This window comes from Podarcis raffonei, chromosome 15 (genome assembly GCF_027172205.1).
Source record: "Podarcis raffonei isolate rPodRaf1 chromosome 15, rPodRaf1.pri, whole genome shotgun sequence".
Classification (NCBI taxonomy): Eukaryota; Metazoa; Chordata; class Lepidosauria; order Squamata; family Lacertidae; genus Podarcis; species Podarcis raffonei.
In genome coordinates this window covers 42,993,073-43,208,229 of record NC_070616.1, presented here as the reverse complement: position 1 = coordinate 43,208,229, position 215,157 = coordinate 42,993,073, and the positions used below count along the sequence as shown (strand labels likewise).

General features: G+C 44.8%; 3 protein-coding genes and 1 long non-coding RNA gene across 13 annotated transcripts; 3 read left to right on the top strand and 1 right to left on the bottom strand.

The window, feature by feature from the left end:
* The first annotated feature begins 14,916 nt into the window (after positions 1-14,916).
* LOC128402713 (uncharacterized) lies at positions 14,917-16,988 on the top strand. The gene is made up of 2 exons (XR_008327762.1): positions 14,917-15,414; positions 16,877-16,988. It is a non-coding gene; the product is annotated as an uncharacterized LOC128402713 (long non-coding RNA).
* An 8,504-nt stretch (positions 16,989-25,492) lies between these two features.
* Positions 25,493-48,751, top strand: C15H8orf58 (chromosome 15 C8orf58 homolog). Of its 5 annotated transcripts, none has more exons than XM_053367025.1 (7): positions 25,493-25,570; positions 38,408-39,078; positions 40,897-41,058; positions 42,269-42,461; positions 44,249-44,361; positions 46,669-46,784; positions 47,568-47,775. In XM_053367025.1, exons 1-7 carry the CDS (start codon positions 25,522-25,524, stop codon positions 47,668-47,670), a joined length of 1,407 nt encoding a protein of 468 aa, XP_053223000.1. In that variant the 5' UTR covers positions 25,493-25,521; the 3' UTR covers positions 47,671-47,775. The 5 variants fall into 5 exon arrangements, with proteins under 5 accessions (XP_053223000.1, XP_053223004.1, XP_053223002.1 ...); XM_053367029.1 differs by lacking the exon at positions 46,669-46,784 and adding an exon at positions 26,059-26,094 and having other exon boundaries at positions 25,531-25,570; positions 47,568-48,751; XM_053367027.1 differs by lacking the exons at positions 25,493-25,570; positions 46,669-46,784 and adding exons at positions 25,636-25,751; positions 26,059-26,094 and having other exon boundaries at positions 47,568-48,751.
* Positions 48,752-51,310: 2,559 nt separating this feature from the next.
* On the top strand, positions 51,311-82,732 carry CCAR2 (cell cycle and apoptosis regulator 2). Of its 4 annotated transcripts, none has more exons than XM_053367012.1 (21): positions 51,311-51,441; positions 52,026-52,108; positions 52,587-52,678; positions 55,681-55,772; positions 58,726-58,840; positions 61,403-61,529; positions 61,994-62,090; positions 63,182-63,298; positions 63,636-63,870; positions 65,267-65,380; positions 66,318-66,481; positions 73,482-73,656; positions 74,159-74,413; positions 75,193-75,420; positions 76,064-76,241; positions 76,637-76,716; positions 77,530-77,676; positions 77,822-77,930; positions 78,466-78,663; positions 79,896-80,101; positions 81,496-82,732. In XM_053367012.1, the coding sequence occupies exons 2-21, from the start codon at positions 52,042-52,044 to the stop codon at positions 81,550-81,552; spliced, it is 2,853 nt and encodes a 950-aa protein (XP_053222987.1). In that variant the 5' UTR covers positions 51,311-51,441; positions 52,026-52,041; the 3' UTR covers positions 81,553-82,732. The 4 variants fall into 4 exon arrangements, with proteins under 4 accessions (XP_053222987.1, XP_053222986.1, XP_053222985.1 ...); XM_053367011.1 differs by having other exon boundaries at positions 74,153-74,413; XM_053367010.1 differs by having other exon boundaries at positions 61,385-61,529.
* An 801-nt stretch (positions 82,733-83,533) lies between these two features.
* BIN3 (bridging integrator 3) lies at positions 83,534-213,023 on the bottom strand. Of its 3 annotated transcripts, none has more exons than XM_053367042.1 (9): positions 212,936-213,023; positions 160,970-161,018; positions 134,742-134,782; positions 131,370-131,431; positions 123,588-123,724; positions 123,019-123,059; positions 101,560-101,701; positions 99,182-99,316; positions 83,534-84,588 (listed from the first exon to the last, which is right to left on the bottom strand). In XM_053367042.1, exons 1-9 carry the CDS (start codon positions 212,941-212,943, stop codon positions 84,442-84,444), a joined length of 762 nt encoding a protein of 253 aa, XP_053223017.1. In that variant the 5' UTR covers positions 212,944-213,023; the 3' UTR covers positions 83,534-84,441. The 3 variants fall into 3 exon arrangements, with proteins under 3 accessions (XP_053223017.1, XP_053223016.1, XP_053223018.1); XM_053367041.1 differs by lacking the exon at positions 134,742-134,782 and adding an exon at positions 199,249-199,371 and having other exon boundaries at positions 212,936-213,000; XM_053367043.1 differs by lacking the exon at positions 134,742-134,782 and adding an exon at positions 199,279-199,371 and having other exon boundaries at positions 212,936-212,999.
* Positions 213,024-215,157: the final 2,134 nt, after the last annotated feature.

The window sequence follows — 215,157 nt, the reverse complement described above, 5'->3', positions numbered from 1 at the left end:
TGATTCCCTTCTCCCCCCCTCCCCATGAGTCATTTTCAGAAGACAAAAGGTAGTCGCAGTTTCCTGCCCCCTGAGGGAAGATCTGATCATTGTCCTTTGTTCCAGTCCATGCTGAATCCACTCCCATATGGAAGTTCTTTGTGATCTTGATTGTCTTCTGTCTAGGACCATCAGGGTTGGCATAGCAACTGGGCAGGGCTCCTGTGGATGTGCTGGGATGTTCAAGGGATTATGGCTGGCCTGTATCAAACCTTCCCCATTTTGTAGTCCTTCCTTCATGGAGTAAAATAAAAGTGGAACAGTGCAAATCCGATGTATGGTTGATTTTCTATGAATTTATAACAGAAGCGTAGCGTGTGTAGTGTGTGAGTGTGTGTGAAGTTTGTACAAACTGAATGATGGGGGGGGGGGGTTTCCTGCTACAACTTGTTACGTATTTGTGCCCAGGCCATGTGGTCTAGGTATAGACACATAGGAAGGCAGAACTTAGACCGCCTATGGGGGAAGAAAAACCTTTATGCTAGAACTTGAGAGGATCTTATAATAAAGCAAAGGACTCAGATTCCCAAAAGCTATAGAATCCTTACTCATGTAAGAATATGCTCTGTAAAGAGCATACCTGAACAAAATAGGCCTGGGTGTTCTTCAAGTTCTGTTTTTTTAACATATTAGTAAGTGACATAAACAGTAAAAAGAAAAGAAAAGAAAATCAAGAGTCAGCTGTTATAAAAAGTTATTTCCTCTTTCTAGTCATTTATACCTCAGTCCGCCGTCTCCTCTCTCCCTAAGAGGCAGGCGGGCACTAACTCACTCTCAGCTCAACCCAAAATGCTGAGCTTCAGCTCGGCCCCTTCCCCTTCTTTGCTGTTCAGCTTCCTTATCACAAAGCTTTTCTCTTTCAAGGTCACACCTGGATCTTCCCAAAGAGGGAGTCAAACATCAGTCAGCCTCTTGCTGCTGGCTTGTATGCTATGCCGGTTTCACAAAAAGCTTGCTTACATTCCTGCCATATGGTGGCCCTGCTCCCTTCTGCATGGTGTGACAGAATGAAAGATGACCAGATTAGCCATTTTATCTCAGGCTTGTGATGGGGATGCAAGACCTGCCATCTCCTGCGGTTACCAATGTAAGGAAAGGTGTCACTGCCCAGTGGCCATTCTCATACTTTCATGTGCAGGAGCTCAAAATCCCCCTGTGGCAGGGATCTACAGCCTTCCCTAGTCAGCTTGTCACATTTTCTGAAAGCTCTTCCACAGGGCAATGCTATGCTACACCTCATGTAACTGTGGCAAATCCATGGTTGCATTAAAGTTTGAAGATGGCTCTCCATTATCTATCTACTGGAGCACTCTAGGGGTGGCCAGGGTGAGACTTGAGGCTGCATCTTCCACTTGGAACATGACACTTGCCAGCACATGCTCAGGACCAAGGTTCACATTACAACAAGCATGCTTTTAAATATATGTGCTTAAAGGTGCTCACTTCTATTATGAGGAAAAGTGATGTGAGGCCTGGATCCAGAGGGGAGTCTGGAACTTGCTTCCTGCTGGAGACCTCCTCTCCCCATTTGCCTCTGTTTGTCTCCAGAGGTTCTGTTCATTGCAGGGATGACTAACATGTGGCCCTCCAGATGTCATTAAACTCCAGTCCCCATCTTACGGAGTCAGCATGCCCAACGGTCAGGGAGAATGAGAGTTGTAGTCCAGCAGTACTTACTGTTGTTGCCATTCGTCTGTCTTGGGAGACAATTGAGGAGTGCACTTTTGGGGATGAAGTTAGACTGTTGGAAAGTGGCAGCATCTGCTGCGGCTGTGGAGACTGATGCAGGAGGGACATATTTTGTTGCAGCTGGAGCAGATGAAGGTGTCCAGCTGTGCTGCTGCAGATGTTTCTTCCCTCTGCACTCCTCCCAGCAGCCATTCATGCTCTGGTTACCTGTCTGTCTCTCTCCAGGCACTGTGGTCATCTGCAAGAGATTCCCACATGGCGGGGTTGACGTTGCCAACCTTCATGTCACGTTTACAGCCATCTTTGTCACGCAGAGTTGGTCTGCCAATGAGTCTGGTGCCTGAAGCCAGCTCCCTGTAGAGCACGTCCTTGGGGATCCTGCCATCTCCCATTCTGTGGACATAGCCAACCAGTAGTCCCAAGTTCCCCACCCCTAGTTCCCAGGGAGAGAGCAATACCAGTTTCTGAAGGGATTCCTAGGAAGAAAAGTGCAACAGCAGACCCCAGGTTTGATCCCTGGCACCTCCCAAATCCGGCTGGGAGACACCCCTGGCTGAAATTCTGGACAGCCGCTGCCAGTCAGTGTAGACAATACTTGGCTTGATGGGCCAATAGTCTGACTCAATATATAGCTACTAAGGCCAGAATAGCAAGGGCATAGAGTAGAATGTGGTGGTGACCATTCAAGAATAGCACAGTCTCTTATTGCTCTTTTCCCCTTTTGTTGCTGTTTCAGGAATGGAATGTCCAAGGGATATTCCTCGGGAGTTCAAAGATCTTGAGCTGATCCTGCCATCTGTGGCGAGAGAATTTGGTGGCTTCAGAATATTTTATGTCCTATTCTCTCCCTGTTGAATCCTAGGGAATGGGGATTCATGCTGAAAAATGGGGTGATGGTCTGGGGGGAGGTGAAGGTCCTGTGGCCCCCAGCTGTTGCTGGACTACAACTCCCTTCATCCCTGATTATTGGCCATGGTGTCTGGGGCTGATGGGCGTTGGAGTCCAACCACACCTGGAGAATCACAGCTTCCCCAACCCTGGTCTGCTCTGTGCGGGGGGGTATGGCCTGGACATGTCCCTGCCCTGCCTTTCACTCCCCATTCTCAAAAGCATGAGGCTGCTGGCATGTCTGGAATGCTTTAGGGGTGTGGGTTTCCCAAGAGGTTGGTGGGAGCTGTTGCGCCATTCAGAAACACAAAAGCACAAAAAACGCTCCTTCTTTAGCAGTGCAAACAAAGGCCCATGCCAAAGTCTTGGAGAGGCATTCTGGGTGCCGCCCAGTTTCCTGTTCTGAACAGCATTCCTGCCATGAAGTCACCACAGAAACAGCCAGCCCAGCGTGTTCTGGAATGCGGCTTGCACATTCTCCACATTCAGATGCCACAAGCAAAGGGAGAGGTGACACTCAAGACCTTTCACTAGAAAGTTTCACCCAGGGGAGCCAAGGCCTCTCGCCACTCGCCAGGGATGGGGAACCTGCAGCCCTCCAAATGGTCAAGGGATGAAGAGGAGTTGCAGTCCAGTAATATCTGTAGGACCAGAGCTCCCCCATTTTGACTTTTCAGCCTCTGTATCAGTTTGATACTGATGCAATTGTCAATCTCACTGCTGTTAATCCTGGAAATTGTAACTGAGAGTATTTCCTGTCACCTGTAAGAGAGAGAGAGAGAGAGAGAGAGAGAGAGAGAGAGAGAGAGCGCGCAGTAGAATTACAGATCCCTGGTGGAGAAGGGCTGATTACTCTTAAGTGTTCTGCCAAACATATGGTCAGGAAATGAAGTCACTATGGCTGTGCTGCTAAATGTGGACGGAATACCCCTCATTGCTAAGTAACCAAACTATTGTTTTCTGGGATTAGGTGCATGTTGAGGAGGATAGTTTTCAGCCACACAATGGGTTTTCATATCTCTGGATCTCTCAGCCTCTGGCAGGTGACCACATCTGGAGTAGCTTCAATACACAATTGTCTGCAGTCAGGCCTAGGGTCAAAGGTCAAGACTGTGGGGCAATTGCTGAACCCTCCCCCAAAGCCTTTAGAAGAGTCCACTGCCTACACATGCTGCCAACCCAACAGACAAACATGCGCTCCTCTCCATTCTTGTACTTGGGTGATGGTGGCTGGTGCCTGCTGTTTTATCTCACAATGCCTCTGAGGCCACAACCTAACATCACGCTGGATGGAAGAGCACTACATTGAGTGCCGGAGACATTGGGGCCAGCTTACAGTGACAGAGCCCAGCAAGAGGGTTTGCTGCTGTTGCTGAAATTGCACCTACCTGCTACCACCAATGTGAAGGCAGGGGCTCCTACTCCATGCTGGTGGTAGGGTGGCAGATGGTGCCAAGGTTCACACCAAACCATGTGTCAAGCCCTATATCTAGTGGCCTCCTAAGTCCTGTCCACAACTCTGTACTATTGGGTGTAAGGAGTGGGGGTTCTGGGTTTGGGGAAGGGGCACAAGGGCATCTTGGCTACCTATCAAATGGAGTCTCTGATTTCTCCAGCTCCTTCATCACACAGAGTCTGTTTTGGTATTGATGGAAGCATGAGGAAGGAGACACAGTTCACACTACAACTTGTGATCTCTTATTGGTGTACTCCCTACAATCCGTCTCACACACCAACAAAAATGTACACTAAACGCTTGTACCTCTGATCACTGTTCTGTCCCTCTTCCAAATTGTGTCACACACACAACCCAACACATTTTGCTGCCTGGGGTGAAATACAAAATGGCAGCCTCTCCTCATTCCCCATACAGAAAGCTGGCTGGATTGGTGATGGGATAGTCAGTGTTCTTCACTTTACCTGAGGGCAGCAGGGGAGGATGTGTAGCGGATACAGATGTGTTCTCCATCGCAGGGAAACAACCATGGAGTTTAAGAGGATTGGCAAGCGGCACTGCTGCTTGTGGTGGTCACCTCCCTTGGCCTAATTAAAAGGCTGGTCCTGCACATAGAGGCGCACACAGGTGCATGCACACAACTGCTTCAACAGATCCCTTTTCTTTTTTCTTAAACATTTGTTGTTGCATCTATCTGGTTGGACACCTTGCTAATTTGTGTGGCAGCAGAATCTGTACCTGGTTCCTTTGCAGTTAGATTAGGTTAGAACACTTTTATATCCCAAATCTTTAATAAAAAAGGGAGCACAATGAGATGTACATGGTCCACTGCCTCTCTATTTCACAACAACCCTGTGAGGTAGATTAGGCTGAGAGGTATTTACCGGCCCAAAGTCAGCCGGGGAGTTTTGTGGCCAAGTGGGGATTGAACCCTGCTCTCTCAGGGCCTAGTTTGACACCAACCACTATGTCCAAGTGGTGTCATGTTTTGACTTTGGCAAACAGGATGGGGCCACGCAAGTGCCAAAGCTCAGTACTGACAAGAGTCCATATTTGAAGAGAAAGAAGTGGCCACACATGCAAGGCAAATATAAAGGTTTGCCCCAGGGGAGAGAAGTGGGGAGTAAAGATATCTGAACACAACTTTACTGGAGATATGAGAGGGGTATACCCAGACTTTTCTCTCCCTGTAAGTTTAAACACTCTTCTTGTCCCAACAGTTAACAATCCTAAGACCAAAACAATTCCCAGAAGCAATGGCTTGGAACTGCTTTTGTTCATAATTTGAGGAGAACCTTAGTGGGTGAAATTGAGAAGGATTCCTCCTCCTTAATCTTCCTGTTGGGTGCTTTTTTGTGATTGATAGGTTTGAATCTGGCATGCATCAGCACACCTGTATGATTAATGAGAAGCAGGTAATACAGTATCAGGTGCAGTTGGGGGCTGTGTGATTTCCCGGAGAACTGGTGCAGATGAAAAATGCAGGTTCTACTGAGTCCTGCCCTCTTGCCAGTTTGGATTTGTTTCTAAGGTTCAGTAGTGCCTCCTACTCCATCCTTTGCACCTGGATAATCTGAAGGACCTTTAAGAGCCTCTTGAGGAGGAGGTGATGGTCGCTCAGGGCTGATAGCATTGTATTGGCTGGATTCCCAGACCCCTCCTGTTTGCTTCCCCTTGTCCTTTTCTGGGAGGTGTTAATGGGGGAGAGAACTGTGATCTTAGAGGACAAAGAAAACCCCTTTAATCATGTGCTATTTTAGGCATAAACCTCACCCTATTTACAGAGGAGTCATTATCTGGTTGCCCATTTACCTTGAGGCCTTGGGCTTCTCTTTACTATTCAATCACTCACTCACTCATTCCCCATTATCCATTTTTATATAAAAAAATACCAAAGTGGTTTACAAAAACAACAACACCAGATTTTAAAATCAAAGTTATTACAGATAAGTCTTTTCCTAATTGTCTGCTTAAGCTTGGCAGCATTGAAAAGTTTCAGCAGGCGTTCAAAGGTTAAAACAGAAAGTCCCTCTTGGCAGAATACTCCAACCGACTGAGCCCGATGACACTAAGGGTTCAGTTTTTGTTGGTGTCAAATGAGCCTCACCATCTCAGGGTGTTGTGTGGCGAGTTCCCACCCCCCACCAGGATAAATAAAGACACAAGACACCATAATTTAAGGTTAATTGGGCGAATTAGGCCACAACTTTATTGAATTCAGGAATGAGAGGCATTGGCTTAAGCATTGGTCCTAACGACTATCCGGATCCAGCCCATTTGCTGGAGACACGGGGAAGGGTTAACACTATATCGGGGGTGTCTCCTGCCGAGGCACGTCGACTAGGAGCTCCCCCGGGTCACCGCTCTGGGGCGTGCCTTTGGCCCACACCTCCATAGGCTTCGGACAGGGCCACGCCCCCCGGAATCCTTTAACGGACCACCCTTCACTCACTGGGGGGGGGGAGGTGATGGCGTTCCTCCCCCCCACATCCTCTTAACCCCTTCTTACCAATGCCTACCGCCACACGAGCAACCGCTCGCCGCCAATACTCTCATGCCTGAAACCAATCCCTTATCCCCTTTGCTATGTCCCACAGCCAAATATCATTTCCAGCATCCGAAAGATGCACGCCATCAAACCGGTAGAGGGCCTCACAGTTGAAACGAATGCCCGGGTGTTCAATGACCTTCCCACCCACTCTACGCACCACCGCCCGATCCAAGGCTTTCCTCGCCCTATTCATGGCTATCGGGCACCTGCAATCTCTCCAGACCCACCTCTCCATCAAAGAGGCCCAAATGATTGTGACGTTCGGGTAAGAGGCCTTGATCTCCTCAAAGTCACTAAATATGTTCCACTGCAAATCGACCGCCTTTCTATAAGCTAGGTCATTTCCCCCTAATTGTATCAGTAAAGCATCTGGGGGGCCCTCCGCTGCGACTCTGGTCTTAAATGCGGGCAACATCTCAGCCAAGCGCATTCCCCTGCGCGAGACCCAGGATATAGTGATGCCAGATGGTAAGCCAAGTCGTGGCCCGAGACCGGAATTGATGGCGCGAACCCTGGCTCAATGTACAATGCTGTGCCCGATTATCCAGATGCGCACCCCCATATCTCCTGTAAGAAATTAAGAGAACAGGCCATGGTCAGTTAATCCCAGCTGGGTTGTCATAAATTTTTTCTCACATAGCGTTTGTAAGCATCCGATTTCCAGCGGCCCAGGTCCTTAATCCTCTCAGCCGTGAGGCCCAGGTGCATTGCTGTGGTGGCCGCTCCTATCCTAAAGGAGTGAGCCGCGAAATCTGCAGGGGGAAGGCCGCATGCTGCCAGTGTTAAGCGCATAACCCGGGTGAACTGGTGGCGCGTCAGGGGTGTGCCATCTGCATGGATCAATAATGGCCCTGCCAAATTAGGCCTTAGAAATAAGAAGCGCCTGGTGTCCTTAATTGGACACGGGCCTGGCTCCCAGGTTGCCAAGAGCCGAACCAGAGCCCCCCTCCCGTGCTGGTCTATCTTGGAACTTCGTATCCGTAAGACTAAATCTTCCCGTGAAAGTGTAACGTCGCTTAATAGCAAACCCCGGGAGGAGCCGCGCTGACCCTCTTCATAAACCACCTCCCCCACACGCATTGCTCTGAAAAAGGCGATGGAGTATGCCGCTGAAAATAAGTGCGCCTCATACTTCGACCAACAGACCGTTCTCAGCCTTTTATGAATTTGGAAAAGTATGTTGAATGATATTGGCCTCCTCATTTCACGAGTTGGGGGCTGCAATCTACGCCAGCCTTCTAGGGTCTTACGTATGACGAAATCGGCGCATGGATCCGAGGAAAATACCGCCTTGCAAAAGAAAGAGATTGCCGCCGCCTGTAGGTTGAGGGTTTTAGGTGCACGGCCCAGGCGTTTCAAGTACACTAAGTAGGATAAGACCTCTGACTTAACGGGAGGGGCGTTGCTACTGGCGGCACGGGTTTTATTGCGGAACTTTAGGAAATCCGACCACGCCTTCTTATAAGATCTCAATGTGGAAGGCGCCAATGAGGCTAATACTCCCTGAATCACTTCTGGTTCCCAAGACTCTGGTCCCCAAGACTCCACAGATGTTCCGGGAAGGGCTGCGGTAGCGGCTGAGCGTCCGGTGCTAACGAGCGGAAGCGGTCCATCTGAAAACGAGATAGGGCATCCGCGGTATCATTGTTAACACCAGGCACAAATTTGGCGGAGAAGTGGATATTAAGTTCTAAACACCGGAGAACGAAGGAACGCAGAAGGGCACCTACTCTTGAGGACCATGCGGCCTGCCTGGAAAGGACTGCTACTACTGCCTGGTTGTTGGTGTGGAAGCAAACCCTATGGTTACTAAAGGCCTCTGACCATAAGTGCACTGCCACTACAATTGGAAAGAATTCTAGGAAGGTTAAATCTCTGGTAATGGGCCCCCCCTTCCAGGCTGCGGGCCAACGCTGGGCACACCATTGCTCCTTAAAGTAAACGCCAAACCCAGGGGAGCCTGAAGCATCCGAATGCACCTGAAAGTCCACCTGCAGCGACAAGTTCTCCTATCACAAGGAAATACCGTTGTAGTTCTCCAAGAACTTCAACCAAACTTCCAGGTCAGATTTTACCTCCTTAGATAGTCGAACCCTATGATGAGGGGAACGCAGGCCTGCTGACAGCTTCGCGAGGCGGCCACAGAATGGACGGCCAGGGGAGACCACGCGGCAAGCAAAATTTAAATGACCAAGCAGTGACTGTATCTGCCTAAGTGTCACTTTTCTTAGGGGGAGGAGCTGCCGAATGAGGTCGCCAAGCGCGATCAGTTTCTCTCTGGGAAGTTTTGAGGTCTGCGCTACCGTGTCCAACTCAATACCTAAATAAACCATGGTTGTAGCTGGGCCCTCCGTTTTGTCGGCGGCTAGGGGAACTCCCAACTCCCCGGCTAACGATGTGAAGGCTCTGAGGAGCTCAGAACACCTAAGCCCGCTACTAGCTACGAGGATAAAGTCGTCCACGTAGTGCGACGCGCCCTCGGAGCCGGTTCTATAGCGAAGCGCCCAGTCCAGGAAGGTACTGAATGCCTCAAAGGCTGCACAGGCCACTGAGCAACCCATGGGCATCGCTTTGTCCACAAAATAAGCCCCTTCAAATTTGAAACCAAGCCACCAGAAGTCTTCTGGATGAACTGGCAGGAGTCTAAAGGCCGACTCAATGTCACATTTTGCCAGCAACGTGCCCTTACCGAATTTGCGAATAATTTTGACCGCTTGGTCAAAAGTGGCATATCTCACAGTACAAAGTTCCTGCGGTATCGCATCATTGACGGACCCTCCTTTTGGGTAGGAAAGGTTGTGAATCATGCGAAACTCACCAGGCGCTTTCTTGGGAACTATGCCTAAAGGGGATATGTGAAGGCCTTCGATTGGAGGAACCAAAAAGGGGCCAGCTACCCTTCCCGCTTTGATTTCTTTACTGATTTTCTTTCGGGCAATCTCGGGCATCTCCCTCACTGATTTTTGATTTGGTGGATCACCTGAATTGGGTGGGAAAGCTACTGGGATCCTGAAACCGGTACTAAAACCTTCCCATAAGTACACTGCTGCTATCCTGTTGGGGTAGAGATCTAAAAGGTCTTTTAACGGGGTCAACTTGATGGGGGAACAGGCCAGGCCTAGACTGAAATTACTGTCTGTTCCCCTGAGGTCCGAAAGGAGCTCCGTGGCCACCTCTGAGTCCCTGGTTGTAAGAACCTCTTCCACCCCGAAAGGGCTGCCTCCCTTTAATGCAGGCAGTGGCTGGGTGGTTACCCAGGCATTTTTCACATTCGTGGCTGTACTTACAGACAGGCCGCACACAAACCCCTTTATTAAATTCCCAGCACAGTCGCTTTTGTCTCGCAGCGGTCTTCCACGATTTTGATGAGTCCTGGTGTTTCTTGTCAACGTAGGGGCCCATGTGCTCTGACCAGTAGTTTTGGTCCCTCAGGTCCCAGCGCGTGGAGGATAACAATGAAGTATTTCTACGAAAATCCTCATCATAATTTAAAGCAGCAGTATCCCCAGCCAGTTCCCGTGCCCTCCTGACATGGGCCAAGTATGCAATTAAATGCATCGCCCGTTTCGGGTAAGCGGCACTGACCACACCCATGAACACCTGGAACCCATCAAGACAATTGTCGAAGGTACGCTCAGCTCTGGGTGTTCTGTACCTGCGCTTTCCGTAACTGCGCCTCTTTTCTCCTTTACCTGTCAGTTTTGCCGGGGGCAACAATCTGAATATGTCAATAAAGTCCCCATTGAGGATCTTGTCCCTCTTTCTTTGAGACAGATGGTTACCTACAATGAAATCTGTAGACAGGTGAGTGGAGGTTTTAACATCAGGCACTAGCGCGCCATCCTTCCATTCAAGGGTCCCATTGAAGGTCTTACGGTAGGAATTGGCCCTCCTTTCGTGCGCCCATGAAGGAAGACCCACGCAGTCCTCCCCATGGCCCCAATACTCCTCCCTAGGAGCACGCTATCAGAGTCGGATGAGGAAGAAGTACCTGAATCATCCTCGGATTCTGACTGCCTACTCTTCTTACTCTTCTTCGATGTGTGTTTCCTTTTTTCCTTCCTCTTCCCGGAAGGGACCTCTGGGGTGGCTTGTTCTGGCACGCTGTTCGCCTGTACCACCTGCAGGCCCTGCGCGTCCTCGTCCGAAGTGGATTCCGATGTGCCCTCGGCTGGTGCCACCTGCAGAGGCGGGATCTGAAAGAGACTAGGGACACCTGGGTCCTTTTGTGGGTTAGCGGCCTTGGAACCCAGAGTACTAGCCTTGCCCTTCCTGCCACCCCTCTGGCCCCCTTTTGACTTGCCTGAGGACGCCGACTGAGTGCGGGTGTTTTTCTTTTGCCGGGCTGCTGCCTCTTTGGCTGCAGTCAGCACTGCCACAGTGGACGCGGAGGTACCGGGAAGTACTACCTCATTAGGTTGAGTGTCTGGGATGTGTGTTTTTTCTTTTCTTTTCTCCTTTTCTCTTTTTTCTAGTTTGTTAACCTTTCTATTTTGTAAACTTATTATTTTTGTAAACCTTATTGTGTAATCCTATGTGTGTGTTTAAAACTTTAATAAATATTTTATATATATAAAAAAAGAAATCCTGGGTGAACGCCATTGGTGCGGTTGTCACCGGCGCCGCTATCACCGGTACAACTGCCGTTGGTGCTGCTGTCACTGTTGCGACTGTCATTGGCGCTGCTGCCCCTGGTGCGGGTGTCACTTGGCCTGCAGACCTGCTTTGTTTATAAAATTCCTGAAAAGCCATGAAAAACTGTGCCAAAGCCTGTGGGTTACTTGGTATTATAAATGGCTGCGACTCCTCCTGATTCCCTTGGGCCCCCCCAGATACAGCGGCATTTTCCTGGTTACCTTGAGCCGACATAATTGCGATCAAGACTCTTGATTAACCTAATCAGTGGCAAGTAGCCTGGTTTATATGCGTGAGCGGCAGGCAACAGTACCGTAGTTCAGTACTGTCTGCACTGGTAAGTTTTAATGCAAACCAAGATTGTCAACCCCGCCAGCTGTGTATAGCTACGAGCAATGTGACCGTAGTTCAGTATTGTCTGCACCGGAATGAACTCTAGCTGGTTTTAGATTTAATAAAATCGATGCAGCAAAATACCAATCAATAGCAGAAAAGGAAAACAATATGACTTACTAATTATCTATTTATTTAATTTATTTAGTAAATTATTTATTTGGTTGTTTATATTAATCACTCACTCAACATCAATTAGAACTTACTAGATTTTAATTTTAACTGTAATTGGAACCAGAAGGAGAAGAACATGGAGAGAGACGTGCGCTATCCCAAGAGGACTTGCAACCTCTACCCAACGTTAACCAAACTATGCTCCCCTAATAGAACTATAAATTGTAACCCAGCAATACAGCAGAGAAGGATGAAATGACTTATGCAGCACACCAATATATCAAGGCAAGGCTCCCAGGAGCCCTCAAGCACTGTTAGTAAACTTAATCAAATGGCTTGAATTGCCTAATTAATTATATCCTGTGTACCTCAATCACGATTTTTCTATAATAAATCCCCTAATAGAATTATTAAAACGAAAATAATCTCCTAATAAAATTATTAAAACGAAATGATAAGCCCCCCTTGAACCCCTGTCAACTTTAATTTATGCTTCAGCAAATGATTCCCAAGGCAAGCAACCTGGAGACCCCCAGAGCACTTAAATGAATTAGGCAATTGACTTGTCCTGCTAGATAATATTTAGCCTTAAAAGAGACAGCCTCAAAGAAAAACCCTGCAAAGCCAAGATAGGAAAGGCAAACCGCAAATGACTTGCTTAACTTTCCCAGCAAGGGAACCCCTCCCCTTGAGACTTGCACCTAGAGGGATCCGCTCCTAGCCTCCACCGATTATGCCTCTATGCGTTCAGCAGTCGAAAAAGAACCTTTTCCCACGGGGGGGTGCCTCTAGCAAGATGGCGGCTGTTCCCCGGCCACGTGGTCATTTTTAAAATGGCGACCGGACCTGCTGGTCGCCTAGCAACCGCGCTTCTATTTATCATCTAACTTCCTGTCCAGGGATAAAGCCACAAATGCAAGCGTTAGCCAGTTAGCGGCCGCCCCGGAGGCCACGTGGGCGATACCAATGCCGGCTGTGGCGGCTCGTCGCCCGGCAACCGCACAGCCTTTCGCCTAGCGATCCCACAGCGTGGAGGCAAAGAAATTATCCACGCCGGCTATCCGCTTCCAACTGGAGAACACCCCCACAGGCGGAGCCGCTAGCACAAACAATCCCCCAAACGCCCAAACTTCCGCGGTGAGTAAAGCCTCTTGAAAATACGTACGCAGTCAGATGTAAAGGACTCCGCTCCTAAAATACAGTCACAAAACCCGCCAAAAACACCCCAATGCTGCAACTGCGCTTAAAATCAAACCACATACGACCTGAATTGACGAGTGAAGCCTCCTCTCACGGAAGATAAAGTGGAGCCGCGCTGCCAGAAACGCACTGCAATGGTCGTCCGGGAAAAGCTTCTTAGCCGCAACGTGACCCAGGGAGAAACCAGCTGGGCGGCGTCTGCCGCGGCCCCGCTGCCGTGAGGGTGGTCTGCGGCGGGGAGCAAAGGCTGTTCGGAGCGGGGGGTATAAATCCAAGCGAAGCAAATCAAGGAGATGAAACGATTCCCTCGGTAGCAACAACTCACTGCACAATGTAGCGATGTGTCGGGCAAACGAGTAACAATGATGCGGGCGCTCGAACACAATGTAGCAAGCCCGTGGAAGGCACCGCGGAAGAGGCTGTCGACGCTGCAAAGCAAGCCTGCAAAAATAACCTAAGAGAAGGAGGTAAGCAGGAGAAACCAGGAACTAACTTACCAGAATACAAACAAAAACATGAGGGCGAGCCGGCGAAAATAGGGCGAGTCCCCTCCGCGCCGGCCCTAAATAGGGCAGGCCACGCCCTCCAGCCAGCTGTTTGGCTGGCTGGGGGGGACAGACCCGGCCGGGATTCCCCTGCTCTCGCGGGGGCTGGACCAGCCCCCGCTCACATGGGGTGGGCGTGAAGCCCGCAACCCCACCTCCTGGGCAGGCCGGAAGTGGCTTTGCCACCAGTGCCTCTTCATTTATGTCCCCCCCGCGCTTTAAGGAACTCAGTGCATCATATAAGTATCTCTTAAAGGTAAAGGTAAAGGGACCCCTGACCGTTAGGTCCAGTCAGGGACAACTCTGGGGTTGTGGTGCTCATCTCGCTTTATTGGCCGAGGGAGCCGGCGTACAGCTTCCGGGTCATGTGGCCAGCATGACTAAGCTGCTTCTGGAGAACCAGAGCAGCGAATGGAAATGCCATTTACCTTCTTGCCAGAGCGGTACCTATTTGTCTACTTGCACTTTGATGTGCTTTCAAAATGCTAGGTTGGCAGAAGCAGGGACCGAGCAACGGGAGCTCACCCTGTTGTAGGGATTCAAACCGCTGACCTTCTGATCGGCAAGTCCTAGGCTCTGTGGTTTAGACCACAGCGCCACCCGCGTCCAAGTATCTCTTGCCCTTCCCTATTCTACATCAACCCTAGGAGGCAGTTTAGGTTAGGCTGAGAGAGAGCAACTGACCCGAGCTCACTCAGTGAGCACCATGAGTGGGGATTTGAACCTGGGTTTTCCCCATCCTAGTGTGATACTGCAAGCACACAACACTGCAGCATATAGATATTTGCCCTGCAAACTAAAAGATATATTCTTGCTCCTGGGTTTTCTACATGTGCTCTTCTTAATCATCGCCTGGCCTCCCGAATTCCAGTATGTGACACAAGGGGAGAGGGGTTTCTAACCAAAAGTGTAATGGCAATGAGACAGACCCAAGAACACAGTGGCAGGCCTTCAGAAATTGGTGCAAATTATTATTATTTATTAAATTTGTATACTGCCCTTCACCCACAGAACTCAGGGTGGTTCACAGCATAAAACTGTAGCATAAAAGCAAAAAATAAATGATAAAAACAAGAACAAAAAAGCCAAACCAAGCAATAACCCTCCCTCTCTAGATTGCTAAGACTTCAACTACAAAGAGTTCCAGTAAGTTAATAATAATAATAATAATAATAATAATAATAATAATAATAACAACAACAATATTTATTTATACCCCGCCCTCCCCAGCCAAGGCCGGGCTCAGAGCGGCTTACAAGCAATAATAAAAACAAGTTGAATGATTACAACTTAAAAACAAAATTAAAATACAACATTAAAATATTGAAACATTAAAATATTAAAATGTAGCCTCATCGCAGGAGAAAAGAAAAGAAAAAAGAAAGAGAGGGAGGGAGGGAGGGAATCAAATTGGCTCCAAGCCAAAGGCCAGGCGGAACAACTCTGTCTTACAGGCCCTGCGGAAAGAAATCAGATCCTGCAGGGCCCTGGTCTCACGAGGCAGAGCGTTCCACCAGGCCGGAGCCTTTCAAGGTAAATAAATAACTTTAATGTGAACTTGTTGAACAACTCCACTTCCAAAAGCAGATTGGTAAGGAGGCCACCACAACAGGGGAAGGCATGGACCCCCTCCATCTGGAAGATAAGTCACTGTTTATTGTGACATCTGAGCACCAGCAGCCATTTCCAACAGCAGGAAATGATGGATAAAGAAACAAAAACTACCCCATGCTTCAGATGGGCTCTGGGCTCTGAAGCCAGAGGTTTGTTGTGCCGAACACCTGAGCATGAGACCTCCTTGTTTTGACTCCAGTGCTCCCTTCCCACCTTTGCTAAAGCGCTGCCCTGCGTCTTCTTCTGCCCAGGGCTGAATCCTGTTTGTCTGTATTAGCAAGCAAAGGCAAGTACGTAAGTGAATTCCAGCACGTCTTTGAAGGAGTGTGTGCGCTCTTTATCTTCCTTATCAGTCTGCCTGCCTCCCTTCTCCCTTTAAACTTCTCTTGCTGAAAGGAGAGGGGTTTGGGTGTTGTTATCAGGCTGATGCCTGTTATTCTCCAGGAGTCTGGCTCCATGAAACAGCTGCCTGCTCATCCCCTTCGCTTGCCTTCACTTCTACTTTTGTGCTACAGCTAATCAGGTTCCTTCTTACGGAGGCCATAGGTGCCAACTCCCTGGGGCCCGGGGGGCCCAAGCATCCACAAAATTCCCCACGAAGGGGCCGGGCACCCAGTAATTTCGGTCATGGGGCCAAGTTGGCACTGCTGATGAAGCAGCCTCAGACCCTGGTTTCAAATCTTGGTCGAGACTGGCAGGAGAAACTGGAGCCAGAGGTGGGAGGGGGCTCCCAATCTCTACTTTTAAAACTGTTGCTTCTTTGCTTTTAACTGTGGCTAGTTTTGCTTGTTCCTTTGTTTTTGCTTCATGGCTGCACTTTTCTGTCTGTGTCAAAGGCACCTTGTGAGTCACTTCCATACAAATCTCAAAGCGATTTCATAATTAAAAACTTTAATAGAAATAATGAATAATAATTCCATATATAAAAGCAATTATAAACACACTGTCATGTGTAAACAGTGGTACCTGGGGTTACATACGCTTCAGGTTACAGACTCTGCTAACCCAGAAATAGTACCTCGGGTTAAGAACTTTGCTTCAGGGTGAGAACAGAAATTGTGCTCCGGCGCAGCAGCAGGAGGCCCCATTAGCTAAAGTGCTTCAGGTTAAGAACAGTTTCAGGTTAAGTACAGGCCTCCGGAACGAATTAAGTACTTAACCCGAGGTACCACTGTACAGATGTAGGTTGGTATAAAGATCTCCACTTAAAAGGCTTGTTGAAAAAGGAAAGTCTTCAGTAGATGCCAAAAAGGCTACAAAGTGCTAATTTTCATTTTCAAAATAACTTTTCCTTGAGAATTAATTTGCTGTGTTGTTGGTCATTAATATTTCATTTTACGGATGAAGTACTGGTGTTAAGGCATAGTGAGTGTCTTGTTATAAAGTTTCATAATGAATCTGTGGCAGATGGAAAAGTTTTTAAAAATGCACTGATTAGAATAGCTCAGGGGTAGGCAACCTAAGGCCCGGGGGCCGGATGTGGCCCAATTGCCTTCTCAGTCCGGCCCACAGGAATCAGCATGTTATTACATGAGTAGAATGTGTCCTTTTATTTAAAATGCATCTCTGGGTTATTTGTGGGGCATAGGAATTCTTCCTCCCCCCCAAAAAAATAGTCTGCACCCCCCAAGATCTGAGGCTGAAAAAGGTTGCTGACCCCTAGAGTAGATATATACCCTGCCTTGTCCCACAGGCTCAAGCCAACCATCAGCAGTCTGTCATCCCTCCCTCCCTCTCTTTCTTTCCTTAAAGGGCTGACAATAAAAAACAAAGCACGTACATGGATGCAGCAGGAAAGGAAGAAGAAGAAGAAAGATGGGAAGTGAGACAAGAATTTGAAATATTGATCAAAGCCCAGTTTCAACACTATCACTTAATTTGTTTGTGGAACTCACTGCCACAAGAAGCTGTGGTGGCAATGAACTTAGGTAGCTTTAAAAAGGGATTAGACCATTAACAGAGAAGGAAAAGTCAATTGGTGGCTAGTAATCATGACAGCCATATGGAAATGTCACACTTAATGGCAGTACACTACTAAAAATAAAGGTAAAGGTAAAGGACCCCTGGACAGTTAAGTCCAGTCAAAGGCACTATGGGGTTGCGGCGCTCATCTCGCTTTCAGGCTGAGGAAGCCGGTGTTTGTCCACAGACAGTTTTCCGGGTCATGTGGCCAGCATGACTAAACCACTTCTGGTGTATGGAGGACCATGATGAGTGCCAGAGTGCATGTAAACACTGTTTACCTTCCCACCGGAGCAGTACCTATTTATCTACCTGCGCTGGCGTGCTTTCAAACTGCTAGGTTGGCAAGAGCTGGGACTGAGCAACGGGCGCTCACCCCGTCTTGGGGATTCGAACCGTCGACCTTCGGATCAGCAAGCCCAAGAGGCTCAGTGGTTTAGACCACAGCGCCACCTGAGTCCCAGTACACTACTAAATGCTAATTGCAGGGTGACAACCGGAGGAGATTGTAGGCTGAATAAGCCCGTCCTGGGAGTTACAGGTATCAGGTTCCACACCTACAATTTCAGAAGAAAAATGCACGGACTGATCCCCATTTGTGAGAAATTAATGTCTGGCTTAGAGACTATGTAACTCAAGTTTCTTTTCAGGATACCTTGGACATATTGTTTATTACTGCAACTGTGCAAAAATTATTCCCAAGCTTTTGCTCCTATTGTTAGGACATCCTTAGGTTCTTCCAGAGGTTCCTTTACAAGATGGCTTTGGCCAATCTAGCGCCCTCCAGGTATTTTGGACCTCAGCTCCTATCAGCCCCAGGAGTTGACTTTGAAACTCCCCCCCCCCCTTGAGCAAAGAACTTGCACTGGCTGCATTGAAATGGAAATCTGCCCTGCCTTCCTCTGGCTCTGTCCCTCCAGGACAAGTTATGCTGGTGTTGCCAAACCAAGGGGACAAGAGGGAGGTGTGACCTAGTCAGGATGGGGTTAAACCTGTCATTGGAGACACTGGCCCAAAAAGTTTTCAGGAAACAATCACTATGGGGATGAAACATTTGTCTCTCTGCCTCTCCTTGCTCTCCCCAAAATGCTCCTCCTTTCCATCTGCAAGAGCTCTCTTTATTGCATCTGGGGGGGTCCCTCTCCTCCCTCTTTTGGGCTACTAACGTTTCTAAGTAGTTTAGGATCCAATTCAAGAGCCTGGTTTAAAAATAACAAACAAACTCTTTCTAGCTAAAATAGGGGTGGAGAACCTTTTCTGGCCTAGTGGGCCAGACCTTTATCCCCCATGACATTTATTATCAAGTGACTGATAAGTGGGCTGCCCCATTCACCTGTCAAAGTTGGGTTGGGTCTGCCCAGGGCTGGCCCAAAACATTTTGGCACCTGAGGCAAACCACAAAATGGTGCCCCCTCCACTCCAGGGAAGGAGTGAGTGGAGATCAACATCTGGAACAAAGGGGGAAGGGAGAAATAACTACATCCAATTCTGCTGCCCCTGTGATCCTGCGCCTGAGGGAGTCACCTCACCTGGCGTTAATATGTGGACAGGTCCTGGGTCTGCCCCACCAAGATTCTTTGCAGGAAATGTACTGGTGAAGGATTGAACTCCACCACCTCAGCTGATTTACAGGTGGCATGGTTTGGGGAAGGAAGGGTCTGGCAAGCCAAACTGGACCCCCTGGTGGGCCCAGGTTGGTCCATGGCCTGGGGGTTTCCTGAAACTTGGGCTGGCCTCTGCCAGACAACACCACCAATTCAGAGTCAGGCTGTTACAGATAGTGGAAAAGATTGCAGAGTAGTTCTAGCCATAGTGAAGAGAATGAGCTCTTTGGGGTGCTCCTTGGTTTCAACCTCAGCTTGGCTATATCTCCAGGCAAGAAATTCTCACTCAGTCTCTTCCCTGTCTGCAATATGGAGATGGGGAGACCTGTCCTACCTTACAGGGTTGTTGTAAGGCAGAGATACCCACTGTGGTGGCCTCCACAACTCAAGTCTATGTGGCTAGTGGTCCACAGTGATCGGAGGTGTGGTCCTCCTGCAACATCTGGAGGGCACCAGGTGGGATTGCAACAAGTTAACATGTTTAAATTGCTGCATAAATGCTACATGTTATTATTCCCTAAGGAGAAGGAGGGCACGGTGGTGTAGACAGACTGGCCATTAAGTGCATTTAGCCAAGACTTGAACTCAAGTAGAAAAGACCCATAGCTGTGTGGTGGAGCACATGCCTTCAGTGGCAGAGGAAGGGGTGTGTGGGCTGCCCCGGGTGTCATCACTGGGGGGGGGGGTGCGTTTGACAAAATGACAAAAATGTGAGGTTTTTTTTTTAAAAAGTGCGCTCACAAAACTTTTTAGTTCAGTCAATAACTGTAAAGAAGCGCGCCTGGCACTGGGCGCCACACCGCAGGGGCTGGCACTTAACCGCGGGGCCTGCAGCGTGCCATGTCCTGGGAGTGACATGGTGGCTTGGGTGCCTGCAGGCTCCGTGCTACCTGAAACGGCCATGTGGGGCTTGCGTCTGCCCCCCCGCCTCTCCCTCAGCTGCCCTATAGCTGAGGGGAGGCAGTGGAGAGGCTCCACGCAGCGGCCCCCCCCCCATGGGCAGCTTGCCCCACCCCCATGCACCCCTGCTGCAGGATGCGTGCGCGACATTGGGCACCTGAGCGGCTAGCTACGCCGCTGCATGCCTTGGGTGCAGAAGGCCACATGTTCAATCGCTGGCCTCTCCAGGAAGGGGTGGGAAAGGCTGCTCTTTGTCACCAGAGAACTGCTGCCAGTCACTGTGGGCAGTACTGAACTGGATGGATAAGGGACTGACTTGTTATAAGGGGGGTGCCTCAGCTGGGGGAGCCCTCGGCCGTCCTCCAAGCCCTGGGTCAGGCTCCGCCTCGGGGCGGGGAGCCAGGATCCTGCAAGGAACCCAAGAAGAGGCTGTCCACACCCAGGGTGAGTTTGGCCCCTGAACTCAAGGCTGAACAGGTCCCAGTGCAAGGGAGAAGTGGTGCCTCAAAGGCCAGGTGGAAAGCCAGCCCATCCAGATAAGTGCCCAGCCACAGGCAAGGACTCCCTGGGAGTAAGACCCTCCTCTCAAGGAGACCTCTGCATTAAGGGCCTCAGCTGAGGTTGGGGAGTGGCTCCAGCAGCTCCAGCTGCATTGGAAGAGCTGCTAGAAAAATGCCTCTGTAGACAGGCTGTCTAGGCCTCAGCTTGGCCTGACTTTGCCTCAGGACTGGCCCACGCATCTGGCAAGGTGAGGCAACCATCTCAGGTGGCAGAATCTACAAGCGCAGCAGATCCCAATGTAAATGTTCCCCCGCTTCTTCCAAATGTAGATCTTCCCTCACCCCTTCATCCCTGGCAAGGAGGCGCCATGTGGGGTCCACCTCAGGTGCCAACGGGTATTGGGCTGGCCCTGCTTTGCCTCTTGCCTGACCCTTCCTTGGGGCCTCTCCTTGAAGCCTCCTCTTGCAAGGCTGGCCTTGGATGCTCACTTGCTTGCTGCCCATGTTGGTGTTTGCTGTTGTCAAGTCACTTGTCTACTCTCGAGCTGAGAGAGAGCCCCATGACAGAGGTGTATACAATTCTGTATGGTGTGGAGAAAGGGAATAGGTAATTCCCCCCCTGCTTTCATAATACTGGAACTTGGGTCCTCCAATGAAGCTGAATGTTGGGAGATTCAGGGCAGACAAAAGAAAGTCCTCCTCCACACAGCACATTATTCCATTATGGAAACAGCTCCCACAAGAGGCAGTGAAGTTCACCAGCCTGGATGGATTTAACAGGGAAAGAGACAAAACCATAAGGCTACTTGCAGGGCGATGAGTTACGATGTGGCTGTCTCCAGATTGGAAGGAGGATACTTCTCTGGATATCAGTTAAGGAGGGGAAATAGTCACAGAGTGCTCTTGCAGGCTTTCAGTGGGCATCTGGCTGCCACTATGAACAGGCTGCTGAACTAGACATGCCTTTGGTCCTTTTATCTAGGAAAGACCTCTGAGTCCATAGAGAGCCTTCTTTCTTCTTTCACTGGCGATCACTTGTAGCCACTGTGGAGGCCAATTCTGGATCCACATGTCCTTCTGCGGGGGCGGGGGGACATAGGTTTCCGGGCAGGAGTTGATCACAGTGAAAATTTACCAAAGCCTTCCTCTTTGCCAAATGTGCCTTCCTCTTAGCTTGTTTCTCCCTTTCGTCCTGAGCATGCCACAGTGCTGGCTCCGGGGTTTTTTGGAGTCTTTAGCAGCTTTGGACCTCCCTAGCTTGGAAGATGCCGTGTCAAATGGTGGTGTCACTGGGGTCATGGGCCCCCTGCCAGTTCAAAAGCCAAGTCAACATCTACAGTAAGTCCTGAAGGTATCTGAGAATATTGGACAGGATGAAACTAACACAGGACTGCTGTGGAGCTCCACGCCTTCCAAAATGCCCCACTGCAAAGTTCCATTATTGCTGAAATTACTTCTGACAGTGTCTGGGGGTGCTGCTGGCACCACTACACAGATCTGCATTTCACTCATTTTTGTGATTTCTCTTGCTGAGCTTAGGAAAACAGCAGCCTAAATGGAATAGTGGCATGGAGGGATCCCCAATGAAAGGCAAGCCCTACATTGGCTCAAAGGCTGTACTTACTCTTAGTCAAATTATAGTGTGCTTAAATGGGTCCTCTCTCTGCAGTGAAATTGTGAGCAATTAAATGGTTAATGGCATTTGCCTCAATTCAGCTTGCTGGTTAAAAAGCAATCAAAGCTGAGGGAGGAAGAGAGGCACCTCCAGCTACATCCTCCTTCTGTCTGCTGGCTAACCCCGCTAGCAAAAATGGCTTTGTTGCTTTGATCCTAGTGAAACTAGGCTTTATTTCACCTGGGTCAGAGACCCAGTTTGGCACCCCCCCATCTGCATTTGTGTACACATACCCCAACCCCCCAACCCCCAGCTGTGGCTCGGCCTTCACCAAGCCTTTTGAGGATCCTTTGATTTCCCATAAAGCAACAGGTTCTGCTAAGATTAGATCCATTGAAATGAATAAAACCAAATTATTCCACTGGGTATATTTTGAGTAGAACCAGCATGGGCTACAACTTAGTATTTTTGGTAGCATCAGCCATGGTCTGAATAAAGGAAAGGGAGAGCAGGATCCTGCTAGCAATTTTGTGCTGGTGTATTTATTTCTCTCTCTACTTCTCCACCATAAAAGGCAGCTCATATTTATTCAGCAACAGGCAGGTTGTGAAGGAGGAACGGGGGGGGGGGGAGGGTAGCAGCACATTGGCATTTTGCTTCCAAATAAATTTGTTTGCGCATATATAACCTCTAGAGAGATTTATGGGGTGGGCTGCAACCCTCCCACAATCCCACTGCTTTATTCTTTCAACATCCTGTGAGGTAGGCTGGGTTGATCAGATAACATGAGAGGTTCAATGCCTAGTGTGGATTTGAACCCAGTTCCTGCTGCTCTTTGTCCAACACTCATAACTACTTGCCCCAAGACTGAGCAGGATCAAGGGGATTACACAGAGTAGGCTTCAGAAGCAACAACTGCCATCCTGCACAAGCAACCCATGCAGTAATTTCAAGGGGTGGTAGTTTTAGCGACAGACAGGAGTCCTGTTGCTGAATTGTATAGTATTTATTAAAGTTTCAAAGAAATTACAAAAGTAAAAAAAAAGAAAAGAAAAAATAAGAAAAAGAACAAAAAATACAAAATACAAAAAAATAAAAACAGTTAAAAACAAATCAGTCTTTCCATCACTTATCTTTCATTTACTTATTTCCCTGACCTCCTCTCACCTCCCTTTTTTGTATTCTAGTTCAGTAGTTGTTTCAGCAAATCCTTACCCTTTCTGCTTTTATCTTAAAATTTTATCTTAATATATTGTAACTTTACATTTTCACCTGTTATCAATTCCTCTTTACTTAATCCTTTATATCTTTTCTGCTAAAACCACATAGCTCAATTCCAACATCTTTCTAACATTCCTTAATCTTACAATATTTCTGTAGATAGACTTTAAATTTCTTCCACTCTTCTTCCACCGACTCTTCTCCTTGGTCTCGGATTCTGCCAGTCATCTCAGCCAGTTCCATGTAGTCCATCGGACAGGAGTCCTGTTGCTAGCTGGCCAGAAAAACACCTCCCTGGTCTAGGTTTAACAGGATAGTTGCTGTGGAAAAATCAGCAGGTGAAACTGTTTAATGGCACACAGTTAACCATGATTGCTGCAGCTCAAATGCAGGAGGCTGGTCATGTTCTAGCTACCCTACAAGGAAGCAGCTTGCAGTCTAAAAGGTGCTCCTTAGAACCCTTTGCAAGGTTGCAGAGGCACCAGGCGAATGTTTCCAGGAGGGCAGCCCTGTTAAGGTAAGATCCACACCATATGTTGAAAGCATGGGCATCCCCTAACAGGGGTGTCCAGACTTTTTTCAGAGGGCCAGATTTGAAGAAGTGAACATGCATGAAGGCATCCCCCCCCCCAGTTGTTCACCTTTTTTTAGGGTTGAAGTTGTTCACCTTTTTTTAAGGATTTTACCCCAAAGTTGATTCCCCCCCCTTTTTTAGGATTTTACCCCAGAATTGTTGAACCACAGGAAGGAACTGCCTGTGGGGGCCAGATTAAACCGACCAGTGGGCCAGATTAGGCCCCCAAAATGGCCTTTGGACATTCCTGCCCTATAGAATCCTGGTAAGTGTTGTTTACATCTATCAGAACTACAGTTCCCAGCACCCTGGGTGGGGTGAGGAGTAGAAGGAAAGATGCTGTATGCAGTCAAGCCCAGTGACTGGTATCAGCAAAATGGTTTGCTTGAGGCAGACATTATGCATGCTTTGTTATGGAAATAGGAACCATTCACAATGATGAACTTCTCCAAACAGAGTGAATGGGTAGTAAAATAGCAAATGCAATTCAATGTAAACAAGTGTCAAATGCTGCTTATCAGGGCAATTTTTTAAAATTTCACATAGACATTCATAGAGTCTGAACTGGAGGTGGCTGGCTAGGAATGTGATCTTGGGGTCCTAGTGGAGAGCTTGGTGAAGATGCTGTGCAGCCGCTGTGAAAGGCACTAGGGATCATTAGGAAAGGAACTGAAAATAAATATTCCGTTATCATAATGTCATCATATGGTGCAACCACATTTGGAGGACTGTGTCCCATTCTGGTTACCTCACTTCAAAAATGGTATCGTAGTGTCGGAAAACGTTCAGAAAAGGGCTATGAAAATTATCAAAGGGTGGAAGTAAGGAAAGCTTACAGCATCTGGGGACTCTTAGAGAAAAGGCGAGTAAGATGATGACACAATAAAACTCTGCAAAACCCTATGTAGAAACTGGATAGAGAAGTTTTCTCCCTCTCTCATAAACTTGCGGGTATGTGGTTAAGCTGAATGCTGAAGCTTCAAGACAGAGAACAGAAGCAGTGCCTGGTTGAACAGAACGTTGGACTAGATGGGCCACTGGCCTGAGAGCATCCTTGTCACTTCCAGGAAGAATGGAGGTATGTCAAAATACGCGATGTGTTGTTCACAGGGTATGCCTTCACAGGGCTATACTCAGAAAAGTCCTATTCAGTTCAGAGGAACTTACTCTATACAGTTGAAGTGCTGCACTTGCTTGGGAGTAAATTCCATGGCACCCAAGGGGGCTTACTTGTGTGTAGACATGTATCGGATTGCACTGTAAAACCACAATCTCCCACACCTGTGAGCATGTCACACCGAAGTCAAGGGGATGTGCTGGCGGGAGGCGACAGGAGTTGCCGCTAAAACAGCTTGGCAAAGACTGCTCCGGGCGCATTTTTAGAGCAAACAAAAACAAGAAAGCTGATTTCGTTGCACGAGTAAAATGGGCATGTCTGTGGTTGCTCACTGTATCTTATACTTCACCATCCTGGGAACGGGGATGTGGGAATAATAAATACGGCATTTCCAGGAAAAGTTCAAGGCTAGCAAAGCAAAGGCTGTCCTCATCTTTTAACAAGGGTGGAACGTTTTAGGAACATTTTGTTTTTAAATCAGCTTTTACTTGGTTTTGCTTCTTTGCATTTTACCTTGACGCTTAAAGTGACTAACAAATGCAGTAATAATTATTTTATTGCTGTTTTTTTCGGTGTCCATTGTTTTCTTCTGAACGTTGGCAGTACTGTATATATATTTACGGTATTCTGCAAATAAAGAAATGAATACTTTTAAAATAAAACGAAGGCCCACACTTTTGGGGAGAGGGTTAGAGGCTTTGGGGGACTCCCGTTCACTTCATCTTCAGGTCCACGAAGGCTTTCGTCGTAAGAAGAGAGGCTGCCTCCCCGGGCTCGGGAGGGGGGTCCCTGGCTGCCCCGGGGAGGTCCGGGCGGCGTCACGGCGCCCTCCCTCCGCGTATAAATCTCTGGCGCGGCGGACTCGGCCGCGCTGCTGCTGCTGCTCCTCCTCTCCGGCCGCGAGATGCTGCGCAGGCGGCGCGTCTTCTCGGTGGCGCCTCGGGGGCGCGGAGGTGGGTTTCTGCGCGGCCCCCCAGCCTGGCTTGCGAATTCCCGGGCGACCCGTCCCGCGGCCCCTTCGGGTCTCCGGAGTTAGGTTAAAGAAAGCCTCTAGTCTCGCTTTCGAGGGCTGTTTTGCACGACGCTGCTCGTGAATGCCTTTACCAATGCAGTCTTAGGAACCCTTACTCAAAAGTAAGCCTCACCGAGCTTCGTGGGGTTTACCGCTGGTTAGTGTGCGTAGGATTCCAGCGCAAGTGGACGTGCAAACGGCTGTTGAATTGCATGCTGACCTCAGTGTATTTCGTCTGAGACTTATTGAGCATAAAGGTGGACACGCACAGGATGTATTTGTGCTTTTCTCTGATGAACGTGCCAGGGCTTTTAAGAGTAATGTTGCCTGTCCTGCAGTTTTGATAAACAGAAAAGCAGTACGTCTGTTTAAATTTTAAATTGCATGCATATATTTCCTGCCAAAATTCGTTTTGCTTTTATATTGCAGGATGCATCGATGCCCAAAACAGAAAGGCATATTAAGGTATTGGGGGTGGCACTTAAATTGGGTGCGTTCTTCTTTCTATGTCACATTTGTGATAGTCACAAGTTTGCATAACTGCAAGACAGGCTCAAAGATGTATTTTATGCCCTTGGTAAAGAAAGTTTTGTGTGCACACAAATGTAGGAGACCTTGAAAGAAGTTGGCCTGGCCATCTGGTCCCTTGTCTTTCTTTTATTTAGGATGTGATTATCTTGTTTTTAACACAATGGCCTTGCAAAATGTGTGTGTTATTTTCTGGGAGGAAAAGTTAGGATAACATACAAGCTGGGGACCAGACTGAGAAGACGAGCTTCATTCCAGTGCCTGAATGCTTCCCTCCAGGCGATGGGAAAAACTTTCTGTTGTTTGTTTAGCTTTTGTGGTTTACTTGGTAGAGTTTCTGTAGGACTCTGGCCTGGGGAGATTTGGGTTCAAATTTCCACTCAGTCATAAAGCTAAGGGGGACTGGGTCAAAGTGTCTGTTTTTTGAGCCTAACCTCTTTTGCATGTTTATTAGAATAAAACAGGATAACTTCAAAGAACATCACCCTAAGTTGCTTCTAGGACAGATGGGGTATGAATGTGATTAATACAATTTTAAATAAATAAAAATTGGTATTGGAGTAATTGGTATTGGAGTACTGTACTAGAGATTGGAGTGATGCAATAGAGATCCCTTTTCTTCACTGCTTCCATGTAGGCCCCTAGACTTGAATATGCCCACACTGTAAAGCTTAAGAAAAGTTGAGGTCCAATCCCCATCCATACAAGAGGTTGCATAGATGTCCTGGATGATTTAGACTCCAATCCTGTGTTCACTTTCTTCAGAGTAATCACCATTGAATATAGTAGAACTTCTGAGTGTACATAAGGTTGCTCATTTATTTGTTTACTGAGAAGTAAGTCTGAATGTGTACTAAATGTGGCAGATTTACCTTCTTGTCCAGTTTGCAGAACTACATTTCAGAACTGGTTTCTCTGTGCTCAACCATGAGCAGAGCTGAACCATTAGCTTTGCTCACTTTGCCATAAATGACAGATTCATATTCAGAAATTCAACTGGTTGAGCAACAGTGAGATTTGTGGAGCATTTGAACTGTTGCTCTGTTAAAAGGACTTGGGTGTTTGCAGGTATGTGTCCCAGTTTATTATGCAAGTGTGGAATATTGTGTCTTGCACAACATTTGGAAACTCGACTTTGATATAAGTTTCTAGTCCTCACGGCTGTAGAGAAAAGCTTGTGATCAGCCATTGGCAAAAGCTCAGATCAGAGACTTTCGTGATCCATGGCCATTGTTGTGAACGATAGTCTCAAGGTGATGTACAATAAAAACAACAAAACACAAAGACAGAAGATATACGTAGTCAAAACTAAACAAAACAAAAGCTGTACAGAATAGATTGATGGCGAAGATTCATTCATTCTTCTGGGATGGGAAAGCTCATTAGAACAAAATGTCTTCAGCTGAAAAGGCAGATAGTGTGGGCCTTCTATTTCTTTATCTGCTCCCATTATTGGCTACCTAACTTAAGTGTCCCAGTTCTTTGCAGTCTGCAGATAAGAATTATACATTCCAAGGAATGGAAAAATAGTACATTAGACCTAGCAATGTTTCTGTGAGACAGAACCCATCTGCTGTAAAGCTGGACTAGGTCCTGGGCCTGCTATCCATGCATATGCTCATCATGAACAATTACCGGTATTTCCACCAAGTAGTTTAAGGTGGAATACATGGCTCTTCAATTTCATTCTCACTACAGCACAGTGAGGTATGGTGAGTAGCCTTTTGCCAGCCAGTGCCTTCATGTCTGAGGTGGCATTTGATCCTGGGTTTCCTCAGTCCCCGTCTAACCACTATGCCACACTGACTCGTGTGAACTGGCCCATAATTTTGTCCCAACAGGGATGGAGAACTTGTGACTCTTTAGATGTAAAAAAGGTAAAGGGACCCCTGACCATTAGGTCCAGTCGTGACCGACTCTGGGGTTGCAGCGCTCATCTCGCTTTATTGGCCGAGGGAGCCGGCGTACAGCTTCTGGGTCATGTGGCCAGCATGACTAAGCCGCTTCTGGTGAACCAGAGCAGCGGACGGAAACGCCGTTTACCTTCCCGTCAGAGCAGTACCTATTTGTTTACTTGCACTTTGACTTGCTTTCGAACTGCTAGGTTGGCGGGAGCAGGGACAGAGCAACGGATGCTTCAGATGTAGCTGGGCTACAACTCCCATCGCCATCCTATATTGAATCAGATCAGACAATCATAAAGTTGGAAGGACGCACAAGGGTCATCTAGCTCAGCCCGTTGTCATGCAGGAATTTTTTGCCTGGTGTACAGCTCAAACCGACTACTCTGACTCTTATGCTCTATCGGCTGAGCTATCTGTGGTGATGGAAGTGGGAGTCCACCAACTATCCTTGTTAATGCAAGGTTCTGCTTCCCAAGCACATTTTTAGAAACGTCGCATTTCCCTGTAGCAAATTTCAAAACTCGGTGCACTTTTTCAAATTTCAAAACTCAGCAACCCCATTTCCCAAATATTGGAAGTAAGGCAGCAGTCCCATGACTGGCTTTAAGCACAGCTAGGCTGGGTCGGGAAGCAGTAAGAAACGACAGGATATTGTTGAGTTTGCACTGCTTTCCAAACCAGCTCACTGGATGCAGAACAAGTGGGAGCCCAAGGCTTTCGAAGTTTAATGTAATTTCCTCCTGGATCAGTGTAGTTTGGTTTCATTACTCACAAGTTGCCAATACTATTATTCAGAAAGCAGGTACTGGTATTACTAAATAGGTACAGTTGGAAGGAGAGAAGGTGAAGGTTTGGATCCATTCCACCTGGAGAGACTTCAGACCATGTAGATCAAACGGCTCATCTCTCATTTCTTCCAGTACCTGTTCCTCCTCCTGCTTCTCCCCCCTCCCCACCCCACCCTTCTACCTTAAGCATTTGGCTGGCTCAAGAGAGTGGAGGTCTCTGTAGCAGGACCAGTGGGGCTGACAGCTCTTGATGGAGCTGTGCTGGTTTCGCTGGTTGAAATGATTGCTTCAGATTGCAAGGTGATGGCAGATCCTCAGCAAACAGCTCTGCTGTTTCCCTGCAGGGCCCTCTTGGGGCTGCGCATTCTTCCACACTTCAGTGGAACTGCAAAGTCCAGCCAGGCTGATGAAAGACGGAGATATGCTTGTGTTTATGCTCTCAGGATGCCAGAAAAAGAGAGGGAGAAATAATGATGGATCTTCGTTATTGGGCTCTGCTTGTCAGGGGGGAGGGAGAGTGAGTTGGATAGGAGGAGCAGCCATTACATAGGATCCTACCACTGCCTCCACGATGCAATGTTGTTTATTTGTTTGCTTATATAGTGGGGGTGGGGCACCAGGTGCTGGGCAGAGTACCAGAGGGCAGGCCTGGGTCCCGACAGAAGAGGCAGTGGAGGAGGAAGGGTTTAAATCCGGGTTTCCCAAAGGTGTGAGTTCATTGACTCCCCTGATGAGCTAGTCCAGCTGTCCTTGACTCTAACCCAAATTGTTAGCAGTGTAAGTATGACTATATAATCAACATTTATTCCTCAGTCTCCCTTACTGGAATTCATAACAATTTAAAAATATGGAATGCTGCTGGACTGTGGAATCATATTGTTAAATACAGAGGTTCCTCGCTGACAAAGGATGTGCGTTCTGTACATGCCCAGTGCCCTTTATTTCTGCAGCTTGAAGTTCCTAATTATTTTTGTGTTTCTTGCAGCATACCTCATAAACTTATTTTCCACCCACCCCCTGCAAAATCCCACTGACCCCCATGGGGTCAATTTAGGAAACTGTGGTTTAAACAAATAATATGATTGTTTCAGTTAGTGAAGGAATTTGGCTCTTTGGCAAGTCTGGGATGAACACCAATGGGCCCCTTGTTTCTCTTCTGTGTCCCCCACCTTCTGCCTGTACTTGGGAATGGTGTGGGTTGAGCCCTGGCCATTCATTCTGCCTGTGGTCTTGCATCTGATGGGTCTGGGCAGTCCAGAGGAAGGTTGCTGCATGCAGAATTAGCTCTTGGTGCACATGGATGGGGAAGGAATACTTAACTGGCATTGTTGCAGAATGACTTCATTTTCTCAGAAAATCAGATTGTTCCTTTTTTGCATTCAAGTGCCTCAGAGTAACTTACACAGTAAAATAAAACAACAAAGTCAGATGAAAGCAGCAACGCACAAAAACTGAAATGCTCATCTGACAATATTTTAAAGGAGCAAGTCCTATTCTGTACTCTACCTGGGCGACTCCCCACTTAAAAGATGGGCATAACAAGGAACTACCTTTCCAATTAAAAACCCTAAGCCTGGGTAGAAAGAGGATGTTTTTGCCTGGCACCTAAAAACAGACAGTGATGGTGTCTGTGCTCACCTGTGCTGGTGGTGTAGATGCATGAGTGCTTGCTATAAAGATGTCACCTGAGACTGAGGTCTTAACTTAAGCATTTTAACGTCCACACCAGCTTCTAGGCAAAAGGGGAGATTGCTTCTGAGCACTGCCAAAATCCAATCCCCCCCAATTAACACACAAGTCATGGACCTGGCCAAAAAAACTTCAACGTATTTATTCTGGAATCAGTTGCAGCCTTCAGAATTCTATGCCACATTGTCTTTTGGAAGATAGGGCTCTGTGGCCCCCATTATTATTATTATTTACTTCTGCCATGTACTGTTAGCGCTGTAATTCTAATAATTCCAGAGCTTGGCTCAAACATCCTGCCCTCTAAAAACTCTCCTGTGGACGCAGTGGACAAAAGCAACACATTCTTTGAATAGGTTCTGGCTCATTATCTTACTCAATTCATTTCTATTTACAGAATGTGAGTTGGATGCAGAAATCTAAATTCCTGTGCCAGACTGCCAAAGTGCCTCCACCCCCATCCAAAAAAGGGCTCCTTTTCCTCCCCTACCGCATCTGATTCACCCTGCATGTTTGAGGCCACTTTGTTCCAGTCGAGAGAGGCTTCTAGAGTCAAGGGGGTGATCCTGTGTTTCTAGACACTGGGCCCCTGATTCCGGATTCTTTGTTGGAAACTAGTCTAACCGGGGCGGAGAGGGTGAAATGGCTGCTGAGTGATACTGATGACTCTGGGACTTCTAAGGAGGCTCTCTATACCCCGGCCACTGGTAGGAGGGTTAGGAGGAAAGAAGTGGGTGGGCTAGTGGTCAATTGCAAAGGGGACTCTGAGATCTAATGTGCACATTTTATTTGAGAATTACCCTTTATTCTGTGTATAAAGAAATTTTGGTGGATTTGACCATGGTTTTACTGCATATGTAGCAACTGCTGTGTTTTTTGTTTGTTTTGTTTTTGTTTTCCTTTCCTTTTCCTTCTTTGGATGTTGCCATGGTTTTTGGCTAGTGCAATAAAAATTCAATAAATTAAATGTAGGATTCCTTGTTGGGAATGCCTAGCTTGTTGTGTGGCTCATTTAGATAAGAATGGCACAGTACTAGTACTAAAAGAGCGGCAGAAGTCATCATGACTTTGACTCAAGTGTCCCACCACTGGTCTGGGTGACTCTACAACCGGAATGCGAGGAGAGGGAATGGGGAGGCCTCATCCAGAACGGAAAGCAGACAGGCCATCTGCAGTAGGCTCCCACTTTTCAGCAACACAACAAAAATACTGTCTTTTCTCTTCTAAATTAGGCACCTGAAATTAAAGTTTTGATTGGCAGAGGGAATCAGGAGTTATTTACTTTATTTTTCTCCCATCCTAAAGGAGCCCACAGCAGCAAACAGCAAAATGATAAAAACAATGCAATATAAAATGAATTCTGGGAACTTCTGAAAGCAAACCAAATATCCCCACAACTCATATTCATATATTTCATTCCATAAGCAGGGACTGCTACCAAGAAAGTAACATGGCTGTGTTATGGGTCAGTGCCAGCAGAGCAGCACCCAGCAGCGGAATCACAACAGGACCTCTCCTTTCAGCTGTAAGGCCTGTCCCTTAGTTCCTTGGGTCCTGGGCTGTTTACAACTGTGTATGCTAGCACTAGCACCTTGGATGGGGCCCAGTAGTTCACTGGCATCCAGTGCCACACTTCCAGGACTGCTAACACATGGTCCCTCTGAATTGCCCCACCCTCCAACCTGGCGGCTGCATTCTGCACTAACTTCAGCTTCAAGGCCATCTTCAAGGGTAGCCCTATGTGGAATGCATTGCAGCAGTCCAGACAGGAAGTCACTAGGATGGTTTACCAAGGCCAAGCTATCCTGGTCCAGGAACTGCTGTGGATCATACCCTTTTTGAGTATGTTTTCTTGGCTAGAATGTGTTATTGAACTCTAATGGTGCCTCTTTCTTGTCTGGATGGTGGATAGAAAAGGGTATGTATAGAAACGAGCCTCTTGTGCTATGGGAAGTTGACTTTCTTTATCCTGTCTGCTTTTGCCTCTGGTCCAGGCTGTCCGCCGTCACCGTGTGGCCCCCAGAAGGTTGCCTGGTCCTTGGGCTAAAAAAAGATTTTCCACCACGTTTTTTCACAGTTGATATCCCTCGGTTTTTCCTTTTTGTGCTGCATATATTTCATTCTCTGCTATAAATGTTTAAAATGATCCCCTCTAATCATGTTTAGTAAAACCTCCAAGACAGATATAAAAAGTAATGGGGATATTGGGCACCCCTGTCGTGTCCCTTTTTCAATAGCAAATTCTTCAGTAACCATATTATTTACAATTAATTTTGCTTTTTGTTCAGAATAAATTGCACCTATACCATTCTCAAAACCTTGGCCTACCCCCATCCCTTTCAGATTCTTTTTCATGAAGCTCCAAGAGATATTGTCAAAGGCTTTCTCCGCGTCCACAAATATCAATACTGCCTTAGCTTCTAGTAATTCCATAATGTCTATTATGTTTCTTACATTGTCAGATAAATGTCTTCCTGGAAGAAAACCGGCCTGGTCTTTATGAATCTCCCCCACCAAAACCTTCTTCAATCTTTTTGCCAAAATGTCTGCAAAAATTTTGTAATCCACATTGAGTAACGATATAGGGCGGTATAGTGGTTAAGAGCGGTAGTCACGTAATCTGGGGAACCGGGTTCGCGTCTCCGCTCCTCCACATGCAGCTGCTGGGTGACCTTGGGCCAGTCACACTTCTCTGAAGTCTCTCAGCCCCACTCACCTCACAGAGTGTTTGTTGTGGGGGAGGAAGGGAAAGGAGATTGTTAGCCGCTTTGAGACTCCTGAAGGGGAGTGAAAGGCGGGATATCAAATCCAAACTCCTCTTCTTCTTCTTCTTCTTGATCGAGTTCTTCTCAGTCTCAGATTTTGGTATAAGTGTAATATACGCTTCTTTCCACGATTCGGGTGCCCAATATCCCCATTACTTTTTATATCTGTCTTGGAGGTTTTACTAAAGATGATTAGAGGGGACCAGATGGTTAAAGGGATTCAGGTCGGAGCCAAACAATATAAATTGAGAGCGTTTGCAGATGATCTAGTATTAACTTTACAAGAGCCAGACACTAGCACAAAAAGAGTTTTAGAGCTAATACAAGTATTTGGTCAAGTAGCAGGTTTTAAGTTGAATAAACAAAAAACGAAGGTATTGGAAAAAAATCTAACAGCAGAGGAAAGAGAGAGGTTTCATAGGGAAACTGGACTAATGGTAGCAAAGAAAGTGAAATATTTGGGGATCAATTTAACATCTAAAAATGTAAACTTATTTAAAGATAATTATGAGAAATGTTGGACAGAAATTAAGAAAGACTTAGAAATATGGTCAAGCCTGAGACTTTCCTTGTTAGGTCGAATTGCTGTTATTAAGATGAATGTCTTGCCGAGAATGTTATTTTTGTTTCAAACATTGCAGATTGTGGACAAAGTGGATTGTTTCAAGAGGTGGCAGAAAGATATATCTAGATTTGTCTGGCAGGGCAAAAAGCCCAGAATAAAATTTAAGATATTAACTGATGCAAAAGAAAGAGGGGGGTTTGCCCTGCCAGACTTAAAACTGTATTATGAATCAGCGGCTTTTTGCTGGCTGAAAGACTGGCTACTTCTTGAGAACACAGATATTTTGGACTTGGAAGGGTTCAATAACAGGTTTGGTTGGCATGCATATATATGGTATGACAAGGTAAAGACTCATAAAGGTTTCAAGAATCATATTGTTAGGAAAGCACTATATAATGTCTGGATTCGGTATAAAGACTTGCTGGAAAATAAAACCCCCAGGTGGTTGTCACCAATGGAAGCAAAGGAAGTGAAAAAACTTAATATGGAATCCAAATGGCCAAAATATTGGGAAATTATAGAACAAGAGGGGAAAAAAGTGAAATTACAGAGTTATGAGAAACTGAAGTCTAAAGTAAGAGATTGGCTTCACTATTACCAGATAAATGAAGTATTCAAACAGGACAGGAAAATTGGCTTCCAGGTGGAAAGATCAAAATTAGAAACAGAATTGTTAGAACCCAATACTAAGAATTTGTCAAGAATGTACAACTTGCTGTTGAAATGGAATACACAGGATGAAATGGTTAAATCAGCTATGATTAAATGGGCACAAGACATTGGTCATGACATTATGTTTGCTGACTGGGAGCAGTTATGGACCACCGGTATAAAGTTCACGGCATGTAATACCTTAAGAGAGAATATTATGAAAATGATTTATAGGTGGTACATGACCCCAGTCAAGCTTGCAAAAATTTATCATTTGCCCAATAACAAATGCTGGAAATGTAATGAAACGGAAGGTACTTTCTATCACCTTTGGTGGACGTGCCCAAGGATTAAGGTCTTCTGGGAGATGATCTATAATGAAATTAAGAAGGTTCTTAAGTGTACCTTTCATAAGAAACCAGAGGCTTTTCTCCTGGGCATGGTAGGCCAATTGGTGTCAAGGAAAGATAGGACGTTTTTCATGTACGCTACAACAGCAGCAAGAGTTCTTCTAGCAAAGTATTGGAAGACACAAGAACTACCCACGCTGGAAGAGTGGCAGACGAAGGTGATTGACTATATGGGATTGGCTGAGATGACGGGCAGAATCCGTGACCAAGGAAAAGAGACGGTGGAAGAAGATTGGAAGAAATTTAAACTTTACCTCAAGAACAGTTGTAAAATTATTGAGTGCTAAAATGTCATGGGTAAGGCAAAGCAGATTTGCAGCGATAAATGATTGGGTAAGAGAAAAAGGTTAAAGAAAGTGAATTATAAGTAATTGAGATTAGGGGTTGCTGAAAAAGTTTAAAACAGGGATGCAGAAAAGGGAGGCATGGGGAAGTCGTTGAAATTGGGTTTAAGAAAAAAAGGTTATGAAATTATACATGTTTATATGTTTGTTTGTCTTTGTATTGTAAGTTGTAATGTGTTATAATTTATGTTGGAAAATCAATAAAAATTTATAAAAAAATTATATATATAAATGTTAAAAATGGAAATTTGGGGAAATTTAAAAAAATTGCAATCCTGACTTATAAAACCTAAGCTTTATTTGACATGCAGGTGTATCTTAGCAGTTACCACATTTCTGTTCGCTGTATTTATGAAATATAAATTCTTTGGTATTTATTTAATCCAAGTGTTAAGAGATACCTCCAGAGTTATCTTTGTGCTAGTCAGTAAAGGGAGTCAAAAATAAAAACCATCAATGTTGTTGTAAACACAAAGGCTTAGGAATTACCTTTTTTGGCTTAAATTGCATGCATGGATGGAGGAAACTCCTGTTGCTGCTGAAGCTGCAGCTCAGAAGCAAACATTCCAATGATGCAATTAGCATAACTTGTCTAACTGCAATGCAATCACCTTCCTGAAGTTAAGCAGGTCTTGGTCTGGTCAGTGCCTAGAAAGGAGGCTGAGGATTTTATTTTGGTCAGGGAGAGCACTGTCTCCAGGAAAGGAGGAATAGAAATTAAACTAATCAGTTAATTCTGAAACAGAAAGGATTGTATTCAGTGGGGTTCCTACTCAGAGTAAATCCATTGACATTAATGGACATGTATAACATAGGTTCATTAATTTCAACTCTTGAATAGAATTAGCATTGGATAAACCCAAAATACCCTACCAAGTGGTTTACACAGAAGAGGGAATTCTTGCAGGTGCCACTGAAATGCCAACTTTACCTGTTTGCCAGATTGCAACCTAAAGATCCTGTAACGCCTCCAGAAATTCCAGGAGACAGATTGCATTTCCTTCTTTGCTGGCCTTTTTGCCCACCCTCCTCTCCCAACCTTCCTGTGGGATAAAAATTGGGAGTCCTGCTGGCCACAGTAGAGTAGCTGTATTGGGGGTGGAGATGGGGCTGGGGGAAGGAAGAGGCACCTGTCACTCAGGTGCTCTGCATCTCCCAGGGCTCACTGCAGCATCAGCAGGGCTAAAAGAGGCATGGAAGGCCTTAGCAAGTTTACAGGAGTATTTATTTTTGAAACTTTTATCCAGAGGAGTCCAGGGTGACAAACACTTCTTTAACAAAAAATAGAGTTAAGAAAAAACATACTTAAAACATTTTAAAACAGTTAAAAAACCCAAGAACAGATGCAACCAAATCATATGTCTGGTTAGGCTTGCCGAAACAGAAGAGTTTTCAGCGGATGTCTAAAAGGTTTCAGGGATGGTACCTGCCTGGTGCAATGCAGGTGATCCCGCACTAAAGGAACAACTTACAAGTGCAGAACAGATGTTTTGTGGCTCTTATAGAAGTGCCAGTTCTGCAGATAATGAAGTGATTGAGTTGGCACATCTGGGGTAAGGCCTTGATCCAATAATAGCACCTTGAACTCAGTCTGGTAGCAAACGGGCAGTTCTTGGAGTGCAGGCACAAAGATACTCTCTCCTGTTTAGCTAATATGCTGCAGCATTTTACACTAACTGCAGTTTCTGGACCAAGTGCAAGGAAAGCCTCACATAGAGTGCATTTCAGCCTCATGGTTAACAGTGCCTGTTAAGTTGTTCCAGTCCAGGAACAGGCACAGTTGTCTTAGCAGCAGAAGTCTGCTAAAGGCACTCCTCGCCATGATGATGAGGATTAATTGAATCCGTTGTAACTCAGAGCAGTTCACTTGGGGCTCCAGTGACACAGCTGGACCCAGGAGCCACCCCAAAGCTGTGTATCTGCTGCTTCAGAGGGTGTTCGTCACCCCCATCCACTCAGGCAGTGGACCAATTTATTGGGAAAGAGAACCACTTGCCAGAATTCAAGCAAAATTTATTTCCCCGTATCCATCCCACCGCAGCATCCAGAAACTGGTCTCTCCAATTTAGATCTTGAGAAGCAGACCTGAGTGTCACCAGCATATTGTAAAAAGGAATAATCTGTGAACTGGGACGCCGCCGGTTCAGATGTCTCCGTTTACTAAGAGCTTGTTGGATAACCTTAGGCGAGCTGAGTTCTCTAGGCCTCCTTGGTACAATAATTATAGATAATATTGGTCTACCTTAGAGGGCTGTTTGGTCTACCTTAGAGGGCTGTTACTGAAACAATGTCTGTGAGGTGGCTGCAAACACGCTCTGAAAGTGTTGTCTAACTGCTTAGTATTTGTTTTATATAACCTCCTTTGCACACAGTGTGATGTTTTTCTCTCCCTCTGGGCTCTCCCCACTCGCATGGGAAATTAGGCAGAGGCCACAGATCAGGGGGCGGCAAGGTATTGGTCTGCCTGGGCCGGTCAAGTCCCGCAGAGATGTCTCCGTGGGTTGGATCGCGTGCGTGTGATGACTCTGAGTGGGCAACTCGGTTTGGGGGCTGCTCGTGAGCTAGTTAAACTGCCCCCATGGGCCGCAGTTTGCCGACCCCTGCCATAGATTGCCCACCTGTTCTTCTACAGGCTAACAGCAAGAACCCTGCCATCAAATTAAGTAGAATGTGTGAAAGTTGCTGGGGCCACAAAATTTGCACAAGACCTCTCTTGTAGCCCCAGTTACATAATTTTTTGAACAGTCCGATTGAGAGACTGAAGACAGGTGGGCAAGTCTTGGCAGTAGGGTGGCACACACCATTCATGGTCCATGTGCAATAATACTTGTGCCGAAGCTATTCCCCCAAGATTTATTTCCTTAGCACCGTCTTCAGCTCCTCCTCCTCTGCCACGCCTTGTCTGAAGCAAAGGCCAGCATGATTCAGGTGCATGAGGAATATTCTTGGAATGCATATGTTGCAAGCACACACATTTCCTCATCCAAAGGAGCTTTGGGGGGAGGAGAGTGGCCAGGGCGGAGTTATCTGTTGGGAAGGCACTATATTTACTTGGATCCAGGTGTTGGGCTTTTCATGATCTGTGGAGCAGGGTTGGCCTCTGTCTCAACAATGTCTTCTTCCCTTCTAAATCTCAGCTAGTGCCTGGAGCCCCGTAGAGAACTGCGTGGTGTTGACCTCAGTCAGCATGTTTCAGAGTCTACAGGAACCTCAACTCCAGTGCCCCCTTGACATGGAGCTGGATGGCAAGAAAATCAGCCGGGTGGATCGATTGGATGAGGCTGGCTCCCTAGCAGAACCCATTCCCCACCAGCTAGGCTTCTTGCCTATCAGCGGGAGGTTCCTCAAATCTGAATCGGAGGATTCTGGTGTTGAAATGACCAGCAATGATCACTCTCCCTCCAGCCCGGAGGGCTCAGAGAAAAGCTTCTGTTTGGACTGTCTTGATGTCTTCCAGCCTTCGATGGAAGACTCTCCACCACTTTCTGCAGCTCCCTGCCAAGGCTTCCCCAAAGGTGAAGAGCAGGAGGACCTGGGTCCCATCCAGGATCGTGCCTACTGCCGGAATCTCTCTGCCAGCAAGAAGTTGGCCCAGGTGGTCCAGCGGTCTCAGAAGCACCAGGTGCCTCGCCGATCCCCCGGGCGGCTGGGTCAGAGGCCCCGTAGCCCAGTGGACTTGGAGGGCCTGAATTCCTATCGTTTGCACCGGGCAGCAAGCGTCAACGAGAATGTGGATGCTGCTGCAGGGGAATTGATTCCTATGCTGTCTGGCAACAGCACTCCAGAGGAATGGAGCCCACAAGGACAGGTAAGTGGGGAGAAAGGTGCACTACTCTGCTGTTTTAAGCCAAGCCAAGCACAGGTCCTCTTTCCCAGGCTCCTTTGCAGCAGCTTTTCCAGTTTTAAGCATGGTTTGGCCAAAAGCTGCTCTTCCTTTTCTAGGTTCCTTTGCAGTGGGTTTTTATTTCTGCCAAGCTAGTCTTCTGTTTGGAGAAGGAACAGCCGTGTGCTGGGAAACAGGTCTATAGATGGCTGGAAAGGCGGCTTTTATGACTGGCTGGCAGAGTTTTAGTGACCCAGGATTGTGTGATAGCTTGCATCCTCTCCTGCTGTATCCCAGTCTCTCCTCCCACTAGCTAGGTGGGGCAGTTTCGTATGGGAAATGCTCTCCATTCCACCTGATGACGATACCTTGCCTAATTGCCTCTTGCTGGAATGTGGCAAGGTCCTTGCCCTCTGATGACATAACATAACGTGCACACGCTGCTCTTTCCTGACCCGGTTTTTAGGAGGAAGGTGCTGGGACACTTGAGAACTTACTTGGCCTTCCAGTCTTGATTCACCTGAGTTTGAGCTAGATGCATACATACATAAAAGTTACTGAATTAGTCCATAGACCATAGCAAAAGAGAACAAAGTAAAATACATCTAAACTGCATGTTAGAGTATACAAACAGTGGTATGTGTATCTGTGTGGTTGTTGTTCCCTAATATCAGAATAAAGCTGGCATTCCAGAAACCAATCCTCTAGCATGGCTGCCTCACATAAGCCAACTTGGACTCTTTCACCCATAAAGCTCTTCCCTAGTTCAGCTATTGAATCCATCTGTTCAAAAACAGCCAGGCACAAGCTTTTTTGTACAGTGTTACCTCGGGTTACATAGGCTTCAGGTTACAGACTCCGCTAACCCAGAAATAGTACCTCGGGTTAAGAACTTTGCTTCAGGATGAGAACGGAAATTGTGCGGCGGCAGCGCAGCAGCAGCAGGAGGTCCCATTAGCTAAAGTGCTTCAGGTTAAGAACAGTTTCAGGTTAAGAACAGACCTCCAGAACTAATTAACCCAAGTTCTTAACCCGAGGTACCACTGTATTGTGGGAAATGACAGCTATTTTTCATATATGACACTGAGGTTTTGGTCTTGCTAAGCAATGTTGAATAGTTTGGATGAAAAGACAGGCCACGTCAGTTTGTGCTCCTACATCTGATGCCCTTTGCTTAGAGATGTTTCCAGTTACATTCCCAAGTGAGTTCAGTGTCTGCACTGAAATCCATCCTATTGTAATAAATGTGAAATTTTGATACTACAATCTGTTCAGAGCCAGCACCATCTGTTTCCTTAAGGCAGATCTTGGAAATCCTATATTTCTTTCCCCTTCCCCGCTCATAATGGCTAACTCAACTTAGGTGAAAGGTCCAGGACTGACAAAAATAAGTATTTCTTCATACAGTGCATAGTTAAACTATGGAACTTGGATGCAACTTGGATGGATTCAAAAGAGGATGAGACCCATTCATGGAGGATATGGATATCAGTGACTCAATGACAACGATCTTCTGCTTCTGTTATTGAAGGCAGTATTCCCCTGAATATCAGATGCTGGGAATCACAAGCGGCCGGGGGGGGGGGGGCTGTTAGCCCAGGTCCTGCTTGCAGGCTTCCCATGGGCATCTGCTCAGCCACTGGGAGATGAGCCTTTGGCACGATGCTGCAGGGCTGTTCCAGGAGCTGCTTGCCTCCTCCTCCGCTTTAGACTGCTTCTCTCTGGGGCTGTTTGCTGTCTGCTGTATACGGAACGTGCAAGTGAGCTCATATCCCTGACGGCCCATGCTGGCTCCTTTCTTAGGTGCACGAGACTTTGCTGACCATGCCTGGACAGGGCTTACGGTACTTGGAGCACATTTGCCAGATGCTGGAGAAGATCGCCCGCCTGCAGCAGGCCAACCTTCGACTTCAGCATCAGCAGCAGATCATGGAGTGCCGGGTGCGGGTCCAGGAATCTGAGAACGTGAGAGAAAGGGCTGAGGGCTGTTTATTAGAGGGTTATTGAAACAAGTTCATGGTGATTTTGAGTAAATTTGTTGCAGGAAGGAGATGGCAGTTCGGACATTGGGGGCAGGAAGTGGTGGTGGGCAGAGATGAGCTCCTTTCTTCCTTTTAATCTAATTTTTATTACTTTTTGCACATATTTTCCAACATAACAACTTACAAAACAACATGGCAAATCTTTGGCTATTATCACCTGAGACTTCCTTCAACCCCTTCTAATAGTTTTCTAAATTCCGTTCTCATTCTGAATTGTATTACTATACTTATTGCTATAATTCAAATCTTACATCCATATCTCAGTCATCTTCACAATAATTTATAACCCCCCCCTACAAAACTTCTGTAACCCTACTAGCGATGTTAAATAATTACAGTTGTCTTTCAAATATAACATAAATTTCTTCCAGTCCTTCAGAAAATCTGGTCCTGCTGGTTTTGAATTTTCCCTGTTAATCTCGCCAGCTCGGCATAGTCCATTAATTTCGTTTGCCAAAAAGATGAGCTGCTTTCATGTGTTGGACTTGACTCATCAGTGGGCCAGCAGCAGTATGTGGGGCAGACATTTTTTAGTGCTTTATTTTTCTGTGGAAAATTTTAGTTTCATACATTCATTAGCAAGAATGAACAGGAGCCAATTGCAAATACAGTATTAGGCAAGTTTGGTAGTGGACTTTTTTTTTTAAACCAAATACAAGCAAATAAAAATTAGATCTTTTTCTATTATCTCACATTTTCTGATGCTTAACTGAAAATTTTGTAATGCAAATTACCCTATGCATATTGAAAACCAACATCACCAATCAGCAGTATTCACAAACACACTCTGTGAACTGTAGGGGCTCGTTTTATTTAATTACTTCCTTTCAAATCACACATAAGAAGCAGAGAGCAACATTCCCCCCCTCCAACGACCCTGGGAGGTAGGCTGAGAGAGGCAGCCCAGGGGCACTTGGCAAGCTTTGTGCCTATAGGGGATTTGTTCTCACAGGTCATAGGTATGCACTCTAACCAGACTGGCTCTTTTGCAATTGGATCCATAGTCCTGGGATCACTAATCTCCACATTCTTTAATCTTAGCCCCATTTCAACTGTTGAACCTGAAATATGTCCCCCAGAGATGTGTTTCTAGAATGGTTTTTCTTCAACTCTGGTACCATTTTGTCTGACAGGAAGGCTTTTCTGAAGATGTGCCAGATGGCCCTGGGCTGATGACACTTGAAATGCAGGCTGAGGTTCCAGCAACCATGGAGAAGGTGGCAGAAGAGGAGCATCTCAAGTCGGCTGACTCCTGGCACCCCCACCACTTCCGGGCCCGCTCTGCCTCGGACACGCGGGCGCTACGGAGCCCAGCCCGTAACCTGGGTGAGCTCTTGACTCTTGGTTTAAAGGCAAGCCATTGGCCCTGATCCCGAGTACTAGAGTATCTTAGCCAGAGCATGCAAACGTTTCCAGTACTGAGGCAACATACTCATCCACTGTGATCACATGACATATAGAATTCTTATCTTTAGACCCTTTTCCCTTTTAGAAATGTTAACAAAACATTCTGGATCCAGGTTCAGTTGTTTTCTGAGAATATTGCTGATAGCTTTTAAAATAAGTTATGAAAAGGTCAGGGCTTTAACATAAGACTACCAACATTGGTAGTCACTTTTTTCTCTTGTGGGTATATCTTAAGTAATTCTTATTAAAGGTAAAGGTAAAGGGACCCCTGACTGTTAGGTCCAGTTGTGAATGACTCTGGGGTTGCGGCGCTCATCTCGCCTTACTGGCCGGTGTATAGCCGGTGTATAGCTACTTCTGGCGAACCAGAGCAGCGCATGGAAACACCATTTACCTTCCCGCCAGAGAAGCACTTTGATGTGCTTTCGAACTGCTAGGTGGGCAGAAGCTGGGACTGAGCAATGGGAGCTCACCCCGTCACGGGGATTCGAACCGCCGACCTTCTGATCAGCAAGTCCTAGGCTCTGTGGTTTAGACCACAGCGCCACCCGCATCCCTTATTAATTCTTATTAATCTGAGGTAATTTATAGCTGGAGTTTGATAACACTGAACTGTCATTTTGAAACTAGGTTGTTTGAAACTATTTGTTTGAAAAAGGTTGAAAGTTGTGATGTGGTGGAGCAGAAACTTCTCAGAAAATTCCAAGAAATTTTCTGTTGCTACCTTTTTGTGTGTGTGAAGTTGTTTCTGTTCCTAAAAATGCATTGCTTCATAAAATTTGTCAACGTAGCAAAGGGATATAATACCAGTTGAGCTGGGTAGCTTCAAAGTTGCAATTAACTTATTCAGATCAGTAGAATAAGTATAAACAGATTTCCAGGTCCTTCAGGTTTTTTTTTTATTGGAAATTTTAACACACATAAGAAAAGTGATCTGTCACACTGTACGACGTTTAGAACTGTCATCGAGAACAAAAATGAGTGGAGCGCTTTAGGTGTTACATTCAGAACAGGCTCTTGGGAGATGTCTATCTGAGAAAATATAATGAATTTAGACATGGAGGCAAATTGGCAACAAGCTGAAAAGCCAGAAGGAAACAAGATTCCACCTTCTGATTGAACACGTTCTCAAATGAGACTGAGCCTTGATTCAGGCAGTCCTTTTAGCACACTGGGTTCATGAAGTGCTCTCTTCACAGTTAAATTATGTTCCAGTGTGATGTAGTGGTTAGAGCAGGGGTAGTCAACCTTTTTATACCTACTGCCCACTAATGCATCTTTCTTGATGGTAAAATTTCCTTACTGCCCACCGGTGCTCGATGGATGGAGGATTCAGCTTGGGCCGTAGAACCCACTACCGTCCCCCTAGAATCCTGAAGCGCCCACTAGTGGGTGGTAGGGACCAGGTGGACAAGCCCTGGGTTAGAGGGTCGGACCACTGGATGTACCTCACTGGATGACCATAAGCTCCTCCTGGTCTCTCGGCCTAACCTCCCTCACAGGGCCGCTGTGAGGCTAAAAGGAGAAGGAAGAGAAGCATATCTGCCACCTTGAGCTCCTTGGAGGAAAGGTGGGGATATAAATGTAATAAATAAATTAAAAACTGGATGCTGGACTAGATGGGCCTTTGGTCAGATCCAGCAGGGCTATTCTTATGTTCTTATGATTTGATTGTGTTGGGCTAACATACACTTCTGCTGCCATAGGGAACAAGGATGGTTGCCCTCAGAAGTCAACAGCCCACTCTGCCAGTTCTCCCAGTTTGCTGGATCAGCTAGATGGGGGCTCACACACCTTGCCACCAGGCATGAAGCTCAAGGTAGGTCTGCCATGTTCCATTAGGGGGGGGGGGAATCAAAAAACTTGCCATGTGTAGGATTTGAATTAAATCTGGAGAGGTGTGACTGATGGCACAAAGAGGCAGTGTGGTATAGTGTCTAGACTCTAGAGCGTGGGTAGCCAAGGTGGTGCCTTCCAGATGTTGGTGGACTCTCTGACTCCATCAGCCCCAGGGTCAGGGTCAAGGGTAGGATGGGTGATGTAGTCCAGCAACATCTGGAAGGCATTGTGTTGGCTGTCTCTGGGTTAGAGTGCTGAATTTCCACTGGGGAGACCTCAGTTTGAATCCTCACTCAGCCATGAAATTCACTGGGCGATCTTGAGCCACTTACATGTATGTGTGATTGGCTTAATCTACCTCACAGGATTGAGACCTAAATTTAAAAATTGCAGCGGGGGTTGGGGGGGAGAGAGGACCGTGTCTGCCACCTTGAGCTCCTCCAAGGCAAGATAGAAGTGTCAGAAATAATAAAAGCAAGGCTACATCATTTTACTTAAAAAGCTTTATTGTACAGTACTTTTGAGTACTATGGTAGAATTTTTTTTGTAAGAATAAATTACAATCATATTCTATGGTAACTTGATCTATGAGAAGGTGGGGAACACTATTCCATAGTTCCATTCTTAAAAAAAATCAGGAAGAGTTTATCATGAGGGTTTCCACCACCTTCCTTTGAAAAATGGATGACTAGCAGTAATGGAACACATGCCACCCCCCCCCCCGAACTTCCCAGTGCTGTGGAAAGCAGTTGCTGTTCTTGCCCTTCCATGCATCTTTCAGAGGAAGAGGAGCCCCCATAAGTCTTACACACCAGCCAGTTCATGGTGGTCTTCTGGAGAAGTCTTCTTGACCGCCCCACCTCACATTCATTTAGTTTATGTGTGAACGAAGGCTAGTGGTGCCAGTAATTTGGAATGCCATTCCTTTCAAAATTAGGTGTCTGATTTCAGCTACACATCTGACATTTCATTGCCTTCTAAAAAAAGCCATTTTTTGCCAAGCATTTTTAGAAAATCAGTTTGATTCAGTGTTGGTCATTTGTTTTTGTTTATTAAATGTTATATTATTTTGATGATTATTTGGTACACTGCCATAGTATATTGTTTTTATAAGTTGGAAGTTTAAAATAAATTGGAGCTAAATTTTGCTGGGGAGCAGGGGGAAGGTGGTTGGAAGGGCAACAATCCCCCTCATTGTAAACATGGAAAGATCTACCCTGAGTTTGGTCAAGTTAAGTACATCAGGGTGACATAAAAGATTTTAATGCAAGTTAGTTTGCCCTTAAGTGACACCAGCCCTGTGTTCTCCGAGGTCTGCCCTCACCATGCGGGGAGAAGACACTTTTTGACAAACTCCAAAAGGTGTTCAAGGCCCAGATGTGGGCTCATGGCCCCTGAGGACCAGTTGCTAAGCAGCAGCATTGGGAGGGTCCTGGGCTTCCCAAGAGGCATCTGATCGGCTGTTGTGGGAAACAGGACTAGATGGAACTTTGGTCTGATCCTGCAGTCAGACTCTTCTTACGTTTTTACATAAATAGGGTTTAGGACCTGGTGATTATTCACTCCCACCTTTCCTCTTAAAGGAGCCCAAGACAACAAACTACAAGAACCTCCAAAAACTTGTCCTCAAAGCTTATAAACTTTCAAGGTTTCCACAAACAGTATCTTTCAGAAATCAAATTCCTGAATTGTTTCAAATAGGGATGTTTTAAATTCCCCCATAATGTTAACAATGAGGGAAGGTGCTATGTACTGAAGTTCTCACCCTGGGGCAGCAGGGGGATACTGTAGATAGTTTTCACTCAGGTCCACATATGCAAATGAGGGATTGAAAGTGACGTTCAGTGATTGGATAGTTACAGAAAGTGGTTACTTGTTGCGTTCTAGTGGAGCTCTATATAAACAGGCTAGCTGAACCCTTCAGTTCAGTTCTGTTCTGGCCTGTGAATAAACAAGAGCTGATTGAAGAATCGCTGTGTCGTCCGATATGTTCACCCACAACTTAACAGAAGGCACACTTGAGGGAGAGAGTGAGAGAGGAGGTGTTCCACCACCAAAAAGGCACTGTCGCATGGCTCAGCACCAACTGGGTAGCACTCAGGTCACCCACAGGTGATCTATAATCCTCTTGGCAGCAGACACAAGACTAACAGTAAAATGGCAAAGAAGGGATCAAAGATTCCTGGCTGTTGGTTTCATTTCTGCGATGTTGGGATTATGGCTGGTATAAATGTCATGTACCCTGGGATAGACCCAGTCTCTTCACATTGTGTCCTCTTTCTCTCAGGACCACTCTCACTGGGGCAAAGTCAAAGGGCTGATCAGCAGGATTACGAGGAAATCTGTGCGGGCCAATGAACCAATCTCATCTGGTGAGCCTGCCCCCAGCAGCAGTCAGTGTAGGTAAGATGACGATTATTAAAAAAATTATATGCCACTCATCTGACAGGGTTGCTGTGGCTGTTTATGGTGTGATAGCTGCTATAAACAGATTCACCCAGCATGCTTCTGACCAGGCTTTTAACAGAGTTGAAATACAGTCTGCAGTGAAGCATGAAGAAATTGGCCCCTAGTCTTGATTGATGACCAACACAGAATTGTTCTAGGCAGATTACTTTATTGCCTGTCATCAAGCTTAATGGTTGCTGTTTACAGAGATTGCTGTGGATTCCCACAGCGACAGATTGGCTTGCATCCTCTCAGCAGATCAAAACCAAAAGTCTCTCTTAGTCACACTCACATAACGTATTGCACATGTCCATGACTTCACTGTCTTATCTTTGAACCTGTGTAAACAATCTAGCTTCACAGCCAGAGTTTCATCTTAAATGCAGAAACTCATGAAGACATTGTTCTGAAAATGAATGACCAAGTACCCCCAACAGTTGCCCCAGCCACTCTGGGCTCCCAAGAAAAAATAGTAAAAACACAACACTTTGCTACTTTTGGGGTGTGCCAGTGGGGACTCCCCAGTCAGACTTGGTGTAGTGGCATTGGGCATGAGCCGTCTTCCAGCTCTTATATATTACATTGAGAAAATGGAGCTCATATTTCCAGCTGCCTCATGCAAAGAAACTTTTACTAACGCCAGGTAATTTGGATATTGTAGCAACCTGTGTTGCAAGCAACCTATTGAGTGGGTGCCTCCTATCAGATCTCCCTCATTCCTTTTTATTTTCCTTACAGAACATATACCATATTGGACAAAGAAGAATCCCAACCCAGGTGGCGTTTCCTGCCCACTCTGGGTGCAAAAAAGCACAGATCGAAAGACCTTTCCATGCGGTGAGCCACAGGTTCTCTTGGAGGCATGACAGGTCTGGGGCCCCCAAGTCAGTGCTGTCATGCACATGGACTCTCCTTCCCTTCCCTGTGAGCTTATTGGGAGCTGAAATGCTCCACCCACTTTGACGGTGAGCTTCAAATCCCCCTCCAGTGGAAGAGAGAAGAGACTTTCAGATAAAGAATGGAGACACAAAAGCTCCACCTAGCAAAATGATTCTCTTCTATGAAACCTTCCAACCAAGTGGAAACATAACTGCTCACTGCAAGCCACAGTCTGCAAATTCGAAGCCAGCCTTGTGAGCAAATGCTTCCTCCTCTTGCAGTTTACCCCTTCTGTCCTGTTTTATTGTTTTCACATTACATATGCACCAGTGCAGTAACGTAAACTATGCATCAACATGGGCTTTGTAAACCATGGTTAGGGGACCTGGTATAAATTACCGTAACCATGATTTGTATCAGCACATGTATTGTGTTGGGTCTCTATTTACAAACCACAGTCTACAGAGAGCCAGTTTTACATTGGCACATAGCCTAATTTTCTTTAGCCTGCCCTTCTTTTTATTTTTATACAGTCTTCGGGACAGATCTCCCTGAGGCTGGTCCTCTGGAGAACACAGGTTTTAGGTCTGTCTCGTACACACCACCAAACATCACCATATTCTGTTAGAAAGATCCTTTCCCATCATTGCCAACTCTCCTAAGATTTTAGGCTGCTGTCTCATTGATTAGGAGCGTGGGCATAAAATCTCATGTGCGTGGTTACTAGGTGAGGACGATGGCTCTGAGGGGAGAGGATAGCCCTCTCTTCTCCCAGTCTTCACTAGGAAATCCCTACATGGCAGAATGTGAAATAACTTATTGGCCCTGCCTTTAATTATGATTTTCCTTATGAAACAAATGACTGACACTCCACATCTTTTTGTATGTCCTCACATACAGCTATATAACTTCACATATGGAGTGAGCCCTGTATATATTTATATGGCCTAATGGTCACGCATGTATGTGTATATAGATGGAAATTGATATATTCACAAGTTATATAAAAGTGAGGAAAATAAAACTATTTGCAGACTTTTTTACATTCTACCTTTGAAATTATGTTGGAAGAAAGTTATCTGAAAGTTCAACAGAATGCTGTGAATTGTGCCACTTCAGCCTGGGGTGGGGGATATTGCATATGTGAAAGGACCTCCATGGGGTGTGTATGGAGGAATTCCCTACATGCGTAGCATGTTGTGAGAACATACGGAAAGCCTTGCTAGATGAGACTTGGGGTCCCTCTAGTTCACCACACTGTTCCACAGAGCCAAGCAGATACTTCCATGAATCCCGCCAAGCAGGGCTTGAAGACTCCTGCCTGGGAAACCTGGCCTGGAGAGCTGCTGCCAGCCAGTGCAGATGCTACTGAGCTAGCTGGACCAGTGGCCTGACCTTGTCCAGTGGAACCTTGTGTTACATCCCGCCCTCCTTACGAACGCTTTGGGTAACGAGCTCTGCTAACCCGGAAGTAGATGCCCCTTGTTGCGAACTTTGTCCTGGGATGCGAGTGGAAGTCGTGCACCGGTGGCGCAGCGGCCATTAGCCAAAGGTTAAGAACAGTTTCAGGTTACAAACGGACCTCAGTAACAAATTACGTTCGTAACTGGAGGTACTACTGTATATGGCAAATTCCTAATTCCACCTTATTATTTATTTATTAGTTGCTGAATGCCTTGAACAGGATTCAATGAGGACTTATACTTTTGAAGTTCTTTGTGATTTGTTGGCAGCAAACAAGCCCCCCCCCCTTTGGGGTTTCACTAGAGAAGGATCTTTTCTTCTCTTCCTTTTCCCTCCCCCACTGCTTTCCCTTTGATGTAACAATCAACAACATGGCTTGTTGGATTTGCCCTCCTGTGCACAGCTTGGAGAGGAAGAACAGAGAGTTAGATTTGGCCTGATAGATCAAAGACTTTTTCCCAAACAAAAGAAAAGCACTGGACATCTGGTGCCTGTTGCACGGACTCTGTCCGTAGCCCTCTGATGCGTCATTAAAAGCAAGGAACAGCAAGGAAGTCTTGAGTTACATCAACATACAGAGTTGGTGGTGGTTGATCAAGATAATAAAGGGCTGTAACTGTCAAGAATTCAGCCTACACTCGAGTAGGACTCTGGCAGAGACACATGCCTGGCTGGCATGTTCCCTCCCTCCTGGGGTGCTGAACCAAGTGGAGTCAAAACATACACCGTCATGTGGAAGACAACAATCCTATGACTGCGATCATGGAGCAGGAATTCTTAACAGTAACCTCCCTGTAGCAATTATGTAAAATTGGTTGGGAACATAGGAAGCTGCCTTACACTTAGCCAGGCCATTGATCCATCCATCCCTCTACTGACTGGTGACGATTATCCAGGGTGTCAGGCAGGGTCCTCTCCCTGCTCTGCCTGTGGATTATACCTGGGGTGTGCTGTGTGAAGAAGTCCTTTATTTTGTCTGTCCTGAATTCTCCAACATTCGGCTTCATTGGATGTCACTGGAGTTCTAGTGTTATGGGAGCAGGAGAAAAACTTGACACTTCTCTCATTCTGTGCATAATTTTATACACTTCTGCAATATCCTCTCACTTGCCTTTTCTCTAAACTAAGAAGTTCCAAATGCTGCAACATGGGGGAGTTAGCTGCTGCATCCCTTTTATCATTTTGGTTACACTTTTCTGACTCCCAGTTGGCAAAAAAATGAAATGCCTGGGTACAGAATGGTTTAATTCTTAATTATGAACATAATCATTGGTGGATCTTGGGGTATAGTAATAAGAAGTAAGTTCCTGCAAACCTGTGGTCTGCCTGCCCCTGGTGCAATCCTACACATGTCTATCCAGAAGTAAATCCTATTGAGTTTGATGGGGCTTATTCCCAGGTAAGTTATGATAGGAATGTGGCCCAAGACACCGAGCTACAAATTAGAAAGCAACCAGTCTGAATCTTGTCTGTGGCATGAACTTACTAGGTGGCCTTAGGGAAGCCACGCTCTCGCAGCCTCAGCCCCTCCGTCTGCAATATGGGAATAATAATACTGACTCAGCTTGCAGTGTTGATACACGCGAAGCCTTATTTATAATTTGACAATGCATATGAAGAGCTTTCACTTGACTAGGCTAGCAACAGCACTATGTACAGACTACTTTCACACACCTCTTGCCAGTTTCAATTTTCAAAAATAGATGTAGACATGGTTAAAGTGAAACATGGTCCGGATTCTATAAGGCAGGACGGAAGCGGGTTTGCATGTGGCCCGGGCGGCCTCGGGGCAGCGCTGGCCCTGCGGACTCTGCCAAGGCGCGAGGAGGCCCCCCCCCCGAAGTAGCGCAGCTCCTCTGCGGCCGGAGGCTCCTGCGACGAGAGCGCCGCGTGGCGGCCACGCGCAGTCCTGCAGGCAGCCCGCGGCGGCGGCCCCCGGACCCCTCGAGGGCAGCGGCGGCCTCGCGGCGCCTCTTCCTCCGCCAGAATCCCCTCCCGGGGAGACTCGCCCACACGCGGCCTCGCGGAACTCGGAAGGAAAGCGCGCGCCCTCTCTCCCGCCTCTCTCCAACCACTTCCGGGCAGAGCTTCACTCCGGGCAGAAGCACTTCCGGGGCCTGGGAGGCGCGGCGGGGGGGCTGGCGCGCGGGAGGCGTTTCCGTTGAGGCGCACATCCGGGCGGAGCTTCCGGGTCCCTTTGTCCCTGGCGACGCCGCCGCCGCCGCCGCCGCCGGGCTCCTTTCTTCTTCTTCCCCCGCGCCGCCCTCAGGTGGGCGCCTCCCCCCGCCCCGCCCGGCCGAGAGGGGAGAGGCGGAGAAGCCCGGGGGGGGGCTGCCCTCGAGCGCCCGTTAGCCGAGGCCCCCGCCGGCCCCTGGGGAAGTTGGCGCTGCGGGGAGGGGCCGCGAGGACCCCGCCGTCCAGGCCGCCGCAGCTGGAATCCCTTTCTCCCTCCCTCTCAAAAAGTTTCAGCGCCTTCGCCCCCCCCCCCGCCCCCTTCCTTTCCTGGCCTGCCCGGGTGTTGTTCTCTCTCCCTGCTTAACTCTGCCTGTTTCTTCTTCTAGCCGAAGATGAGCTGCTTTGCTGCTGAATAGGAATCTGGGCGCCACCGAAGGAACCCGGGTTGCCGCTTGCAGGGCTGGCTGGGTCTGGGGGGGGGGGAGAGCCACTCTGTCCCCCTTGCTGTGGAAACCTGGCAGGGTGAGTCACGGAGCAGCTGCAGTTCTGGGGGGAAGTTGTGGCAGAGCACCGCTGGCTTGTCGGTGTGGTTCTGACAGCTGAAAGGGTTCGACTCTTTCCCCGCATCCATTGTGGGATCTCTGTAACTCTTGTGTCTCTCTCATTACATTATTCTAGAAAAGAACCCTTCAAAATGGCACAGTTCAAGCGTCAGAAGCAGCTGAGAGCCAGCAATCTTCAGGGAGCCAGGTCCTTCTCAGGTTAGTCAGATAAGGATGTTGTAAAGTTTGCCTCTGATCTATCCATGCTGTTGTTTAGGCCATGCTGGGTGGGTAGTATCTCTGCTGTTTCTTTAAACCCTTCTTCATGAGGGATATGTGATGGGTTTGTTTTTTAAATTCTTTAGAGGGAAAGAGATTTCTGCTTTACTGGTTTTTGTTAATGCTCTGTGTGTGTATTTAATAGAAAATCAGCATACAAAAATATGAGCATTATTTTTGTTCAGTTCTTAGCTATGGGTGCTTTAGTCTCATCCTTGTCACCACACTTCATTTACTATAATCTTTTGAATCTTAATGGGAATAGTAAGGAGCTAATCTCATGGTTGTAAAGAAATGAATGCATTAAAATTTTTGCTAAGTGCCATCTATCTAATGAATGAAATTGTACATAAATGCACTTCTATCTGACCATTCAATGATTTTCTAGTGTTTAAAATTATTTGCTCCTTTTCACTAGGAACCCAACCAGCCTCTTTATTGGGACCTGCACCTGGCCTCTTAAATCCTCCTATCTCAGCAGAGATTATTCAGGCGGCACGCCATCTTCAGGTCTGTGGGAGATGATTGGTTTTTCCTTGTAGGTGTCAGTGAAATTCTGGTGTTTTTTCATTCTCCCGAGAAAACAGTTAAGGGATTCTACTTCCACTGGAGAGCTCTATGAACAAGTTTCAAGGCAGTTCTAGTCAACTCCCTGGGCATGTGCCAGCAGCTATGTATTCTAGAGGCAGGCAAGTGGTTTATGATGTGTCTCAGATGGAATCTCAGCCAGAGGTCAGGTGAAGAAGGTCTGTGTGGCTCTCCTGATGTCTTTGGCATCTGGCTTCAAACTCTTTGCATTTAATGAAACCAGAGCTGCGTGCTCTGTGCCAGTTTGGCTCAAAGCCATTGGAGGAGGGGTTGGAAATATGTATTTCAGATCCTTGGAGATAGCAAGTATGTGTTAGGCTTTACACACTGCCGCCTTCCTTCAAACCATCAAATTTGGCTTAAGGTCATGTAAGTGGTCATAACTCTGATTGCAACAGCGAAGCTCTTCACGTTGAGTGGGAAGGCTAGAAATTTGGGGGGAAAATAAAGAAAATGTTAAGCCATGCTGCTTAAGAACTCATATGTAATACTGCGCAGTGTGAATGGCTGTCAGAAAAACAGTAGCCTTGACGAGGATCTGCCTGACACAGAGTTTCAAATTCACTTGTAGTCGTAACAGATCTAGGATAATTAGTATCTCCCATTTCCTTCTCAATTGGACTAAGTATATATTGTAGATGGTTACAGAACCGTAGATGATGGCTCTATGGTATTCTTAAATTAGTCCCCCTGCCACAGTGCCATAGATCAACCTGTTCATCCTAGTTTACAGTTTGCCTTTGCTGGAGCGTAGGTACACTGCATCTCTGTATCTACCTTGTGACTATCACTGCAGACTCTTATTTTTATTTACGTATGTTGCAGCCACAGCAAAGGTGGCCTTTTTACATCTCTGCCGTATTAAGCAGTTGGTCCCTTTCCTTTTTCGCCCTGATCTGGCCACAGTGATCCATGCGACGGTCACCTCCAGGCTTGATTATTGTAACTCGCTCTACGCAGGGCTGCCCTTGACACTCACCCAGAAACTCCAGCGGGTGCAGAATCCCGCAGCAAGGCTCCTTACAGGGTCCTTGCCACGGGATCACATTCATCCAGTGCTTTACCAACTGTGCTGGCTCCCGGTGGAGTACAGGGACAGATTTAAGGTGCTGGTTTTGACCTTTAAAGCCCTATGCGTACCTAGGGGACCACCTCTCCTGGTATGCCCTGTGGAGGACCTTAAGGTCCACAAATGACAACATTTTGGAGGTCCCAAGTTGCAAGGTGGTTAGATTGGTCTCAACTAGGGCCAGGGCTTTCTCAGTACTGGCCCCGACTTGGTGGAATGCTCTGTCACAAGAGACTAGGGCCCTGCGGGACTTGATATCTTTCCGCAGGGCCTGCAAGACAGAGCTGTTCTGCCTGGCCTTTGGTTTGGACTCAGTCTGACCCTTATGTTTCCCTCCCCTTATGGTTTTGATCTATGGGCTACTTTTAAAATGAGACTGCATTTTAAATTGCATTTTAACCTGTATTTTAAATTGGTCCCCATCCCCATTACATTTTTACTGTAAATTTTCTGGTGTTAGCCGCCCTGAGCCCGGCTCTGGGCAGGGTGGGCGGGGTATTAATAATAATAATAATAATAATAATAATAATAATAATAATTATTATTATTATTTATTTATTTATTTATTTATTTATTTATTTATTTCCTGTCTTTTGATGAAAAGGTATTCAAGACAGCTTCCAGCCGGTGACACAATAAAAGTCACATTTAAACTATGTGGCCTTTGGTCCTAACCAATGGAATTTGCTCCCTTTTAGTACCCAGGGCAACTAGTTCCTGGAGCACAATATTCTTTCCAGCAGAGAGTTGGTGGGGAGCAAGCTCTGTACAGCTTTTCCTCTGGCTGGGGGTGGTCTTCTATTTATTTTTGTGTTCTTAGAAGCAGGGCAAGCAACCTCCGAGAGTCTGTTGTGTCCTGTGGCTGATGCATGGAGCCAGAGAGTGCTTCTTTGCAGAGCAACTGGCATTTAGTTGAGCAGTTGAATAACTCAGTATAGAGCAGATGTGGGGAACCTTTGGCCCTCCTGTTGTTGCAGAGCTACAACTGCCTGAGGTCCACCATACATGGCCAATGATGATGGCAGATGTAGTTCAGCAACATTTGGAGGGCCAGAAATTTCCCATACCTGCTATTGAGGAAGGCAATTCTTCAATTCTTCTTCTATTCTTCTAAGTCACAGTTGGTGTGTGTTTGTAGTAACTACTTTGATGAAGTAGGGTAGAAATTTATGATGAGGGCCTTTCTGTGATTCCCCGGTTTCCTGAAGTTTGCTTCAAATGTTAGTGGGCCTGGCAACCTCTTGTTTCGCGGCTCTCATGGTCACATGCATTCTGCCCTATGAAGTAAGTAATCTGTTTTACAGGTGTATATCCTATTTGCCCAGTTTCTGCCTGAGTGCCCAAGTCAGTAGTGCTTTCCTTTCTCTAGTACAGGCATACTGATCCTGAGTTCCAGGCTCTACCGCATGTAGGGCCTGCTGATGTCTGAAGAGGCTCATATTACAGAATAGTTTTTCAGGGTTCAGTTGGATTAGGATGGAACATAATTGTTCAGTTTGAAAGAGAGTTGGTTACTGCTTGACATCAATAGTGATATTGCATCCAGTGTTAAAGGATTTAGAAATCAATAAATGGCAAATTCCTCCTTTGGCAGATGAAAGAACTTGAGAGTAGCCAGGACTTGATATGGCCTCAGTATTAAGAAATATTGTGAACTGTCTAGAACTCCAGTGACTGACAAAGAGAGAGAATTAGACTGCTTGTGAATAGGTCGCACCTGCAGTCTGTTATGATTGTACCTGTTGACTGAGCCTGGGGATTGGGTATGCAGATGACCAGATTTGTGACACCGGTGATTAGTGTGTAACCTTTCATTATGTCATTATAGTGATTTCCCTGGGCCTTTGCTTTTCAGGGGGGAGAGAAACAACGAGTTTTTACTGGAATAGTCACCAGCCTCCACGATTACTTTGGAGTGGTGGATGATGAAGTTTTCTTTCAATTAAGGTGAGTAGAGAGCCATTAGGATGGCAGCAGAGACAAGAGGACAGCAAGTGGCTACTAATAGCATTTTCCCCTTGCCATCCAGCAGACTTGTGTTTCCTTCTATCTTCTTGAATTGCACCAAAGCCTGATCTACACTTGGGAAGAATGAGGAAGCCTGACCTTGTATAGCCCTTTCTGCTACTTTAGATTGCAGCTGGAAGATGCTATTTAAATCCCCCACCCCATTTTTCCATTTTACAATGTTCAACAATAAAGAAGCATTCAATAATAAATATATATTCAACAATAAATCACACACAAATCCAGTAGTGTTTTCTTCAACTTCCATCCCTCCTCTTCTATGGTTTCTTATTTTTCTTTCAAATTCTTACTTCATATTTTAATTTGTCCTTTTTACTCATTTATCCTTTTTAATTCCCTTAGAATCCTTGTGTTTATATCAATCCTGCTAATGTTTTTAATTGTTTGCAGTTTGTTTTCATATATTCAATAAATTTCTTCCATTCTGCTACAAAGAGTTTATCATCCTGATCTCTTAATCTTCTGGTAAGTTTCGCCATCTCTGCGTATTCCATCAATTTTAATTGCCAATCGTTTCTTTTGCAGGTCTCAAAGTGGTTCACACGATAAAATCAGAATTTAAAGCCACTAAATACATAATCAAAATAAAAACAAAAACAACCCAATAAACAGCCCAACACATTTTATGGATTTTTTTTTTATAAATAATTTTTATTAATTTTCCAACACAAGTATACAATCTTATCGAAATTTCCACAAATTTAGTTCTTTTTGAACTTCCTTCGGCTTCTCTGGCAATCATCCATATTTACCTCTCAATTACGCATTTCTCTGATTATATTGCCATTAAACTTCCCTCCCACTTCTATTTCTTTTTAACAACTTAGTCCTTTTTGATATGTCGCTGGAAGAGAATTTTAAGTATTTTCAACTGCTTTCACAGTGCTTCTTGAAACCCCGCCAGCGTTGTTTGCACATCACATATTCTTTTCAGATATTCAACAAATTTCCCCCAGTCCTCGATGAACTTTTGGGCTCGAAGATATCTGATTTTCCCGGTTAGTCTGTCCAATTCTGAATATTCTGTCAGCTTCTATCGTCGGTATTTCCTCTTTCCATTTCTGGGCCAGTAGAATTCTTGCTGCTGTAACTGCATATTGAAAATGTTTACAGTCTTTTCTTCTTACCGTATTTTTTGCTCTATAGGACGCACTTTTTCCCCTTCAAAAATGAAGGGGAAATGTGTGTGCGTCCTATGGAGCGAAGATGCCATAGCCCCGTGACCCTCTCCCGGCTGGAGAGGTGACGCGCGGCTATGGCAGGAGCCTCTATAGCCGTGCGCCACCTCTCCAGCCGGGAGAGAGCGTGCGGGGCTAAAGAAGCCATAGCCCCGCGACCCTCTCCCAGCTGGAGAAGTGACGCGTGACTATGGCAGCAGCCTCTCCGCTGCGCCTTTCCGCTGCTCCCTGACCTGCTCTTTGGGGCTGGTGGTGGGCTTCCCCCCGCCAGCCCCAAAGAGCAGGTCGAAAGGAACCTTCCAAGGTAGCCACCTGAATGCACCTTAAACGGCACCTTGTTTTAGAGCGGGAAAACAAGAGGGGGAAAATTCTCCCACTCTCTGCGCAGCGCCTCCTGCCGCTTCGCTGAAGGGGTGCTGGGCAGAGAGCGGAAGAATTTTTTCCCCTTGTTCTCCCCCCTCTAAAACAAGGTGCATCCTATTGTCCGGTGCATCCTATGGTGCGAAAAATACGGTATTTCATTCCCTGTAATTCCTAAAGAAAGGTCTCTGGTTTCTTTACAAATGTATATTTTAACATCTTTTTCATTTCATTATAAATCATCTCCCAGAAACCCTTCACTTTCTTACACTCCCACCACATTTGATAAAACGTACCTTCTTTTTCTTTGCATTTCCAACACTTATTGCACGTCTTATACATTTTTGCTAATTTTACCGGTGTAATATACCACAGCCCAACACATTTTAAATAATAAAAATAAATTTCATAATAAAATTGAACTTGACAAAATAAAACATAAAAATGATTTAAAACCAGAAAATTTTAAAGCAGTTGAAAATACTTAAAATTCTCTTCCAGCGACATATCAAAAAGGACTAAGTCCTACCCACCCCACCGTAAGATGAGCATAATCATACGAGGCAACATTAATTAACCAAAGTCTAGGTAAACAGAAAGGTTTGGCACCTAGAAACTGACAAAGATGGTGTCAGGTGAGTTTCCCTGGAAAAGAGCATTTCCTAGATGGGGGGGGGGCACCGCTGAAAAGGCCTGTTCTCGTATGGCCACCCTCCATACCTCCATTGGGTAGGGCACACACAGAAAGGCCTCTGATGAAGACCACCGGGTCCAGGCTTATTCGTATGTAGAGAGGTGTTTCTTGGGGTATTGCAATCCTGAGGCAACACTTTGAATTGTGGAGAAACAATTCCAGCCAGTTACTGCCGTTCTAGCTTAAGACTTGCAGAGATTTTTTTCTTTATGCAACAGATAACGAAAAATCTGATTTCCTCACGTGCAGTCTTTAGCAGAGGAAGCAGAGCTCAGTGGTGGAGCACATGGTTTGCCTTCAGAAGGTCCCCGGTTCAATTCCTGATATATCCATTTTTTAAAAAAAGAATTGGACTGCAGGTGGTGGTAAATATCTGTCTGGGATCCTGGAGAGTGGCTGCATGTCAGAGTTGACAATACTTTGCTAAATGCATAATTAGCCGGACCCTGATATAAGGCAACTTTGTATGTTTCCTGTGAAGTACAGTCAGAAAACGTAGACTCCTGACTCTGCTGTCTGCACAGGACAGGGCCTGGCTGGTGAAGCTGGACCTTCAGTTATGAGCTTTGGAGGTGCCCATTAGAAACTCAGCACCAGCAGAAATAAGACATGTGTTTTTGTCTCTTCTGTTTTGTTACAGTGTTGTCAAAGGTCGGATCCCACAGATTGGCGAAAAGGTGCTGGTGAAAGCTGTCTACAACCCTAGCCAGTCAGTGCCCTGGAATGCCTTGAAGGTCCAGACATTGTCAAATCAGGTACTTCAGTGTTTCATTCTCCAAGTGTGTAGGGGGATTCTTTTGTCCCATATAGAGTTTGAGTTACTTTGCTTGTGTTCGCTTTGATCTCATGCACGGAGATGAGTTACCTTTCTTCTACTAAGGTGGCACACTTTATTCAGTGCTACTTCATATCGTACAATGAAGCAGTGAAATTCACAACTAACATGAAAAGTGGGTCTTTCACCAGAGACATCAGAAAGGCCCAGATAGCTTCTGAATCTCCTGAATGGAATTGCAAGTCAGAACTAAGAGACCTGCTTCACACAGAGCCAAAGAAGTGATATTATTGATAATTTTATTACTTATATGCCATCCATCTGATTGGTTTGTTCCAGCCATGCTGGGTACCTTCCAGCAAACTATAATAACACAATAAAACACCAAACATAAAAAAATTCCCTATACAGGGCTGCCTTTAGATGTTTTCTAAAAATCATATAGTAGTTTATCTGTTTGACATCTGATGGGATGGTGTGGCACAGGGTGGGCACCACTACCAAGAAGGCCCTCTGCCTGGTTCCCTGTATCTTTGCTTCTCGTAGGGAGGGAACCGCCAGAAGGCCCTCAGCGCTGGACCTCAGTGTCTGGGTTGAAAGATGGGGGTGGAGATGCTCCTTCAGGTATATTGGGCTGAGACCATTTAGGGCTTTAAAGGTCAGCACCAACACTTTGAATTGTGCTTGGAAATGTACTGGGAGCCAATGTAGGTCTTCCAAGACTGGTGTTATGTGGTCTCGGCGGCAGCTCCCAGTCACCAGTCTAGCTGCCACATTCTGGATTAGTTGTAGTTTCCAGGTCACCTTCAAAGGTGGCCCCACGGAGAACGCATTGCAGTAGTCCAAGCGGGAGATAACTAGAACATGCACCACTCTGGCGAGACAGTCCGTGGGCAGGTAGGGTCGCTTCCTGCTTACCAGATGGAGCTGGTAGACAGCTGCCCTGGACACAGAATTGGCCTTCACCTCCATGGACAGCTGTGAGTCCAAATTGACTCCCAGGCTGTGTACCTGGTCTTTTAGGGGCAGTTAACCCATTCAGGACCAGGGAGTCCCCCACACCCGCCCGCCTCCTGTCCCCCCAAAACAGTACTTCTATCTTGTCAGGATTCAACCTCAATCCATTAGATTTACAGTGTGAAACCAAAGAAACATATCAACCATCAACATAAAAAAGGAAACTATAAAATGTAACGTGTTTGCAGTGGCTTCTGGAAGATCCAGATTTCAAACCAGCCAGTTTTCAGTTTCTATATAGTGACTTTGCCCTGGCCATTCTCTTCAGAAATCTGTGTTGCCTTGTGCTGGATTCCTTTCTGCATTGCAAACCAAAGTTATGGGAGTTATCAGCGTCCTTTCTTGTCTTGTCTTATGCCATTGAAAAACAGCTTTATCCCATACAGCTAGATTGGAATTCTTTATTTATACAGAAAGAATCCCAAGCTTTCTATAATTAATAGTTCCTTTCTACATTGCAAAAAAGTGGGATGAAATGTAAAAACTGTGACAAGCCAAACATGGAAAATGGGAAACACTGGATATTATCTGGCATTGATTGGCATTGTAGAGACACTGGCCATACGTGGGTGGCAGAGCATGCTCTTGGCATTGGGGGTTTGATATACTGTATCACCATCTGCAAGAGATTACACAGTGCATATTGGTAACTTTTTGGAGTCATTTTAACAACCTAAAATCTGATGTCCCTAAAGTAGCTAACATCAGGTGCTAGCAAATGAATAATAGATTGGCCTGAAGCTGTTAAGCATAGTATCTTTGAAAATCTCTCAGTTTCTTGTAGTGTCTTGCTCCCTTTAATATCAAACTCAGCTAGCGAGTGCTAACAGGGTTGTAGCCAAAACGGGGCCATGAAGAAGCAAGAGAGGCAGTGGCGTATCTGCAGAAGTACAAAAAAACTTTAGGTGGGAAAAAGCCCAACGACCCTAAAACAACTCTGTGAAGACTGATCATACTCTTTAGGTGCACAATTCTGCGTGTTGTAGTGGGGATTTAGATTGGTGGGTGGTGAGGGGAATGGTGTATCTTGGAAGATAAAATCTTGTTTTGAGCCCCTCTTGCCAAAGTGTAATAAATACTAAATTGGCAAGAGAATGGGTACATTAATAGTGACGGTTGTTCCTTTCATTATTACTTCAAATTTTTGGGCACTCTAGATTTGGAAAAGCATCGTTGATTATCCATCCCAGGCACTTTGCATTCTGGAATGATAGATGTGAGATATTAATATGAAGTCCATAGTGTAGCTTTTCTGTTGCTGATGATGTATATGCCATGCAGAAGAAAATGGTGTGCATGTATGTTTCTGGTTTATTTCTTGGCCGGGCTATCTGGTATTCTGTGGTGCTTTTCTGGCATAGGCACATTCCACTTTGGGTCTCTGCATTGCCAATACAGTTGACATTGTGGAGAAATGGGGAGTTCCCTCCTGATTCTTCGCAATGAGGTCTGCATTCTTAAATATGGGAACTAGTAGGGTAAGAAGGGTTGTATTTCAGGTTCATAGCCTCTGCTTGTACCACAGCCTCTTCTGAAGCCCCCCACCCCTCTGCTCCATGTGGCTTCTTTGGGGCAGAAGCAAGGCATCCTGGGAGCCCAGCCACAGCTGCTGTTTCAGCCTCACCGTATCCCACCTCTCTTTCCCCAGAAGCGTAAGTGTTGCTGCTGCATCTTGTGTTTGCTGGTGGAGAAATGGAATGGTTAGACATACTAAGCATTGCAAATATACAATTTGGGGTGGTATGTCTTGTGATGGAATTTGAGACAGATCTCTTTTGGAAACCATGGAAAAAACTGAGGCAAGATCCTCTTTTAGGATGGTAGTATGGCGCCTAAGTCTTCAATAAGCCCTCTTCACTGGGCCATGGGAAAAGACTATAATTTATTTGATAAGAGACGGGTGGATAGGACCTGTGTTGCAGCTCTGTGAAGGATCTCTAGGGTGGTATATATGTGGCCAAGGTGGGGAGCTAGATTTTCAGTCTGAGATGGAATTAGTATATGAATTGGAACCAGCTGATGATAACAATTGTGAGTGAATTGGGGGGGGGCAGCACAGGGAGGCCAATGAATTGTCCAAAAGGCAGAAATAAGACTGCATGTCTTTCTTCCTCAGCAATGAGCCTTTTCCAGACATCTCCATCGCTGCACTTGAGCCATCTTGGCAGATATACTGGTCGGGGTCCAAAGGGCAGGCAAGACTCAGGCAGATGGTAAGGACTGTAGGCGTCCTCTGTGCTGGCACAAAGTCCCTTTCTGGTCTTCCTCCTTTTTGGATTGCAAATAGTGCAAGCTTCCAAAGAGAGTTATCCTGAAGAGCCCTTGACACATATGCTTGTTTTTTCCACAACTGGAAGGTTTGCACCTGTTCTCTGTGCACCCCGCCCCACATTGAGATTCAGTATTTTCCTTGTGCTCACACTGCCTCTTTCTATTCAGCAAAAAATTCATATCTAGGAAACCTGCTTCATACCAGGTCAGACTGTTTGTCCCCTTAGCCTAGTCTTGTCTGCTAGTATTGATTACGGTGGCTCCCCAGGGTCTCAGGCAGGGGGAAGTCCTGTCCCCCAGTAACTGCTACTCAATCCTTTTTAACGGGAGATGACCGGGGGGGGGGTGGACCCTGGCTCCAGGCTTTTCCCTTTCAGTCTCGTGCTGCTGCTTTTAGTTTCAGTTGTGCTTGTAGTATTGCAGGGTGGCAGCTGCAAAATTCTCTCAGCCTTTCTCCTGCCCCTCAAGGATTCTTGTGCCACAGTTAGCCATGATGGCTAAATAGAATGGTTCAGAGGCGGTGTGCCAATGGATACGTGATACTGGTGGGCAAGTGTGGGGAGGCCTGTCAATGCCTTTGTGTGCCGGTTGTGGGCTTCCTGGAAGAATTTGGCTGACTGCTTTCAGAAACAGAGTGCTAGATAACATATACACTCCTTTATGGTCTTCTGCGATATTTGTTGGGGTTGTCATAGGTCAGTGGCTAAGCAGAATCAATCCTGGTCGCACATTGCATGGGAGGGTTGATTGATGCAGTGAATCTTAGAGCAGAAGGCCCTGACATCTTTGGATAAAACACAAGGTTATAAATCTGAGTGACTGCAGTAATTACAGGTTCCACACCATTTCTTCCAGGGTAGGGATATAAGTTTGTCAGACCATAATTTTGGTAATCAGCCTGGGTGTCTCGTGCCCCCTCTCTTTCCTAAGTTTAGGGCCTTTGCAGGGCTGTGTATTGCTAAGAACTGAAGCTTGGAGGATCTGGCATCTCGTTGCTATTGCTGTCTTAGCTGCTGTGCTGCCATGTTTTTAGGGATGACTTTGACTCCAAGAAACGGAAGCAGAAAGGTAATGAGCCATGGGGAGTGAAAAAACTACGGCACGAACCACCCCAGTACCGAGTCCAGTTGGCCTGCTATGCTGTGAACAGGTAAGGCCAGGAAACCAAGGGGCCCCTTTTGGGGAGGGAATTGCTGAATGAACCCTCTCGTGTCAGGAATAGGAGCTTTTTATGCTCAACAACTAACTTCCTTGGCAGAAAGGAAGTATATAAATGTCACCGTCTTCATTATTCTCAACCTTTAGCTGATGTGGCTTGGGAATTAGAAACTCACAAATCAGTATAGTTAAAATCAATGCAGTTTTGGAAGGCTCATTCCGCCATCTTGTATCCAAACATGCACAAAACCTGCTCCTTAATCTTGAGAACTATAATTCAAACTACACACTTTTGGGGGTTGGCGTTGGCATCTGTTTGTTTTCTCCAGCCCCTTCTGCGATGCCATGGAAATCTTGAGGCGTTACTGCAGTATCCAGCTGCCCAAGGAGTTCTATGATGTGCGCCTCAGCTGGTTGGACACCTTTCCACTCACTCAACCACTGACTCTCCGGCACCCCAGCCGCATCCAGGTAGCCAGTACTGCTGAAGAGGCACCTCAGGGTGATGAAGGCACAACGCAGGAAGCTCAGCCAGAAGATGCCAACTCTGCATACAGTGCCAAGGTAAGGATTTGGTGGCTGTTCTGTTAACACAAACCAAATGGGGGCTGGACCAAGAACTGGCAGACGTAGTGGGTGAAAACCAGGTGCTGCAAATAGTTTTAATGTTTGAGTCAGGCTGAACTTCAAGCTTATTTGCGCACCTGTTGAGCTTCACCTTCTCTGTTACTAATGCTTCATCCCATCATACCTGTGAGAGTCCATACTAGGGCATCAAACTACTTTCCCCTTGCAGACTCAGCTAAAGCCCAGTGTTGCTTTGACCATGCTATCCATGCTGAGTACAGCACTACAGTACAGTACAGATTCAGCTGAGGCTGACTAGGTGTCCTGGGATTAACTGATTCTTTTTGCCCATACATGGCTGGTGCCCAACATAAAGGGAACACAGTGGATGCTCAGGTTGCGAACGTGATCTGTGCGGGAGGCACGTTTGCAACCCAAAGTGTTTGCAACCTGCAGCGCCGCATCTGCGCACGTGCAGGTCGCGATTTGGTGCTTCTGCGCGTGCACAAAGCGCGATTTAGTGCTTCTGCACATGTGTGAGTGCCGAAACTGGGAAGTAACCCGTTCTGGTACTTCCGGGTTCGGCGTGGTGCGCAACCCGAAAACGCACAACCTGAAGTGCCTGTAACCCAAGGTATGACTGTACTGGGAACTGCTTGGCATTCCTGGGGCTCCCACACATTCACATTCAACTAACAGAACTTGCATATGCACCTCTCTCTTGGTGTTTAAAGAAGAAAAATGAGAGAGGTGGTAAAGACGATGACTTCTTTGTTGTACATCAAATTCTGCCTACATATGTTTGTTGAAGATAACAGACATATGGAAACCATAAGCTTTGGTGCCACTTCCTTCACCTTCCCTTTAGCTAGGAGCCTCTTCTTCAGATTCTGCATACGGCTCTGTGGCATTGTCGGATTTGGAGAAAGATCTGGGCCCTTCTTGGTGTTTTATATATCTAAGACATTTATATCCAGTTTTTCCATTAAAATGTTCGACGTGGCTTACAGTTTTTTTTTATTAAAAAGGTCATAAAAAAATACAAGGCAGCAGCAGTTAAAAACAGTATCAATGAATTAAAAACTATAAAAATATGTAAGAACAGTTTACCCGTTGCATAACATTTTGCTAACCCCTTTTCAGGATCAACCATGCAATAGCCTGTCTGCAATAGGGGGTGGGAGTGAGGAGAGGTCACTCTAGTACCTATGAAGCTGTATTATACCAAGTCAGACCATCCTCTCCAGAGAGCCACTCTGATGTGATGGTAGCTGTCTAGAACCCTGGACAGAGGTATTTCCCTTTTTGAGATACCAGGGATTGAACCTTCAGCTTTCTACATGAAATGCTTCTTCCTTTCTGCTGCTAAGATATTGGTCCCTCCCCAATGTAGGTTTTGCTGCTTTCTTCTCCGGGCATTGAAGAATTTTACCGCAATTGTTTACTATATATTGAAGATCCCAGTGACCAGAGGGAGAGTCCTGAGCACCCAACTAAGCAAATTAAGGTGAGAATCTTCTGGTTCAAGAGAGGGCGGCCTAGAGGGATGCCAGACTTTACTCTTAACCTTGTGCAAGAACTAGGGAGGGTGAAGCTACTCAGATAACTGGGAAGAATATCCATGAAAAAGATAAGAAAATAAGGTGGCGTTAGAACTATACAGGGGCAAAATTTGAGAAGCAGGGTCAGGTGGGAGACTGAAGAGTGATTCAGGGAAAATACATTGATGAATATATTCTTTAGTGCCCTGACCTATGGTTTAAAACAATAAATTTGAATAGATTACAAATTTATGGGCAGAATATTGCGATTTCTTTTCCTATGTGGGAGTGAACTTCTGTTCCATTGAGATCTGGAACGACTTTCTTCTGTGAAAGGGCTTTTATTCCCACCTTTTCCTCTGTGGTACAGGGAATACCATATCTAGAGACAAAGATTTTAGATGATGTAGGTATTGCTTTTGAGAGCATACATTTGGGGTCAACAGCAAACTTACCCCCACCTACAAACTACTGTGGGATGTTGGCTGCCTTCTCTAGGAGCAGGTACAGTTGGGCTTCCTTAAGGTCTTCTAGCTGGATGATGTACAAAGTGCCTTAGATCCCTTGCCCCATTCCCCGCACTCAACCTAGATGAGGTTCCTTTTCTATAGCTGGGAGGCTGATGCTGACAGTAACATGTTCTCTGCCCTGCTTGTGGTTCCCTTCATTTTGGATTGGACAGGTTGTGGTTTGTAAGAGGCTATTCTAGCCATGAAGCATTAGGTTAGACTTGATGCCTTTTGGTCTCTTCCAGTTTTCAGTGGGTAAGGAGCCATGCTGATTAGTCAGGTGTGGTTGGGGGCTGGGGTAGCAGGAGTTGGGGGTAATCAAGGCATCTCCCTTGAGCTCAGTCACCCTCCAAGATCTGGGTAGTATGTCTCCTTACAGTCTCTCTTTCCTTAGTTCTTGCTGGGAAAGAAAGCAGACGAAGCAGTGCTGATTGGAGGGGAGTGGTCCCCATCTCTGGACGGTCCTGACCCAGCTGCAAACCCTATGGCTCTGATTCACACAGCCATTCGTTGCACCAAAGCGCAGATTGGTTTGGACTTGAGTGCTTGCACTAAGTGGTGAGTCTAAGTGGTGTTGGGACTGGAGACTATGGGTCTGTTTAGAGCTGGGGTGGGGAACATTTCAGCCCAGGGGTTGCATTCCCTTGTGGGCAACTTTTCGGGGGCTGCATGCCAGTGGTGGGTGGGGCAATGGCTTTATTTATATCCTACCCATCGTCTTCCCTTTCTGCAAAAGTGCACATGTACCTCCCAATCCAAGGAAACGAGAGGTGTTATCACAGTTCAGGGGCAAATTCTAGCCAGACCAAAGCACTCAAGGGTGGGGAGCAGGGCTGCTAAGGGGAGTCGCCCAGGGAGAGGCCTGAGAGCCACATTCAGCCCCTGAGCCAGGCCTGAGGTTTCGCCACCCTGGTTTGGAGAGAGATTCATGCAAACTATCAGCCAGCCCCTATTTATTTATATATTGCCTTTCCACATGATATGTTCAAGGAAGTTTACATCAAAACTGATAATGTGAAATCAATAGAATCTTCTTACCTGGGATCCCAGGTGAATGATCATTACAGTGGTACCTCAGGTTAAGAACTTAATTCATTCTGGAAGTCTGTTTTTAACCTGAAACTGTTCTTAACCTGAGGTACCACTTTAGTAATGGGGCCTCCCGCTGCCGCCGTGCCGATTTCTGTTCTCATCCTGAAGCAAAGTTCTTAACCCGAGGTACTATTTCTGGGTTAGCGGAGTCTGTAACCTGAAGCGTCTGCAACCTGAGGTACCACTGTAGATCTGATCAGTTTGATTGAGTTAAGGGGGGTGTACTTGGTAACCATATCTTTGAATTGCCAGGTAGATTTTAATAGTCGTAGGAACATATGCAGCTGCCTTATACTGAGTCAGTCCATTGGTCCATCTGGCTCAGGAGTGTCCACGCTGACTGGCCGTGGCTCCAGGGTTTCTTTTTTTTTTTTTATAAAATTTTTATTGGTTTTTCAACATATATTATAAGACATTACAAAAACAAACAAACATATAAACATGTATAATTTCATAATCTTTTTTTCTTATACCCAATTTCACCGACTTCCCCATGCCTCCCTTTTCTGCATCCCTGTTTTAAAATTTTTCAGCAACCCCTGATCTAAATTACTTATAAAACCCTTTCTTTAACCCTTTTTTTTCTCTTATCCAATCATTTATCGCTGCAAATCTGCTATACTTTACCCATGACATTTTAACACTCACTAATTTTACAACAATTTTTAAGATAAAATTTAAATTTCTTCCAGTCTTCTTCCACCCTCTCTTTCCCTTGGTCACGGATTCTGCCCGTCATCTCCGCCAGTCCCATATAGTCAATCACCTTCGTCTGCCACTCTTCCAGCGTGGGTAGTTCTTGTGTCTTCCAATACTTTGCTAGTAAAACTCTTGCTGCTGTTGTAGCAGTGGCTCCAGGGTTTCAGGCAGGGAGCCTTCCTCCAGCCCACCTGCAGATGCCCGAGACTGAACCTGAGACTTTCTGCATGCAAAGCATGGGTTCTTCCCCTGAGCTATGGCCCTTTCCCATTTAGGCAGAGTAAATGCCTCTTTTGCTGTTGGCATACTATATCCTATAGTCGAAACGGGGCCAAAAATAAAACACATTATAAAATAAAACTTTCTGGGTGTCCCCCCTGCCTTCAGAAGTGAGGTGGGTGGAGACTGGAAGAAGTTCCTTCTTGGTTGTGTTCCCCAGCGCTGGAAACCCCTTTCCAGGGAATATCCCCAGTGCCTCTTCTTCTGTCTGTTTGGCACCATGCAAACCCCTTTTTATGTTTCCAAGCTTTTCATCTCTGTTTTTCTTTTCCCCTTTTAAATGTTGCTGCTGTGTTGCTTTTATGGCTTGCGACTTTCATTTTTTATTGTTCATTATTTATGTTGATATTTTTAGGGTTTTACATAAGCTGCCTGGGGCACCATATGAATACAGGCTGGGTATAAATGCCTAGAATGAAAAAAAAGTGAAACTACAAGTCATTGTTAGAAAGGGACTTATCTGTGATTTGGAGCAGACGGCCTGCGCATGCAGCTTCATGCTGAGGGACTACAGAAGACTCTGCGATCAGAAGAAGTATTGAGCAGATTATGGCGGGCAGCAACAAAGGAACATGTGCCAGAGCACAGGATTGTTGTCCCCGGGGCCCAGGGCCCTTTTTGCTTACCATCTGCCACCATTGCTTCTCCTGTGATGGGAGACCAGATTGGTGGGGTGGAGGGTAAAGCTTCTGTTCATACTGCCAAGCAATACAAAAGCCCACTAGTCATATTAGTCTGTTAGAACAAATTTTAAAAAATGATTATGTGGCACCTTTGAGGCTGATTTAACTGTGGCATCAGCTTTCCTGGACTAGAAGCCTAATAATGCATCTGGTGAGGAGCACTTTTAGTCCATGAATATTGATACAACACAAATCTGTTCATTTTTCAGATGCTACAGGATTCGTTCCCTGTTTCTCATTTTATCATTCAGAAGCACAGCAGCATGTCATTATTGCTTGGCTAGCTTGACCACTAGGTGGCTGCCTTTTTAATGAGATAAAGCAAGCAAATCGGTTTTGTTGAGTCTCAGCTTTATGCATGTGCTATGCAAAATTACGTTGATTTTATTCTGGAAATTTATTGCTGCAACGTAAGAGGGCTATTTTTCAGAAATACCTACAGCACTAATTTCTTTTTTGGCAGAACTGAAATGGCTATGGCAGGGGTTGGGAATCTTTTTTGGCCAGAGGCTAGAGCCTGTCCTCAGGGCCAAATGCAAAGGAACTCTTTGCCAGCAGCAACCAGCAGCTTAGTGCTGTTTTTTCCATTTGTAAACTTAACATTTTCCCTTTGCAGTCCCACAAACCTGTTGCTTCTTCAGAAGATAAATGCCTACAGGTGTGGTTTGAATTCAAACCAAGCCTGCAGATAGACAATTTCAAAAGGGCTTGTCAGTAACTCCCGCTTTTCAAGAAACCATCAGCAGCATGCTTTAAGTTCCTCATTGCTCCTTTGCAGCCATGTCTTTACCTGCCTGTGGGGCAGGTGGTTGTGGTTTGGAGAAAATTGCTTCAAGGGCCAGTCTAGAAACTGCCAGGCCTAATTCTGGTCCATAGCCTGGCAGAGGTTCCCCATGTCTGGCATGGGAATGTCTGGGATTATGACCACATTTTCCAAGTCTGCTTCTTAAAAAAAAAAAATTGATAAGAGCTAGTGTGTACTTTAAATAACCCCATGAATCAAAGACCTGAGGAGAGTTCTGTAGTTAATGATGAAGTTGTTTCTGCCCTTTGTGAGCTGAGAGCATCCTCTCCTCTGTTTACCTTCCGGGTCCCCTTCCTCTCACCTGTAGCAGTGAAGCAAAGGCAGCCTCCTTTTGAGCCATCTTTGTGGGTGGGAAGCATCAATACACAGAATAGGTGGAGTTGCAGAAAAGATGGGTGGATACGGGTCTCATTGCCCAGGCTCAAGGGCTTTTGCTCAGTTCTTGGGGCTTGGGGAGCTACTTCTAGGGAAAGCCCATTTGTGCTGCCATCCTAACTGAGAACTGTGTGCCACTGGTTCCCTGAAAGTCCAGCAGATGCTTTTGCACATGAGCTCCTTGGAGTCAGTGAATACTTCATAAGATCAGACCTCCAGCCAATCGACACGGAGGGGAGAAGCCGGAACTTGGAATACATTGGTTTGGTTAGTAGCAGCATGGCTATATATAGATTCCTTGCACTGGGTAACCATGGCAACAGATCTTATTTTGCTTAAACCTGACTGCACATGTGACTTGTTTGGGAAGTAACAGATGCAGGAAGATGGGAGCTTCTGGGCCTTTAAAGCTTTGCCACCTGTTGAATTCAGTCTTCGGTTGGAGTACTCGTTTTTTTGTGGAAGGAATCCGATTTTGTGGAAGGAATCCGTCCTGGGCCAGTATTCATTGGGCAACTGTTGCCAACTTGGATGGAAAGTAGATCTTCTCCAGTAGCGTTTGGCTGTCTCACTAGCTTATTTATTCATAAAATGTATATACCACAGTAGACAAAGAAATCACTTAACTGACTTATGGGGGAAAGGATTATAATGGTAAACCAATGGCCCCACCTGTGCACTATACATTTAAGCTGAACAAAATAACACAACACGATGGCCAATAGCAATGACACTAAACACTATTTATAGACTAATACAAATGATCAGAAATTGCAACTAAAGTCTCGAAATCATCTTCACCGGTCACGGTGGAATAATTCAAAAATTTGATCTATACATAATCTGTCACCAAATATCACCGGAAAAGAGTTTCCGGATAACCAATCTGTTTTGTTCAATTCTTCATCACCCAGACTTGTAAGAATTAATATGAGAAGGATGCAGTTCAGTTTCTTAACAAGATATAAGTAAATATAAATGCTGTAGGAAATATGCTAGTTAGATTTTCATTGTTTTATTTAATTGCATTATGATCCACTGACTGGATGGGGTACTGTTTTCATCTGGTGTTTAGTGCCTTCCTGCCGCAGCAGTACCTATTTATCTACTTATGTCAGGCATTCTTGCTGTTAATGTTGCGCTGTGTCTTTAATTTTCCTTACAGTATATTAGTTTCACTTGTGGCTAACTATATTATGTTCTTTACAATTTGTTACCAGCATCAGTGACTACCGTATCATATCAGCACTGATCCACAGCATATTTCCTACAGCATTTATATTTACTTACATCTTGTTAAGAAATTGAACTGCATCCTTCTCATATTAATTCTTACAAGTCTGGGTGATGAAGAATTGATCAAGATTGGCTGATGAAGCATTGAACAAAACAGATTGGTTATCTGGAAACTCTGTTCCGGCGATATTTGGTGACAGATTATGTATATATCGAACTTTTGAATTATTCCACCGCGACCGGTGAAGAAGATTTAGAGACTTTGGTTGCAATTTCTGATCATTTGTATTAGTCTATAGTGTTTAGTGCCATTGTTATTGGCCATCGTGTTGTGTTATTTTGTTCAGCTTGTCTATATTGCAACATAGAGGTCTGTTCACTATACATTTAAGGCAGTATCATTCCGTTTTAAACACCTGTGGCTTCTCCCACAGGGCTGTGGGAGCTGCAGTTTGTTAAGGAGCTTGAAAGTTGTTAGGAGACGATTCCGCTCACAAAGCTATAAGGAATTGATGATATATTCCTATGAGGGAAATAGGGATCTCCTCGCAACTTTAATGCCCCCGCCCGATTCTTTGGGGGAAGCCCACAGCTGTTTAAAGTGGAATGATACTGCTTTAAAGGTATCTTGCAGAGGTGGGGCAGTATCAATTCTTATAAAAATACAATAAAATAAAACTTTTAAAAAGCTAACTAAAACAGAAGGTAATTTTATACCATAGATAAAACTGAGTGGTGCATAAAGAGAAAAAAAGTATAAGCATTAGGAATCAGAGTCCAGGGAACCTTGGGTAAGCATATATGTATTTAAAGCTGTTTACTGCCTCTGTTTCTGCAACCGCCTGAGGGAGGAAATTCCAAAGGCGGATGCCACCACCAAGAAGGCCAACTTCCTTCTTGTTGCCAAGCAGCAAACCCAGCAGGGACAACCAACAGGGTTTCCTTGGAAGATCTTAAAAGCTGGTTTGGTCTGTACTTGGGAAGGTGGTATGCTAGATTAATGGCCGCTGCACACACAATTCTCTTCTTTAGGTGAATGCCAAACATGTTATACATGTACATGTAAAGTGTGAATGCTGAGAACATGTGCTGGCATAGAGAGAGGCCTCTCCAGAGGTTTGAGTTAATCTGCCAATTGAGTGTGTGTTTGGTGCCAAACCCACGCCTGCTGTTGTGTAATGGGTGAAGTAGCCTACGATACAAATTGTTCAGATCCCTGAATATATTGAAGACTCAAAAGAACTGAAAATCATTTTAAGGTGCAGCTTAAAAACTGGTGGTGGTAATGGGGCTTGGAGTGGGGAGAGATCAGCTTTTGAAAGATATTTCCCCAAAGCAAAAGATGAACACTTATGAGACTATGTTGAATCTATATCAGTATTTTTAGAACAGAATTGATGATGCTGTTGAGGAAAGGGAGTCCAGGAATGTGTGTGACCTCCTTAGTATTGTCAGATGATGGGAACAAATGAGCCCGACCACACAGTACAGCCAGGGTGGGGAACCGTTTTTCTGACGTGGACCTCGTTCTTTCAGGGATAATCAGTAGTTGGGAGTGGAAGGGAGTGGAGCACCCCTTTCCCCTCTCTTTCTGCCGTTCCCTTTCCCCCCACCTGAAATAAGGCTGAGAGCTGCAGGGTGCTCTCCTCCACACGACAGGCAAAAAAGTCCCTGCATTGCTGGCTGCTGGCTGGTATGAGTCAATATCCCAGGAGTCCCATCTCCTCCTCCTCCTCCTCCTCTATCCTGATGGCTGACAAATCCATTCTGTAGGTTCTTTTTTTCCAAAAAGGGAGAAATGCAAATAGCATTACATACACAGGTTATTTAAGTATATCCTCATTATCTACTTTGTAGAGCTTAGTGTGTGTAGTTCAGTGTCTGAGTCCCCCCTTGTGACCTTTGGGGAAGGAATCCTCACGGTACTTACTGGCTCATTGCTGTGACATTTCTGCATTTTTCAGAAATCATTCTGTATTTTGCTGCTTCTCTAGGAATGAGGCAACTTCCTGTGGGAGTCTTGCATCCCTACACACTTTCTGCATTTGCTGGTGCAATCAAGCCATCCCCACTCTACTTCTTGAATTTAGTGTGATCTCTCAAGGAGGCTGATCCTGATTTACTTTGGCCTTGGCTCCATGGGTGGGATGGAGAGTGTTTAGCAGGAACCTGTAACTGACTTGGGATGCACCCAGCTCTTTCCTTTTGCGACTACCAGGAGAGGCATAGACTTGGAACAGACCTAAAAGGCTCTTGCTCTCAGTGACCAAGGAAAGAAACCATTCTGTAAAGAGCCTGCATACCAGCTGCAGCAGAAGAGCTTGGTGGGAGAAGGGGCCTTTTTGTGTCCTGTTGTGTCTCAATTCTCTCTCCAATCCCTGCTCACCAGGTTCCGGTTTGCAGAGTTCAGATACCTGCGTGAGGGAAACCCATCTCATCAGGAGAGGACAGTGGTCTTCTTGCCAGACATTTGGAGCTGCATGCCATCTCTTGAAGAATGGGAGGCCTCATGCAAGCAGAAAGCAGAAAAAGCTGCTGCACCATCAGAAGAGAAAGTGGAGATGGTAAGAATGGGTTGGTGTTGGACAGAAAGTTAACCAGAGCAGAGAGAAATCAGAGGCACCTGCCAACCTACAGCATGATAGCTTGAAAGGAGGGTTTTTTTATATTTTATTTATTTAATTACTTAAGGCACTTTTGTACCATTTGGGAGAAGGGCCATTTGATTCCCAGCATCTACAGGTAGGGCTGGATGAGAAGCCTGCCTGAAACCCATTTTAGGGAGTTGCTGCCCTTCTGTGTAGACAGTATTCAATGGGCTGTTGGTCTGACTTGGTATAAGACCGCTTTTTAGGTTCCTATGACTTCAGTCATGGGACAGTCCTTGTCTCCCAGGCTTTGTGGGGTCACGCCACCAGTTTAAGAACACAGTTGGGAAGAGGCTTTGGCTTTGGCTTCAGATTGAAGCTAGACATTAGCCTTGGCTCAGGAGTATGTACTTCATCCAAGTTAGGGGTTGTTGCACCCAGTGCTTACTGAAATGAGTATGCTCCTAAACAGGAAGAGGAATCTACTGTACAGTCCTCTGAACAAGGCTTCAAGCAGGAGTCCAGCGAACAGGACGTAGACTCAGCTGAACCTGTCCCTGAGCCAGCTCTTGAGACCTCAGCACCTGAGCCAGAGATTCCAACTCCTCCCCTGGAGCCTACCATTGTTGCTCACCTGCAGCCGGCACTGCAGGGTGGCCAGCCCAGCTGCACCAACATCTCCCTTTGCACTCTGCTGGAGTACAGGCGGCAGCGGGAGAAGCTCTCCTTTGAGGTAGGCCTCATTTTCTTTGGGATCTGGCTTCTACAGGGAGACTCTCTTCTTCTGGCTTCTCTTGGCGGCACCTCTTTCTAGCTGAAATTTGAGATTTGCCTTTTGGGGCGCATATCTCAGACAAGCTACCACACTTATGTTCCTATCAGCTCAGTAGCCTTTTATGGTGTTTGAAGTTCATGGAAACTAGTAGAAGTTACTGAGGAAGCTCTGGTGTGACCATGAATGTCTGCTACTTCCTCTGCTCCAGCCACCTGCTTGCATAAGGGGTGCATGGGAGGAGAGGATGCTAGAAGAAGGGTAGAACATGCAGAAGGTCCCAGTTTCAATCCTCGGCCTCTCCACATAGGACTAGAAATGCCCCCATGTCCTCTCTGAAGAGTCACTGCCAGTCAGTGTAGGCAGTACTGCAGCAGATGGACCAGAGGTCTGACTCTGTAAAGAGCAGCTTCCTATTTCCCTCGCAGACAGCAGTGTTGTGATCAGTACGGCCTTAAGAAGGTGTATTTCTAGAGGGTGGTGGTGGATGAGCCTTTGCAGTTGGAGCGAGGGGAGAAGAATGTTAAGGAGGCTTGGTGCAGATAGGTCTAACGTAGAGTGAATTGCAGTTTATACGAGCATAAGATTGCCTTATGAAGTTTTTCATACCTGGTATGTTCAGCTTTGAGATTTGTGCTTGCATGCAAGTGTCTACCCACTTCTGTGGCTGATGTAGGCATCAAGATCTTTCCTTGTTTCTTGCTCACTGCTTTCTCTCTCTCTCTCTTTCCACCCCTGAGGTGGCAGTGGTGGCAGAGTTCTTCCAGGAGATGCTGCAACGGGATTTTGGTTATAAGCTCTACAAGGCATTACTGGCCCTGCCAGACAAGGAGTCAGTGGAGGCAAAGAACCCCGAGCAGGAGAAAGCAGCCGAATCAGAGAAGGAGGGAGAGAATGAGCTGAGAGAAGAGCCTCAGGAGAATATTGGGGCAGAGGAAGCCCTGGAAAATAGCCAGAAGGATGCTCAGGTGAGGTGACGTGCCTCTCTGGCCCGTTAGTACAGTGGTACCTTGGTTTGCAACCGCTTTGGATTACAACTGTTTTGGATTACAACCACGTCAAACCCGGAAGTGCATGTCCCTTTTTTGGATTATAACCCATTTTTTTTGGATTACAACACATTTTTTTGGAGGCCCCATTGGTGAAAGCGCGCCTTGGGTTACAACCTGGTTTGGTTTACAACTGGACCTCCGGAACGGATTATGGTTGTAAACCAAGGTACCACTGTATAGCAAAGTGGCCTCAGTTGCTTAGGTGATGCAGGTATGTCTCGCCTTCCTCATACTGGGTCTAAGAGCACCTGGTGGCTTTTGAAAGCATCCATAGAAGGATTGGAGTACTGGACTGCAAATTTCCAGCAGTTGTGCCTGTGCTTGATAGTGTGTGGGCAATGCCTGCTGACATCTCAGAAGCCAGAGTGGGTGGCTAACTTACATTCGCAGTGATCATGGACAGCAACTATGTTTCTGCTTTTGGGGACTTCTCAGTACTAGCCAAAGCCAAACCGATAATGCAGAAACAAGAGATTATGTATATGTACTCAAATTTTCATAATTCGTACAAACTGCAGAATTTGGAAGAGTTCTGTTTGTGTGTTTTTCATTCCTGTAGAAGGAGGAGGCTGGGGATACCGAGAAGAAGCCTTCAGGTCAAGATGGGGCCAGTTCAGCCAAGGAGGAGGTCAGTGGGAATGTCAAAGTGGAATCGAAGGATTCTACAGATGAGCTGTGTGAGCTGAGCCTAGAGGATGACTTGCTGCTGCTGAGAGAGGAGGAGGAGGAGGATTTTGGTAGGTACTCTGGGAAATGCAGAAATCCTACAGTGCAGTGTTAAGATATAATGGCTGCTCTCATTGAAAAGTGTGTGTGTGTGTGTGTGTACACACATATGTAAAGGTTGGGATAGCCATGATGCTGCCTGCAGACAGCTGCACCTATCAGTGTGTTTAATTGCAAGGAAGATGCAAGTTGAAAGGAGCATTTCCATAGGTTTTCCTTATGCCTAGTAGGGCAAGAGTAGGATCCTTGGGTTCCTTTCTTTGGTCTGTTGTTCATTTCACACAAGCCAGTGGTATCTGCTCAGTGAGATTGTGCTTTGGAAGACGCTGGTATTCACTCAAGTCTCTCTTGGTAAGCACTGAGCAGAGGTCAGCATCTGAAGCCAGTCATGCCGCATTCTCCACAGGTGTCAAGTTAGAAGATGCTGAAGTGAGATCAGTTGCATCCAACCAATCAGAGATGGAGTTCTCCTCCCTTCATGATGTGGTCAGTGACAAATCCCCTCCTTCTCAAAGTCTGCTTTGAACTCTTTAGGCCAGTGGCCCTGGGAATTGTGGCTGGGGCTTGGGTTGTAGAAAAGGATACTGATTTCTCAGTATCAGAATTCCCATCTGGGTATCTTCTGGGTTTTTAAGCATTATGTAAAAGCTGTCCCTTTTGCCTTGATGTCTTTCTTCATACCTATGTGAATTAGAAACGTGTTGCTTGTAAAAGGAAAAGTGGAGTTCCTAAGAATTCCAGCAGCTGCTATTTTTTTATAAGCTCTGTATCCCATGGTTTGTGACAAGACATATCCATGTGGATTTTTCTTCCTCAAAATCCTAGAATTTGCTGTCTCATATTTATTTTCCATAGCAAGAAAATAAATATGAGAGCAGTTTTTTGTTTTGCCCGAGATGCCTGTTTGTAATATTACCAGTTCTCAATTCGCCTGTGCTGCCCCCAAGGCTTCTCAACACCTAATGCCGTTTCAATATCGTTCTGGTCCAGTTTTAACTAGGCTTGTCTCTGATACCCAGTGGGCTCCTGGGTGCAGTGATGGGACTCCAGGATAGGAGCTGATCTCAGAAACCTGATCGTTCCTAGTTGCTGAGACTAAATCTCACCAACATGTTCAGAGTCAGCTGTGGATATGCAGTAGATATGCAGTCTTTGGCTCGGGGAGGCTTAGTCCCTAACAGTTCACTGTTGAAATCTAGCCTATAGTGAAAGCACAGGGAATGGTCTCTGTAGTAGAAGGGAAGTGACACCTTGACAGTTTGAACAGCCTTTTCCTTTTCCTACACCACCCTTCCCCAGCCCAGAGAGCTGGACCCAAGTGCTGTGTTGCCACTGGATGCCCTCCTTGCCTTCATTTACTTTGACTTGAATTTCTGCGGCTACCTGCACAGGAGGGATATGGAAAAGGTGCTTCTCACCTTGGGGCTGCATCTCTGCAAAGAGCAGGTGAGTGCCAATCTGATTTCTCCCCTGCTTTTGCTGGAGGTTTGAATGACCTGAGACCTTCTTGATTAGCGCTGAGGGTACGAGGATCTGTTTGCGGCCTTTTCCAGTGCCATTCATGGAGGGGGGGTGTCTCATCTGGTGGCAGGTGAAGCGCCTGGTGAACAGGGTGGTGACGCAGTTCGTGTGCCGTTACCGCAGCCTACGCTACAGCCGACAGGAAGGGACTGAGCCAGGCCCTGAGGAGGAGCCATTAGGTAGGTACTCAGTGTGGGGTTGGAAGGGGCTGTTCAGTTGCATAGAGCTTCATTGGTAGAAGGATCCCTTTATTTTTCCTTCTGAGCTAGAACTCTTTAACAGTTTCGGCTTAGCTCTTACACATGATCAGTGGTTTCTGGTCCTATTTACTGACCACCCAGTTATGCCTAGTTCTGCTAGGGAGCACTCCCAATATTCTTCTGCCCTGTCCCGATTCCTGAATGCATGGGGCAGTGTACATGTTGCCCAGCCTGCCACTAGTGACTCTGCAGTGATGCAAGGAAGGGAAAAGTTACTTCTGTAGAATCTCTTTCAACCCATCTTTAAAGGGTGTGCTCAGCTTTGGGATGGTGGCAATTGTGTGTGATTGGAGGAAGGAGAGAACAGAGCTTTCTAACCCACAATGGGAGGAGCTGGAAACTGTAGCACAAAAGTAATCTGAATGGGGTTTTTTTCTGCCCTTGGTTCCCATTCCCTGTCTCTGGATGCTCCGTTTCAAAACCAAGCAGAGTAAATGTTGCCTTGTTCTTACAGGGAACCTCAATCTACTGTGCTCATCCATCTCTGTGCCTGAGGTGCCTACCAAGTATTCTCCAGAGTCTCAGTCCGGCAACCTGGTTTCATACAATGGGGCTGTCCTTAATGTAGGGAAACTGCTGGAAAAGGCAGAACAGACAGAAAACAGCCGACTCTATCTAGAGAACAAAATCCACACGTTGGAGCTCAAATTGGGTGAGCCACACATGGTTAGGATTGGCTCATCTTGTAAAGGATTGGAGTGGGGAACCTGTGGTCCATGGGTCTCATTAGGCCTGCCAGGCTCTCCGTTTGGTCCCAGGACCATTTTGGTCAAGCCATGTCCACGCAGGTGATACCAGCTGTAGGGCAGGTAAAGACTTGCCTCAGCCCAAAAGGTTTGCAAGACCCAATTATCAGCTGTCAGGTTTTGAAAACTGTTCCACAAAACTCATGGGCAAAATAAGTGACTTGACATTGCTATGCTAGGAGATTGACAATTGGATGTCGCCACAAGGGGTAAGATATGGCATCCTGTCTAGATCCCGTTCCCCACCCCTGCTGTACCGTATCCCCAAGAAGCTGCACCAAGCCAGAATTCAAGTGAAAGCACCTGCCTTGCTTTAGCCTCTCAACAACATGGAGCAGTTCATTGGGCACACTCATACAAAGCACTTACATCTGATGAATGACAGGGCTCTTTTGATCAGAATATATTAGGCAAATGAAACCCAACAAGAATTGGATGCAGGATTGCAGTTGGCACCTAATGCAACAAAGCATTGAGTGGTGGAACCATTGTTGATAGAACCCTTGGGGTTGGTGGGGCTGCAGTGATTCTAGGCTAATGCTCCTTGCCTGTTTTTGGCTACTCATACCTGCTTGACTTTCCAAGAATTTGAGCTGGAGGCAGAGAGTGGGCTAGCTGGAGTTTCTAAGTGGAGTTGGGTCCATATACTTAAAGGCCTAATTTGGATGACATAGTAAACCACGGTTATGGTCTACTGTGAATGCACTAATTTATGCCACTTTGCTCATCCTCACGAGCACGTAAGAGAAACCACAATCTGTAGCCAAGGTTGGTTCAGAGTGGAACCACCACAATCCCATTCAGACATGATTGGCCAGGGATTGTGGTTTGTTGCTCCTGCTTGCACTAGGGAACAAAGCAGAAGCCCCCTCTGTGTTCACATGGAACAATGTCTGGTTTCCTGGGGCATGTGTTGCCAGGGCCCTTTCCCCAATTTATATACCACGGCCATATATAAATATCTCCTCCAGCTTCCCTTTTTGAGATACTTTGAATTTCTGCCTTCACTCTTGTCACCTGCTGTGTGAGTTCAGAACAATGGCTTTTGTTCCTAGTGTTGGGAGATAGCACTGCTCTGATCTCACTCCATTGTGTTACTTCCTGGAATCTGATTCTACCCTCTGTGCTGTGCTTACAGAAGAGACCCAGCTTCGCTTCTCTACAACAGAGGCTTCCAACAAGGCCCTGACATTGGAGGTTCAAGAGCTGCAGAAGCGCCTCACTGAGATGGAGGAGCAGTGCAAGGGGAACGAGAGACAAAAATCCAGTTTCCAGAGGCTGCTGCTGGAGAATAAGAAGCGCCTGATTCCACTGCAGCTGGAAATCCAGAAGATAATTGAGAAGGTAATCTGGAACCTGTGGAATATTTTAGGACAGAGCCTATCTGGTGTCAGGAGTTTTCAAGTTGTCGTCCCTGCATGCTGCTCCACAAACAGTGGATTCTGGTGGCAATTGGCTTGGTAAACTTATAAATGTTCATTTGTGTGAGATGCTGAACAGGCAACTCTGGACTGCCATGGCCCTGCAACTCTTCTACTTTGTCCTTATGGCAAAGATGGACTCAGGAATCGGTCTCTTTCCTGGCAGTGACTTTTGTCTCAAGAACGCACTGTCAAATCTCTGCTCTTTGATTCTATACATATTTATTTACTTGGAAGTAAGTTCCACTAACTTATGCACGGGGCTTACTCCCTGGTATGTGTGCTTAGGTCTGCAGACAGTGTAAAGTGCATGACTTAATACAAATTGGATCTACTTTCCCTCAAACCTGAAGCTGGTGTCAGGAGGACTTCTGTCTTACTCAGTCTTTGCCTCTGGACAAATACAGAAGCCAGTTTATTTCTACCTGCAGATTCGGTCTAGGAATGGAGAGGCAAACCGAGACCCATGTCTTCTAGTCATTCCATGTCGCTGCTCCAGGTCTGTGGACAGATGTTGCTGGACTCCCAACTCCCATCAGCCCCAGAAAGTATGAAAATAGTTGGGGGTTGTGAGAGTTGTCCAGAAACATCTGGAGGGTCATGGATTCTCCAGACCTGCTTAGCTCCTAATTGCCCGTTATTTCCATATCCTTACCCAAAACACTGGGAGATGTTCATTTTAAGTTGTTAAAAAAGGCACTACATCTTGAAAATGGGTGGCTTGGATCCCTTTTCCAAGAATATGATCACTTTCTATGGGCTAGGAGTTTTTGAAAGAGGGAACATTCAAATGTGTGTTTCCCACTCCGAACTGTTTTGTTGTTGTTTATATGAGGCAATCTAGGAAGGCTATACTGTATGCCTTCTCCATATGTTTAGATCAGCTATAAGCCATTTGCAGAAGTGTCTCTGGCAAATCTACTGTACATGTAAGCACATGGCACCCCCCAAAGCATCCTGGAAACTGTAGTTCAATGTGCTGGGAATTGTAGTGGTGAGGGATGAATTAGTTTCCAGCATACTGTGGCGAGGCAGGGGTGGCATGTCACCTCTGAGACATGTATCATTGTATGATAATTTTTCAATTTTTAAAAAAGTAAAGGGGGGGGGATAAAAAGGCACCCAACAATGTGTCAGTGTTGTCCTGGAAATCTGTTCAAAGTCTCTGCAACTTACCTAAAAGTTTTTCTTTATGTGCTGTTTTGTTTGATTTTTGTTGATAAATCGTCTTAAGACTGGGGAAGGGAACGAGAATGAAATAAATTGAATGTTTGCTTTTCTTACTATTGTGCTTCTTTTGTCTTTTGTCTCTTTCAGACCAATAATTGCCTAGAAAAGAAGGAACCAACACCCACAGCCGTTTCCAGCAACTGACACTCCCTGGAGAAGCAGCTTGGCAGGGAAGATCTGTACCTTGGTTTGATATTTTTGGGCTGAGGGTTAGCAGTCTGGGTAAGCCTTTGAAACCTTCAACCCTTTCACTGCCATGTGAGAGGCTGGAGCTGGAGTTCCTCCTTAGCCCACTCCACCACCTCTGGCTTGTGTGTGTTGGCAGAAAGGCCACCTAGCCTAAACATGGCTGGGATTCACAGTTCATATGCTGGAGCCACCATTATTGTTTAAAGGAGGAGTACCCATTAAGTAGGAGTTTTGATGGTCTATTGTGTGAAGTGGAGAAGCTACCATGCAGGTATTCTCAAGCTGTCTGCCAGTAGCAAGTACTAGAAGGGATTTTTTAAAGCCCAGTTCGGTGACAGACAACAGGTGCTGACTGCACCAAAGGACAGGGCATGGCTGGCCTCTTTGTGCTGCATGGAGAATTTTGTTCTCTTCTCCTCAAGCCCTCTCTCCCTCCCTGCCCCACAGCTTTTGCTCAAGATGGTGGCTTTCTGCCTGCCTCTTGATTAAAAGGTGGTCTGAGAAGGCTGCAAAAGAAATAGCAGGACTTTAAACATCAGATGAAAGCAACACAGTGGTTCCTGGCTTATATCCTCAACAGATTATGCATTCAGTGCTGCAGGCTAGTTTGTGACTGTTGCAGTTTTGTGGGTTAGACTCTGGGCCCTCATACATTCAGTGCTGCGTGCTGGCCATTCTAAGGAAAACAATGCCATCTGGTTCCCTCTCTGGCAGTTTTGAGTCACTCACTTGCAAGATGTAGCTTTAAAGGCTTAGCAATCTGCTGTGTTTTCGCCAGTCTTCAAATGTAAGCAAAGTTATCGTCCACCAGGTATGGTCTTAGGCGGTAGGGTGGCTGCAGTGCATTTAACTTCCATTTTGGGGAAGTAGCAATGGCAGGAGGGCTGTGGTAGGTAGCCCATTGGGTCCCTGTGGTAGCCTTTAGCAGAGTAGCGGCAGGCCAGGTGGGTGGGGGACTGTCCAAAGCCGGGGTGAGCCCTCTTCGGCAGTCACTGTTGGTTGCATCTGCTCTGGCCACCTGTTTCCCCATCCCCAGGTGGTCTGTCTCTTCTGGATGTGTTGCTTTTAGTCTGTAAATGTGGTAACAACTTGTATTTAACTGGCCAGGTTCCCTTTTATAAAAGTCTTTTCCTCAGTTAGAAGGCTGTGCTGCCTTTTTTTGCTTTTGAGTGAAATCTGCCTGTCTTAATTAGAGAGAAACACATGCAGCCGACATACAGTGATCATTCAGATGCTGCTTAATAAAACAGTTAGCCAATAACTTAAACAGAAGTAGGCCCGCAAATAGCAGCTTACATGGCACAGCAACCTATCTCCCACTGACTGAAATAAAGCAAAACTTGAAATAAAGCAAAAGGCAACGTGGTGCATTCCTGCACTCTGTTCCATGCCTCATACTTGTTCTTTCCAGAGGTAGGGGCATTATTTAATGCAATGATGATCCCTCACGTGGTAGGGAGAAGCTGCTTTGGGGAAAGTATTTCTGGCTGAGAGGCATTGTCAAGGAGTGAGTGCCTCAGCCTAATTTCACAATGGCTTTTAAGACTGGTTCGTTGGGTTTTAAAATTGTTGGCATTATGCTATAACCAGTATGCTAAACAGGTACCGAGAGGGAAGGAGTACCGAGTTTTTAAAATAATCTATATAGTTCATAAAATATAGACATCTCACACAGCTCCCTCCTCTTAAACTCATCAAAACTCAGCTCAGCTCCTCTGTTCCCTTAGCAGCTAGTTCTAGCTGCTGCTGCCTCATGTATTCAACTCTGTTCTCATGCAACAGGTCCATGCTGCTTTAGACTGGCCTTTTCAGGCAGTAGAGGGCAGCAGTGTGTGTATCAGTGGTTGCACAGAGAAGGAAGATGGGAAAATAGCCAAGGACAGATTTTTTTTTCCTTTTGCAAAAATAAAATTAGATTCATTGGTAACATAAGAACTTAAGAGTAACCTACCACCATACATTTTATTTAATTGTAAAAGAGTGGGAAATATTGAGCAGCACAGATGCTTTCCTAGTTGTAAAGTGGGGAGAAGATCAAGGAAGGGAACCTCTCTTCCATAGCAGCTTCCCCTAAGAAAATGGCGCTACACGTGGTGCTCTCTCATTAGCTTAATCCCATCTCCAATACTCAATGTGCAGGCAATCTTACCGATTGCATGTAGTTAACAGAGGCGCAGGAAAACAGGTTACAAACCTGTAACTGATATTCAAGTGGTTATTTATACAACTGCACATAGAGGTTCTACAGCTCCACAGGTCTGACCATATAATTATATATGGGCTGCACTGAGACCACCATTATAAATGCTGGCTGTCTTCCTCTGGGCTCAGAAAAATTAAACCACATACAGGTGAGAGGAGGGATGATAATGCTGCAACTCAGTATAAAAATTTGTTTTGACAGTATTCTACTGCACAAAGGCATACAAACTCAACAGTGCCACTGCTAGTTGTGATGTCTCTTAAGGGCACAGAGGTGAAATCCTATGTGAAATCTGGTAAACTATGGCGATTCAGGGTCTCACATAACTATGATAAAAAGCATCCAGGCAAACACATTTTTGAATATGCTGTGAAAGAAAGCCAACATCAGTGAAAAGCTTGCAATTGACAGTAGTGTCTTAAGGCAATGATTGGTTATTGCCCAGGATCAAGAAGAGTCAGGAGGGAACCCACAAGAGCTGCAGCTCCAGGTGCATATGCCATGTCAATCTGGACGAGCATATATACAATGGGTTAAAATCCAGAGAAGACCAGGTTCTTAGAGAAGGAGGAGCAAGGAGCAATCTCCATTTTCCCCGCGTGGCAGCAACAGCAGTGAGCCTGGAGCGTCTGAGTTGCAGGTCAGTCATCAGCCACAATGGAAAGGGCTCTCAGTTCATTCAGCTTGGCTTCGTTCTCCTTCTGCCTCTGCTCATCCGTCAGGCCAGGCTCATCAATCTGTTCTGTCAAGTCACCAAAGATTTTGTACATTTCAGTGTAGTACACAACCTGGAGGGGGTGGGGAGGGAAGAGTCCCATTAGAAGCAGATCTCCTCAACAGATGAAAATCTAAACAGGCTTTTCCTGCGATCTATAACCACCACACATCCTCAGCATTCCCAGGAAAATACAGATGAAGTGTTTTAGTGCTTGCAGTGACTGAACTATTTTTAAAATGCCAGTTTCTGAGCCAGCAATGTTGTGTGGTTGTCTGCTGGTTACTACAAGGGCTGTCACCTGGTTAAAAAAATTATGATTGAGTGATTGACTGCATGATTTTTAGTTGAGTGATTAAATCTGTATAAATTTGCATGTAAAAAGCCAAAATTAAAGGCTTTGTGCGCAGTATCTTACAGGCACCCTCCTTTCTCACACTGAAGGACATGCCATTTGAAATAGCACTTGCTATCTGCAGTTTTTATAAATCTTTTTATTTTTTAAAAAACCTCACAGGAGCACAGTTTAAGTCAGTTAATTATTGGTTAGATTAAGTAACCAAGCTTGCAATTCACATGGTGGGACTTCCTTTTGAGTAAATATGAATAGAGTATGGCTGTAAAAATTTCAGCTCTGGTTACAAACCTTCAGTGCTATTTGAGAAATCACGCAGATTTTTAAAAAGGCAGGTTGGAGCATGGGCTTTTTTAAAAACAAGGTTAAGTAGTCTCTCATACTCTCATGTTTTTGGCAGGGGAGGTTTACATTAAACAGCACTGTATGCTTAAAATGTTGGGTGTCATTGCAACAATGGCCAAGGAATAAATCAACAGCTAGCCAAATTGTTTTAACTACAGTAGCAGGTTTTGGACCTTTACTCAGTTTGTTTACTGTTTTAAAATATCTTGAACTAAAAAGGTGCCTTAATCAGTAACTAGATTTTTTTAAAACCCCCATAGGGGTACTTTTATTTGGTATGCAGCTACTTCATAAATACTGCAGATGGCAAGCACCATCTTAAACCAGAAGCACTCTGTTTTGTGCGTGAGAAAAGGGGAAATGTCTCTTAAACTGATGGCTGATTTTAAGGTGACACAAGCATCTCTTACACCACAGGAAGTAGGTTTGCCTTAGAAATAGGTTTTTCTCATACAAATTTATACAGATTATCAATTAAGCAATCAATATGATTATTTTAAAAATAGATGTGATTCCTTGAGATATGGAGGAGTAGGCACATAAAGTGAGAGAAAGCATCACAGCCCAGCATCTCTAGGTACAACTCAGCTGGAATGATGGAGATGCAGAGACACGGTTTGCAAGTTTCAAAGCAGCTGTGAGAAAACTATCTGGGACACAAGTCATAAGAGTGTATTACTGTATATTTTAAAAGCTAGAAAAACGTTTAGTCTTGTTCTGCTTCCTCCTGCTTGATCCTGCTGGCGATGCTTTTATCTCCACCTCTGAAGGGGATCCGTTTGCTCAGTCGTGATTAGGCAGTGACAAACCCCTCTTCCTACACAGCCGTCTGGAGCCTTGCAGAGGAGGTAGCAGGAGTGAGTCATGAACTCTGACCTTTCCAGCAGTTGGGGGGAGAATGGTGTTTCCTGCTCTCCTCCTGTAAGGTTACATACACCAAACTGCTTTTAAAGCCATAGAGCCGAGAGGGAGACACACCAGTAGGCCCAGCTTAACCCTTTCCTTGGCAGCCAAGCATTGGCAGGATTTTCACAGATGCCAGCTAATCCTCCGAACACCTCCGCAAAGTGGCTATTCTTATCCCCGTGTCCTAGACAGGTGTCCAAGGGGTCAGGTGCCTTCCCTTCAAGATCAGCGCAGGGATCTACAGCTGGAGGGTGCTAAACACCATTTGTCTTCTGCCGAGCCCACTAGACAACACTGCCTGCTGTTGCTGCTACTGCCCCTTTTATGCATTATCACCATAGCAACAGAAGCTGATGGAGTAAGCTTTGCAAAGAATCTCAGAATCCCAGCTTTTCCATCGTTACTCCCTGTGCCCTACAATTATTATGCAGCGATACAGGCAGCACACTGCATGGTTGTTCCCATCTGGAAGTTTCCATGGAGGAGATTTTTTTTTTAAAGGGAAAAAATCATTTTATCAGCTCAATATCTGACAAATAATGTGGCTCAAGTGTTCATTTTTGCAAGATGACGTCTGCCAAGGCGCCCCTCCAGACAAGTGGCACTACGTAACCACAACTAGGAACCTTGTTTTAAATCCCAGCTTCGCTAGCAGGAGAGTTTTGCCTCCTTTTATGCCTGTGCTCACTACTAAATCCCTTGGTCTAGTAACTGCCCTCAAATCCCTGAGCAGCCCTCTTTGCAGGGAGTCTTGGGTTTTCACCACTGCCGTGGTCTGAAGTCAGTGCCTTGGGGGGAGGCCAGCTGAGAGCCCCAGGAACCCCACTTGTGAGTCCCATGAAAGAAGGTGTAAGACACAAAAAAATAAAAAAATGCTGTAGCCATACGAGAAGGGGGAAAAATGCTAAGTAATTCTGCTCTTACCTTTTCAGTTCCAAGCTGGACAGGAAGAACAGTAAGTGTTGGTGATAAGAAGAGCAGAACCAGGAAGGTCATGCTTAATTCATTATTAAAATTCTCTGGTCCTGGGCGGAGTGGGTCTTGTGGTAACGCTGGTCACAACACTAAGCTCTGGGCAGATGAATGTGGTGCACATAGTATCTGGCTTGCTAGCAATCCTTTCAGTATCCTAAAAGCCTGCATATGGGTTCTAAGAATGTTGCTCTGCAAAGGATCCCAACCAATAACTTCACCTGTCTCTAACCAAGGAGGTCTTGTGGTTCCTATGGAAAAGAACTAGAAGGTAGAATAAAAGTAGCAGTGGCCCTAACCCAAGAAACCTGTCCTCAGCTGCAATGTGCGGCAGGAATGATGCAAAGCCTGCTTGCCATCCAACCCATAGGTCTCCCGTTAGACTGGTTTCTCTGCTAAGCTGCCGCTGCTGCTAACCACATGGCTCTCATCAGTGTAAGAGCAAATGTTTTGGGTACAGATATATACACCATCTCCATAGAGACAGCCTCCCCCCCTCACCATCACAGTGAATCGGCTTTTTATTTTGAGGGGGAGGTGGCTGCTATTCCTCGGGAACACCTAAATCTCAGCGAATTCTCAAAGGCCCCACCCCTGTTCCTCAGCCTAATCTATTAGCAGCTGGAGTGGGGACACCATCAGGAGACAGAAGTCCTGCGCTATAGCGCTGCTCTCCCTTCTCATCACCAGGTAACAGAACTGCACTTTCTGGTGATTCAGCAGGACTGCTGGTTTACACAATGACTAATGAAGTGAAATCGGCAAGAGCAGAACAACCAAAATAGGAAGAGCCAAACCACTAGGGGCTGAGTGGGCTAATCACATGCTGTGGCATTAAACTACTTGGCTCCAGGAAACACTACTTGTACCATATTAGTCAACATCAGTGCCCCTTTCCCTCACCTCTTCAAGAGCCCAAGAGCCCCTCTGCTGAACAGGACATAAGCAGCCTGTTGTCTGAGCCATGGCCTTTGGGATAATGCACTTAATTGGGTGGCTACACACAAAGGCCCCAGCATGTAGTCTCTACATGCACAGATGCCTAGGAGCACTCCTCTCCCGACACACAGAACTTTTTGTATGACTAGTAACTATAAACCTTCGTAAACCAAAAACTGTAAGCACCATCTGTCTCCATGTAACAGGGGGAGCAGCATAAGAAATGAGAACCCCATCGCTCCCCAGTCATTTGCCGGTATATGTGTGCAAAGAAGCAACACACCACAAGATACATGAAAATCACCTCCATCCCAACCTGGCTCTCCCACTCTATGCAGCAAAGGTTACTTGACACATTGTCACTGGGCCCCAGCAAACAGCTAACAATGAGCGCAAAGGTACACAAAACCTTTCACACTCTTCGTTAGGTCTGTGAAAAGTAGATTGTCCCAACTTGTGCAAGAGTAAGTGCTTTCCACCTGTGCAAAGCCACCATTGGCTAAAATTCACAGATTGACCTGCCTATGATGCTGCAGCCATCTGCATGAACAGATCTGTAGCAGCTAGAACTTGAAGAAAAGTATTAGAGAGGTTAGAGGGGAAGTGGTTCTAATGCAACCTCATTCTCTGGTCCCCGTGGGACACCGGATGCTTTTTCAGGCCACTGAACAGCCTGTACCTCTGTCAGGCTCCACAGAGAGGTGCCCCCGCTCTGCAGAAGCATGGCTGTGGGGGCTGCGTGAAGCCACCCTTCCCTGACCAAGAATAATCACAGGAGAGCCAACAGGTGCCCCTTCTCTCTCAGAAGGGCAGACACAAAGGCCCAGGGCAGGCACTCTTAAACTTTGAGGTAAGAGTGCATTTTGGGAAGATGTGCGGTCTCAAGCCTGCCTTCAGTGGATGAGGAGCAGCTGAACTGGCAGAGGCAGAGAATGGGCCTGGGCATCCGACAGCAACAGAATACTGGCTTAAGGGAGGCCCAAACACCAACTATGCTGACTGTGAGCATGGAACCCAGGTGTAGCCGTCTCAGGATGCAACGGAAGCAGATTTTGGAGGCCATTATAAAGATGGCAAAATGAGAGGCAAGTCATTTCAATGAGGCTTGCACTGGAACATTTCCCAGTAGACCTATTAATTGAAATGAAGAGGAGGGGAGGCAGGAAGAAAATGGAGTAGGCCTTTTCTGTGGCCATGGAAACTTCCTTCCCATCCCAGGGAAGCTCAATGGATTCCTACTCTAATGCGTTTTTGGCACCAGGTGAAGAGACTCTCATCTTCCTGGACTTTTTACCATCTAAAGGACATTTTCTCCTGGGATTTTTACTACTGCTTTCACCCTGCTGCTTTGTACTTCTATTGTATTTTAACTTTTGTAGACCACCCTGTTATTTGCTGACGGCCAGTATAAAAAAATCTGATAAACAGAGCATTTAAAATAATAATTTTTGGACATTGCTTCTTCAAAAACCATAAATTCCAGGAATTACACTTCTTGTTTGGAGGTGGGTACTTGATTTTTGTTATTAAAAACTTCATAGAAATGAGCCATTGTTCTTCCTCAGAATCCTTTTTTGTGCCCATTTGCTACAGCATTCCTCTTAATGAGCACAAGGATACTATGTGCAGCAGACTCCTTTTACCACAGTGGCAGAACTCTACCAGGTTTTTACCACTAAGCAAGTAGAAAGCAAGGAAAAAGAGTAACTCCCTGTTACTTTGAGCCTCAAACCCCGGATAGTTTTGCAGCTATGAGAAAGAATTTCACAGCAGTAACTACCCCCAAAACAGTGTAGTCACTTCCTCAAGGGAGAGGGAACCGTCATGATTAGCCGCATTGAACAAGTAAATCCACTTGAGGGCACCAGACTCCATATATTATGCATTTGCTAATGACTTATGAAGGGACAGAATTACAGAAAACTTCAAACCTCCACCAAGATTTCAAAAAGAAACAAAACAGCCAAACACACCCACACTCAGCCAGTGTTCTTCAAATCCACTATGGGAATCCCATGTTCCTGGATAAGGCTCATTTGCAACTGATCTCCCACTGAAGTCCAATAGTTAAAGAGTTGCTTTTGGTCAGGCAGGTATTCTGCAACTTCGGAAAATCCTGAATTGTGTGTATGAAGTCAGCATGAATTCTGGGCCAACCCTCTCCCCGCCCCCCAAAAAACCCTTCTATGCAAATAAAACACTATATTAATAAAACCAAAGTGTGCCGATTAATACCAAATCATGCAAATGTTATGCTTCTTTCTAATTGTGTATATTTTGAACAAAATTTAAATCTTTAAAAACAGAAAATATGTAAAATTATGGGGGTCTGGATATCAAAGCAAAAGCTTGCACTTAGCAATAAAGGCCACAAATGTGCTAATTATATACACCACAGATTTTACTCAGAATAAATTATGCAAATTTGAATATTTTGTAGATCTCTTCTGAATCTGCTTGCTTCCATTCAGAACTCATTGTTTGAGCTTTTACAGATTTGGAATCTCAATTTTTTAATTTACAATGAGGAATGCCTGTGGGAAGAAAAATGGTGAAGTAAAAAATAGAAATAAACTAGAGGACAAGAGGACCGTTTTTTTTGAAGACAGATACCTATGTAAAGGTAAAGGGACCCCTGACCATTAGGTCCAGTCGCAGACGACTCTGGGGTTGCTTTGCTCATCTCGCTTTACTGGCCAAGGGAGCAGACGTACAGCTTCCGGGTCATGTGACCAGCATGACTAAACCGCTTCTAGCGAACCAGAGCAGCGCACGGAAACGCTGTTTACCCTTCCCGCCAGAAGGGTTTATCTACTTGCACTTTGACGTGCTTTTGAACTGCTAGGTTGGCAGGAGCAGGGACCCAGCAACGGGAGCTTACTCCCTCGCAGGGATTCGAACCACCAACTTTCTGATCGACAAGCCCTAGGCTCTGTGGTTTAGACCACAGTGCTACCTGCATCCCTTACTCGGCTACGAGTGATCGCCAAAGAAGAAGAAGGGTACTAGTATTCAAATAAAATGTCATACTAATTGAAACAGCTGAAACATCCCACTTTTCAAGTTACAAAGGATTATTTGGCATCTTTGTTCTTGGTGAGTTGTTCTATGTTAGTGGAAAGCTTCCTCTCGTATCCATGAGGACAAGGCAGTAGGCTAGCACTGCGTAGATAAGGAAGATGCTTCTTTTGCCCACACTAATTGTAGTCACTCACAAATGAAACTGATTCCCTAGCTAGAGCTTCTGAAAACTGACTTGATGCACCTGCTGGGTACATACATGTGTGTACATGCAACATGTGCATGTACTCACGCAACCCTTCCAGCAACAGATGTCTTAAACACTGAGAAATTATTTAAAACCAGAAACTGATAAGAACAAGAAGAGAAGGAAGTGTTCTTCGCAAGCCTTCATCAACAAGCGAGCACAAACTCTCCCCCTTTCATCTTTGTGTAGGAACTTCAAAGCCTATGACTGGGGAAAAGTTTGTGGGTGGGCAGAAGTATTTATCATTAGAACATTACCCTCAATATTCACCAGACAAGGGGGGGCGGATGGTGCATCAGCCCCTGGCATCAGGCAGGGTGGGTGACCCAAGAGCAAGTGGGTTTCCCCCAATTCTTTGCAAAGCTGTGACACATGAACTGGCATCTATTTGCTGCATTTCCCCCCTCTCTAAGAGTGAAGCAGTGTTGGGAGGGGGTGTAGGGTATTTGTTGTTTCATACTATGGCAGCCTTTTCACACAATATGTGACTAAGGTTGCTTACAAGGGAGTCAAGCCCTTCTGCTAAGCTATGTTCTAACACTGCAAGCAAGAGCCTCAGGTTCACACACCACTTTCCCCCCTCCTCCTCTGGCCTTTGTCTCTGGTCTTATCTCACTTTTGAGCCTAGACTAACTGCAGTTAAACTTAAGGATGTTTTGGAGAACAAACCATCTACAATCACGGCACACTTTCTTAAAACAGTCAATGGTTTGGAGAAAACAAGTGACTGTTGTGTGTGTGCATTTGAAAAATAATTATTAGATTTATATTGCCCTCTTAAGGAGCTCAAGGTGACAAAGATGGTTCTTCGCACCCCATTTTCTCTTCATAACAAATTTGTAAGTTAAGCTGAGAGAGTGTCTGTGGCTGAGGGAATCTGAACCTCGATCTCTCTGGTCCGAGTCTGACATTCTCATCACTAGACCACAATGGCTCCTGAAAATGGAATAAAAAATTTCTTATCTCATCTTTGTGGCTGGAGGTTCTCTCAGGCTCACTGCCATAGCGCAAAATGTTCCTTGGCATGTCAAACGCTCCATGCAGGTTTCTTTCAGGGCTCTGTTACCTCTGAGGTGGGATTTCTGCTATAAATACAATCTTCACCACAACAGGCATTTACGCAACATGAAGTGGGAAGGAATTGAGAGAAGAGTAACACAGGAAGACTCATCGCTTTGCTTACTACACAATTAAATCCATACATGTGCAACTGCAGCTGCTGTGAAAAGGGAGTTTACACTGTTTTCTCTTGCCAGCTGGGAGTGCCGCATGAAAAGGCAGTCAAATAGCACAGCCTCAAAGTCCTAAGTTACTTTCCACAATTCTTGGGACCTGGAACAATTCCTGGGAACAGATGAGCCAGTTGCGCGATAATGATAAATAATTACAAAACCATATATGGAAAACAAAATCAAGACCACACCACTGAAGAGAGGAGCCTCCGACTGCAACACTCTTGGGTTGTTGCTAACACATCTTTGTTGCTAATAACTAAAACAGAGAAATTGGGGGGTGGCATGGGAGGGACCCCCTGGGTAGGCATCCCTGGACAATAATGAGCCTGTTACTCATCAGCTCCCACTTCTGTTTGCTTGGCTGGTGTATCCAATACACAAAGGGGTTCAGATGTGCATGGGAACACAGGGAGTGGCCTTACAGCACCGGTCCATTGTCTACACGGCTTGGCAGTGGCTTTCAGAGTTCCAGGCAGGGGACAGTTCCTGCCCTACCCACCTTCTGCATAGAAAGCAGATGCTCTACCCCAGAGCTGCAGTTTCTCCCCTGATGATCCTCCTGCTGGCCATAAATTAAACTATACTTTGTCTAGTACCTCTTCTAAGTGCTCAGAATGCATTCTTATGTTATCTCAACCCCCCCTTCATCAGCTCTCTAAGGTAGGCCAGTAGAGGGAGGGGGACAGCAGGGCTCAGGCAAGAAAAGCCACACAGTAAACTGGTCCCGCTGCCATTTCTGACAGACTTCCTGTTAATGCTCTTCAATGCTACACTACACTGAACTCAGGAAAGGGCCAAGGAACCCTCTACAACTGTAGTTAAAATATTACAAAACCTTACAAAAAGAACTGCCCTTATTTATTTCCCTTTTTAAACAAGTTCTGATTCAATGTTTTTAGCAGCAAGCTATAAAAAAATTGGGGACGCAGGTGGCGCTGTGGGTAAAACCTCAGCACCTAGGACTTGCCGATCGTATGGTCGGCGGTTCGAATCCCCGCGGCGGGGTGAGCGCCCGTCGTTCGGTCCCAGCTCCTGCCCACCTAGCAGTTCAAAAGCACCCCTAAGTGCAAGTAGTTAAATAGGGACCACTTTATAGCGGGAAGGTAAACGGCGTTTCCGTGTGCTGCGCTGGTGCTGGCTCGCCAGAGCAGCTTCGTCACGCTGGCCACGTGACCCGGACGTGTCTCCGGACAGCGCTGGCCCCCGGCCTCTTAAGTGAGATGAGCGCACAACCCTAGAGTCGGACACGACTGGCCCGTATGGGCAGGGGTACCTTTACCTTTTTTATAAAAAAATTGTCCAGTAGCACCTTAGAGACCAACTAAGTTTGTTCTTGGTATAATCTTTCATGTGCATATCTGAAGAAGTGTGCGTCAGACCAACACGGCTACCTACCTGAATTCAGCAGCAAGCTGACATTCAGAAAACCGAAAGAGGTGAAGCTGTTCCTGGTATGGAGGTAAGTAGCCAGGGAAAAACCTTCACCTGTGGAATTGCTGTTTGTTAGTCTGATGGTCTAATAATGTGCTTTGAGTCTTATTATCACAACACTAGGAAGGACTCTCTTTTAAAAATCTGTACACTTGAACAGCTCCCTGAAAGAAGAGAGTCGTATTCTCAGTCTGTTCATCTTTTTCTCTCACACACATATACTTCTGCTTTTCTTCGGGGCTTTTTTTTCTAGAAGAAGAGGTGCCAGAACTTGTTGACCATATTTAAGGCGGAGCATCCACCCAAAGTTGTTGAGGCTTTCAGGGCCATTAGCCTCCAAGAGCAGAAACATTGACAAAAGCGCCAATCAAACAGGCAGGAAAACCCCCCGGCCTAAACCAGTGATAATGGATGGCATTAAAAGCATCCACCGCTTCTGGTTTCATTCAGAAAATGAAAACATCTGTCAGCCACACATAAGCCTCTTCCACAAGGGCTGCAGCACAGCAAGATATTTTGACTCTCAAAAAGGTACACGATGAGAAGAGAACAGAAATAGATATTCCACTGAGTAATACAACACCGTAGAAAATCAAATAAACTTAATGAGGCATGGGTGGAAAGGGAGAGATCCTGAAAAGAAGACCGGCTGGATGAATGAGCGGTCTGGGGGTGGCGCTCAGTCCATTTACAACTTGCATGCTTTCAGCCTGAGTTCATTCCTGCTCTGACCTTAAAGGCCGAGTTCCGGCTGCAGGCTAGGAAATAGAGGTCATGCACACAGTTCTTTATTTAAGCAGACCCCAACAAGGCAATGGGGTCTATTGATTACAGCCCCAAGTTAGGACTCCTCAGAGGTCTAAATCTAAAACCTGGCTCAGCTAACTTTCTTTAGAGAAGCTGCTTCTCCTTTCAGCTTGTGCCTTGTACACAAATGGTCCAGAAATCTGCCCAGGCACAACACACAAAATCTGGTGACAAACTCATAACCCCTTTTAGGCTGCAACCCTACATGCACTTACATGAGAGGAAGTCTCTTTGAACACAGTGGGGCTTACTTCTATGTAGACATGCATAGGATTGCACTGGCAATCAAGAGGGAAACATTAGCATTCAAATTCCCAATCATTATCAGCTGCAGTGTGTAGGTGTGTCGCATGAATGCTCCCTGCGCTCCTCCCAGGCCTGGAAAGGAGTTAGTTTAACCTTCAGTTTGCCAGTAAAACTGTGTCAGAATATGATCCATGTCTAAAACGTGTGTCACCAACATGAAAAGTTTCAAAAGCTCTGCTCTAGATATACCTTGACTATGAAGAAGTGCTTATTACCGTGTGATGCTTCTTCCTAAGTTTAGTGAAACATCCGTGTTTTTATTCTTATAGCTAGGTGGGGGTTAATTCTGTATTCTTACAACTCTGGAGTTCAATTTCAGAGAAAACTGGAAAAACACACACAGACAAAGTGCTAGGGGTCAAAGTGACCCTGTAAAAGTGCTGCTTAAATTATTTAGTTTTTCTTCATGACCACAGAGGCTTAGCTCAGAACCTGTTCTTTTCATTACTTGTGAGAAAGGAGCATAGATGGTAAAAACACAGCATATTGGATCTTCCCACAATAGACAAATGACTCGGTTTCCTTAACAGGGCTACAAACTGTAATGGGGGTCAACAGTACCTCTCAGGTTTACAAAACCCCTTGACAAGCCTGAATTTTAAAACATGCCCCTCCCCGCCCCCAGTTAAAACCTTTTTTGTAATCTGCCAAAATTGTTCCCCCACCCATCATGGCTAGCATTTCACACAATGCTTACTAATTCTGCTTTGGGGGTCATTGTGACCCCAACTGCATCTGCAAATGTTTGCAAGCTACCTGCACCCGTGCCTAAGCAGGAGGCCAGACGCAAAGACAACTCTCAAAAGCTGACCGCTTTTCTCCGTTCACAAAAGACCTCGACAATAACTGTTGTTGAGGGTTGCTCTTAGGCATCAATGTACCATTCATCATCCATTGCTCACAATGTAGGCTAGACAGTGGTTGAGAAAACAAGCACCACATCTACCGTACACATCTATCCCATTTATGACAACTAAAAACTGCCCCCCCTTGTGCTACTAACCAGGCCACTAATCTAGAAGTGCCAACAGTGCTGTTTTCGGTTTTTAAGAAGGTTTGAGACGTCTAAGCAATGTAACAAAGCAAGGAAGAAGAGAAGAAGAGGAGTTTGGATTTGATATCCCGCTTTATCCCTACCCGAAGGAGTCTCAAAGCGGCTCACATTCTCCTTTCCCTTCCTCCCCCACAACAAACACTCTGTGAGGTGAGTGGGGCTGAGAGACTTCAGAGAAGTGTGACTGGTCCAAGGTCACCCAGCAGCTGCATGTGGAGGAGCGGAGACGCGAACCCGGTTCCCCAGATTACGAGTCCACCGCTCTTAACCACTACACCACACTGGCTCCCTAGCGTGGAAGGGCAATGATTCTCCAGTGCATAATTGTGCGGCAATCTCAGGATAAAATGAAAGGTGGTTGTATTGTCTGACCCATTAAAACATTTATCTATATATATAAAAAAAATGAAAGGTGGTGTGGACACGCATCACCAGATGATCATCTCACACACACTTCAACTCTATTTGAAACCACAGTAAACAGAATGCCCCCAATATATGTCTCTTCCTAATAGACCTGTGCTTGGAGCTGATCAAATCATGGGCTGAGTCTACATTCTAGTGTGCTCTTGTAAGGTTGTCAATGGAGGTCCTTGCCTGTGGACGTCAAATGACTGGCTACCAGAGAGACAGCCAGTCCCAATGGAGTTCTGCCTGGTATCATTGCTGTTACTTTCTATTTAGCCTTTGAATGGGTTGATCTAATGTGATTTTTTTGTGTTTCACCATGTATCTTGCCGAATTGCCTTTCTTGTTGCTAAATTTAATATGCTGTTTTTAAGTTAAATTGTTTTTGAAAAATTCTGCATTCTTTTTCTCTGCCATTGCTTTGTATTCTTATTAAGTTTTGATTATTTTTATGGCATTTTGTTAAGCCACCTTGAATGCAAATTGGAAGAGAATACACAGATTTTTTAAACAAAACAAATATCAATGTCCATATGATATAAAGGATCTCCCCCTTCCTCCATGGGGTGGGAAAAACCAGAGGAAAAGGAAGGGATGCTGTAAGGGACAGGGAAGGGGACGAGAGAGGTGGTGGGGAGGATGTAGAACATTACATACCGTATATACTCGAGTATAAGCCGAGGCACCTAATTTTACCACAAAAAACAGGGAAAACTTATTGACTTGAGTATAAGCCGGTTCACCACACCACAAACCTCCTGGTGGCCGGAGTGTGTGTGTGTGGGTGTGTGGGTGCGAATGCGCCCACGCCAGAGGGGGTTTCTCTCTCCCCCCCAGCCCTCCCACCTAGGGTGCTGCCGAGAGGCAGAGGCTGGTGGCGGCAGCGGCGGAGGAAGAACAAGCAGCCCCAAAGGGCTGCTTTCAAGCTGCTCGTTCCTCCTCCACCGCTGCCGACAGGGACCCTCACTTGAGCATAAGCCGAGGGGGGCTTTTTCAGCTTAAAAAATGTGCTGAAAAAGTTGGCTTATACTCGAGTATATACAGTATGTTAGCAGTTGTTTCATTCTGGGTCTTTCCACACCAAACCACCTGATTTTAATACTTGACTATGCTCTCACGACTCAGATTTTCTTCAAATTTTTTTTTAACGTGTAGATACCTATGTAAAGGTAAAGGGACCCCTGACCATTAGGTCCAGTCGTGGCCGATTCTGTGGTTGTGGCACTCATCTCGCTTTACTGGCCGAGGGAGCTGGAGTACAGCTTCCGGTTCATGACTAAGCAGCTTCTGGGGAACCAGAAACATCCTTTACCTTCCCGCCGGAGTGGTACCTATTTATCTACTTGCACTTTGATGTGCTTTCGAACTGCTAGGTTGGCAGGAACTGGGACCGAGCAATGGGAGCTCACCCCATCGCGGGGATTCGAACCACCAACCTTCTGATCGGCAAGTCCTAGGCTCTGTGGGTCACCAACCATTCAAAGTGTCTTTTTGTCATCCCCCCACCCCCGGTAGGTTCCATAAGCCATAGTGCTTTACACAATAAAATGAACAAGGGCTCTAAGACATATTTTGTTTTTATTAAATAATCAATAAAACTTAATTTTTAAAATATATCAGATGACACTGTAACATAACAGGGAACAATTTTAACTATTCTCACAAATATGTGAGTTATGTGAGTTATTTCAGGCTCAAAGAGACCTTAAAGCCTCACTTAATTCCATATTTATACCTTATTTTTAAAGAAACCACAATTAGCTTTATTTTGATACTAAAATAAGCCCAATCGGTTGAAAAATAAGTGAAACAGGAGGTTTTTTTCTAAACTGACGCAGACATTGCATTAGCCTAAATCACATGAAAATCAGAATTTTCAAAAAATTCTCCTGCGCCCAATTTTGGACCAAAAAATCTTTTAAAATTAATTTGAGGTTATCTCATAGGTATCTAGCGATGCGGGTGACGCTCTGGGTTAAACCACAGAGCCTAGGACTTGCCGATCAGAAGGTCGGCGGTTTGCATCCCCGCGACGGGGTGAGCTCCCATTGCTCAGTCCCAGCTCCTGCCAACCTAGGAGTTTGAAAGCATGTCAAAGTGCAAGTAGATAAATAGGTACTGCTCCAGCGGGAAGGTAAAGGGCGTTTCCATGCGCTGCTCTGGTTCGCCAGAAGCGGCTTAGTCATGCTGGCCACATGACCCGGAAGCTGTACACCGGCTCCCTCAGCCAATAAAGCGAAATGAGCGCCACAACCCCAGAGTCAGCCACGACTGGACCTAATGGTCAGGGGTCCCTTTACCTTTTACATAGGTATCTACACATTAAAAAATATTGAAGAAAATCTGAGTCTTGAGAGCACATGGCACCAGGTGATTTGGTATGGAATGACCCTTCTTCTTTTGTCAAACTAGCCAAACTTAAAGCCCCCTTGCATGTTGATGCTGCAGTCTTCCTACTCTTCTCATCCCTTCTATCCCCACAGGGCTTTGGTCTGTGTCTATTGGATATTCCAACACAGATTGATGGCATCTATATATGGCATTCACCTCTTTCTTACTGAAGTATTACTAAACAGCCTTGTTTAGTTGCATTAAGGAAAATAAAGCAGATACTTATGCAACAGACTGCCTGAGTCATACCTGAGCTCGGATCAGAGATTCAAAACTTGGCTTGAAGTAATTGATGCGGCTGCTGTAGAATTTCGGCATCTCTTCCAGAAGCTGCTTGTTTTTAGCCTCAAATTCGTCTTTCACTGGCCTCAGTTCTTCCCGTGCCTGGGGGAACAGAAAAGGTAGTGGAAGAAGAGGACCACAAAGTGTTATGCTTCACCTCCTCCTCAACAGACGGTGAGAATATCCTCCCATGTTCAGTACCAAATGTAGTTTAGCCAAGCAAGGTCCTTTTAATCCTTAGCATATGAAATGGCCCTCAGCCCTTAGAGAGGGAAGATGCATAGGAGCAAACATGGTTGGACCAAATATTTGCTTCTTTCCATTTTAGGATGAAGGTAGTGCTTTAAGGTCTTCCAAAATATTTTCCAAAAAAATCACTCACTGTTGAGAATGGTTTGCCTTCTTCTTAATGTTCACCTGACTTAATCCTCATATCCTTTGTTGACTAGGGCTTCTTTGTCTTAGCCAGTCAGGGATCACATATTGAACATAACCACATTACAATGTTACATAGCCAATCAGATCTGTTTATATGCTGACATCAATAGGACAAAGTTAAGTTAGAATGGCCATGCTTCCTAAACTGGGCTCAAGGGTGATCCCAAGCCAATCAGGACTATGATGGCAAAATAACTCATTGTACTGCCTATTGCCAAAAGACACCGGGGGGGGGGGGAGTGGGGAGTGTATGTGTGCTCACACATGTGCCTTCTGATACAGATGAAAATGTTTGTGAAAAGGGTGCCCCCCCCCCCGGCACAGCCCTACTTGAAATTCCGGGGGGGGGGGGAGGGGGAAAACCCTCCCTGCTTAGTCATCAAGACAAAGGATCTCACTTTCGCACATCCTTAGTTTTATGCATGCATACACAGCATTCTAAGCTTCTTTACTATAAAGCTTGAATTCTCCTTTCTTAATGTTGATATGGTAATTCTTTAACACAATGCCCAATTTATAGAGTTATTAAGAATTTGCATTCTTCAATGAAAGCCAATCTCTTAAGAGGCTCCAGCAGACATAGGAAAGTGGGTTAGCAACATTAGATTCAGAGCTGCTTCATCATTTCTATGGCAATCCATTCACCCCTGATGCCCCACCAGTTTACTGCAAGAAACTTCAAAGTGTGAAATGTGAGGACTTCCATTTAAGCGCCTAGGGACTGGCTGCAGCTCCCTAGGGAGAGTTTAGGGGTGTACATCCTATCTTCTCCAGGATGCCAATACACCGCAGCAAACGCAACTGCCACACCAAATGCAAAGTAGCGCTTAGTGAGTTAGGAAACTAAAACTGCCATCCTAAATACAATTCTCTTAACACCAGCTTAAGACCAGCTTAACCAGAAGACCTTTTTACTTTAGTCTTAGCCCCACTTTCAAAACAGATTAATGGCCCTTTTCAATACTCCTGTTTGACACAGGAGTCATCTCATAAGACATCTCAAAATCTCAACAAATCTTGCTGGATTATTTCATTAAAAAAGTACTGAGGGGAATTTGGAAGCCATTCTGTGATGTGTGCCTACAACTCTGAACTGTGTACATATACTTGCAGGATATTTGGAGGCAAAGGAGTCACTCCTGCAGGAAGGGCGGCAGAAATGTGAAATGGAAAAGTCACTTGCGGTTGCAACAACAGCAACTAAGATACAAATGGGAGCTGAGCACCTAATGGACATATGCAGTTCTAAAGATCATCCTACAAATGATTGATTTTCTTTTAAATGAAGATATTGGCCTAATTCGTATACAACACTGGCCATGAACCATGGTTAGAGAAATTAGCCTCTGCACAAGCTGTGTGCAGGTAGGTGCCTGTAACTCAAGCACTCCTTGTTTTGCTCATCGCTTTCCAGAGCAGGGAAACAAACCACGGAGAAGCTGGGTTAGGGTTACATGTGAACCTGTTTGTGTGGCTTGCTTCTCTCCAAATAAAGCACAAGTGGAAACCAAAGTTTGTTACTGGATTCTCAAACCACGAGTGCTGGGTTGCATGCTAGTGCTCAGTCAGCTGCTCTGTGATAGCTCAGGAAAAGGCTAGTTGCCTGATGATGGTTTGTGGCCGGTATTGCATCCAAATGCATCTTCTGTGTGAAAACTAGATTTCTCTGTAGGTAAGCTATTCACACTAAAACACACCAGAACGCTCTAGATTGTTGGTTGAATCCATCCAAATTCCAGCTCAAAACTAAATATTAAAGAACAAGCACCTCAGAGATATGGATAAGCACATGCAACTTTGTGAAAAGAGTCCCAGGACAACCAGTAAAATGTTACCCTGCACCTGCAAAACCTCCAAATCCTCTCTGACCATGAGCCTATGAGCCCCCTTCCCTCTTGGCTCAGTACCTGGTGCAACTTGGTCAGGATGGGTCCCGTCTTCTCCTTCTCTTCATACTTCTCCACCTTAGATTGCAGCCTCTTGTAATCTTGCAGAGTTTGTTCCCGCCGCTTTACTGCCATATTCAGGCTGGGGAAAACACCGCTGAATCTGTAACAAATGAAGTGGGGTAAAATTATGATTACTGTGTCCTCATGACACTTATCCTGATTGTCCATTGAGAGCTTAGCTTAGTGACTTGCTTCCATTTTCTTTTTGGCCTTTTTCAGAAACTGCTCAAGGCAAGGAATATTGCCACTGCCCCCCTCCCATGCATTTTATCCACACGACAACCTTAGACTCAGAGAGTGAAAAAGGGACCTTGAAGGTCATCTTTTCAAATCGCTGTTCAAAGCAGAATTCACCTCCAGCTCCAGCAGAGGAGAGCCCACCCCGCTCCCAGGGCCGCCCCCTCCCACACACCTGCCCCACCCACACTTCCATTGGTCCCTCACTTTCTTAGAACCTCCATCGGATCTGTAGCACTGGGCTGAAAGCTTTTCATTTATATCCCGACGCAGAAATGTGAAATGCTTTTTACCGCTGAATAGAAATATAGAAATTTGTTCCCCTTCCGACCAGATCAGATCCCTTTTTGGACTCCTGAACAACAACAACAAAAAAACACATTTTCCCTTGTGGCGCATTGTGTGGCCATTCCTCTTTCACTTCTGTCACCTCCACCCCTTCTGTCTCCACCCACACCTTCAGTCAGCTTGCCAGTCCATTGCTGTCCATTTTCGGTTCTCTGCCCCACAATTTTTTTAATTGTGCCCCACTTTAGCACTCATACAGGCATTGCAATCAACTACATATATGTGAGTGAAAGCAGTTTCCCTTTCCTGTGCCAATGCGTGCAAGCACAATGTAAAAGTTGGAAATGACTGGGGAACACACACTGTCCAAATTTTCTCCTTCCTTCCCTGCCACCGCCACCTCAAATATTCTACATTAAGGGCTGTGTAGGTGGTCTTCTTTTAATGGCAATTAAATTATGGTCTATTTTACCTTGTGCTTGTTGGATTCCCCCTTGGAGGTTCCAGAGAAGTGACAACATGATATTGTGTGCATGTGTGCAGGAACACAATGGACCGCAAGAAGCCCTGACAAAGAGCAACAGAAAAGAAGAGCAGCTATGCTGAAGCGCAAGTGGAAGAAGTATGGAAAGGCCCTAACAGCTCCTACTATGAGAGTGTTGAACTCTGTTTCACTGCAATTTCTACCCACTACTCCTATTGCTGTCCTCTAGAGCTACAGAGATGTAGGTTAGGTTAAAAGATGGTGACTGGCCCAAGGTCACTTAAAAGCCTTTGAGGACTAGCAGGGATTTTCATTGGGCCTCCTCAATCTGAGTCCAAGAAAAATTGGGTGAAACCCATGGTAAGCACGAAGCATGAACTGTATTACAACATCCCATGCAGCTGGATGCCGTGTGGGAGGACATTTAAGTATTCCACCATCACTGCCAAGGAACAGACTCTAAGGCAGCAAGCCACATTTGAGAAGAGTCATCAGGAGTTTCCTTCTACCTGGGCTTGAATTGCCAGCCCACCTGCCTCATTGCCATTAAATCAGGGGCAGCAAACACAGAGCCATCCAGATGTTGGCCAGGGCCCATGGCAGTTCAAGAGCATCTGGGGGGCACCATGTTGGCCTTAGGCACACATCCTTCCAACTAGCAAGAAAGAATACCAAGAAACTACTGTGTCAACTACCCATGCTAATTTCTTGTTTTAGGTGTTCACTAGGAGTTTTGATAGAAAAGAGGCAGTATCAGAATAAATATCCCCTAACATGAGTTGGAGCCATTAGCTATCTGAACTGGCTCCAATTAACCAGCCTACTAGCATGTGGAGATAGAACCACACCTGTTTGAAAGGACAAGGAAACTGAAGTCACCTAACCGAGGGGCCTTCAACAGCACTTCCAAGACCACCTGTCTGTCCCAAGGTATATTCAGTTAACAGGAACTGTATTTGAGACAGGAAGCTTGGTGAGAGAGATAAACAACCTGAGCCCTCTTCCATAAATTTGATCTTTCTTCTTCCCAATATTATTTTGGCAACCTCTCCTTGCCATTTTTAGCTTCTTTGTAAGTTTTTCATTTAAAGTAATCTACCACACATTATGGTACCATGTCTAAGAGTTGTCCTTTCCAATCCCTTCCAAAATCTGGCTATTGCTAGCCTGGCCACTGCCAGTAAATATCCAATTAATCATTTAAAGTGAGCATTCAAGTTTTCACCTTGAATTAAATTCAACAGGGCTACCTCACTTGTCTTTTGTCTTTTTCTCCTCCCAACATTATATCCTCACCATTATACTATCATTATTATGAGTATGTTCTGAACACCTTACACGAGAAAAGTGACTAATATTATTACTTTTACAGTCCTTTCCCACACACAACAGACATTTAAAAGTCTTATTAACTTCGTTTGCATCTACCTTATGAGATAGAGAGATCCAACTTGCACAAAGGCAAACCTGAGCTAGTTTACGCATTCTATAATTATATAAACATAACTTTATACATTATATGGAGCTGTCTGATCTATGTCCCCATAGAGAATGCCTGTTCCATAGATTACTTAGCCTGAGGTTTCTTACAGCCATGGGAGTAATGTGAGAACTAATCCTACATCTAAATTAATTTTTAGCTCTCCCCATCCTGAAGGCTCAGAAAAGATAATGACAGATACACTCACACATACACAATATCCAGTTTAAATTCAAGTTTTGCAAGGTGCATCAATTGCTTGTTAAGGGAAAGATGCTGGCAAAGAACACAATTACATTCCTTCGTTAACTTCAGCAGTGTCTTTTTAGAGGTGTCCAATAACTTTAAAATTGCTAGTTTCACACAAAACTAGTTAAAAATAGTTGAAAGTCTTCCAGCTGCCCCCGAGGGCCCCAACATTTATTTCAATTATACAGTCAAATCTCTCATGTCTTCAAACAAAATTTTTACTTCATGGTATGACTTAATTCAAGTATCTTACCAACAATGGTTTGCAATAATCATATGGTTCGTTCAGACATAATATTCCCAATCCTGATTGGCAAAAGAGCCACAATGTGTAGAATGTGTTCTTAATGTTTGACAAAGGGTGGTATAATTTGAAACATCATCTATCTCCTGTCTCATCCAGAAACACCTGAATGGTTCAGAAGTGCTTAGGTGATTTCATTTTCAAGTTTAGCTAACAATGATTTAGAGTTGCTTGAATGCTTTCATTTCCATCTTCAATACTACGGCACAGGGGCCTTCTGGAAAAAGAGGAATGACAGCAACTACAGTGGTACCTTGGGTTACAGACGCTTCAGGTTACAGACGCTTCAGGTTACAGACTCCGCTAACCCAGAAATAGTACCTTGGGTTAAGAACTTTGCTTCAGGATGAGAACAGAAATCGCACGGCGGCAGCAGGAGGCCCCATTAGCTAAAGTGGTGCTTCAGGCTAAGAACAGTTTCAGGTTCAGAACGTACCTCTAGAACGAATTAAGTTCTTAACCCGAGATACCACTGTATATTACATCATTTCAAATATCATGTCAACTCATTGCTGGCATAAATCAAGGGGGCAGAACTAGTCAAGTCATGATTTTCAAACCTGGTTTGCTAGCAGATTGTGAATCATGGTTTATCATTACACTAAATCACAATTTAAATATTTTTAACCATAGTTTAGTGTAATGTCTTAACTAACTCTATGTTCTAAAATAAACAACAACAGCAATAATCAAGTCTAGATAGGAAGCAGTTTACCAACAAGGGACTGGATTCAAAGGACTAAATGCAGAAACTAACAGCAGTGGTTTTCCTGGGCAATTTTTACAGTTTCAAGGTGGCTTAGGATTCATTTAATCCTTCCCACTTTTGTGGACAATTTGTATAACCGCACATATCAGAGAGGTGCAAGAAACCTGCCAAAATTATGAAGGATAGATGCATGAGTGTTTGTGCTAGTTGCCTTTAAACATGATTTGGGGGTGGGGAACCTAAAAGAGATATTTAAAAAATATATCTAAATTGCTTCTGAGGCTCCTGGTTCAGTTTGGGGTGATTTGGAGGGATCTGACTTCAGTTTAGACAAGTCCCAAATCTTTCCAGAACAGTCCAACTCAGCTTGGGGATGGTGTCTGACTTCAGTGCAAACATTTAGCTTTTAGTACCACGAAGCAGAATGCCTACATAATAAATACAAACACTCTCAAATCCTTAGTAGTCTAATGAACACCAAAACCCACAGAACACAGAGAGCTGCTAAAATAGAAGTAAATTTGCCCCCTGCATTCATAATCTCCTGGGAAATGCAGTTAGAATTCTCTAGACAGAACTTTAAAACCAAACCACCATTATTACGGCTCTTAGGTCTCTATGTTGTGAGAAGCACTCTGTACACGGAAGAGTTGCCCCAGTAGATTCCCCTTCCCTCCCCCTCAAGCCTTTATGCCAATAAGCACACCATGTTGTGCTCTTAGATATTTCAGATGCCGCTGCGCCATCAAATCTAATCTATAAAACCTACTCACCTGTAATAGCCTGTACGAAAGACATAACAGCAGGAAAGGTACTGTGGTATTATTTAAAACATAAGAGCTATTGACATTTGCTTCTATACTTAGATTTCTACATTGTTGGGAAGGACTTAAGCGCCTCAGAATAACTGTGGTTTTGATTTAAAGGACTAACTATGCAATCCTTGCCGTGCTATAGTTGCTATAGATTCATATGTTCAAAGCGTGAAACATGGGAGTCCTGCTGGACACACATAATAATCTCCAAGGACTGTCCTTTGTGTTTAATTAGACCCAAGAAGAAATTTTATTAATTAATGCAGGTCATGTCAGATGGTACCATTTCACATTCCGGGGGGTGGGGTGGGGGTCACAAGGCTCAATACTCCTCCATACAAATTACATGTTATATATGTGTGTGTATGAGAGAAAGAGAGAGATCCCATGCACACCGCAAACTAACCTATTAGTGAAGAGGGTTCTAGTCTAGTCTTCTTCCCCCGTTATATCACTTTTCTGTATTCTGAGAAGTCTTTCCTATGGACAAGCCTATTACCATGTATGAGAATTTATATCCAATTTATTTGTAAGGCCAAGTAGCCCTCGGCTGCAATCTGAAATTGTAACGCTCATGCAAAGGCTTGCAGCAGTTGTTTCTAGGCATGAGGCGATCAATCACTGTATATATTGAAAACAATAATCAGACCAGACTATCTACCACAGAATACCATTCCAAGACAGAGAGGCAAAGATGGTAGGTCCCTGTCCCAGCCCCCACAGGGGTTTGCCATTGACTCCACCCATAGATATGGTCCTTCTAAAGTCCTCTTTCACCTCTGAATTGGCAAGTGTGCAAGGACACATGAAGATTTAGCCCAGGGGTTGCCAGTGCTTACCCCCGATCTAGGAATGTAAGAGCAGCCCTGCTCTTAATTAATCTAATTAATCCAACATCCTGCTTCTGACAGTGGCCAATAACATCTTTTGGGAAGTCCACAAACAGGCCAGCCAGCAACAGCAGTCTCTCACGGTGCTGCTTAGCCGCTAGAATCCAGAAGCTGGCTGTTTCTCAACCTAGAAAGACAGGCTCCAGTATTGTTCAAAAGGTCCCAAGGAACTTGGAGATACATCACTTTGCTTCTGCCATCACCTCATTTTATTAGCGAAATGTGTGTTGGCTCTATGGTTGCATTAAAAGCAAATGATGTGAAATGATATTGTCTCAATGAGAGAAAACAGCTCCGTATGCTTTACGCAAAAAGCATCAGTGAAACAAACTTGTCCCTAGGATCTTTATTCCACGCAACTGGCCACAACTGCATTTATGGGATGCTGCAACTATGGGATTTGGGGCTTTCCCCCCATGATTGGTGGTGCAGCAGCAGGGCTTGTTTTGGTCTTTAACTATGGCAAAAGCTAAAAGAGTGCCTCTTGCTGTTGGCTACAGAGAATTATAGATCAACATCATGGTCTTAATGGGCTTGGGGGGAAACATCTCACTCTTAAAGGCAGAGGTCAAAAGGAACAACCAATGAACAGTGATCCTAGTGGACTGGGGACACTAAAATGTCAGAGAAAAAGCGATGGGGCAGAAAAGTCCATTGCCCATTTATGTGATGTGGTCAATCAAGCCCAACAAGATGACGCATTTTAATTCTGTGACAATCTGACTAAATTTACAAAGATAAGTCTCAAAAAGTGTCAGTGAATGCAGAACTTACTATGTAGCATGTTTCCTTTTCACATTTGTTACTGAATATAGAACTATTCCAGAAAGTATTACTGTAAGGGGACATGCCCCTTTCAGTTCTGAGTTCAACCATAAGAGTGAAGCTAAGAGCTGAGACCCTGTTAATCACCAACAGGAAGGGTTAAATATGCACCGTGCCATCATTACAGGCTCTGAAGACCTCCATGTTCTGAATCATATTTTCCTGAAATAGATTATGCTGCTAACTGGATTTTAACTATAGTATGCTGGGTTCAATGCTGTTCTTACTGCTATTTTGATTGTTATAGATTCCTATTGCTGTTTTATGCTGATTTTTAAAAATATATTTTTAAGGTTTGTATACCTTTGTGTCTTTATATGTTGGAAGCTGGCTTGTGAGAGGCTGGCCCTGAAAACAGTTTTAAAACACTTTAATAAAAATATATTAATATGTGAAATCAGATATATTTAAAACAATCCACTTTATGACCCATTGCTTCCCTAACTGGGTATCATAGCTGAGGTGTCAACAGTGAATGGTGGAAGCAAATGAAGGTGAACTGAGTTTATTTTTTTAAAAAAAAATAAACTAAGGAAATGTCAACATATAATAATTGCCCACCACATGGCAAAATACAGACAGAGACCCCACTTTTATAAAAATGCCATGTAAGGATTCTCTGCTCAATGTATGGACAAACACTGCAACTATCAGAGGGAAAAAAATAGGGACTTATTGCAACAATGAGTTTGCAAACATAATGAATTTCCTCAAAACAACCCCAACAAAAGATTTTAAAAGTATGAAACATAAAAAATACAAAATCACAGTGTCAGAATGTAATAAGTTAGTAACTAGCAATTGCAGCAGGTCTAAGAGATATTACAGCGCTTAGATATTTTGCCACCTGTTTGGTAATGGATTTATGATACAGACCCCCCCCCCCGAAAGAAGATACTTTATCATAAGGAAACCACTTCATGAGGGGATAAAGTTAACTATACGTTCTATAACCCTCTGATAAAATTGACAATAGAAAAACTGCTTCAGGCTCTACATGACTGTGAGGACAGCACTTATCCTTGAAGGCAACTTCAGAAAACCTGCTGAGTAGCACCTTGGGCTGCTCCCAGCACATTAGGCCAGAGACCAAGTTTGCCAAGACCAGGTTTGCAAAACACAGCTTAGCTTTCCTGACGTCCCAGCAGCGGACATCATGAGGGGCAGGCCCAAAGGCATTTCTGTATAGAGTTCATGGCTGTGCTCACGCACGTGCACACGCAGAGAGATATTGAAAATGCTATGAAAATAATGTTATCAAGTATCTGTAACAGATTTCCAGCAAAGAAGAACCCATTCTCCAGGTAACTGGATCCTGTGAATTGAATTGTGACTCCTTTGACTTTAACCCACTACAGTGGTATTCAATTAAATAACTGCAAGTGGAACAACTTCCACTAGCACAATGGGACTTCCACCTCTTCACCCCCATCCTGTCCCCAGATTTGCTGCAGAGGGTTGGGGGAATCCCCAGAACAGATTTGGGGGTGGGGAGTCCTGTTGCACAAGTTGTTTCTCTCATGCAAAGAGCTACTTAGTGCTACTTTCAATACAACCATCTGTCTTCACCTCAACCAAAATGAAACTCAAGTATTCCCCCTCCACAAATTTAAATTAAAAGAAATGCTCAGGGCAGTTTATAATCTAATCAGCACCATTATTTCCTACATTCACATCCTACCTTTCCTCCAGTGACCTACTAGTCCTGACGGCTGTTCTGCCTCCACGGTTGGAAACAGTCATGCTTCTGAAAATTGGTTGCTGGAAACCAGAGGATGCCAGAGGGCTGCTCCTGTGTTCAAATCCTGCCTGCAGGCTTCCCCCAGGCGCCTGGCTGGCCACCATGAGAACAAGATGCTGGACTAGATGGGCCATTGGCCTGATCCAGCAAAGCCTTCTTATATTCTTATGAGCAAAAGGCAGCATACATGGTTTCCCCCTCTCCATTTTATCATCACAACAACCCTATGAAATAGGTTATTCTGACATATAGTGATTGTCCCAAAGTCATGGCTTTATTTTGTATTTTTATTGTTTTAAAAAACCATATAATCAACATTTGCTCACATTTCTCTCCTGTTGACCTTCCTTCTCCCTTGCCTCCAATCAAATTTAGACATTATGTTCTGTGGCCAGGGACCTGTCTGAGTGAAGGGAGGAACCATGTTACTCTGTTAAGGACCATGTACATTAACAATGGTATGTAAAATCATTAATTTCTTAGGAATGAGGAATTGAAAAAGCTTATATAGATCACAAAAATATGGACATTAACTTAAAAACAAAGATTCTGCTACCATCTGAGTTAAAATATATTTCTAAAAACTAATTGATGTGTCTGTCTGTTTTTCCTGCTTACAACATTCTAGCAGTCTCAATTTAACAAAGTGATGTTTTTTCCAGGCACTAATGAAGGGACATGGCACAACAGATTGCTTTAAAAATAGCTAGAGTACAAGGTTTGTATATTCAGCAACTGCTGTCTCATAAGGACTTCTAATGCATGGGTCATGCACCATACTGGGAGGGGAGGGGTGAGATTATTCAAAGTCTACAAGCTGCCCTTACCCACTGAGCTACACAGCTTCCCTGCTGCTGTGATCACCTGAAGAACAGCTACTGGTACCTTCAGCCAAGATACAATGGGTGCACTGATTGTGCAACAGTAAGGATGTGCAAAGACAAAGATGACATCCAAGTTAGCGGCATTCAGAATCGCTGAGAATATGCCTCAGGACGTTGCAGGGCTTTCGGTGTGGAGTGCCTCACTGGCAGTGTTAAGAGGCCGCACACACCTATCAATGTGCTTGCTTGGAGCACCTCCAAGTAACAGAGATCTTGACTTGCCCCAAAGTATGGAAGTGTGCCTTGTTTACCTGTCTTTCTCCCCCCCCCAAAAAAAAAAAATCCTGGAAAAGAGGATGACAGTAGAGGTGGTTGGTCCATTACGGCAAATGGGGTTCTGCTCCACCAGCAGCAAAAAAAGATAACGCTGAAAGGATAGGACACAATTCAAAGACAACAATGCAAGGCTGATCGGTATATGGCAAAAACAGGAAAGAAGGATTCAGGTAGGTAGCCGTGTTGGTCTGACGCAGGAAAGGAAAAGGCCAGGAGCAGGTACAAAAAAAAAATAGGATTGAGAACAAGAACAAGAACAAGAACCAGAGCTGAGCAAGGAATGGCTTACTGCACGGGCAAAGAGGCTGTAATCTAAGGTGAGCAGTTAGGACGGCTTGTGATCCAACAGATTCCCAGTCTAGAATGCAGCTGCCACACATTTCTCAGCGTGCAGAGCTGGGGCAGGCAGACCATGCAGTTTGGACAGCATTTTATAACTGCTGAATGTGTAGGATGCCCAAAGTTTGACCCACATGTTTGCTGATCTCAGAGGAAGCTGGAATCACTTTCTCTCTGGAGATTCTGCTTGGGTAAAGAGGAGAATGAAGTGGTAATAATAAAAACTCAGAAGCAATAGGTATTAATAGCTAGCTACATGGGGATAACTAAATGAAAATACAGAAGCACAGTTTCCCCACTGCTGGAAGTAGAGAGGAATGTGCCACCAAAACTCTGCTTAAGGTGACACTTTAACCTATGGGTGGGGAATGCCAGACTTTAGAAGACACACTGAATTATAAATAATATTGCCACTTCTTTTTGCATTCGCAGTCTCCCTTCAGCTTCCCATAATTAAAGGGTGAGGATTGAAAGACAGTGCCCTGAAAAGATAAAAGCAGCATCAGGATTCCCACTGCTGCTGTGTTCATTAACTAGTCAACCTGCCTGACAAGTCTGTTCCTTGAAAATGGAAACTCACTCTTTCTTTCTCCAGCTGTGACACAGTGACTGCAACAGACCCATTACCACCCAGGCTGTGCTAACAGGAGATGGAGGCAGCTATGCTGCTATGCGCAGACAAGGATTCAGCACACTGCAGCATGTCCCACAGCAGGCAGAAGAGAAAAAAGTTGGGTGGATCCCTGCAACTAGGGCCACCACCTGACTAAATAATCTTACAGCACAATCTGAACCATGTCTACTCAGAAGTAAGTTCTACTGAATTCAAAGGGGTTTATTCCCAGGTAAGTGGGGTTAGGACTACAGCCTCAGTCAATTAAGTTTACATACAAGGGAGGCAATAACACCACTGTGTTTTAAGACAATGGGTCATAGTAGGCCTCACTTTAGAAGTGGCAATTTTGTGTGTGTGACGAAATGCTTCCTTCTCCTAAGACTGCACTTGCTACCTTCAGTTTTTAGAACTACTTGTTTTGCATTAAAAATAAAAAACCTTATGTCCTATGTATCAGAATGCTTTTGTAGCCAGAATGCTTTTTAGCCAATTTGAATCGAATGCTGCAGCCCTCCCAGAAGTTAGAATAATAGAATCAAAGAAGTGTAGAGTTTGGAGGGACCCCGAGGGTCATCTAGTCCAACGGTTTGCAATGCAGGAATCTCAGCTAAAGCATCCCTGAGAGATGGCCACCCAACCTCTGCTTAAAATCCTCCAAGGAAGGAGAGTCCACCATCTCTCGAAGGAGTGCCTTCCACTGTCATACAGCTCTTACTAAAAGAAGAGAATCACAAACATTGCAAGAAAGGGTGAATTCCGATGTTTGCTTACCCTATGGCAGAGGGAGGCTCCAGCTGTTGTTGGACTACAACTCCCATCAGCCCCAGTCATCATGGCTTATGGCAGGGGTTGGCAAGGCTTACCGGGCATGGGCCGGACTGGTGCAGCGCAACGCAACGCAGGAAAACACATCTGCACATGTCCACGGCGCTGGAAATCGCTTCTGTACAAGCGCGATTTCTGGCATCTGGGCATGCGCAGAAGCAATTTCCGGAGCCGTGGAAGAGAGTCCCGCGCCGTGCTGTGCCAGTTTAGCACAGCGCACGGGAACTCACTGAGTGGGTGGCTCGGTTCAGGTGCGGCTTATGGGCCAGTTAAGCAACCCTCATGGGCCACTTCCAGCCCATGGGCCTTAGGTTGCCGACCTCTGTCTTACGGTAGCTGTAATCCAATAACAGCTACAACACCCACCATTAGCAAACTGAGAACTGCTTTTCTGCACACTAATAATCACAGTCGCTAATCTTTTAGTTCATTAACTGCCTGCTTTTAACTGACTGATGCAATTGAAATGTATCAGTCCAGCGCCAAGGGCCTTCTGGCGGTTCCCTTTCTGCAAGAAGCCAAGTTACAGGGAACCAGGCAGAGGGCCTTCTCGGTAGTGGCACCCATCCTGTGGAACACCCTCCCATCAGATGTCAAAGAGATAAACAACTACCTGATGTTTAGAAGACATCTGAAGGCAGCCCTGTTTAGGGAAGTTTTTAATGATTGATGTTTTAATGTATTTTTAAACTCTGTTGAAAGCTGCCCAGAGTGGCTGGGGAAACCCAGCCAGATGGGTGGGGTACAAATAAATAATCATAATCATAATAATTATTATTATCTGCAGACTGCCAAAGCCTCAAAATGAATGCCTTTTTGGAGATAATGATGGAAGACCAAGGTAATGTAAGGTAAAAGGTAAAGGTACCCCTGCCCGTATGGGCCAGTCTTGACAGACTCTGGGGTTGTGCGCCCATCTCACTCAAGAGGCCGGGGGCCAGCGCTGTCCGGAGACACTTCCGGGTCACGTGGCCAGCGTGACAAGCTGCATCTGGCGAGCCAGCGCAGCACACGGAAACGCCGTTTACCTTCCCGCCAGTAAGCGGTCCCTATTTATCTACTTGCACCTGGGGGTGCTTTCGAACTGCTAGGTTGGCAGGCGCTGGGACCGAGCAACGGGAGCGCACCCCGCCGCGGGGATTCGAACCGCCGACCTTTCGATCGGCAAGCCCTAGGCGCTGAGGCTTTTACCCACAGCGCCACCCGCTGTGGTAATGTACAATTTAATAAATGTACAATTTATACAATGTACAATTTATATAATGTACAATTTAATAAATAAAACCTCCTGTGCATTGTTGGAAGGAAAGCTAATCTTTAACACCCCCATTACCTTAAATACCAGAACCAAATAGTCTTTTTTAAAGCACTTGTTCTTAATGCTCAACCTCTCCAGTTAAAAGCTGACTTCACCAGTTTAAATTAAATCCCACTGAGTAATCAACCTAGGATTTGGTTGATTAATCTGACTGAAGCTTACAGTACTCCTAGAATATAAAAACATATCACCAAGAAGTACCGACACATTATTAGGTTGTTACTTTTCCATCACACCTTTCTTCATGGAACTCAAGGCAGCTCACAAGGGGCTTCCAGGTGGCCTCCCATCCAGACACTGACTGCTTCAAGGCTGCATCCTGCATGTGGACATGTTCGTAAGTGAACACTCTGACACCTGAAGAGAGCAGCCAAATTCACCTTAAGAAGCTCCTGACTTTGTTTCAAGGCGCTCGACACACATAGAATCCAGGTGATAAAACTGAAAGATATTTGATCACTTCCATCAACTGTATTTAAGTTTGCCTCTTCTGACTACCCACTCTGGAGTATAGCTCAAACCACCCATTTCAGGGATCATATTCAATCGAGATCAGCACTTTTTGTTAAGTTTGAATCTGCATGTGTTAAATTCTCTATCATGTTCCCAAATCCTAAGTTTGCTGTGACACCACAATCTTTTTTTATACAACTTTATTTTAAGAAAACATGAAGTCCTTTACATTTATAGAAACAAAACCAGCAATAAATCCACCCTTCCCAGCCCAGTGACCGCAAACCATATTTCAGAAGTACCTGCTGAGAATCCAAGAGCAGTATGCTGACAACCACTTCACCACGCAAGCTTTCAAGTCGGCCTGCCCCAGGTTTGGAATGGATACCACAACAACATAGCAAGACTTGGGTTTCCTGGAACAGGATGCAAAGTTCTTTTTGCTGTCCTATACCATGAGAGATCTACTCTCCTAGAACAAACAGGCTGGTCTCAATTCCTTCTGCTATGTGGGTGATGTTCTAAAAAGGCAGAAGATCCACGCTCTCATAGCAAGCAAGGTCTGAGGATAAAACAAAGCCTTTCTTTCTAGTGCGGCTCAGCTTTTGCTTCTTACTGAGAAGGGGTTTTGCACATGGTAGGTTTAATCCTTGGCTTCTCTACAATAGATGTCAGGTGGCCCGACTGGGAAAGACCTGAGACCCCAGAAGGATGTTACCAATCACTACAGACAACACTCCAGACTTGCTGGCTCAATGGTTTCAATACAACAATTTCATATTTATATGGCTGAGTATGTGTATGCATTTATGTGCATGGGTTATTGGGATGTGCTGGAATCTGCCTCGAGCATCGTATCAAAGTATACAGCAAATAAAAAAGAAAAGGAAAAGAAAAGTTTGGAATCACTGCTAGCCAGACTAGCTGAATGACATCTGGCAATGTGTTCCCTCTTCTTTAAAAATGGGAATCAGAACAGCTAAAGCACAAGTGGGCAATCTAAAGTGCCTAACCATCTCTTGATGCTTTCAAAACACAAGGGGCTGAGTCAATGTTAAGTACCATCATTAGTAAGTACTATCATTATCTTAGCATACTCCAAGCAGCCTCCCCACTTTACTCAAATCCCTCCTTGAGAATACCCTCCCTTCCCAACCATTCTTCCAAGCTGTCTGTGGCAGGTTTGAGACTTTGCTGTCAAGCTGTGCATCATGTATATCAGGGACGTCCAACTCCCAGCAGACTGCGATCCACTCACAGAATAAAAAACTGGCAGTGATCTACCCCTTTTTTGGGAGGGGGGTTTTCAGGTCAAAGTTGTTGAGCATTTTTAAGGGAGGAAAGTCCTGGGGGTGGGGGGTTTCAGTTATAAGAGTTATAAGTAGTTCAGCTTTTTTAGGGAATAATGTCACATTATGGAGAGGGAAATTTCAGAACTGAGGAAAGGAGGAAGTCGCTCACCAACCGATCGCTAAGGAAACAATCTGCCTCACAGCAAAAACTCTGTCTTCCTTTTCAGCAATCTCGCAAAAATGGAGGACAAGGCTGGATGCTATTATGCCACCGCAAAGTAAAAGGAGCCAGCGATCAACTGCGATCGACCAGAACCTCTCAGGGATCGACCAGATGTTGGGCATCCCTGATGAATATGAAACATGGCTTGTGCTGTTGTGCAGCTTTTAGTCTGGGAACAACACACCAGATGCTGTTTCCCATTACAATCATGTGAATTCAAAGCTAAAGGCTCAAGAAACCATTCAGCAGTGACTCCTGGTCAAAAAGCAAAGAATGGAATCTGGCTGGGTAGGTTTTGAGGAAGCTTGTAGATAAAGAGATATAAAGTTTTATTTGTATGGCCAATGTACCATATTTTCTGTTATGGATGAAAATTTATCATTTCTGAACAATACATAAATAAAAGAACACATTCTTAATGTGATAATCACCTTTTCAAAGTGGAAACATCTATCAGATCACCCATAATCATGCACAACCAGACAACTCTTTCCACTTTTAACTGGCTATTTTTCTGTTGTTCCCACTGCCCCCAAAAGACTCTTATCTTCTGTCATGCTGTTTCCTCACCAAATATTCACAACTGGATTTGTGTTTTTTAATGGGCCGATAATGCAAATATATATTGGATGGTATAATAAGCCCGAGCAGAAGATCTGCTGCCAGCGAAGAAATGAGGCCTGCCTCTTGAAGGACAGCTAAAGAGAACTGAAGAGCAGGACAAGGGAAAAGGAGTAGAAAAACAGGACTTGGGGAGAGAAGAGGAAAGGGTGGTAATTAAAAGAACATAAAAAATAGTAACTAAGCCAGAAAAGGCAATGGGGAGGAAAAACTTTATAAACATGGGAGGCAGGAAAGGGTGTGATTGAGACTGGTACAGAGCTAGCCAAAGCACTTGGGCTGGGTTCAGGAATGCCTGTCATTCCATAATCGGTGCCCACACGTCCGTCGCAGGCCTGTCCACCCACCAGGAAGGGGAAATTAAAACCATCCTTTCCGACTACAGCAAAAAGCAACAGAAAATAAGATGACAGTTCAAACCAGTGGGAAGAAGGGATTAAGACTAAGAGTCCCCAGATGAGGGAGGGTGCACAACTGGGGGTGGAGGGAAGGAAGGCCATGTGGCTAGCTTTGTGTATGAAATCCTCATTAGAGTCCAGTAAGGACATGAAAGCGGATTTTGTTGTTTCCGGTCCCCAGTTCCCCCCAGGGAGCCGAAAGGCTGGGTTATCTGCTTTCACTGTCAGAGAAAGATTCACAGACCAGGACTGTGTGATTAATGGATGAGATTGATGGGTTACAGAGGGGGTTAGGCACTGCTACTAGTAATGTAGGTTACTGGAACCTTCTAGCCTGGAAAAGCAGGGGTTGAATAAAGCTGGTCACTCAAGTGGCAAGCCTCCAGACTGGACAATTTTTGCCACACACCACTGGTTTCCAGCTGTATAGGAAACTCACTCTTGAGGAGATATAACTTAGCTTATGCAACATGCTGATTCAAACTGCTGAGGGGCAGGGGGAGCTTGCTTTTCACAGAAAAGGCAGCAGAAAGAAATGTGAAGAGAGGCAACACCACCAGTTTTTTCTAATGAACCTCAGACTCTGCATACAACCTCCACATCCATTTATTCTTGTTTCTGAGGATTCCTGGCTTGGGTCTGTCACGACACCCTCACCTGGTTGGAAGCGTCTCCTCTGTACTTGTTGCTGGTCTTCACAAAGGTCAAACTAACACCATAAGAGCTTCCCATTTTAAGCATTCCATTTTTGTCTGCTCCCTCAGGCCTGGGACCGTCAATCCAGCCTTGGACCTAGTATAAACCCCGCCCACACATGCCAGTGCAACTCTGAATCTTCAGGGGAGAACTGCCAACTGTGTTAAGCAGTTAGTTAATTTGGACCCTTCCCCTCTGTCTTTGTGCCAGGAGAGTCAATATATCACACCACCCCCTGCTGTGGGAGGGAGTTCTCCAGGATCCTCACGTTCTCTGCAGTGTCTGAGGTGCTCTGCGGCCTGGAAGCAGCTCCTTTCGGTACCTTTGGGGACCACCACTCCAACCAGCTGGCAAAGCACACTAGGAAACCATGTAAGTTGCCTTGAGCATGTCTTGGTGTGACAGCTAAGGGCCAAGCTCTGAGTTACTTTTAAGCCCTGACGGTCTACAGAGTCTGTCTAGTCCATTCACAGGCATCAGGATCTACAATGTTGCTGTGCTTTTTGTCTCCGAGGGTCTTTTCTTATATGGACCTTTCTACTGACATTTTAATCAGGATAACGAAAAGCTTTGCAGGAAGCAAGAGTCTTGAGCAGCAGCAAGCACCTGGCGTTCAGGTGGCTTAATGAGACTGAGCACACTGAGATCAGAACCAAGTCTTCTTGGTTTGAAAGACATCAGTTATCTTCAGGCACTTTTGTGTGAAAGACAGCTCAGTGGGTAGAGCATGAGACTCTTAATCTCAGGGTTCTGGGTTCGAGCTCCACGTTGGCAAAAGATTCCTGCATTGCAGGGGGTTGGGCTAGATGACCCTTGTGGCCCCTTCCAGCGCTATCATTTTGTGATTCTAAAAGGGAGTTTGTTCAACATGCAAGGTGGGGAGGCAGAGCTCTAAAGTGCAGAGGGCAGCAAAGAGGGCTCCTCATTTCATATATTCACCTTTATGGAGAGTAACACAAAGAGATGAACTCCTGCACTCACCCTCATGGCTCCCACTCATGTATTGAGGGAGCTCACTTTTACATCACCTGAAGGAGGCTGTTGTGTGAATGAGGTGCAGAATGCAAACATTCGAGCTTCTTGCATTGTTCAAAGCACAAAATGTGTTACCCACCATAGCTAGTGCCCTGTACACTTGACCAATCCCATCCTGGGGTAAGGGAGGAGCTGGGAGGATGCTGTATGAGCCAGAAGAGAGATGACTTTTGACTGAATTGGATCTGGGGTGAATTTTCCAGCCTTCCACTCTGCTCAACCCACACAGGGAAGAACACAACATTCTCACTTAAAATTTTAAATGAACTGAAATTAACCCTCAGTAATTCCACACCAGGGGACTGTATTATCTAGGAAAAACAAAGAAAATACAACTTCTGATCCTAGTAACCTCGGGAAGATGTGCCTGCCCCCTTGAGTCAGTTGCTGCTTTTGAAGAGAAGCGATTAGTCTCATCAGAGGCGCCAAACACCTCCTGGAGCTTCGTACGGCTGCACTAGAGAATAAGGTGTTTTATGCTGCACATGACTCTGATTGTAATATATTGCCGCTAACAATAATTGTGTGGATTGAATTTATCTATGTCTTTAGCTAATAAATTGTAAGGACCACCACTGAAGGGAGTAATGAAGTGCAGCTGTTAGAATCAAAGCCCATTTCTAGGTCAAGGCAAGTCTGGGAGAGGCTAGGGAGGATGATCTCCTTTGGGAAAGCAATACCTAACAGGAAACAAGTGAAAGAATCCCAAGACAGTTTTCATTAATCTAGAAACATTATCAGAGCATTCCAAAATCAGAAAGAGGGGAGAGCACAAGCCTGAATGCCTACGGTGCCTCTCATTAATGCTCAGATGGGTCCTGGGGCTCTTTAAAAAATGTTGTAGCATCACATATGCATTTACTCTCATTGGCTCCCCCTTGGCTTCGCATTTCACATACAGGAAGCAGAGGAAAAGAAATGATCCAGATTAACCCTAAAGTGGAATGTGAAGGGGGGTGGCTTTAAAATGCAGGTTGTAACTGCACTCAACTTGCCAAACTATAAAAGGGCAAAAGTGAGGGGATCGGAAATGAGTTTGGCTTCCAGAACTGTTTCAGAGATGGGAGTTTCTGGAGCTCACGGGCTGAAGTCTTAGTCTGAGACCAAATTGTGTCTGCATCTAGTTCTCAGATAAGTTAAGAACTCACTTTGGATTAACAGCCTTAATTACCAATGAGAATAAAATGAGGAAAAACATGCAACCTACCTTGCCTAGTTTTTGTGAAATTGCATGGCGTGAGGATGCTCTTCTAAGGCAGGAGCTACATGTTACACAAGCCAATTTGTATTCCCAAATCTGTCTTTGCCAAGTAATATTTACTGGTTTGGTTTTGTCAAGTAAGTTTGCTCATGTGGTGGTGGGTATTTGCAGGAGACATTTGGTTGTCAAAGTGTTTATGCACTTAACCCCTTCCCCACCCACTACTTCCGCCCTACAACCCCTTTCCAGGCTCTCTCTCTTTTCCACCTTAGCTTTATACCTTTACATCTCACTGGTTAGCTAGTGCAGATTTTCCTATGTGTACATAAAGCAATGGTGGGGGAGGGGGACATCTGTGTGCTGAACTGGATTTAAATAGAATAAAGTTGGGAAACAAAGTAATGTATTTCCTGAATATGCAGTATGTTGTAATACAATTTTCACAATGGGCATTTATTTCTTTTTTCTTAACCAGTGACTGTACAGACAGGAAAGTCAAATTTCCTAATCAATTCAAAAGATCCCAAGAAGTTATAGAACTTTCCCTTTTGCTGTATTGTGGCCCCTCACGGCCTCCCAGCCTGCCTTTCTGATCAGCTGCAAGTCATATACAAATGCTTCTTTGATCAGAAGTCAGCACCAGCCTTGCACACCCTACAAGCAGGAACCTTTCTTGTCCAGACCTGCTTTCAGTCAAGCACTCCCATCTTCCCTTACCTTCTTTAGCCATTCTCTCCCATCGTTAGCCTACATGTCACAGTAATCCCCTCATTCATAAAGCACAATGTGAAGGATTCAAATTCTACCCTTGAGACAGGTCTACAGTATAGTATGTTGTGTACTCTTCACAAGCCTGTTCAGTTTTTATACCTTCCAATGTGAATCCAATATCCATATCCAAGCTGACTGAGAATTACAATACTTTTTTGGGTGGGTGGGAAGAGGAAGAGATGGAATAATAGGAAAAGACAGACAAGTGAGGGCAGTAAGAGCAGAAGAGGAACATGGCTGGAGACCATGAAAAATAGACAGGGTGGAAATCTGCTGCAGTAGGTAAGAATTTTGCGATCATTTCTCGTTCTTCATAGTTTAAACCAGGGTAGTCCAACATGGGGCCCATGGGCGGCCCTCGAGGCTGTTTTTGGTGGCTCTCCAGCTCCATACCCTCTACCTCACCCAGGGCAGCACAGCCAGGCAGATGGAGATGGCAGTGAGTGAGTGTGCTGCAGCCCAAGGCAGGCTGCTGTGGCTGTTCCTCCTCCTCTGCTGCTGCTGCTGCAGGAGCTCTGTGTGGCCACCAGGCTGCATTTTTGAAGCCGCTTGGAGCATGGCCAGATCCCCAAGCAGCCAGGGCTCCAGAGCCTCCCAGGGAGTGGGCAGTACAGAGAAGAAGGGTGGGTGTTTGTCTGTGTGTGTTTCAGCATGAAAGACTTTGCTTTCTTTTTTGCAGTGCATAGAAGTTTGAGCTTTGGGATGTACCAATTGGTGGGGGAAGAGAAAGGAATTTTGGGAAGAAGAAGAAGAGGAAGAAGACACACACACACACACACTATGTACAAGTGTTTTCAAACATGAACTTCATGAAGTCCAAAACTCAAAACAACTTAACATACAATTCAGTCAAGAGTTGCCTGCACATGTGAACAGCCAACTTCAAGGCAGACATCAATCAGCTCGTGAAGAATTCTCCAGCTAAGACACCCCATTGATGTCTGCATTGTTAACAAATACTAACTGTTAACTATAATTGTGTGTTTAATATATATATATATTTAATTAAATACATGAAACGTGTATATTAAATAATATTAACTATATTGCGAACACTTAAATTTACAATATGAAAATTTAATTCAGTGTGTGCCGCCCTCCCAGGTTCTGTGCCAAAGGACTTTTGTGGCCTACTTGGTCTGAGAGGTTGGAACTCCTTGGTGTAAACAGAATAGGAGGAAAGAGATGCTCTTGATACTAGCACAGGGCACCCATATTAACAGCATAAGACTCTTGCTTGAGACTAGAGACAACAAAAATGTCAGGTGTAAACTAAGGTTGTTATTCAGTAATTTACCTCACTCACTACCTTATTAAAGTCATTTTATTCTCTCTTGCACTATTTCCTTGTAATCAAATAGAGAATCTAAAGACTTCTGAAGTCATTTGGTTGCTGTAACTGAAATTCTTCCTAAATTCATTTAAGGAGTCTCTAATGCTTGCTTATAGCCCTAGTAAGTGCTAATAAGACTTAAACATTTGAAAGATTCTTACAGACTTGCAAGGATAAAAGTACGCCTGCAGGGTTAGATGTATTGCTGGGTGAGGATGAGCTTCGAAACCTTTACATTTTATCAGCCTTGATAGGGGAGGTGCTACCTCCAACATAAAGATGACAGAACCCACACTGTTCATAGAATCTAAAGTTCATGCAGTTCATATATGTATAGGATTTAGATACAACTCCTTCACCAAAAGACAAGATCATCTATCCACTAAGTTAACAACCAGAACAATCCTGAACAGAGTGGGCTGTTTGCACATTAACACCAAGCCATACTTTGGTGGTATATGCTTGAGCTAAAATTAGTCCAATGAAACCTCAGGATGGCATGCTCCCCTCTCCTTCTCCCACTCAGCCAGAAGGACTTTGCTAGCATTTACAATTGGCTTTGAAGAATCCTGGATTGTTTATACATACAAACCAGAGATCAGGAAACTCTGGTTAGTTAAACCAATCTTTAGTTCATACAGAACAAGAAGCCAGGATTCTTTGAAAGTGAAAGCAGCAGTAGGGAAGCCTTTTTACGGGAGTGCAGAAATGTCTAATGCCTTTCATGTGCCTATTCTTGTTCATGCAAACCTGCTCCAGGACGATAGACATTCTGTGATTTGTTGGCCAAATTCTACAACTAATATAACTCATGCATATTACGTAAATCTAACCACATTTCCAATGTTCTGATTCTTTATATAGACATTATAGACTTGCTTCTAATGTTTTAGAATGCTTTTCCTTCACATTTTCAATCTTCTATGAAGGCGAGGAATTGGGATCCTCATCCCCTGAATACAAAGTGGGATTTACACAATTTCACAAGCTTTCATGGGCTTCACTTATGTTCCCTGACGGATACATGTATTGCTCGCCCCCATGTTAAATCATGTTCCCTTGTAAGGACTGCAAAAGCACACACCGTTGCTCATACCAAAATACTGTTACTTACTTTTTCAAGGGCTCTATGACTGTCTTTTGTATTTGGTTCACCTGCCAGAAAAAGAGACATGGACAACAATAATGGATATGAAAGACAATCTGAATTACAAGTGGGACCTGCAATGAAATGTTGCAGTGCATTCTCGCCTCCTAAACAAGATTGTTGTTCTTCAGGGTTTCTGCTAGCCTGCTGGCCCATCCCCTTTCCACTCCCCCACCCCCATGTCTTCTGCTCTTCACTTCCAGCTGACACTCAACATTCCGAACATGCTCAGTTCTCACTGGAACAGTCCACTTGTTCCTAGAATAATTAAAACAAAACCCTGCAAGCCCAAGAGTCCTAAGAATTGTATCCATGGCTAAATACCAAATTCTGCAATTTGCAGCATGATCCCAATCATGCAGACTTGTACACCCTCTGATATATAGCCAGAAACTTTCAGTATATGCAAATTTTGACAGGCTATTTTCAGACAAGCAAAAAGGACACTTCACAACAGGTGCAGGCGGACTTGAAGGACATAATTTTTCACTCTCTCCTCTCCCCAGATAGAGATTCTCTCTCTCTCTCTCATTTACCTTTTCTTGGTTAAAGGAATCCATTCTCTTCATAGCTGTGTCCAGGGCCATCACCATTTCAAGAAATTTGGGGTCTTGCTCACAGAGTGGGTTCGACAGTAAGTCAGATGAGATTTTCACAGCAGACTTTGACATTGCTACAGTTGAGACAGAACCCAGGAAAGCAAGAAGTCTGTTAATGATAAAGAGCTGCACAATTATTGTTGAAACTCAAGGAAGTATGTTGCTATCAACAGGTAGGACCTCTCAAAGGTGCTAGCTGTCTAGAGGAAGGGTGAGCAAACCAGTGTCATTCTGGTGTTCTAGACTACGATTCCCATCACCCGACCACTGTACATGTTGGCTAGCCCTGATGCAGGGTGGCTGGAACTGAAATAAGTTGCAGTTTAGAACCCCAGGTTGCCTGCCCTTCAAGGTGTAGTCCAGAGCATCTGAAGAAAACTAGGTTGTCTACCAAGTTGTCTAACAGGTAAACACTTGTCTCTTTGATTGGTTCTTAATTCTGTTTGCATCATGCACACCTACTGTTGAGTACATTTGACCCCTGCCAAGTCCCTGGAAAAGATGTCGCTTTGTTCTGCATGTTGTACTTCCAACTTGAGGCACGTTTAAATGTTTTGGTGGGAATGGCAAGCTATAAAAGAAACCTCCCGCAATGTGTTTAAAACCAGGCTTAGAATGCCTGTGGGCAAAATCTGACATCGGATTATCATATCAAAATCAACACAGCAGCATTTGCATAATGCTTATATTTATTACATTTACATATTGTCTTTCTGCCAATGCACTCAACAAGCTTCAAAGCACTTGACATACATTATCTTGTTGTAATCCTTATAAGTACCCTGTAAGGCAGGTCTGCATAATTAAGCTCATAACAAGGTGTAGGCCTGAGACTAGGGGGTGGGGGGGACACACAATCTGAAGCGAGGACTTCTTGATCTGTACCAGGCTTTTTCAGCCACTGTACTACACAACTTCTTACTTTATAGCCTTTTCCTGTTGCAAATTGCTGTGTTCATTCATTCTCACAACCACCACTTAGTAAGTACTTCCATTATCCTAAGGCTTAGACATCATAACCTGCCTAGAACCACCCTGAGAGCTGTTATTTGAACTCAGACCTCACTGTTCCAAGGCCAGCACTGTCAAATACTCTCCGGCAGTGAGTCAAGTGCTTCATAATCCAGCTTTTCAGGAACTCATTCATTATCTTGTTTCTACAGAATAAACTGAAACACAAAGAGCAGACACTCCAGAGTGCCTAAAATGCTAATGGGAAACTTTCCAGGAACACTAACGGATGGCTTGGAAGAAGAGTTATTAATGAATTTGTGTAATGCCAAGATAATAGCTCAAATGCAATCAAGTCCATACCATTTAAACGCAGCATTTATAATACTGCGCAAGTAAGGCTCTCTTTCAGATAGGCACAGACGCGCAGGGCTTGCCTTTTTCTCTAGGCTGCTAAGCACTGCAGAGTCTCACTACAGCTTTTTCAAAATGAAACAAATCACAGCCTATTAAGAGTTTGCAGCTTCCCAGTTGTTTTACAAAAATTATCTGGTGGCAGCTGTGACAAGATAATGAAAGTACAGCAAAGGTTCCTGCACACACTTACCTAGGAGTAAGCGCCAATGAACAAAGCAGGATTTATTTCCAATAAAATATATGTAGGATTAAACTGCTAGGATAGCATTGTACATTTCAAGCGGATCCAGCTGTGGGGAAAGTACCAGAATGAGGGCAGGAGATTGCCTCCCTCCAGAAGTTGACAGAGAAGCAGCAATGAGATCTACTTGGTAAAAGGTAAAGGTAAAGGACCCCTGGATGGTTAAATCCAATCCAATTTGACTACGGGGTGCAGCGCTCATCTCACTTCAGGCCGAGGGAGCTGGCATTTGTCTGCAGACAGCTTTCCGGATCCTGTGGCCAGCATGACTAAAACGCTCCTGGTGCAACAGAACACCTTGACAGAAGCCAGAGCGCATGGAAACACCGTTTACCTTCCCGCCACAGTGGTACCTATTTATCTACTTGCTCTGGCATGCTTTCAAACTTCTAGGTTGGCAGGAGCTAAGACAGAACATGGGAGCTCACTCCGTCATGGGGATATGAACTGCCAACCTTCTGATCGGCAAGCCCAATAGGCTCAGTGGTTTAGACCACAGTGCCACCCGTATCCATTACATTACCTGAGCCTGGGTTCAAATCCCAGTTGTAGTGACTTCCATAGCTGTCAACTGGTGGTTTATGGCTTGCTTCAGTCTCCTTCACAGGAAATGCCCTCCCCCCACCCCGATTTTCCTTGTTGTGTAATGCCCCACTGCCCCACGCAGTACATGTTAAATGATAAGTTTTTTGTACTCTTAGCAAACCCACACCCAGTTTTTTCCTAGTGTGGGGAGCAGCACATCTCCAGGAAGGAAATCCAGGCTGCATGTTTGACATGAAGTGGCAACTGATGACAGAAAATACAGCTGATAAGACCATGCCTGTTAATAGAAATAGGACAATGTGACTACATCACTCTAATTGCTCCTCATTCTAATCTAACAATCATGTTTCTAGAATTATCATTCTGCATCAGCCATATTTAGTAGTTAGAGCAGGAGTGACTAACCTGCAGCCCTCCAGCTGTCGTTGGAATCCATCACCCTTTAACTCAAGCTAGCATGGTCAACGATCGGGGCCAATGAGAGTGGTGCCCAGCTGCATCTTAAGGGCCACAGGTTAGTCACTCCTGGGCTGTGGCTTTGGATTAGGACTGGGAAGATCTAGGTTCAAATCCCCACACAGTTGTGAAGCTTTGTGAGTGGCCTTAGACCAGTCAGGACCTCTTAGCTTCTCCTTCCTTACAGTGAGACGGAAGAAGCAAGTGATGAGCTCCGTGAAGTAAACGCAATAAAAAATATATAACCAGTATCTCTATTAGTGAAACTAATATAAATTGTGTATCTAATCAGGATGGCAAAACATAGCACTATTACTTACTTAGAAGGCCTAAAATGTGCTTCTCGTTAAGATATCATTTCCGTTTCATCGTGCATTTGGGGACGGGGGAGGTAAGACCTCTTCTGTTCGCTATTTGACAGCATATTTTGCAGTTAGATGGTTTTATCATTTTAAATGAAAAGTGATTCGATATATTGTATGCTATTGGTTGCTGTACATTGCCTGGGGATCCCTTTAATATGAAAGTCTTATTAGAAATAAAATAAAATAAAATAATAAAATAAAATAACTACACAAATAGCACAATCATCTAAGTAAAAATATCAATTTGCAGCACTTGTTTGGGTGGGGCACTGCTGGTAAAAATAAAATTGGGTTTTCATGGAAGGAAAATGTCTACGGAGACGTAAGGAGTGTGTGGAATCTCCTACTCTTTATAACTACATCCAGTAGAGTGGCAGGATATAATATCAAAGAATCATAGAATCGTAGAATCGGAAGGGACCTCAAGGTGCAACCCCCTGCAATGCAGGAATTCCAGCTGAAGTGTCCATGACAGAAGACTATCCAATCTCTGCTTAAAAACCTCCAAGGAAGGAGAGTTTACAACATCCCGAGGGAGATTGATATAAATTTAATAAATAGATTTTAAAAAGACAGTTAAGAAAAGCAGTAGGAAATTAAGAACTAAAGAAGAAAGGTGACATATTAAAACGGGAGAAATAATGAAAGAACTACAAAGAGAAATGTTTTCAAGTGCCACTTGTTGGTTTGGCAAATATAAGGAATTTGGGTAAGGGCATTGGATTTTTGGAGACCACATGCAGACACAACATAGCATTTATTTTTTGTGTTGTGATTTTGTCCTGTGAACCGCCCTGAGACCAGTGGGTACAGGGCAGTATACAAATTAAATAAACAATGATGGTGATGATGATAACAAAAATATATTTCTCAAAGTCACTGATCACTTTGTAGCCATGCTTGTGATGTTCCCTTGTCTATGTGCTGCTAGTGAAGTATTTGCCAGGAGTGCTGCTACCCATTCAGCTGGAGTAACCAAGTTATTTGCAGCAGAAGCCGGATATCTGACCCAAGGCTAACCTAGTCCAACGTGACAGTACTGGTCAAGTAAACAATCATCCTTCCATCAATGCAATGGAAGGACTGGATGCACAGAGGAATGGGACATAGGACAGCTAATACATTGCCAGACGTATGCTGGACCTGGGAAAATATAAACTGTTCAATCCAACTAAACAGTCAGCTCTCACAGTTACTGGGAGGTGGAGGAAGCAATGCTCCAGAGGGTTTGAATGTGTAATTAGGTTTTGCCAAACAGCATCCAGCCAGATTTGGATTTGTCCCAGTTTCCACTCACTAGTAGGAAGGACAAGCAAAACAAAGAAATAGCCACTGTCAGTCCATAATTCAGGATGACATGCCTCAAAATGCAAAATCATCTCTTGCTATCTGGGCAAGAGTCTGAGCTGATTTGTGATGATGCCACACAGCTGAAGGGGGAGTGGGGTGGGGGAGAGAGAATCCTCCCACAGATCCTTTGGGGTTTGAAGTGATCCATATAAAACACCCACTGAAAGGGAGGAGAGAGGAATTCTCTGCAAGGAAAATCTTACTGGGCAACTGTAACAATGGACTAGTGCAGGGGTGTCAAACTCAAATTCATTGGGGGCCGCATCAGCAGTTTGGTCACCCTCAAAGGGCCGGTTGTATCTGTAGGACTATGTGTCCACTCTTTATTATCATAAATTATTGTCACTGCATTCAATTATTACTGTTTTTTGTAATAATGTAGACGGTCCAGAAGGATGTTATGGTCGATTGTATCAAAGGCCACTGAGAGATCCAGGAGAACTAGGAAACAAAGTTGTTACAAATAATGAGCCCTAATGAGACGATTGCTGCAATCCTATGTGCATTTACTTGAAACTCCTGTCGAAGAAAGTGAGGCTGGCTTCTGAGTAAACATACAGGGCATGGGGCTGTAAATAAAATGTGGGGGGGGGGGAGAGAGAGAGAGAGCTCTGACAGGAAAGCATCAACATGCCTTGTGCACTCTCATTTTCCTTGGCTAATTCCCCTGCCCCCCCCATCTCGGGGTGCCATTGCATAGTGCAAAAGGCGAAAGAGCGTGAGCACGCTGCCTGCAACTGGATCTCCGGCTTTTTCCTTTCCTTCCCCGAGATGGGAGGGAGAGATCAAGACGGAGCGGCTGGCAGGGCGGAGAGCGAGCCGCCCGCCCAATTGTGTGACCGAGTGATGGAAGGGCTGCAAGGAGCCGCAGTCCGATCTCCTCCCAGGAATGTGCCAGCGGGACTGACATGTGCCAGACGGGGAGAACCGCCCAGCGCCGCTGCGCGGGCGCGGAGTCCAACTTGTGGAGCTGAGATAGAGAGCCGGGCGCCAGATCGCCTTCCTCGCTTGGCTTGCCGCGAAATTGCAAGAGGAGGAGGAGGAGGAGGAAGGCGGCGGTGGGGTGCAGGGAGTGGAGGGGGTGCCAGGGAACACAGCCCCCTCCCATCACGGCCATCATCATCGCCGCCCCCACTTTACATTTATTATAAGGGTGTTTGGAGTGCGCGCGCGCGCGCCTCTCTCTCTCTCCCACTCACCCCCCCCACACCAGCCACCCCATTTTCCCAAAGAACACGGGGCATCGTCGGTCCTGGAAAGGCTGGCCGTGCAAAGATGGAGAGGGAGGCGAAATGAAGAGGAAGGGAAGGGAAATGAAGAGGAAGGCGAAATGAAGAGGAAGAGGCTGGTGAAATCCAGCGCGGAGGAGAAGAGGACGCCTCCCGCAGGGCGAGTTTGCACGCCGGGATCCAGCATTCCCGGAGAAGATCTAAGGCTGGAATAAAAAAGTTTCTCCGAGGAGAAAGACTCCCCCTCCGCGGCGCGGAGAGACCTGACCTTCTGCTTGCTCTTTTTGAGCAGTGAGTGGGAGAGAGAAGCAAGCTGCCCGCCTCGCTCCAGCCCCCCCACGACGAAGGCGCAAGTTGAGAGACACGGGGACATTTGAAGCAGCAGCCACATCCTTAAGAGCGACGGGGGGAGGCGAGTAGGGAGCCGCACCATGTAAACTTTATTGTGTAAAAAAAAAACCACAAGCGAGAATAAAAGGTGAAGGCTGGTGGCCGGCGGCGGCTACACGGGCCACATGACGAGGTCTGGCGGGCCGGATTTGGCCCGCGGGCCTTGTGTCTGACACCCGTGGACTAGTGGGAGATTTTCTAAAAAAGTTTCGAGTTGTTTCTTCATGACCTGAACCATCTGTGCTTTCTCTGTGTGGGTGTGCAGATATGGCTTTAAGCGTGCAGGGCAGTAGTTCCCCTACAAACATCCCCATCGGCAGTGATGATTGGAGTTGTAGTCCAGCAACATCTGGAGGGCCACTGTTGAGCCATCCCTCACGTAGCGCCTATAAGAGATGGAGACTGTAACTGGCCTGGACGCCTAGCACACCTGCCCCACAATGTCTGATGTCAGGGTATTTGAACAGGGTCAGTGCACACAGGGCCAAAGACAAGCAGCTGCAGTCTGAAAAGTCATGTAACGAGGCCTACACACTTTGAGCTGTGTATGTATAGGTCCCTTCTTTTAAAGGGATATACAAATGTAAGGTAAAGAAGAGCAAGTGTAATCTCCCCCTTACAGTAAGCTCTACACACTTAGAGGCATCTTTGTCTAAATCAGGTATGGGCCCTGTTGTTGTTGCTGGACTCCAATTCCCATCAGCCCTGCACACCCAGCCAATGGTCAGAAATGTCTAGCAACATTTGGTGGACCACAGTTTCCCCATTCCTGTTATATGGTTTGCTGCCATTCTTAGCATTGCTGAGCACATTCAAGGTCAAAAAGAAATCCAAATTCTAACCTTTGCAAACATGAATTCTGTATTCTTGGGGTGGAGGGTAGAAATGGAAACGGTAAGATTCATTCCTCTTGCATAGTTGCGAGACTAGTTTAAATAAGGTTTATTTTTTATTTTATTTTATTTTATAACTTGCCTTTCAGACCATTAGCTGCCTTTGGGATTGACAACACTGCATTTTCCAGCTTTTCACATAACACCCTCCCAGTTTCATTCTTTAGAAAAACTGTTATTTTCTGCTCATGGGCATTTCCCAAAGACTGGAGGTGGATAAGTACTAAGGATTTATGGGTTCAGAGGAATGAGAAGTCTCATTTTTGTTCCTATAACCAGCAGCAATGGCAAAATATCCGCAATTGGATGAAAAACACTGTGGACCACCAAGCCATACTCTGTGGTTACTGATTTCCTTTCTGATTTCCTTTATCACAAGCCCCTGCCTTCACCTTGTTCGGTCTCCTTGCTTTAGATGCATTACTGGGTAATAGGGTTGAATGGGGTTCATGAGGAAGAAGTTACACGAGCATAGAAACAAGGGGCCAATGCAAAAAAGTACATAAACACCTGGAGGCCAGACGTTTTTCTCTGAAATTTCTGAAGCAAACAGCTGTGTCAGTAAATTAAGAGAGAGACAGAGAGAGCCAGCCAGCATGCTCATGACCTCCTATGCTTATCACTCTGTCCCGGCCAAATGAAGCTAAGTCATGCATTAGCCAGAAACGTCCTTAATATTGTATCCATACAGGTCAATGAAATGGATTTGCTATTGATTCACACTGGTTTATTGGTAAGCCACAGTTTAAAGTGTCTTTTTGTAAAAGGAAGCATTCTGACCACTGAGAAATGGATGAATCACAGCTCCACAATGTATGTGCAACAAAACCCTAGAAAAAGATCCTTGTCAGCTTAGTCCCCATTTAATGCGTTCATCTTACCTAGGTCTGCATCTGTGCTTTTCTTCATATCCTTTTGGAGTTTCTTAGTTTGATCTTCCAGCCTAAAACAGAAAATTGAGATTTGTTTTGGGGTTGTTGTTGTTGTTGTTGTTGTGTGTGTGTGTGTGTGTTTGTGTGGTGAGAGAATTCTTACTACTGGGCAATCTACAGATGACTCAGGAGGAGGAGAGAGACAAGTGGGGCAGTGGCCATTTCAAGCCTGCAATACAGAGAAGGATAGCAAGAGGAGGAAAGATACAGGAGAAGTAATGCTTAAAATATATCATTTGCTTGGCCCCCTGTTTTAAGAAATAATTACCGTATTTTTCCGTGTATAAGTCTAGGTTTCCCCCCTAAAAATAATGTCAAAAATTAGGGGGAGTCTCATACTCTGGGCCATTGCCCCCCATGTTCTTAAATCTGAGTCCCCCAAAATAGGGGGCGTTTTATAGACAGGAAAATACGGTACCTCTGAGCAACCGAGCTTGCAAATGTTATGAAACTGGAAGTGTGTTCTTAAAAAAACAAATCAATGGGCCAAAAAGGACCGTCGTAAGTATGAGCAGGGAGACAGGCTAGCGACAACATGGGGCTAGTAATTTTGGAGGATTAAGCTGGAGTAAGAATACAAAACAGGGAGAAGCAGACAAGATTAAAGTGGTTGATGGTTAATAGAGAACATTTCTTTTTTATTATTTATAATCGTGACTGTGTTTTCTAAAAAGTATTCAGATGCAGCATATATCATAGTCAATACAACCCAAAATACAAATACTTTTGTTTCAACCCCCCACAGCCCTCTCCCCAAGAGTCTACAGAACCAATCTGTTGCCTACTGCTCAGCATGCAACCTGGTTACAAAAGAAAACCCAATTTAACACCCCTTCATTTATAGCCTAAAATTTAAAATACCACACTGACCGATACTAAGTAGGAATCAATCTATTATTTTCCTTGCATTAATGAACTAAAAAAATGGATACCAGAGTGTTACAAAAGGGTATCATTTTTACTGATCACTTATTGTAGCAAGCTTTTCAAAAAGAGCAATCTTCCAAATCTGTTGATACCAATATTACAGATCCTGAAATTTAACGTCTTTCCAAAGCCTCACAATTGTAACACGGGATGCTTGGGGGTGGGGAATGAAATCAGTTCCTGGGGTTTTGATTTCGCGACACACTTGTGTTCTTTTCCTGTCTCTGCCTTCTGTTGTTCAGTTTGCAAACACGGACTGGCTGTTCTGTGTATATGGTTGTATAAGATGGGGGGGGGAGGGGAGTCAAAAGTATTTGGAGGTTTTTTAGTTGAGAGAGGGAAAAGGTGTCTAACAGTGAAAAGCTATAATTCCACTATCCAACAAGGATGAACTAGTACTTGGGACACATGAAGCACTTTTTTCAAATTGTTTGAATCTCTCTACTGTACTGAGATCATCTTCTGAGGCCTTTCTTCCAATGGGCCTTTTCTGCAGTGGCTCCCTGTTTGTGGAACACTATCCTCAGGAAGGGTCACCTGAAGCCTACGTTATTTACCTTTAGGCGCCTGGCAAAAATGTTCCTTTTCAACCAGGCCTTTGGCTGATTAACATCCAATGCCCTTTTAAAATGTGTTTGGGGGGATTATCGGGTTGTTTTTGTTTTGATTATGTATTTGGTGATTTTATCTTGCAATTTTACCCTGTGAACTGCCCTAAGCCCCGCAGGTATAGGGCAATATATAAATTTAATAATAATAAAGTACAAGGAAGGGCCCTGAAGTTCACGTCATTGGAAACAGCAAATGATTTTCCTCTTTGATGTGAAATGTGACCTGAGTCCAATAGTGCGTCATACAAACATGCTTCTACTTTGCCTCACACACAGAGGCAGGCACCCCTGCTTTCTTTTACCAGAGAACAACAAATGGGCACATGCAAACATCCAGACTTGGAAATATCAGGTAGGAAATAGTTTCTACCCTATTTGATCATTCCTTGGTCTGCTGATTTCCTTCTTGCTGCTCAATCGTGATGTAAGTGAAGAAAATGGCTATCAGCTACTAGCAAAACAAATGGATGTCGCACACCACTCTTTTTGCGGGAGGGGAGCAACACTTCATTGCAGAATTGAGACTGGAGTGAGGAACGTATTTGCAAGAGGAACAGATTATAAGACAATTCCAACCAAGGTGAAGTGACTCACCAAAAAAAGGAAGCCAATTTCAAGTTCAAAAGCCAAACAGAGCTTCAAATGAAAGGAAATCTGAGCTGCTTCATGTTACAAAACTCCTACACAGAAGGCATTTGTCTTGTATAGGCATTAACATGTTTGTGTGCAACTAACCATAAAGCATGACATATAAACACACTATAGAGGTGTCAGGAAGCTGTACAGAGTTGTAGCTTCCCAGAGCATGGGGAATTGGGGCTGACCAGCAGGCTAGAACCTCATCTCCCCCACCACCTGTGGACCAACTTCGAAAGGTTGCCAGGACCACCACCTGATGTCATCATAGCTGCAGGTATTTGGCATTTATCAAAAAGAAGTTACTCTAGCAACCTATCAGCTGATCACTGAAGACTTTGAAGACACACTTTCAGCGCCAATTAGATGATTGATTCGGGGAGCATATCTTCAAAGAGGCTTCCTGTAACCACCAATCAGCTGATCATCACTACCAGGAAGCCCCTATGAAGTCTTTGCAGAGGGGGAACTGCTCTGAAACCAGAGTGTTTCCCCATGTAGAGAAGGCACTTTGAATGCAAACTGCTTTCTCAGGAGACAATAAATGCTCCATTTTGAAAGGAATTTTTTAAAAAGAAAGCAGTTTGGATTTAAAATGCTGGAAGAAGTGCTTTAAGCTGAAGTCACTTCCTCCTGCTCCTTAGGCTACACCCTGGAGTTCCTGAAGCATTTCCAACTCCCTACTGCAGCCTATACCAAGTGTTTGCCAGGGCTTCGACTGCGCAGGGCTCCCTTCAAACCACACCAATCAACTGATCAGCAGGGCTTGCAGACAGCCCTGGGCTGCACTTTGAAACCCCCATGATCAGCTTCACAAGTTTCACAGGCACCACCTATCAACTGACAGCTGAAAACTTATCAGCTGAAAACCTCTTTTGGGCCTAGCTGCAATTTTACCTGCCACACGTGGGCCAAATGGGGAGGCCTGGTGGGCTGAAGGGTCCTCACTCTTGCTTTACAGACATGCAAATTCAAGTGCAATCATTATTTCATGCCTTTCATGATGTTTGAGAAACAACCCTTAGTCCTAACAGTCACAAGGAATCCAGGGTGAAGCAAAAGAACAAACCAGTATAGGCAAGGTTTAAGGATGGATAGAGAATACACCAAGAATGGAACCACAACAAGCTGAATTAAGAACACTTACTGCTGCAGCTTCCCATACTCCCGTTCAAAATCTCTCTCGACCTGTGAAAAGGAACAGAAGCCAAATCAGCTAAAAACGTTGGAGTATAATTAAAACAAACAAAAAAAAAGAAAGAAAAAACCCACCACTCCACCCAATGCAGCCAGCATGCCATCTTTCCAAGTGTAAAGCCCAAGAATAGACTAGTCTACAAATAGCAATAGATAAAGCACATCAAATTCCACTCAAGTATCTTACTTGCTAAGGGCTCCCCCCGTAATCGGTAGAAAACATATCACCCATGGTTGGCATGAAAGGGGCTTTACGTCTCCAGAACCACGGCTAGAAATCGAAAACAAAATATCTAATATTTATATGAATCCCCCACCTACATGGGAATTTATTTTCTGATTCTCAACAGCAATCAGATGACGGGAAAATTAGTACTGAATGATTTGCAGAGCAATTCAAACAAACATCTCCCCCCCCATAACCCACTCATGAAGACATATTTAGAAACAATATTTAGTTTTTTTATTATTAAAAAAACAACCCACACACAAAATGCTCATAAAGAGTAACTGGAATTCAGATACTGTATTGGCAGAGCAGACAGAGGAAAGCTGTGAGGGGTCCACTTTGGTTCAATAAGTATTGCTCACTATGATTCAGCTGTGAGGCTGTCCATACAGTAAGATCTCTGGTAGATCATCTTGCTTGAAAGCTTTTTCTTAAACAGAAGAAAACACACATTCATATAATTCTGGCTTATTAATCAAGGTGCACAAAAGAGGGTCTTCTAGCAGGGCATTCTTGCAAGCTACAGCTCACTTTGGACACTTGAATTGCAAGGTGTGGCAATAGCAGACACACCACACCGTCTTAAACCGCTACAAGCCCTAAACTAAATACAAAAACAAAAAGGAAGCAGAACTAGGCAGGTAGCCAGCTGACCACAGAACTGCATTTATCATACAGCTCAAATGCACCCCTATCAAACTGCATCACAACTGTATAAGGCTTCTTGCACACCTGTTTCTTCTGCTTTAGGGGCCAATGGTCGTTGAAGGCAAGATGAAGTCAGGATGGTGCACAAAAAGTCTAGTGTACCTGGAAGTATAACAAGATTGTTTTCTTCTGCTTCCACTAGGATTCCAGGACCAAGAGATTCAGAAGTGCACAGCTTCCGATGGCAAGGGGAATCCAAGAACAGGGCCCAATTCCCCACTGCCACTCACCAAAAAAGAAGGTGCAATGCATATTTGGCCTGCATTTCTACCAAAGAGTTCAGAGCACTAGTTTAATCTCAGAACCCTCCTGTGGGGAAAGTGAGACTCCGATGCGTCCGAGGCTGACCATCCACTGAAACACACAGCTGAACAGGGATTGGAACGTGGTTTCCCATATACAAACGTTATTCTACAGCGCAAGAGCTAACATTAGACTTGGCTCACCAAGTCAAAGAGGAGTGGTGTCAATAGCTGTTCAGGCAACTGTCCACCTTATGCTATAAGATGAAGGAAGAGTGCGCAGCAGTCACATAATTATCAGTGTATTGTGACCTCATGTTGCTGTTGTTGTTTAATTAAATTTTTATAGCACCCTTCATCAAAAGGTTAAAGGGAAGTTTACAATACAAAAACACAAAAAACATACCACAGTAACAAACAGAAACAACAATCTCTGCACACGCAGAGTTTAAATGGGCATAGATGGTTCAATTAGCCAGTTCAGTGATAAACAGTTGGTTTTCCTAGGGAAAAGAGTGGGACCCCCCAAAAAAAAACCCCAAACCCAAACCCCTGCTTGGACATGGACCTAGAAATCCTGGAGTTGTGTCTAGAAAGTGCGGCACAAAGGATAGCGTGGATGGCCCCTCAACCGAGAGTCCTTTCCTGCTTCAAAACATCCTTTGCCACTGTTAACTAATACATTAGAAGTATTAAGATGGGAAACAAATGCCACTTTAATTTTGGAAAATTGGAGTTGCTCATTTTAACTGAGCAATTTCCAACAATTTCCTTTGCAAAGGAAAATGCTTTATATCTGGGGAATCTTAAGAGAAAGCAGAAAATTACCCTGGAAAAAATCAAGTAGTTTGAACTTTCTATTAGTTCTTGCTCTTTAAAAAAACAACACACCATGCAAGTGACAATTTTTCTTTCATTCCTTCTACCTCAGCTCTGGTCTTTAGGGCATTTTCATGTGCTTTCCTCGTTCAGCATTTGCCACCCACACCTCAATGTTAATGAGTGCTGAATATCATCTTCTAAGTATCATTTCCTAGAATACTCCTTACCCCCACTACTTTACTCAATATTGCCATCAGCAAAAGTTTCCAAACCTTAAGACATCATCCAAAATGACTGCTACTACATCATCTATTTGCAGGTTAGATCCCCAAGACTCTGCAGGGAACTGTGTAGTTTTTATATTTTAAAAGTGAGAGTGCAGTCTAGCCTGATGTCCTCCGAAGCAAGGCTTGTTACCAAACTTCAAATCCTGCACAAGGATTTAAACTTGGCTCACCTAAACCTTGATCAATGCTGGTGCCGTGTACCTTCCGTGATAAAGGAAGGTAAAGTGCACTCTATGGAGAGGCCTGTGTCTGCCACATCTGGCTCCCAATCACGTAGCAGAGTGGTTACTGTCAGACTAGAACCAAAAGGTTCAAGTGAATCATTAGCTGACCATGAAGCTTCGTGGGTGACGTAGAGCTAGTCAAGATTTCTCAGCTTTAACCTACTTCACAGGGTTCCTATGAGGATAAAATTAGGAGGTGCCAAAAGGGTATACCACCTTGAATTCCCTGGCAGAAGGGTGGGACAAACATGCAATAAACTTCAAAGTAAAATTACAGCTAACAGAGTGTGCTAAATCTGTATTGGACCTAGAAGGCTCCACAATCTGCACCACTGAGGACCTGCACAAGCTGAAGCTTTGAACAGATATAATTCATTATCTAGGTAATGTACTATACAATAGATAAAAGGTACTGTACAGATTAGATGAACTACACAAGCACTCTGGGTCCATGAAATAAGCACTGTGCAAATGGCATGCTCTTAAGAGGCTATTACTGGGCACTGGCTTGGGGGTGGCAGACTGCTCTCAGGTAAGTAAAAAATATTGCCTACACACAGACAAAAGTGAAAGGAATGGGAGGTTTTATTGTCACAAGATCAAATGAAGTGCAAGTCAGCATGCCATGAAAAGCAGGAAAATGTTGCATACTCCTATAACCAGAATACGAAAAAAGAGTAAGGATCCTAGCTCATACAACTATGCCACAGGCATTCACAATCCAAAATTATCAGATGCAACGAGCAATAACTAAAGAAATGGGAATACTTCAAATTAAAATCCCCACTTGGTTTCTAATTAACACTGCTACAAGGCCACCACCATTTCAAAGCAAAGGCCTGCAGATGTAAATCATCTCCTGCTTTTATGGCAACCTCTATGAAAAGAATATTGGTTTGCAAGTTTGAATGTCCCGAGGCATCTCAATCAGATGGCTATTTCAGCTGCGCTGGCTGATACACAGTTCATAAAACCGTACCTATTCTGTGTGCACTACTACAGAACTACTGCCATTAGTGGAAAAATTATGTACAAGCAAAAAAGTTTGCCCACTGCCAAAAATGGACTTCCTAAGAATTGGGGCTGGAACAGTGCGTAGGATGTTTGCACTGCCGCTGCCTGTGCTGCAGGCTTGCCAAAATCCACAGCAGCTGATGCCTTCAGGTCAGGTAACAAGCACAAAAAGAGCCTCCCTACATTTCTATGGGTGTTCCGGTGGTAAAAAATAGCTGCTGAATTGTTGCTTCTATTTATATGCCCATGTGTGAACTGTCCTGGTTGCCTTAGAAGGCAGGGTGACACAGGCATCCACACTGGTGATCAACTCAAGAGACCCTGCCAAAAAACTTATCACACAAAAATGCATTATCTTACAGAAGCAAGAAACACCTGGGCCTGATGTGAAGTCTATGCAAGTGTCTTTATTTTCACACAGACAAATTTCTAAGGCGTTTTTTTTTAACCAGTTCAATCACCTTTGTCTATTCTTTCACACATGTGCACACACAGAGAGAATAAAATAGTTTGTTCTAGCTAAAAGGATTCCGGTAGTGTGTGATGAGAGTCTATTGAGAGCCACTACAAGTCAGAATAACAGACAGCATTGGACGAGATGCACAAACAGGCAGACCTGATGATAAAAGGCAGTTTCCTGTGTTCTTAGGTTGTGAGTAAAGTGAAGGCATCACATGGAGAGAAAGATGGAAATACTACCAATATCTACCATGTGACCCTCCCAAGGGGGGGGGGGGAGAGAGAGAGAGAGAGAGAGAGAGAGGCCAGCAAGAAAGCAGAATGAGGTGCCCATGGGAAAATAGAAGGAAGGGGGGAGCAGGGAGAACAGTGCAACGCCCCCCCCAAGCACTGCTGCCACTGCCTGAGCCCAAACCAGAGACACGTTCCTGGTCAAAGATGACACACACAGCCAGGCCGTCACATGGCCTCCCGGGGGCCACGGTTGGGCTCCGTGTCCTGGAGGCTCGGACTTGCACTGACCTCCCCACCCTCAGCCTCCCATCCACTTCTCCTTTCCCGCCATGGCAGCTGCTGGCAACAGGGGCAGGAGGAGCGGGGCAGGGGCATGAAGCCAGCCCGCAATGCCGCCTGCCACCTGAGAGGAGCTGGAGCACAGCTCCGGCTGAAAAAAAAAGCCTTGTTTTATAGGCCATGGGTTCCCCATTCTTGATCTCTATGTAAGCAAAGTACTGTACTAATCTGGGAAAACCCAATCATCCCCCAGAGGCAAATCAATTAGTGATGCCTCAGTATCATTCCATACTTTCTGTGGTTTTGTTTTCTTTCTTACTTTTAATTTCAAGTTGTCTAGGGAACACCGTAGTGCTGCAGAAATAAGATATCAATACAGTAAATAAGTAGCTCAATGGTCCAGCGCACACTTTGTGGGAGGAAAGTCCAAGGCTCAGTTCCAAGCACCCCTGTTAAAAAGACATCTCAAGCAGCTGGTCCAGAAGACCTGTGCCTGAGATCCTGGAGGAAGAGTCTGTTGATCAGGACAGATGCTACTCAGCTAGGTTGCTACCACTAACTTTACAAACTTACTAGCAGAAGATAAGTGGCACCAAAGATAGTCCTATAAGCAGACAGCACAGCCTGCCTAGAGAACAACTTGTGCAACCAAGCCTCACTAAGTTTTAGGTTGTACCCTCCCTCCTCCAATTATAAATGCTCAGCTAGTGATTATGCCAATTTTACCCGCAGAGAATCTGCCAAGCACTCCTCTTAGACACCAACTCTGGAGGTGAACAGCCCATTCAGGGACCATCAATAGTCATTATGAACAATTACACTTGCCATAGGCCCTGGCACATTTATAGTCATCAGGATAGAGGAAACTCAAAAGCATACCATGTATTCAGCTGTTCCCAAAGAGTTTACACTATTCAACTTGCTGTCACCTTCAAACCTGACCAACCCTGAATGCAGTGGTACCCCATTTTCAGAATTAGGATTGGGACTAGGTATCTTCCTCTACAGAATATGCTGACTTCATGCAGGATGAACACTGTGCCATCAAAATACACTTCAAAGATTCTTGGTAGACTATGGAATTTAAATGAATAGATTTGGCGGCAACTTGGGGGAGGCCATAACCCAATCATGTTGTTATGTACTTAAAACATACTAAAGAAGAAGTAAATACTGTAATCCCTTTATTTGTTATTATACACATAATTGCATAGTTATTTTGATAATTTAAACTATGGAACAATAACTTCATACACAGCTACATCTGATATTATTTAGTTCTTTGCACACTCTAAAAGAGCTTAACTTATATTTATAGCATTCAGACATTACAATAATGTCATTATTTATTACAATGAGAATGAGCCTAGGGATATCTCAGTTCCGAATGCTCCTTTTCCACTTTCCTCCTCTGACGGAATTGCAAGTGGTAGATTGGAAGCTTTCGTTTTCATTTTTATTAACTACAGATTTTAGTTATCATCTTAACCCAATAAAATGTGGTTTATCTTAGCCAGTTTGTCTAAAACAAGTCAACTTCAAAACCATGCTTGTTTCAGACCATAGTTATGATTAACTACCATTTAGATTTCAGACATACTGTAACACCCGACATCTGAAGACTGAAGCAGGCAGGCAGGCAGGCAGGCAATCCCGCAGGGACTCAGCCCCTGGCCAGACCCAGGCCACGCTCCCCTACATTCTGCCTGCATTCACCTGTCGCACTCCAAGTGGGGGAGAAACATGGTGCTGGTGGTGGCTGCACCAGAAAAGAACTAAGTGGATGCAGGGCACGGAAGCCCCCACTCGAGGCTGGGGATGGTTGCAGCCCTGGTCTCACAAGCTACTCTTATCCCGGTACTGCTTTACAGTGGTACCTCCGGTTATGAACTTAATTCGTTCTGGAGATCCGTTCTTAACATGAGGCGCGCTTTCGCTAATGGGGCTCCCACTGCTGCCGCGCCACACAACTTCCTCTCGCATCCCGGGGCAAAGTTCACATCTACTTCCAGGTTAGCGGAGCTCGTTACCCGAAGTGTTCGTAAGGAGGACGGTACGACCCAAGGTTCCACAGATGACACAGCAATCCTCTCAAGAACTCCTACAAGCCTTCAAAGAGCCATAAAAACACTGGCAGCATACTGCAAGGAGAGCAAACTAAAACTAAATTACCAGAAAACCAAAATCATGTTCTTTGCCAAAAGGCCCAAACCTTGCTCATGGTACATCGATGGCCATAACATCGATCAGGCAACCTGCTTCAAATATTTGTGTATAACCCTTCATTCCTTGGGAAGCAGAAAAGCCCAAGGGGATTATGTTGCAGGGAATGCATAAATGTTGCAGGGAATGCATAAATTCTATACTCAGGTACTCTAGGACTAAAGGCGGACAATATATACCTGCAACCCTCAAACAGTTTGAGGCCAAATCTATTGCACATTGCTTGTATATGGTGCTCAATTGTGCACCATTAGAACTTGTTGTCGTTTAGTCGTGTCCGACTCTTCGTGACCCCATGGACCAGAGCATGCCAGGCATTCCTGTATTCCACTGCCTCCCGCAGTTTGGTCAAACTCATGCTGGTAGCTTCGAGAACACCGTCCAACCATCTCGTCCTCTGCTGTCCCCTTCTCCTTGTGCCCTCAATCTTTCCCAACATCAGGGTCTTTTCCAGGGAGTCTTCTCTTCTCATGAGGTGGCCAAAGTCTTGGAGCCTCAGCTTCAGGATCTGTCCTTCCAGTGAGCACTCAGGGCTGAGTTCCTTCAGAATGGAGAGGTTTGATCTTCTTGCAGTCCATGGGACTCTCAAGAGTCTCCTCCAGCACCATAATTCAAAAGCATCAATTCTTTGGCAATCAGCCTACTTTATGGTCAAGCTCTCACTTCCATACATCACTTCTGGGAAAACCATAGCTTTAACTATACGGACCTTTGTTGTCAAGGTGATGTCTCTGCTTTTTAAGATGCTGTCTAGGTTTGTCATTGCTTTTCTCCCAAGAAGCAGGCGTCTTTTAATTTCGCGGCTGCTGTCACCATCTGCAGTGATCATGGAGCCCAAGAAAGTAAAATCGCTCACTGCCTCCATTTCTTCCCCTTCTATTTGCCAGGAGATGATGGGACCAGTGGCCATGATCTTCGTTTTTTGATGTTGAGCTTCAGACCATATTCTGCGCTCTCCTCTTTCACCCTCATTAAAAGGTTCTTTAATTCCTCCTCACTTTCTGCCATCAAGGTTGTGTCATCTGCATTTCTGAGGTTGTTGATATTTCTTCCGGCAATCTTAATTCCTGCTAGGGATTCATCCAGCCCAGCCTTTCGCATGATGAATTCTGCATATAAGTTAAATAAACAGGGAGACTATATACAGCCTTGTTGTACTCCTGTCCCAATTTTGAACCAATCAGTTGTTCCATATCCAGTTCTAACTGTAGCTTCTTGTCCCACATAGAGATTTCTCAGGAGAAAGATGAGGTGATCTGGCACTCCCATTTCTTTAAGAACTTGCCATAGTTTGCTGTGGTTGACACAGTCAAAGGCTTTTGCATAGTCAATGAAGCAGAAGTAGATGTCTTTCTGGAACTCTCTAGCTTTCTCCATAATCCAGCGTATGTTTGCAATTTGGTCTCTGGTTCTTCTGCCCCTTCGAAATCCAGCTTGCACTTCTGGGAGTTCTCGGTCCACATACTGCCTGAGCCTTCCATGTAGAATTTTAAGCATCACCTTGCTAGCGTGTGAAATGAGTGCAATTGTGCGGTAGTTGGAGCATTCTTTGGCACCTCCCTTCTTTGGGATTGGGATGTAGACTGATCTTCTCCAATCCTCTGGCCACTGCTGAGTTTTCCAAACTTGCTGGCATATTGAGTGTAGCACCTTAACAGCATCATCTTTAAAAAAATTTAAATAGTTCAGCTGGAATGTCATCACTTCCACTGGCCTTGTTATTTGCAGTGCTTTCTAAGGCCCACTTGACTTCACTCTCCAGGATATCTGGCTCAAGGTCAGCAACCACACTGCCTGGGGTGTACGAGACATCCATATCTTTCTGGTATAATTCCTCTGTGTATTCTTGCCACCTCTTCTTGATGTCTTCTGCTTCTGTTAGGTCCTTACCACTTTTGTCCTTTATTATAGTAATCTTTGTACGAAATGTTCCTTTCATATCTCAAATTTTCTTGAACAGATCTCTGGTTCTTCCCATTCTGTTGTTTTCCTCTATTTCTTTGCATTGCTCGTTTAAGAAGGCCTTATTGTCTCTCCTTGCTAATTTTGGAAATCTGCATTAAATTTCCTGTTTCTTTCACTATCTCCCTCGCATTTTGCTTGCCTTCTCTTCCCCGCTATTTGTAAGGCCTCGTTGGACAGCCACTTTGCTTTCTTGCATTTCCTTTTCATTGGGATGGTTTTTGTTGCTGCCTCCTGTATAATGTTACGAGCCTCCATCCATAGTTCTTCAGGCACTCTGTCCACCAAATCTAAATCCTTAAACCTGTTCCTCACTTCCACTGTGTATTCGTAAGGGATTTGATTTAGATTGTATCTTACCGGCCCAGTGGTTTTTCCTACATTAGATTTCCTACATTAGAACTAGTACAATCTAAATTCTTAAGATCAGCCCTACGAGTGCCTAAACACATCTCCAATGCTACCTTATGTCGCGAAATTGGATTCGCAAGAATCGAGGCCAGACTATGGCTTGCCTCAGTAAATCACTGGCTGAGACTATTCTTCCTCCCTCTTGGCCTTGCTTTCTTAACTCTTAAGGATGGTTTCCAAATGACATGGAAATGTGCAGTGATAAACGTAATAACAACTCTGGGCTTCACCCTACTCGACATGGGGTATGAACAAGCCAAAAAAACCTCCATCAAACAGCACCTGGAAGATACAGAACGCCAAGCAGATCTAGCCAGGTCCCTGAAATTTTTAATCAGTGAAATGAGAAGGCACCTCACCTTCCAGATGCCATATATGGCCAACCTTGAAATTCCAAAAGAGCGAAGGGCTTTCCCTCTGGCCCACTGCCAGGCCCCCCCTTCAGCCATCCAGGAAGCCGCTTTAGGAAGACACCATACGAGGAGAGGAAATGCCCCTGTGGCTCTGGGCACCTGGAAACAACAGAACATGCCTCTTTTCACTGCCAGTGCTATACAGATATACGAACTAGGTTCATCTTGCCTATGCTACATAAATTTCCAGGTTGCACAGATCAACTTTATACCTCTCTACTACTTCAAGATGAAAACTCAGTTGCTAGATTTTGTGCTGCCATGATGGATATCGTCAAAGGATGGTTTGCGCCACAAACTAGGCCCAAAATGCAAGACCTGTGCTCCTTCACGTTCCCTCGTTTGTCCTTGTTTCTATCTTTTTAAATATGTATGATATAATCACCTTTTAATTACTAGTTTTTATCCCTTACCTGTTCGAAGTCTTATGGGTTCAGTTTATCCATATGGTTTATCTTATGCTGGTCTGTGATCTAAATAAAGTTTGATACCTGATACCACAAGCTACTCTGCCCCGCACATGTGTTGCATGTCACACCGTGCCAACAAAGAAACATCTTGCAATGCCTTTGTGCCCCTGGCCCCAGGAACACCCGTACGAAGCACTGATTGGCTAATGGTTGTCATGGTCTGTGAAGGGATGTCAGGCCCTTCCTTCCTTGTATAGTATCTGCCACAGGAAATAGCCAAAGAACAAGAAGTAGCTCATGGCAAGGGGGCGGCGCAAGTTGGCAGCAGTGCAGGGCAGGGGTCAAAAAAGGTACTGGAACGCCATTTCCTCGTGTTCTGGTTTTAAAAAAACCACCCTCTTTAACTCATAAGGGCTACTACACATCTGGGGATTTTAAATTTTAAAAAACAGACAACTGCTTATGTGTTAGAAGTTTGTACATTTATGCACAGTGCTGACAAAGTAGGTTTTGCCCCTCTCTCATAATGCTAAAAACCAAAGTCATTCTGTTAAATTGATAGGCAGTCTGTTTAGCACCAACAGAACAACTTCTTTAAACAATGCATGGTTAACATATGGAAATCACTGACTACAGGATGTGGCAATGGCCGCTACTTTTGAAGAAATAAGGCTATCAATTACTGTAAGTTATGATAGCTAAACAGAACCCACATTTTCAGAGCCTGTAAGCTACTAAATGACAGTTTGTGGCAGGCAGGGGCAATGGGAGAGGGTTTTTGACTTCATGCCCTTGTGTGGCCTCCCTCGGTGTCTGGCCGGCCATTGCGGGAACCAGATGATGGACCAGACAAACACTTGGTCTCTTCTATTCTTATAAGAAGCTGTTCCCAAACAGACCCAATAGTGGATTCTCTGGATTCACAATGATTTGTATGGTGTTGTCCAAAGACTTAATGTTTTCTATTTTTACAAAAGGTCAATTCAAAACTCATGAGGGAACAGGATTTCTGTCTTTTCCTCTTTTTTAGCCATTTCAATGTAAGGCATTTAGGTAAGAGTCTACTGACTGGCTGCTCAAATGCATATCAGATTATTTTTTTATTCTCTCTTGTCCAGTCTGATAATCTGTGCTGGCTCCTAGTAGCATTTCCATGTATCTTAGAAAATGCAAATCAACTCCTACTAGGAAGTAGCCCTCTTCCTTCCCCACAGTTCAGCTCTGAGCTGTTTACCCAATTTGACATGTAACCAGCTGCCCACAGTTTTACCTGGACTTAGAGTTCTCTCATAAAGGAGAATGTGGTTTTGACTTTATGTCCTGTTCTATTGCCTTGGATGACGAAGCAGACAGCACTGGAGAGACCATGCTATTTTGTGTGTTTCATTTCCTATACACCTGATGTTCTGTTCACTTCTCTTTTCCATGAATAAATGTTTTCTCTACTTAAAGAAAACAGTCTGGAGTTTTGCCAAAGAGCACAGTCTGAAGGCATATGATGCATCAAATTTGCTGAAGTAAAACAGGTCAGGTCTGGTTAGTGCTTAGATGGAAATTCTAGATCAAGGGTAGGCAACCTAAGGCCCATGGGCCACAAGCGGCCCACAGGGGTCGTTTAACCGGCCCCCAAGCTGCCCCCAAGCCAAGCTGCCCGCTTGGCGAGTCCCCACGCAAGGACTCGCTTCCGCGGTGCCGGAAATCGCATCTGTGCATTCGCAGGCACCGGAAGTCGCGTTTGCGCAGAGGCAGATGCCGGAAATCCGGCCCACAGAAGGATCTCCGCTGGAGTGAACCAGCCCAGGCGAGGTAAACCTTGCTGACCCCTGGTCTAGATAATCCTGGGTACCTTGCTTCATGAAGTATATACACACAGGTAATAAATAAAACACATAAGAATATAAGAAGAGCTGCTGGATCAGGCCAATGGCCCATCTAGTCTATGGTTACCAGACTGTTTTCAAGGAATCCGGGGACTTTAAAAGTTTTTTTAAAAAAATTCATGCTTTATTATTTTAGGAAAGGGTTGCCTGGAGTTCTTGACATTTTTTTAGGGGGGGACCCCAAAGTTGTCGGGCGCACACCATGACACAAGGCAGGCGGAGAAGCCCGTCTACAAACACACAAACGCCAAAAAAGAGGTTGGTGGTGGTAGGGGAGAGGGCTCAAGCAAAGGCGCTCGCTGGTCTTGGGAAAACACGCATTAAAACACACACACACAAGGCACCGGCTTCCCATAACCGGGAGACCCCTGGAGGGCGAGTGCAGTCTCTATGGAGATTCAGCTGGCGACGGAGGTGTCTCGTTACCAGAGGTGGACAAACAGTGAACTCGCACACAGCCCTCCTCACAAGAGAGGCTGCTGGTGTCAAAGGAGGCGCGGAGGGAGGGAGGCTCCATCTCCCGAGAATGTTTCAACCCCCACCCCCTGCGGGAAGGCAGCGTGGCACCGCCGGGGACAAGGGGGCGCCTCAGCGCCTTCCTCGCCCCCCATTAAACTCACCATCTCCGCAGTGGCCATTGGAGGGAGAGGAAGGAGAGAAAGCAAAGGAGCCAGCCCGACTCCCCCCCAGCCTTCGCTATCGCGCCTCTTTGTTCCCGTGAGGAGAAGGCGTCGCTGTGCTCCATCTCTCGTTCTCTGTGTCACAACGCAGCACAGCTCTTTTCTATGCTTCTCCTCCTCTTCTTCACTGCCTCAGCACCTCGCTCCCCCCAACTCGGGCGCGCAGGGCGTTGATCGAGGAAGTTTAAACAGCCCCGCCCCCAGCCAGCGGATTGGCTGGCTGGAACTTTGACATGGCCGGGACCTCCGGTGCTGCTCGCTGCCATGGCGCTCACCATGTTGCCTCACCGGAAGTCCCCAGGCATAAATCCGAGGACATTAATTAAAATCTGGGGACATTCCGAGGATAGATTGGTGAATCCGGGGACTGTCTCCGGGAACCAAGGATGTCTGGTAACCGTAATCTAGTCCAGCATCCTGTTCTCAGAATGGCTGAAAAGTCCCCTTTCCGTTCCGTTCCACATACCAATATGTCTGCGATTCTTTGGTGTTATCTCTGTTCCTTCCGTCCAATCTTCATCATCTCAGTGGTGGAATTATTTAGCAGATAAAACACTCCTGACCTTGCTTGAAGCATGTGCGTTTAGTTCTCCAAATTTTTTTACTCTTAAGCAACGCAACCAGTTTCGCTCTTGGAAGCAGCGTCGGAGAGTTCCAGAGCCTGCCTGAGGGCTTTCCGCCCAGTGCCTCTCACCCCCTCCTTCTTCTGAACTCGGGGGTGATTTATGGCAACAGCAGGCAAGGCAGCATCTCCCCAAAACCCAGGGAAGACGAGGGAGACTGATTTACTCCCCTCTAATTACCTTGTGCAGGCTGGATAGATGGTATTGTCGGCCATCTTCCAAGGCGCCCCTAGCGGCGCCTCTCATTTTACACACTTCTATCACGTCACCTCTTACTCGCCTTTTGTCTAAACTAAAAAGTTCCAAATGTTGGAACCTTTCTCCATAGGAGAGTCACTCCAACCCCTTGATCATTTTGGTTGCCCTTTTCCAACTCTATAATATTCTTTTTGAAGTAAAACTCACATTCACCTCAACTCGCTCAGTTCTAAACCCCATTCAGGCACCCAGTGCATGGAGAGGGGAGTTGAGAACAAGCAGGCTAACTCTGTTGGCCTGAAGGAGGCCTCTGCAGGCAGGCAACTCTTCAGACAAGCACTGAGCCGTCAGCGGCAAGGATGGGCGACCAGAGCTTGTGCTGGTATCCAGGGCTAGAGCTAGCCTGCTTGTCCTCTCTACTCCTCTTCACGTGCTCTATATACCTGAACAGGATTCTAATCTACTTATTTAGGAGACTGGGTGGTTGGCTTAGACAGCAATTTCTGCTTTAAGAAGTTTCAGGCGTGTGCGTGCATGCTTCTGTCTGGACCTACATAAGTGGTGGCAACAATCTAGAGTGAGATCCCAGTGCACAAATTGGTTAGCTTACTCCTGCTTCTTATAAACTCAATGTCATCTCAGAACTGAATCGGAGTAGTGTGTTGCTTACTCTACATCAGCTCCTGGATCTGTGGCCCTGCTGCCTCTCTTATTCTGGCATAGACTACACAGAATCTTTCTTTCTGCCATTTGAAGGGTGTTTTTCAATGCAGGATTCCCTCACTTCCTTGTCAATGCTCAGAAAATGGGGACCATTTCTGCAAAGCCCACCTGGCAGCAGGTGGGAGGCTCTTCCCCAGGCATAAAGGTCTTTTGGCACAAAGTGGAGGAGTAAGCAGCTCCTTCCTTTTCAAGCATCTGCCGACTCCAATAACTCAGTCCCCACTGAAGAGCATGACATCACCACAGGGTGAGTTAGATGCCTTTCATGTAGCTGGCCCAGCAATGCAGCTTGAAATAGAGTTATAATCCCATCCAAGCTGCTGTTCAGGCATGTCCGCACAGGAGGTTCCCGAACTCCCACTTCTGCATTTCAGTGCACAATACAGAAAGCTGTTCCAGGCAAATTAAGATGTGGCACTGGATTTGTTGTGCCAACATTGCCACTTCCCACATGTGGCCTTCCATACCTGGATTTCCGGCATCTGCCATGCAAACTGTCTGCAATTAGGTGCCACTTAGCTTCTGACCAAGAGCAAATTGAATTAGCATGCCTAAAACTGGGGGAAAGCTAGATTGATGTTTGAAGGTGCCTACAGAGATATCCTCATTAATTTATTTAAAATATTTTTTAGCCCGCCTTTCTGTGTAAGTACCCAAGGCAGTAGAATTATTCAGTAGAATAACTGAAATCCAGAAAAAAAAATGGTGCAAATGAAGACAGCAGCAGCAGCAAAATAATAAAGTTAGTAGGTTGACGGACTGGTGATAAGAGCACAGCAAACAAAATGTGTTTTACTAGTTGTCTAAAACAATAAGAGTGACTATACTAATCAGAGAGGCAGTTTCCAGGCATGCTCTGGCGCCGGCTCTAACAGTTGCATTGCTGCCGGGTCTGTGTTTGGGTCCCTCGCGGTTGCCACAGCTGTCACAGGGAGGCGTCCCCGTACTGGATGCCAGAGCCCATCCTCTCCGGGTCAAGTTCACCTGATTCAATTTTGTTCAGTATGGTCCGCGCACATTTCAAGAAAGCTTCCTCCACATTTGTTGGGTCTCTGGACCGTAATAAAGATTGATTGACTAATCAGAGGGTCTGGAAGGGCACTTCAAAGGCAGAATGCCACCATGTAAAATTTTCTCTCTCCAGATGACATTCCTCTAACTTCTGGATAGGCACATCCAGGACAAGCCTGATAGTGCCAAGGTTCAATCCCCGTATGGGATAACTGCATATTCAGGTTGGACTAGATGATCCTCTGGGTCCCTTTCCAACTCTATGATTCTATGATTAGGACCTTTGTGAACAGGCAAATGGAAGAAGGCAGCCCTTGGGTTACAAAAAAAAGCAGCACTTTTAAGTTTGCCAATAAACATAAAGGTAGCCATTGATTTGGCACACCAGACTTGTATGTAGTGAACAAACATTTTTTAAATGCTGTAATAATTTTATATGCTGTATAAATATCTGAAAAAGACTTTTCCCCAATTGTCAAAAGCAGCTGAACCTAAATAACCAATTAGGACAAAAAATGTGCATTTGCTGTTGTTTGAAGATAACATTTAAAACTAATTCAAAGCTTTACTTTATCTTTACTGTAATACTTGTGAATTTTACTGCAATGTTTGCAATTTAAAACTGTAAATTAGGACTACAGCAACCAGATAGAGCTTATAGTTCTCTTACATTGTTTAGATTGTAATGGGAATGTCTTACAATTATAGTGTACTTTTCTTCCATTGTGGAATCCAAGGCGGTATACTTTTTATTATTAATTTCCATACTCCATCTTTCCAACAATGCGCTCCAGGTGGCCCTCATAGTTCTCCTCCTCCCCATTTTATCCTCATACCAACCCTGTGAGGTAGGTTAGGCTAAGAGTCAGAAATTGGCCCAGGGTCATCCAGCAAGCTTCATGGCTGTGATGTGACTTTGACACTGACCTCCCAGGTCCTTGGGTCATCACTGCACTGCACTGGCTCTCAGGCGTGGCCCCTGGAAGGTCTCCCAGATAACTGGCCAGACCCAGACAAGCTTTTCAAAGCAAGGCAGTTGCATTATTAACATTTAACATGCTAGGTTTAGCATGTTAGTATGCCTATACACATAAATTTAAGATTTGACTGTTATTGTATTCATTGTTATTGGTCTAATTTGACTCTTACCATGTTCATCATTTCTTCTTACTAATTTTATGGAACAATGCACTGCTCGTAACAATTTTTCCCCACAGAAAAAAATGCAGTCTGAAGACATTCTACCGATAACATTGTATGTGACACATAAGAACAGCTGTTTTCTGAACTTCTCATCTGCAGGGAACCATTTCCATATTCCAAGGCAAGTTCCAGGAATGCCTGGGTAATGTGCAGTGCAGATCAGGCCTATGTGACCTCATTATTGCCCTGCATACACCTGAACATAGCCAGAGCTCTCCCACAGCTATGCATTGCAGGGGAGGTGAAGTAGAGATTTGCAAGCTGTCTTTCAGACTGATCTTTTCATTGTAAGAAACTCTTGATAAGCTTCCCAGGAACACCAGGGTGCCCCAGAACACAGTTGGGAAACCACTGCAGAGGAAGCTGCTTCCAGGAGTGTTTACAAAACAAATGCTCAGATGCTTCCCATTGAGACTCCACAGGTAAAGATGCACACCAAATTCACTCCCAACAGACTGATTCATGACAAGGCAGCACAGCAGCACTGAGAGCCCTGCTCTGCCTAAGTGACAGCCGCTCTATTCAGAGGAAGAAGAGATTAGTCTGTTTGGAATTGGATTTGGCCAGGTTAAGGTGAATGCAACACTGTGGTGCATCTGAAGGGCTAGAAATCAAATCAATTCAGCTCACTGCCCAGTATATCGTACAGTATAGTTTACTCTGACCATGAAGTACTGAACTACTGTTGACACTTTGCCCTTCCTGGCAGCAAGCACTGAAGTATGACTAACATCTCCTCCAGATGAATACAATCATCTTCTAAAACAACTACTACAAAACCATATTTGTATCAGAAGGGTTTCTCTCCACCAATCTGAAGAAGCCTGGTGAGCCAAGTCTCTCATTCTCCCCACACTAGACGTCAAGATTGCTCTGGAGAGTTCAGTTGGCAGCTGGTCTCCTTTAGCAACCCCACAGCTGCCTAAAAGTGCATGTGTTTCTGATCTACATTTGCGAGTGGGAAAGCCTCTCCAACAAACCACTTTTCCCTCTGATCAACAGTGGATTCAGATCCAGAGATGCCTCACCTTCCCACTTCCTGAAACAATCTCCGGAGGCCAACATCTGGAATGTGAAAGCACAGTAAAACTGATATTCCAGGCTACCACCGCAGTTCCCAGAAAGCCTGCACGGATTAGCCTTCCTGTTAAGTTTCTGTGTGTTGCCACTGAGCAGTGCTTTGGAGTCACAAGACTCTGCTTACATTCCACACATTCCATACTGTTGGAAGTCTCACGTGAGACGGGAGACGGATGTGATGTACTGGTTTCCTGTTCCTTTGTTGTTCGGTTGCTCTCTGCTTTCATAGAGAGAGGATGATTTCTTTTCTGTCTGCGTAGCTTAGAAAATAAAGCTTTGCAATGTAGCCATAAATCTCATCACTTCCGCATGCTGCTTTGATTCTCTGCTCAGGTCATTAATCATGTTGGAGGCGATTCCGAAGGACTCAGCCGGAGGAAGATGAGCTTTATCAGCTTGGCCGAGCAGAGATCCCGACATTTTTGGTTATGGGCCCAGAAGAATGGAATGCAGCTTATCTTCTCTGTGTGTCAAGAAGATTGATGAGAGGTATGTGCTCAAGCCCCGGGAAGCCTGCCAGTCCCTAATTAATAGAATTAAGGGTGGACTTTGAACTTCTAGCCAAAGCACTTACCGGCAGCGGCAGCGGCAGAAGAAAGCAAAAGCCTCAAGAAGGGTGCTTTTGGAATGCAGCTGCTGGTAAACAGATGCAGCTTGCTTTAAAGGCACAGAGATGGCTAGTCCAAGAGTAACAGAAGGCTCTTGAATTTGCGTTGGGAATTCCAAAGCTCACAAAAGGGAATTATCAAAACTGGGTGCAGTATGCAGAAGCTCTGCTAAGAAAAGAGGGTCTGTTTAATGTGATAACAGACGCCCCCCCCCCAGCTCCAGTGACCAAAGAATGGTAGGCTAAGGATTCCAAAGCAAGGGGAATTCTGACGCTTATCGTGTCTCCTGAAGAGTTATGCCTTTTGCGTGACAAGGCCTCAGCCAGAGAGATGTGGGGCAGTCTCCAACAGTCACATTTAAGAACAGAGGCGGGAGCTTCTTTGTTCTTTTATGCCAAGTTGCAAGATATGGCACTTGCTGATGGAGCAGACGTACATGCTCACCTCATGGAAATGCAGAATCTCAGGCATGAGTTGCAACAGCGTGGAATCACCTTTCCAGAGGCTGTGTATTCCTTCATGATTCTACGTTCTTTGGGTTCAAGTTGGGAAGCGATTGCCAGCCAGCTTGCTGTTTTGCCTACTGCTCAGCTAACGGTAGCGCATGTTACTGCTGTGGTGTTGAATGAAGCGGATCGGCGTAGTGCTAGCTGTATCACTAAGAGGGACTCCTCACAGACGTCATCCCAGAATGCAGTGCAACCACTAGATGGCGCCAAAGCTTTGGAGGCAGTGAAATGCTACTCGTGTGGATGTCTAGGCCACGTGAAGAGAGATTGCAAACATCCCAATGCCAAGGCAACAGAGCAGCGCAGCGAAAGCTCAACACGTGGAAAAGGCAAAGGCAAAGGTCCGATGTTAAGGGCAACGCAACACAAGGCCATGGTCTCACGCTTCACTCCAAAGGTCTAGAAGATGTCTAGATCTTTCTTCATCGTCGACTCGGAAGCGACCCGGCACGTCTGTCGGGACAAACACCTGTTCGTGTCCTTTACTCCGCAGGAAGGTGCGATTCACCAAGCGGATGACCATACGATCTCCAGTCAAGGCTACAGAACGGTTGTTCTTCACAGTTTGGATGCATCGATACGCAACGTTCTTTTTGTTCCAGATGCTGCACACAACCTACTGAGCGTCTCGCAGCTGACTGAACAGAACATAGATGCTTCCTTCAAGAAGAGGAAGTGCACCATCACCAAGAAAGATGACTTTGTATTGCATGCTGATTATGTTGATCATTTATTTGTATTGCATTATGATGATTCTGTTGATGTTGTGCAAGATTAAACTTGTTGTATTGCAGATACTAACAAGGTTTTGCATGCAGGATGTATTCATGATTATCACAGGAAATTTGGTAATTTAAACTTCGAGGCAGTTTCCAAAATGCCTGCCTTAGTTGAAGGTATGCCTACTAAACCCTGCAGGTACCACATGAAGTGTAAGGCATGCGCAGCAAACAGGTTAAAATGGCTGCAAAAGGTAAGGTGGCTAGCAGACAAGCTACAGAACCATACCAGGTAGTGCATGCTGATCTTGTTGGTCCACTAACACCCTCTTTAGGTGGAGCCAGGTACTTCATGGTTCTCATTGATTCATTTTCCAGGTATATTTTTGTGTTCAATCTCAAGCAGAAATCAGAAGCGTTTCCTAGGTTCAAGGAATTCTGTGCTTGGTTGAAAAATGTGCATGATAAACAGGTGAAATGTTTGTTTACAGATCGAGGGGGAGAATTCACTTCTCAGCAGTTTGAAGCTTTTCTGACTCAGAAAGGAATTCAACATGACCTTTCAAGTCCACGGTCTCCTTGGATGAATGGACTTTGTGAAAGCGCAAACCAAACTTTGCTTCAAGGCTTGAAAACCTTGCTGCATGATGCCAATCTTCCAGAGAGTTATTGGGCAGAAGTGCTCGGCTGTTTTGTTTATACTTATAATTGCAGATTATCATCACCGATTGGTTGTACCCCCTATGAAAATATGTTTGGCAAGAAACCATTCATCAAGCACATGAGAATTTTTGGTACTGGCATGTGGGTCCACACACCACAAAGCTCCAAGTTAGGCAAACGTGGTTTGCATGGTATCTTTCTAGGATATCAGAAAGGTTCTTACAGAATAATGATGACTGACACCAATACACTAAGACTTACTAGAAGTGTTGAGTACAATGCTAAGTGGGGGGAGAATGTGGGAATTTTCCAATGTTATCCTGATGACAGTGAAGAGTCTGAGGATAAGCAGCAGTGAAACCCCACACCTACTGGTGAAGATTCTGATTCTGAAACTGACTCAGATGGTTCAGAGAATTTCAAGAGTGCTAAGGCCTCTCTGTGACCCTCTGAAGGCTCTGATCAAGAATTGGAGGAACCACTGTTCACTATAGGCCACTTTTCTCCTAAGAAAGAAGAGGAGGGCGTTGAAGACTTATGTCTGATTCGCAGGTCTGAAAGAGCCACAAAGGGTAGACCTCCAAAGAGATTTGCGGATGAATTTGCTAAAGCAGCAAAAGCTGTAACTGCTGTTAATAGCTCCAAGAAGGTATTTGAACCAACCTTCAAACTTCCAAGAGGTCCAGGCTTTGGACTTGAAGGATGCTGAACCATGGTTAACTGCCATGAAGGCTGAGCTTGATTCCTCAGAGAGGAACAAAACATGGGAGCTAGTTCCGACAGTTCCAGGGATGAAACTGCTTGACAGCAAATGGGTCTTCAAAGCAAAGACAGACCAAAATGGTAAGGTAGTCAGACACAAAGCCAGATTGATAGCCAGAGGTTTTTCACAGGTACCAGGAGAAGACTATCACAAGACCTACTCACCCACCATGAGATATGAGAGCATTAGGCTTATGCTCAAACTTGCTGCAGAAGAGAATCTACATGTTTCTCATCACGATGTGAATACAGCATTTTTGTACGGAACCTTAGGTGAATCACTTTGTATGCTTCCACCTGATGGCGTACAGGTAAAACAGGGGTTTGTTTGTTCTCTGAAGAAGTCCCTATACGGTCTCAAGCAAAGTGCACGATGCTGGCACTCTCAACTCACTGAAGTGATGTTTTCTCTAGGTTTTCAGCAAGGTAAAGCTGATCCATGTGTATTTGTCAAAGAGGAAGGGCAAAAGAAGTTGTATTGCTTATTTTATGTTGATGATATTCTTTTCTTTTGGAAGGATGTTAAGATGTACAATAGCGCCCTAGCTCAACTCAAGGAGCACCTGACATGAAAGATCTTGGTGAGGTAACCAACTACCTATCTCTGGAATTAGAGAGACCAAGATGGTAATATTTTAGTACACCAGTCACAGAAAATTGCTGATGTGTTAACCAAACTAAGCCTGATGGATGCTAACCCTGTAGACACACCAATGACAACAGGTTATCAGGTAGATGATACTGAAGAAGCATTTTCTGACACTACACTGTACAGAAGTGTGGTAGGCAAACTAAACTTCATTGCCAGGTGTTCAAGGCCTGACATCGCAGTTCGCACGAATTTGCTAAGCAGACAAGTCAACAATCCTACTGTTAAGGATTGGAAAGCTCTGAAACGCATAGCACGCTATTTGAAAGGCACTATGCATTACACACTGAGATTTAACAATCAGAAGTCTGGCGTTCTTGAGATATTTGATGATGCGAGTTTTGGAAGTGACACTACAGACAGGAAAAGCACGCCTGGAGTTTGCTACATGTACAACCAGGGTCTATTTGATTGGGCGTGCAAGAAGCAAACAACAGTAAGTTTAAGTTCTTGTGAAGCTGAACTGAATGCACTGTCTTATTCACTTGTGGATTGTGAATGGTTGTTACAATTGTGTAAAGACATGAGAATTCCTGTAAAGTGTCCAATCCAGGTTTATCAGGACAACAAAGCATGTTTGGCTTTGCTAACTTCTGAAGGTTGTAAGCAAAGCATAAAGCACTTGCAATTGAAGCTGCAACATGCTAGAGAATGTGTTCAGAAAGGACTCGTAACGGTGTCCTACATGCCAGATAATGAAATTCCTGCTGATTTATTGTCCAAGGTTGTTCCAAAGGATCAACACTGTACCTATGTACAGAAATTGGGTTTGTACTGAGATTGTACGGATACACTGCCCAGTGGTGTTCACAGAAAGGGGGAGGATGTTAGTTTCTGTTTGCCACTGAGCAGTGCTTTGGAGTCACAAGACTCTGTTTACATTCCACACATTCCATACTGTTGGAAGTCTCACGGGAGACGGGAGACGGATGTGACGTACTGGTTTCCTGTTCCTTTGTTGTTCGGTTGCTCTCTGCTTTCATAGAGAGAGGATGATTTCTTTTCTGTCTGCGTAGCTTAGAAAATAAAGCTTTGCAATGTAGCCATAAATCTCATCACTTCCACGTTCTGCTTTGATTCTCTGCTGGATGGGAATGTGCCTGAGGCCTCATCAAAGGCTCAGGTCGTTAATCACGTCGGAGGTGGTTCTGAAGGACTCGGCCGGAGGAAGATGAGCTTTATCAGCTTGGCCGAGCAGAGATCCTGACACTTACTTCAGTCCACAATGGACAGGAAAACTAGGAGATCTAAGTAGCAAAGCCACAAAGCAAACAGATGCCATTTTATAATTGGTTTTAGATTGTGAAAAGGTATCTCAAAAGCATGTGCTTTCCTGACACTTCTTTGCTTCTGAAGAAATGAGTTGTTATGAATAAAGAGCATAAAAATAACTTTTCTGGATTACAGCAAAGGTCCATCTACTGCACCATTTCATTTTCAACAGAAGCCAGTCAGACATCCCTGGAAGCTCACTAGCTCACCACCACATCAGTGCCCAAAGGTCAAAAGGTACACTGTATTGTCATGGAGGTTCCATGTAGCTTTCATAGCTATGGATGGGCTTACCTTCCATAAAACTGTTCAAATCCTTTTTAAGGCATCTAAACAGCTGGCCATCACCATGTCTTGTGAGAGTGAGCTTTACAAATCAATGCTGCATTACAGAAATAAGTGGAATCAGAAATAGGACTCAGGCAACAATTCATGGCAGAATTATATTGCTGCTTCTTCTTCTTCTTTTTCTTAAATTACAAGGTTGGTGGATTAGGGCAATGCTGCGGATGTAGTGTATCTTGATTTCAGTAAGTCCCCCAAAATATTATTGTGGAGTACTGTGTCCAGTTCTGGCACCACAGTTCAAGAAGGATATTGACAAGCTGGAATATGTGCCAAGATGATAAAGGGTATGGAAACCAAGCATTATTTGGAACAGTTGAGGGAGTTGAGAATGTTTAGCTGTCACACAGAAGATGGAGGAAGCTTATTTTCTGCTGCTCCAGAGAATCAATGTATTCAGATTACAAAAAAGCAAATGCCATCGAAACATTAGGAAGAACATTTTGACAGTAAGAGCTGTTTGACAGTGGAACATATTATTTCAGAAGTTGGTGGACTCTCCTTCATTGGAGGTTTGCAAACAGAGGTTGGATGACCAGCTGTCAGCAGTGTTAGAAATTGGGATAACAACAACAACAACAACAACAACAACAACAACCAAACAATAATGATGATGATGATGTATTTATACCCCGCCCATCTGGCTGGGTTTCCCCTGCCACTCTGGGCTTGAAAAGCTATTCGCCACATGGCTCCTGGAACCTAAATTATGGGTGCAAAAAGGCTACTTGCCTTTCTTTCAGTTCAACTGCACTTCCTATTTATTTTTTCAAAATGCATGAACTATTACACAATTAAACTGGCTCTTAGCACTGAAGGAAAGTAGAAGTTAAAGATACATCAGGAGTTGCCTTAGATCAGATGTGGGGAATGTTTGGCCCTCGAGACATTGGTGAACTGCACCTCCCATTAGCCCCAGCAAGCACAGTCAATGGCCAGGGATGATGGGAGCTGTAGTTCAGCAAACGTCTGGAGGACCAAACATTACCCACAACTGCCTTAGACCATGCAAAACCACTTGTCCATCCAGACCAGCATTATCTGCTTTGGCGGCAGGTCTCTGTAGTCCCAAGCAGAGAGGGAGCTTCATATCATCAACTATATGATGTTTTTAATAGGAGATGCCAGCAATTGATCCTGTGAGCTCCTGCATGCAAAGCAGGCGCTTTATCACTGAGCTGCTCAAACCTGTTGATACATAAACCATAAAATCTGTTTGATAGTATAATGGTTCTAGGGGTTGCTCGTGCGTAAGCCGGTGCCAACACCTGGCTGGGTTGCCTGAGTGAACCTTTTCTGTCCGGACAGTCACTCGCCCGTGGCTGTCTCAATCGCTGGCAGAATCTGTCAGTGGGCGTTTCTTAAGCTTCTTCCAGCAAAGAAGCTCTTTGATGCCTAGTCTCCTCCTACTCTCCCTGCGCGGAAGCCTTCTGCGCAAAGAGGGCGTAGGCAGCGGAGGACCCTTACTCTCCCCGCTGGTCCCCGGCAAGGAGTCATGGGACCGCCTCGCCGATTCCCCCATCTGCCCCCCTTCTCCACTGGTGCTACGCTGATTCTCTTCCCCAGAAGAAGGGCTGCCTCTCCCCATCCCGGGATGCTCTCTGGAATCCCTCTGGAGCTTGCTCTCTCCCTCCGGCACTGATGGCAGTTCCCTGACAGCTAGCATCAGGTTCTATGCAATGCAGGACTAGCTGCCTTTGCACTGAACAATTTCCTCCCATTTTAGCTGATGCAACTGCTGTAATAATTTTATCCAAGCATCAGGAGCACAATTTTCTCTCTTGTTGCCAATTATAGTTCCAAGCTGACCAGGGGAGATGTCAACTGATTGAGATGTTTCTGAGCAGCTTGTCTCAGAAAAGCCGGTGGAAAGGGCCTTGCTGTCTCTATGGCACCATTTGCCACCATAGTGCCTTCCTAGCTGTGACTGTAGCCCAAAACATGTGGAGAGCACCATGGTGGCATAGACTGTTCTATGTAATAGTCAAATTAATACAGTGGTACCTCGGGTTAAGTACTTAATTCGTTCTGGAGGTCCATTCTTAACCTGAAACTGTTCTTAACCTGAAGCACCACTTTAGCTAATGGGGCCTCCTGCTGCCACCGGGCCGCCGGAGCACGATTTCTGTTCTCATCCCGAAGCAAAGTTCTTAACCCAAGGTACTATTTCTGGGTTAGCGGAGTCTGTAACCTGAAGCGTATGTAACCTGAAGCGTATGTAACCCGAGGTACCACCGTATGTTGTAGCTGGACTTCCTTGTGCCCATGGCTCCTCCTCCATTCAAAGTGGGAACAGAAAAGCTGCCCCTCTGGAACTCTGAGACCTGCTACCACAGCCTTTTCACAACAGGTCATTAGGATGAGGGTTGGTGGAGAAGTAACAACAAAACCTTCATGTTGCCTTTCGCTCACCCCATCTCCCAAAATGCCTCAAGAAAGCAGCTTGGAGACTTTCACCCATGTAATATTTCTTTGCATCCCAAGGCATTAGTGTCAATGGTTAAGTAGATGCTCCACAGATGAAGGATAAGGAATGCTAGTCTGTACAAAGGATTACCTTGCCAGAACAGAGACAAAGCCAGTGTCCGCTGTCACCCCAGCATTCAGGGACACTTGCATTAAAGACAGGTAAATGCAGGTTAATTCAGAGATAACCATCATGACCCACAACAGTTTGCATTGCACAAAAGATATCCTGCTGAGAAAAGGCTATGCTATGGCCAGCTGCAAAAAACAAACCAACCAAACTAACAAAAAACGGCACTTCAGGAAATTCAGACTTGCCAGAAAGTAAAAATGCATTTGTGAGTGTGTTTTAAAATGCCTTTTAAAGCTAATGCTCTGCAGCCCAAATTAATTCATGCCTGGGAACTAAGCATTTCAGCTTCCTCCAATAAGCCTTCCTTTGGAAATGGTTATATTCAGCAATACGAACCACTCCCCCTTCTCCATCTGCTCAGAAAAGATGAACAAACAAGCCATTGCTGAAGGAAGGAAGGAAGCATGTTCAGCCATCTCCTAGGAAAACCATGCCAGAGTGAGCAGAGCCCCTCCTCCTGACACACACACAAGAGTAAAGAAAAGCGGGAAGGCGGGGGGGGGGAGAGAAAACACAGATCCCAGATACCAAAATAATCCACTCTGTATTGAGACTCCCCCTCACTCATAGGAACTGAGTGGTGGTCAAAGACAGAAGCAAATTCAGCTCACTCATGTTTTCCCCTCCCACACACACAAACAACATATTAAAAACTGGGACCAGTTAATATGCTGGCTTGAGTCATCAGCCATATGATCAAAGACTGGATCTAAAAAAGGGGGAATTGGTTTACTCACTGTCTTGGGTACAATCTGTTTCTTAGGCTGCCCAATCTTGAACGGAATCCTGGATTGGGGAGGGAGAGAAAAGCAGCAGGAATAAGTACTTATGTAAACAAGCAAGGATAGCAGCTATCAGATAATATGCCACATCAAGAAACGAAATCTTCATCCTCAAGTCACTTTTTGAGGGAGGAAGTGTCACAGGTCACAAAGCAAGAGGTAAAAACAGAGTCACTGATTTCTTTGTACCATGCATCAATTTCCCCCCTCACCACTGACAAGCCAGTCCTCCACAGCAAACCTTTTCCTTGCTGTGAGTAGATAAAAAGAACCCCTGACCATTAGGTCCAGTCGTGGCCGACTCTGGGGTTGCGGCGCTCATCTCGCTTTACTGGCCGAGGGAGCCGGCGTACAGCTTCCAGGTCATGTGGCCAGACTGACTAAGCCGCTTCTGGCGAACCAGAGCAGCTTCCCGCCGGAGCGGTACCTATTTATCTATTTACACTTTGACGTGCTTTCAAACTGCTAGGTTGGCAGGAGCAGGGACCGAGCAACGGGAGCTCACCCCAGTCCAGGGATTCGAACCGCCGACCTTCTGATCGGCAAGTCCTAGGCTCTGTGGTTTAACCCACAGCACCACCCGCATCCCTTTGTGAGTGGATAGGGGTAGCCTAATAACATAAATATGCCCCCTTCATGGATCACTGCCTTGCCGTGACGAACCCCGTGACGGGGCTTGAAGAACTCAGAGAAGCTATGAACTACGCCGAGCAGGGCACACAAGATGAACAGGTTATAGTGGAGAGTTTTGACCAAACGTGATCCACCTGGAGGAGGAACCGGCAAGCCACTCCAGTACCCTTGCCAAGAAAACTCCATGGACAAAGACAACAGGCATATAAAAGTTATGACGCTGGAAGATGAGCCCCTCAGGTCGGAAGGCGTCCAACATGCTACTGGGGAAGAGCGGAGGGCAAGTACAAGTAGATCCAGAGCTGATGAAGCGGCTGGGCCAAAGCCGAAAGGACGCTCAGTTGCGGATATGCCTGGAAGCGAAAGGAAAGTCCAATGCTGTAAAGAAAAATATTGCATAGGAACCTGGAATGTAAGAACCATGAACCTGGGTAAGCTGGAGCTATGGCCTACAAAAACTAACACAAGACAAACAAACTGACCTGAATTATAAAATAACCCAACAGGAAATCGAAAATGCCATTCAGAACATGCAACTAGGCAAATCCCCGGGCCCAGATGGACTTACCTCCAAATACTATAAGATATTGAAGGAATACCTGACTCAGCCATTGATGGAGGTATGTAATCAAATTATGGAAGGGAAGGGGGCACCAGAATCGTGGAAAGAGGCATTCATCACTTTGATACCAAAATTGGAATCTGAAAAGACTCAACTTAAGAACTACCGTCCCATCTCACTCCTAAACGTGGATTACAAGATTTTTGCTGACATTTTGGCAAATAGATTGAAAAAAGTCTTAAATGGAGTTATTCATAAAGACCAAGCAGGCTTTCTCCCTGGCAGGCATTTGTCAGATAATACTAGGAACATTGTTGACGTTCTGGAACTTCTACAGACAAATTTGAATACAAAAGCAGTTTTGATATTTATAGACGCGGAGAAGGCCTTTGACAATATATCTTGGAAATTTATGAAGAAGAATTTGGAAGGGATGGGAGTGGGAAGGGCGTTCCAAAATGGCATAGATGCAATATATTCAGAACAAAAGGCTAAATTGATAGTAAACAATGTGGTGACAGAAGAGTTTAAAATTGAAAAAGGAACACGACAGGGGTGCCCCCTATCACCCTTGCTATTTATTTCTGTCCTTGAGGTTTTGCTAAATTTGATCAGGAAGGATCAGCAGGTGGAAGGAATACAGGTCGGAGGAAAACAATATAAACTGAAGGCCTTTGCAGATGACTTGGTTTTGACATTACAGGAGCCGGTGTCCAGCACAAAAAGAGTATTGGAATTAATTTCTGAGTTTGGTCGGGTGGCGGGATTCAAGTTAAACAAACAAAAAACTAAGGTTTTGGCAAAAAACTTGACACCTTTAGAAATAGATGGGTTTCAGAAGGAAACAGAACTAAACGTTGTTAATAAAGTGAAATACCTGGGGGTCAACTTGACTGGGAAAAATTTGAATCTGTTTAAAGATAATTATGAAAAATGTTGGTCTGAAATTAAAAAGGATCTAGAAATCTGGTCAAGATTGAAACTTTCCTTGTTGGGAAGAATTGTAGCAGTAAAGATGAATGTATTGCCAAAAATGCTGTTTCTGTTCCAGACCCTACAGATCGTGGACAGAGAGGAATGTTTTGGAAAGTGGCAGAGGGACATTATGAAGTTTGTCTGGCAGGGCAAAAAGCCCCGAATAAAATTTAAAATATTAACAGATGCAAAGGAAAGAGGGGGTTTTGCCCTGCCGGACTTAAGGTTGTATTATGAAGCTGCATCCCTCTGCTGGCTGAAAGATTGGTTTTTGCTAGAAAACACTGATGTCCTAGATCTGGAAGGGTTCAACAATGCTTTTGGGTGGCATGCATATTTGTGGTACGACAAGGTAAAGTCTCATAAGTTGTTTAAAAACCATATTGTAAGGAAATCTCTGTTTTCTGTCTGGACTAAATACAAGGACTTATTTGAAAACAAGACTCCGAGGTGGTTATCACCGATGGAGGCTAAAGCCACAAAAATACTTAATATGGGGGGTGGCTGGGCAAAATACTGTGAAATAATAGAAAGAGTGGGTGACACTTGGAGGTTGCAGAGCTTTGAAAAATTGAAAGGGAAGGTGCGAGACTGGTTTCACTATGCCCAAATTTTAGAGATCTTTAAAAAAGATAAAAAAATTGGTTTCCAGGTGGAAAAATCAAAATTAGAACTAGAATTACTTGAACCTAAGACGAAAGTGCTTTCAAGAATGTACAACTTGCTGCTTAAATGGAATACTCAAGATGAGACAGTCAAATCAGCCATGATAAAATGGGCACAAGATATTGGATACAACATTATGTTTGAGGACTGGGAAAGGTTATGGACCACCGGTATGAAATTTACGGCATGTAGTGCCTTAAAGGAAAATATTATGAAAATGATGTACAGGTGGTACATGACCCCAGTCAAACTTGCAAAGATATACCATTTGTCTGATAATAAATGTTGGAAATGTAAGGAGGCTGAAGGAACTTTTTATCACCTCTGGTGGACATGCCCGAGGGTGAAGGCCTTCTGGGAAATGATTTATAACGAGTTGAAAAAGGTATTTAAGTATACCTTTCAGAAGAAACCAGAGGCCTTCCTCTTGGGCATTGTGGGCCAGAGGATACCTAAGAAAGACAGAACCTTCTTTCTATATGCAACGACTGCAGCAAGAATTCTCATAGCTAAATACTGGAAGGCACAGGAGCTACCCACACTGGAAGAATGGCACACACAACTGATGGACTATATGCAACTAGCCGAAATGACTGGCAGAATCCGAGACCTGGGAGAAGAGGCTGCGGAAGAGGATTGGAAAAAATTTAAGGACTATTTACAAAAACATTATAAGATATATGAATGTTAAAAATTTGCTAAGGTTTGAGGTAAATATGCTTCAGTATTGAAATTCGGAGTTGATAGAAACAAAGTTAATGATTGAGAAAAGTTTTAATTTCAGAGTGAATAATTAGATGAAAATACAAAAACACAGGAAACAAGGTATTAATTTGCTGTTTATATTTATTATAAAGAATGCAGGGATGGAGGAGATGGGGAAGTCCAGTGGATGATGAAAAAAAAAAAAAAAGACTTCGAAAAATGAATTTTTTCTTGTTTAATTTCTTTTTCTTTCTGTAAAACCGCTTTTGTTGTGTTATTGATGATGGATTTAGATTCTGGAAAAAAGCAATAAAAAAAATTTATTAAAAAAAAAAAATGAGATGGCAAGAATAAATATTGACATCCTGGGCATCAGTGAACTAAAATGGACGGGAATGGGCGAATTCAATTCGGATGACCATCACATCTACTACTGTGGGCAAGAAACCCGTAAAAGAAATGGAGTGGCCCTCATAGTCAACAAAAGAGTGGCGAAAGCTGTACTGGGATGCAATCTCAAAAATTATAGAATGATCTCGATACGAATCCAAGGCAGACCTTCTAACATCACAGTAATCCAAGTTTATGCACCAACTACTGGTGCTGAAGAAACTGAAATTCACCAATTCTATGAAGACTTACAACACCTTATAGAAGTGACACCAAAGAAGGATGTTCTTCTCATTATAGGGGATTGGAATGCTAAAGTAGGGAGGCAAGAGATAAAAGGAACAACTGGCAAGTTTGGCCTTGGAGATCAAAACGAAGCAGGGCAAAGGCTAATAGAGTTCTGTCAAGAGAACAAGCTGGTCATCACAAACACGCTTTTCCAACAACACAAGAGACGACTCTACACATGGACATCACCAGATGGGCAGCATCGAAATCAGATTGATTATATTCTCTGCAGCCAAAGATGGAGAAGCTCTATACAGTCAGCAAAAACAAGACCTGGAGCTGACTGTGGCTCAGATCATCAGCTTCTTATAGCAAAATTCAAGCTTAAACTGAAGAAAGTAGGAAAAACCACTGGGCCGGTAAGATACAATCTAAGTCAAATCCCTTAAGAATACACAGTGGAAGTTAGGAACAGGTTTAAGGATTTAGATTTGGTGGACAGAGTGCCTGAAGAACTATGGATGGAGGCTCGTAACATTGTACAGGAGGCAGCAACGAAAATCATCCCAGTGAAAAGGAAATGCAAGAAAGCAAAGTGGCTGTCCAATGAGGCCTTACAAATAGCGGGGGAGAGAAGGCAAGCAAAATGCGAGGGAGATAGTGAAAGATACAGGAAATTGAATGCAGATTTCCAAAGAATAGCAAGGAGAGACAAGAAGGCCTTCTTAAACGAGCAATGCAAACAAATAGAGGAAAACAACAGAATGGGAAGAACCAGAGATCTGTTCAAGAAAATTGGAGATATGAAAGGAGCATTTCGTACAAAGATTACCATAATAAAGGACAAAAGTGGTAAGGACCTAACAGAAGCAGAAGACATCAAGAAGAGGTGGCAAGAATACACAGAGGAATTATACCAGAAAGATATGGATGTCTCGTATACCCCAGGTAGTGTGGTTGCTGACCTTGAGCCAGACATCCTGGAAAGTGAAGTCAAATGGGACTTAGAAAGCACTGCAAATAACAAGGCCAGTGGAAGTGATGGTATTCCAGCTGAACTATTTAAAATTTTAAAAGATGATGCTGTTAAGGTGCTACACTCAATATGCCAGCAAATTTGGAAAACTCAGCAGTGGCCAGAAGATTGGAGAAGATCAGTCTACATCCCAATCCCAAAGAAGGGCAGTGCCAAAGAATGCTCCAACTACCGCACAATTGCACTCATTTCACACGCTAGCAAGGTTATGCTTAAAATTCTACAAGGAAGGCTCAAGCAGTATGTGGATCGAGAACTCCCAGAAGTGCAAGCTGGATTTAGAAGAGGCAGAGGAACCAGAGACCAAATTGCAAACATGCGCTGGATTATGGAGAAAGCTAGAGAGTTCCAGAAAGACATCTACTTCTGCTTCATTGACTATGCAAAAGACTTTGACTGTGTCGACCACAGCAAACTATGGCAAGTTCTTAAAGAAATGGGAGTGCCTGATCACCTCATCTGTTTCCTGAGAAATCTCTATGTGGGACAAGAAGCTACAGTTAGAACTGGATATGGAACAACTGATTGGTTCAAAATTGGGAAAGGAGTACGACAAGGCTGTATTTTGTCTCCCTGCTTATTTAATTTATATGCAGAATACATCATGCGAAAGGCTGGGCTGGATGAATCCCAAGCTGGAATTAAGATTGCCGGAAGAAATATCAACAACCTCAGATATGCAGATGACACAACCTTGATGGCAGAAAGTGAGGAGGAATTAAAGAACCTTTTAAAGAGGGTGAAAGAGGAGAGCGCAGAATATGGTCTGAAGCTCAACATCAAAAAAACGAAGATCATGGCCACTGGTCCCATCACCTCCTGGCAAATACAAGGGGAAGAAATGGAGGCAGTGAGAGATTTTACTTTCTTGGGCTCCATGATCACTGCAGATGGTGACAGCAGCCATGAAATTAAAAGACGCCTGCTTCTTGGGAGAAGGGCAATGACAGGCCTAGACAGCATCTTGAGAAGTAGAGACGTCACCTTACCAACAAAGGTCCGTATAGTTAAAGCCATGGTTTTCCCAGTAGTGATGTATGGAAGTGAGAGCTGGACCATAAAGAAGGCTGATCGCCGAAGAATTGATGCTTTTGAATTATGGTGCTGGAGAAGACTCTTGAGAGTCCCATGGACTGCAAGAAGATCAAACGCATCCATTCTTAAGGAAATCAGCCCTGAGTGCTCACTGGAAGGACAGATTGTGAAGCTGAGGCTCCAGTACTTTGGCCACCTCATGAGAAGAGAAGACTCCCTGGAGAAGACACTGATGCTGGGAAAGATGGAGGGCACAAGGAGAAGGGGACAGCAGAGGACGAGATGGTTGGATAGTGTTTTCGAGGTTACCAGCATGAGTTTGACCAAACTGCGGGAAGTAGTGGAGGACAGAGGTGCCTGGCGTTCTCTGGTCCATGGGGTCACGAAGAGTCGGACACGACTAAACGACTAAACAACAACAATAACATAAATATGAATGCTGCAGGCCGGAGGCATTTTTGGCAGACTAAGTTTCTAAACAATTTAAGTTGAAAAGCAAATTGCAAGAGTAAAGAAATAAGACCACCACAAATGTTTTGATAGGGAAGGAAACAGTGAGGAAAAGAAAAATGCAATGTATCTTTAAAAAAAGCAAAAAAACTCGAAAGCTGTGAATAGCTTCAAGTAGATTTTTTGGATGCAGCAGTGTTTCATCAGACATATGACAAATCTTACAAGGTAGGTGATCCAATTTCATCTCCCAATAAGTTAGGTAAAGTTAAAGGGACCCCTGACCATTAGGTCCAGTCATGGCCAACTCTGGGGTTGCGGCGCTCATCTCGCTTTATTGGCCAAGTGAGCCAATACATACAGCTTCCGGGTCATGTGGCCAGCATTATTAAGCCGCTTCTGGCGAACCAGAGCAGCGCACGGAAACGGCGTTTACCTTCCCGCTGGAACGGTACCTATTTATCTACTTGCACTCTGACGTGCTTTCAAACTGCTAGGTTGGAAGGAACAGGGACCGAGCAACAGGAGCTCATCCTGTCGCGGGGATTCGAACCGCCGACCTTCTGATCGGCAAGTCCTAGGCTCTGTGGTTTAACCCACAGCGCCACCGGCATCCCACAGCGCCACCCGCGTCCCAATAAGTTACCTGCAAGGTAAACACAGCTTCCCATAGTGGAGTCTAGAGTGCTCCTTCAATCTCAAATTCCTCCAGCAAATACAGTGGTACCTCTGGTTATGAACTTAATTCGTTCCGGAGGTCTGTTCTTAACCTGAAACTGTTCTTAACCTGAGGTACCACTTCAGCTAATGGGGCCTCCCACTGCCACTGCCATTTCTGTTCTCATCCTGAGGTAAAGTTCTTAACCCAAGGTACTACTTCCGGGTTAGTAGAATCTGTAACCCGAAGTGTTTGTAACCCAAGGTACCACTGTACAGTGCTTTGGCAAGAGGCCAAGATACCGATTTGCTGAGCTGCGCCATGTCAGATGCCAGCACACCCAACATTTTCTTTTTTACATTTATATCCCACCTGTTCTCTTGGAAGTTCAAGGTGCGCACATGGTTCTCCCTCCAATGCTCCAACATCAACTGTGACAAACCTTATAACTGCCTTAAAATCTTGCAATGCAGGGGACTGAGTATGTGCATTATAGACACATCTTCATATGGATTAACCTGGTTATTTGTCCGTATGCAAGTACCCCACTGCTGACAGCAACTAACTGAATTGATATGATGCCACAAAGGCTCAAAAAGATTCTAACTACTTTGGGGAAGGGGCAAACTAGACCACGTGCTTTAAAAACAGTTGTTCTGAACATGTGTGACTGCCTAGACTGAGCCTATTACTAATCCACCTGCCCAATATTGTTTTTGTTCAACTGAGACGCCAGAGGCAGAACCTGGGCCCTTGTGTGGGCATAGCATGTGCTTGATAACTGCATTATGAAAAAAGTCGCAAACTTGCCTAAAGATAGGAAGGGGGTTTGGAAAGCCTGGGAGCTGTATGCCTGAGAAAGCCAAAGAAGGGTAAGGAATACACACAGACGGGTTCAAATTAACCCACCAAGTGTTTGGTTGAGGATTCCTGTATACAGCCTCTGTTTCATTGCTACAGAGACAGAGATGGAAAACTGCCAACATTTGTTTTTGGCAAGGTATCCATGCTTTTAATAGTTCTATAGAAGGGGCAACTGCAACTGAAAACAGCCTTTTCCATCACCTCGTTAAACCACTTTCTCCAACAGTCTTCAGAGCAATTAATAAAAGTATAAAATGCAGCGCAATGACAAGAGAAGCTACACCTCCTCAGATTCTCCTTTCTACACAACATTAAACATAAATGCACTTTTTAGGAAATCTAACATATCTAGTCAGGGGCCCAGATTTTTCTTTTTCTATGTAAGCTGTAGCCAACAACCCATATGTACGTGTTATGTACTGGTTTATACTGTACTGCTATTTGTATACCAAAATTAAATAAATCATTTTTGGAGGGGATACACATACGCACACCGACTCACACAAGTAGGCATGCGAAGGCTTTGCTATGCACTCCCCATTCTAAGATACCAATGTTAATGTTACGTACATCAGTACAACCTAGCTGATTGAGCCAAGACCCGCTTACTTCCATTAAACACATATAGAAAAGCTACATCCAGTTCAATCTTATACACATCTACTCAGAAGTAAATCTCATAGGGTTCGATGGGGCTTCTAAGTGAATAGAATCACAATCTTAGTTATTCAAGTGTAAAAATGGGGCTGGGGTGTGGTGGGGTGGGTGGCTGATGAGCATAGGATCAAAGGAAGTTGTCTTATATTGTTGTGAACCACCCTATGGTCTTTGGATGAAAGGCAGTATACAAATTTAATAAATAAGAATCAGACCTTTGGTCTATCTAGAGCAGTCATGTCTATTCTCTTTTTTTATTTTTAAATATATTTATTAAGATTTTCGAATTTAATACAATACAAAAAAAACATAGAGTCAAAAAGCAAAAAGAAGAACAAAAAGCAGAAAAAATTAAAAACACATAAAGTTCACAAAATCTATTTTTCAATAACATATTTCCCAGACCTCCTCATACCCCCCTTTCTTGTATTCCAATTCAAATTGTTAATTCAGCAAATCCTTATCCATAATTTTTAACCTATTTCTATGCTTAAATTAACATATTATTATTTCACTTTTTCTCTTTCATTCATTTCCTCAATTTATTTTTGCTAAGCTTATTTTCCTTTAATTTAGTCCGTTTTAAAACAAACCAATTTTACCTTACCAAACTTCAACATCAACACTTGTACTTCAATACACATTCTTAAAACATTCTTTCTAAAGTCGACCCAGATTCCCTTCCACGAATTCCCCAAATTTCATACACATTACCAAAACAAAATAAAAGTAAAAACACATTATAATTATGTACCCTTTGGATTCCCAAGCCCCACACCCCCCTTTCCCGGTTTCAGTCCCCCACAAATATCCACCAGTCTTAATCTAGTATTAGCCTGGAGACCTCACATCCGAGGCTCTTAATTCTCTCTCAATTCCTCTCTGCTGGTTTTTCTGATCGTCCTTAAAATTAAACACCAAATCTCGGAAAAGCTCTGGCCCTTCAGGATCCATATTTCTTCCAACCAGTCCTCCATACTTAAAGGTGGGGCCCAAATCTTGTTTCTTACTCCTTTCAAAACCAAATGTCCCCAAGGCTCCAACCTCCACCTTAAGCAAATTTGTAATCCTTGGGTCTTCAGATCTCCACATAAGGAAATCTCTCCTTTTTTCCATTTCCAATTCAGGCCAGATTTTCCACATCAAGTTCTTATTTTCCTTCATTGCCATCATGTCAAACCTCAAGTCCTCTTTCAACATCTGCAGAATTACAGTTCCTCCTTCCTTTTCTTCAGGGACAACATATGTCTCCTTCTCCAAGTTCTCAATGTTGTCAAGTTTCTCTTTCTGTTCAGATGGATAAACTTCCTGATTCAAATCCTTATCAGGTTCCATGATATTGTTTACAGTTGAGTCCAGAGTTGTAACATTTATAGCCAAAACATCAATTTGGCCTTGTAACTTTCCCAAGAGAACCAGTCATGTCTATTCTCAGTGGCAGCATCTCTCCAAGGTTTTTGGCAGGGAGTGTCTACCAGCCCTATCTGGAGAGGCCAGATATTGAACCCGGGATCTTTTGTATGCAAAATGTGCTCTGCACTGAACTACAGCCCTTCCTCTGTGTGTGGCTAAATAGGAGACATGGAGAAACTGAAAGAAGGTGGAAAGACTGTATTTGGCTTAGAAAGGAGACTTTCTGTTCCAGTGGTTTGGAAAGCAGGGGGGAGTTTGTCTACTCTAATGTGTTTATTTATTCATGTTGGCATCCCCTAGAATCACAGAGTTGGCAAGAACCTCGAGGGTCATCTAGTCCAACCCCCTGCAATGCAGGAATCTCAACTAAAGCATCCATGACAGATGGCCACCCAAAACTCTCCAAGGAAGGAGAGTCTACCACCTCCCGAGGGAATCCATTCCACTGTCTAACAGCAATTATTGTACTGTCAGAAGTTGTTCCTAATGTTTAGTGAGATTCTCCTTTCTTATAACCACTGTTATGGGTCCTATCCTCCAGAGCAGGAGAAAACAAGCTCGCTCCATCTTGCATGTGACAGCTCTTCAGATATTTGAACTTGGCTATCATATCTCCTCTCCACCTCCTCTTTCCCAGGCTACACATACCCAACTCTCTCAATCATTCCTCACAAGGCTTGGTTTCCAGACCCTTTGGTCATCTTGGTTTCTTTCCCACAAGAATCTCAAATAAGTGTTTTATCCTTGCAAAAGCCCTGCATGGCAGCCTTGGCAAGGCTGAGAAAAAGTGACTTATGCAAGGATGATCACCAAAGCCCTGAACAGCCATGAACCTGGGGTATCCACACGATCCAAACACAAAGCTACCTGCCAGGGACTCTCTTGGCTGCAGGCGCCATTCCACAAATACCACACCACAGGAGACAACACTCAGTACTTGAGTACCATATAATCTTGGCTGGAGGGAGGGGTGGTGGTGGTTAGAAGAAATGCCTCAGGCCCTTCTTTTTTTTTCTCTTTCTCAGGCAAGTTGCCACCATTGTTTTCTAACCAAGTGTATAATTTTGCCACCAATAATGAACTTGGCCTGCAAACCATACCATTCTGAACTGAGCATGGAGCTCAAGTCAGCCTTAGTCACAATGTATAAATTTAATTTCTGAAGTGCTTCCTGTTTATTGCTCTACAGCAAAGCTGATGTAATTTTAGTCTATTAACCCTTTCTAGCTTTGCTGGTACCCTTAATAGTGATGAATCACACGTCTTCTATAAACAAGCAATTGTCTGGCATATAATTACGCTGTCAATAGCAACTGGTGTGCCTTGGAAGAAAAATGAAGTCAATAAGCCCCCCCTCCCGCAACATAGGCAAAAACATGAAATTGAGGTAGTTTCATTGTTATTCTTACAGACACCTGCCAGTTAACTTAAAATAGTATGGTAAAGCCTGCCTGTTTTCTGGAATTCCTCACCCAGGGGATTACACTGTGTATCTCATGTTGGAATTCAAGAGAATAGCTTGTGTTTTTATTTATTTTTTTAAAATTAAGTTCTCAACCCTTGTGGTTTTAGAGCAAACAGGATCCTTTGGCCCACATGACAAATTTCCTCCCCACAGGAGGAAAACTCCACCCCCCCACTCACTCTTTGAAGATGTTCTGTGCGAAGAGGATGCCTCAAAACAGCTACGATGGAAGTTGGGAGTCCAAAACATTTACAGGACACCAGATTGCGGAAGGTTCATGTACAGCATTAAAGGGTAGTAGACAGTTAGAGAGCAACTACTACTACTACAACAACGAAAGAACATTTGCCTTTAGCTACAATGTGAACATTTGTGGAGTGCTGCCACAGAGAAGACCCACTCACCAGTAGGATATTTACCTTACTTCTGTAGGACAGGGAAAATGAGAGAAGGTGCTGAAAAGATTATCTCAGTTCCTGGGCAGGTTAATCATGGCCCTGATTTGCTGTGGTTGCATTCATCCTGTACTTTCATATATCTGTCTACTCAGACATCACATTACATCTCAGCATGTCTTTACATAGGTAGTCAAAAATATGCAAGGAAAGGTGATGTCAGAAACAGTCCAAGTTTAGGCAGCTGCGGAGAACAATGCCCACCCTATTTGTAATGCATTGCTCAGCATTCCAATTGCATAATAATGTCATAGATCTAGGGTACCAGAATCTGTTAGTGAATTGTAGAAATTAATAAACAATAGTATTTAGATAATATTTGGGATATGAAGGGAGAATATAAGCTACAGAACCGTGCCAGACAAGAAATTCCTAGGTTAGATTATGTAAACAGGCCTGGCCTGACTAACAAAGTGCAGAGCCACTGAGAAACAATGTGGAGCCAGATACCGGGCCATTAACAGTAATTGGCAATGCAAAGAGGAGTGGACAGAGGCAGGAGATTTCGGAGGTTGCAAAGTTAACTGGGGTGGGGAGGCATGATACCACAGAAAAATGTGTCCTTTTTGTGTTCTGAAGAGGGGGCAGAACCATCTTGGCACTGGCTGGAAGAGGCTGCCCCGAGAGACTGGGAGCCATGACCGACTGCTGCTTTGGACCCCAGCTTGCTGAAGCTAAGAGAGGGGCAATGAGAGACACTCTTGGGGTGTAACATTCTGCTCCCCCACCACTGAAGACTTTAGGTGTAAATATGTGTAAAATAAACCATACTTCTTAAAGACACTAGCCTCCACTGTGCCTTGAATTCCCAACAGAAACACAACCCTGGGTGAGCGCCTGGAACCCCCTGGAATTTTGCTACCACTGGCAGAGATTGAGTGTAGTGCACAACCTTTGTAACAATACAGTTTTTGCTCCCACACAAAGGATTTACAATCTCGCTTTCAAATAAACCCTCACACCGTATAGAAGATCAGGGCAATAAAGCCTTACTTCTTCTATAGTGGAACACGACTTGCCGATTGGAAGGTCGCCGATTCAAATCCCCACGACGGAGTGAGCTCCCATTGCTCTGTTCCAACTCCTGCCAACCTAGCAGTTCAAAAGTATGCCAGTGCAAGTAGATAAATAGGTACAGCTGTGGCGGGAAGGTAAATGACATTTCCATGTGCTCTGGTTTCCATCGTACCAGGAACAGTTTAGTCCTGCTGGCCACATGACCCGGAAAGCTGTCTGTGGACAAACGTCAGCTCCCTTGGACTGAAAGCGAGATGAGCACTGCAACCCCATAGTCACCTTTGACTGGACTTAGCTGTCTGGGGTCCTTTACATTTTTTACCTTTCCATAGTGTTACAATTTAATGTCAGTTAATGCAAAAGCAAACATACATTGGAACCCAACTGTCCACACATCGTCAGCGACAGACTTGTGAAAACCTTAAATCCACAGGAGTAATGTCTGCTCTGAAGAAGCTGCCGCAAGCAAAATTATTTGAGATTGACTGCCAGTTGAGCAACAGCAGTCTGAGGACAGCATTCAAAAGCAAGAGAGGAGCAGCCAGATATGCACAGGTGCTGACTGTCAAATAGTGGATTGGTCTGCAATCTTCACAGGTGCAAGCTACCAGGTAAAGCATCTTTTGAAGATGATCCTTGACTTCCTTCTTAATAAGGAGACAACCTGGTTTTGCATGTGTATTAACCTCTTAATGTAAAACATTCATGCATTGCAACTACAAGTCTCAAGGTCTGTAATTAGGGCACAGAAGCCCCAGTTCAAAGTGAAATTCCAGACAGTTTTGCAACAAGAAGCCCCTGGGTGCCAGAAGCAGAATGCAGAAACATGATAGGAAGAAAGATGGCACAGCCAGAATGCAGTGATGAAAAGCATGCAAAGGAGACATGCTCTTGTACATGGATTCCTTTTTGCTATGTGCAAAACAGTATTGAGAGTTGCAAATGCCCAACCAGGCACAAGTCAGCAATCTTAGGTACCAGAGACTCTAGGAGCAGAACCCAGATGCCTCTCCTCTGATTCCCTATAGCAGGGGAAGAAGAGGGCTGTGCATTAGAAAACCGAGGAGGAGCCACAACACAGTGATTGAGAATTTATTTCCCATGCAGAATTTCCAGGTTCAATCCCTGGCATCTCCAATTAAAATGAGATCATACTGAAGGGTGTGAAAGAATTCTGTCTGAAATCTTGGGAGAGCTGCTGCCACTCAGACTAGACATTACTAGGTGAGATGGGCCAATCATCTGACTCAAATTAAAAATGGATAGCCACCCATGGCAGCTTGCCAGAGAAAGAGGACACTGGATTGTTGTCCGCTTTGCCACCAACTCAGTCGGATTAAGGGGGACACAAGAGGATGATGGGACTGGTCCTGTTAACTCTGACTTGGCTCATCAGTTTGAGCAAACTGTTGCTCTGGCATAGGCTGAACTTACTATTTTTCACCCCCACATGCCTGATAAAATCCAAACCACCACAATATGGGCAATTGTGCATGAAATGCTGCTAAGCCACAGACACATCACTCAACAACTCATCAGTGCTGTCAACTCGAACAATACAAGTCACCTATTTGGAAGAGTGGAGGGACCTGAAAGCAGGCACCCCTCACATCAGTTTCAATTATGTAGCAGTACTGATATATAACCAATAGGAGAGATCCTTGTGTACTGCTGTGGACTGTTGCTGCCTACATGCAAAGATCTCTAGATCAGCACTAGGGTCAGGTTGGCTTCAAGGCTTGCATTGCAATCAAAGGGACAAAAAACTTGCAAATGAAAGTGAAAACTGAAGATTATTTATTTAATTCTATTGAATTATGAAACAAGCAAAAAAGAACATAAATACAGTGGTACCTCGAGTTACAAAAAACGCTTCAGGTTACAAACTCTGCTAACCTGGAAGAGTTACGTCGAGTTGAGAACTTTGCCCCAGGATGAGAACAGAGAAGCAGCAAGAGGCCCCATTAGCGAAAACACACCTCTAGTTAAGAACAGTTTCAGGTTAAGAATGGACCTCCGGAACGAATTAAGTTCGAAACTAGAGGTACCACTGTACAATTTGGGCATATGCATAAAAGAATAATAGTTTTCATTGTCATGCTGCAGAGGCACTCATCTAATATTAACAGTTAAAACAAGATCAGTAGAACAGCACAATTTTTATAAGCCAAAATGAAGTCCTAATTTCATGCATTGGTTCAGGCAAAGAACTTTGCAGGTCACCTGCAGTATACTAAGTGATAAATTCCCAGCAAATGGCAAATAACTGTTCTGGGTGGATAGAGAGGAAGGCCAAAGGTTGCAATTAATCTAATATTAAATTTAATATAGTATTAAGCATCTAATCAAATGAGCAGATGTTGCCACCTTGAATTGTAGAAATATAGTCACCATTAACGTCATGTCAGCAGCAAATGAGTCTAGCAATAAGTGGGAGGTATATTTGAAACTCGTCATTCTCCAATATAAAGAACAATAATTTCACTAGACATTAGACCTTCATATTCATCAAGATCAAGAGCTCTCCATTGGATCTCCTAACTAACTGTACAAGAGAACAAGTTTTCAATAGCTCTCAAGCAGCCTTAGTTGAGCTTACATTGTATTGCTCCTTCATCCCATTTCAGCCTGAGATAACAAGGGTTCCTTCAATGCATAAGCTACTTCTGCAACCAAGAGTCAGTAAAATCAGTCTATCCTCCATCACAAAGCTGATTTTCTTTACGCTATTCAATGGTCTGGCTCACACTTAACAGTAATATTGGCATTAAAAAAGGTAAAGGACCCCTGACAGTTAAGTCCAGTCGCGAACAACTCTGGGGTTGCGGCGCCCATCTCGCTTTACTGGCCGAGGGAGCCGGTGTTTGTTCGCAGACCGTTTTTCTGGGTCATGTGGCCAGCATGACTAAGCCGCTTCTAGCGAAACCAGAGCAGCGCACGGAAATGCCATTTACCTTCCTGCTGGAGCGGTTGGTACCTATTTATCTACTTGCACCATAATTCCCACTTAACAGTAAGCCAGAGTTAAACTTCAGCTTAACTCTCTATTTCCACTGAGATCCCAGTGTTTTATTCTTGCCTCAAAAATCAAAACAAAAATAAAGCCAATTAAAAAAAAATATTTAATTAATTAGAATCCATTTTCCAGATTCAAAATTCTGACATTTTATTACGGAATGGTGAAAAGCATGTTGTTAATTTTAACAGAATTTCTGAAAACAATGAGCACCCAGAGTTCCCAAATAGGGCCTCAAGAAACCACTGAAAGTGTCTGTGGAAGCCATCAGTATTATAGGCCCTATTTAATGCTCTATCGTGCCTCTGCAACCAAGCAAGCAAGTTCTATCTTTTCACTGACAGCATAACTTATCATAACCAGACTGGGACCTTGGATGGATATACCTGAATTCAGATTCTGTATTTACAGTTCCTAGTCTAGGTTTGCTATGAAATCAGAACTGGAGCTTAAAAGCACAGCACAAAAACAATACTACTCAACCTGTTAGAGAAAGACTATTTACATCTGGCCTGACCAATCCAAAAATTACATATTTGCTGATCAATCATACGAGTATGTATTTTAGATCCCTAATCATTTGATTAGATCAGCCTTCTCCAACCTGGTGCTTCCCATAAATTTGGGACTCCCAACCCCCTTCAGCTCCAGTCACCATGGCCAATGGTAAGGGAAAATAAGAGCTTTGGTCCACAACACCTGGAGAGAGCTTGGTTGAGAAAGCTCAGGTGGCCTTGAAGGATGATTAGACACATAGATCTATTGGCAGTCAGAACTATGATGATTAAATGGAACTTACATAAACAGCCTTGAGGAGAAAGTCATTGGCTCTCTACATGTGCTTTAGGTCTTGGACTTCTATTAGGGAAATAACATACCAGAACTACATTTGGCATGTGAAATCCTTTGAAATGATTATCATAACGTTAAAAAAATGGAGTGTGGCCATCAGACAGAATTAGATTATTTCCACTCTTCAAAGCTGCCCTGTTAAATAAAAACAGTTTTATCCAAGTGACCAGCACTAACACAATGAAGTTTCCTGGCGTTGTTCCCCAGGTTGGCAGAAGAGGGAAAGCTAAATCACAAAGAGGACCATCAGTTGGTTCTGCAGCAGCCTTGCTAGCAAGTTCAAGAAGAGTGAAGAATTTTAAAAAGGAAGTGTCTACTTGGGCTTCTTCAGAAAGCTACAGTGAGGGGGGAAAGTATTTGATCCCCTGCTAAATTTGCCTGTTCGCCCTCTGACAAAGAAATGACCAGTCCATAATTTTAATGGTAGGTTTATTGTAGCTGTGAGAGACAGAATAACAGGAAAACCCCCAGAAACCCAAAATACAAAAGTCGGGGATTGATGTGCATTATGAGTTAAATAAGTATTTGATCCCCTATCAACCAGCCAGATGTCAAGCTCCCTGGTATCTTCACTGTATGTAACAAGCTGAGATTAGAAGCACCCGCTGTAAGGGAGAAGTGTCACCTGTAATCCCAGCTCGTTACAGTACCTGTACACAGAAGCAATCAATCCAGCAGATTCCAAAGTAGCCACCATGACCAAGACCAAAGAGCTGTCCAAGGATGTCAGGGACAAGATTGTAGACCTGCACAAGGCTGGACTGGGCTACAAGACTATTGCCAAGCAGCTTGGTGAGAAGGTGACGACAGCTGGCGCAATAATTCGCAAATGGAAGAAACACAAAATAACTGTCAACCTCCCTCAGTCTGGGGCTCCATGCAAGATCTTATCTTGTGGCGTTGCAATGATCAGGAGAACGGTGATGAAGAAGCTCAGAACTACACGGGGGAACTTGTCAATTATCTCAGGGCAGCTGGGACCATAGTCACCATGAAAACAGTTGGTAACACACTATACCGTGAAGGACTGAGATCTTGCAGAGCCCGCAAGGTCCCCTTGCTCAAGACAGCACATGGACAGGCCCGTCTGCAGTTTGCCATAGCACATCTGAATGACCCAGAGGAGAACTGGGTGAAAGTGTTGTGGTCAGATGAGACCAAAATCGAGCTCTTTGGCATCAACTCAACTCACCGTGTTTGGAGAAGGAGGAATGCTGCCTACGACCCCAAGAACACCATCCCCACCGTCAAACATGGAGGGGGACATATTATGCTTTGGGGTGTTTTTCTGCTAAGGGGACAGGAAACCTTCACCACATTGAAGGGACGATGGACGAGACCATGTATCGTCAAATCCTTCCCTCCTTCCCTCAGCCAGGACATTGAAAATGGGTCGATGATGGGTATTCCAGCATGACAATGACCCAAAACACACGGCCAAGGCAGCAAAGGAGTGGCTCAAGAAGAAGCACATTAAGGTCCTGGAGTGGCCTAGCTAGTCTCCAGACTTTAATCCCATCGGAAATCTGTGGAGGGAGCTGAAGGTGTCAGGAGTGTGCCCAGCAGCCAGGCCCTGTGACTGGCAGGGCTTTGCAGGACTGGGGCTTTCCTAAGTTTGTTCTGAAGAGGCAAGGCATGGCCACACAGGTGAGGCTGACTGGTAACTCACAGCACCTGGTGGCAAGAGCCGGGAAGGGATATAAGGTCAGCATTTCCCTTTGGCTCTTTGCCACAGCAACACGCTTCCTGCCTTGCTGCGTTTGGCTTCCTGACTCCTTGCTTCCGGATCCTCAGACCCTTGGCTTCCTGACTCCTGGCTTAGAATCATAGAATCATAGAGTTGGAAGAGACCACAAGGGCCATTGAGTCCAACCCCCTGCCAAGCAGGAAACACCATCAGAGCACTCCTGACATATGGTTGTCAAGCCTCTGCTTAAAGACCTCCAAAGAAGGAGACTCCACCACACTCCTTGGCAGCAAATTCCACTGTCGAACAGCTCTTACTGTCAGGAAGTTCTTCCTAATGTTTAGGTGGAATCTTCTTTCTTGTAGTTTGGATCCATTGCTCCGTGTCCGCTTCTCTGGAGCAGCAGAAAACAACCTTTCTCCCTCCTCTATGTGACATCCTTTTATATATTTGAACATGGCTATCATATCACCCCTTAACCTCCTCTTCTCCAGGCTAAACATGCCCAGCTCCCTTAGCCGTTCCTCATAAGGCATCGTTTCCAGGCCTTTGACCATTTTGGTTGCCCTCCTCTGGACACGTTCCAGTTTGTCAGTGTCCTCCTTGAACTGTGGTGCCCAGAACTGGACACAGTACTCCAGGTGAGGTCTGACCAGAGCAGAATACAGTGGCACTATTACTTCCCTTGATCTAGATGCTATACTCCTATTGATGCAGCCCAGAATTGCATTGGCTTTTTTAGCTGCCGCGTCACACTGTTGGCTCATGTCAAGTTTGTGGTCAACCAAGACTCCTAGATCCTTTTCACATGTACTGCTCTCAAGCCAGGTGTCACCCATCTTGTATTTGTGTCTCTCATTTTTTTTGCCCAAGTGCAATACTTTACATTTCTCCCTGTTAAAATTCATCTTGTTTGTTTTGGCCCAGTTCTCTAATCTGTCAAGGTCGTTTTGAAGTGTGTTCCTGTCCTCTGGGGTGTTAGCCACCCCTCCCAGTTTGGTGTCATCTTCAAATTTGATCAGGATGCCCTTGAGTCCATCATCCAAGTCGTTGATAAAGATGTTGAATAAGATCGGGCCCAAGACAGAACCCTGTGGCACCCCACTAGTCACTCTTCTCCAGGATGAAGAGGAACCATTGATGAGCACCCTTTGGGTTCGGTCAGTCAGCCAGTTACAAAGCCACTGAGTGGTAGCATAGTCAAGACCGCATTTTACCAGCTTCTTTACAAGAATATCATGGGGCACCTTGTCAAATGCCTTGCTGAAATCAAGGTAGGCTACATCCACTGCGTTCCCTTCATCTACCAGGCTTGTAAATCTGTCAAAAAACGAGATCAGGTTCGTCTGACATGACTTATTTTTCAGAAATCCATGCTGACTATTGGTGATCACAGCATTCCTTTCTAGGTGCTCACAGACTGTTTGCTTAATGATCTGCTCCAGAATCTTCCCTGGTATTGATGTCAGACTGACTGGGCGGTAATTATTTGGGTCCTCTCTTTTCCCCTTTTTGAAAATAGGGACAACATTTGCCCTCCTCCAGTCTGCCGGGACTTCGCCTGTTCTCCAAGAATTCTCAAAGATGACTGCCAGTGGTTCTGAGATCACATCTGCCAGTTCTTTTAATACTCTTGGATGCAGTTCATCTGGCCCTGGAGACTTGAATACATCTAGACTAGCCAAGTATTCTTGTACTATCTCCTTAGTTATTCTGGACTGTGTTTCCTCTGCTGAATCCTTTGCTCCAAATTCTTCAGGTCGGGCATTGTTTTCTTTATCGGAGAAGACTGAGGCAAAGAAGGCATTGAGGAGTTCAGCCCTTTCTGTGTCCCCTGTTTGCATTTCACCATCTTCTCCTCTGAGTGACCCCACTGTTTCTTTGTTCTTCCTTTTGCTACGAACATACCCATAAAAGCCTTTTTTGTTGCTTTTAACCTCTCTAGCAAGCCTGAGTTCATTCTGTGCTTTAGCTTTTCAGACTTCGTGTCTACACGTGCTGGCTATTTGTTTGAATTCCTCTTTGGTGGTTTCCCCCCTTTTCCATTTTTTGTACACATACTTTTTTAATCTTAACTCAGTTAAAAGTTCTTTAGATAGCCACCCTGGCTTCTTCAGGCACCTTCCATGTTTCCGTCTCATTGGTATTGCCTGAAGTTGTGCTTTTACTATCTCCCTCTTAACAAACTCCCAGCCATCATGAACTCCCTTTCCTTTTAGTATTACTGTCCATGGGATCTCACCCAGCACTTCCCTAAGTTTTATGAAGTCGGCTTTCTTAAAGTCAAGAAATTGAGTCCTAGTATGCTTGGCTGCTCCTTTCCGCTGTATAGTAAACTTCAGAAGAGCATGATCACTCGTGCCTAATGATCCTTCCACTTCTACCCCACTAACCAGGTCATCAACATTGGTTAGGACCAGATCTAAAATGGCTGTTCCTCTTGTTGCTTCTCCCACTTTCTGGACAATGAAGTTGTCTGCAAGGCCAGTGAGGAATCTGTTTGACCTTATGCTCTTGGCTGAGTTTGACATCCAACAAATATCCGGGTAATTGAAGTCCCCCATTACTACTATCTCCCTTCCTTTTGCATGCTTGGCCATCTGTTCCAGGAAGGCATCATCTATGTCCTCCGTTTGGCTTGGGGATCTATAGTAAACTCCCACAATGAGGTCACTGTTATTCTTCTCTCCCTTAATTTTGACCCAAATGCTCTCACTTTGGCTTTGAGGTTCTAAATCTTGGATCTCTTCACAGGTATACACATCCCTGACATATAACGCCACTCCTCCTCCTTTCTTGTCTGGTCTGTTTCTCTGAAATAGTTTGTATCCCTCCATTATTACATTCCAATCGTGGGACTTATCCCACCAGGTTTCAGTGATGCCTATTATGTCATATTAAGTTTGCTGTACCAAGAGCTCAAGCTCATCTTGTTTATTTCCCATGCTTTGCGCATTAGTGTACAGACATTGAAGTCCATTAATCATTCCCCCGTGTCTCTAATTTAAGGATTTTTTCCTGACTCCCATTCCTGCTCCCACCCTGCCGTCTTGCCCCTGGCCCCAACGTCCTCAGCCGTGACTTTGACAGCCCGTAAACCGGACTGTGACAGAAGGTTCGAGTAGCTACACATCTGCCTCAAAATCTTACTGACTTGGAGAGGATCCACAAAGAGGAGTGGGACAAAATATCTCCTGAGATGTGTGCAAACCTGGTGGCCACCTACAAGAAACGTCTGACCTCTGTAATTGCCAACAAGGCTTTTGCCACCAAGTACTAAGTCATCTTTTGCAAAGGGATCAAATACTTCCCCCCTCACTGTAGTGCCTTGCCATGCTGCAGAGTGATCTGGCAGTTCACATGAATTCTGTATCCATCTCTGGTAGATCAAGATGGAGGTGGGGAGAGAAATCAAGGGCCAGAGGACTGAGGTGGCTGATTGTGGCCACACTCTGGAATCCACACCCCCACCTTTGCCTCACAGACTTCATCCTAATTTCTGCCACCATCGCCATGTCTCCAAGATGCAGGCAATGCCTTCATTAAGAGAAGGGAATCTGAGGCCCTCTAGCTTAGGGCAACCTGCCACAAGCCAGGGGTGGATGAAGGTAGAGGCAAAGGGGGATGGAGCAACAGATATATGTTTTACCTTTGTACAGTACACAGCCCTCTCTATTCTCTATCCATCTAAGCAAGCAAAAGGCATTATCAGAGTTCAAGGGCACTTTGGCCACGCAAAAACACTTGAGGAACTAAAGCAGGGCTGGTGAGGGAGAGGCATGGCAAGAGTCCCATGGGGCAGATGGAAGAGGCTTAGAGAGCAGCATTTGACCCTTAGGCCTGAGGTTCCCCACCCCTGCTCAAGATTTGTTGATCCCAATTGCCACCAGCCCCTCCCAGCCTAGCAAACAGTCAAGAATGCTTGGAGTTGTAGTCCAGTACCATCTGGGGGGCACAGGTTCCCCGCCCCTGCCTTATGAAGGTTACAGGACAGAAAGGCACATGGAAATATGCATGCATAAAGTGGGGTGTCAATTTTTTCCTTCTGCCTAACTCCAGAGTTGATAGTCATCCAATGAAACTGCAAATGCCATAATGGCTCACAGTGTAGAACACGTGCTTTGAGTGTAGAAGGTCCCAAGTTCAATGTCTGGTATCTCCAGGTAGCACTAGGAAAGCGTCAAGCCTGAAACCCTGAGGAGATGCTGTCAGTCAGTGCAGTAGAAAATACTGAGCTATATGGAAGAGAGAGTTTCTCTGTTCCTAAACTGATTGGTAGGAGAGTTCAGTTTAGGAACAAAAAAGTGAGTTGTATCCAATGCTACCCAGAGCAGACCCACGGAAACTAATGAACCCAAGTTAGTCATCCCTATAAACATCTATGGGCCCATCCTGAGCAGGACTAACACTGGATACAACCCAGTATTCCCCCATATAGATTGTATGAAATTCATTGCCACAACATTTGGTAATGGCCATTAGCTAATATAGCTTCAAAATGGTGTCTGACCCATTCTACATTAGTATGCCTACCGCCACCTATTAATCATGACGACTAAATGGGATCTCCATGTTCAGAGGCAGTATGCAACTGAGTACTAGGTGACAGCCCTCATGCCCTGTCTGTGGGCTTCTGACCAAGAGGTATCATGGTTCACCACTGTGTGAAGTTGGATGGTGCTTGGTGGATCTTTGGTGAACAAGTCCTCTTCTCTATCTGCCTTCAAGGTGCAACGGCTAATGCAAAAAGATGCAGGCTTCAGCTTGGCCATTCCTTTCTTTTGCAAAGTCCTGCTCATCTCTTAAGCATGCTCTAGAACAGGCTTCCTCAACCTCGGCCCTCCAGATGTTTTGAGACTACAATTCCCAGTATTCATGACCACTGGTTCTGCTAGCTAAGGATCATGGGAGTTGTAAGCCAAAAACATCTGGGGGGCTGAGGTTGAGGAAGCCTGCTCTAGCATGACCAAGGAACACAGCTTTCATATATGCAAGTCATTCTATTGCACTTAAAAGTGTTTCTCATTCCTACAGCTATGTAGTTGTATCAGAATTATTTCCAGATGAGAACCAAAGGCTGAGAATGAAAAATTTGCTCAAGGCCACCCTGGTGATTCCACAGCTGAAGTGATATTTAGAGCCAAGGCGCTTATTCTACTTAGTAAGATAGCACCACGTAGTCCCAATATGGCTCAGGAAACCATCTGGGGAGCTGTGTGTGATCCACCCCTTTCCTACAACAGCCTGAAACCTTCTGAGATTGCAGGCGAGTCTTGTAAACATGTGAGGCTGTTTGTTCACCTTTGGAAAACCCCATCACTTCATAAGGAGTCCAAGAAGGAAGGAAAAGTTTTAACCCCTGCCTGTACAGGTGCACCAAGTGGAAACACAAGACACAATTGGAAAACATACACCCTTTCACTCTGGGTTTATTGCTGCGGTATTACACGGTGTCCATGGAAACTGCATGAACCATCCCACCAAACTCCCATTCCTTATATAGGAACTCATAGCAACCATTCCAAACAGAACACAAGAGGAAAAATTATTCAAATGGATCACAAACAGCTTATGCTGACAGAGTTGCCATTCCAAATTCTCCACTTAACTTCACACTTATGCAACTTGGGGCAGGGGGTGGGGGAGAGATTCAACCAAAACATTAAAATCAGGCCACATCGCAAACTGGAAAGGGACATTGTGGGACCTGCAACAGAATATGGCAGTGTGGAGTGTCCCTGCTCAGGGTTCCAGCCAGCAATCAATACCCTCTTCAAGGATACACCATTCCAACCCCCAACCCCAAACATTCTGTTCGCTCACAGCAGTCATTCCGTATCCCATGCCCAATGAATGTACCAGTTCTCCTCAGCAAGCCTTGGTGCTCCAAGCCAGATTCTTTCCTCTTAAGCAAGGATGGGGCTATTTGGGCTGCATAAGGACCCACACTGGGAGAATGAGTCTGTTCCTTGGATACAGGATACCAGGGAGCAAAGGGGGAATAAACCCTAGAGCTTAGTCCACCTTCTTTATGAACTGGTGGGAAGAAAGGGGGACAGGCAACTTTATATTGGCACAATTCCCAAGAAAATTATGATGCACATACTACCACCATGGCTCTTCATATGCAGAAAGACAGGACCTGGTAGGACATAGTGCAGTGGAGAGAGGGAAAGAGAGACAACAGGGGAGAGAAGGAGAAGAAACAAGAACTAGAAATGAATTTGAGTAAATACTACTCCATATATTTAGGCACTGTTTCAGTTGGCAATATAGAGAGGCTAAAGAGGTTAAGATAAAAGTTTAACAGTGAAAGTAGATTGTGAGCTGGGGCTTCCACAATTACATATGCGTCAACTATTTAAAGCTCATGACTTCCCCCAAAGAATCCTGGGAACTGTAGTTTGTTAAGGGTGTTGGAAATGATAGCAGTTCCTAGGATTCTTTGCAGGACATCATGTATTGCTGGAGTCTTATGAGAAAAGGAAAACAGTGGGCAGCTCAGAGTGGTAAATTTGTAGGAGTGATGGTGAACCTGAAACACATATAAGACGGCAGGAGAGCTACAAGCTAAGGGGTCAAAACCATGGAGAACTTTCAAGGTACTATTGTGATAAGCCAGTGCTGAATGCAGAAGTGATAGGAAAATGTGTTGTGAAAAACACCTTCTATATTTATGGGTGGAAAGACTGGGTTTTAATCCTGCTTTCAGGTAATTTACTGAACACACTTTGTGCGAAGTTCTTTGAGACAGAGACCATTTCTCTTGCACTGCACACATACAAGCATCTTATCTGCGCTTTGTGAATAAGTAGCCAAGTCAGAGTCTCCAAACCATTGCAAGCCGATAATTAAGAGAAAAAACCTAATGATATTTTATGCGCCCATCAAAAGAAAATTACTCACTCTGGGCATGTGGGCGAGCAAAATCTTGCAAGGCTGTTTTAGTGACTACAATACAAAAATAACCATGTTAAAGAAGGCTTGTGCAACATGGTTGGAGCTCAACAGTGTAATAACATTGTTTGTAGTTGCCTGTTTGGAAATAAGTAAGCATAATGATGACCACATCAGGGAAACTGAGATTTGGCTGAAGAAAGTTTGAGAGTCATATGTCTTTTACTCACCTTCACAGCCCCAACCAAGCCTGACATCAGCACCCAGCATGAAGAGTAAACTTCTAGAGCCCACTGCAAAAGCCACTCCCCTTTTTATGGCTCAGCATTGTACAGAAAAATGTTGGGCCATGCAGGCAGCAATCTCCTTTACCTACATGCCTCTGGAACTCACCCCAACACATGCATCAGAGGCTGGGTCCAGAGGCCCTGGGAGAGAAGGAAGTTGGCAGCAACAGCCACAGATACCTTACTCGGTACCTTTTTTTTTTTACACCCCTGAGTTAAGTACCAAGTTACTGGACTTGTGCTGCTTTCAGCATTGCTGCCTGTTCCCATCCACATCCTGGTAGGCTTTGGGGGCCACTATGGAGGTGCTGGTGGGTTACCAGAGGGCACCACACCAAGGGTTTCCTCATTTTTGGCACCATCCTGTAAGACTGTGTATGATGGAACTGGCATGACATCTCAATTCCATGACCTGCTTCCAAGTGGCTAGAAATTAAAATGTGCTGAACACAATTGTATTTCTGCATGCAACTGCCTAGTATCTCATGCCAGGATGGAGAATCTGTGGCCTTCAATCATCCCTGATCACAAGGCTATGCTGCTTGGGAGTGAAGGGAGTTGAAGTCCAACATCATCTAGAGGGCTACCGGTTCCCCTGCCCTGGCCTAGTCCAACAAGAAATGTAGTGCAATCCCATGCAGGTTTCCTCAGAGATATACTTCACTAAGTTGAGACTTGCGTAGGGTCTCTCAATTTCAACTGCACCTGTCAAAATCACAGCAGTAAACAAAGCAGATCTGAACAATAAATCGAAGCAAAATGGAGTTCCAGCTGTTCAATATCCTCCTGAGATACTTGTCCTGAAGGGGTTCAACAAACTTGGTTTGCTTTCCTGGGCAGAACTTCTATATGTATAGGAGCAGCCACTGCAAATGCTTTTCATGCAGAAGGTTCAATCTCTAGCAGACGCAATCAACAAGAGCTTGGGGTGCTGAAGCATCACCTGAGCTCCTGAAGAACAGTAGGCTAGACAAGACAAATAGACTAACTCAGTTGCCTGGTTCACCTGTAACACAAAGCCATTATTTCTTTAGCTTAACTGTGGTTTGTTTGTACATCTGAACCTACCCCAGCCAACCAACTATGGTGCATTTGTGGTCAACATACTAGAATATGAACTCATGCCTTCTCGTTACAGCCAAACCCACAATATGGACTGAATCCCAGTTTGTTTCGGCACCCACCACAGATGCTCACAGAGGCACAAGAAAATAGCAGTTAGAAAACAAAACCAACATTATACAGATCAAGCCACAGTTCCTCTGCTGATCTGTGAAGCTGACAAACCATGGCTTAGCATTATGTGCAAATGCAGCAGGCTTAAAGCAGATTCGAAGCAATCTCTATATACAAATTTCTTTGAAAACCCTATTTGTATAAAAGAAGAAAAGAAACCAACTTAGATCAAAACAAGTTCAGGGCTTCTAGAAGCCATTGTTAAATGAGCTCACTTTTTAAATAAAAATTGCTCCTAATCTTGAAATGAATGCCAAGCACTCAAGCCAGTTAATATAAGAATTTGCCAGCTGGTCTCTCATATAAAAACCTAGTCAAAGCTACATAACATGAAAGCCAATTACTGATTAATGAAGTGAGTGAACACGGCCCTTGTAATTCTGCTACATTCCCAGTGTGCACTTCAGGCTTTTATTCTCTTGAGTAAACACAGCAGCCAGTGTGGCAGCACAAAAATCATGATCGCAACGCTTAAAATCTCCTCTAGTCTCCTTTTTTTCTTTTTCTTTTTGCTAATTCCTGCTGCCTCATTGAAGAAGAAAAAAAGCTTTCTATTTTGCCCACTAGAACTAGAAAACTGCCAGTTAATCCAGGTTGAACATTTGCTTTCAAAACCCAATTGAACTTGGCTTTATGCACTTCTTTGATAACTAGGGAAACTGAAATTGCTTTGCATTGTGATTACACACTTGTAGAGCAAGTGACTGTAATCGCAATGACAGAAGTCACTTACACTTCTGGTGGGGAGAGAAACCCATGCAGTAGAAATGATAATATTTCCTATGGCTTCCCAAAGCATTGTAGTGCTTCATGTTTAACCTGCAATTGATACCCCAAGTTACTCAAAAGAGATCACATTCAGAATGCTATTCTGAGTCCACTTACTTGGAAATAGGTTCTCTTGAAATCAACAAAACTATCATACACTGAGAAGTGCTTATGGTGAAAGACTACAAAAGGTTGAAGAACAAGGGACTAGGGAGACAAACCATGCAGAAGACAAGACCCTTTCACCCACCTGCCAGAGATCAGCATTTGAAATGTGTGGACACAGATGACTTGGCTACTGTACTCCATGCTCTGGTAACTTCCAGAATGGATTACTACAATGCATCCTGTATGGGGCTGCCCTTGAAGATGATTCAGAAACCTCAATTGCTCCAAATTTGCAGCAGCTAAATTACTGGCTGGGGTTCCATTTAGATCTCATATAACCCCTGGTTTATAACAGCTGCATGGGTTGCCAGTTCATTTCTAGGCCCATTGGTGTTTAAAGCCCTAAAGAACTCAGGCCCCAAATACCTGAAAGACTAACCTACTTCCATAGAGACCCTCCCAGGTGTTGAGATCAGCAGAGGGGACCCTCTTGGTAGTTCCTCCACCCTCAGAGACCCAGAGCAGGGGTGGGTGTTGCCCCAGGAGAGGGCATTCTCTGTGGTGGCCTCTAAGCCCGTCCGGGGCTTCTGCCACCTTCATTACACAGCATTTGGAGGATGCTGAACATGTTACTTGAGGTGTATATTTTTAGGAGCCACCTTACTGTTATGATTGTATGTTGTTTCAAACTGTTTTTAAGGTTGTGCTCAATGTTGTAACCTATCCTGGGACCTTAGAGTGAAGGGTAGGCAATAAATAAATAAATAATCCAGACCATAATAAATCTATTCAATAAAAAAGTAATAAAATCAAGAGATAATTTCTTCTGTATGTACAAAGCAACAATCACCAACATTTAAACAAAGCTTTCGATCCTTCAAGAAAGCATGACAAGTCACAGGCTAGAGGTCAACATCTGGTAGGTCAAGTTACTAATTTTACAGAAAGCCAAAAGCCCATCCTTAGCACACATCCTAAGGTGGGTTGCTAGCAACACCTGTTCTAGGTTGCCCCACCATCATTATTTCCTCCAAATGTCTCTTTCACCTCCAGTTGCAACTGAAAAAAGGTAAAGGGACCCCTGACCACTAGGTCCAGTCGTGACCGACTCTGGGGTTGCGGCGCGCATCTCGCATTATTGGCCGAGGGAGCCGGCGTACAGCTTCCGAGTCATGTGGCCAGCATGACTAAGCCGCTTCTGGCGAACCAGAGCAGCGCACGGAAACGGCGTTTACCTTCCCGCCGGAGCGGTACCTATTTATCTACTTGCACTTTGTGCTTTTGAACTGCTAGGTTGGCAGGAGCAGGGACCGAGCAACGGGAGCTCACCCCGTCGCAGGGATTCGAACTGCTGACCTTCTGATTGGCAAGCCCTAGGCTCTGTGGTTTAACCCATAGCGCCACCCGCGTCCCTCTGGAGAGTCAGCCAATTCTTCTCAAGGGGGCAGACTTGTCCCTGGGCTTCTGATTATTGATCTCCGCTGCAGAGGGTCGAGCTGTCTAACAAACAGGAAACTGAAGGATTTCAAATAATATTAATCCTCCATAATATTGAGTTACTGAAAACCTAGATCTTCTGTTCACATCCTAATACAAGACTTCTGTTCTTAGCCTACGAATCTGCAGAAACTGCTATGCAAGTGTTTGCTCTTAAGATGCAGGTTGACACCACAAATGTCAACTCAACGCAGCAATTTTGCATTGATAATACCTTCTAGACACATCACCAAATCAAGTAACGTTTGTTTTGGGATGTTTGTTTTCCAGACTGGCACACATCAGTATAAAATCCTGACAACAAAGCACAACGTGGCTTTCACATGGGTTGAAATTAAAAGGCTACCTTAGAGCCATTTCACCCACTGCAAGTGTTTTCCTCCAAATTACACTCAAGAGGGAGCCAGAGCTAATTATTGCTTCTTGACTAGCGTGCCTAAGAACATAAGACCCCTGGAACAGGCCTAAGGTAGAATTGCCATATTTCAAACAGTGAAAATCTGGACAGGAAAGTTGTTGTGCTTTTTGTGTGTGGCAAATTTACCCCCCCCAAAAAAGTTTGGGGGCTATTTAAGGAAAATCACCAAAAACAACACAGCCAACATGGGCTGCCATACGTCCGGCTTTCCTGCCCGGACACTGCTGCCGACTGCAATATTCCAGATATGTCTGGAAAATTCCGGCCCATCCATTTCCACATTCAGTTTGCACAGTGGCTAAACAGGTGCCCGGGGGAGACCACCAGCAGGACCCGAGTATCACAGCCCTTTCTCCACTTACCATTCCCAGCAAATAGTATTCAAAGGGATATTTTCTCCCTTCATGGCTAGTAGTTATGTATGATCTGACAACGGTATGATGAATGCTCACATATATGTTTTAGGAATATACTTAAAAATGTAATGACTGAAGAGGGCCCCAAAGTGTCACAGCCTGATGTAACACAAGGAGTGGAGTATTCTTGTGAATTGTAGGACAGTGGTATCGTTATGTCCTGAAAAGACTCTGAGTGCAGAATAAAATTTACATATGCCAAATTATATGTATAGCTACAAATGTAAGTTTCAGAGGGAAAACTGCCTTATAAGCAACATATGAAAAGTTTTTAGAGGGGAGGGGGGAGGAGCAGGAGACCAGGGCCTGTTATAAAGACCCATTGCTGGGGCCCTCTGGGCCACCCCCTAATGATGCCCCTGTTGCGGGACTATTTTCATGTTACACTTTCCACTGAGAGCTACCACAAGCAGAAGCAAGTCTAGAAAACATGAATATTCTCAGAATAGGGGTAACTTCCTTTTTTTGTTTGTTTTCTTATTCCTGTATCTTCAGAAGGAGATCTGATTCTGACTGCTGCTTCTTTTTTAAGTACAGTGTGTATAAAGAAGACTAGAGAAAAGTTCCAAAGCTTCCATATCCTACAGAAGTTTACTGCAACCCTAACACAAGTTTAACAACCCTAACACAAGTTTTTCAGATCACAACAAAGAAATAGCTATGAACTCAAGAGTGGAGAACTGGACAAATTTTGTTTGTCTCAAAGTCAAGTCCTGCTATTAAGATGCCTTCTGCAAAATGGAAACATACACAGACCTTCTTTGAGTGTCAATGTGATGTAAGTAAGCAACATTTTTTTTGGAGGAAAGGTGATCTGGGTGGAGGAAAGATCAGAACCTCACACCAGTTACACCCATTTTCTAATTGCAATCAAGTGCTATCGTAGTCATTAATTAAATGTTCAAAACACCCATGTGAGGCAATTCTCAGTCCTCATTCTACAAATGAGTACACTGACCTTCGGATGGCAAGGGAGTCAAAGGTGTGCTGAAAGAAGAAAAGGAGATTGCAAAGAAGCTGATTGATTTTTTTTCTTTTTCACCTGTCTTCACAGCAGAAGTTGTAGGGTAGATCCTGTGCCTAAATTAGCTTTCTCAGAATGGAAGTCTAAAGACCTGAGACAAACAGTAGTGACAAGAGATGAAGTTCTAGGTCTTACTGTCAAATCAGAAACTGACAAATTATTGAGTCTGGATAGCTTCCACCCAAGTGTTCTTAAAAAAGCTCAAATGGGAAATTTCTGATCTTATAACAAAAATATGCAACACGTCCCTAAGATCAGTCTCCATACTTGAGGACTGGAGAGTGGGCAAAGTAACACCAATTTTAAAACAAGGTTCCAGAGAGGATCCAGGAAATTACAGACCAGTTTGCTTAATGTTTTATTTTCTGGGGAAACTAGTGGAAATCATTGTTAAAGATAGTACTACCAGGCATATAGAAGAAAAAGTCTTGCTGAAGGAGAACCAGCATGGCTGCTCTAAAGGTAGGTCCTGTGTTCCTTAACTTTTAAGAGTTTGGGGTTTCTTAGAGTGACAGCAAGCATATAAACAGAGGTGACCTAGTTAATACTGCGTACCTCAAGCAAAGACTTTTGACTAAGCTTGGCAGTCATAAGATAAGTACCTCAGAAGCTAGCTAAGGAACAAGAAGCAGAGAGCAGGAACAAACGGACAAGTCTCCCAACAGAGGGATGTAGAAAGGAGAGCCTCCCAAGGGTCGGTATTGGTACCTGCATTTCTTAACTTATTCAGGGATGAGAAGTGAGGCCACCTTAAAGAAAAAGGGATTGTGAAGAGCTCCGAAAGAATCTCTCCACACTGGTCAAATAGGCAGTAAAATGGAAAATGCTGTTCAATGTAAGCAAGTGTGAAGCAATGCAGTCATAGTTACCGTATTTTTTGCTCTATAAGACTCACTTTTTCTGGTACGTCTTATAGAGCGAAAAATATGGTAATAGCTAAATGAAGATGTTAGCCCATGTGCAGCAGCTGTGAAAAGAGTGAATTCCATGTTTGGGATCATTAGAAAAGGAGCTGGGGAAAAACCAACCCTGACATTATACAAATCTATGGTGTGACCACATTTGGAATACTGTGCACAGTTCTGGTTACCTCACCTCAAAAAGGATATTGCAGAAGTGGAAAAGATATAAAAAAACAAAAACTAAAATGATCAAAGGGCTAGAGTGAATTGCGTTACTTAAAAGGAAAAGTGTTGCTTGGCAGGGGGTTGGACTTGATGGCCCTTGTGGTCTCTTCCAACTCTATGATTCTATGAATTCCCTAGGAGGAAAGGCTACCACATTGGGGGCTTTTTAGATTAGAAAAAAGGCAAGTAGGGGGCCACTAGGGGCGCCTTGGAACATGGCGGATATTAACATCTATCCAGCTCGCAAGCGAGGTAATTAGAGGCTGATTATGGGGAGTAAATCAGTCTCCCTCATCTCTCCAGGGGGGAGAGATGCAGTTTTCACCCGATGTTGCCATAAATCACCCCCAAGTTCGGAAGGAGGAGGGGGTGAGGCACTGGGTGTACAACCCTCGGCGAGTCTCGGAACTCCTCCAAAACTGCTTCCAGGAGCGAAACTAGTTGCGTTACTTAAAAGGAAAAAAATAGGAGAAAGATAACGCACATGCTTCAAGAGAGGCAGGAGGTTTTTATCTGCTAACAATTTTGCCACTGAAATGAAGAAGATTGAGACGGAAGATTACATCAAAGTACTACAGACAAGCTGGTATGTGGAATGGAATGCAACGGAACTGAAAGGGGGGGGAATGACTTTTTATTATTTTTGCTCTATGTGATTAACTAATAACCCTCCCTCTTAGAAGATCCGTCACAACAACTAATTGGCAAATGGGACTAAAAATGAACTGTGTGGGAATAATATGAATTTAAAGGTTTTACTCTGTAAAGGATTTGGAAAGAAGAAGGGCTCTCTTTGTGACGCAGTAAGAATGGAGATTTGATGCGGAAAGATAGACCTGTGTTGCAGGAGGTTTGGTCTTGGGGAGGGCGAGCCGAAGATTTATTATTTCGATGAGATTGCGAACTGGAAGGGGCAGCCCTCCTGGAAAAAGACTAATTTACGGTGCAACAGGTCGGGAAAGTTAACGAGCGAGCTTTTAGATTGCATTTCTTCGGAACGACAAAATGGCGATTGCCTGCTCGAGCGGAAATGCCTGGACTATTGGATGAGAGTGATTTACGAGAGAGCAGGACAAAGTCCACACAGAAATACAAATAAGACTGTTTTTTTCAACCCACTTGCGGAGCAACTCGCAGGTGAATGAAAAGGAAAATGAGCAATGACAAGGATTGAGAAGAGGGGACTGGAAATATTCTTAATATGAAAGCAGCAGAAATATTCGAGGATTGGACTCCTGCCGATCAAGAAGCATGGGTACCCCCCACAAAAATTTATAATTTGGAAAACAATTGGATTACATGATATGTATTGATATAATTTGGATTAATTGGTTTGATGTGTTTAATTTGGTAATATGAAACTTAATAAAAATTATTTTTAAAAAAATAGAAAAAAGGCAAGTAAAAGCATAGAGATGTATGGAGATGTATTGGGTGGAGAAAGCAGACATGGAGAAGTTCTTATCCTGTCTCATAAGACTAGAATTCAAGGCCATTCAATGAAGATGAATGTTGGAAGATTCTGGACAGACAAAAGGAAGTACTTTATTATTATTTATTAAACTTGTATACCACGCTTCATTGGTAAATCTCAGGGCACTTCACAGCATAAAAATATAATATAAAAACAATACATAATAAAACAGGTACCAAAACAAAATGAAACAACCCCCTCCCCCTTTCACACAGTGCATTGTTAACCTATGGAACTTGCTCCCAAGATGTTCAGCTTCAAGCAGGCATTCGGCCAGTTCATGGAGGATAAGGCTATCAATGGCTACCCAGCATGACTTTCTGCCTCCCTAGGCCAGTGACTGGGAATCACAAGCGAGGAGAGTGCTGTTGTGCTCAAGTCCTGCCTGCCAACTTCTGGCTGGCCTTGGGGAGAGCAGAGGGATGGACTAGATGGGTCTTTGATCTGATCCAGCGAGGCACTTCTTATGTCCTCTTTATCTCAATTTGTTTGGTAGACCCTAAGACTTAAAAGTATTAAATGGCAGGTCAGCACTGGCTGAGGAGGGGCCATTGCTGGAGAAAAGGCGGCACGTGCAAACTGAATTAAGCCGTGTGGCAGATCCTCTGCACAAAGAAAACACTCAGAATTGTATGTAAGAAACAAAGTTCATTTGCTTTTTATGCAGGGCTTCCAGAAAACAAAGTGATACAAAAGCAAGGCATATTTTACACTGACATTTGGGAAGTAGGGTGGGAGCCCCTCAACAACAGACCTGTCCTCCCCAGACATGCATGTTTTAACTGCCTTGTTCACTTCAGAGTTGGCTGCAGTCTTAATGAATGAGTCTGACCTCCCACAGCCTAGTCTGCGCGTCATCAAGACCCTTTTCTCCCTCTGAAGACGTATGGCATTCCGGCGCTCCGTGAATAACCCAATTCATTCAAGAAGCGGCAGCACGAACTCACCCTGGCCTTCTCGGCATGAATTAGCAACTATTACAGTCAATGTGGTCTCTGCCAGCTATTGACAAACTGAACTGAGGGTGATTGTTTGCTTTTACACACAGACAAACCTCTAGAGTTTGATTCCTCTGGCATTCACATTTAAAAATGAGGCCACCATATGCACAAGAACTGACACTGCCGCAATTTGCTGCTGGAGAGAAAGGCAGGAGCTACGGATTTCTGAAAAAGGAACCATCTTGACAATGCCCCCTTTTTTCTCAATGAAATAAATTTTCTGAAATTCTACAGCACCCCCAACCCTTCCCTGCAACGCAGTATTTAAGAATGTTGCTGCTATGTACGCAAAGGCCCAAGAGACGCAAGGTCACCGCTAGTTCTCTACCTGATCATATGAGGTTGCCTTATGCAAAGCCATAATATTGGTGCACCTAACCAAGTCTTGTTTATTTGGAACTTTACGAATACACTGTTATGTTCCTTACCACTGAGCTACGGACCTCTTCTAATCCAGAACAACCAGCATGGGACTCAAACCTGCAGCCATGGCTTTCACCTTGAGCTTACTCTGCTTTTGCCATGTTCTCAGATGCATCTTTCACAGGGCTTTGGAAAGAGACTCAAAAAGCTATGTTCAGGAGAGCTTTTGGCAGGAAGTGAAAGCAGCACGCAAAACCAGAAATGCCCCACCTGACTTCTTCCCAGAAGCAGTTTACAGTGGTTTCACCACAAGCTCCAAAAGAGATCACAGTGAGAGATGGATTTATGAAGCTTTTCTACTGCTTAATATAAAAATGTTGCACCATTCAATAAAAATTCCTAAAAACGAGATTTAAAACAAAATGCAACTGTGTATCACAAACCAAACTGAGAAGTACAAAGCAAACAAGAAAATTAAAAGCTTGATAAAAATGTAAGTAAATATGTTTGGTGTTCAAAGGTCATTACTGTCTCAGCCTGAGCCAATTTAAAGAGTCAGGGAAGCCAATTTTAGTTTGCAGCCCAATAATCCTAAATGCTCTTGATACGCATAAGCTTTGTGCTGCATTGTACCTGCTAAAGGAAGCATATGATGTTTTGGAGGACATACTAAATTCATTTATACACAAAGAGTACCTTCCCAATGATTTTCCCAATTCCAATCTCTAATTAGAATACAAAATTAACTCCTCCTATTGCTTTTAAAATATTTTTCCTCACTCAGTGCTGCATGGATGCATAAGCAGAACACAGCCAGTTTATAAGCATTTTTCTTATAGGACGTTTTTCTCTTTTTTAAAAAGCTCAGAATTATTACATCAATGTGTTGTGCTGTGGACTTTTTTTTATAATATCAATTTCTAGATTTGAGCACTGGGCTTTTAGCAAGTTCTGATTTAAACACAAGGGTGGGGGCTTAAAATAAGTAGAAGCCCTTAAGGGAGTTTATTTTGCAATGATAACACAGTTCTGTTTTGTAAAAGATTTAATACACATCTTTTTGTTTTGAACTAAAGAACACACAAATAATGTCTTGTTCCCAAACAGATTCACCCTGAAGAACATCCCTATTATTGTATAGCAGAAGCAAAACCTTACACGTGTCTGCCTAAGTTCGTTAGTTTATGGTGAAATTTGGCAAATGGCACCAACTTCCCATTGCAGGGGTGGGGGACCAAGGAGGAATGTCTTCCCACAGAGACTTTTGGAATCCAATGGATTTCTGAATGCTCTGTCTGGGGGATTTTCTGGTGGATAGAACTGATGGTCCTGCTGCTGAGGGCCACAGATATGATCGCTCCTGAATGCCCTCTCCAACACCGTGGAGAGCATTCAGCTCCTGGTATACAGTACTGGGGAACTACATGCGATGAAACAGGCCAGAAGGTAGCTAGAGCACAATTGTGCCTCCTGCATGGCAAAGGGCTGCTTCGCTACTTCCATCTCACCCTTGAGAGAACAGCCAGCAAAGCTCTTCAGGGTGGTCCGTAGGCTGTTGACATCTATATTGCTGTATGGAACCCACAAAACCTCGGAGAAACTCTGAGTTGCTTGCTGCGCACTGTGAAGACAAAGTCATCCATTTCCATAGCGAGCTAGGACTCAGCTATACAGCTGCAAATAAAATGTTTTAAGTGTGTTTTAAGCGCAATTTACAATGTGACACTAGATGGCAGTGGTGAGCCTTATGGAAAATTCAGTGTATATTTTTTTTTAAAAAAGCATGTTTGTGTAGATTCCATCCTAGATGCCATGACTGATGCAGTCCCAAGTGAAGTTTCCAATGTTCCATCAAGTCTTGCTTTGTGGGATCAGTTTCCATTTTTATAGCCTTATGACATTAATAGGGTGCTTATGAGAGGAGCTGCCTCGTTTAGGTGCCACAAGACAGGTTGTGTGGAACAAACAGATCTGTCTTCCAACACCATGGCACCATTCCCTACCCCCCAGCATCCGCTGCCTGAGGTGGCCATGTCATTCTCCCTTATGGTAGGGCCATCCCGGATGATGTGCTAGTGCAAGAATAGTCAACACAGTGCACTCTAGATGTTGTTGCACTGTCTAATATTTAAAGTCTTCCAAGGCAAAGCAGGCTCTATACTGTGTATGACTGAATCAGGCCCCAGCTTTCATTTAAAAGGAAATGCTGAAGTTCTGACCATACCTGTTATAGATAGTATGCCTGAAAACAAACTGGCAAAACAAATGAGCACATTTTATAGAAGCCTGAGTCAATATTAAATGCATGCATCAATTCTAAGTGTTGAAAGTTTAAAGCAGTATTTACAGAAATGTATGTCATAACTACTGGTCCAATATAGTGATGCACTTGGGGGTAGGGGGCAGACAGTGGTTCCTGTTGTTATTTCCCCCCCAGAAGTGCCCCCTTTGCTTTTTAAATGAGTTCTGACAACCTACACACTAGTAGCACCTACCCCCAAAAAATGAAAAATACCAAACCTTACTGGTTTTCCTTAATCAATGACACAAGTCTAAGGCTATGTTTGAATGTAGCAAAATGAATTTAAAACCTGTGCACCTCTTAAAACAATTTTTAAAAATGCTTGCATCTCTGAGTCAGTATTTACTGCATACCTTCTCCTATCATGGAACACACTGTTACTCATTGACTGCCAGTCTTGAAATGTACAGCTTATAATCGGGACAAACTGATTGTACAACTGACAAACTTCTCTGGCATTGTGCTGGGGTGACAGAGATGCTGACTTTAGTGATACAGAGACGTTTATACTAATCCTGAAGAGCTTCAACAGAGAGCAAGAATCCAGTGCACCTGGTCCAACAAGACAACTGTCAAGTTTACTTGTTAGCTGAAAATCTTCATTACTCCACATAACAGGGGGAGGCAATGAGAATGCAGCTGGGCTTCTCCAGTTCACAAGATGAATCTGCAGAGCTGGCAGCAAAGGAGGGGAAAGAAATCAAACATTTGACTTGTAAACCAAGCACTGTTGAACCAAAACTGCTGAGAGAGGATAAACAAGGAACCTAATGATCACATACATAAACAGTAAATGTCTGTACTTCCATCAAAAAGTTTAGAAATCATTCAACTGTTCTGCACTAGCAAGGTATCATTTAAAGCATGGGTAGGCAAACTAAGGCCCGGGGGCCGGATCCAGCCCAATCACCTTCTCAATCCGGCCCACGGGTGGTCTGGGAATCAGCATGTTTTTACATGAGCAGAATGTGTCCTTTTATTTAAAACGCATCTCTGGGTTATTTGTGGGACACAGGAATTTGTTCATCCCCCCCAAAAAAAGTATAGTCTGGCCCCCCACAAGGTCTGAGGGACAGTGGACCGGCCCCCTGCCGAAAACGTTTGCTGACCCCTGATTTAAAGTGAAAAGCATAAGGACAAAGGAGTGTAATTACTACTACTACTACTATTTACTTACACTTCATGCTAAAATCCTAGGGCAGGTTACAATATTAAAATACAACATTAAAAACAGTTTAAAATAATTTACAATCACAAAAATTAGGTGCATCCTAAAAACATACACCTCAAGTGGTGCTTCTTCAGCATTTGTGGGATGGAAGCTGTGCAATGAAGGTGCCAAATGCACCTCGAGAGAGAGAATTTCACAGAGAGTGTGCCCTCCTTGGGCCGCCAGCCCCTGAGCCTCTGAGGGTGAAGAACACCGAGAGGGTATGCATGGAAGGAGGCAGCCGGAGTCAGTTAAAAGATGCTGCTCACAGATTTTGAATTCAAAGGTCTTCCAAATAAATCTTAGTGCTTGGCTGCTTAGCCCGTGGCTACCTGGATCCTCTGTAGAATGACAGAAGAAGCTAAACCCCAGGCAGCTATACCTCACAGTGTCATTGTAGGGATTAACTGAGGAGGGGGATGAAACATGTACTCCTTGGAGGAAAAGATGGGATATAAATGCAATAAATAAGCTCTTCTGCTGACCTGCTATGAAAGCTGGAGCAGCCAGCCAGATTGAGATGTCAATTACCCACCTGGCATCCAGAGATCTCCATGTGGTCACAACTGGACCTGTGCCAGTCGCAAAATGTGCCTGGCTAATTTCAAACACATATAATATATACATGTATGTATTTGTAAATATTAATTATTCAAATGACTTGTGGTTTTGGCCCCAACTGCAGGGGCAGAACCCCATTTATGTTTGTGGTGTCCAATTAAGAATTGCTATTAAAAATGGGATATTAACAATGTATCATGTGAATTGTGTATTAGTTTATGAATTTCAGAAAAGAAAAGCGTAAAGTGCTGCTGAACTGGAAAAAATGCAACTAGCCATTCTGTTTTTGCACCCATAACCTAGATACCAGGAGTCATGTGGCAAGTAGCTTTTCTATCCCAGATTCTAACATGGGATAAAAGGATCATAACCCAACCCCCTTTCCAGAAGAGATCTACTATGACATAAGGTTAAAAAAAAGAGTAAAGGTAAAAGACCCCTGGGTCAAAGGTGACTATGGGGTTGAGGCTCATCTCGCTTCAGGCCGAGGGAGCCAGCGTTTGTCCAGACAGCTTTTCTGGGTCATGTGGCCAGCATGACTAAACTGCTTCAGGCACAACAGAACACCGTGACGAAAGCCAGAGGGCATGGGAACACCTTTTACCTTCCCCTCATAGCAGTACCTATTTATCTACTTGCACCGGCATGCTTTCAAACTGCTAGGTTGGCAGGAGCTAGGACAGACATAAGAGGACGCCAGCCAACAACATCAGGAGAGGCAAGGCAAGCAAAGAAACAAGAGGCTGCAGAAAACATTAAACATAAGAACCTCCTGCAGAATCAGGCCAATGGCCTATCTAGTCCAGCATTCTGTTCCCACAGTGGCCAACCAGAAGCCTGTGGGAAACCCGCAAGCAGGATCCGAGCATAAGAGCAACACTCTCCCCTTCTGTGACTTCCAGGAACTGGTATTCAGAAACATACTGCCTCAAACTTTCAGAGAGATCAGAGAGGAAGTAGGGCAGTGTATGAGGCCCATACAATATTTGTCATTGACAGCAATGGGTAGTATTGAACAAAGTCTTACTCAGAGTAGACCCAAGTTAGGTCCATTAATTTCAAAAGGTCTACACACTGAGTAAACGTTGTTGAATATCACCCAATGTCCCTAAATTTCACTACTACTGTTGCTGTTTAGTCAATTAGTCATTTCTGACTCTTCATCACCCCCTGGACCAGAGCATGCCAGGCACTCCTGTCTTCCACTGCCTCCCGGAATTTCATCAAATTCATGTTGGTCACTTCTATAACACTGTCCAACCATCTTGTCCTCTGTTACCCCCTTCTTCTTGTGCCCTCAATCTTACCCAACACCAGAGTTTTTTCCAGAGAGTCTTCACTTCTCATGAGGTGGCCAAAGTATTTGAGCCTCAGCTTCAGAATCTGTCCTTCCAGTGAGCACTCAGGGCTGATTTCCTTTAGAATGGGGAGGTTTGATCTTCTTGCAGTCCATGGGACTCTCAAGAGTCTCCTCCAGCACCATAATTCAAAAGCATCAATTCTTCGGCGATCAGCCTTCTTTATGGTCCAGCTTTCACTTCCATACATCACTACTGGGAAAACCATAGCTTTAACTATATGGATCTTTGTCGACAAGGTGATGTCTCTGCTTTTTGAGATGCTGTCTAGGTTTATCATTGCTTTTCTCCCAAGAAGCAGGCGTCTTTTAATTTCGTGACTGCTGTCACCATCTGCCGTGATCATGGAGCCCAAGAAGGTAAAATCTGTCATTGCTTCCAATTCTTCCCCTTCTGTTTGCCAGGAGGTGATGGGACCAGTGGCCATGATCTTAGTTTTTTTGATGTTGAGCATCAGACCATATTTTGCACTCTTCTCCTTCACCCTCATTAAGAGGTTCTTTAATTCCTCCTCACTTTCTGCCATCAAGGTTGTGTCATCTGCATATCTGAGGTTATTGATATTTCTTCCGGCAATCTTAATTCCAGCTTGGGATTCATCCAGTCCAGTCTTTTGCGTGATGTATTCTGCATATAAGTTGAATAAGCAGGGAAATAATATACAGCCTTGTTGTACTCCTTTCCCAATTTTGAACCAATCAGTTGTTCCATACCCAGTTCTAACTGTTGCCTCTTGTCTCATATAGAGGATTCTCAGGAGACAGATAAGGTGGTCTGGCACTCCCATTTCTTTAAGAACTTGCCATAGTTTGCACAATTTATTTATTTTTTGCTTTGTAAGATAAAAACTGACTAGATATTCAATTGTTGCACCCATAACCCAGGTTTACATATATGAATTTTTAGGACTGAAAAGAAGGGAGGGAAAGTGCATGAGCCCAGGGAAAGACTAGGTTTAATCTCCATGGTTTCATTGAAACACAACTTCTCTCTTTTATAAATATTACTGGCGGGGGGGGGGGGGAGAGCACAAACCATTCTTCCCCTGTACTTTTCCACCCAAAACAATGTATTTCTTCATTTCTGGGATATATGTATTGCCCATTCACAGAAGTCCTCTGAGCAGTTGACAAAACAACTTTAAGAAGCTATTTTTTACCCAATATGGGTTACATCTGGCCACAGAGATTCACCAGGAAAAAAACAGCTTTAAAAAAAGCAAATTTCAAGAGAGGGGAGAGAAGAGAACAGGGCTGCACAGCGCACCCTCCCACTCATGCTGCATTTTATTTAATATCCTGCCTACTAACCAACAGTTCTCAAGGCAGCTTACAATACATAAAAATACAGTACAAACATAGTAAATTAAAGTAAGAACAATGAGCTTTAGCAGTACTCCTTAGTAAAAATAGAATTTTAATCAGCATCAAATTTCCTACAACTCAGCCGAAAAATGGGAGGGGACTTCCAGAGATGAGGGGTGACCACAGAGAAGGCTCTGTCTATGGGACTCACCCACCTCACTAAAAAAAATGGGTGAAATAATAAACAACCCCAGTGAAGATATCAACAACTAGAGCAACCTCACACGCCTGCAGCTGCTGCCCAGGGGACCTGCTGGAGATGGAGCCTCTACTGGACCTCCAGACCAGGACCTGCCTGCAGCTGTGCAAGTAGGGCAGGGACCAGGACCTGGGCAGGCAGGCAGGCAGGCAGCATGGGAGACACCTGCTGCCTGAGGTGGGCACCCACCAGTTGCTGGGGCAGCTCTAGAAAGCCTGCCAGCTGCAGGGCCGCCACCAAAGGGGAGACAACAAAGGGGCTTGTCCCTCTGGGGGTGGAACGAGGGTGTGGGCCTTATGGTTTTAATGAGGATGGGGTTTTAACTTAGGGGGGGTGTTGCTTATTGGGGGGTGGAATTGTTCTTAAGTGTTCATTTGTTTTTCGTATTTGTATTTTTTTGGTTTTATAAGGCTGATTAATATTCAACAGCCTTTTAAATGTGTTTGGGGGAAGGGGGTTGTTGTTGTGTTAACTATTTACTTGTGTTTTACCTTGTATTTTTATCTGATGAATCACCCTGAGATCTTGTGATGAAGGGTGGTATATCAATCTAACAAATAATTCATAACAAATACAGCAGTTGGTCCTTCATATCCTAAACTGTTTAGGGCTTTAAACGCTAAAACATAAAACCACCCACCCACCTGGCTGCTTTATGGGCAGACTCACTTGCGCTCTAGACCCTTGTCCCTCTTGGCTGATAAAAACCAGCAGGGAGGGAACAGCTGGCTGGGCCAGGGAGGTGATCAGTGTTTGTTTACAAGAGGGGATGGTCCCTGCCTGCTTGAAGGAGGCAGTAGTAAAACCACTCCTTAAGAAACCTTCCCCGGATTCAGAGAACCTAACTACCAGCCAGTTACTAATCTCCCTGTTCTGGGCAAGGTTCTGGAGCGAGTGGTTGTGGACCAGATCCAGGTGCTTTTGGAATAAACTGATTTTCTGGATCCATTTCAATCCGGGTTTAGGTCCAATATTGTCACAGAAACTGCTTTGGTTGCCCTGTATGATGACCTCTGTCAAGAGAGAGACAAGGGAAACATGTCCCTGTTAATTCTTCTCAACCTCTCAGCAGTTTTTGAAACCATCAACCATGGTATCCTTCTGGAGCGACTCTCCGAACTAGGGGTGGGTGGCACCGCTTTGCGGTGATTTCAGTCCTACATGGATGGTCATTCCTGGAGGGTGTTACTTGGGGAATGCTTTTCAGCCCTGTGGAACCTTCAGTGTGGGGTTCCACAAGGCTCAATCCTATCTCCCATGTTGTTTAACATCTACATGAAAACGCTGGATGGGGATATCTGGAGGTTCGGAATACGTTGTCAGCAATAAGCTAATGTTACTCAGCTCTATTTTTCCTTTACATCTGCAGCTGAGGCAGTGGAAGTGCTGGATCAGTGTCTTGCCTCGGTGATGGACTGGATGAGAGCCAACAGACTGAAGCTGGCGTGTAATATATACAGTAGGAGAATGAAGTGTGAGTGTGTGTGTGTGTGTGTGTGTGTGGAATCACACTTCATTCTTCTACTGAAACCAATGGACTGTATCGAATGCTAAGCCTATTCAGAATAGGCCCATTGTCCACTGAGGACATCAGTAACTTCGTTTACTGGGTCTACTCTGAGTGGGGGTGGTAATGGCTACAACTCACTGAATCTTAAAGCCCAATGGGGCTCCCAGTTTTGACTGGAAAATGCCCACTGCCCAGTATGCCAACAACAATCCATGGCTTCATTAGCTAGCAATTGCACTGCTCTGGTTTGCCAGAAGCGGCTTAGTCATGCTGGCCACATGCCCCTGAAGCTGTATGCCGGCTCCCTTGGCCAATAAAGCGAGATGAGCGCCGCAACCCCAGAGTCGGCCACGACTGGACCTAACAGTCAGGGGTCCCTTTACCTTTTCCTTTACCTTTTTAGGGAGAAGCAAACCATGTTTCTTGATATGGAAGTAATATGAAATGAAGGTTTCCTGGTTTGCTTGTTTCTCCCACTCATACCAAGGGAGGAGTAAAGTAGAAGCGCCTGGGTAGTAAATCATGATTAGCTAGAATGTCTCTGTATTTATATCACAAAAAAGACTATCTGCATAGCAAGCCACCAGCATGCCATATAAAACTACACTAACATACAAGATACTTTGACTGTCCCAAACAGGTTGGCTAGCACTGTACAGACTGAAACATACTGAAAATACCAGGAACTATAGCTTAGCTGCAATTGAGTTCAACAGGAGTTACCGCTAAGTAACACCGGCAGGGTATGTATTCTGTACTAAAAATCCTAAGAAGCCCAACTTCTTAAACCTGTACTTACTCTTTACCACACAATTTATTCTGCTTCCAGAATAATTCTGGTTATTGTGTTTTTGTTTTTATTTTGATGTATTTTATGGTTGGTTGGTTTGTTTGTTATTTTATTAAAGATTTTCTTGATTTACAAAAGTGTGTGCAATGTCTCTCTCTCGTATCCCCCCCCCCATATAACATTTTTACAAATCAGTTTCATTTGTTGAGACGTTAGGAAGAAAAGTGGGAAAGAGGTGAAGGGGGGGAAGATGGGGGTGGGATTGGGTGGCAATGTTTCTATTTTACTTACTATATGTAGGGTTTGGTGTGAGCGTTGCTTGCTGTTCTTTGCTGTTCACTTGTGTCCCTTTGGTGGTGAGAGAGGTTGGGGTTGGCCTAGGGTGTGGCTGTTCATTTGTGGTTGGCTGTGGTGGTCTTTGTTTTCATGTATGGGTAGGTGTTTTGGATCAGGTTAGCCATATTGATTTGTATGCTGTTGGTGGATTTTTGTCATTGCCTTGTTGGGCTGTGTATGTGACAAAGGGGAGCCATGAAGGTGTCTTCTTCTATTTGTCCCCGTGTCAGTTTCAGTTTATTGGTTAATTTTTCTAGTAGGGCTGTTTCCCATACTATTTGGTACCACTGGTCCATGCTTACTTCTGACAGGTCTCTCCAGTGTCTGGTTATGACGCTTCTGGCTGCTGAAAGTAGGTGGGTTATGAGTTCTTTGTGGTGTAAGTGGGCATTATTTTCTTGGAAGATGTTTAGTAAGGCCAATTCTGGGGTGATTTCTAATACTTGCTTGGTTATTTTATTTACCGCATTTTTCGCTCCATAAGACGCACTTTTTCCCTGCTAAAAAGTAAGGGGAAATGTGTGTGCGTCTTATGGAGTGAATGCAGGGGGGAGGCAGGCAGGAAAAGCCCCCAAGAGCCGCACACAAGCTCTGTGCAGCTCTTGCAGGCTTTTCCCCAGGAGGGAGAAGGGACTGACGCGGCCAGTCAGGCCCTTCTCCCTCCTCGTAGAAAAGCCTGCAGGAGCCGCACGCTCCTTAAAGGGTGCACAGCTCCTGTGGGCTTTTGCGGGAGGTGGGGGTATTGCCATATAGGTGGGGGTAGTGCAACCCCTTCGGCCGAGAAAAGCTGCGCGCAGCTATGGCTTCTTTAGCCGCGCGCAGCCTCTCCTGGCTGGAGAGGTTGCGCGCGGCTAAAGAGGAAGCCAAGACAGCGAGTGGGATCCATCCACTCACTTCTTTAGCCGCGCGCAACCTCTCCAGCCAGGAGAGGCTGTGCGTGGCTATGGGAGAAGCCAAGACAGTGAGCGGGATGGATCCCGCTCACTGTCTTGGCTTCTTTGCTCTTTGGGGGTGGGGGGGATACGATTTCCCCCCCCCTAAAAACTAGGTGCGCCTTATAGTCCGGTGCGCCTTATGGATACGCTATTTCTCCTATGGTTGTTGTCCAGAATAGTTGGATTTTGGGGCACTCCCACCACATGTGGAGATATGTGCCTGTGGAGGTGAACCCTCTCCAGCATTTTGGTGAGGTTCCTGGGCATATTAGCGCTAGTTTTCTTGGTGTTAGGTACCACCTGTACGTGAGTTTCCGAGTAAGTTCTTTTCTTTTCGTTGATATGGATTTAAAGGGGGGTTTAGACCACATTTTGGTCCATTGAGTGGGGTTAATCTCATAGCCTATGTCATCCTCCCATTGTTTTCTGATTGCGTCTAGGGAGTTCGTGGGATTTTGAAGTAGTATTTTGTATTTTATGGTTTTATATTTTTATTTTACCTCCGAGTATAGGGCAGTATATAAATTCAATAAATAATAATAATTTGCTAAAGCATGTGAATTTTTGTGGCAATGACTAGTGGCGAAGACTGAGAAATGAAAACTGGAATAGACAGGAAAATGAGTAGAGAAAACACAGCACGTCCTTGTGCTAATCATCACCAGACAATATGCAGACTTTTATATGATTTCCCCACAACCATGGATGATGAGCTGGATAGCTCAGTTGGTTAGAGAATGATGCTGATGATGCCAAGGCTGCAGGGGATTGGACTTGATGATCCTCAGGGTCCCTTTCAACTCTATGATAGCTAGAAACCTGCTTTTGTAAAAAAAAAAAAAAAAATGAAACCACAAGATTCTCTGACCACTGAGTTCCATAACAAATATCTGGTTACCTGCTTGTGTTGTTTCCCATAGATTCATAGACATTGCTTTATTTTTCCTTCCATTGCTTAAAACTAATTTAGCAGTAACTGGCATGCTTGCTTTGCCAAATCAATCAAAAGTTTGTATTAATTATTATTTAACCCATCAATTACCACCCTCACCCCTTTAGGTCCCTAGGATCCTCTAGTGATAGCTGCTTTTGAAGATCACCTATGAAAGGTGAGATTATTAGTCCACCTATCCATGGTCTGCCTATTCTAACTAGCAGTGGCTCTCTAAGGTCGGAGTGAAAGGTACTCCTTGGTGTGATGTGAAAAACCTGCCTAAGACCCTGGAAAGCTGGCATCAATCAGAGGAGCTAGAGGAACAAATAATCTGGCCTTGTATGAGGTCAGCTGCTGTAAGACAGCTTCCAATGTTACCAAAATGGACCTGGGCTGCTGATCTCTGCAGGCACATTTACTGCATCATTCTGCTTGGCTTGATTGTTGTGAGGTCAGTGAGAGAAACTCTCGTGTTTATTTCTAAGATGGTGGAACACTGCAGTGACTTTGCCAGCTTATTTACGCACAGGGAGCCATCTTTGTGAAATAGTTTACCTACGAAAAATAGAAACATAACCATGACAGGAAAACATTTTCTTCAGTAAGGGCTCCAATTTTCCATGCAGGGACCATGTTTTTGCAAACATGTGAAAATGAGGTGGCAAAAATCACTGCATGAGAATCTCAGAAACAAATACATCAGTGAGTCCTATGCTGGTTTTCTAACAAAAGATTAACAGCTGATTTTTTTTTGGAACCTGCCTTTTAAAAACCAATATGGCAATACCAAATGTTACTTTGTATTTGTTCAGCCACAAATTAATCCCTAAACCTGCTGCCTTTCGTTAGCCCAACTTGACTGCATAAAACCAGAAACCTGATTCTATGCATATTTACTGATGCATAGCTCATAGCTATGTGTGGCACAATATTGCAACCTAAGACAGCAATTCCAAGTGTTCTTATTAGGAAGCAAATTTCAATGAGCTCAGAGGGAACTGCAACGTTTAGGCTTCGGCTAAAAGAATAACATCATGAGCACCAAAAAAAAACAGCCAATAGCTTAAGCGGAAGAGGGACCCAGTTTTTTTAGTAGGTTTTTAGCCTTTATTTTGCCCAACAACAATTTACACACACCCAATAAATACCAGTTGCAATCTTGGCTAACTTCAGTGGAATTTAAGCATCCTCAGGGACGTCTTAACCATTATCTCTAGTGGCGCATATCGCCACAGCGCTGGGCTCCTAGCAGGCTCTTTTGCTGCGGGCTCTGCGTGAGTTCGGGGCCAAGCAAGGCACTGAGGTGGCTGCCCAGCTCCTCCCTGCGCACCTGGGATTGGCGTAGGGCTGTCAAAGGGCCCGCCCAGCGGCTTCTGTTGTTGTTGGCACCGTGCTGAAAGAGGCTTTCTCTGGCTTCCTCCGCCTTTCAGAGAGGCTCTGAGTCCCCTGCCCCGAAAGGAGGAGGAGGAGACGGACAGGTGGGGGGGGGAAGCCAAGGACTACGTCCCTCCCAGCCCCACATCCTCTTTTGCTGCCTCCTGGGCAGCTCCTCTTGCCTGGGCAGGATCGCCGCCGATCGCACCCCCTGCCACGCCATGTACACTGCCCTATGGGCGTCGTGTGCGTGCCCCGCTCTATGGGCGCTGCCACGAAATTAAAAGGGGTGGAGGCGGGGGAGCCATTTCTATGATGTGGGCTGGATAAAGCATTGGTAGTTTGTGCGTCACCAGCCATCTGTCTCCACCCTTCACCCCTTGCCTACCACTTTTATATTCGGTATTTCTGATCTTGCAACGCAGTCTTGCACTTTCATTTTGCAAAGGTCACCTTCCTGGGGCAGGCAATAATTAAAAGCAATATAAAGGTATAATTTCTGCAGCAATGATAATTGTATGTAAATGCACCTGAGAGTAAGTCCCATTGTATACAGAGTCTGATTTACTTCTGAGTAGTGCTGCAGGAAGGCATAGGATATGGGGGGGGATGTCTGTCTCTCTTCTCTCACTGCTACCTCTCTCCCCCACACCTCCAGTTTTATCTACTGATGCTAGTTGAAAGAAATCTGGTGCAAAACATGCCAGTGTAAAGGGGCAAAAAGAGGCATGTGGATGGTGGGATTATTATTATTAATTTAATTTATATATTGCCCTACACCCCAAGGTCTCGGGGTGCTTCACTGAATAAAATCAAAATATAAAACCACAAAATACATTATCAAAATAAAAACAACCGTAATAACCCTCCACTCCCAAAAACCACATTTTAAAAGGGCAGAGGATCATCACAACATTTAAAGTAAGACAATTAACAAAGCCACTAGTTGGAAAGACCATGATCTCAGAAATGTCTGCAGGAATATTTATTGGCAACCAAATTGGCTGGATGCCTTTCTGATACAGTTAAGCTACATCCTAACTGTTTACTGGTTCTTTGTTTATGTTTCCTGTTTTCTTTTCCCAAGCAGAGATAACATGTAAGCATGGTATCAGCTCCCTAAAAATAGGTCAAGAACTCTGGGGAACCTTTCCTTTAAAAGGTCAACAACTTTGGGGTCCCCCCCCCTTAAAAAAGGTCTACAACTCTGGGAAACGCGGGGGGGGGGGGCGCCGGAGGGATCTTTGCATCATGGTGCTGGATTTGCTTAAGTCAGCCCTGAGCATCCTTCCTGTGTTTGGGATTACGTTCTAGATCAAAAGCAACTTTAGCATTCTCTTAATTACTCCTGAAGATTTTAAGCAGCTGCCAACGGTACAGAAATGATTTGATCTTAATTATAATTGACTAGGAAGGTAACCAAAGTGAAGCAAGGTGCCTTCCTCAGCTAAAGTTCAAAGCTTTCCTAAGTAGAATCCAGGTACAAACCTTTAGTGCATGCACAAAGTTTGAACCAATGATCATTCCTAATTTGCTTTAGTTTGAAATCTAATCTATTTTTCCCCAGAGTAATCACTACAATTACTTATTACACTAAGTATTTCAATTTTGCTTGATCCAAATACTATTTGGATCATACTGACCTAATTGTTTTGTGCTATGCAACTTCTCAACATTTACTGATTCCAGAGTAAAGGCCCAGGGTTGCTTCCATTGAGAGGGGAGAAAGATGGTTTTAGTGGAGCTGTAACATAGACAAGTTATCACTCTGAAATGGCACAACATAACAGAACAAATGTCTTCCATAATAACTTCCAGAACAAACGTCTGGGAATGTAGAAAAAAGCAAATGATGAAATAAAGAATATTAAGCATTTTTACACTAACTCCTTAGTCTGCATCCTAGCAACTATGAGCCTGAAACTGAAAGAATTGTGGAGTTGAAAAAGCAGCAGGATTGAAGAACAAGTTATATTTTAAAAAGAATACAAAATAGTAACAATTTACGAATTCTGTAGAGTTTTTGGGAAATGTAGTTTTGTCCCCTGATCCATGGGATTAGCTGAAGACAGACCCTGTTCCGTGAGTATTTATGGAGGAAATGGTTCCATTCTCTTCTCTGATAGGTTTTGTGGATGGCATTGGTGCAATGATTTTCTTTTTTGATGCAAGGTGAGACTTCTAACACCTCAGACACACAAAGTCATCGTTGTCCACTTCTAACATCTGTACTAGGACCTTGCCTACAAGGTACCTGTGTTATCTTCTTTTTTAAAAAAAACAACAACCCAACAACGATGCATACAAGATGCCACAGGTCTCTGAGAACTTTTGCTGTAACAGACTGACATGGCTACTTTTTAAAAAATACACCAACATAATTTTACAAAGGTCTATAGGTTTCAGATGTTCATGCATTATGAAGGAATGACAAAAGGAAGTGCTTGCTCCCTGGAACCAGTTGCATTTTTAATAAAGAGGAAATATGAATTCTTTGATCAGACTAAAATGTCCTTTTAGTACAGCCTTCTGAAGCCAGAGAAAAACTTCTAAATAACCTACTGCAGGAACTTGATTCCCCATGGGTTGAGTGAATTCCCTGCAGAATCTGCAGCTACAATTCTACTAACTGATGCCAGCAGTATATGAACCTGATCAGTCCCTTGGATGGAAGGCCACCAGGAACTCCCATGTGCCAGTAAAATTTGAGCACAACAAAACAAAATGTTAGGAGAGCCAACACAGTGTAGCGGTTGTCACAATAAGACTGAGGAGACCCGTTAAGCCATGAAGCTCACTGGGTGACCATGGGTCACTCATTCTCTTTTAGCTTGATCTACATCACAGGACAGCTATGAGGAATTTGCTTTGAGCGCATTGGAGGAAAAGCAGGATATAATTATAAGAAGTAAACAAAAGCAAGAACTTAGGCAGCCCCCAACTGGGAAAGACCAGGCAGTGGGCAGGGTATGAACAATAAAATTATTATTATTAATATCTTACTTCCCTCAGTGACTAACCAGACACTAAAAAACAAAACCTCAAGGAAGAGACCACAGCTCAGTGATAAAACACCTGCTTTGCATGCAGAAAGTCTGATGTTCCACCCTACCTACCCCAAGGCAGGGCTAGGAGAGCCCCCTCTCTGAAATCCTGGAGATTTGCTGCTGGTCATTGTAAAGAATATTTTGCTACACAGACCGATGTCCTGATTCTAGATATGGCAACTTCCTATGCTTCTATGTTCCTCTGAAGCAAGGGGTGGAAACAGAAGTGTCTCCACACACACACCCACCCCCGCCCTGCCAACAACGGGTAATCAGAGATACACTGCGTTAGTACATGAAGGTTCAACTTCTCTCGGATGTCTAATAACAGTTTGGAGATCTAACGCCTATGAGTTTCACACCCTTTGAAGCCCTAATTGCTGCCCGACCACGTGCTTTGAAAAAAAGAACTGATAAGGAGCAGGGACACCCCACGACCCGTGGCCCCTGGGAGGAAAGGGGCTCCCGCGGAGGGTCCGGAGGGCCGCTTGGAAGCCCCGCAGGGTCCACAGGCACCGGGCTGCATGAGGAAACGGCACGGAGCGAAGGGGCTTCAGGGGCCGGAGGAAGGCGGGTAACCGAGCGAGGACCCCCTCCCGCCCGGCCGCAGAAACAACTCACCAACTCATGGTCCCCCTTCTGGTCCGGCGCCTCTCCCGGAAATGCCTGCTCTCCCCACGGTCCTGCTTCCGGAAGTGAAGTCGGGGCCAGGAGGCGAGTCGGGATGACGTCACACGCGAGGCGGGGCCGGGGTGGAGCCAGGGCGGGGCCGGGGTGGAGCCAGGGCGGGGCGGGGCCTGCCTCGCTCTTCGGGGGCGGGGCGTCCCGAGGGGGCCGAGAAGGAAGGGCGGCTGCCTAAGCCGCGCCCGCCCCTTCTCGGGAGGCTCCTCTCCGGCAGCCTGGCCCCCTGTCGCCCTCAGGCGCGCTGCGGGAGGGGCTCCTTTCACGCATGCTCTGAGGACTCGACAGAGCAGAGACTGGGGGGGGGGGTCTATAAATAATTTCTATTTTGTAAAAACTTGTATTGTACAATATTGTGTAGATATATGTAATATGAAATAAAGTCATAAGTAGAAAAAAGGTACAGGACTAAATTTGTAAAAGGAGAATTGCATTGCACAGAGAGCTTTGGACCTCAGTTTCAAATATGCAGTCATGGGGAAAAGAAAGTACAGTGGTACCTCGAGTTAAGTACTTAATTCGCTCCGGAGGTCCGTTCTTAACCGGAAACTGTTCTTAACCTGAAGCACCACTTTAGCTAATGGGGCCTCCTGCTGACACCGTGCAATTTCTGTTCTCATCCTGAAGCAAAGTTCTTAACCTGAAGCACTATTTCTGGGTTAGCAGAGTTTGTAACCTGAAGCATATGTAACCTGAAGCGTATGTAACCTGAGGTACCACTGTACACCCTCTTTGAATTCTGTGGTTTTACATCTGGTGTCAGCAAACTTTTTCAGCCGGGGGCCGGTCCACTGTTCCTCAGTGTGCGTAGTGCCAGTGTGGTGTAGTGGTTGAGAGCGGTAGACTCGTAATCTGGTGAACCGGGTTTGCGTCTCCGCTCCCCCACCTGCAGCTGCTGGGTGACCTTGGGCCAGTCACACTTCTCTGAAGTCTCTCAGCCCCACTCACCTCACAGAGTGTTTGTTGTGGGGGAGGAAGGGAAAGGAGAATGTGAGCCGCTTTGAGACTCCTTAAAGGGAGTGAAAGGCGGGATATCAAATCCAAATCCAAACTCTTCCTCAGACCTTTTGGGGGGCCAGACTATAATTTGGGGGGGATGAACAAATTCCTATGCCCCACAAATAACACAGAGATGCATTTTAAATAAAAGGATACATTCTACTCATGTAATAACACACTGATTCCCAGACCATCCGTGGACCAGATTTAGAAGGCGATTGGGCCAGATCTGGCCCCTGGGCCTTAGTTTGCCTACCCATGTTTTACATGTTACAATCATCTGCTCCTTAGTGGGTCTTAATATTAGGCAAATACAACCTCAGATGAATAACAACATATGACATTTCACACCATACTATGATTTATTTAACAGAAATAAAGCCAAAATGGAGAAGCCATGTGTGAAAAACTTAAGTAAATCTTATGATTCAATAGCTTGTAGAACCACCTGTAGCAGCAGTAACTTGTAATTGCTTTCTGTATGACTTTTATCAGTCTCTCACATTGTGGTTGAGGAATTTTGGCCCATTTCTCTTTACAATGTTGCTTCAGTTTGTTGAGGTTTGCTGGCATCTGTTTATGCAAGGCTCTCTTTAAGGTCCTGCCATCTTTCACTTGAGGTCTCGACTTTGACTGGGTCATTGCAACACCTTGATTCTTTTCTTTTTCAGCCATTCTGTTGTAGATTTGTTAGTGTGCTTGGCATCATTGTCCTGTTGCATGACGTAATTTCAGCCAAGCTTCAGCTTTCTGGCAGATGGCCTCACATTTGGCTCTAGAATACTTCGGTATACAGAGGAGTTCATGGTCAACTCAATAACTCCAAGGTTCCCAGGTCCTGTGACGGCAAAACAAACCCAAATAATCACCCTTCCACCGCTGTGCTTGACGGCTGGTATGAGGTGCGTGTGCTGATGTGCTGTGTTTGGCTTTCACCAAGCATGGTGCTGTGTGTTATGGCCAAGCATGTCCATTTTGGTCTTGTCTGTCCAAAATACATTGTTCCAGATGTACTGTGGTTTGTTCAGATGCAACTTTGCAAATCAAAGCCATGCTGTCATGTTCTTTTTAGAGAGAAGAGTGTCTTGAATATTTCCACTTTTGAATAATCTTTCTCACTGTATTGAATTGGTTGGAGATGGCCTTATAACCCTTCTCAGTTT

Bases quoted from the DNA above. Each gene is read 5' to 3' on its own strand.
- CCAR2 (XM_053367010.1), top strand. From the start codon at position 52,042: ATGGCACAGTTCAAGCGTCAGAAGCAGCTGAGAGCCAGCAATCTTCAG. The intron at 65,381-66,317 runs GTGAGAATCTTC...CTCTTTCCTTAG, and splicing joins ACCCAACTAAGCAAATTAAG to TTCTTGCTGGGAAAGAAAGC. The intron at 77,677-77,821 runs GTGAGTGCCAAT...ATCTGGTGGCAG, and splicing joins TGCATCTCTGCAAAGAGCAG to GTGAAGCGCCTGGTGAACAG.
- C15H8orf58 (XM_053367025.1), top strand. From the start codon at position 25,522: ATGCTGCGCAGGCGGCGCGTCTTCTCGGTGGCGCCTCGGGGGCGCGGA. The intron at 39,079-40,896 runs GTAAGTGGGGAG...CTCCTTTCTTAG, and splicing joins AATGGAGCCCACAAGGACAG to GTGCACGAGACTTTGCTGAC. The intron at 44,362-46,668 runs GTAGGTCTGCCA...TCTTTCTCTCAG, and splicing joins CACCAGGCATGAAGCTCAAG to GACCACTCTCACTGGGGCAA.
- BIN3 (XM_053367041.1), bottom strand. From the start codon at position 199,309: ATGTGGAGTAATGAAGATTTTCAGCTAACAAGTAAACTTGACAGTTGT. The intron at 123,725-131,369 runs GTAAGATGAACG...TCTCAACTGTAG, and splicing joins AAGCACAGATGCAGACCTAG to CAATGTCAAAGTCTGCTGTG. The intron at 123,060-123,587 runs GTAAATGAGAGA...TTTTTCTGGCAG, and splicing joins ATTCCTTTAACCAAGAAAAG to GTGAACCAAATACAAAAGAC.